A 253,606-nucleotide genomic window follows, 5' to 3' on the forward strand; every position below is an offset into this window, starting at 1 on the left:
CTTAAAATATGAGCAAAGAAAAAGGATCACGATTGAATCTCATTCAAAGTGTTTTTCTTGTTTGTTTCATTTTGTTTTGTTTTGTTTTTTAAATAGGAGAACCAGAGAAGAATAATATCTGTTTGGACAATGAAACCATATCAGAAAAACATACCCGCAAAAGGAAAGAAAACTATAGCTATCATAATACTTCAGAATTAGCTAAAAGAAAATGATAAAAACTGTAAGGGGAAATGTAAATTACAATGTGAAAAGCTCTGAAATAAAGTGATTTGAAAAAAGATTTTAAAAGAGGAGTAAAACACCCAGGAAAGATCAGAAAGAAAAAGTCATCTCAAAAATGAAGACTAGAGTGAATGAATACAACAAATAATGTCTTAAAATGAGGAAAATGTGAGAAATAAAAAAGAATTGGAGGGACTTCCCTGGTGACGCAGTGGTTAAGAATCCACCTGCCGATGCAGGGGACACGGGTTAGAGCCCTGGTCCCAGAAGATCCCACATGCCGCAAAGCAACTAAGCCCATGCACCACAACTACTGAGCCTGCGCTCTAGAGCCCACGAGCCACAACTACGGAGCCCGCACGTCACATCTACTGAAGCCTGCGCGCCTAGAGCCCGTGCTCCGCAACAAGAGAAGCCACCACAATGAGAAGCCTGCGCACCACAACGAAGAGTGACCCCCGCTTGCTGCAACTAGAGAAAGCCCGCGCGCAGCAATGAAGACCCAACGCAGCCAAAAATAAATAAATAAATAAATTTAGAAAATAAATAAATAAATAAGCAACAAGGATATACTGTATAGCACAGGGAAATATAGCCATTATTTTGTAATAACTTTAAATGGAGTATAATCTATAAAAATATTGAATCATTACATTGTATACCTGAAATGAATATAATATTGTAAATCGACTATAATTTTAAAAGTAATAAATTAGTAGTAATATAAGTAGTAAATAAGTAGTTCAAATATTATTTCTAACAAAATAATATTTAAATCATTTCATATCTCACTTAAATAAAAGAATGTTTAAAGTTAAAAGTTTCTTGAGTAATATCCTGTCCTCTGACACTATCACTTGAATACCCTAGTTTACAAAGAGCCTTTCCATATACGATTACACCAGTCCTTCCTACAGCCACCCAAGATGGGTACTATTCCCATTTTTAAAGAAAACTGAAGATTGGTCCTGAAAGCAAGTCCCACACACTGCCCATGAAACTGAGAAGAAACAGAATGGGGAGTAAATCCTTAGGAAGCAAGTTACGTTTTGAACATTACAATTTGTGGATTGTGTTTCACAGGTTCTCAATAAATTGGAAGGGAAATGTTTTTAATCCATGTGTACACATTTTGAAGTAATTATAAGTAAAATTAAAAACCATATTCACCTACTAACTCATCCAAGTCTTTATTAAATACCTACTGTATGTACAATCCTGTGCATAATATTAAGGAATAGAAAGATGAATTTTTAAGTGGTGCCAACTCTCAAGGAGTTTACAATCTAAAGACAGTGACAAACAGTTTAACACAAACTTAGGAAAGGAGTTTATGAGTGAACATTTGCTGTTAATTGAGAAAAATCACCTCATTTTTTAATTTAAGGCATAAATTGCCAGTTGGAAAACACTGCTATCATATACACCTTTATTAGTTCATCATTTTTAAAGGAGGTTTATTGTTTTTAGGAAAAAAGAAGTCTTACCCAATCACATCTTTATGACTGGTTTGAATTTTTAAAACAAAAATTTGCTCAAAGAGCAAAATGATGGATTCATATAATCAAATTAACATCATGCACAGAAAGACAAGTGTGTCTGCAATAATGTGTAAAAAGTTGGGGCTTCCCTGGTGGCGCAGTGGTTGAGAATCTGCCTGCTAATGCAGGGGACACGGGTTCGAGCCCTGGTCTGGGAAGATCCCACATGCCGCGGAGCAACTAGGCCCGTGAGCCACAACTACTGAGCCTGTGCGTCTGGAGCCTGTGCTCCGCAACAAGAGAGGCCGGCGCACCGCGATGAAGAGAGGCCCCCGCTTGCCGCAACTAGAGAAAGCCCTCGCACAGAAACGAAGACCCAACACAGTTATAAATAAATAAATAAATAAACAAATAAATAATTGTTTAAAAAAATGTGCAAAAAGTTGAGCACAACTGGGTCCCATATTAAGGGTCAAATCTGAATTACTCTGGAGACTTGCCTTGAACAAGTTATTATACATAATTTCATCATATATAAAACAGGGGTGATATTTAATTCCAATTAAGGTTAAAACTCAGATGCTATAATTATTTCCACCTGTCTTAATACACAGGTTTAAAAAACTAGTATAAAAACTTTTCTAATAATTTATGTATCAAAAATAAATTGGAATAAAATTAGGGATAAAAGAGAAAAAGTGATGACGGTGTGGATAATATAACAGTAACTCTCTCTTTGGTCTTGGAATTGCCACTTGGAGATTAATTTTTCTCCATTTTAAAATGGGCTTTGGGACTTCCCTGGTGGTCCAATGGTTAGGACTCTACCCTCCCAATGCAGGGGGCATGAGTTCAATCCCTGGTCGGGGAACTAAGATCCTGCATGCTGCACAGCGTGGCCTAAATAAATAAATAATAAAACAGACTTTAAAGCATGTGCCCTTCCTGGGTTCTGCATACCTTTCACAACTGGCTTCTGACTGGTGCAGCAGGTCTGGTGTTGCTTTAAGGGTTCCAGACCAGGCTTGGAGCCTCTTTAGCAGTCCAGTCCCATCAAACCTTTAGAAGCCTTCAGGTGTATATTTATCCACACTCAATTTGACGTTAAACTTACCCAAATCACAACTTTTCTTCTTTTTCTTTTTTCTTTTTACATTTGAAAACGCTTGACTTTTATTCGTTGGCCTCTATATTCTGACATCCTCCATTATTTAGCTTAATGGCAGCTCCCTAAGGGCATATGAAACAATAGACTTGGATTTTTCAAAAAAAAAAAAAAACCAGTAACTCTCAGTGCATAAATGAATGTAAATGTGCAAGTTATCTATTTTCTCCTGTTTTATTACTTTTTAAAAATGGCTCAGATAAGAAATTTAAAATACCTAGTAAAATAAGTTTGAGGATTCATTTCGTGAGATGTACTGCAGAGAAAAAGAAGGAGCAAGTAGTATAATTTAAAAATATTTATTGATTCATGCTTTCCAGAACTTTTTTTTCAAACCAAAGGCCAATACTCCCCTCTGCTCTCAATGCTAAGCAATTTTTTCCACCCAAAATGATAAAATTATGTATATTTTTATACCTAATCAGTTTGTGACAGCTGTGATTCTCAAACACTTTTTAAAAATAGAAGTAAGATCAAAGTTGCAAACAGACCATATGTAGTAATTTTAAAAACTGAATAGGCAAAGCCTGACTCTAACTGACCAAATGACCCATCAGCTGGATTTGGCCTTTTCAGGCTACACGAGGACTTTGCTCAAGAGACCTGCACGTATCAGACGGGTTCCCATGGATGTCCTTAACACCACAAGCGCGGCTTCTGACACCCAATGCTGCCAACAACAGCAGGGGAACAGAGAGGAGACCCTGCCGACTGATTCAGTCTTATTCTTCAACACAATTCTCTTCTCCACTCTCTTCATCAGCTTTACCTGTTTCCTTGCAAGAATCTTGGCTGTTGGTATCAGTAAGATAATTTTCTTCCCCATTCTCTCTTTCTTCTCTTTTTTCTTCTTCATTAAAGCTAGAGGAAGAAATTTATCAATCTTTCAAAGGGAAAATGATTTGGTTTAAAGGTAAACAAACCCTCTGTAATGTACGCCATCCTGCAGTTAGTCTTCCTCAAGTGTATAAGCTCCGATTTATCAAGAGAAGTCTATAAAAGTACCAATTGGGAAAGTAGATATTCTTCTGAGAAGTAATTCATTTCAAAACTTGATTGACTCAAACTTCATTTGAAAGCATGTTATTATTTTCATTATTTATGTCAGAAATTTAAATTATTTTACTTTAAAAACAAAATACTTCATCACCGTGTAATATTTTGAAGCGTCAAACATGTTAAAATGTCACTATGTTTTACAATAGTTCACATGTATTCCATTAGGTAAAAGACCTTTTAAAATATTATAGAACAGAATTTTATGCTTTCCTGCAAGTAAGAATTTTTTCAAAGGTAAACTATTCAGACATCTTATATATGTTACCTTTCTTTATCTTCAGTGAAACTTTTCATCTCTTGATTGCTGAAGTACTCAAGTATTTTTCCACTTTGGCCTTTCTTTGAAACAAACTCATCAGATATTCCTAGTGCTTTTAAGGTGTTAGTATAATGCTTTTCTGCTGCCATTCTTGCATTTTTCTATAGGAAAGACAAACCTTTTTAGATAAGAACAAAAGGCTTTAAGTTTCCATTACAAATGTACGGGTTAAAAGCTCCAGTGAAAATTAAATTCAATAATCACAGTTGGTTGAAAAATATGCATACCCTCTGACCAGCAATTCCACTCCTAGGTATATGCCCAGAGAAACTCCTACATATCTGCCCAAGGAGACATAACAAAATGTTCAGAATAGTACTGTTTGTTAACAACCCAAAACTGGAAACAACCTAAATATCTATCAGCAGTAGGATGGATAAATAAATTGTGGTGTATTCATATAACAGACTAAAATAAAGCAATGAAAATGAACTCTAGCTATATGCCACAACATGGACGGATCTCACAAGCAGCATACCACAGAAGAGTACACATAGTATGATTCATTTACATAAAGTCCCAAAACAGGCAAAACTAAACTATGTTGTTTAGGGATAGGTACATCAGTGGTAAAACTGTAAAGGAAAACAAGGAAATGCTTATCTCAAAAGTTAGAAGGGTGGTTACCTCTAGGTGAGAGGGTTTTGATCTGGGAGGGGCACACAGGGTTTCTGGAGTACTGGCAATACTCTAATGCTTTTAACCTTGGTAGTGGCCACATGAGTTTTGATCTATAATTATTCTTTACTCTATACTGTTTCATGACTGTTCAAGGATATCTGAAAAAAATTAGTAAGAAAATAAGTTCCTGTGATAGTTGTCAGAGAGTTCTTTATGTGCCTACTGTAAATTTTACTCTTTACAAGCCATATCTCTAATCCACCGAAGATGATAAAATCATCAATGTTGTTACCTTTATTCTGTAGAGGAAGCAAGGGCTACAGCAAGAAAAACATGAATTTAGAACTGGGTTCAACTCTCCAGAATGTTACTTCCTGGCTTTGGGACCCATGGGAGTTGTGATGACACTCTCATACCTAAAGCAAGTCAGTTGTCACAGTTCCTGAGACCACAGGATTTACGGAGACATAAGATGACTGGGGTTCTCATTAGTGCCTTGGCTTTAGTCCAATTTTATCTCCTATGAGTGGACATGAACTAGTATAGGGCCAAAAATCGTCATCTGGACCTCAAACTAAAGGAAAGTCCCGAGGAATGGCCCAGCCCCAATGCACCAATGGCATCCCATCCTGGAAAGGGTGTGGAAGAGCACCCAGTCTCACCCCAAATTTAACAAATAAGTAAGATACTCCCTCCACTCTTGCTGAGGTTAAGCGGTTTGCTTAAGGTCACAGGATATAGTGAGAGGGAAAACCAAGTCTCTTAATCCTTTCCTGAGTCTTCTCCACTCCACCAGGCTGCTTTCTAAGTGGTAGTGGTTATCCTGGAGTTTGAAGGTAGCCTAAAGCCTGACTTCAGCAATGCAGTGTCAGATATTTTCCTAACCCAGGGATTCCGGCATAAGGAAGGACCATGGGTCTAGTGTTCCATGGGAGAAACCAAAATGGCAAAGACTGATTACAATGGATAAAACTATCACCAGTGCATTTCCTGACATGCTAGAAAACTGAAAAAAGAAGCACTCAAACTGCTGCTAAAATGCACCCACTATTAATAATAATAATTTTTAGAAAAGTAAGTAAAAATGCAACCAGAGGCTATGAACACCAACAGACAAGACTTGGGGAACTGAAAGGCACAGCAAAGTGAGATGAGGACTATGCCCCAAAGACTGTAAAGCAGAATAAAGAAACCCCAAACGTAACCCAATGTGTTAAGAAAAATATATTCTAATTTTAAGCAAATGAAATATAAAAGATTTAAATGATACTAATCAATGTTAGCGCTTGTAAGCCTTCATCTGAATTTGGCTTAAAATCCAATTTAACATCTATTCAGTTAATAAATCCTGTGATTTTCAAGAAACAGGAAAACATGGTTTGTTCTGTCCTGGATCACAGGCTTACTCTGCTAGGGGATAACTCAACAGCAGCAAGACCACAATTAACACTTATAAATGGGTAATGCATAAAGTTGTGAGTGAATTTATTAAATAACAGCTGTTAATTAGCAGCAATAGTCACTGCAAGAAAAAAAGATGTTCTAATTTATGTTAACAAAACCAAAACAATGGTGAGTCACTGTCAGTCACCCTGTATATAGAATTTATTACCTTTTAATATTTTATATCAAGGTGAATAGTGTGTAATTGTTCCTAAATGAAACAAACATTTCCCCCTTGAATTTCACAATGCAAAAGAATTGTAAAGACTATGAAATAAAAGTAGTTAAAATAACCATGGTTATTTTGTTTTTCTATCTAAGACTCTGCAAAAAAACCAAATTAACTTTGTTTCTTGAGGAAACCAAAATAATAAGTAATGATGAAAGTTAGTCTACAATCACTGCCCTAGTTTGAAGGGGAAAAAATACTTAATTTTTATGAGCCTAAGTTTAGTTTATAGTAATTCTTTCCTTTATTTAATAATAACTGAATACTTATTTTGTGACAAGCCTTCACGGGAGGTAGAGGGTATATAGAGGGAGAGAGAACAGCATATGTGTGGGCCAAAGGTGGTGGAAGAAATATCAGCTATGAAACTAACCTATGTTTTCAATATTTAACATTTCTTTATGGGTTTAATTTCACACATACCACTTATTTTACCACATTTTCTCTGGTGCTTAGAAAGAGTGGGAATTCACAGCATAGTAAAACTGCTTGTTAATACTGAGACTCATCACTAGTATTGTCAGGGTAGTGCTCTCAGCCAGGACTAATCCCAGGAAGAGAGAGTTCAGTTTGGGTTCAACAAATGTTTATTAACATCCCCTTTGTGCCATACATTGTCTTAGGTGCTAAGTGCTAGGAATACAAAGATTTGACCAACACCTTTAAAAGTAACTAGCTGAAAGAGAAGAGAGCATTGAACAGATAATTTCCACACAACATGTAGGAGCAAAGACAGAGATGCACTAAAGGGTAATAAAAGAACACAGAGGAGGACTTCCCTGGTGGTGCAGTGGTTAAGAATCTGCCTGCCAATGCAGGGGACACGGGTTCAATCCCTGGTCCAGGAAGATCCCACATGCTGCGGATCCACTAAGTCCGTGTGCCACAACTACTGAGCCTGCGCTCTAGAGCCCGCAAGCCACAACTACTGAGCCCGTGTGCCACAACTACTGAAGCCCGCACGCCTAGAGCCCGTACTCCCCAACAAGAGAAGCCACCGCAATGAGAAGCCCCCGCACCGCAACGAAGAGTAGCACCCCCACCGCAACTAGAGAAAGCCTGTGCGCAGCAACGAAGACCTAACGCAGCCAAAAATAAATAAATAAAAAGACTAAAATACTTACTTTAAAAAAAAAAAAGAACATAGAGGAAATGGCACGCAACCCAACCTGGGGAAACAATGCAAGAAGCGATTTTACACTAAGCCTTGAAAGAGTAAGAGGAAAGATAGGAAGAAGCTCTAAGGGTGTTGACAAACAGCATAAATAAAGATTTCAAGTTTGAAACTAGTAGTCTGGTACGGTCTGAAAGTAAAGGGTGTACAGAGTGGGGGTTGGGGGCATGCAGTGGTCGATGAACTAAAGAGGTCAACAGGGGTCAGATAATAGAGGATTCTGTACACCAGGCTAAGACTCGTGGACTTTCTTCCAGGAGAGAGTAGGACAGCTTAATGTTAAGTGTTTGGAAGCAGACTGACTTGGGTTCCAATCCTAGTTCCATTATTTACTAACTATAAACCTTATGAGTTACTTACTTTCTTTCAACTTCAGTTTCTTCCTCTGCAATACAGGAATACCCACCTTGCAGCATTGTTTGGAGAAGTCAATGTCAAGATCCCTTGATACCATTCAATGAAAATGAGAACGAATGGCATCAGTGAAATGGATGATTGCCACTATTATCGGGGTTATTAACTACCTACTCAGGGTGAACGTGGTGGCAAGGGAATGGGAATGGCAAAGCGAAGACAGAATGCAAGGCAGGAAAACCAGTCAAACCATTATAACTCAGATAGGAAATAATAGAGGTTTCACCTAGCATTTCACATTAGAAATGGAGAAAGGTAGATGCACAAGTTATTTAGAAAGGAACTTGTCACGTCTCTCAGTGACAACTGAATGGAGAGAAAAAGAGGTTCCCAGTCATCTAAATTGCGGCCCAACAAAAACATGAACTCAAAGAGGAAGATCTAGTTTGGGGCAAGATGAATGTAAAACGCCTATGGGAAACCTGGGTAGATACATCCAGACAAGTGGGCATAAAACCTGCAGTTGGGAGCTGGAGATAACTACTTTGAGGCAAAAGTCAATCACTTTATGCTGAGTAACACAGAACAGCTTAAGATAATTTTTTTCCCCTAAAGTTGAAACTGAGATATGAAAAAAAAAAAACCAAACCATCCCTTAAAATGAAAAGCATTACATAAAATTATATCCAAATCAGTCAGTAAAGGGTTCCCATAACTTTGAGAGGCTGTAATATGTAGATTTACCCATAACACATGTCCTTTGTCCTCAGTGAGTCACTGACACGGGCAGTCCTATAAGGACACTCATCTGTCCCAGACACTTGCTGGCAGGAAGCTCCAAATGTAGCAGCTTGAAATTCACAACACAGCACCTGTAACCTCCAGTGATTTTGTCCATTGTTAAACCATGTAGCCCATAGGAGCCCCTCCCTTACGGATACAAAGGGGAAGATCATTTGAAATTGACAAATCTCTCTTAAGGGAAAGACTGTAAAACTGAGTATAAATCTAGTAAAATCAGAATTCATTGTCCATAAGATCAAATTATTTTTTCTGATAAAGAGGAAGTCCTTCTCACAGACATAGGAAACAAACTTACGGTTACCAAATTGGGGGGAGAGGGATAAACTGGGAGGTGGGATTAACAGATATACACTACTTTATATAAAACAGATAAACAACAAGATCCTACTGTATAGCACAGGGAACTATATTCAATATCTTGTAATAACCTATAATAGAAAAGAATCTGAAAAAGAATATACATATACACACACATATACATATATAACTGAATCACTTTGTTATATACCAGAAACTAATACCACATTATAAATCAATTATACTTCAATTTTTTAAAAAAGGAAGTCCTTTCAGTGATTGTAGATAAGACTACAAATTATAGACTCACTTAAAAAAACTGATCAACAAAATGAAAAGGCAAGAAAAAAAAAATGAAAAGGCAACCTACTGAATGGGAGAAAATATTTGCAAATCATCTACCTGATAAGGGGTTACTATACAAAATATATACAGAACTCATACAAGTCATTAGCAAAAAACAAATAATCAAATTTAAAAATGGGCAAGAGATCTGAATAGACATTTTTCCAAAGAGGATATTCAAATGACCAACAGGCACATGAAAAGGTGCTCAACATCACTAATCATTAGGGAAATGAAATCAAAACCGCAATGAGATATCACCTCATACCTGTTACAATGGCTAGTCTCAAAAAGACAAGACATAACAAATGCTGGTCAGGATGCAGTGAAAAGGGAACCCTTGTGTGCTGTTTGTGGGAAAGTAAATTGGTGCAGCCATTATGGAAAACAGTATAGAGGTTCCTCAAAAACTTAAAAATAGAACTACTACACAATCCAGCAATTCCACTCCCAGGTATTTATCTAAAGAAAATGAAATCACTATGTCGATTCACTGCAGCATTATAGACAATAGTTAAGACATGGCAACAACCCAAATGGCCATCAAAAGATGAATTGATAAAGAAAATGTGGTATATATATATATATACAATGGAATATTATTCGGCCATAAAAAAAAGGAAATCCTGCCATTTGTGACAATACAGATGGATCTTGAGGGCATTATGCTAAGGGAAGTAAGTCAGACAGAGAAGGACAAATACTATATGATCTGATTTATGCGTGGAATCTAAATACACACACACACAACTCATAGAAAAGGAGATCAGATTTGTGGTTACTGGAGGAATTGGATGAAGGTGTCAAAAGGTACAAACTTCCAGTTATAAGATAAATAAGTGGGGCTTCCCTGGTGGCGCAGTGGTTGAGAATCTGCCTGCTAATGCAGGGGACACGGGTTCGAGCCCTAGTCTGGGAAGATCCCACATGCCGCGGAGCAACTAGGCCCGTGAGCCACAACTACTGAGCCTGCACGTCTGGAGCCTGTGCTCCGCAACAAGAGAGGCCGCGATAGTGAGAGGCCCGCGCACCGCGATGAAGAGCGGCCCCCGCTTGCCGCAACTAGAGAAAGCCCTCGCACAGAAACGAAGACCCAACACAGCCAAAAATAAATAAATAAATAAATAAATAAATAAATAAATAAATAATAAAAAATAAAGGAATTCCTTAAAAAAAAAAGGAAAATGTTTAAAAAAAAAAAAAAGATAAATAAGTACTGGGGGTGTGACGTACAGCATGGTGACTACAGCTAACACTGCTGTGTGGCATATTTGAAAGTTGCTAAGAGAGTAGGTCCTAAAAGTTCTCATCACAAGGAAAACAAATTTTTTTGGTAACAATACGAGGTGATAGATGCTAACTAAACGTATTGTAGTAATCATTTCCTAATATACATATGTCATTATGCTGTATACCTTAAACTTATACCTGCTATATGTCAATTTTATCCCAAGAAAACTGAAAAAAAAAACTGGCAGAAATAAATCTGATTCAATTAGCCATTTTGTTTCATTTTTTAATTTTTCAAAGACTTCCAAAACTCACCTTAATATTTGGCCAAGTTGGTACTGAAAAAACACTAGCCATTAAAAACAGGTTGTGAAACTATTATTTTGAAAATGATTGGATTAGCAGCATGTTCTTTATCAAGCTTACGAGCCTCGTCAAGATTCAATGCTCAGATTTAAGCAAAACTACTTACTTGACTGATGTGATGAAGCTGTCACAGAAATAATACTGTCTCAGTAAATTATATAACACATAAGAAAAATGGACTATAAAAATTAGAAGATAGAGATGTTAAAAAAAAAAGAAAAAAAGCTGACAATAGCTCTCAAATTCCAATAAACACAACCTGAGCAACTCTTTCAAATAGCAGCGGCCTGTTTTTTAATTTTTCTTCTCTTTCTTCTAGTTCTCGTCGGTATTCTCTCATCCTTTCTTTTTCACTCTTTCTAAAATCAAATAAAAGGAATGGAATTTTTTAAAAGAAATAAGAACTTGCACATATAACATTTAGCGTAGATGACAAATCAGAAATTAAGTCATGAGCACAGTTTACCACAATTTCTTTTCTAGACTGGTAAATTTTTATGGAATGCAGGATAAAAATTCTAGGTTCTGAGAGCACACATTTTACATCCCAGGAACAGTCTGGGTACTTTGAGGTTCCTGAAATCTTCAAAACATAATGGATTCAGGGGCTTCAAACTGGCCTGAGGAGATAAATGAATGCCCTCTTATCTCATTTATAAGTATTTATAAACCAAAAAAGTTTGGTCCAAATTTGGTATCTTCTCTTTAAGGAATTTCTTCTGAAAACAAGACCTTGCTCTTCTTTTTTCCCCTAAATGATATCTCCTATAGGTTGATGGCACAGTTAATTAAATGGGAGCAGGGGAGGGGAGAAATGGGGAGTATGGGAATACCACATAGAGAGGAACAGGAACCAAAATACATAAATTCACAGTAAGTATACTTACTATTTGAACCAGATCCTATAATAAATTAAATTATGCTACTTTCTCTATGTAAAATACACTAATTCTACCAAGATCATAAGACTTCATGGATTAGAAAAAAATAATTATACCATAAAATGATAATTATGCTTAACTATACACAACTTAGCATTATGGAAAATCCCATTTACTTTCTAAGGATGACCAGTATATTTCTAAAGAATATTTTGCTCAAGTTCATCAAATCAAGCTCCTTCTATCAATGAATTACATTGATACACATTATAAGGAATGTATACATAACATCCATTGCAAAGGAATATAATAATTATTATACATAATATACATTTAAAAAGGAACACTCATAATTAAAAGCAAATATAGATTTGGGGGTACTTATAAATCAGATTAAAAATTAATAAATCATATTACTTACCCAGCTTTGAGGGAGATATTTTACTACTTAAACATGAACATTTTTATGTTGTAACATAAAAATGTTCCTCTGGAACACTGATTTTCAAACTTTGTACTGCAGAATTGAAGCGTGTAATACATACTACTAAACCTTAACACACGTGTTAACTGACACACCACATAACTGATGTTAATTAACATCGATGTGTTAATTTGTGCTATCAGATTTCATGCAGACCTTAGAACAAAGCTCTCTGACATATCTGTTTATTGAAGAATATTCTGAGATTACACGGCAAGCTGTTAAAAAAGAGCTTTATCTGTGTGAATCAAGATTTTTCTCAATATTGCACTGTGCAATAAAAAATAATATAAAGAAAAAGTTTAGATGCTGATGTAAGATTACAACTGTGAACCATAGCCACAATATGTTTCTGTTCATCAACATGGCATCATGGTCCTGGAGTCAGTATACATGTTGGTTCTCACCACGAAGTGAGTGAGTGAGTATGAGTGTGTGTGTGTGTGTGTGTGTGCGTGCATGTAAGTTAGCTATAAGTAACTGATAGTAACTTGAATCCAGAAACTGAAATACTAATACTATTCTTAATTTGTTCATATATTGGGGGTCCACTGACTAAAAAAAAAGTTTGAAAACCAATGATCTGGAGGGTCAGGATTCTCTCATGATACCTGAGAGATTTTACTCTGGATTTAGACATTTGAGCTAAACTCTGATGTGAGTCATAAGCCTTAGCCCGGGTTGTCAAGAGTTTCTGCAATTCTTTCATTCTTTGCTTCTGCTTAGTTAGGATCCGATTTCTCTCTTCTTCCAACATTTTCTTTTCCTCAAGTGATCTCCTGAGGGCAACAAACTAAGGCTTAATTCACTTTAAGCCAATGAGAATGCTGTTTAGCAAAGACTTAACACGGGATAATTCAACGGTTGAAAAAAAGGGGCAACCTTCTGAGAAGGATCTGAGTTGTAATTAGAAAATCAATAGGGTGACTGTAACCTTTTCTATCCCCAAAAATTCATAAAATGGAAAATACATTCATTTCTTAGAAGAACACCCTCTGGCAAAATGTTCTATATTATGTAGTAAAATATGTTACCAGATAAAATAACGTCATATTTTCAAATTCCCCAATACAAAATCAATGGAGCAACCATGAGTCAATCAGTGCTGTATCAGTTATTTACCTTGTGGCTTGTTCTCTTCCCCTGGAGGACACCGTGGGCATGGGAGGGTTGCAGCTACAAGGCACAGGTTTTGCATTTATACTTCTTACTGGTGACCTGCGCCTTGGAGACAGATAAGGCCAACGTGTTTCTTTTAAATTTTCTTCATCTGCTTCAATATCTGCCAAGATTTTCTCTCTTTTAGTGGATGCATGTGAGGCTGCATGAAGGTCAGATGGTTCACAGACTGTCAGGGGTTTTGGACACCTCTGTTCTGAGTGATGTTTCTGATATCTCTCAGGAAGGTCTTCAGAATCAGCAGTCTGGCACCTAACCTTGTGTTTACACTTGGACTTTTCAGCCTGTTCAGGACACTTGGGCTTCCTTGTAGCATAACTTCTGCGAGCTGGACTACAAGGCAGAGGGAATGAATTCTGTAAAAAGTCTTGGGTTCTCTGCTGCGTCCTAATGTTTCTATAGAGCTCTTCTTCTGTTAACTTGTCATTGATAGTTGAACCATAAGTAGATCGAGGTATCGGTCTGGCTTTAAATTGGTTTGTTTTCTTTTTAGACTTAAAAAAGTCTTTCAGCTGCTTTTCCCGAATTTGCTTCTGTTCCTCCCTTGCAATAAACTTAAACGGCTTTTGCGAGGCCAAAAGAGCTTCTTTGTTTTTCTCCTTCATAGACCTCCTCCGTTCTTCATTTTGCTTGACTATATCATGATAAAGGGGGAGAAAGACGAACGCAGGAACTGGGTTGGCTCGGAATTTTTTCTTACACTCTGATTCTTCTTCTTGTTTCTTGAGCAGTTTATGTGCCATTTCAATATCTGATTTAGATTTCATGTTCTCTTCTTTTTTCTTCTGCTCTCTAATCATCATTTGAAAAGGCTCAGGTACTGTAATCTTTGGCACCCATTCTTTTGGCTTCTTTTTTTTTTTTTCGAGTGCTGGCAAGTCAGCATCTTCAAACTGAATATAATCTTCAACAGAGAAGTTTGTCCACATGTTGTTGATGAGCTCCTTAGCAAAGGTCATCATTCTGCTTCTCTCAGAATACTCTTTTTCTACGTTGGGCAACTCATCTTCAGAGGAAGACACAATCAAGGAGGAAGACTGACCTAAATCAGGCTCTGAAATTGATGTCATAAATGAAACAGGATGATGGGAGCTCTTTTCTGATACAGACCTAAGTAAATGAGAAGAATAATTAGGTTACTCTTTCAGTTGCATGTGACCAAATATAAAAATTAAGAACTACATAATTTCTAAGATCAAGGCAAAATCAGTTAGAAAATAGGAGCTGGGTAGGGCTTGTGAAAATTATCAATTTTTTTTTAGAACAGAGCCTGGGAGATGCCTATAAATGATCTAGTTTTACTCCCTCATTTTACAGGGCAGGAACCTAAGACAGCAGAGGCTCCTTGTGTCTAATCACTATTGAATTCTCCACACATTTTCCAGAGTCACCATCTTAAAACATACATCTGATCACATCACTCTCCTTCCTGAAACTTTCCCATGATTTGTCCTTGTTACAAAGTCTAGATTGTAGGGACTTCCCTGGTGGCACAGGGGTTAAGATTCCGCCTGCCAATGCAGGGGACACGGGTTCGAGCCCTGCTCCGGGAAGATCCCATATGCCGTGGAGCAACTAAGCCCGTGCACCACAACTACTGAAGCCCGTGTGCCACAATTACTGAAGCCCGTGTGCCACAACTACTTAGCCTGCGCTCTAGAGCCCACAAGTCACAACTACTGAGCCCACGTGCCACAACTACTGAAGCCCACACGCCCTAGAGCCCGTGCTCCACAAGAGAAGCCACTACAATGAGAAGCCCGTGCACCACAACGAAGACTAGTCCCCGCTCGCTGCAACTAGAGAAAGCCTGTGAGCAACAACGAAGACCCAACGCAGCCCCCACCCCAAATATTTTTTTAATTGAAAAAAGAAAAGTCTAGATTTTAAAGCCCTTCAAGACTAGCCCCTGCCTTCCTTTCCAGTTTCACCTCTTGCCTCTCCCTACCCCGTCACCATTCTTAAGTGAGATCCAATCACAGGGGGCTTCCCTGGTGGCGCAGTGGTTAAGATTCTGCCTGCCAATGCAGGAGACACGGGTTTGAGCCCTGGTCCGGGAAGATCCCACATGCCACGAAGCAACTAAGCCTGTGCGCCACAACTACTGAGCGTGCATTCTAGAGCCCGCGAGCCACAACTACTGAAGCCTGCATGCCTAGAGACTGTGCTCTGAAACAAGAGAAGCCACCACAATGAGAAGCCTGTGCACCACAACGAAGAGTAGCCCCCGCTCGCCGCAACTAGAGAAATCCCACGTGCAGCAACGAAGACCCAACGCAGCCAATTAAAAAAAAAAAAAAAATCCAATCACAGGGGACTTCCCTGGTGGTCCAGTGGTTAAGAATCTGCCTTCCAATACAGGGGGACGTGAGTTCAATCCCTGGTGGGGGAACTAAGATCTCACATGCCTCAGGGCAACTAAGCCTACGCACTGCAACTAAGGAACCCGTGCACTGCAACTACTGAGCTCGTGAGCTCTGGAGCCCTCGCGCCATACCTAGAGAAGCCCGCACACCTGACACAAAGAAGAACCTGTGTGCCACAATGGAGACACAGCACAAGGGGAAAACAAAAAAGATCCAATCACGGGAAGTTCCTCACACACACGGTGATTTCTTACGGCACCATGCCTTGGCACACATGGTTCCTGCTGCCTAGAAGGCCACTCCTTGTTTCCTACATCTGCTTCAGCTATTTCTCCTTCAAGACTGAACTCAGATACGACACTCGATGTGCCTGTATCCCTCCACTGACACCCTGACATGATCAACTGCTCTTCCTCTGTCTCCATGACACTCTGTTACACCATGTTGTGTGTTTGGATCTCAGCTAGTCTTTGACCTCCTTGAGGGCATCTTGATTTTGACTCCTCGGTGCCCAGACAAGGTCTGGCACACAGGAGATGCACAATCAGAGCTGACCAACTCAAGTTTCAAAAGAAGCAAGTTTATGGCAAAAATGACTATTTTGAAAACTTAAATCAGATCTATGTCTTACTTCTGAACATTTTGTACTATATCTTTACTGAGCTCATATTAATCCACATATTATAAAGAAAGGGCTTTTAAAGTTAAATTTTAATATTCATCATTTGAAAATGGCCCAGACTAAATATTCTGATACATGTCTAAGAGTGGTGGGTCAGAGAGAAAAGAACAAAGGGCCACCAAACGACCCTCAAGGCAAGAAGCCACCTAATAGGTTGATAAGCCATCAAGCAATTTGAATAAAATCTCACCTCTGTATATCATTAAAAGCACAAAGGGATATTTGAGAGAAAATATTCTGAAATAATTTTGTTCTGCACTTTTAAGTATACATTTTACTTTACAGTCTACAAATAACATTATGTACAAACTTACGTGGAAGAGACACTAGCAGCTTCTTCCATGGTGATCGCTGGCTGAACTTCCTTTAAATTTAATTTATTCTGGTACATTTTCTCTAACTTTGCCATAGTTTCCATGTGGGCTGCCTTCAGCTCTTCTAGTTTCCTGAAGTACTCTTCATTAGAGTGGTAAATATCAGAAAAGTCCACAAAATCCTCACAGCTTATACGTTTTTGTTCATTTACCCCAGAAATGTTGGTGTTAAAATCAGCCTGGTAGAAGGAAAAAACCTGTTATATGATGTCTGGAATTGAAAGACAAATTAAGTTGACACTGGTTCCCAATGCTGCTTTTTAAAAAGTCCACTTAAATAGGTTATATGTTACTTGTGGACTATGTACATATAACAGATTATAAGTTACTTGTGGGCTATGCACATTTTCTCCTAATGACATTTTATTAAGAACAAGAGAGAGAGACCAAGTTGCCAGAAAATAAATGTTATTTAATCCATTTTATAAAGGATGGTTAGAGTCCCAGATCATGTACGAACCCATACACTATAGTAGGATCAAGCCAAACCACCCTTTATAAAGAGCTTCCTTCTGGAGGAGCTTCAAGATGGCAGAAGAGTAAGACGCGGAGATCACCTTCCTCCCCACAAATACAACAGAAATACATCTATATGTGGAACAGCTCCTACAGAACACCTACTGAACGCTGGCAGAAGACCTCAGACCTCCCAAAAGGCAAGAAACTCCCCACGTACCCGGGTAGGGCAAAAGAAAAAAAGAAAAAACAGAGACAAAAGAATAGGGACGGGACCTGCACCAGTGGGAGTGAGCCGTGAAGGAGGAAAGGTTTCCATAAACTAGGAAGCCCCTTCTCAGGCGGAGACTGAGGGTGGTGGAGGGGGGGAAGCTTCGGAGCCACAGAGGAGAGCACAGCAACAGGGATGCAGAGGGCAAAGCGGAGAGGTTCCTGCACAGAGGATCGGTGCCGACCAGCACTCACCAGCCCAAGAGGCTTGTCTGCTTCCCTGCTGGGGCGGGCGGGGGCTGGGAGCTGAGGCTCGGGCTTCGGTCGGATCCCAGGGAGAGGACTGGGGGTGGCGGCGTGAACACAGCCTGAAGGGGGCTAGTGCGCCACAGCTAGTTGGGAGGGAGTCCGGGAAAAAGTCTGCAGCTGCCGAAGAGGCAAGAGACTTTTTGTTGCCTCTTTGTTTCCTGGTGCGTGAGGAGAGGGGACTAGGAGCGCTGCTTAAAGGAGCTCCAGAGACGGGCGCGAGCCGCGGCTATCAGCGCGGACCCCAGAGACAGGCATGGGACGCTAAGGCTGCTGCTGCCGCCACCAAGAAGCCTGTGTGCAAGCACAGGTCACTCTCCACACCACCCCTCCCGAGAGACTGTGCAGCCCGCCACTGCCAGGGTCTCGTGATCCAGGGACAACTTCCCCAGGAGCACGCACGGCGCGCCTCAGGCTGCTGCAACGTCACGCCGGCCTCTGCTGCCACAGGCTCGCCCCGCATCCGTACCCCTCCCTCCCCACGCCTGAGTGAGCCAGAGCCCACGAATCAGCTGCTCTTTTAACCCCGACCTGTCTGAGCGAAGAACAGATGCCCTCAGGCGACCTACATGCAGAGGTGGGTCCAAATCCAAAGCTGAACCCCGGGAGCTGTACCAACAAAGAAGAGAAAGGGAAATTTCTCCCAGCAGCCTCAGAAGCAGCGGATTAAAGCTCCACAAACAACTTGATGTACCTGCATCTGTTGAATACCTGAATAGACAACGAATCATCCCAAATTCAGGAGGTGGACTTTGGGAGCAGGATATATTAATTTTTCCCCTTTTCCTTTTTTTGTGAGTGTATATGTGTATGCTTCTGGGTGAGATTTTTGTCTGTATAGCTTTGCTTTCACCATTTGTCCTAGGGTTCGGTCCGTCCTTTTTTTTTTTTTACTTAAAAAAATTTTTTTTCTTAATAAATTTTTTCTTAATAATTTTTTCCTTATTTTTTATTTTAAAAAATTTTAAAAAAAGTTGCTTAATAATTTTTTCTTAATTTTTATTTTAAAAAATTTAAAAAATTTTTTCTTATTTTTTATTATAAAAAATTAATAAATTTATTTTTTAAAAGTTAAAAAAACTTTTTTTCTAAATAAATTTTTTCTTAATAATATTTTTCATATTGTTTTATTATAATAGCTTTATTTTATTTTATTTTATTTTATCCTCTTTCTCTCTTTCTATTTTTTCTCCCTTTTATTCTGAGCCGTGTGGATGAAAGGCTCTTGGTGCTCCAGCCAGGCATCAGGGCTGTGCCTCTGAGGTGGGAGAGCCAAGTTCAGGACACTGGTCCACAAGAGACCTCCCAGCTCCACGTAATACCAAATGGCGAAAATCTCTCAGAGATCTCCATCTCAACATCAAGACCCAGTTTCACTCAACGACCAGCAAGCTACAGTGCTGGACACCCTATGTCAAACAACTAGCAAGACAGGAACACAGCCCCATCCATTAGCAGAGAGGCTGCCTAAAATCATAATAAGGCCACAGACACCCCAAAACACACCACCAGACGTGGACGTGCCCACCAGAAAGACAAGATCCAGCCTCATCCACCAGAACACAGGCACTAGTCCCCTCCACCAGGAAGCCTACACAACCCACTGAACCAACCTTAGCCACTGGGGACAGATACCAAAAACTACAGGAACTACGAACCTGCAGCCTGTGAAAAGGAGACCCCAAACACAGTAAGATAAGCAAAATGAGAAGACAGAAAAACACACAACAGATGAAGGAGCAGGGTCAAAACACACCAGACTTAACAAATGAAGAGGAAATAGGTAGTCTACCTGAAAAAGAATTCGGAATAATGATAGTAAAGATGATCCAAAATCTTGGAAATAGAATAGACAAAATGCAAGAAACATTTAACAAGGACATAGAAGAACTAAAGAGGAACCAAGCAATGATGAAAAACACAATAAATGAAATTAAAAATACTCTAGAAGGGATCAATAGCAGAATAACTGAGGCAGAAGAACAGGTAAGTGACCTGGAAGATAAAATAGTGGAAATAACTACTGCAGAGCAGAATAAAGAAAAAGGAATGAAAAGAACTGAGGACAGTCTCAGAGACCTCTGGGACAACATTAAATGCACCAACATTCGAATTATAGGGGTCCCAGAAGAAGAAGAGAAAAAGAAAGGGACTGAGAAAATATTTGAAGAGATTATAGTTCAAAACTTCCCTAATACGGGAAAGGAAATAGTTAATCAAATCCTGGAAGCACGGAGAGTCCCATACAGGATAAATCCAAGGAGAAACACGCCAAGACACATATTAATCAAACTGTCAAAAATTAAATATAAGGAAAACATACTAAAAGCAGCAAGGGAAAAACAACAAATAACACACAAGGGAATCCCCATAAGGTTAACAGCTGATCTTTCAGCAGAAACTCTGCAAGCCAGAAGGGAGTGGCAGGATATACTTAAAGTGATGAAGGAGAAAAACCTATAACCAAGATTACTCTACCCAGCAAGGATCTCATTCAGATTTGATGGAGAAATTAAAACCTTTACAGACAAGCAAAAGCTGAGACAGTTCAGCACCACCAAACCAGCTTTACAACAAATGCTAAAGGAACTTCTCTAGGCAAGAAACACAAGAGAAGGAAAACACCTACAATAACAAACCCAAAACATTTAAGAAAATGGGAATAGGAACATACATATCGATAATTACCTTAAATGTAAATGGATTAAATGCTCCCACCAAAAGACACAGACTGGCTGAATGGATACAACAACGAGACCCGTATATATGCTGTCTACAAGAGACCCACTTCAGACCTAGGGACACATTCAGACTGAAAGTGAGGGGATGGAAAAAGATATTCCATGCAAATGGAAATCAAAAGAAAGCTGGAGTAGCAATTCTCATATCAGACAAAATAGACTTTAAAATAAAGACTATTACAAGAGACAAAGAAAGACACTACATAATTATCAAGGGATTGATCCAAGAAGAAGGTGTAACAATTGTAAATATTTATGCACCCAACATAGGAGCATCTCAATACATAAGGCAAATACGAACAGCCATAAAAGGGGAAATCGATAGTAACACAATCATAGTAGGGGACTTTAACACCCCCCTTTCACCAATGGACAGATCATCCAAAATGAAAATAAATAAGGAAACACAAGCTTTAAATGATACATTAAACAAGATGGACTTAATTGATATTTATAGGACATTCCACCCAAAAACAACAGAATACACATTTTTCTCAAGTGCTCATGGAACATTCTCCAGGATAGATCATATCTTGGGTCACAAATCAAGCCTTGGTAAATTTAAGAAAACTGAAATCGTATCAAGTATCTTTTCTGACCACAACGCTATGAGACTAGATATCAATTACAGGAAAAGATCTGTAAAAAATACAAACACATGGAGGCTACACAATACACTACTTAATAGCGAAGTGATCACTGAAGAAATCAAAGGGGAAATCAAAAAATACCTAGAAACAAATGACAATGGAGACACGACGACCCAAAACCTATGGGATGCAGCAGAAGCAGTTCTAAGAGGGAAGTTTATAGCAATACAAGCCTACCTCAAGAAACAGGAAACATCTCGAATAAACAACATAGCCTTGCACCTAAAGCAATTAGAGAAAGAAGAACAAAAACACCCCAAAGCTAGCAGAAGGAAAGAAATCATAAAGATCAGATCAGAAATAAATAAAAAAGAAATGAAGGAGACAATAGCAAAGATCAATAAAACTAAAAGCTGGTTCTTTGAGAAGATAAACAAAATTGATAAACCATTAGCCAGACAAATCAAGAGAAAAAGGGAAAAGACTCAAATCAATAGAATTAGAAATGAAAAAGGAGAAGTAACCACTGACACTGCAGAAATACAAACGATCATGAGAGATTACTACAGGCAACTCTATGCCAATAAAATGGACAACCTGGAAGAAATGGACAAATTCTTAGAAATGCACAACCTTCCGAGACTGAACCAGGAAGAAATAGAGTATACGAACAGTCCAATCACAAGCACTGAAATTGAAACTGTGATTAAAAATCTTCCAACAAACAAAAGCTCAGGACCAGATGCCTTCACAGGCGAATTCTATCAAACATTTAGAGAAGAGCTAACACCTATCTGTCTCAAACTCTTCCAAAATATAGCAGAGGGAGGAACACTCCCAAACTCATTCTATGAGGCCACCATCACCCTGATACCAAAACCAGACAAAGATGCCACAAAGAAAGAAAACTACAGGCCAATATCGCTGATGAACATAGATGCAAAAATCCTCAACAAAATACTAGCAAACAGAATCCAACAGCACATTAAAAGGATCATACACCATGATCAAGTGGGGTTTATCCCAGGAATGCAAGGATTCTTCAGTATATGCAAATCAATCAATGTGATACACCGTATTAACAAATTGAAGGAGAAAAACCATATGATCATCTCAGTAGATGCAGAGAAAGCTTTCAACAAAATTCAACACCCATTTATGATAAAAACTGTCCAGAAAGTAGGCATAGAGGGAAATTTCCTCAACATAATAAAGGCCATATATGACAAACCCACAGCCAACATCGTCCTCAATGGTGAAAAACTGAAATCATTTCCACTAAGATCAGGAACAAGACATGGTTGCCCACTCTCACCACTATTATTCAACATAGTTTTGGAAGTTTTAGCCACAGCAATCAGAGAAGAAAAAGAAATAAAAGGAATCCAAAACAGAAAAGAAGAAGTAAAGCTGTCACTGTTTGCAGATGACATGATACTATACATAGAGAATCCTAGAGATGCTACCAGAAAACTACTAGAGCTAATCAATGAATTTGGTAAAGTATCAGGATACAGAATTAATGCACAGAAATCTCTAGCATTCCTATACACTAATGATGAAATATCTGAAAGTGAAATTAAGGAAACACTCCCATTTACCATTGCAACAAAAAGAATAAAATATCTAGGAATAAACCTACCTAAGGAAACAAAAGGCCTGTATGCAGAAAATTATAAGACACTGATGAAAGAAATTAAAGATGATACAAACACATGGAGAGATACACCATGTTCTTGGATTGGAAGAATCAACATTGTGAAAATGACTCTACTACCCAAAGCAATCTACAGATTCAATGCCATCCCTATCAAACTACCAATGGCATTTTTCACAGAACTAGAACAAAAATTTCACAATTTGTGTGGAAACACAAAAGACCCTGAATAGCCAAAGCAATCTTGAGAAAGAAAAATGGAGCTGGAGGAATCAGGCTCCCTGACTTCAGACTATATTACAAAGCTACAGTAATCATGACAGTATGGTATTGGCACAAAAACAGAAATATAGATCAATGGAACAGGATAGAAAGCCCAGAGATAAACCCATGTACATATGTTCACCTTATCTTTGATAAAGGAGGCAAGAATATACAGTGGAGAAAAGACAGCCTCTTCAATAAGTGGTGCTGGGAAAACTGGACAGGTACATGTAAAAGTATGAAATTAGAACACTCCCTAACACCAAACACAAAAATAAACTCAAAATGGATTAAAGACCTAAATGTAAGGCCAGACACTATCAAACTCTTAGAGGAAAACATAGGCAGAACACTCTATGACATAAATCACAGCAAGATCCTTTTTGACCCAACTCCTAGAGAAATGGAAATAAAAACACAAATAAACAAATGGGACCTAATGAAATTTAAAAGCCTTTGCACAGCAAAGGAAACCATAAACAAGACCAAAAGACAACCCTCAGAATGGGAGAAATATTTGCAAATGAAGCAACTGACAAAGGATTAATATCCAAAATTTACAAGCAGCTCATGCAGCTCAACATGGAAAAAAACAAACAACCCAATCCAAAAATGGGCAGAAGACCTAAATAGACATTTCTCCAAAGAAGATATACAGATTGCCAACAAACACATGAAAGGATGCTCAACATCATTAATCATTAGAGAAATGCAAATCAAAACTACAATGAGATATCATCTCACACCAGTCAGAATGGCCATCATCAAAAAATCTACAAACAATAAATGCTGGAGAGGGTGTGGAGAAAAGGGAACACTCTTGCACTGTTGGTGGGAATGTAAATTGATACAGCCACTATGGAGAACAGTATGGAGGTTCCTTAAAAAAGTAAAAATAGAGCTACCATACGACCCAGCAATCCCACTACTGGGCATATACCCTGATAAAACCATAATTCAAAAAGAGTCATGTACCAAAATATTCATTGCAGCTCTATTTACAATAGCCAGGACATGGAAGCAACCTAAGTGTCCATCGACATATGAATGGATAAAGAAGATGTGGCACATATATACAATGGAATATTACTCAGCCATAAAAAGAAACGAAATGGAGGTATTTGTAGTGAGGTGGATGGAGTTAGAGTCTGTCATACATAGTGAAGTAAGTCAGAAATTGAAAAGCAAATACCGTATGCTAACACATATACATGGAATCTAAGAAAAAAAAAAAAAAGGTCATGAGGAACCTAGGGGCAAGACCAGAATAAAGACACAGACCTACTAGAGAATGGACTTGAGGATATGGGGAGGGGGAAGGGTAACCATATATACACTACCAAACGTAAAATAGATAGCTAGTGGGAAGCAGCCGCATAGCACAGGGAGATCAGCTCAGTGCTTTGTGATCACCTAGAGGGGTGGTATAGGTAGGGTGGGAGGGAGGGAGACGCAAGAGGGAAGAGATATGGGAACATATGTATATGTATAACTGATTCACTTGGTTATAAAGCAGAAACTAACACACCATTGTAAAGCAATTATACTCCAATAAAGGTGTTAAAAAAAAAAAAGTCTGGCACCCAAAAAAAAAAAAAGCCTCCTTCTGAGTGTAGGTTTACCTGAGATGAAGAACATAGTTCCTCGGGCTGCAAACCAAGCAACCGTAGCCCACAGCTGGGCTCTGCAGTGTGGGCCCCAAGAGTGGGTGTTTCAATGGAGAGAAGAGCGGGGAACAGAAAAGTCAGGTGAATGCGGGAATGGAGGCAACAAGGTTCTCAGGGGCTCATCAAGGAGCCAGGGAAAAGCCCTCCAGGATGTCCGCAGGGGGACGGTGCGGGAGGCGGGGTGGGTACCTCAGGAGGGAGTAGGAGGGCCTGGGAGGAGGTGGGAGGGACTTCCAGAATAGCCGCTCCCGTGGGCACCAAGAGCAGTAGCTCCCATGGTGACGGCGACTGTGGGGTGACAAGAGAACAAGAACACATAGGGTGGGTATTCTATATACATGCCTAGAAGGGCATGACTGATCTTTTCCCCTCACTCCTTTCGCATACTTTTCAAAGCTCTTTTAACTGAGGCAACTAAAGAGGTAAAACCCCATATTCTCCAGAAATATAAAAAGTTTATATTTTCTCAGGTGAGAAACAACTGAAATTATTTATGATACTATGCATAAAAGGCTGCTGACCATGGCTTTAAATTTAGCTTACTGCCTGAAATAGACTCAAAATGGAAAAAGCATATTTGCCATGGAAAATTAGAGATCCAATCTGATAAGACTCTAGAAAATAAATCTGAGTAGCGTCTCCCAACAGGAAAATTCAGAAGAGTCAGTTGTATATAATATTTATAGATATAATATTTTAATGGGCTAAAAACGGTGTACAGGAGGCCAGTGTTTTACCACTTGGGATAACTTAGAGAAAACACATGAAGGAAAACAAGTTTCCTTCAGTAGAACAAGTGTGCAGAAATTTATTACCAAATAAATTGGAGAATTGCTTTATGAGTCATACAACTCAATTAAGAGAATTTTCTGATATCTTCTGCTGTTCCTGTATGTGCTCTTCACCATTACCTTCTTAGCTGTGGGAATAAGTACTTTGTTAATTTCCTCATTCATTCAATATTTAGAGACACCCAGCACTCAGCTAGCTGCTGAAAGATACAAATCAGATGAAAACTCCACCTTCGAGAAGCTTCCAGCTAGTTTAGGACAGGACATGTAGATAAATAATTGATAGCAGACTCTGAATGAGACAGAACTCTTGATTCCTGCCCACGAGTTGCTCCCAGCTGAGCAGGTAGATAGATGAGTGACCATGTATGTTACATTATCAGACACCATGAGAACTCACAGAAGGAATACATAATTCTGACTGGGGAAAGAAGAGACAAAATTTGCAGAGGTGAGCCAGACTGGAGACATAAGGCTGGATAAGGACAAAGTTTGCCAGAGCAGGGAAACAGTGAAAAACAAAGAAACTGAGGCACAGTGCTAGAACATTCATCATGTTACTTCATGATGATGCAACTGGCAGGTACTCTGTCCTCGGTGAGGAAACTGAGGCTCAGAGGAGTTAGGTGACCTGCCTACAGTCACACAGCTAGTAAGCAGTAGAGCTGGGATCCAATCCCAAGTCTGTTAGGCTCCAAAGACACACCACACTCCTCCCAAGGGCAGGAGGGATTTTTAGCCACAAGAGGAAGGAACAGGCATGCTGTGCTTGTGGGAAACGAGGTGAAAAAGGCAAGTCAAGAGTCCCAACCAAGGGACTTCCTTGGTGGTCCAGTGGTTGAGAATCCGCCTTCCAATGTAGGGGACGTGGGTTCGATCCCTGGTCGAACTAAGATTCCACATGCCACGGGGCAACTAAGCCTGGGCACCACAACTAGTGAGCCCACGCGCCACAACGAAGAGCCTGTGCACTGCAACGAAAGATCCCGCGTGCTGCAACAAAGACCTGACACAGCCAAAAATAAATAAATAAATATTAAAAAAAAAAAAAGCCCCAACCAAGAGTACCAAGAGTCCAGGGGGCCAAGCCACAGGCATCAGGAGCCTTAAAGGATGTGAGCAGAGGAGCAACATGGTCAGTAATACTCAGAAGGACTCTCTGGTAGCAAGTGAGGTGGAGTGAAGGGAAGCAAGGTTGGCCTCAGTTGATGGGCTACTGCAAGGGTCCGAGTTAGAGGTATTAAGGGCAGAATTAGGGAACAGCACCAGCAACACAAGAAAGGAGGCTGCCTTGGGAGATTTAAGAAGCTGAATCATCAACTTGATAATAGCCTGGACTGTGGGCAAGAAATTGAAAAGGTTTCTGTTTGGAGTGCTGTGCTGTATGTCTAGGTAGATGACGGGGCTTCCATTCATTAATATAGGGAATACAGGGAGGAAGAGTATTTTAGGGAAAGGAAACTAATCTCTGTTTTAGACACACGAAGTGTGAGAGGATAGTAGGGCAGCGAAATGTACAGGAAACAGGGGGGGAAATAGGTCTGGAGACCTGGTAAGAAAGCTGGGCTGGAGATGGAGATATGGGAGCCAGCAATGCACACAGAAGTGCAGGTGCAGCCTTGGGTGTGGATAAGGCTGCCTGTGGGCAATGAGAGGCAAGAACCTGAGGATGGAAATGTTGGCAAACACCAGCATCTAAATAAGCAGTGACAGGAGGACTAACATGAAATGGACAGTGGTCATGAGATACAAAGATCTAGTTGAAACTGAGCAGAACCCTGTGGGGTCCTCCTCAGCACAGAAGTCTTTCTGTGTCCCCATTTCAAAGGGCAGATTCAAACAGTTACTAATTCGAGGAGTGAGGGAATGCAGAAACAAAGGAAAAGCAGTCAAGAAACAGTAGTGGAGGAAAGTGGAGGGTCCTGGTTCTTCCTCAAGGGATATACATAACAATCTGATACGAATCTCTGAGTTCTTCTACAGGAACTAAGACCCCCACCCAGGTGGAGGATGGTAACTTTAGGCTGAGCCTAAGTACGTGGACCCCAGACTGGCTGGAACCAGAAGGCTGATGACTGAGATTCCTGGAACACCACCCTGTTACTTCCATCAACCAATCAGAGGAAGGTTACACACCCTGCAGCCCTCCCCGCCAATTCTGACTATAAAAACTCTTCCCCATCAGGGGATTTAGGGCTTTTTGAGCACAAGCTGCCTATCCTCCTTGCTTGGGGCTGCAATAAACCTTTCTCTGCTCTAAACTCCACTATTTTGGTTTGTTTGGCTTCACTGTGCATTGGGCACACAAACTTGAGTTCAGCAACAAAGTGATAAGGGTATTTAAAAGAAGGGAGCGGTAACAAGTGGATTAACCAAGATGGCGGAGTAGAAGGACGTGCTCTCACTCCCTCTTGCGAGAGCACCAGAATCACAACTGTCTGCTGGACAATCATTGACAGGAAGACCCTGGACTTCACCAAGGAGGATACCCCACGTCCAAGGACAGAGGAGAAGCCACAGTGAGATGGTAGGAGGGGCGCAATCAGAGTAAAATCTAATCCCATAACTGCTGGGTGGGTGACTCACAGACTGGCGAACACTTATACCACAGAAGTCCACCCACTGTAGTGAAGGTTCTGAGCCCCACGTCAGGCTTCCCAACCTGGGGGTCCGGCAACAGGAGGAGGAATTCCTAGAGAATCAGACTTCGAAGCCTAGTGGGAATTGATTGCAGGACTTCGACAGGACTGGGGGAAACAGAGACCCCACTCTTGGAGGGCACACACAAAGTAGTGTGCGCACCGGGACCCAGGGGAGGGAGCAGTGACCCTGGGGGAGACTGAACCAGACCTACCTGCTGGTGTTGGGGGGTCTCCTGCAGAGGTGGGGGGTGGCTCTGTTTCACTGTGGGGACAAGGACTCTGGCAGCGGAGGTTCTGGGAAGTGCTCCTTGGCGTGAGCCCTCCCAGAGTCTGCCATTAACCCCACCAAAGAGCCCAGGTAGGCTACAGTGTTGGGTTGCCTCAGGCAAAACAACCAACAGGGAGGGAACCCAGCCCCACCCATCAACAGTCAAGTGGATTAAAGTTTTACTGAGCTCTGACCGCCACAGCAACAGTCAGCTCTACCCACCACCAGAGCCTCCCATCAAGCCTCTTAGATAGCCTCAACCACCAGAGGGCAGACAGCAGAAGCAAGAAAAACTACAATCCTGCAGCCTGTGGACCAAAAACCACAGTACAGAAAGATAGACAAGATGAAAAGGCAGAGGGCTATGTACCAGATGAAGGAACAAGAAAAAACCCCAGAAAAACAACTAAATGAAGTGGAGATAGGCAACCTTCCAGAAAAAGAATTCAGAATAATGATAGTGAAGATGATCCAGGACCTCGGAATAAGAATGGAGGCAAAGATTGAGAAGATGCAAGAAATGATTAACAAAGACCTAGAAGAATTAAAGAACAAACAAACAGAGATGACCAATACAATAACTGAAATGAAAACTACACTAGAAGGAATCAATAGCAGAATAACTGAGGCAGAAGAACGGATAAGTGACCTGGAAGACAGAATGGTGGAATTCACTGCTGCGGAACAGACTAAAGAAAAAAGAATGAAAAGAAATGAAGACAGCCTAAGAGACCTCTGGGACAACATTAAACGCAACAACATTCGCATTATAGGGGTCCCAGAAGGTGGAGAGAAAGAGAAAGGACCAGAGAAAATATTTGAAGAGATTATAGTCGAAAACTTCCCTAACATGGGAAAGGAAATAGCCACCCAAGTCCAGGAAGCGCAGAGAGTCCCATACAGGATAAACCCAAGGAGAAACACGCCAAGACACATAGTAATCAAAGTGGCAAAAATTAAAGACAAAGAAAAATTATTGAAAGCAGCAAGGGAAAAACGACAAATAACATACAAGGGAACTCCCATAAGGTTAACAGCTGATTTCTCAGCAGAAACTCTGCAAGCCAGAAGGGAGTGGCATGATATACTTAAAGTGATGAAAGGGAAGAACCTACAACCAAGATTACTCTACCCGGCAAGGATCTCATTTAGATTTGATGGAGAAATCAAAAGCTTTACAGACAAGCAAAAGCTAAGAGAATTCAGCACCACCAAACCAGCTCTACAACAAATGCTAAAGGAACTTCTCTAAGTGGGAAACACAAGAGAAGAAAAGGACCTACAAAAACAAACCCAAAACAATTAAGAAAATGGTCATAGGAACATACATATCGATAATTACCTTAAACATGAATGGATTAAATGCCCCAACCAAAAGACATAGACTGGCTGAATGGATACAAAAACAAGACCCATATATATGCTGTCTACAAGAGACCCACTTTAGACCTAGGGACACATACAGACTGAAAGTGAGGGGATGGAAAAAGATATTCCATGCAAATGGAAATCAAAAGAAAGCTGGAGTAGCTATACTCATATCAGATAAAATAGACTTTAAAATAAAGAATGTTACAAGAGACAAGGAAGGACACTACATAATGATCCAGGGATCAATCCAAGAAGAAGATATAACAATTATAAATATATATGCACCCAACATAGGAGCACCTCAATACATAAGGCAACTGCTAACAGCTATAAAAGAGGAAATTGACAGTAACACAATCATAGTGGGGGACTTTAACACCTCATTTACACCAATGGACAGATCATCCAAAATGAAAATAAATAAGGAAACAGAAGCTTTAAATGACACAATAGACCAGATAGATTTAATTGATATATATAGGACAATCCATCCAAAAACATCAGATTACACGTTCTTCTCAAGTGCGCACAGAACATTCTCCAGGATAGATCACATCTTGGGTCACAAATCAAGCCTCAGTAAATTTAAGAAAATTGAAATCATATCAAGCATCTTTTCTGACCACAACCGCTATGAGATTAGAAATCAATTACAGGGAAAAAAACGTAAAAAAGACAAACACATGGAGACTAAACAATACGTTACTAAATAACCAAGAGATCACTGAAGAAATCAAAGAGGAAATCAAAAAATACCTAGAGACAAATGACAATGAAAACACGACGACCCAAAACCTATGGGATGCAGCGAAAGCAGTTCTAAGAGGGAAGTTTATAGCTATACAAGCCTACCTAAAGAAACAAGAAAAATCTCAAGTAAACAATCTAAACTTACACCTAAAGAAACTAGAGAAAGAAGAACAAACAAAACCCAAAGTTAGCAGAAGGAAAGAAATCATAAAGATCAGAGCAGAAATAAATGAAATAGAAACAAAGAAAACAATAGCAAAGATCAATAAAACTAAAAGTTGGTTCTTTGAGAAGATAAACAAAATTGATAAGCCATTAGCCAGACTCATCAAGAAAAAGAGGGAGAGGACTCAAATCAATAAAATCAGAAATGAAAAAGGAGAAGTTACAACAGACACCGCAGAAATACAAAGCATCCTAAGAGACTACTACAAGCAACTTTATGCCAATAAAATGGACAACCTGGAAGAAATGGACACATTTTTAGAAAGGTATAACCTTCCAAGACTGAACCAGGAAGAAACAGAAAATATGAACAGACCAATCACAAGTAATGAAATTGAAACTGTGATTAAAAATCTTCCAACAAACAAAAGTCCAGGACCAGATGGCTTCACAGGTGAATTCTATCAAACATTTAGAGAAGAGCTAACACCTATCCTTCTCAAACTCTTCCAAAAAATTGCAGAGGAAGGAACACTCCCAAACTCATTCTATGAGGCCACCATCACCCTGATACCAAAACCAGATAAAAACACTACAAAAAAAGAAAATTACAGACCAATATCACTGATGAATATAGATGCAAAAATCCTCAACAAAATACTAGCAAACAGAATCCAACAACACATTAAAAGGATCATACACCACGATCAAGTGGGATTTATCCCAGGGATGCAAGGATTCTTCAATATACGCAAATCAATCAATGTGATACACCATATTAACAAACTGAAGAATAAAAACCATATGATCATCTCAATAGATGCAGAAAAAGCTTTCGACAAAATTCAACACCCATTTATGATAAAAACTCTCCAGAAAGTGGGCATAGAGGGAACCTACCTCAACATAATAAAGGCCATATATGACAAACCCACAGCAAACATCATTCTCAATGGTGAAAAACTGAAAGCATTTCCTCTAAGATCAGGAACGAGACAAGGATGTCCACTCTCACCACTATTATTCAACATAGTTCTGGAAGTCCTAGCCACGGCAATCAGAGAAGAAAAAGAAATAAAAGGAATACAAATTGGAAAAGAAGAAGTAAAACTGTCACTCTTTGCGGATGACATGATACTATACACAGAGAATCCTAAAACTGCCACCAGAAAACTGCTAGAGCTAATTAATGAATATGGTAAAGTTGCAGGATACAAAATTAATGCACAGAAATCTCTTGCATTCCTATACACTAATGATGAAAAATCTGAAAGAGAAATTATGGAAACACTCCCATTTACCATTGCAACAAAAAGAATAAAATACCTAGGAATAAACCTACCTAGGGAGACAAAAGACCTCTATGCAGAAAACTATAAGACACTGATGAAAGAAATTAAAGATGATACCAACAGATGGAGAGATATACCATGTTCTTGGATTGGAAGAATCAACATTGTGAAAATGACTATACTACCCAAAGCAATCTACAGATTCAATGCAATCCCTATCAAATTACCAATGGCATTTTTTACGGAACTAGAATAAAAAATCTTAAAATTTGTATGGAGACACAAAAGACCCCGAATAGCCAAAGCAGTCTTGAGGGAAAAAAACGGAGCTGGAGGAATCAGACTCCCTGACTTCAGACTATACTACAAACCTACAGTAATCAAGACAATATGGCACTGGCACAAAAACAGAAACATAGGTCAATGGAACAAGGTAGAAAGCCCAGAGATAAACCCACACACCTATGGTCAACTAATCTATGACAAAGGAGGCAAAGATATACAATGGAGAAAAGACAGTCTCTTCAATAAGTGGTGCTGGGAAAACTGGACAGCTACATGTAAAAGAATGAAATTAGAATACTCCCTAACACCATACACAAAAATAAACTCAAAATGGATTCAAGACCTAAATGTAAGACTGGACACTATAAAACTCTTAGAGGAAAACATAGGAAGAACACTCTTTGACAGAAATCACAGCAAGATCTTTTTTGATCCACCTCCTAGAGTAATGGCAATAAAAACAAAAATAAACAAATGGGACCTAATGAAACTTAAAAGCTTTTGCACAGCAAAGGAAACCATAAACAAGACAAAAAGACAACCCTCAGAATGGGAGAAAATATTTGCAAACGAATCAACGGACAAAGGATTAATCTCCAAAATATATAAACAGCTCGTTCAGCTCAATATTAAAGAAACAAACACCCCAATCCAAAAATGGGCAGAAGACCTAAATAGACATTTCTCCAAAGAAGACATACAGATGGCCACGAAGCACATGAAAAGATGCTCAACATCACTAATTATTAGAGAAATGCTAATCAAAACTACAATGAGGTATCACTTCACACCAGTTAGAATGGGCATCATCAGAAAATCTACAAACAACAAATGCTGGAGAGGGTGTGGAGAAAAGGGAACCCTCTTGCACTGTTGGTGGGAATGTAAATTGATACAGCCACTATGGAGAACAATATGGAGGTTCCTTAAAAAACTAAAAATAGAATTACCATATGACCCAGCAATCCCACTACTGGGCATATACCCAGAGAAAACCGTAATTCAAAAAGACACATGCACCCGAATGTTCATTGCAGCACTATTTACAATAGCCAGGTCATGGAAGCAACCTAAATGCCCATCGACAGACGAATGGATAAAGAAGATGTGGTACATATATACAATGGAATATTACTCAGCCATAAAAAGGAACGAAATTGAGTCATTTGTTGAGAAGTGGATGGATCTAGAGACTGTCATACAGAGTGAAGTAAGTCAGAAAGAGAAAAACATATATCGTATATTAATGCATGTATGTGGAACCTAGAAAAATGGTACAGATGAGCTGGTTTGCAGGGCAGAAGTTGAGACACAGATGTAGAGAATGGACATATGGACACCAAGGGGGGAAAACTGCGGTGGGATGGGGATGGTGGTGTGCTGAATTGGGCGATTGGGATTGACATGTATACACTGATGTGTATAAAATTGATGCCTAATAAGAACCTGCAGTATAAAACAACAAACAAACAAAACAACTAATACTAAACTTTCATTGGGTTATTTGTATGGAAATATGTTAATATAAATGTTTCAGACATTACATGAAATTTCTAAAAATCTTATATTTGTATTTGTATGGAAATATGTATGGAAATATGTTAATATAAATGTTTCAGACATTACATGAAATTTCTAAAAATCTTATATGTTCTGGTATAATGTTATAAGTAATAATCCTAGTTATTACTTTAAAATGTATATCTCAGAAATAACTAATTTTCTTGTCAACTGCATTATTATGAACTTTCATCAAATCTTTAACAGTGGTCATTTTTAAGTCTTTTGTCATTTACAGACAGTTCTGGGTGTACTCTGATGCTTTTGCAAATATGTTCCTATAAAAGGCTTTCATCTTCAAGAAATTCATGGAAAAGACTCTGACAAGTACAGGTTTCTGGTAACTGACTGTACTGCTGAACTGAATGAATAAGCATTTTCAGAACTCTAATGAAAAACTGATGAACTCATAAAAGTGCTAACAAAAGATCAAGATGAAAAACAAAAAATTAATTACATGGGACTGAGTGAACTGATGAGGATGAGTATAATTTTTGTGACTTTCTGTCTGAATTTAAAAAAAAAATCCCAAAAAAATAAAAAATAAAAAAAATAAAAAAATAAAAGAAGGGAGCTTTGGTTTGGTTTGAGTTGGGAAGATAAGGGAAGGCTTCCTAGAGAAGGTGATATTTGGGCTGAGTCAACGAATGGAAGAATCTGGAGGATCACAGAAAGTATTATATATGGGGAAAGAAGGAACAGGTACTCCAAAGGAAATGACGTTACCAAAAGTGGCGGGGATGGGAGTGGTGGTGCGTGGTGGAAAGCAACGTGCACACAGCTGCAGGCTAAAAGGAAAGTAAAAATGCATGAAGCCATTTTGGGAAGCAAGCCTGGAAAGGGAGGTTAGGGCAAGCAGGTGGTGGTTTCTGTTTCTTGTCTACCACTGGCTCCTGACCACTCACGGGTCACCTGGTTTCAGCCCCTTCACAACCCTTCAAAGCTGAAAGGGTTGGATGAAAGTTAAGTAACTTTTCAGTTTGGAGCGTTCTCCTGGCGTGGGGAAAAGATTACAGACGTGGTGTCAGCATTCTCATTCATGCCTAGGTTCCGCACTTCTTAGCCATGTGATGTGGGCCCTAGCCTTTTGAACTTCAGCTTTACGATACATAAAGTATGTGAGTCAGGTGTTAAACCGTTGTCTCAGCTCCAAAGCTGTGCTATGTGATGCTGGGCTTGGGACTCTGCAAACCACATTTCCGCTTTGCCAGCTGCTTCCCGCTAGACTCTGCTAACAGTGGGGCTACAGGGAAACTGCAAGGCTGGAGGAGGAAGCAGGGACTTATTCCTTCCTGTTAGTTCTCCATCTGCTAATCCGCTTGTACCGCCCCAGCAGGGTTCCTCGTCCGGGCAGCAGGAGCTCATTCCAGCAGCAGCGGCTGATTCCAGTTTGCAGTTTTTCCGAAGCTCACAGAATCAGCAAGAACACCTCAAGGGCTTACTGTTCCCTCTCCCTGCCTCCAGATATCTGAACAGCCCACCTGCTCACTCCTTCAGACCTTCACTCAAAATGTCATCTTCTCAGCAAGGCCTTCATTGACTACCCTGTTTGAAATTACAGCCTCTCCCCTGACTCACTGTCAGCCTCCCTTTGCTGCTTTCTCTCATAAGTACTCACCACCAACTGATCTCTGCTGATTTGTGTATTGGATGCCTGCCCCCACCAAAAAGTGAGCATCACAGAAGCAAGCGTTTGTGTGCTTTGTTCAGTTGTGTCCCCAGTGCCTAGAAAAGTGCCTGGCCAATGGCAGATGCTCAATAAGTATTTGTTGGATGAGCGGATGTCCAGCTAAAACAATATTAAGTTTCTCCCAAGGGAAGAGGACAGGTATTCCCTCATAAAGACTGAATCAAAGAAATATTGGCTGCTCAAGAGTGATATCCTACTGAGTATTAAGGAAAGGGCTTATTTTCCAAAAACTACCATTGAAACAGAGTGGATATTCCAAAGACTCGCTTTTAGGCAAAAGCATCCCCGTGCTCTCCATTCATTCTTTTAGAACATTCCTTAAAAGAAGGCCTTATAACAATCATTTTCACAGAAAGGATGAAGTTTATTTGAACCTGGAAAAACTGTTTGAAAAAGATACAGAAGGATGAGTAGCTTCTGAAGAGATGCGGCAAACGATAATTATACTTATGCACTGACTTTTGCACAGTATCCATTCCATTTCAGCTTAATACTGGTAACACTAGCCTGAACTTTTTGGATAAACTGATCTCACAGTGTTTTACCCAAAACAGATAAATGGTTAATAAGCAACTTCCAACTCTAATTTCATCTTAAATTGTCTCCACACAGAAGGAAACATTTAGTAGTTCAAATAATCTAGGCCAAGGACATTATTTTCCAAGAGCCTAAAATAGCACCCTTTCCCTTTAATTGTTGAGCTTTCTGTGGAATGTTGTTGTACATGCAGCCACTAGATTAGAGGATAATCTTCCCTAGATTGGCTTGACCCATTTAGATGACGTCTCATTCCAACACATATTGCTTCATTAGTAATCAGCACTCATAATTATTTGTGTTATAGTCGATCTACTATCATCTACAATTATGGAATTTTTATTTAAAAATTTTTTTGCATTAAATGGATTTGTAAGGAATGAGGCAGATCGAAATGTACATAAGAGAAAAAAAGCAAGTGGCAGAACAATATGTATCTATAAAATGCTAACATATATTAAAATATTATGTACACAGGAGACAGGAGAAAGCCCAGAATATATATCAGTTTCAAAACAGTGGATACAGATGAGGAGGGAGGGGGGAACCAGATTTTCTTTTTGAGGGGAGAAGTGTTAAAAGGGCCTAAGCCTTATTTATAACATTTTTTTTTAACATCTTTATAAAAATATGGAACACTTCACGAATTCGCATGTCATCCTTGCACAGGAGCCGTGCTAATCTTCTCTGTATCGTTCCAATTTTAGTATACGTGCTGCCAAAGCAAGCACGATATAACATTTGAAATTTTAAAAGGAGAATGTGTACATGTATTACTTCTATAATTAAAATGTAACTTAAAAAAAAAAGAAAAAGAATGTTTTGTGAATATTAATACTAAATTAAAAAATGAACAATTTCTCATGGCTACTTGGTCTGCCTGGCACCTCCCGTGCTCCTTCTGGAAGTGGCTCTCACACTGCCCCAGAGATCCTGCCTACCTGTCCCTTGCTCTTCTACCCGCTCCCACCCCGAATCCCAACTGCCCATGATAATTCCTTTATTTCTTCAGTAAAAAAAAACCATCAGAGGGAAGTTCCCTCATCTTCCCATCTACAGAACTGCCTGCCTTTGTGCCCCTTTGCTCCTTCCCTCCTGCTTCGGGGATGAAATGTCCTTCTCTTAGCAGCATTTGCCCCTTTCCCTTAGCATTGAAACCAATGAATTGGAAACTTCCACATCCCTGTAGTAATTCTTCTACCACTGTAGCTGGTCTTAATCTCTTTTGCCCCCTTTTTCTCTACCTGACTGTTAAATGTCAAGGGTTTTAAGAGTTCTATACTAGGCCCCTTCTCTTCTTTCTCTGAACTTTCCCCTGAAGTGACTTAATCCAGTGTTTCAAAAATGCTGAAAACTCCCAGATGGAGATTCTCCATCCCACACCCAACAGGACTACAGTTTCATAGGCCCAACTGCTTCCTACATCTTTTCACTTGGTAGTTTCACAGGTATCTCAAATTTACCATGTTCAAAACTGAAACCTTGATTCCCACTCAGCCCCTGAATCTATTCCTCCCCAAGTTACCCCCAATTCAGTAAATGACGTTATCTTCTATGCAGCTGGTCAAACCAGAAACGTGGGAATGAGCATTCTTGACTTCTTCTTCCTTGGCTTTCACATCCAATCTAATCTAAGTCCTATGCAATCTGTCCACTTCTTGCCATCTCCCCTGGGCTCTAGGTCCAAGCCACCACTTCTGGCACCTGAATTACTGCAAGAGCCTCCTACCCAGTCTCCTTCCTTTGTCGAACCCTCCAATCATTCTCCACAAAGCCATCAGAGTCATCGTTTTAAAATGTAAATAGGAACATGTCAGATCTCTTAGAAGTCTTCAAGGACCTCTCACTGCACCTGCTTTAAACACTAAACTCCTTACCTTGGTCTACAAGGCCCTCCTTACCTCTCCAAACTCATCCCCTCCCCTCTCCCCCTCTCTCTTCTCCAGTCCCATTGGCTTTCTTTCAGATCCTTAATCACACAAAACTCTCTCTCTTCCTATCTTTGGGCCTCTGCATGTGCCGCTCCCTCTGCCTGGAATGCTTTTCCCACCCCCACTCTTCAAATGGCTGTTCTTTCTCATCGATCAGGCATTGGCTTAAATGTTAACTCACTGAAATAGGTTCCTTCCTATTTCTTTTTTAAATTATAGTAACCTGTTCATTTCTTTCCCAACATTTCCTGTCTTATAATCATTTGACTGTTCATTTTTTATTGTCTAACTTCCCCATCAGAATTGGAAGCACTGTGACGACATAAGCTATGTCTGCTTCATTCACTACTGAATAGTCTGTGACTGGCACTTAATAAATGCTCAATATTTGTTGAAAAAGAGAAGGCCATCCCATTAGGAAAGTCAGTGAAATTTTAACTGTGAATTATAGAATAGTGCTTTACCCATGTCATCATCAACCCCATAGCAAGGTCTATGAACTGATATCTCCAACTGAGGCTAGATTCAAGAAATATGACTTAGTGCCCTATATGGGCATGGAGTCCTGCAAGGGGTGTGCATGGAGCCGGCGGTGGGGGGGGTTGCTTTGGCAAACCAAAGGACTTAAAGGGGCCTACTGTGACAGTTGGTTCTCTAATAAATTTTGTGTGGTGATTCTGGTAAGCTGAGTTTACTCCATCTTATAGATGACGAAGTTGAGACAAACTAACCTTTAAAAAACCAAGGTGGAGGGACTTCCCTGGTGGTGCAGTGGTTAAGACTCTGCGCTCCCAATGCAGGGACACGGGTTCGAGCCCTGGTCCGGGAAGATCCCACATGCTGCGGAGCAACTAAGCCCGTGTGCCACAACTACTGAGCCCGCGTGCTGCAACTACTGAAGCCCGCGCACCTAGAGCCTGTGCTCTGCAACAAGAGAAGCCACCACAATGAGAAGCCCGTGCACCACAGCAAAGACCCAATGCAGCCTAAATAAATAAATAAATAAAACAAATAAATAGAAAAATAAAAAACCCAAGGTGGAGACCAAGCCAAACTGTGAAGAAGGCAAAGCTTGGCTCCTGCACTCTCTTTCTTGGCTTTTCAGTGCTTTGTCTGCCAACCCCATGTCCTCTGACCATCAGGCCTACCACAGTGGCAGCTTATCCAGATTTGCTTTTGGATCCTTCAAGTACAGTGGTCTCAAAACAGTGTCAAACTCCAAACTTAGCTTCCTTTTTTTTTTTTTTCAGTAGGACCATGCCCCTTGGAAATTAGCTCATTAAACTAACCTCTCCTAAGGTGATGTTTCTCATACAAATCTGCAGTTTACCAGGGCACTCTGGAAGTATACCTGTGACTATAGAACTGACTGCTTCCTCCACCACAGCAAGCCAAAGTAGAACTTAATCTTTGCGAGAGTTGTTCAAATAACAGTCCCACTGGCAGTTGTTATTATTATTACTAATTTATACAAACTGTCCTTTAGCTATGACATACTCTCTCATTTGGTTCTCATAAGAGCCCAGTGAGACAAGAAAGACAGTTATTATAGTTCTTTTACAGATAAGGAAACTGAGATTGAAGGAAGTTACTTCCGAATATCAACTAGCAAATGAACAGATCCTAACCCGGGACTCCAAATCCTTTTTCTCCATTCAAATCTTTTTCCAACATCAGTTTGCCTCCTTCGTTGGCTCCTGAAATTTGTGTTGAGGGGAAGCTTTATCATGAATGAATCTGGTCCTAGGTCACTGACCCTGGTTCATGTTCAGGGTCTCCATCTGCCTTACTCTGGATAACCTCAAGTAGTTTATCTGTTGGTAAAATACTGCCCATAAAAGGTGTTGCTACAGATTTTCTCATTAACAGTTTTAGTGTAGATTAAAGAGATTAGAATTCCAAAATATCCAGTAATTTCTATTAGCCCTAGACCACAATGTTTTGAATCTGAGAAGCTTTGGACAAATGGTATTAAAAATCTTGGGCTTCCCTGGTGGCGCAGTGGCTGAGAATCTGCCTGCCAATGCAGGGGACACGGGTTCGAGCCCTGGTCTGGGAAGATCCCATGTGCCACGGAGCAACTGGGCCCGTGAGCCACAATTACTGAGCCTGCGTGTCTGGAGCCTGAGCTCCGCAACAAGAGAGGCCGCGATAGTGAGAGGCCCGCCGCGCACCGCAATGAAGAGTGGCCCCCGCTTGCCACAACTAGAGAAAGTCCTCGCACAGAAACAAAGACCCAACACAGCCATAAATAAAATTAATTAATTAATTAATTAATTAATTTTTAAAAAATACATTAAAAAAAAGAATCTTTAACTGGGGTTAAGGAGGTGTATGTCTGAAGATTGCTAGTTAAAATTCAAGGTTCCCATCTTTTAAGTGAATAGAGCAGATGGCAGACTTGACTCTCTACCTGGTAGACAGGTGGTCACAACACATTTGACACTGATCAGTGAAAAAGCTGTCTCACCCCACCCTTAAGAGCCGTGTGGAAACACTGGAACCTCAGTAATTTGTTTCTCTGGAGGCTTAACTATATCTGTCTGATTTACCCAGCGAACTCTTGCTGGTTTTAAACATCATCTCTCATGTACACTGTGCTCTGCAACAAAAGTTGAGAGTTTAATACACTCTCATTTAGTGTATTAAAATGCACTAATAACCAAGACATCAAGATGACAACAAAACACACCTGACAGCACAGCTGATTCACTTGCGTTTTATGGGTTATCCTCTATGGATAGAACAGTTTTTCTCAAGTTGAAAAGAAAAAGAAAAAAAAGAAAAGCAAATATCTACTCCCAACAGATGCTGGGGCATAAGGAGTAAAGTTCTGTACTTTTCACTCTCTGGTAACAGACTAACGTAAATGCTCTCCAAGAAATTTTTACAACAATCTCTTTAGTTAAAATTAAAAGACTTTTCAACGCCTTGGTTTTGGGTATTTTCCGTGGGAGCGCAGAGAACGTGGTGGGCCAGGCTCACCGGTGGGGAGGATCTGGACAGGGCGCGCGTTTCCGAGCCCGCGCCTCACCAGCAGGGTCGCCGAGCAGCCTCCAGCTGCACCCCCCCCGGGGCCTAGCCCCAGCCCACTTCCCGCCCCTGCATTACCGGCGCCCGCGCCGGCCCCGCTGCCTCTTCCTCCTCCTCCTCCTCCTTCTCTTCCTCCTTCTCCTCCTTCTCCTCTTCCTCCTCCTCCAAGGCCGCCGCCGCCGCCGCCGACAGGGACTCTACGGGGTCTTTGCGTTCGTAATGGGTGACCCGCGCTCCGGTGCTGGGATTGACCGGGGTTTGGAGACTGCTGGCCGCCACCTTCGCTGCTCGGTGTGAGGCGGCCATCACCACGCCACCGAGGCCTGAGCGCCCGCGCTGGCCCGGGGCGTGGAAGCCGGCGCGGCCGTAGGCGCCCGATGGCTCCTTGCTTGGGGAGGTGGTTACTAGGGGTCCGGTAACTAGGGACGCTACAGGTGCCGCAAGGGGCCAAACGTCACTCAAAACCGGCGCACGCTGCGGGAGACCCAAAGTGGGGGCCTCCTGGATAGCGGGAATCAGTATTGAATCTTTGCTGGTTTAGAGGGCTGGTGGGCAGAATAGGACACCTCTTCCCTTCCTTCGCGCTTCACCGCCTAAACGCAGACTTCTCACATTATACTAATGAAACGACACGTTTTGTGAGTGAAAAAGCGCATTTTTATTCATTGAAATAACCTGTTAGGAGGAGACGGCGGCGGCAGAGGAAAGCTGGGGATGTTATTATGTTGCAGTCTCAGGACTGGAAGGTTTGCATGCCGCTACCCAACATGGCTCCCCCGGAAGCCAGAGAATGGGAGTCCAGTACATTCTGCTCTGATTGACTTGAGAGCTAGCAGAAATCGACCAATCCGGAGGAGGCTGCTAGCTATCCCTCTCGGCTGACCAATAAAAGCCCAGAGTTGGGTGGAGCCTGGTCCACCCACCGGTGAGTGACAGTGCAAGTGTATGAACCGCGTGTTTGCTGCTTGGGTTCCTCAGCTTTATAGTGGTGTGGGTCGGAGGGCGAGAGCACCCAGCAGTAGCCACAGACAAGTCTCATCTCCATCTCACCCCCATCAACATCTCCCACCTGAGATGTGGGTGCTTCAAATGACGCCTTCCTTCTACACCACGCGCCTGGAAGAGAGGCCTAGCCTTAAAATAGCCGGCGTGGTGCAGTCCAGCCACCTGCTACCTAAGCCCCTACCTCCTGAGGCTGAGGCTGCAGCAACCTTCCCCTCCCACTCCCTGCGCTACAACCTGCCACCGCCACCACAAAGGTAGAGTATGCAGCGCGCGATGTCTAGAACCCTTCTCTGTGATCTGAGCCCTTTATACCAAGTCTTCCTTGTTCGCTGGTCTGGAGTGTGAACACTTGCAAAATCCCCTATTCCCTCACCTTCTTCAGGCTGCTCTTTGTTTTGACTGAGCATTTGCTTCGACCACTGGAACAGATGCTGGCTGGATTCTGAACAGAAGCCAGAGTTGGAAGCCCATGAGGTATGGATGCCCCAAGTGACCAGAGAAGGGACTTCCAGTCATTCGCATGCAGCTAGTTCTGTGGCTGCACGTGCCGCTTTGGGGATTCGTTTTAAGTCCGACCCAAAACCAGCAAGATAGGTCTACGTGCTGAAGCACTGAAAATGGAAGATTAGGCTAGAATAGGATAGAAGGAATGAGTGTAGAGGACACATTGTATGTGTTTATAGAAGAGCAGAAAAGCTTCCACTCATCAGCAATATTCTAAATTTGCAGATCTTTTAAAAATTGTTTTAATTGAAATATAGTTGATTTGCAATGTTGTGTTAGTTTCAGATGTACAGCAAAGTCATTCAGTTATATATACATAAATTTGCAGATATCTAATAATATAGCCTCAAAATATATACAGCAGAAATGGACAGATCTACAAGAAGAAAATGACAAATCTTACATCATCATAGGAAGAATTATTTTTGCACTTTTGTATTGAGATATAACATATACAGTGCAATGAATAGATCTTAAATGTATAGTTGGGGGACCTCCCTGGACGTTCAGTGGTTAAGACTCTGCACTTCCAATGCAGGGGGCCCAGTTTGATCCCTGGTCAAGGAACTAGATCCCACATGCTGCAACTAAGAGTTCACATGCCGCAACTGAAGATCCCACATGCCGCAAGGAAGATCCCATGTGCCGCAACTAAGACCCAGCACAGCCAAATAAATAAACAGATATATATTTTTTAAGTGTATAAATAATGTATAGCTGGACGCGTTTTGACAAATGTATACACTCATGAAATCATATTAAGATATAGAACATTTCAGTCATCCCGGAAAGACCCCTTGTGCCCCTACCCAGTCTGTTCCCCGTTCCACATTCCCTTGACTGTTCTAGAACTTCATATAAATGGAATCATACTGTATGTACTCCTTTTGCTCTAAACTTCTTTTGATCAGCATACTGTTTTCTGGGGATTCATCCATGTTGTATATATGAGTAGTCTGTTCCTTTTTAATTGCTGAATAGTATTCTTTGCTGAGATAATAGTTTTCCAATACTGGAAGAATTTTCCTCTTTATTTTGTGCTATTCATAATGTAACAGTTACAGTCAAGGCATACTCTTAAATTTAATCCGTGCCATTAACATTGTCTTTATCACTTTCTTAAGTTTATTCACTCACCTGTTGTTTCCATTTTTTCAACTGTCAGTTTGGGTCCTTCAGGAAGATGATACCAGGAAGGAGTTAGAAGTGGAAGAGAGTTATTGGGGTAAGTTCCTGTGAAAGATAAAGGGAGAGGAGTAGGAATGTTTTCAGGACAAGATATATTCTGACACCTTAGAAAAGAGAGGGAAAGGAGAATAATTGTGTAGGAGAAGGTTGAAACTACAGTGAGGGTCTGAGAAAGTCTCAGCCAGGTAAAAAGAGAACTCCAGCACAAAGATTGCTCATAGAGCAGACATGGACAGACCCTACCAGCCCTGCCATCTGAATCAGCCCTGCCTCTGAATCAGGGAGGGGCTAGCACTCCCTCTGAAGAGCAAGTTCTCAGATGGAACACTTTGGGAAAACCCTGAAGTTCTGTGGTTGCCGGCTGTTAGCCAGTGTTATGCTGGTAAATGGTTGATGACTGGCTCTCTGGGAGAAAGTGTGTGTGTGTGTGATTGTGCTTATAACTTTTAGTAATATAAAGAATTGTAGCACACAACTTATAAATAAAACATACTCTTTACTGTAAATCCCTCACAATTGATTCTCCCAGAGTACTTTCATTGGTTTTTGCTGAACTCTTGTATCTATAGCCAACCTATGGTTGCAACTGGTGAATGTAGTTCCAACATGAATGCTGGTTGATATTTTTGTTTATATTAATGACTAAGATGAAAGTGAAACAACCAACATGTATGTCAGAATTTCACTTGTCTGCCAATGTTGTGAGTAACTTTTTTGCTAGAATAGATAAATACTTTTCTAATACTAAAAGAATTTTCCTTAAATTTTTGTGCTGTTCACAATGTGACAGCTACAGACACCACACACTAAGTTTTTTCTGCATTATTAGCATTTTCCTCATTGTTTTAAGTTTAAAAGCCAACCTGTAGCACTCGCTGATTTCCATGATGTCAGTACCCTCACCAAGGCCAATTTCAAGTAACCAGTGTGACATCACCAAACATGAACTTGGGGAATGATGCCCAATAGGACACCATTATATAGTTTTTCCACCATACAGATAGAGCAGATGCAAATAATCTTGAGAGCCTAAGTATAAGTAAAATGTAGTAACAGAAGAGGAAGTAAAGAGTTTTGAGAAATTATCTTTGTTTTGAATATAATTTATTTAATTACAATTTAGCAAAACTTAATTTTTAATAGTGGCTGTGTTTAACAAACAGTTTGCAAATATCCTGAAATTTTTACAGTCAGGTCTCTCAAGCCAGTACTAACAGGCCCCTGCACACTGCCGTGTCAATTGACTGCACTCCTCACAGCAGAGCCTGTCTTTAAAGGAGATCTAAGCAGCTAAGCTAGATGACTGCCACATTTGCTATTGTGAATAAAGCAGCTATGAACAGTCCTGTAAGTGTCTTTGATACATGTGTGTATATATGGAGGGATATAGAAGATTTGAACAGCACAATTATAATTAGGTAACATATGTCTATTAGAAAATATATTTTTTCTAATATGTATATAAATATATTTTATATATTATAATATTATAGAAATAAATTTATATAAATATATATGTAACAATTGAAGAATATATATTATCTTAGGAACATATGGAACATTATAAAAAGAAACCATAGCATTCAGCCATAAAGCTAGCCTCAACAGACTTCAAAGGATTAATATTATACAGTTAACATTCTCTGATCACTTAATGCAATTAAGTTAGACATTAATTTTTTTAAAAAACTAGAAAAGGCTTTCAGTTTGGAAACTCTAAAATACTTCTAAAAAACAATTCATGGGTTACAGGAGAATTCATGACAGAAATTATAAAATATATAGTAAGTATATATACTTAAATTATATATGAAATAAATATATTTATTAATATATTAATATTATGTTCCTTAGAAACCACTTAAAGGTATATTAAATAAATAGAAACCATATATTAATTATATTTAAATTTACATATTACTATACAAAATGTAATATTATATAATTATATTCATTTGTGATAGTATATTAATGTATTTAATAAAATATTTTAAGTGGTTTTTAAGCCATGTGTTAGAGTAATTTTTTGGGGGGAGGGCTGCTCCGCATGGGCTGTGGGATCTTCGTTTCCCAGCCAGGGATCAAACTGGAGCCCTCCGCAGTGAAAGCACAGAGTCCTAACCACTGGACCGCCAGGGAATTCCCTGGAGTAATTTTTTAAATGCAGAAATAAATAATTTGAACATTGGATTATCAGGTAGCTTCCAAAATGCTTCAGATGATTCTAATCTTTTACCGGTTGGAGAACCAAGGCTCTAATTCTTCTCTAGGATACCTAATTATTTGCTCAGTTCCATTTGCTCTCTGGTCCTCTGGCTGGCTGCTGTAGTAGCAAAGTAGCATCTCTTGTGCTAAAGCAACACTGCCTACACCCACAGAGGCTCTCGCTACTTACACCACTTCCAGACTCAGATGAAGCACTGAGCTTTTGGGCTTCCCCAGCAGCTGACTGGAGGCACTGGGCAAGGATCAACGTGCTAGGATAAGCTTTGACCAATGAGAGATGTGAAACTGGCAAATACATTTCTTTCCCTTCCTTTACCTGATAGACTCTTCTAAGGCAGGATGATTCTATGGAGACTGTCTGGGCAAGTCACTGATGACAAGAAACTGATCTTTTTTTTTTTAAAGAAATGGCCAGCTTAGTAATTCATACCTTTGTATTTGTTTTCCATCTTTTGCTGTCTCATTTCCCTTTCTTCTACATTCTTGATGTCCTGGGATTGAACGACCCAATAAAATATTAGTAGATTTTTAAAAATAATAAAATAAAAAATAATATTACATAAAATATATATTATATGTAACATTATATATTTATATAATAATGTATAAGTTAACATATAATTTTATAATATATGTTATAATAATATAAGTGGCTTCAAACCACTTAAAATGTATTAAATAAATATGTATATGTATATGTGTGTGTGTATATATATATATATATATATATATATATATATATATATATATATAATCTCCCATGCACCTTGGGATAGGGAGTGTTCTCAGAGCAATATGACTCCTGGATTCTTCCACAGAACAAGTGCAGGATAAGATCATTGGTTCAGCAACAAACAGAAACTACTGAAGTAGCTGAAATGTGCAGAATGCTTAGGAAAAAAAGGCAGACATGAGAAAAATAAATTTTGAGGTTAAAAAGCCTTGGATAACAAAACGAGTAACAGAAATCCTTGGGTTTAAAGAGAATGTTATGGGACTTCCGTGGTGGTGCAGTGGTTAAGAATCTGAGGGGACACGGGTTCGAGCCCTGGTCTGGGAAGATCCCACATGCCGCGGAGCAGCTAAGCCCACGCACCACAACTACTGAGCCTGCGCTCTAGAGCCCGCGCACCACTACTGAGTCCATGCGCTGCAACTACTGAAGCCCACACGTCTAGAACCCATGCTCCGCAACAAGAGAAGCCACCGCAGTGAGAAGCCCACGCACCGCAACAAAGAGTAGCCCCCACTTGCCACAACAATGAAAACCCAACGCAGCCAAAAATAAATAAATAAATTTATTTTTTAAAAAATAAAGAGAATGTTATGACTGAGTTTAGTCAACCAACTGGAAGTGAAGGGCTGAACCAAGATGGAAATTATTCTTTGCATCTGAAGTGTAGTACCATCACTTTATTAGGTCACAACAGAGTGACCCAGTGTGGCTCTGGCCCAATTCTCTTGGCTGTTTTTGGAGAATCCAGGCTCTAAAATGATGTGAATCAACCACACTGGCGTTTTGAATGAAAAAAAAAAAAATTCTACAGAGTTTATGGGAGAACTGTGGCCCCTCCACAGGAAAATATCGCTGGAATCCCTTTCACTTTCCTAGACCTGAAGAAAGAAGAAAGGAAACAGACAGATTGAAGAAGAAAAATTGCCACCTATGAAAAAAGCAAGACAAAGAAAAGAGAGATAAAGAAGAAAAAGAAAGCAGTAGGGAGAAAATGTAGAGATCTTGAAGTCCAAGAAGACTCCAGTCCAGATTTCCTACCCTAAAAGACAATCCTGCCCAGTCAGGACAGAGAGAAAGCACAATCATGTTCAGCCTTCTCATCAAAGAACCAAGAGCCAGAGTCCTTCCTCTGCTCCAGAAAAGAACACTCCAGCACTCTGGGAACCTTCAGTACAAGTGGCCACTTCTGACACTCAGTGATATCCTGAAATTTCCCCAGCCTGAAACTGTACCAAAGCTAAAAGACATTCTCTGGGGAAAAAAAAAAACAAAATTTCCATAAAAGAAAAGGAAAAGGGCTTCCCTGGTGGCGCAGTGGTTGAGAATCTGCCTGCCAATGCAGGGGACACGGGTTCGAGCCCTGGTCTGGGAAGATCCCATGTGCCACGGAGCAACTGGGCCCGTGAGCCACAATTACTGAGCCTGCGCGTCTGGAGCCTGTGCTCCGCAACAAGAGAGGTCGCGATAGTGAGAGGCCCGCGCACCGCGATGAAGAGTGGTCCCCACTTGCCACGGCTAGAGAAAGCCCTCGCACAGAGACGAAGACCCAACACAGTCATAAATAAATAAATAAATAAAATAAAAGAACGTGAATTTCTAAAAAAAAAAAGGCCATCTCCTGGTCAATTTATTAAAAAAAAAAAAAAAAGAAAGAAAAGGAAAAGGAGAAGAATCAACCAAAATCTCACGCTTCTTCTCATACTTGATCTTGCTGGCGCTACAGATCCCAAGATCACATTCACCTAGAAGACAGCTAAGCCCAAGGAGGCAGCCATCACCTGGAGGAAGAACTCCACCAAAGCATAGATGGAGCAGATCTCCAGTGAGATGAAAGAGGCGCTCATCAGCATTCTTGTCTAGGAGTAGTTCATTGTCCACTTTGTCTTGTGTCGGGTCACTGACAAAGAAGTCTCCCAAGAGGACCTTCAGCCCCCTTGAAAAACTGGTAGTGAAACAGGAGGGAAGGAGGCAGGGCACAACCTTTAAAAGAACGGCATAGCCCGAGGATGTGACATAAACTGATTAGAACCAAATAGGTCCAAGATGGTGGATGAGTCGACTTCCACTAGACCTTGAGCCTCAGTATACGCTCATTGTAACACATCAGCAAGCTAAATGACACACCCACAGGTGCCATGACAGTTCCAAGGCCAACCATAATGGTCAAAGAATGGGAGGTGGCCCAATTCCTGGAAATCCCCACCCCTTCCCCAAAATAGCTTGACCACTCCTCCCACTCATTAGCCTATGAAATTACCCACCCCTATAAAAACTGACAACCCCATACCCTGATGCCACTCTTGCCTTCTGAGATGGCCCACGCTCCATCTGTGGAATGTGTTTCTCTCTAAATAAATCCACTTTTTACCTATCACTTTGTCTCTCACAGAATTCTTTCTACAACAAGACATCAAGAACCTGAGCTTCATTAAGTCCTGAGACCAGGTGTGTGATCTCAGTTAAAAGACCGTGGGTTCAAGTCCCAATCTGAGTTGCATGGTTTCAGCAGGTTATCTCCTTCAGCAAGTCCTCCAAGGCAAAAGCACCATACATCACCTACAGCAACTCTACCACCAGAAATTCATCATTCCCCAGCACCCAGCAGCAACGCCCTACAAGAAAAAGTTGTATTTCTGTTTCTCCAGGGAGAACTTCAGGTAAAGTGACAAAAAGTGATAGAAGTGACAAAAAGTGATAAAACTACTGAGAATAAAATAGAATACTACTCAGCCATAAAAAGAATCTAAAAAAAACAACAACAACAAAGGAATGAATATAACAAAAAAAAAGTAGACACAGATAAAGAGAACAAACTAGTGGTTACCAGTGGGGAGAGGAGGGGCAATGTAGGGGTAGGGGAGTAGAAGATACAAGCTATTGGGTGTAAGATAGGCTCAAGGATGTGTTGCACAACATGGCGAATATAACCAATATTTTGTAATAACTGTAAATGGAAAGTAACCTTTAAAAATTGTATAAAATAGGGACTTCCCGGGTGGGCCAGTGGCTAAGACTCCATGCTCCTAATGCAGGGGGCCCAGGTTCGATACCTGATCAGGGAACTAGATCCCACAAGCCGCAAATAAGAGTTCACAATAAGAATTCACATGCCACAACTAAAAGATCCCGCATGCCACAACTAAGACCCGGTGCAGCCAAATAAATAAATAATAAATATATATTTTTTAATTGTAGAAAATAAAACAGAAAAAGAAAGTACTGAGAAAAGAGGCTCCCTCATCTAGAAAAGTAGAGTTCTCTGAATCAGAGGACAAAGGTGGCAAAATGGCTGCTGCATTTTCTGTGCAGCAGAGACACCAAATCAGACGACAAAACCAGCTCCTCCTCAGATGATGATGGTGATGATAAGACCCAGAAGTCCTACATGAGAAATGGTGAGGTAGGCAGGTGGCAATTCAGAATGCCTCTCCATCACCACAGAAGTGCCAGAAAGAGATTTTCCCTTTTAGAGAAGTCCCTCCCCACCACCCACCAGAAGGCACGGTTTTCCTTCTCTCACACCTCACTTCTCCTCAGCTCATGTAGCCCATGACACCACCATCATTAACCCCTTAATGACCATATCATTTGCAGATATTTTCTCCCATTCAGTAGGTTGTCTTTTCATTTTGGTGGTGATTTCCTTTGCTGTGCAAAAGCTTTTAAGTTTAATTAGCCACCATTCTACTTTCTGTCTCTATGATTTTGACTACTCTTAGTGCCTCATATAAGTAGAATCATATAGGATTTGTCTTGTGACTGACTTAATTTCACTTAGCCTAATGTCCTCAAGGTTTGTTTATGTTGTGGCATATGCCAGAAATTCCTTTCTTTTTAAGGCTGAATAATAGTCCATTGTGTGTGTGTGTGTGTGTGTGTGTGTGTGTGTGTGTGTATATATATATCACATTTTGCTGATCCATTCATCCATCAGTGGACACTTGGGTTGCCTCCACGTTTTAGCTATTGTGAATAATGTTGCTACGAACATGGGTGTACAAATACCTATTTGAGACCCTGCTTTCAATTCTTTTGGGTATATACCCAGAAGTGGAATTGCTGGATCATGAGGTAATTCTATATTTAATTTTTGAGGAATTGTCATCCTGTTTTCAACAGCAGCTGTAGCATTTTACATTCCTACCAACAATACCCATGGGTTCCAGTATCTTGTTTTGTTTTTCTTTTCTTTTTTTTTTTGTTGGCTGCGTTGGGTCTTCGTTGCTGCACTTAGGCTTTTTCTAATTGCGGCTAGTGGGGGCTACTCTTCATTGTGGTGCACGGGCTTCTTATTTGCAGTGACTTCTCTTGTTGCAGAGCATGGGCTCTAGGCACACGGGTTTCAGTAGTTGCAGCATGTGGGCTCAGTAGTTGCGGCATGCGGGTCCTAGAGCACAGGCTCAGTAGTTGTGGCACATGGGCTTAGTTGCACCGCGGCATGTGGGATCTTCCCAGACCAGGGATCGAATCCGTGTCCCCTGCATTGGCAGGCAGATTCTTAACCACTGCGCCACCAGGGAAGTCCCTCTTTTTTTTTTTTTTTGGCTGTGCCATGTGGCTTGCGAGATCTAAGTTCCCCAATCAGGGATCAAACCCATGCCCCCTGCAGTGGAAGTGCAGAGTCCTAACTGCTGGACCACCAGGGTATTCCTGTTGTTTTGTTTTTCTGATAGTAGCCATCCTAAAGGGTATGAGGTGATATCCTGTAGTTTTGATTTGCATTTCCCTAATGGTTAGTGATGTTGAGCATCTTTTCATGTGCTTATTGGCCATTTGTATATCTTCTTTGGAGAAATGTCTATTCACGTTCTTTGCCCTTTTTTTTTTCTTTGCCCATTTTTAAATTGGGTTGTTTGTTATTTTGTTGTTGAGTTTTAGTAGTTCTCTCTATATATTCTAGGTACTAATCCCTATTAGATATGGGATTTGCAGATATTTTTTCCCTTTCTGTGGGTTGCTTTTTCCTCTGTTGATAGTGTCTTTTGATGTACAAAACTTTAAAATATTCATGAAGTACAATTTGTCTATTTTTTCTTTTGTTATCTGTGTCTTTTATGTCATATCTAAGAAGTGACATTGCCAAATCCAATATCGTGAAGATTTTGTTCTATGTTTACTTCTAAGAGTGTTATTGTCTTAGGTCTTTGATCCACTTTCAGTTAAATTTTGTATATGGTGTTAGGTAAGGGTCTAACCTCATTCTTCTGCATGTGGACATCCACTTTTCCCAGCACTATTTGTTGAAAAGATCGACCTTTCCACATTGAGTGGTCTTGGCTTGCTTGTCAAAACTCATTTGAACATATATGTGTTTATTTCTGTGTTTATTTATTCTATTCCACTGGTCTAAATGTGGGTCTTTATGCCAGTGCCACACTGTTTTGATTACTGTACCTTGCTGTATAGCTTGAAATCAGGGTGCATAATACCTCCAGCTTTGTTCTTTTATTTATTTATTTATTTATTTATTTATTTATTTATTTATTTATTTATGGCTGTGTTGGGTCTTCGTTTCTGTGTGAGGGCTTTCTCTAGTTGTGGCAATCGGGGGCCACTCTTCATCGCGGTGCGCGGGCCTCTCGCTATCGTGGCCTCTCTTGTTGCGGAGCACAGGCTCCAGACGCGCAGGCTCAGTAATTGTGGCTCATGGGCCCAGTTGCTCCGCGGCATGTGGGATCTTCCCAGACACGGCTCGAACCCGTGTCCCCTGCATTGGCAGGCAGATTCTCAACCACTGCGCCACCAGGGAAGCCCCAGCTTTGTTCTTCTTAACATTGCTTTGGACATTCAAGGTCTTTTGTAGTTCCATACAAATTTTAGGATTATTCATTCCAGTTCTGTGAAAAATGCCATTGGTATTTTGATAGGGATTACATGGAATCTGTAGATCACTTTGGATATATTGACATTTTAACAATATTCAGTCTTTGAATCCATGAACATGGGATCTTTTTCCATTTATTTGTCTTCTTTAATTTCTTTCAACAATGTTTTGTAATTTTCACTGAGCAAATCTTTCATTTCCTTGGTTAAGTTAATTTCTAAATATTTTATTTATTTTTGATGCTATTATGAATTGAACTGTTTTTGTAATTTCCTTTTCAGATTGTTTGTTGTTAGTGTATAAAAATGCAAATGACTTTTGTGTGTTGACTTTGTATCCTGTTACTTTGCTGAAATCATTTATTAGTTCTAACAGCTTTTGTGTGTGTGTGTGTGTGTGTGTGTAATCTTTGGGGCTTTTTACATGTAAGATCATATCATCTGCAGATGTAATTTTACGTCTTCCTTTCCAATTTGTATGCCTCTAATTTCTTTACCTTGCCTAATTGCTCTGGCTGGAACGTCCATACTATGTTGAATAGAAGTGGTAAAAGTGGACATCCTTGGCTTTTTTAAAGAAAAAGCTTTCAGTCTTTCACCATTGAGTCTGATGTTTGTTTTGGGTTTTTCATATATGGCTTTTCATTATGTTGAGGTAGTTTCCTTCTATTCTTTTTTTTTTTTTTTTAATCACGAAGTTGTTGCAATTTGTCAAATGCTTTTTCTGCATAAATTGACATGATCATGTAGGTGTTCTTTTGTTTTTTTGGTTTTTTAAAAGTAAATTTATTTATTTATTTTTGGCTGCATTGTGCCTTCGTTGCTGTGCGTGGGCTTCTCATTGTGGTGGCTTCTCTTGTTGCAGGGCACGGGCTCTAGGCGCACGGGCTTCAGTAGTTGTGGCACGAGGGCTCAGTAGTTGTGGCTCACAGGCTCTAGAGCACAGGCTCAGTAGTTGTGGCACATGGACTTAGTTGCTCCGTAGCATGTGGGATCTTCCCAGACCAGGGCTCGAACCCATGTCCCCTGCATTGGCAGGCAGATTCTTAACCACTGCGCCACCAGGGAAGTCCCATGTAGGTGTTTTTCACTTAATTTTTTTTGCATTGATTAATTTAATGATATATTGCATTGATTAATTTTCACATGTTGAAACATCCTTGCATTCTAGGAATAAAATTTCACTTGGTCATGGTGTATAATACTTTTACTATGCTGCTAAATTTGGTTTGCTACTAGTGAGAATTTTTGTATCATTGTAAGGAATATTGGTCTGTAGTTTTCTTGTAGTGTCTTTGTCTGGCTTTGGTATCAGGGTAATGCTGGCCTTATAGAGTGAATTAGAAAGTGTTCCTTCCTCTTCAATTTTTGGAAAAGTTTGAGGAGGCCTGGTATTAGTTCTTTAAATGTTTGGTGGAATTCACCAGTAAAGCCACTGGGTTGGGTCCAGGGCTTTTCTTTGTTGGGAGATTTTGATTATTGATGCAATGTCCTTACTGGCTATAGGTATATTCAGATTTTCTGTTTCTTCATGATTTAGACTTGGTAGGTTTTGTGTTTCTAGGATTTGCCATTCGATCCAGGTTATCTAACTTGTGGGCATACAAATTGTTCATTACATTTTCTTATAATCCTTTCCACATCTGTAAAATCGGTAGTAATGTCCTCACTTTTTTAGCGCTGCTTTTGCTGTGTCCCATAGTTTTGGTATGTTGTGTTTTCATTTGCATTCATCTCTAAGTATTTTCTAATTTCTTGTAGATTTTAGTAATTTTTCTTTTTCTCTTAATCCATCTAGCTAAAGAGTTGTTAATTTTATTGATCTTTTCCAACAAACATCAATTTTCTTTATTGTTTTCTATCCTCTATTTCATTTCTCTCTGCTCTAATCTTTATTTCCTTCCTTCTGCTAGCTTTGGATTTAATTTGTTCTTCTTTTTCTAGTTCTAGTTAAAGTTGTATAGTTAGGTTGTTTTGAGTTCTTATTTTTTAAAGTAAGCGTTTTATAGTTATAAATTTCCTTCTTAGCACCGCTTTTGCTGTGTCCCATAAGTTTTGGTATGTTGTGTTTTCATTTGCATTCATCTCTAGGTATTTTCTAATTTCTTTTATGATTTCTTCTTTGACCCATTGGTTGTTGAAAAGTGTGTTTAGTTTCCACAATTTTTTGAATTTTCCACTCTTCCCTCCCTTATTGATTTCTAACTTCATCCTGTTGTGGTCAAAGAAGATACTTTGTATGCTATCTACCTTTTAAAATCTATTGAAACGATTTGTGGCTTAACATATGGCATATCCTGAAAAATGTCCCATGTGTACTTGAGAAGAATATGTATGCTCTTATTGTGGAGCAGTGTTCTGTATGTGTTATATCTAGTTGGTTTACTGTGCTGTCTTCTATTTCCTTACTTTCTTGATTGTTTTGTCCATTATTGTGAGTGAGGTACTTAAGTCTCCAACTATTATTTTATAATTATATCTCCCTTCAATTGCCAGTAATGCTGCTTATGTATTTACCTTTATTGAGATCTTTATTTCTCCACACAGCCTCAAGTTACTGTCTACTGTCCTTTCACTTGCATGACTGATGATTTTTGCTTCACAGTACTTTGATGTCCTGTCATTGGGTGAATGAACATTTCTAATTGTTATATTTCCACAATGTCCTTTGTTTCTTGTGACTTTTTTTAGGTTCTATTTTGTCTGTTATCAGTAGAGCCACTCCTTTCTTTTGGTTACTATGTGCATGGAATATATTTTTTCCATCATTTCACTTTCAATATATTTGTCTTTGGATCTAAAGTGAGTCTTTATAGACAGCATATAGTTGGATCATGTGTTTATATCCATTCTGCCAATCTCTGTTTTGATGAGTTTAATCTATTTACATTTAATTACTGGTTAGGAGGAACTTTCATCTGTTTTTTTCCTATTTCTTTTCTATATGGCTTATAGGTTTTTTCATCCCTCATTTTATGATTTACTGTCTTTTGTGTTTAATTTTTTATAGTGAATTGTTTAAATTCTTTACTCATTCCCTTTTGTATATATTCTATACTTTGTGTGTACGTGTGGTTACCACTGGGATAACATTTAATATCCTAAAGTTATAACCCTCTGATTTGAATTTATAGCAGCTTAACTAACTTCAACAGCATACAAAAACTGCTCCTTCATAGCTTTGTTCATACACCTTTCATTTGAGGTCACAAAATTTCATCTTTATATACTATGTGCCCCAAAACATAAACTAATAATTCTCTTAAGTGCATTACTCTCTTAAATGTAGAAAACAAGATTCGAAGTTACAAACCAAAGTTTGTAAAACTTAGACTAATTTTTTTCTTTAAATATATCACTCTCTTAAATCATATAGAAGACAAAAAGTAGTTAGAAACTGTTGTTACAAAAACACTAGCTTTTATATTGCCCATGTAATTACCTTTGTTGAGATCTTTATTTCTCCATATGGCTTTGAGTTACTCTCTACTGTGCTTTCACTTGCATGACTGATTTTTTTTTTCATATTTTGATGCCCTTTTTAAAATTGAGATGTAGCTGCTATACCATATTATGTTACATGTGTACAATATAGTGATTCACAAATCTTTAAAGGTTATACTCCATTTATAGTTATTGGCTGTATTCCCCGTGTTGTACAATATACCTTTGTAGCTTATTTTATACCTAATAGTTTGTACCTCTTACTCCCCTACCCCTATATTGCCCCCGCTTCTTCTCTCTCCCCACCGGTAACTAGTTTGTTCTGTGACTGTTTCTTTTTTGTTATACTCACTAGTTTGTTGTATTTTGTCGATTCCACATATAAGTGACATCAGACAGTATTTGTCTTTCTCTGACTTATTTCACTTAGTATAATGCCCTCCAAGTCTATCATGTTGCTGCAAATGGCAAAATTTCATCCTTTTTAAATGGCTTAGTATTCCATTGTATATATATATATACATCTTCTTTATCCATTCACATTACTGATGATTTTTGATTGAATACCAGACATTGTGAATTTTATATTATTGTATCCTTTAAGAGTTTTAAGCTTTGTTCAGATACATAGGTATGTTGCTTGGGATTGGTTTGATCCTTTAAAGAAATCCTTTGCTATGAAGAGTCCACAGCAATCTTTACTCTATGGCAAATTTAGCCTCGCTACTAAGGCAGAACCCTTCTGAAGGCTCTATTCAGTCCCTGTATATTGCAAGGTTTCTCCAATTTGGCTAATGAGAATTTAAACTATTCCTAGCCTGTTGTAAACTTCAGTCTACTGCTTTTCATTGGTTGTTCCTTGAACTCTAGTTTTACCCAAGACACAGAAATAATACTCAGCCAAATACTCAAGGCTACACCTCTACACATGTCTGGGAACTATTTCTGTAAAGCTTCCTGTTTTCTAGTACTTCATCCCACAACTTCTAGCCAACTCAGTCTTTTGGAACTTTGATCCCTATCTCAATTCAACAAAACCAATGGAAAAAATATTAATCTGTACCTCTAAAAAGCTCAAGAAAACTTAAGGGGACCCACACTTAAGACACGATAGTCAAACTGTCAAAATACAAAGAATCTTTAAGTAGCAAGTGAATAATTTGAGCAAAATCCCAGTTTCACATTTGTGTCATTTCCTCAAAAGAAAAAAGCGAACACAGGGACTTACTTCCCTGGTGGTCCAGTGGGCAAGGCTCTGTGCTCCCAATGCACTGGACCCGGGTTTGATTCCTGGTTGGGGAACTAGATCCCACATGCATGCCGCAACTAAGAAGCCTGCATGCCGCAATCCTGCAACTAAAGATCCCACGTGCCGCAACTAAGACCCGGCACAGCCTAAATAAATAAACATTTTTAAAAAAAATTAAATGACAATTGAAAAAAAAAGCAAAGACAGAAAAATGCATCTATCTGAATCAAACTGCCCAGTAACACACAAAACCACACACTTATACCTCAAAATGGAGACATCAATTAACTTTTATGAGCCACACTCATCACATCAGGTATTACAACTTTGTCAGGTTTCAGATAACCCTCCTTCTATTACTTTGCAATGACGTTAGCTCCTACTTCCGACAGCCACTTCCACAACTTGAGGTGTTTCCAAGTGGCATATTTAATATACTATGCAGTTGTTAACCATTTAGCATCTGTAAAACTGTTTTATCAGGTTCCTTTTGCGTTGCTGATTAAGTTTTGTGGTTGTGCCTCAACCACACTTCTTCTGTAAGCCCTGTGATTTCTATTGCACAATTTTGCACACCATGATTTTTAGTTATACATGTTACAGAACTGACTTAATGGCAAAATGCCGAAGTAGTTAAATTTAGGTGGAGGGTATATGGTGTTCATACTATTCTTTGAACTTCACTATAATAAAATTTTTTCATTTTAATGAAAAGCTGAGGGTGGGAATTCCCTAGTGGTCCAGTGGTTAGAACTTGGTGCTTTCACTGCCTGGGCCCGGGGTTCAATCCCTGGTCAGGGAACTAACATCCTGCAAGCCTTGCTGCGTGTGGCCAAAAAAAAGAAAAGAAAAACTGAGGGTGAGGAATAAATAGTACTCAAGAGGAAAAAAGTATGCAAAACCTTTGCCTCATTAGGATAGTCATCCTTCCTCATTGTTAAAAGCATACCTTTTAAATATTGAACAGGATACATTTCCCTTTCATTACTATAGAATTATTTAACTGTATCAAACCACTATTTTGAGTTTTGTCATTTGGGCTTCCATTTCCTAAAACATAACTTATTTTATAAACTGTTGTAAAACCCAAGTCAAACCCTAAATAGTTAGTGGCTTAATTTACATCAAACTTAACAGAATAAATGACTAGGAAACGTTTGTCTTGTTAGAGTTCCCTTTACAAGATTTTAAATATAAACTACTCATATATTTAGATATATAGGTATAGCCTAAGACACAGACACACATAAGGATGCTGAATAACTCTTAATTAAAAGTTCCAATATAAATAATTTTGGTTAAAGTATTCTCACTTAAGAGTATTTAGGGGCTTCCCTGGTGGCGCAGTGGTTGAGAATCTGCCTGCCAATGCAGGGGACACAGGTTCGAGCCCTGGTCTGGGAAGATCCCACATGCCGCAGAGCAACTAGGCCCGTGAGCCACAATTACTGAGCCTGCGCGTCTGGAGCCTGTGCTCCGCAACAAGAGAGGCCGCGATAATGAGAGGCCCGTGCACCGCGATGAAGAGTGGCCTCCACTTGCCGCAACTAGAGAAAGCCCTCGCACAGAAACGAAGACCCAACACAGCAAGCAAGCAAGCAAGCAAGCAAGCAAGCAATAAATAAATAAATAAACCCAAAGTTAAAAAAAAAAAAGAGTATTTAGGATAGGGCTTCCCTGGTGGCACAGTGGTTAAGAATCCGCCTGCCAATGCAGGGGACACGGGTTCGAGCCCTGGTCTGGGAAGATCCCACATGCTGTGGAGCAACTAAGCCCATGCACCACAACTACTGAGCCTGCGCTCTACAGCCTGTGAGCCACAACTACTGAAGCCCGCATGCTCAGAGCCCGTGCTCTGCAACAAGAAGCCACCACAATGAGAAGCCCACACACCGCGATGAAGAGTAGCCCCCACTTGCCGCAACTAGAGAAAGCCTGCACGCAGCAACGAAGACCCAACGCAGCCAAAAAAAAAAAAATTTAGGATATACATAATTCAGTTGTTTTATGGCAGCTATGATTTTTTTTAACAGCAAGCTCCTAATACCCACTAAAATGATAATCACTGAATTATTAAATTCCAGACTATCCAAAGACTTATCTGAATTTACCATTTACCAAATTAGTCATTTTAATTAACTACTGGAGTTGTCAGACACAACCAAGCTTCAGGCTCGTTTGAAATTCTTTCTCCAGATGTGAAGGAGCTCCCCCCAGCTGCTTTCATAACACTTTTGTGAAATACACAAAAGAAAGATGGTTGAGTGTGATACCAGATTACAGAGGCCCAATTTGTGGTCCACCTTAAGGGTCTGGCCTTTCTCCAAAGGCAATCAGAAGTCATGAAAGCTTTTATAAAGGAGTGCCTGACAAGTTTAAAAAGATCACTAGCTATATATATAGTGTGCAGAATTGACTGGAAGGTGGCTAAAGCAAGGACGGACACTAGTTAGATTTTACACCATTCATGGTGCAAGACAATGCTTGTTGATCAGGGTAGAGGCAATAAAGATGTTTTAAACCACTGGAAAAAGACTTACTAGTTATGAATCCTTTTTGTACAAGTAAGATTTGCTACGTTTTTATTTTCAGAAGGAATCCCAATTAACACAACAGTGGTTATTCTTGGAGAAAGGGAGTAGCATGAGAAAGACTCATTTTTCACTTTTCTTCTGTATTGTTAACTTTTCAAACAGCATATATATTATTGTAAGCAGGGATTTATCAGGGTGATGAGCATATTGGGCCATTTTTCCTTCTCAATACTTCTGTTAAAAAACTAACAGAAAACTTAAAAGTACCCAGGATTAAGCCCATAAGGAAGTTAACAGGTAAGTGCGAACTCTTCTTTCCCTTCCTATACAGATTTCTCAAGAGGATCAGAGGTAACAGAGGTTGTGAGGGCAGGGCAGTGGGGGTAATGCAGGAGCACAATCAATTAATCTGCCCTTTGAAACCATATTTTTAATGTTTTCATCGAACTGTGTCAATACAATTTCAAGCAAATGCCAGCTGGAAGACCAGGTCCAGAAATTTGTAAAGGAAACAACCTTCCAAACAACAAGGAATGCCAAGGTGCTCTTCCACTCCAGCTGCGCTATTAGTGGCCATGATGGTGCCAGTCAGCCAGTGTTATCCATGTTACCGACTGTTTACCTGAAAAGAGAAAAACTTAGATTTCAAAACCTGTAAGGACAGAATTTTAAGCATGGAAGATGTTTAAGGTGGTTATCCAAATCTCCCTATTTTTATAGGTGAAAAAAGACTAGAAGTATGAACTGTTTTCACCCTGATGACTAGCAAACTAACAACATTTACTGCCCTCCACCCCAGCTCTTCAAAAATATGCCTTTTTGACCTTGTAGGGAAATTCACGACCTATATATACTTACCACATCATCAATTTTCAGAATGCTCCGGACAGTTTCAGTTGCTAGAGTCAGTGCACTGACTGAAACCAACAGAGGCTGGACAACCAGTTCCTCCAGTATGTTGGAAATACCACCCTGCAAACCAGTACAAGTTGCTTTTAGTGTTTGTAACTGATACATATCACCAACTACAGTTACCAGTAAACCTCAAGGCCTCTCAAACTTAGTTTTCCCTTAGTCAAGAGTAAGATACTCTCTACTAAGCTCTTCTCTACGCTGTAGGTTGTACTTCAACTAAAATTTGGAAAAATTGAATTCCAAGCCTAACTCCAAAACAACTCCTTGTAAGCATCTTTTACTTAAAAATACCCTGGCAAAGGGCCTTCCCTGGTGGCACAGTGGTTAAGAATCCGCCTGCCATTGCAGGGGAAATGGGTTCGATCCCTGGTCCAGAAAGATCCCACATGCCGGCCCGTGCGCTACAACTACTGAGCCTGTGCTCTAGAGCCCACGAGCCACAACTACTGAGCCCACGTGCTGCAACTGCTGAGGCCTGCGCGCCTAGAGCCCGTGCTCCGCAACGAGAAGCCACCACAATGAGAAGCCTGCGCACTGCAACAAAGAGTAGCCTTCACTCGCCACAACTAAAGAAAGCCCACGTGCAGCAATGAAGACCCAACGCAGCCAAAAATAAATAAATAAAAAATAAATTTATTAAAAAATAAAAAAATAAAGAGTATCCTGGCAAAAATTACGTAGATGATCAGAGTTATTAAAAATTATGAGATTTGTTTGCTGTACACCTGAAACTAACACAATATTATAAATCAACTATACTGCAATTAAAGAAAAAAGTTATAAGATTTTAAATCATCTGATTCCCAATTCTGAATTTGGCCATGTCTGCTCTACCCTGCCTTTACATCATTCTCACTTCCCACTCTTAGATTCCTACTGCCACTATCCTAGTCACCTTTATCCTAGGATTACTGGTGATGGTCCTAACAGGTGATCCTGTCTCCATTCTTCCCTCCTTAAAATACTCTTTTCAGCACCTTAGCCTCTTGGTTAAAAAAACTTTAGTGGGGGCTTCCCTGGTGGTGCAGTGGTTGAGAATCTGCCTGCCAACGCAGGGGACACGGGTTCGAGCCCTGGTCTGGGAAGATCCCGCATGCTGCGGAGCAACTGGGCCCGTGAGCCACAATTACTGAGCCTGCGCATCTGGAGCCTGTGCTCCGCAACAAGAGAGGCCGTGATAGTGAGAGGCCCGCGCACCGTGATGAAGAGTGGCCCCCGCTTGCCACAACTAGAGAAAGCCCTTGCACAGAAACGAAGACCCAACACAGCCATAAAATAAAAAATAAATAAATAAATTTTAAAAAAATTAAAACAAACAAACAAACAAAAAAAAACTTTAGTGGCTCCCAACTACTGGAATTAAAACACAAAAGAACACAAACACCCATGCGTCTCAACAACTCAAAGGACTCCTCATTCTAGCTTTTATCTGATCTTTCCAATCTTAAAGTCCACTGTATGACCACCATATAACCTCTGCTCTAGACAAAATGAGTAACTTCTTGGTCCCTCTTACCTGTAAACCACTGCTTCTCCATCTGAAACTTTTTCATTCCCTACCAACCAAGGCTGCAGCTTCATGAAACTTTCCCTAACCAGGTAGTGCCCTCCTTTGAGTTCTGTAACCATTCAAAAAATATCATCTTGGATTGTCAATTTTTTCCCATTACATATTATTTGTCTTCTCAATAAAAGGAGACATAAAACATTAATACAAAAGGGGAAATTATTATTGTTCTATGTGTTTACCCTATACAACTACACTAGGCTGGTGCTCACAACAGCAGCAATGGTTGACTACACACCAGGCATCTTTGTAAGAACTTTCTAATTAGTAATCCATTTAATCCTCACAGGCCTATGAGGGAACTATTAATAGTCCCTGTTTTCACAACCAAGAAAACTGAAGCACAGACTAAGTAACTTGCTAAAAAGTTGTACAACCATTAGATGGCAGACTTAATGAACAATACTTCTCACTTAAGGCAACATCTTCATTCTCACTAGATGGCATACATTAATTAACCTGCAGGTCTTATACTTAAATCCAAGGTTAACTCTATTTTTAATTACAAAGCCTTTCATTCGACAATTATGAAGCTTTTAGTATTTTATAATAATCAACATTTTCTGCAGTACCTAAAGATTAAATTATTACCTTTCGGACATTAATGCCTGTAGTTTTTTCTCCTTGGGCATGCCTGTTTCTTAGTTCTGTTACTGTAGAAATGGGATTCAGGCCAGCATTTTCAGCTAGTGTAGATGGAATGACCTCCATAGCATCTGCAAAAGCACGAACGCAGTAGGATTCCATACCACTCAATGTTCTTGAGTATTCAGTTAATCGCAGGGCCAACTCTATTTCTGGAGCACCACCTCCTGCAATAAGGGCCCTGAAATTCACAAATATATTTTTAGCTTATTTTATCCAACAGAAAGCTATTTTTAAACAATAACTTAGTATTTATACCTTAATAATAAAAATACACAAGTTTTTATGTTCAAAATGTTCCTTGGTAATTTAATGTTACCTCTTCTTCACTAAACAGCGAATAACACATAGGGCATCATGAATGGAACGTTCAGCTTCTTCAATCACCAATTTGTTAGAACCACGAACAACGATTGTAACTGTTTTTCCAGGGCTTGCACAGCCTGTAATCTTTAGTAAACAAACTCTTAATTAGGTATTTGAAGGATTAAAACAAAAAAAAAAACCCAGGCAAATAGAAGCTTAATTTTAATACTGTTACCTTGATCAGTTTGCCAGAACCATTTAAGCTGACCTCCTCAGCTAACTCAGCCGATCCCAGCATGTCAGCAGTGAACTGGTCAACATGAGCAACTGGTTTGGTTCCAATAGTCTGGGAAAAATAGTGAAATCCACAAATTGAGAAGTCTGAATAGTGAACATTTTCACACATACAGATACTAAGAATATTTTACCTTACAAATGAATTCAATGTCTTCTCTTTCAATATCCTTAACCACCATAATCTTCATTTTGTTCAGGAAATGTAATGCAAGATCACTAAGAGCATCTCTAAAATACAAAATCAGTGCTTATGTCAATACTAGGTTAGAAAAAAAACTTTGCTGTTCAACTCCTTTTTTACGGTTTTAGTAATTTTACTGTTGTTTAAATGGCTAATGATTTAACAAATTATTTGTGAAGGAAGATGCTTTAAACAGCTTACCAAGTTTATGACCTCAAAATTCTTAAATAAGATTTCTAATGGATAATATTTAAAACGTACCCCGACGACACGACTTGTAAAACACACAATAAAAAGATAATTATGTCGTTTTTCTTAATACTAAATAAGTATAACTCTGCTAATAACAATCGATGCTTTATGAATTTAGAAATTAAGTATGATGTAATTCAAGACTCCACAAATTTATACACTTTTACACAAATTACCTGGAATGATCCTCCTGACAACCCTTGATACTGAAGGGCAGATATTACTATCCTTGTTTTACAAATAAGCACAGAGTTTTGAGAGCAGTTTATTCAAGGTTACTAGCTATTACATAACTTGTCTTTAGAACCAGGTATTCCACCTCTTCATTAAGGTTTCTATATCAAGAGCATCCATAATACTTTCTGGTATAACATATTAATATAGTACATGAGAATGTGTCTACCTATTAGAAGAAAACACTGAAAACAAACAAAAAAGGGATCAGTTCAAACTCTGGAGAATTCTTCCAATCCATGGACTATCCAGCATTTCCCCAAAAGAACTTCTAAAATTTCAAGGCAAGCTATTGCATGGACCTTTAAATAAATGCCTCTAAAATTTTAGCTAGCTAATTAATTTTAGACTAAAGTTAGCTTTTCACTTGATAGTGAGGATCTTGGTTTAGAAGGATAATATATCCCACATTAAATGATCATAACACGAAGAGAACTCACTTTAGATCATTTACCAGAATACAATACCCTAAAATACAGATTCATTCCAGATTTCTAGTGGTTTACCCACCTCAAATGTTTCTTTAAAAATTGCTAGAAGGGATCCAAAATCAATTATCATTAAGAGGTGAACAAAATAAATAGCCCCACACCTTAGAATAGACTTCTGTATGAGAAGAACATTACATCCTGTTTTCTTAATTTGCTTCACTAAATTTAGAATATAGGCTCTCTCCTCTCGTAGCACTCGGTCCATCTGGACGTAGTCAGAAACTACTATTTGATTGTCCATCTGTTCAGAAAAAGGACATATTAATAATTTGCATTTTAAGAGTCCTTAAGCAAAAAAGTGAGACTTTTAATGAAAATATTATGTATAGTATAAATTCAACCAAAATCATACCAAACAAGAAATTATATAGACACGCACAGAAAAAATTTAGAGAAAGGAATATACACAAAACTTAACTCAGGTTTTTTACTTTCATCTATACAAATTGCTGTCTTATTTTTTACAAGTACATTTTTGGTGATCATAAAACATAAGAATGATTATCCTATTTCGTGAATGTCAATTCTTTTCATATGAATTTACATATTACTGAAATATCAATAATTTCAGTTGCATCCTTTTTACTCTATGGATTGTTAAAAAAAACTGGTATGCTGAAAGGAACTATGAAGGACAAATATTGTTATATCAAAGACCTACAAAACAACGTTTTCATGTGGGTTAAAATTTGGGAAACAAACAACTCAACAGGAAACTTGTATGCCAACACAATGTAAAATGAGAGCAAACCTGAATGAGATGACAAAGATCAACCACTCCTTCAGGGGATGGTACTTACGACTGATAGATATGGGAATAATAAAAAATTGTTTTTCGGAGTATGGGTAATAAACTGGTTTTAAAGTTCCATTGTGCAAACATAAAGACAAAAGATCTGCTTGCTAGGGAAGGATGGGTGAAGGTTTCTGTTCTCAGAAAGCTAGAAAGAATCTGGAAAGTCCACTTATACTATCACTTTCACATAACCTATTTTTATTGTTTCATAGATATCCCTATCATTATTTGTCTTCATTTGTGAAGTGAACGCTCAATTTCAATAAATAGCCAACTGAGATTATAGATTTATCATGTGTGGCATCCAACATTTTCTACTTTTGTCTAAATTTTACTATTTTTAGATCCTTGCTTTTTATCACTAGTACCAGCATTTTCTATTTTTATAAAAAGAAAAATTTCGTTATTAGAAAGTCAAACACCTAAGGAATCATTTCATTTGGTTTTACTTACATCTGTTTTGGGAGCAGATAAGCAGAACTGAATAAGCCCAATCTTAGCCTTTTCAACCCTGGTTATGCCAGAATTTGCCACCTTTTGAGTAAGAACCAGACCTTCCACCAACTCACAGTCATCAATTGTCCCACTAAGAAAAAAGAAAACGAGGAGATAGTTATGAGGGGGCGGAAATCTGCAAGTTTAATAGATTGCTAACAGATTAAAAATCATCAGTCTGATAAAATGTGCTTCAGCCTCACTCACATTTATTAGTGCCCCATTCCTGAACCTCTCCGATCACACCACTGCCCTGCCACCATTAGGGAATATAAACAAATTCTTGAAATTCCCACATTAACACAAGTTGTCATGAAAACAAAACAACCAAATGTATGTGACTTTCACCTATGTATTTTTCATTTAACTTATTTATTTTTGGCAAGAGCTTATGTTTACTTTCAAAATTAATTTTTATTAAAGTTATAATTAGAGATGCTTACCCAAGTTTCTTAACTATTTTAACATCTCTAAGGTCTACACTAGTAGCTGTGGCTGGGTCAATCACTTTCATCACTGCATTTACAGTCATTGGAGAAAGGAGACTTGAATATTGAGAGACAACCTAGAATTATTAAAAAAGAAAATAAAGTCAGTGTTGTAACACAAAAAGTCCTAGTTCTTTAATGATAAAGATATTCAAGAAGTAATCTCAATCATTTTTTTGGCTGGGGTGGAGAGCATATGAAAAAACATTCCATATAAACTGTCTTTTCCACTCAGGTTTGCCAGTCACCATTTAAAAACATATGCTTGTGTTCCTCTTTTATTAATATAGTAGTCAGGATTGACTAGATTACTAGTAATTCTACAGGAAATCCAAAAGAACAAATTAATTTTATGCTTAGGTTTCCTATCTAAAATGAATTTATGATCAGATGTTATATATGTGCACCCCTATTACTGAGGGGCTGACAAAAATAGCTAATGGTTAACATTTACTGAGCATGTATTATATGTCAGGCAGTGGTTTTAGCACTGTACATTCATATATTCATTCAACCTTCAGACGAAAAATCTGAAACAGCTTAATTAAGTGGAGCCAGCATTAAACCCAAGCAGTCTAGGTTCTATGACCAATGCTTGTAACCACTATGATATTATGTCTATATTAGTTCTGGGGACATTTATCAATAATATTACTTAATATCACTAATACTATCTAGCTTTCCACTTAATATACAAATAATGCTGATGAAAAGGAAAAAGAATGGGGTGGGGGTGTGACACACAACATAACAGAAATCAGGTGACATGAGTTCCCAAGAAATTTAAACTAACATCACTTCTTTAAGTTTGATAAGAAAAGCAGCACAGATATTATTAAGAGATGGACCATGATGGGCAGCCCTATCTTGGGTTCAAATCTCAGTTCTACCTCTTATTAGTGGGTCTTGGATAAGTTACACAACTTCACTAGACCTCTTTTCCCATCTGTAAAATGATGATACTACAACTTACCTGAAAGCCTTGAAGGAATAAATTTTACTTGAAGTAATTCAGTTACACAAATTAGCTACCTAGTCACTCTTGAGAGTTAACATTTATGAACTGTATAGCATCAAAAATCACAGTGTAGGGACTTTCCTAGTGGTGCAGTGGTTAACTGAGCCCACGTGCTGCAACTATTGAAGCCTTCGCACCTAGAGCCCGCGCTCCTCAACAAGAGAAACCACCGTAATGAGAAGCCTGCGCACCGCAACGAAAAGCAGCCCCTGCTCGCCACAACTAGAGAAAGCCCACACGCATCAATGACAACCCAATGCAAAATAAATAAATAAATAAATAAACAAAGATAAAAATCACAGCTGTGCTTCTTAATGAACCTTAAACTGTAATTTTACAATGATCCCATAGTGCTTGTCTCACCTTTGAGTTCAATGAAGTGGCTGCACTATTTAACAAAGTTTCTCTGTCACTCAGTTCCACAGGTCGAGACATGTCAGTCAAGATTTCAGTACCCTTTTCCAAAGCCTTCTGGAATGACTCAGAAATGATGGTGGGATGAATCCCTGCCATTTGTGAAAGGTTAGTTATTTAATTGTAACAGATAAACTTCATTATTTGACATGACTTAAAATTTCTGTTCATTAAAATTTCAAAGTAGTCATAAATTTTAAATTAATCTTAAATAATATCGATTTGAATAACCTTAACCACTAATGTCTAATAATTTATTTCCATTTAATTTGGAATAGATCAATTACATACTCCTGTGATATTTAAGACTAAAACCAATTTTTCACTTTTCAAAACTCTACAAATCTACATAATAATTAGAATAAGTGACTGGGGAGTCACTATGACATTTAGGCACTATTTACCAAAGCAGGAACCCATACTTTCTCTCCTAAATCACAGTTCTCATCTATATCTTAAGTTTAGTACACCACCAACCAGTCATTTTTGAAAAGCAAAATTTTACCAAGTTCCATTCAAAAGGAAACCTAGCCAAAACAAAAACAAATAAAACAAGAACAACCAACCCCCCCAAAACCAAACCCAGAAGCAAAAAGAAAAAAATTTCTAATTCATATGGTAAATATAGCAAAATTTATCTAAGAATTCCTGCTTAAAAAATTCTGCTCCAAATTAAATTGTAAATCTCGTATTACTTAATATTTTTTTGCCTTTATTCAGTAATAAAGCATGTCCTATGTCCTACCCACCTTTCTGAAGAAGCTTGGTACAGGAATCTAAGAGAGAGCCAGCAATAATGACCACTGATGTCGTGCCATCTCCCGCTTCTATATCCTGAGCCTTAGATAGCTCCACCAGCTAAGTGAACAGAACATGTCAAGTTGCTCAATGAGAACTATGAGAACCCAGTAACATCTAATTCAAATATAACATCAATGACCTTCACCATGAGGTTCACATATAGAATTTGATTATTATCAACACTGTAAGATTCAATATACTTGACTTCTGATTCGCTGTCCACCTTGGTCTCATTTAAAAATGACGACCTATATAGTTGTGGCATGCAAAATTCTACTTACATACTTTATAACAAGCTATATTATGATTTCCAGTTCAGACTAAGGGTTGTAAATTTTTTCTTCCCAGTACTTAAAAGAACTATGGTTACCCTGTAGACTCAGAAGCTATGAAATGCAGCATTCAGATGAGAGAATACTGTCAGTTTGAAATCCTTGGCCAAGTTTATCTAAACTGACCCTGCATGAAGCATAATCTGATTCATTTTCAGTCATCTTTAACTAATTAAAAGAGACTTTTTAACAGATAGGAACTTCTAAGGAATTTGTTTTTGCTGATATGGTGACTTCTCACTTGACACTGCAATCACCATTATGATCTGTAGCTGAATTAGAAACTGCTTTTAAAGATAAATGTCAGCGCAAGTTTAAACACAAGATTTATTTTGCAAACAATTAAAATATTTTGCTCTCTTTCAGTTAACACCCATTGAACTAATTTGTACAATTTCATGTTTTTCTCTCTTCTTTCCTCATATGTGTGGCACATTGCTGTGAACAAAGACAAGGAGATTCATGTTTTATTACAACTTGCAATGGAGAACATAATGCTAGGCATACAACGTATCCTAAAAATATGCCTGTTTAGCATAAAAAAGGAAAAATTTTCACCATGTTTTAAGCAATATCATGTGATTAAATTTAAAAAATTTAACTGTTTACCAAATATCAAACAATACACTTAAAAAAACCCACAAAACCCCACCTAAAAATTATACTTACCATTCTGGCTGCTGGATGTAACACCTGCATTTGTTTCAGAATGGTGGCACCATCATTTGTAATGGTCACATCACCTTTTCCATCTTGAATCTACAAAGTTTGTTTTTTTTAAAAGAAAGTTATATTTCAAAAATTTTGTTTTCTTCATCCAGTATTGATGTGAAATCCTAAAAGCTCTACTAATTTTAACACTTCTTGTACAGAAGTTAACTTATGTTTGCTTAATTTCAAACTGTTTTCCCTTACATTGGTATAATGATTTAAGAATACGCAGTAATAGTCCAGCTTTGCAAATGAAATAGCTGGGTTTTTTCCTACTTAAAAGTGAAGGAACTGAGACACCAAAAAAGGGATAGAAAAGATATTATAAAGAATCATTATCATAAACAAAACATGAATTATAGTTAGGTCCCATTCATCCCAAAGTAATCTATCCCTTTCTGAACTCTCAAAGCCTTTCTAACACTTTACTTTTTAAACAGCACATCTTAACCCTCTATAGAGCGCTTGCAGTATGAACAGCAGCACTCAGTAAGTAATGAATGATTGAGCCTTTTACCATTTTATCCATTCCTTTCGGTCCAAGGCTTGTTCTAATAGCATCAGCAACGGCTGTAAACAGAAGAAAAAAAGAAATCAAGACTCTTTAAAGAGCATTTCTACCCTCAAATAATCATTTTGTTCTTATTAGAATATGGTGGACAATTCACCATGTTCACTAAAGAAAATTCAATGTCTAATAATAATCTACTGGAAACAGAGTGATTATTTTACTCCTTTAATTGTACGACGCTTCACTTTTTGTTGTTAAAATCACTATACATAGCACTTGTACTCTGCATGTTGTAGAATAAATTTTGAGGGTTCACCTAATCTTCCTTTAAGTATCAAAATGGTATAACCTAGTTATGCGCTCTGAATGAGGACTATATTATTTTCTCCATTCCTTAAAACAAGCCGCAATAATAGGACAACTATATAATTTGCTTGTTTACCCTGTCTCTCCCAACTATAGTGTAATTTCTGAGGGCAAAGACTTTTGTTTACTAATATGAAGCTGGTATATGGATGGACCACAGTTTAAAAAACAGTAACAAAAACCCTCTTTGAACCCAAAACCAAATCAAACAAAAACCCCACAAAAAAACAAAACCTCAAAACCTTAACTAAAAAACCAAATCTAAAATCACAGTATTTTTAAAAATTTTTATTTATTTAAAAAATTTTGGCCACACCGTGTGGCATGCAGGATCTTAGTTCTCTGAGCAGGGATCGAACCTGCGCTCCCTGCAGTGGGAGCATGGAATCTTAACCACTGGACCATCAGGGAAGTCCCTAAAATCATAGTCTTTAGTCATCATTACTATGTTATTAACCATCTCTGGACATATAGTCTACCACTCCATTCTTCTTATTAGTTGTCCATGAGCATGTTTCTATTTTATTGATCCACTTATTATTTTCTAAGAGAAATTGTAATTGATGTACTTGATCCCCTTTACTGCGACAGGTCCAGGACAAACGATTAAATCTCCCCACCCTTTTTTTAAAAAAAGATTTAATTTTATTTATTTTTGGCTTATTTATTTTTGGCTACTTTGGGTTTTCATCGCTGCGTGTGAGCTTTCTCTAGTTGTGGTGAGCGGGGGCCACACTCTGTTGTGGTGCGCGGGCTTCTTGTTGTGGTGGCTTCTCTTTGTTGTGGAGCATGGGCTCTAGGCGCAAGGGCTCAGTAGCTGTGGCGCACGGGCTTAGTTGCTCCACAGCATGTGGGATCTTTCCGGACCAGGGCTCGAACCTGTGTCCCCTGCACTTCTTAACCACTGCGCTACCAGGAAAGTCCGCCTTCCCCTTTCTCATATACCATTTCACCCCATATACAAAGGGCTAAGATAGTGCCCTATTTTGGTATACTCCACAACTAGTATAATGCTTCCCCTTCATTGTGTAAACAACACATAATCTGGACTTCCCTGGTGGTGCAGTGGTAAAGAATCCACCTGCCAATGCAGGGGAAACGGGTTCTATCCCTGGTCCAGGAAGATCCCACATGTCGCCGAGCAACTAAGCCCGTACGCCACAACTACTGAAGCCCGCACACCCTAGAGCCTGCTCACCGCAACTACTGAAGCCCGCGCGCCTAGAGCCCGTGCTCTGCAACAAAGACAAGCCACCGCGATGAGAAGCCTGCACAACGCAATGAAGAGTACCCCTGGCTCGCTGCAACTAGAGATAAGCCGGAAAAGCCTGCGCGCAGCAACGAAGACCCAACGCATCCAAAACAAAAAATAATAGTAATGATTAAAAAAAAATACATAATCTTAAAGAGGGTAAGAGAAAATATTTGGTATAGTTTAAGAATTATATTCTACTTAATTATTTCATAATTTGGGGCTGCATTTCCTAATTATTCAGCCATCTCCTTACCCTTTCAGGTGATTTTAGCGGACCCACATGGCCACAATTCTACAAGCAGACCAATTCATTTTAAGAATGCGCCCTTATAGTCATCTATGTGAAGACTCTAGAAAGACACATTGTGCAAAAAATAAAAAATTCTAGACTGATTACCTCTCTGAAAGTGTTTGAAGTTTAACATACTGTGTAGTACACAATTATATGTTAAATGACTCGTGCTGAATAGTACTAAACGACCACTACTACTTTTGTGTGTGTGGTTTTGCTATCACCAACCAATGGTACTTAATATGCTTTTTGGTTATTAGCAAAATAAAAAACTGGCTCCATGAATTACGCTAAAGATGCATCCGGCAAAAGCTTTTCTCAACCAGTTTGTAGGGTTTTGCCTGACTTGGACAGACTACGAGTGCCCCTTTGTTCCACGAGCTCTCCTCACTTAAGATGTTAAGGGTCATGTTTATAGGTAAATAGGTGGCCTCTTCTTCCTATATGCATACCTCCCTCGTCCAGTTTTAATTCTCTGTGCACTGATGTTTCAAAAGCTACCAAAGTAAACGTCCCATCTTGTATCCTCCTTGTTTGTTGAAAATCTACCATATTATATAGCATTCTTGCCCACCCCCCCTCCAACAGCCCCAGAATTGATCTAACATCTTGTTTCTAATGTAATAAATCTAAGCTTCAACTATGCTCCCTAGATAACTATCCACCAACTTTTATTTCCAGGTAAATATTCTCTCTTGAACTTCCAAATGACTCCTAAATTTACCCATCTGGTCATTCTGACCTCCTCAACTCATTTAGGCTCAAATGAGAACCTATTCTTTCTTCTTCCACCATCCTCCCTTCAGTGCACCTGTTTCTTCCAGCAGCAACATCACACCCTCAGTCACCTAGACAAATAACCTCAAATATTTGTAAGGCTGTACTTTATATACATCTGGCTCTTCATATGCTCTCTCATTTAATCCTCACAACAACCCTCCAAGTTAGGTACTATCTCATTACACTGAAGAACAATCTGTAGCTACGCGAGTTGTTTTAAACCCTTTCCAAGACACCAGGCCCTTCCAGATTCAGCCCTCTACCTTTCCGATCTCACCTCTCATTTCTTCATGCACCTTATGCTCTAACCAGAATGAAATACTCACTGTAGCCAATACACATAACGGCAAGATCTCTAAGCATTTGTTCTCACTTTTCCTTCCAGACTCTTCCATCTCAACCCGACTTCTCTTAACCCTCACAACTCCCTTTTTTAAAAAAAGGGCAATTTTCCCTCCCCGATTTTATAAGAAACCTTGGTTAAAGGTCACAAAGCCACGAAGTAACGTAACTGAATGAAACCCAGGACTTCTTAAATTCCACCAAAGGCCAAACTGTTCTCCATTTGCTCGTTGCACATGCAGAGAGGACATCAAAGCACAAGGCAGCCTCATAATTATTCTCAAACAAGATGGGTCGGTTGGTTCCCCACATCCCAGTACAATGGGCCCCGCCCCAATTTAAGGCGCGGAGAGTTTACCCGAATTCGTTTCAATCGCTGTACCGAAAGAAGTTTTTTAATAAGAACAAGAAAACTGAAAAGTATTGTTCAAACATTCTACCAGTGGACCGCTGCATGCGGGCCTCGGCCCCTTTCTTAAATAGGATGAATGAATGCAGCACGGCCCGGCATGAAAAATTATGGACGTCTAAGACGCAGAATGAGGCAAGTCCAAAGGCTTCCATACTCGGGGTCGGAAATCATGGGCAGAGGACAGGAGGATCCCTGCACTGAGCTTATTCTATGGGAGGCCCACAGGGGATCATCTGAAGGAACAGAAAACGAATCATGCCCATCCAAGACTGGGAGTGAGAATGCACAGCTAAGCCCGGAGGGCCACGGCTTAGGCCGGGCAGCGATACCTTTGGCCGCGGAGATGTTGCTGAAGCGGATCTGGGCCGGCTTATCGCGGTCCTGATAGGCACTCTTCCCGCGGCCGCCGGCAACCCCGGCGGGCGGCCCGCTCCGGGGGGCTACGTTCTCCGGCATGGCAAGCTTGGACGGGTCTGCGTGAGCTCTGGAAGGACGGATGGACACGGATTCCGGCTGGCCCGGGACTAACAGTAAGCGCCCACCGCCTTCTCGAAGCTTCCAGAAAGCGGCACCGGCGCCGGGAGGAGGAGGCGGGGAAAGGGGCCTGCCTGGAGGCCCGGCGCCGCCGTGACGTAGAAGGCTGCCCGCTGCATGCCGGTTGCGGCGGGTGCGGCGGATGCGGCGGGTACGGCGGCCGCGCCGGCCGCGCCGTGGATTTTGGGGCTGTTGGGAGCTGTTGGCCTGCGGCCCAGTGGGCGGGGGGCACGGGGGGGACGGGGGCCGCGGTGGGCGGGCTCCTGGGAGGCAGAAAGGACCGCCTGTGATTGTAAAGGCTGGTGCTGGGACAGCTCATCTCCGCACTACCCCCTCCTTGGCCCTGAGGTCCCTTCTGTTAACTCAAGCTGGACCTGTCCGCTAGGTGTTGTAGGCGCCGGGAGTCACTCCCGGGTGGGTGGGGCAGGGCTGAGTCGGTTTTTACTGGCGGTAGACGTGTATTTTATTCAGTTTTATATATTTTGAAAGCGAGTTGGAAGAGAGGTTGGCAGGGGTGACTTCTTTTTCCCCCTTTCTTGTTTTAATTGAGGTATAGTTGATTTACAACATTGTATTAATCTCCGGTGTACAACTCAGTGATTAAAATTTTTCATGGATTATACTCCGTTTAAAGTTATTATAGGGAATTCTCTGGTGTTGCAGTGGTTAGGACTCAGTGCTTCCACTTGAGGGGGCACGGGTTACATCCCTAGTCTGGGAACTGAGATCCTGCAAGCCGTGTGGCGCAAAAAAAAAAGTTATAAAATACTGACTATATTTCCTGTGCTGTACAATACATATATCCTTGTAGCTTATTTATCTTATGTGTCCTAGCTTCTGCCTCTTAATCCCCTATCCCTGTTTTGCCTCTCCCCCCCTTCCCTGTCTCCTCAGGTAAGCACTAGTTTTTTTCAATTCTGTATCTGAGTCTGTTTTTCTTGTTATATTCATTCATTTGTTTTATTTTTTAGATTACACATATAAGTGATAACATATAGTATTTGTCTTTCTCTGACTCATTTCGTTTAGCATAATATCCTCTAGGTCCATGCATGTTGTTGCAGATGGCAGAATTTCATTCTTCCTATGGCTGGGTAGTATTCCATTGTGTGTATATACCACATCTTCTTAATCCATTCATCTGTTGATGGACACTTAGGTTGCTTCCATATATATATATATATTTTTTTTTTTTTTTAAAGAACATTTATTTATTTATTTTTGGCTACGTTGGGTCTTCGTTGCTGCACGCGGGCTTTCTCTAGTTGCGGGAGCTGGGGCTACTCTTCGTTGCGTGCGCCGGCTGCCATTGCGGTGGCTTCTTTTGTTGCGGAGCACGGGCTCTAGGTGCGCGGGCTTCGGGGCTTCCGTAGCTGTGGCTCGTGGGCTCTAGAGCGCAAACTCAGTAATTGTAGCGCACCGGCTTCTCTGCTCCGCGGCATGTGGGATCTCCCCGGACCAGGGCTCGAGCCCGTGTCCCCTGCATTGGCAGGCGGATTCTTAAGCACTGTGCCACCAGGGAAGCCCAATATCTTGACTAATGCAAATAATGCTGCTATGAACATTGGGGTGCATGTATCTTTTGGAATTAGTGTTTTCACCTTCTTCAGATACATGCGGAGAAATGGAATTGCTGAGTCATGTGGTAGTTCTATATTTAGCCTTTTGAGAAACCTCAATGTAGTCTTCCACAGTGGCTGCACCAATTTACATTCCCACCAACATCCTTGCCAATATTTGTGTTCTTTTTGATGCTAGCCATTCTGACAGGTGTGAGGTGATACCTCATTGTGGTTTTGATTTGCATTTCTCTGATGATTTGCGATGTTGAGCATCTTTTCACAAGAAGAATGTCGTCTGTTCAGGTCTTCCGCCCATTTTTTAATTGGGTTCCTTTTTTTTTTGGTACCGAATTGTATGAGCCGTTTATATTATAATTTTGGATATTAACCCCATATTGGTCATATCATATCATTTGCAAATATTTTCTTCCACTCAATAGATCGTCTCTTCATTTTGTCAGTGGTTTCCTTTGCTGTGCAAAAAAACTTTTAAGTTTAATTAGGTCCCATTTGTTTATTTTTGCTTTTGTTTCCTTGTGACTGCTTTTCTTTGATTTAGATGTTGGAGTTGGTTGTTGAATATTGATTGATACTAGGTGGTAGTTAGAAATTTAAATATACACTGGTTAAATACCAGAGAATCTTAAAAGTTTTGGACCTGTGATTGCCTACCAAATCAGGACTGCCTGTCCAGTTAGTACAGTGCCTTAGTTTTACAGTATTTTCTCCTGCATAACATAGCCACTGACTCTTAGGGAGCCTGAACATTTTCATAACAATCATTTAGTTCAGTTATGTGCTAGTTGCAGTGCTAAACCCTTTACACGTTTCATCTCATTTAATACTCTCAATCCTATGAAGTAGGTGTCTTTATCTTTTTTGGTGGGAGATAAGGGATCGAAGCACAGAGAGAACTGAAGCCCAAGGTAAACCTGTAAGTAAATGGAAGAAGTATTCCAATAGAGCAACGACTTCAGAGGTCATGAGCTAAACTGCTGGGCTTTTTTTACTTCTATATTTTAATATGAAAATAATGCAGGTGAGGTTCTTTCGCTATTCGTTCACAAATAGTTACTTAACATCCATAAAATGATGGATGCCTGGGATAAGTTCAAGGACAATTGTTCATAGTACTTAATCCTGTGATCCTTAGGAGCTTTTACACTCACTCAGGATACTGGCTGTAGAAGATGAAGCTTCTTAGGTGCTCTGAGATCCATAAGTCTAGGGCTGATTTCTCTTCAAAGGAGCAGATTACTTCTATGCAGCCCACAAACATGCTATGATTATTTGTTAAAACAACTAGTGTAGTATGATGGAAACAAGTGTGATGATGATGGACATAGCATTAATTTGGGGGCTCAACGTTCTGGCTTGAGTTCCACTTCTGCTACGTATTAGCTATGTAATCTTGGGCGAGTCATTTAAGTTCTCTGGGTCTCATTTTCCTCATCTATAAAATAAGAAGGTTGAATTAGATGGCTTCTAAAGGCTTATTAAACTACTAGTTTTATCAGTGTGAGGAGAAGACCTGTCAGCCAGAAAGGACAAAGCAGAATTTGGAAGATGCCATTATTGGCTTTTGGGGACGGTCTCCATAGGTATGACAATTGCTTTAATTATCTGAGAGGTTTCAAGTTATAAATACATATTTTTCTTTTTCTGTGACAACTGATATTGGAATTATTTTTCTTCCTAGGATTAAGCAATAATAAATGCTGAACATTTGATTGCTTAAAAGTATTGATGTACACTAATTCTCCATTAGAATGGGATTTCAATAAGTATTAAAACATACAACTTTTGTAGGATACTTTATAGATACAAAGCACTGTTGCTAGTGAAGGATAGACATGTTGGAAAAATTCCTATTGCATCAGATCCAAGCAGAGTTAAGACATATGTGGGAATGCTGGCAATAACAGTAGCCTTATAGAATTTCTCTAATGATCTGTAAAATAGTTTTTATAAAACAATAATATTTGGCCAACCATCCAATTGAGGGTTCTCCTCTCTAGGATGGATGCTGAACCATGTTCTAAGCCCTCAATAATAAGACCGAGCCAGGCACCGTTTTGGATTGGAAAAGGAGGCAGGAATGTGTTTAACTTTTCTCTCTTAGGTTTTCACTCCATCTCAAAGACAGTTTTTTTTAAAAATTATTTATTTATTTATGGCTGTGTTGGGTCTTCGTTTCTGTGCGAGGGCTTTCTCTAATTGCGGCAAGTGGGGGGCCACTCTTCATCGCGGTGCGCGGGCCTCTCACTATCGCGGCCTCTCTTGTTGCGGAGCACAGGCTCCAAACGCGCAGGCTCAGTAGTTGTGGCTCACGGGCCTAGTTGCTCCGCGGCATGTGGAATCTTCCCAGACCAGGGCTCGAACCCGTGTCCCCTGCATTGGCAGGCAGATTCTCAACCACTGCGCCACCAGGGAAGCCCGCACAGACAATTTTTTAATTGTTATTTTTATTATCCATATTTCTTCTCTTCTGAATCAGTTTATGTTGTTGAGACCACCATTAAGCTCTGTTTTCCTAAACCATATTGTTTGCACCATTCTTTTTTAAAGTTTGGCTTGCAATATGTTAACATGAAGCAGGGGCCTGTTTTCCTTAAATACATTTTGATTTTTCTAATTTTCTTTGAAAGGTTTCTAGTTCACATTTTTATCACTTTCTAACCCTCCCAGTTATAAGATTTCTGTCTGAAAATGGGAGAAGGAAAAACCAAAGGGGGGTGCTGGAAAACTTAGAAGTTTTGTGATCTATTATAAGTAAACAAGTAACCAGATGTCCTATCTAAAAACAGAAATGAACTAATATTTAATTATTGTAGTACTGTCCAGAGCCATAGAAGTTGCAAATTTGTGGACAAAATAGATGACTGTTATTTTGGAGGTCTAGGGTGTGGAGGGACACAGCACAAAAAGAGAGGCAGCAAACACTGGATACATCCTGATGGAACACGAAACAAGCTGAACCTGAGTCTAATCAAGTTCCTAGATCTAACTACAAATTTACAGATTTGTAGGACATACAAGGATAGAAGAATATATTTTTAAAAAATGATACCATGAGGATATAATCAATAAAATCTACATCATGGGAAACTCATTAGGACAAATGACCTACAAATGAATTGCAAGAAAATGAAAACAAAAAACAATGAAGTCGGAAGGGGAACCTGTAGGTAATTGCATTTGGCTGGCTAATCAACTACTTAAATATTCAGACAAACAGTTAAAAAATATGAAGTTTGGGCTTCCCTGGTGGCGCAGTGGTTGAGAATCTGCCTGCCAATGCAGAGGACACGGGTTCGAGCCCTGGTCTGGGAGGATCCCACATGCCGCGGAGCAACTAGGCCCGTGAGCCACAACTACTGAGCCTGCGCGTCTGGAGCCTGTGCTCCGCAACAAGAGAGGCCGCGATAGTGAGAGGCCCGCGCACCGCGATGAAGAGTGGCCCCCACTTGCCGCAACTAGAGAAAGCCCTCGCACAGAAACGAAGACCCAACACAGCCAAAAATAAATAAATAAAAATTAAAAAAAAAAAAAATGAAGTTTGTAAGACAATCGGAAATTTGAATACTGATTGATACTCAATGGTTGATTATAAAGAAAGTATTTTTTTAATGTAGAATATGGAAAAATGTATTATGGTTTTTTAAAGAGCCTTTATCTTTTAGAGAAGCATATTGAAATATTTACAGATAAACTGCTATGGTATCTGGGATTTTCCAAATAAAAGAGAAGGGTGAAGTGGATGGGAGTAGAAAGGATACAAGATAGGCGGTGTGTTGGTATTCATTGAAGTTGGTGATGGGGACATGGGAGCTCATTATACTATTGTTTTTACTTTTTATGTGTTTGAAATTTTCCATGAGAAAATGTTTTTTAAAAACGTTTGGCTCTTCAAGAAGAAAACAAGACTAGATTTCTCCATGTATTCTCCATCTTTCCAAATTCAATCCCATTGAAATCTTTGAGTCTGAATTTGAATTAAAATACTTTAAAATGCAGAATGAGAGTTTTGTTCTGTGGCAGTTTCATTCCAAATGCTTGCTGTGATAGTTATCTTGATTAACACAGCTCATTAAAGGATAAAATAACACACAAGATACATAGAGAGGTAGCCCACAAATAAATGAGCCCCCGTATGCTCTGAACCATCATCTACTCTGTCACCTAAACCAGAAACCTGAGAGTCATTCCTTTCCCTCTTCCCTCATCCAAACTCTGCTAATTTTACCTCCTTTATGTCAAAAATCCATCTTATATTCTCCATCCTAAGTGCAGCTCCCTTAGATCAGACCCACATCATCATCAGTTTGATAACTGTGATAGTCTAGCTTTTGACCTCCCTTGCTCCTTCAGTTCATTGCCACACCACTACCACAAAGGAATCTTAAAAGCTCAAATCTGATCTTGTTATTACTCTTCTGCTTAAAACCTTTCAGTGACTCTTCAAGGACCAGATATAAAAATCAGCATTACATGTAAACTTTCCATCTCTATGACCGAGGCCCTGTCTATCTTTCCAGGTTTATTATCCTAGGATCTTGGTTCCACTTTGCTACTGTAGGGGGGGAAGCTATGTATTTTTCTTTCTACCCGTCTAGGTGCTTGGCTGGGGCTCTGTAACAAAAGATAGATAACAAGAGAAAAGCATACAGATTTATTTAATGTAAGTTTTGTGTGGCAGGAGAGCCTTGATAAGGAAATTAAGACTTGAAGAAGTGGTTAAAACTGCGTGTTGCTGTGATTTGATGAAGAGTGGAAAGTTGTGGGAGAATGTGATGGGACAAAAGGATATGAGCTAAGGGTAGTCAACTGGGAAAACTTAGTAAAGCCTGGTCCTCCCTCTATCTTTGGAGGTAAGAATGCTCTGGGTATAGGGAGGGTACCTCTCACATGAGGGTCTTATGACCTGCTTCAGGGGAGACGGGGGAGGTCAGAGAATCCTTCTTGCACCTGTCGTTTCTCAAGTTCCTTCAAATATTCAATATGCCAAGGTGCCATATTTTGGGGTAGTGTGTCTTGAATCCTATCATTACACTATGGGGTTCCTAGTGTACCTCAATACACCACTGTGTTTTGTGCTTGCATATATAGGGATGTGCTATTTCACCCGCAACATACCTGGCTATTCACATTAAGCCTTTCTTTGACTGACTCAAACTGAGTTAATAATTATTTTCTTTCTTTCACCACCAATTCTGATAGCTACTTCTAGGTACTAAGTAGTAACAACCCTTAGTTCATTGCATTTTAATAATTTATTGATATAGAGGAGGAAAAAATAATTTTCCCTCCCACTTTTCTGTTCTGGCTGGGACCCCTGTATCAAAAGACAGATTAATGAGAAAAACAGAGGTTTATTAACGTGTATATCTCATGTATACATGTGACATACCCAGGGAAAAATGAGTAACTCAAAGCAGTGGCTTAGAACTCCTGTTTATATACCATCTTCAGCCAAAGACAAAAGAAAGGACCATGTCCAGGAGCTCATTTATGGAGAGATGACAGGGAAAAGCATGGTAAACAAGAGTAAGTTATCGCAGATTTAAGTCGGTGCATTCTCCATTGATAAGGGTCTAAAGTTGTCTTCTGGGATTGGTTTTTGTACTTTCTGGTAGACAGGGAAGGAGGGACACCTTTGAAAACGTATGTCCTGCTTTTAGGTGAATAGGAGAAGGGCTGTGAGCTTTCCTTGTATCTGCTTATTCTCAGTTGCCTTCAGCTCAGAAGAATCCTTATGCCAAAGTGGTATATTTTGGGGTGGCATATTCTGCTACCCTTCATTTACATATTATTTTCCTTTACCAGAATGTAAGATTTTAGAGCAGAGTGTCTTATTCATTCTGTATCCCCTGGAGCCTAGCAGAATGATTGGCACAAAGCTCTCAACCAATATCTGTTGAGTGGAGAGTGAATGGAGATTAAAGTAGAACTGGAAAAGGCAGAGGAGAGACAGGGAGCAAGGAGAGTTTATTGCAAAACTTAGGGGCCCCTGTATTTCCACATTATTTCAGTTCACATTTTAAATTTTAACATTTTGCAGAGCTGGAAAATCTTATAAAAACATGTATTGCTGGCCTGAGACCAAACAGCCTGTAAGCCATAATAGGAGCAGTTTAATAGGGGAAGCGACTAGTTGCTTGATGAGACTTATAATGGGAACCTATTTGACCACAATGGAAAGGAAACCTGTTTAGCAGAAGGGCCGCTAGTTAGATGCTTATAATTTCCTTTGAGCCAAGGCTCAGGGTATTTTCCTTGCTGTTGTCTCACAGCAATTAGGCAATTCTTTTAATAGGCTTGTGTCCAGGTTTATCATCTGCGAAACAGGTTGTGTTTTGAAATTTAATAAAATAAAGCTTGTGCTTTGATCCTTTTGTTTGAAACGCATTCTAAAAATGCAGCTGTTACCAGCCTTGAACAGTTACATTGGCAATAGCAGCCCCTGGTGGCACAGGGATGATTTTCTTTTATTGGTCACCTTGGTGTTTTGGAACTTGTAGGCGCAGGCAGGCCCTGTGTTAAAAAACCAAGTTCAACTGAGTAAATTTTAAAGATTTTACTGGCTCTATTCAGTGATTCATGAATCAGGCAACATCCAATCTAGCAAGTAGAAAGTAGCTCCAAGGAGCTGTACAAAATGAAAGACTTTTATAGACAGAAGGGAGCGGGAACATGGAAGTTACACTAGACAAAAAAGAAGGTTGGTTATTACAAGGTCACCTTTGTTTAGGGGATGGCAGGGATCTATCAGTTTACCTAACTGGTGTTGATTAGGAGATTCCCAATTGGTAATTAAGTCTCAGTTTGGTGATGTGGAGCTTAGCATAAGTGACTCCATTTTGGGCCTCCTTTCTTATTTTTAACAAGTGATATGTCCAGGTATAACATACATTGGAATAAAAGTTGAATAATGATAGTGATATGCAGAATTTCCCCCTGCTTCTAATAAAAGAGCAATCTATTTATTGTAAGGATTAATTAGAACTGGGAATACTAAGAGAGAGTTCTTAGAACCAGTGGAAAACTAGCAGGCTTACAGAAACTTCAGAGGGGTAAATTAACCCCTAAATATTGTAGACTACATTTGGTGTGTATTTGCATTTTGGGGAGAAAATATCTGAGGCTTCTATAAGATTCTGAAAGCATCTAATTTTATCAAAATGTTTATGAAACACTATGTAAGGTGTGTGGCTTTTCTCAGTAATGTAGAACACATGTTCTTTAAAGCTTTTCATTAAAAGAATTCTGATTTTAGGACGCACATCTTTTTTTAAAACTGAAATATAGTTGATTTACAGTATTGTGTTAGTTTCAGGTATGTAACAAAGTGATTCAGCTATATATATATTTTTTTCCAGATTATTTTCCATTATAGGTTATTATGAGATATTGAATATGGTTCCCTGTGCTATACAGTAAATTCTTGTTGCTTATCTATTTTATGTATAGTAGTTTGTACCTGTTAATCCCATATTCCTAATTTATCTCTCCCTTCCTTTCCTCTTTGGTAATCATAAGTTTGTTTTCTATGTCTGTGGGTCTGTTTTTGTTTTGTATATAAGTTCATTTGTATCATTTTTTTTTTTTAGATTCACATATAAGCAATACCATATGATATTTGTCTTTCTTTGTCTGGCTTACTTTACTTAGTATGATATTCTCTAGGTCCATCCGTGTTGCTGTAAATGGCAATATTTCATTTTTTATGGCTGAGTAATATTCCATTATTCCAATATTCCAGTAATATTCCAATATTATGTGTGTCTGTATACATATATATGTGTGTCTGTATACATATATATGTACATATATATACCACATCTTCTTAAACCAATTGTCTGTTGATGGGCACTTTATTTATTTATTTTTATTGGCTGCGCAGTGCGGCTTATGGGATCTCACTCAGTTCCCCCACCAGGGATTGAACCCGGGCCACGTCAGTGAAAGCCCAGAATCCTAACCACTAGGCCACCAGGCAACTCCTGATGGGCACTTTATCTTTTCATTAAATAACTTTTTATTACAACAATATTACATGTACACTGTAGACATTTAGAAAAATCAGGTAAGCAGAAAGAAGCAAATAAAAGCCATCTGCTCAGAGATATACTTCATAACCATGTTGGTAAATAACTTTCCAGACTTTTTCTAGGCGGGTTGATAGATTCAACTATGTAAACCTAAGGAACATATTGCAATGTAAGTGACAAACATTAGTATTACTAATGTATAAAGAGCTGTTAGAAATCACTGAAGTGACAAACCTCTATAGAAGGTGGACAAGGAAATGGGAAGAAATACAAGCAGTCAATAACTATATATAAAAAAGTCCTCACGTAAAGGTGGTTGTTTAAAACAAGACAGCAGGCCCCAAATGGAGTCACTTATGCTAAACCAGCCCCACATCACCAAACCAAGAATTACAGTTTCACCTTTCCCAGAAATGGAATCTTAAACCAGCCAATCAGGAACCGCCTAATCAGCACTAGTTAGGTAATCTGCCTGATAGATCCCTGACGTCCCCTAAAGGAAGGTGACCTTGTAATAACCAACCTGCTTTTTTGTTTTGAGGTACAACTTCCTTATTCTCACTCCCTTCTGCCTATAAAAGCCTTTCATTTTGTACAGCTCCTTGGAGCACCTTTCTAGCTGAGATTGGATGCTTCCCTATTCATGAATTGTTGAATAAAGCCAATAAGACCTTTAAAATTTACAGAGTTGAATTTTGTGTTTTTAACAGTTCAAAAGGTACCAACTTCCATTTTTAAAATACATAAGTCCTGGGGATGTAATGTACAGCATGTTAATTATAGTTAATAATAGTGCATTGTCTTTTTTTTTTTGGCCGAGCTGTGTGGCTTGTGGGATCTTAGTTCCCCAAACAGGGATTGAACCCAGGCCCTCGCAGTGAAAGCGAGGAGTCCTAACCACTGGACGGCCAGGGAATTCCTGAAAGTTGCTAAGAAAGTTAATCTTAAAAGCTCTCATCACGGGCTTCCCAGGTGGACGCAGTGGTTGAGAATCTGCCTGCCAATGCAGGGCACACGGGTTCGAGCCCTGGTCTGGGAAGATCCCACATGCCGCGGTGCGACTAGGCCCGTGAGCCACAATTGCTGAGCCTGCGCGTCTGGAGCCTGTGCTCCGCAACAAGAGAGGCCGCGACAGTGAGAGGCCTGCGCACCGCGATGAAGAGTGGCCCCCACTTGCCGCAAATGGAGAAAGCCCTGGCACAGAAACGAAGACCCAACACAGCCATAAATATAAAAATAAATAAATAAATTAAAAAAAAAAAAAAAAAAAGCTCTCATCACAAGGAAAAAAAAATGTAGCTGTGTGATGATGGATGTTAACTTGACTTATTGCAGCGATCATTTTGCAATATATACAAATATGGAATCATTATGCTGTACACTTGAAACTAACAATGTTATATTGTCAATTATATAAATTAAAAAAATTCACTCTCAAAATTTAAGAAATACATATTAAAACAATAAGATAGTACTTCTCATGTATCAGATAGCAAAGATTCTAAAGAATAATACCAGTCAGTGTTAGCAAGATTTCATGGAAATAAATGGGTACAGCCTTTCTGGTGGGTAATTTGGAAGTCATGTGCTTCATAGTGCTTTCTATCCACTCACCACCCTTATATTACTTTTTCCCTTACATGGACCATTCTCTGCAACTCCTGCAGGCACACTTAACAGGATGTATAGTTTATCTCTAGGTTTGTTTTTCTTGGAGTTCTGAAAGCATCTCTGAATTTGCTTTTTAGAAAATTAATTCCTTTAGGGAAAGAAATATCTTATATCTTTTCTAGGATAAAGAATACCTCCTGACTTCAGGCAAATGCTGGATAAATATTAGTTAAAGTAGTCTAGATCATTGATTCTCAGTAGGGTGGCACTACTTCGAAAGGGGTATTTCAGTTGTCACAATAATGGAGGGGGAGGAATGGCCCAGGCTGGACAGGCACCAAGGATACAAGACATCTTGCCATGCAGGGGACATTCGTGTAGGTGAAAAACCTACCTGTTTATTATTGTCTGAGCCTGAAATGTAACATTTATACATTGAAATGCATATATTGTAACTTTCTTTCCTTTTATTTTTATCCTAAATTACAGTTAGGTCATTATATTGATTTTTAAATTGAGATATAATTCACATAGTATGTGAAGTTCATTTTCTTTTCAAGTGTACAATTCAGTGGGTTTAGTATATTCACAAAGTTGTACAATCATAGCCACTGTCTAATTCTAGAACACTTTCATCATCCCCAAAAGAAACCCATTAACAGTCATTCTCCATTCCCCACTCCTCCAGTTGCTGGCAACCATTAATCTACTTTCTGTGTCTATAGCTTTGCCTGTTCTGCACATTTCATATCAATGGGATCATACAATATCTGGCCCTTTATGTTTGTCTTCTTAAACTTATCATGTTTTTTAAAAGGCTCATCCATGTTGCAGCATGTATCAGTAACTCATTCCTTTTTATTGGTGAATAATATATTGATTTTTGGAAATTATATGGGTAAGAAGTTATATTATCTATGCACTTTATTTCAGGATGGTAAAGAAAGTGTTAACAAAATATTTGTTATAGAAAGGAACATTGGATCAGAGCCACTAATCTAGCTGGAAAGACAAGACACATGTAGGTAAAAAGGCAATTAACAACCCAAGAAAACAGACTACCGGGGTATAGTTAAATTTTTCGTGGACAAAGGTGCACAGGTAAGGATTAGGCAGAGATCAGGTTTGAGTGATAGGTCCTTTTCAGTTAATGGATTGGCAAAGCTTGCAGTGAGATACAGCCATCCGAAAGTTAAACTGCCACCCGCATAGGATGCTACTTCATCTAAAGTAATCTCCATTGAGCAATTTTTTCTTCGACAAGCCCCTGGAGTGATGAAGGAAATCAGCGGACGCAAAGTGAGCGGTCTGGAACTTCATGGATTGATAGCTCCGCGGTGGCAAACCCTAAGGGTTGGGTTTTGCTGAGCTGGGAGGGGCCGACACCGACCCCTGCTGGAACTCCGCCGCCGCTTTCCTCTCGCGCCTTTGTCCAGCTGTTTAGGCCCATATCGGCTGCCGTGGCAGGGCCACGCTCAACTGTTGGGGGGCGGGGCCTCCGCCAAGTATGGCGGGCGAGCTTGAGGGATCTAAGCCGCTGAGCGGGTTGCTGAGCGGCCTGGCTCAGGACGCTTTCCATGGGCACCCGGGCATCACGGAGGAGCTGCTGCGGAGCCAGCTCTATCCGGAGGTGCCCCCTGAGGAGTTCCGCCCCTTTATGGCGAAAATGAAGGGGATTCTTAAGGTACCGGTACTCCCTGCAGCCTCCGCCGCGGAGCCGAATCTCTTCCCCGCCGCCCTCCGACTCGTCCCCCCAGAAGCTGAAAGGCTTCCCTCCTCAGACCTCCACTCCAGGGGCTCCACATTACGCTCCTTCAGATCCCCTGCACTCGCTCTGTCCCTTTTCTCACTTTCTTAGGGCTCCCCGCAGCAGCGCTGACCGACACCCACCGGAGAAAACTCTTGGGTTTTGCCTCCAGACACTTCTCTCTTGTGTAGGTCACGATTTCTAGTTGCCTCGGCGGATCTGTGCGCTCCATACTTTTTAAAATTAAGAGCGATCAAGCTATCAGCTTTCCCTGGCCGTGGAAGTGTTCAAGAATGTTAAAGTGATCATGTGTATGTCGGGATGAGGGGTGGGTTAGCCGGAGTGAACCCCTGTCAAGCAGTCCACTGTATGGTTAAGAGAGCACGTTCATCAGCTGGAAGTCAAAGCGTAGCTCAGCCTGTCCAATAGAAATGTAATGAGAGCCAAACATGTAATTTTACAATTTCTAGTAGCCACATTAAAAAAGTAAAAAGAAAAAAGTGAAATTAATTTTAACATTTTGTTTAACCTAGTATATCCAAAATATTATCTCTTCACATGTAATCAACATACAAAATATTAATGAGATGTTTTATATTATTTTTTTCACTAAGTCTTTGAAACCTGGTGAGTATTTTACACTTAAAGCACATGTCAGTTTGGACTAGTTACATTCCAAGTGCTCAACAGTCACTTGTGGCTAATGGCTACCATATTGGACAACACTGGTTTAGACTAAGAACTAGTGATAGGACTGAATCTAGTAATTAGTGTACTCTGGAGATAATCTGTAAAAATTATTTTTGTGGGCCTCCTATGTGTTAGGAACTCTGTTAGACATGTTATATTTTATTTAATTTGTTTCTTGCAAAAACCTTAGGTGGTGTACACCCATTTTAAAGATTAGGAAACAGGCTCAAGGAGTCTAAGCATTTAGCCTAAACGTTCCACTTTGATTAAAGTCAGTGTTGAAATTTCATCTGTTATCCTTTTGCAGTTACTGTGTTTCAAAACTGCTTATTATACCTTAAAAAGGCAGCTATGTTTTTTTTTTTTAAGATTTTTTTGTTGTTATGGACCATTTTTAAAGTCTTTATTGAATTTGTTACTACATATATATATTTACATCTTTATTGGAGTATAATTGCTTTACAATGCTGTGTTAGTTTCTGCTGTATAACAAAGTGAATCAGCTATATGTATACATATACCCCCATATCCCCTCCCTCTTGAACCTCCCTCCCACCCTCCCTATTCCACCCCTCTAGGTGGTCACAAAGCACCAAGCTGATCTCCCTGTGCTATGCGGCTGCTTCCCACTAGCTATTTTACATTTGGTAGTGTATATATGTCTATGCCACTCTCTCACTTCGTCCCAGCTTCCCCTTCCCCCCAGCCCCGCCACCCCCTAGTCCTCAAGTCCGTTCTCTACATCTGCGTCTTTATTCCTCTCCTGCCCCTAGGTTCATCAGAACCATTTTTTTTAAGATTCCTTATGTATGTGTTAGCATACAGTATTTGTTTTTCTCTTTCTGACTTGCTTCACTCTGTATGACAGACTCTAGGTCCATCCACCTCACTACAAATAACTCATTTCTTTTTTATGGCTGAGTAATATTCCATTGTATATATGTGCCACATCTACTTTATCCATTCATCCATCAGTGGACACTTAGGTTGCTTCCATGTCCTGGCTATTGTAAATAGTGCTAGCAATGAACATTGTAGTACATGTCTCTTTTTGAATTATGGTTATGAATTTGTTACAATATTGCTTCTGTTTTATGTTTCGGTTTTTTGGCCACGAGGCATGTGGGATCTTAGCTCCCCAACCAGGGATTGAACCCTCACCCCCTGCATTAGAAGGTGAAGTCTTAACCACTGGACCACCAGGGAATTCCCCTATGTTTCTTTTTTTAAAACTGCTTTTGCGGGCTTCCCTGGTGGCGCAGTGGTTGAGAATCTGCCTGCTAATGCAGGGGACACGGGTTCGAGCCCTGGTCTGGGAAGATCCCACATGCCACGGAGCAGCTGGGCCCGTGAGCCACAACTACTGAGCCTGCGCGTCTGGAGCCTGTGCCCCGCAACGGGAGGGGCCGCGATAGTGAAAGGCCCGCGCACCGCGATGAAGAGCGGCCCCCGCTTGCCGCAACTAGAGAAAGCCCTCGCACGAACCGAAGACCCAACACAGTCAAAAATAAAATAAAATAAATAAATATATTAAAAAAAAAAACAAAACAAAAAAGGAACTGCTTTTGCTTAGAGGATTTGAATCTGGAAAAAAAAAGCAAAGCAATTATTTCACAGAAAGTAAATGGATTGTCTCATAGAAATGTAAGGAGTAATATCTCATATGTGATTCTAGACATTCTAAGTAATTTTAGTTGATATCATAAATCACTAGTGAATACCTTGTATTTCTATCAAATATTACTCTTTGAGTGGTCAGAAAAGGTTTCCTAGAGAATTTGACATCTTACCTGAGTTTCTGAAGTGTTTGCTAGGCCTACAGGGGATGAGGATAAGGGACTGCAGGCCAAAAAGTAAGAACAGCACTTGTGTAGGCAATGTCTTAGGATTTCTAAATATTGGGGGCTACTTCTCTCTAGGTGGCCCATATTTTGATTCTTTTGTTTTGTTATGAGATAAAAATTGCAGTATACTGCGAGAAAAGATTGTCTAGAAACTCTCTCTCTTATTTTCTTTAAAATACATTGCTAAATAATATCTAGGTCTTGCTCTCACTATTTTTAGTCCTCTGCCTGAAGCTAGAATACTTAAGTTTTCTGAGTGGTTTTTGAGTAGCATGGTTCTTTTGATATTGGGAGTAGAATAGAAGATTTGCCTGTGCCTGGCAGCACAGCCTCTGCACAGCTGATTGGTCTGAGGTACCAAGGGAAATAGCCTTCGATTGTTTGACTTAGTGCTGAAACTATAGGCTCAAGATAACATCTAGTTCCAATCTTCATTTACCTTACAAGCAACACTGAGGGATAAAACATCTCTCTAATTCTTATGGAAACATAAAAAGCAAACATGATTTTTAAACAAAAAGGCTTTGAGCAGAGATGGAATGTCTAGCTGCAATAAAAGAGAACATACACAAATAAACATGATGCAAGGATGCTGTAGTATTTGGAAGTAGAGGTCTGAGTAGACTACTGTGGACAGAAAAGCGATATTAGTTCCTTCTGGCAGATTTCTTGGAGATGCCGTTTTTGTTGTTTTTTTCCCCCCCAAATAATTATTTATTTATTTAAGGCTGCGTTGGGTCTTCGTTGCTGCGCGCAGGCTTTCTCTAGTTGCGGCGAGCGGGGGCTACACTTCGTTGCGGTGCGCGGGCTTCTCGCTGCGGTGGCTTCTCTTGTTGCGGAGCACGGGCTCTAGGCGCGTGGGCTTCAGTATTCGTGGTGCGCAGGCTCAGTAGTTGTGGCGCACGGGCTTAGTTCCTCCGCGATATGCGGGATCTTCCCGGACCAGGGCTCGAAGCCGTGTTCCCTGCATTGGCAGGCGGATTCTTAACCACTGCGCCACCAGGGATGCTCTTGAAGAACGTGTAGAGTATTTTAGACTGAAATGAAGGGCAACCACATAGGGCATTTAGGCTAAGAAAGTAGCTGAGGTGGGGCACGAAAATGTGCAGCAGCTTCAAGAAATGGTGAATAGCCCAATCTGACCAATGCATGGCCATACCCAATGTGGAGTATTGGTGTAGGAGGCAAGAAAAAGTGAAACAACTTTTTTATTCCTACTAACCTTTACTCCTGCATTTTTAGCAGGGTATTTTTTTTTCCCTTCAATTAAAAAAATTTTGGTAAAATACATAAAACGTAAAATTTATTGCCTTACCCATTTTAAAGTATACAGTTCATTGGTATTAAATACATTCATAATGTTGTGCATCCATCACAACCATCTGTATCTGTAACTCTTTTCATCTTGTAAAACTGAAACTCTGTACCATTAAACAATGACTCCCTATAAACCACTCCCCCACTCCCCACCAGCCCCCACCATTCTACTTTCTGTCTCTATGATTTTGACTACTCTAAGTATCTCATATAAGTGGAATCATACAGTATTTGTCTTTATTGTGACTGTCTTATTTCATTCAGCATAATGTCTTTAAGGTTCATCCATGTTGTGGTATATGTCAGAAATTCCTTACTTTTTAAGGCTGAATAATAGTCCATTGTATGTATATACCACATTTTGCTTATCCATTCACCTGTCAGTGGACACTTAGGTTGCTTCCTTGTTTTAGCTATCGTGAATAATGTTGCTATGAACATGGGTGTACAAATACTGCTTTGAAACCCTGCTTTCAATTCTTTGGGGTATATACCCAGAAGTGGGATTGCTGGATCATATGGTAATTCTGTTTTTAATTTTTTGAGGAACTGCCATTCTGTTTTCAACAGCAGCTGTGTCATTTTACATTCCCACCAACAGTGTACAAGAATTCCAATTTCTTCACATCCTTCCCAGTTATTTTCTGTGTGTGTGTGTGTGTGTGTGTGTGTGTGTGTTTTGCTAGTAGTCATACTAATGAGTATGAAGGGAGCAGGTTATATGTTTTTACATACTGATGAGAGCACAGGTCAAAACAGTTTTTTCTTTTGTCTGTGGAATCTCAACAATCTTGAATTCAACATGCAGGCTAGAATAAAAGCAGTGAGGAAAACTACTAAAGAAAAAAATGTAGGAGTCTAAGCAGAGGGAAAAAACTGAGGATAAAAATGGAGTAGTATCTCAATTGTCATTTGGTGGCCATACCTTTCAATCATCTATAGAACATCAAGTTCCGTAAAGAGAGTGAAAGTGATAAAGGGACAACAGGGATAGGAGGAAAGGAAAGGAGGGATGCGTAACTCCCGGCAGGGTATGGGCAGTGGGTACACATTAATAATCTCCTTATTGTCAGCTGCCTGCATTCATTTATTCATAGCCTGTGTTTCAAGTTCAGGTGCTTCCTGAGCTGTAGCCTTTCCCTCTAATCTTCACGTTCTTTGCCCGGGTGTAGTGTACTGATTGCTCACATTTGTACTGGTCCCTGTTTTCCACTTGAACTGGAGCTTTTCTACCCTACTTGGCTGGGACATTGACCCTCTGTAGCTTTGCCTGTTGATCACAAAAGGACAAACCCTTCATCTGCTTGTAGATACGTGAAGCTGACTGTTCACTTGATTTAGTTGTATTTTTTGGTATCTCCTGTGAAGCAGTGAAATCAGTGAATTGAGAGTGGTGTGTTTAGTTAGGGAAATGACATCCTATATAAATACTCTGCCTTTTTTTAAAAAATATTTATTTATTTATTTATTTAGGCTGTGCCAGGTTTTAGTTGGGGCACACGTGATCTTTAGTTGCGGGATCACGGCGTGTGGGATCTTTAGCTGCGGCATGAAAGATCTTTAGTTGTGGCATGTGGGATCTTTTTAGTTGCGGCATGCATGTGGGATCTAATTCCCCAACCAGGGATCGAACCCAGGCCCCCTGCATTGGGAGCTGGGAGTCTTACCCACTGGTCCACCAGGGAAGTCCTACTCTGCCGTTTTTATCTAATTTTGTTTTTGCTCACATTTGGAATTTCAACTTCTCATAGATACGTGTTTGCATACTCTCTCTTTCTTGCTCCTGCTGTTAACCTCGCGGGTATGCTCCTTAATTCTAGTTTACTAGAATTCTAGAGAAAGATCTTTAACTATGAACCTGGATCACAGTTTGTACACTTATGTTCTGTATTCACTACTGCCCTCTGTTGGTGATGATGTTATATTTCATCACTGAAATCTCATGTTAAACAAAAAAAATTTTTTTAATATTTATTTAGGCTCTGCCGGGTCTTAGTTGTGGCATGCAGGCTCTTTAGTTGCGACATGCATGCGGGATCTAGTTCCCCGACCAGGGATCGAACCCAGGCCCCTGTATTGGGAGCGCAGAGTCTTACCCACTGGACCACCAGGGAAGTCCCTAGATCCTGTTTTAGAAGTCTACAAATAACAGGCGACAGCTTATGGCTTGGCCTTCCTATTCCACTTCTGCCTCCTAGTCTATTCTCAGCACAGCTACCAGTGAACCTCTTTTTCCCCCTAACTTTATTGAGATATAATTGACAAATAAACCAGTGATCTTTTTAAAACATACATCATACCTACTAACTCTCCTGCTTTCAACCATTCCATATTCGTGGCTTCACCTCAAACTTCAAATAAGATCCAGTCCTTTTACCATAGCCTTCAAGTCCTTATGATCTCCCCCTTACCTATTTCTCTGATCTCATTGTCTTATTCCAGCCACACTAATCTTGTCTTTATTTAAACCTGGTAGGTGCTTTCTGAATTTCTTTAGGACCTTTGCAGGTAGTTGTCCATAGGCCTGCAGTGCTCTTCCCCCAGATATTCATATGGATTGTTCATTTACTTCATTCATTCTCTACTTAAAAGTGATTTCCTATGAGGTCTTCCCTGATCTATACAAAGAGCCTCATCCTTCCTCTCCACTCTTTTTGCCCTGCTTTGCTTATCTTCATACTTAGCACTAACTGAAATTATGTACTTATTAGCTTGTTTTTTTGTTGACTCCCCTATTAGAATGTAAGCATTAAGAAGGCAGGACTTTATTATTATTTTTTCCTTTTTTATCACTAACACCTAAAACTGTTTCTGGCATGTGATATGCACTTAGTAAAAATCTGTAGAAAATGTGAATGAATGAATAGTGCTTAAATGTGGAGATTGCCATTGAAAAGGTAAGCACAGAGAGAAAACCTACACTACTTCTGTATGGGGAGAGCTGGGAGGTATAATACTCTGGAAGGTATAATCAGGGGTCAGCGAACTATGGCCCCTGGGAGAGTCTGGCCTGCAGCCCGTTTTTATAAATACATTTTTATTGGAACATGGCCACATGCTCATTCATTTACATCTTGCCTATGACAGCTTTCACCACTATAATAACAGAGTTGAGTGGTTGTGACAAAGATCTTGTGGCCTTCAAAGCCTAAGATATTTACTATCTGAACCTTTACACAAAAAGTTTGCCGACCCCTGTTTCAGAATGTTCTTAAATTCATAATGTTTGGTATTTGCAAACAATATTGTATATAAATTATAAGTTGGTTACTTGACTCAAATCTAAAATAGGAATATTTAGGAAATAGGGATTATTTGCTCTTATGTCCTCTTGAGGAATTTCACTAGTTTGTTCTTTATGCTCATGAGGTTTGTGGTAAATAAAAAATAAGCTTTAATAATTCTGTAGTACTCAGTGTGTGTTCTTGGTAAAACATGGTTATAATTTTTTTTTAATTTATTTATTTTATTTATTTATTTTTGGCTGTGTTGGGTTTTCATTGCTGCGCGCGGGCATTCTCTAGTTGTGGCGAGCGGGGTCTACTCTTCATTGTGGTGCACGGGCTTCTCATTGCGGTGACTTCTCTTGTTGTGGAGCACGGGCTCTAGGCGGGCAGGCTTCAGTAGTTGTGGTGCATGGGCTTCAATAGTTGTGGCTCGCGGGCTCTAGAGCGCAGGCTCAGTAGTTGTGGCCCATGGGCTTAGTTGCTCCACGGCATGTGGGATCTTCCCGGACCAGGGCTTGAACCCGTGTCCCCTGCATTGGCAGGCAGATTCTTAACCACTACGCCACCAGGGAAGTCCCATGGTTATAATTTGAACTGGGAATTTTTCTTCATATTCAGAGGATGTAAAAAATTTTTTTTTTTAATTTATTTATTTATTTATTTCTGGCTGTGTTGGGCCTTCGTTTCTGTGCGAGGGCTTTCTCTAGTTGTGGTGAGCGGGGGCCACTCTTCATCGCGGTACGCGGGCCTCTCACTGTCGCGGCCTCTCTTGTTGCGGAGCACAGGCTCCAGACACGCAGGCTCAGTAGTTGTGGCTCATGAGCCCAGTTGCTCCGCGGCATGTGGGATCTTCCCGGACCAGGGCTCGAACCTGTGTCTTCTGCATTGGCAGGCAGATTCTCAACCACTGCGCCACCAGGGAAGCTCTAAAATTTTTGTTTATTAATATAATTTAAAATTATATAAAATTTAATGTAAACTTGAGAATCAAGTTTTTACTGTCAACATAATGAAAACTGGTTTAAGTTTATTTGAGAAAATAATATCAGTAACATATATTAAGATTTAAAGTAGTAAAAGACTACGAAATATTTGTATTTTATTTATTTTATTTTATTTATTTATTTTTAAAATTTATTTATTTTATTTATTTATATTTGGCTGAGTTGGGTCTTCGTTGCTGCGCGCGGGCTTTCTCTAGTTGTGGCGAGCGGGAGCTACTCTTCATTGTGGTTCATGGGCTACTCTTCATTGTGATGCGTGGACTTCTCATTGCGGTGGCTTTTCTTGTTGTGGAGCACAGGCTCTAGGCGCATGGGCTTCAGTGGTTTTGGCATGCGGGCTCAGTAGTTGTGGCTCGTGGGCTCTAGAGCGCAGGCTCAGTAGTTGTGGTGCACGGGCTTAGTTGCTTCGTGGCATGCGGGATCTTCCCGGACCAGGGATCAAACCCATGTCCCCTGCATTGGCAGGTGGATTCTTAACCACTGCGCCACCAGGGAAGTCCTGAAATATTTGTATTTTAAATACCTGGTTTTGTCTCTTCTCTTGAAGTTATGAAAATTTATAATTTTTTTGAGAATTAGATTGACTGGAAAGGAAAGACCTGTGGTAATACAGTTTTTGTATCTCTTATAATGGGGATAGGTCATGTGACGTATGCTGGATTTAATTTAATTTTTAATTTTGCAAACATTCAGCTACCTATATGCTTTCTCTTAATAACTTTTATTGTAAATATTATTTAAATTTATTAAAGAAAGTATAGAAATTTGAAACGTGTAAAAACACACAATATCTGCTGACATGACCATTATTAATATTTTTGTACATTTTATTTATCCAACAAATATTTATTAAGCATACATATTTTTTTAATGGAGAGTAGACTTTTTTAATTGGTGTTTTCACCATTGTGTTTAATGTGTTCATTTAAAATTAGAGCTGGTAAGCAACTCCATGAAAGGAACATCACTAACTAAATGGTTTATTTTACTCCTCCAGTGTAGTAAAATTTTCAATACATCTTGGTTGTCCTTTTTACAAATCCTCCAGAACCTCACGAAGTGCTTGACCCGTGGTGGACAGTAGTAAATCCATCTTCATTAAGCAGCAAATATTAAAAAATAATTGAAATTCTGTTAGAGGTACTAATTGAAGATATTCTATATTTACTTCACCTGACTCCTAAAACGTAAAATAAAAGACAGTGTACAGATACTTAGGCCTGTGTAACAGTGAAGAAAACTCAGCTTGGAAAGAGTTGGTCATTGGCCAACAAGAAATTTCAACAAGTTTAGACTTGATGGGATTCAGTGGCCTCTGGGAGATGGGGGTGGGTGGGTGCCCAACCCGGGCACCACCTGGCTTCCCTAAGCATCTTAATTATATGCCATGCACTGTGCTTGGGATACAGCAATAAACATCACAGCTATAGTCCCTGCCCCAGTGGATCAGATAGCTCCTGGAGAATATAGGCATTAAGCTAATGGTTAGGGGTATTTGGAAAAGGCAGTCACAGAGTACTCTGTGTCAACTTAAGTAAATTATAGGCAGTTTAGAGTAGCTCCTAGCCCACTTGACAGCGTGAACAAAGAAAGAGAAAAGGGGGGAAAAGTCCTACTTTTTAAAATTTTTTGGCTGCATCGGGTGTTAGTTGCGGCATGTGGGCTCTTCGTTGTGGTGTGTGGGCTCCTCTCTAGTTGTGGCACATGGGGTCCAGAGTGCATGGGCTCTGTAGTTGCGGCACTCGGGCTTTCTAGTTGTGGCACGTGGGCTTAATTGCCCCGCTGCATGTGAGATCTTAGTTGCCCGACCAGGGATCGAACTGGGATCCCCCTCTTTGCAAGATGGATTCTTAACCATTGGAAAACCAGGGAAGTCCCAGTCTTACTTTTTAGATATAGTGGACTAAAAAGAAAAGATAGAAACAGCACAGAACTAACTTCCCCTAGTTGTCTAGCCCTGGTCCCAAGGTTGAGGTTTCTCATGAATATGGCTGATGAAAGTCATGATAATGTCTTTCCTGGATGAGTACATGGCTGCTCTGGGACCTCATTTTCAGTTTCTTGCCTCGATCTTTTGGACCGTATTGGCTATCAGAGTGTCTCTTGACCAGACCAAAATGTGTGCTGTAGTAGCTCCATCTTCTCACTGGGGCTCAGTTTACTTAACTGTGCCTCTTCTCAGATCCTGAAGCATGCTCTCAAGTAGCTCCTTAAGAAAGGATATATGAGAGGTAATTTTTTTCTTTTTAAGTCATAAAAGATATATTTATTCTAGTCTCACACTTAATTGCTAGTTTGGCTGGGAAGATATTTCTAGGTTGTGAATAATTGAGTCACAGTTTTGAAGGCATTGTTTCATTGAATGTGACCTGTCTTTTTCTCTCTCTGGAAGCTTTTAGGATTTTCTCTTTATCCTTTATTTCCTTGAATGCCATTGATGTATGACTTTCTTTCACTTCATTCTTTGGGCTACTGTGTGCCCTTTCAATCTGGAGACTCATGACCTTTTAGTTCTGGGAAAAGTTGTATTTCTACTTTATTTTCTTTTTTCTTTCTTTTTTTAAAATTGAAGTATAATTGTTTTACAATGTTGTGTTAATTTCTGCTGTACAGCAAAGTGACTCAGTTATACATACATATATATATGTGTGTGTGTGTGTGTATATATATATATATATATATATATATATATATATATATATACATTCTTTTTTTTAATATATTTATTTTATTTTTGGCTGCTTTGGGTTTTCGTTGCTGCGTGCGGGCTTTCTCTAGTTGTGGTGAGCTAGGGCTACACTTCATTGCAGTGTGCGTGCTTCTCATTGTGGTGGCTTCTCTTGTTGCAGAGCACAGGCTCTAGGCGTGCAGGCTTCAGTAGTTGTGGCATGTGGGCCCAGTAGTTGTGGCTCATGGGCTCTAGAGCGCAGGCTCGTAGTTGTGGCGCACGGGCTTAGTTGCTCCACAGCATGTGGGAGCTTCCTGGACGAGGGCTCGAACCCGTGTCCCCTGCATTGGCAGGCGGATTCTTAACCACCGCGCCACCAGGGAAGCCCTACATTCTCTTTTATATTCTTTTCCATTATGGTTTATCCCAGGACATTGAATATAGTTCCCTGTGCTATACAGTAGGACCTTGTTATCCACCCATTCTATATGTAATGGTTTGCCATCTACTAACCGCAAACTCCCAGTCCATCCCTCCCCCACCTCCCCTCCCCCTTGCCAACCACAAGTCTGTTGTCTATGAGTGTGTTTCTGCTTCATAGATAGGTTCATTTGTGTCATATTAGATGCTACATATAAGTGATATCATATGGTATTTGTTTTTCTCTTTCTGACTTACTTCACTTAGTATGACAATCTCTAGTTGCATCCATGTTGATGCAAATGGCATTATTTCGTTCTTTTTTTATGGCTGAGTAGTATTCCGTTGTATCATATCTTCTTCATGTACCATATCTTCTTTATCTATTCATCTGTCAGTGGACATTTAGGTTGGTTATTTTCTTATCTCTTTTTTTCTCTATTCTCCTTCTAGCACTCTGATTTTTCAAATGTTAGACCTTCTAGACTGAATCCTCAAATTTTCTTTTATTTTCTCATTTTCCATTTATTTGTTTTTTCTTCTACTGTTTGATAGATTTCTCAACTTTGCCTTCTAGCCTTTTCTTTTTTGGCTGCACCACACGTTATACAGGATCTTAGTTCCCCAGCCAGGGATTGAACCCACGCTCCCTGCAGTGGAAGCGTGGAGTCTTAACCACTGGACCGCCAGGGAAGTCCCCTTTCTAGCCTTTTAGTTGAATTTTTCATTAGATCATGTTTTTAATTTCCAAGAGTTTTGTTTTGGCATGGACGATATCCTATATTTAGCCAATGTAGGAGAAGAAGAAGTTTTTCCTTGACTCTCTTGGGATTCCTGGCCAGGTCTGAAATTTAAACTGACAAAGACAGATTGACAGGAGAGAAGTGTACAAATTTTTTTTTTAGTACATTAATTTAATTAATTTATTTATTATTTTTGGCTGCCTTCGTTGCTGCGTGTGGGCTTTCTCTAGTTGCGGCGAGTGGGGGCTACTCTTCATTGCGGTGCATGGGCTTCTCATTGCAGTGGCTTCTCTTGTTGCAGAGCACGGGCTCTAGGTGCGTGGGCTTCAGTAGTTGTGGCTTGTGGGCTCTAGAGCACAGGCTCAGTAGTTGTGGCGCACGGGCTTTGTTGCTCTGTGGCATGTGAGATCTTCCCGGACCAGGGCTCGAACCCGTGTCCCCTGCATTGGCAGGCAGATTCTTAACCACTGCGCCACCAGGGAAGCCCTGAGAAGTGTCCACATTTGTTTAATGTAAGTTTTGTGTGACAAGGGAGCCTTCATAAGGAAATGAAAACCCAAAGAAACAGACCTGAGTATTTTATGATATGTTTGATGACGAGTGGACAGTTCATGGAGAAATAGGATAGGTTAAGGAGTATGAGGTAATTGTAGTAAACTGAGGGAATTTAGCAAGGCCTGTTTGTAGGCTTCTTCTTGGCATTCCTTTGTTTTGCGAGATAAGAATGGACGTTCCATTCCTCTGGGTATAGTGAGGGCACCTCTCACATGAGGGTTTTATGACCTGTTTTGAGGAGAAGGGTTGGTGAGGAGGTCAGGGTGACTTTCCTCCTCTTTCTTTTCTTAAATTACTTCACCTTAAGATATTCAATATGCCAGGGTGCCATAATTTGGGGTAAAATGTCCAGAACCCCATCACCACCAGCCTCTCCTCTCTTTTTTAAAATACAAGGGAGAGCATACAGTACATAATTTTCTGCATTTGGCTTTTAAAAAATTTGACTCTGTTTTTTTGAATATGTATTTTTTTCTTTTGGCTGCATTGGGTCTTCACTGCTGCGCACAGGCTTTCTCTAGTGGCGGTGAGCGTGGGCTACTCTTCGTTGTGGTGAGCGGGCATCTCAATGCGGTGGCTTCTCTTATTGTGGAGCACAGGCTCTAGGCATGCAGGTTTCAGTAGTTGCAGCACACTGGCTCAGTAGTTGCGGCACACGGGCCCTAGAGCGCTTGGGCTTCAGTAGTTGTGGCGTGTGGGCTCAGTAGTTGCAGCGCGAGGGCTCTAGGCCGTGTGGGCTTCAGTAGTTGTGGCGCAGGCTTCAGTAGTTGTGGCTCGTAGGCTCTAGAGTGCAGGCTCAGTAGTTGTGGTGCACGGGCTTAGTTGCACCATGGCATCTGGGATCTTCCCGGACCAGGGCTCGAACCCATGTCCCCTGCATTGGCAGGCGGGTTCTTAACCAGTGCGCCACCAGGGAAACCCCAATAACCTGGAAACTTTTGTGGAAAGTATTTATGGTAAAAGCAGAGGCTTAAAAGTGAATTTGGGGCTTCCCTGGTGGCGCAGTGGTTGAGAATCTGCCTGCCAATGCAGGGGACACGGGTTCGAGCCCTGGTCTGGGAAGATCCCACATGCCGCGGAGCAACTAGGCCCGTGAGCCACAATTACTGAGCCTGCACATCTGGAGCCTGTGCTCTGCAACAAGAGAGGCCGCGACAGTGAGAGGCCCACGCACTGCGATGAAGAGTGGCCCCCGCTTGCCGCAACTAGAGAAAGCCCTCGCACAGAAACGAAGACCCAACACAGCCATAAATAAATAAATAAATAAATAATTTAAAAAAAAAATGAATTTGGTATCAAGTTTACAAAATGACTCAAGGTCACTGCCCATTAGTGATTTCGTTATTGTTGTCAAAGAATGGTTTTACTAGCTTCTCTTTTGAAATTTATCTTGTGGCATATATGCAGTGAAAAAGCCAGTTGTGAAAAAGCCATAATGCTTTTAAATATTGAGCTTTCTTGTCTCTGCAGTAGGGTTTTTGGATTTATTATATAATGTTAAAAGATTTTACTGTGTAAGATATTTTAAAATCTGGTATTGGCCTTTCTTTACAAATGAAAAGTATGTAAAGCAGTATCTTTTTGATACTTAAGTCAGTTTAAGAACGAACTTCACCCGTATACGTTTTGGACAGTAAATATTAAGTGATAAGAAATTAACTTGAGTATAAAAAATGGATGCAAAATATCTGGTCTTAACATGTTTAGATCAGGAGACATGAATAGCAGAGACAGAAAACATTTGACTTATTCTGTCATATTTTCAGGATTCATTTGTCTTCTCTTAACTATAAGCAGTAATTCTCTTTTTCTACTTTAGATGGCAGTAGAATATTGGCTTGCTAGTAACACTGATAAGATACGTTGGAAGCAACGTAATGTTTAAAATGTTCTTTCTCTTGAATTGTTCTAGTTCAGAAAACAAAGTTGGCTACTCAACAATAAGAATTTCTTATCCAAAAGAAGTCTAAATATTTGGTTTGATATTTTGAATTTAGTAATATCATTTTCTGGAAAACTTAAAGCTCTGTAAACAGATTCCTTTTGCTATATAGTTCTTTAGGTTTTGTGTAAGTAAATTTTGCTAATTTCATTGATGATTTTTAAAAATTTAATTTTATTTTTATAATATATTTTTAACTGAGATATAGTTGATGTACAGTATTATATAAGTTACAGGTGTACAACATGGTGATTCACAATTTTTAAAGGTTATACTCTATAGTTATTATAAAATATTGGCTATGTTCCCTGTGTTGTACAATATATCCTGTAACTTATTTATTTTGTACATAATAGTTTGTACCTATTAATTCCCAACCCCTATCTTGCCCCTCCCTCACTTTTGGGAATTAAGATAATAACTCATGAGATGTATTCCTACTTCTCTGAAGGACTGGCAAACAACTGTTTGATGTTAGGTTTTTTGTGTCACTGAACATCACATGATAAAGCAGCAACTGCAGATTACCAGCTAGAATTTGCAGACTATGTGAATAGGATCAAATGACCTGTAATGACGTGTTCTGTAAGTTTTTTTCCTTTCTTTCTTCGTTTAGAGTAAAATGCATATTAATTGAAGACCTTTTTTTGGTTCTCCTATCTCAAAGCAGCTATTCTAGGTCTGAAAACTTGACTTGGGTTGAAGGAGTTCCTGGGTAGGAATATTTTTAAAGAAAATTTCTATCTTTGATTTACCTATCAAATACAGTCAGTCCTGCTTATTCATGGCTTCTGCATCATAGGATACAGAAGGACAACTGTACTATGCCATTTCATATAAGAGACTTGAGCATCTGTGATCTGTGGACACCAAGGGACAACTGTATTTATTGAGTCCCTAATGTGCTATACCCTGCTCTGTACACAAAGGTGAATGTGATAGTCCATGTCTTAAAGAATCCTGTATTATATGGTAAATTCCTTAAGAAAGGCATAAATAATGTGTTCTGCTAGAATGGATCCTAATTTATAATCCTTATAAACTACAGAAATATAAAAAGTCAGGGGGTTTTGGTCATAATAAAACACCTACTTTTTTTGGCTTTGTTTTAACTTAGAATGTAATTTTTATAAATTTTAACTTCCATTATGGTTCATCTTTAATAAAAATTTATGTTTCAACTAGTTCCTTTTAAAAAAAAAAAGCCATATGATACTAAATTGTAGAAATTTTGGTATGGGTTGTGTTATGTGTGCTGTATATATGATTAAATGTAATGTTTGTATATGCCAGTATGGGATTATCTCTGAAAGATACTGTTCTCTGTCATGTCATCTGATTTCTTCCACAGTTTTCTATAGAGTTCTTCCTTCCTTCCTCCCTCCCTCCCTCCCTCCCTTCCTTCCTTCCTTTCTGCTGTGACGGGTCTTAGTTGTGGCACGTGGGATCTTTGTTGCCACGTGCGGGCTCTTCATTGCAGCATGCGGGATTCTCTCTAATTGTGGCGTGCGGGGTCCAGAGCGCGTGGGCTCTGTAGTTGAGGCACACGAGCTCAGTAGTTGTGGTGCACGGGCTTAGTTTCCCCGTGGCGTGTGGGATCTTAGTTCCCTGACCAGGGATCGAACCCACGTCCCCTGCATTGGAAGGTGGATTCTTTACCACTGGACCACCAGGGAAGTCCCTATAGACCTCTTTCTGTAAAAAGAAGCTACCATTTATGAAATCCTTAAATTTCTGTTTTGTTTTTCCTGAGCATATATTACGTAAGAAATCATCAAACATTTACAAATCATTTATCATTTATTTAAAATATGTTTGTTTATTCAAACAAACATTTATTGAGTACCTGCTATGTGCCAGGTCCTGTGCCTGGCACTGGAAATATGAATGAACCAAACTGACAATTTTCCTGCCTCCTGAACCTTACACTGAAGGGGGGCTGTGATTTCCTGACAGTAAACAAGAATATATGCATAAAGGAATGGTGGCAGAAAATGTATTCATTTTTTACGTACTTCCTCCCCTTCACCTCTAATAACCTTTTTTGATCCATTAAAGTCAATGACAGACACTTCCCTGGGATAATGAATCTTAAATCATTAGTATCTTTGATTTTCTTTTAAGAAAACCACTAGATTTTACTTAAAATCAAGGTGATAGATGTTAACATATTAATTTTATATAAATTTCATGTTTAGAACGAAATCTCCTAGTATGTTATTTTTTTACCATCCAGATTTGCTTGGTATATAATAAATTTCTTAGTATAGAGATATAAAGTGACTTAATTTTTCTATTGAGGATTCCACTCCTATACATATATCATACATGAGATGTACTCTTCTTTAGATCTCTTTAATTATCTGTCCCTGAAGTCAGTGGATCTTTGTATCTTTTCTGGCTTTTCAGCTAGTTCCCTAGAAAGAACACTTAAATTTTATTTTCAGATACTTCTTAATTGAATATAGCATACATAAAGAAAGGTACACAAATCACATGTGTGCAGCTTAATGAATTTTCACAAACTGAACATACCCATATAACCAGCACCCTGATCAAGAAACCAAATACTACTAGCACTCTGGAGCCCTCCTTATGCCCTCTTCCTGTCACTAGGCACCCACCTCCAAGGGAAGCACTTTCCTAACTTGTAATACCATAGTTTAGTTTTGCCTGTTTGTGAACTTTATATAAATGGAATCTTATAGTACATACTCTTGTGTCTGGTTTCTTTCACTCACCATGTTTATGAGATTCAGTATTATTGCATATAGTTGTAGAGTCATTCATTCTTATTGCTGTAGAGGAGGGGTCAGTAAACTATGCCCCATAGGCCAGATCTGGTCCCCTGCCTCTTTTTGTACAGCCAGTGAGCTAAGAATAGTTTCTACTTTTTTTAATGGTTTAAGAAAAAGAATTTTTTGTGGCACATGAAAATTATATGAAATTCAAGTTTCAGTGTCCATAATAAAGTGTATGGTTGCTTTTGCTCTACAAGGGCAGCGTTAAGTAGTTGCAATAGAGACGGGATGGTTGGCAAAGCCTAAAATACTTACTGTCTGCCCTTTATAGGAAAAATTTGCCAACTCCTGCTGAATACACCAGTGTTTGAATATATCACAATATGCTTATCCATTCTACTGTTGTTGGGGATTTGAGAAGTTTCCAGTTTTTGCCTTATTATGGATAGAAGATACTACTTTTTTAAAATAAATTTAATTATTTATTTTATTTTTATTTTTGGCTGCGTTGGGTCTTTGTTGCTGCACACAGGCTTTCTCTAGCTGTGGCGAGCGGGGACCACTCTCCTTTGCGGTGGGCAGGCTTCTCGTTGCGGAGCACGGGCTCTAGGCGCACGGGCCTCAGCAGTTGTGGCTGCTGGCTCTAGAGCCCAGGCTCAAGAGTTGTGGCGCACGGGCTTAGTTGCTCCGCGGCATGTGGGATCTTCCCAGACCAGAGTTCGAACCCGTGTTCGATGCATTGGCAAACGGATTCTTAACCCCTGCGCCACCAGGGAAGTCCCTGAGTTGTATTTCTTTTGAACTCCTATATAACTGAGATGTGTTCTGCTTTGAAGCTGCAAATAATTAAATATGTTTGTATATTCTTTTCCTCAACTTTTATAACTCTGTTATCTCTCATCGTACATTCTACAGCCTTTCCAATAGTTCTTTAATGGTCTTATGACCTAGTACAGCTAGTGCAGTATTTATCTTTACTCTCGTTCTTTTTTTTTTTTGAATTTTTGAATTGTATTTAATTAATTTTTTTATATAGCAGGTTCTTATTAGTTATCTATTTTATACATATTAGTGTATATATGTCAATCCCAATCTCCCAGTTCATCCCACCACCACCACCACCACTTCCGCCATTCTCCCCCCTTGGTGTCCATATGTTTGTTCTCTACATCTGTATCTCTATTTCTGCCCTGCAAACCGGTTCATCTGTACCATTTTTCTAGGTTCCACATATATGCATTAATATATGATATTTGTTTTTCTCTTTCTGACTTACTTCACTCTGTGTGACAGTCTCTAGATCCATCCACGTCTCTACAAATGACCCAGTTTCGTTCCATTTTATGGCTGAGTAATATTCCATTGTATATATGTAGTACATCTTCTTTATCCATTCATCTGTCGATGGGCATTTAGGTTGCTTCCATGACCTGGCTATTGTAAACAGTGCTGCAATGAACATTGGGGTGCATGTATCTTTTTGGAATATGGTTTTCTCTGGGTAAATGCCCAGTAGTGGGATTGCTGGGTTATATGGTAATTCTACTTTTACTTTCTTAAGGAACCTCCATACTGTTCTCCATAGTGGCTGTATCAATTTACATTCCCACCAACAGGGCAAGAGGGTTCCCTTTTCTCCACACCCTCTCCAGCATTTGTTGTTTGTAGATTTTCTGATGATGCCCATTCTAACTGGTGTGAGGTGATACCTCATTGTAGTTTTGATTTGCATTTCTCTGATAATTAGTGATGTTGAGCAGCTTTTCATGTGCCTCTTGGCCATCTGTATGTCTTCTTTGCAGAAATGTCTATTTCGGTCTTCTGCCCATTTTTGGATTGGGTTGTTTGTTTTTTTAATATTGAGCTGCATGAGCTGTTTATATATTTTGCAGATTAATCCTTTGTCCGTTGATTCGTTTGCAAATATTTTCTCCCATTCTGAGGGCTGTCTTTTCGTCTTGTTTGTCGTTTCCTTTGCTGTGCAAAAGCTTTTAAGTTTCATTAGGTCCCATTTGTTTATTTTTGTTTTTATTTCCATTACTCTAGGAGGTGGATCAAAAAAGATCTTGCTGTGATTTATGCCAAAGAGTGTTCTTCCTATGCTTTCCTCTGAGAGTTTTATAGTGTCCAGTCTTACATTTAGGTCTCTAAGCCATTTTGAGTTTATTTTTGTGTATGGTGTTAGGGTGTGTTCTAATTTCATTCTTTTACATGTAGCTGTCCAGTTTTCCCAGCACCACTTATTGAAGAGACTGTCTTTTCTCCATTGTATATCCTTGCCTCCTTTGTCATAGATTAGTTGACCGTAGGTGTGTGGGTTTATCTCTGGGCTTTGTATCCTGTTGCATTGATCTATATTTCTGTTTTTGTGCCAGTACCATATTGTCTTGATTACTGTAGCTTTGTAGTATAGTATGAAGTCAGGGAGTCTGATTCCTCCAGCTCCACTTTTTTCCCTCAAGAATGCTTTGGCTATTCAGGGTTTTTTGTGTCTCCATACAAATTTTAAGATTTTTTGTTCTAATTCTGTAAAAAATGCCACTGGTAATTTGATAGGGATAGCATTGAATCTGTAGATTGCTGTGGGTAGTATAATCATTTTCACAATATTGATTCTTCCAATCCAAGAACATGGTATATCTCTCCATCTGTTGTGTCACCTTTGATTTCTTTCATCAGTGTCTTATAGTTTTCGGAGTACAGGTCTTTTACCTCCTTAGGTAGGTTTATTCCTACGTATTGTATTCTTTTCGTTGCAGTGGTGAATGGGATTGTTTCCTTAATTTCTCTTTCTGATCTTTCGTCGTTAGTGTATAGGAATGCAAGAGATTTCTGTGCATTAATTTTGTATCCTGCAACTTTACCAAATTCATTGATTAGCTCTAGTAGTTTTCTGGTGGCATCTTTAGGATTCTTTATGTGTAGTATCATGTCATCTGCAGTGACAGTTTTACTTCCTCTTTTCCAATTTGTACTCCTTTTATTTCTTTTTCTTCTCTGATTGCTGTGGCTATGACTTCCAAAACTATGTTGAATAATAGTGGCGAGAGTGGACATCCTTGTCTTGTTCCTAATCTTAGAGGAAATGCTTTCAGTTTTTCACCATTGAGAATGATGTTTGCTGTGGGTTTGTCATATATGGCCTTTATTATGTTGAGGTAGGTTCCCTCTATGCCCACTTTCTGGAGACTTTTTAACATAAATGGGTGTTGAATTTTGTCAAAAGTTGTTTCTGCATCTATTGAGATGATCATATGGTTTTTATTCTTCAATTTGTTAATATGGTGTATCACATTGATTGATTTGCATATATTGAAGAATCCTTGCAGCCCTGGGATAAATCCCACTTGATCGTGGTGTATGATCCTTTTAATGTGTTGTTGGATTCTGTTTGCTAGTATTTTGTTGAGGATTTTGCATCCATATTCATCAGTGATATTGGTCTGTAATTTTCTTTTTTTGCAGTATCTCTGTCTGGTTTTGATATCAGGGTGATGGTGGCCTCATAGAATGAGTTTGGGAGTGTTCCTTCCTCTGCAGTGTTTTGGAAGAGTTTGAGAAGGATGGGTGTTAGGTCTTCTCTAAATGTTTGAATAGAATTCACCTGTGAAGTCATCTGGTCCTGGACTTTTATTTGTTGGAAGATTTTTTAATCACAGTTTCAATTTCATTACTTGTGATTGGTCTGTTCATATTTTCTATTTCTTCCTGGTTCAGTCTTGGAAGGTTATACCTTTCTAAGAATTTGTCCATTTCTTCCAGGTTGTCCATTTTATTAGCATAGAGTTGCTTATAGTAGTCTCTTATGAACCTTTGTATTTCTGCAGTGTCAGTTGTAATTTCTCCTTTTTCCTTTCTAACTTCATTGATTTGAGTCCTCTCCCTTTTTTTTCTTGATGAGTCTGGTTAAAGGTTTATCAATTTTATCTTCTCAAAGAACCAGCTTTTATTTCATTGATTTATGCTATTGTTTTCTTCATTTCTATTTCCTTTATTTCTGCTCTGATCTTTATGATTTCTTTCCTTCTACTAACTTTGGGTTTTGTTTGTTTTTCTTTCTCTAGTTGCTTAGGTGGAAGGTTAGATTGTTTATTTGAGATTTTTCTTGTTTTGTGAGGTAGGCTTATATTGCTATAAACTTCCCTCTTAGAACTGCTTTTGCTGCATCTCATAGCTTTTGGATCATCGTGTTTTCGTTGTAATTTTTGTCTAGGTATTTTTTGATTTCCTCTTTGATTTCTTCAGTGATCCCGTGGTTTTTTAGTAATGAATTGTTTAGCCTCCTTGTGTTTGTGCTTTTTACATTTTTTCCCCTGTAATTGATTTCTAATCTCATAGTGTTTTGGTCAGAAAAGATGCTTGATATGATTTCAATTTTCTTAAATTTACTGAGGCTTGATTTGTGACCCAAGATGTGATCTGTCCTGGAGAATGTTCTGTGTGCACTTGAGAAGGAAGTGTAATCTGCTGTTTTTGGATGGAATGTTCTATAAATATCAATTAAATCTATCTGGTCTATTGTGTCATTTAAAGCTTGTGTTTCCTTATTAATTTTCTGTTTGGATGATCTGTCCATTGGTGTAAGTGAGGTGTTAAAGTCCCCCACTATTACTGTGTTACTGTTGATTTCCTCTTTTATAGCTGTTAGCAGTTGCCTTTTGTATAGAGGTGCTCCTGTGTTGGGTGCCTATATATTTATAATTGTTATGTCTTCTTCTTGGGTTGATCCCTTCATCATTATGTAGTATCTTTCCTTGTCTCTTGTAACATTCTTTATTTTAAAGTCTATTTTATCTGATATGAGTGTTGCTACTTCAGCTATCTTTTGATTTCCATTTGCATGGAATATCTTTTTCTCTCCCCTCACTTTTCAGTCTGTATGTGTCCCTAGGTCTGAACTGGGTCTCTTGTAGACAGCATATATGTGGGTCTTGTTTTTGTATCCATTCAGCAAGCCTGTGTCTTTTGGTTGGAGCAATTAATCCATTCATGTGTAAGGTAATTATCGATATGTATGTTTCTGTTACCATTTTCTCAATTGTTATGGATTTGTTTTTGTAGGTCCTTTTCTTCTCTTGTGTTTCCTACTTAGAGAAATTCCTTTAGCATTTGTTGTAGAGCTGGTTTGGTGGTGAATTCTCTTAGCTTTTGCTTGTCTGTAAAGCTTTTCATTTCTCCATTGAATCTGAATGAGATCCTTGCCGGGTAGAGTAATCTTGGTTGTAGGTTCTTCCCTTTCATCACTTTAAATATGTCCTGGGGCTTCCCTGGAGGCGCAGTGGTTGAGAATCTGCCTGCTAATGCAGGGGACACAGGTTCGAGCCCTGGTCTGGGAAGATCCCACACGTCGCGGAGTAACTAGGCCCGTGAGCCACAACTACTGAGCCTGCGCGTCTGGAGCCTGTGCTCTGCAACGAGAGGCCCGTGCACCACGATGAAGAGTGGCCCCCGCTTGCCACAACTAGAGAGAGCCCTCGCACAGAAATGAGGACCCAACACAGCCAAAAATAAATAAAGAAATAAAATTTTTTTTTAAAAAAAGGTATTTAAATATGTCCTGCCACTCCCTTCTGGCTTGTAGAGTTTCTGCTGAGAAATCAGCTGTTAACCTTATGGGAGTTCTCTTGTATGTTATTTGTCGTTTTTCCCTTGCTGCTTTCAATAATTTTTCTTTGTCTTTAATTTTTTCCAAATTGATTATTGTGTGTCTCAGCATGTTTCTCCTTGGGTTTATCCTGTATGGGACTCTGTGCTTCCTGGACTTGGGTGGCTATTTCCTTTCCCATGTTAGGGAAGTTTTCGACTATAATCTCTTCAGATATTTTCTCGGGTCCTTTCTCTCTCTCTTCTCCTTCTGGGACCCCTATAAGGCAAATGTTGTGTTTAATGTTGTCCCAGAGGTCTCTTAGGCTGTCTTCATTTCTTTTCATTCTTTTTTCTTTATTCTGTTCCACAGCAGTGAATTCCACCATTCTGTCTTCCAGGTCACTTATCTGTTCTTCTGCCTCAGTCATTCTGCTATTGATTCCTTCTAGTGTATTTTTCATTTCAGTTATTGTATTGTTCATCTCTGTTTGTTTGTTCTTTAATTCTTCTAGGTCTTTGTTAAACATGTCTTGCATCTTGATCTTTGCCTCCATTCTTTCTCCGAGGTCCTGGATCATCTTCACTATCATTATTTCTGAATTCTTTTTCTGGAAAGTTGCTTATTTCCACTTCATCTAGCTGCTTTTCTGGGGTTTTATCTTGTTCCTTCATCTGGTACAAAGTCCTCTGCCTTTTCATTTTGTCTGCCTTTCTGTGAATGTGGTTTTCCTTCCACAGGCTGCAGAATTGTAGTTTTTCTTGCTTCTACTGTCTGTCCGCTAGTGGATGAGGCTATCTAAGAGGCTTGTGCAAGCTTCCTGATGGAAGGGACTCGTGGTGGGTAGAGCTGGGTGTTGCTCTGGTGGGCAGAGCTCAGTAAAACTGTTATCCACTTGTCTGCTGATGGGTGGGGCTGGGTTCGCTCCTTGTTGGTTGTTTGGCCTGAGGCAACCCAGCCCTGGAGCTTACGCTTCTCTTTGGTGGGGCTAATAGTGGACTTTGGGAGGGCTCATGCCAAGGAGTACTTACCAGAACTTCTGCTGCCAGTGTCCTTGTCCCCACAGTGAGCCACAGCCACCCCCTGCCTCTGTAGGTGACCCTCCAACACTAGCAGGTAGGTCTGGTTCAGTCTCCTATGGGGTCACTGCTCCTTCCCCTAGGTCCCAATGCACACACTACTTTGTGTGTGTCCTCCAAGAGTGGAGTCTCTGTTTCCCCCAGTCCTGTCGAAGTCCTGCAATCAAATCCCTGTAGCCTTCAAAGTCTGGCTCTCTAGGAATTCCTTCTCCTGTTGCCGGACCCCCAGGTTGGGAAGCCTGACGTGGGGCTCAAGACCTTCACTCCAGTGGGTGGACTTCTGTGATATAAGTGTTCTCCAGTTTGTGAGTCACCCACCCATCAGTTGTGGGATTTGATCTTATTGTGATTGCGCCCCTCCTACCATCTCATTGCGGCTTCTCCTTTGTCTTTGGATGTGGGGTATCTTTTTTGGTGAGTTCCAGTGTATTCCTGTCGATGATTGTTCAGCAGTTAGTTGTGATTCCAGTGCTCTCGCAAGAGGGAGTGAGTGCACGTCCTTCTACTCCACCGTCTTGTACCAATCTCTTTCCTCTTGTTCTTATTTTTCCCTTATTATTAAGTCATTTGTATTTCCACAGGGTCAGAACTTTGTCTCCTATTGCAGACCTATGAACTTCATCTGGTAGTGGGGTTCTGGTTATAATAAAAGATGACCTCTAAGCAATTCTGTTTCTTTCTTTTTTTTTTTTTTTTGGCTGCATTTGATCTTTATTGCTGCCTGCGGGCTTTCTCTAGTTGCAGTGAGCAAGGGCTACTCTTTGTTGTGGTGCACAGGCTTCTCATTGTGGTGGCTTCTCTTGTTGCAAGCACAGGCTTAGGCACGCAGGCTTCAGTAGTTGCAGCACGTGGGCTCAGTAGTTGCGGCACGCGGGCCCTAGAGCGTGCGGGTTTCAGTAGATGTGGCACGCAGGCTCAGTAGTTGTGGCTCACAGGCTCTAGAGCAGAGCTTCAGTAATTGTTGCGCACAGGCTTAGTTACTCTGTGGCACGTGGGATCTTCCCGGACCAGGGATTGAACCTGTGTTTGATGCATTGGCAGGTGGATTCTTAATCACTGCACCACCAGGAAGTCCCACAATTCTGTTTCTTGTACAGTACTTTTTTTAAAAAAAATATTAACTTAGGCACTTGGGTTGGATACTATACTAATCATGTGCTCTTTCCCAAGAGAAGGCTTTATGGTCTGTCAAGAGAAAGGGAAGAAGGGGTATTTTTTAAATTTTGTAATTGCTTCTGGAGATTTTCCCACACTTACATCCCTGAGCTGGCCACAAAATGTTCTTTTTGAAAGGGCAAAATTCTTTCTCCATGAAGTTAGAGGCTAATGTCTTGCTTGGAGTGTTTAATAGGAGGAAACTTTCATTGTACCTCATCATGGATTTTTTTTTTTCCGCTTGCTGACAGAGACAGAAGTCCTACCCCAAACGGGAAAAACATAGAAGATGAGTAAGTTATCGGGTAAAAGTAACTTGGCAGAATGAAAGCCAGTTAGTAACCATGAACTTCTAGTAGTAAAGAGTGTAATTTGGAAGCACCCTGAACATTAGGTGCTCTCCTTGTGGCATAAATAGCCACTTAACAACAGATCCAAATCACTCTTTGCTTCTCCAGTGAATAGAGGGAATCCTAAGCCTAAAAGATTTTTAGTAGAGAAAATCCTGGGTTTACTCAGAAATATATTTTCTATCTTTAATTATAATACTCGAGATAAACATTTGTAATCGTTTAAAATGTGTTAAATTCTTGAGTTTAGTCATTTATAGAAGCATTAAAGTGTTATGTAAATATATCCAATTGGTCATTGTTTCTTAGAATTAAACCAACCTAGCCTTATTTTGAGGGGAGGGGTGATTGATGAGTTTGCTTAACCTTTCTTTACCTACCTGGTTTTTGTGTGTGTGTGTGTGTGTGTGTGTGTGTGTGCGCGCGCGCAGGCACGTTGTTTTTTGTTTTTCTTTTATTGAATGAAAGGTTCTTTAAATTCTATAGTTCTTTACAGTTTTCAAAAGTTTCACATACGATTTCATATAATCCCATAATACCCCCTTTTTTCCCCCACTACCCTAATTTTGCCCCTTTTCCCCCACACCACTGGTAACAACTAGTTTATTCTCTGTATCTGTGAATCTGCTTCTTTTTTGTTTTATTCACTAGTTTGTTCTATTTTTTAGATTGCACTTTCTCTGTCTGACTTATTTCACTTAGCATAATGCCCTCCAAGTCCATCTGTGTTGCTGTAAATGGCAAAATTTCATTCTTTTTTATGGCTGAGTGGTATTGCAGTGTGTGTGTGTGTGTGTGTGTGTGTGTGTAGACACACACACATATGTATATACCACATCTTCTTTATCCATTCATCTGTTGGTGGGCACTTAGGTTACTTCCATACCTTGCCAATTATAAATAATGCTGCTGTGAACATTGGTTTACCTACCTGTTTTGCATGAATTTTTTTCATCTTGGTATCTAAGAAGCAGTCCAAAATTGGCAGTGCTACTGCTTCCTTTGTTTCTTTTATTAACTTACTATGTTTTCTTCATTATATAGGTACAAACTGGAAAATTAGTGTTTTTTGAACCCTTATTTAACTTTACAATTTTTTTCTTATAATGTGTTCTGTAGAGTGTTTTGGACTTGAAAATTATATTTGTTACCACTTTAATAACAGACTGCACAAGAAGAAATGTAGGAGATAATAATTAGGTTTATAGCCTTTTTAAAAAATATTTATTTATTTATTTATTTATTTGGTTTTGCCAGGTCTTTGTTGTGGCAGGTGGGCTCCTTAGTTGCAGCTCACGGGCTCCTTAGCTGTGGCATGTGAACTCTTAGTTTCGGCATGCATGTGGTAACTAGTTCCCTGACCAGGGATCGAGCCTGGGCCCCCTGCATTGGGAGTGCGGAATCTTATCCTCCGCGCCACCAGAGAAATCCCTATAGCCTTATTTAATACAGAAAATGACCAGGTCTTGGCTTATAATGTTTCATATTATGACATTAGAAAACTTGGTAATTTTTGGTGTTTAACAATGACATGGGATTATTTTTTTGGAGGAATCTGGGCCAATGCAGGAAGTATTCTAAAGATTTGCCCTGAAGACAGAATCTTAAATTCTTAGTCTGTTTTTTTGGTTCTGTTTCCCTCCTATTTTTTATAGCTTTGTGGCTATTTTATTATCTTTCAAAAGTTTGTGAAATTTAATTTTTTCCCCTTTTGCAGTTTTATGCAACTTGAATTTGATTAAAATAAACAAATGTGGAGCAATTCCAGAGATACTATTAAGTATAATTACTTTTAAAGATCCCTTATAGACATCTGGCCAAAGATTGTATATTACCTATGTAGGAGAAGGTTAAGATGGGGGTAAACATCTGTTTGGAGGAAAATGATTAGAATCAAATACATAGAATCACTATTGACTTTGCATGATTTCTGAAGTAACCATCTTAATTTGTTCCAGAATCACTAAAATTGTAGATCTTTTTGTTGAGTAACAGTGTAATTTAATATAATCCTAATATAATGTTCTGAAATTAGACTAGGGTAATATAGAAAGCAGCAAACTGCTTCCAAGATATCTAGCCTCAAGAGATCTTTGCAGAAGCAGATACTAGGCTGTTCTTTCAGGCATTTAGAATATTAAGATTTGAAAGCTGGCTTGATTAGTGGATTTGAAAACAGAAAACACCACTTTTCATAGAATATCTGTCAAGATTTTTTCATTATTAAATTGTAAACCCTTTTAACACTCCATCAGGTTAGTCATAGTCATTAATTTTCTCTGACTAGGTAGGTAGACTGGATGATAGGTAATGCAGAATTGAAGTGTTTATTTTAATCAGGTCATGAAACAAGTATGGTGGTAGACATTTTTCTTTCGTTCATTCCTATATTCATTTAACTATGTGCAAAGTATCCTGCTAAGTACTGGGGGGAATATGAATCGTGTAAGACACTGTGAATTTCACACGGAGCCTGAAGTTTACGAGTTTAAAACACCCGACCCACCAAATGATAAGACTTCATTTTCATCATTAAAGTTGTTTAGAAGGATCAAATTTAATCTGTTTGAATTTCACAACATTCTGTTGCTACTTACTCAGCTCAGACTTTCACTAAACAACAAAATGGTCACATGAGTGCAGCAGAAGGAAGCAAAGTAAGCTGTATGATCCACAAGATGGGAGATGGATCCTGAATTTTAAAGATTTTTCCACAGTATGAAATACTGAATTTTGATTCCCATAGTATACTACCTATTGCTTTTATTTTCTCTCCTATTGTGAATTTGTATTCATTGATAGTAAACTTACTTAAAAAATTAATGGGGGGACTTCCCTGGTGGCGCAGTGGTTAAGAATCTGCCTGCCAATGCAGGAGACACGGGTTTGAGCCCTGGTCCGGGAAGAACCCACATGCCGTGGAGCAACTAAGCCTGTGCGCCACAACTACTGAGCCTGTGCCCTAGAGCCCGAGAGCCACAACTACTGAGTTCGTGTACCACAACTACTGAAGCCCACATGCCTAGAGCCAGTGCTCCACAACAAGAGAAGCCACCACAATGAGAAGCCCGCGCACCACAACGAAGAGTAACCCCCACTTGCTGCAGCTAGAGAAAAAAGTCCACGCGCAGCAATGAAGACCCAACACAGCCAAAAATAAATTAAAGAATTAAAAAAAAAAATTAATGGGTATAAATCTAGAAGTATTGGGCCTGAGTCATTGGTTTGGATCAGGCTCTAATTGGGGCAAGCCATTAGAATTGCTTTTAGTTTCCACTATGTCTTAGCCTGCTTTGGCTGCCATAACAAAATACCATAAACTGGTAGACTTAAACAATAGAAATTTATTTCTCACAGTTCTGGAGCCTGGGAAGTCTAAGATCAAGGTGCCAGCAAGGTAGGTTTCATTCTGAGTCCTCTTTTGGCTTATAGGCACTGCCATTTAACTGTGTGCTCACATAACCTGTTCTTTGTGCATGCATGCAGGGAGAGAGAGGATAAACTCTGGTGTCTTGTCTTATAAAGGCACTAATTTCATTATGAGGGCCCTACCCTCATCACCTCATCTAACCTTAATTACCTCCCAAAGGCCCCATCTGCAGATCATTGCATTGGAGGTTAGGGCTTCAACATATGAATTTAAGGGAGACATAAATTGTTATTCATGTTTGAAGAGGAAATTAATCTTCATGCTTACTGTTTAGTTTATGTATAAACTGCTTCTTGAGAAATTAATAGCCATCAGAATCTTTTAGCTAATGAATTTGACATTTTCAGATTCACATAATCAAAACCTGTGGAATGTCCTCATTCTGAAGTCTACAAATCCAAGTTGTTTTTTGCACAGGGAGAGCAAGCAGTAAACAGAACGGGAGTTGGACATGTGTTTGAGTGGCGATACTGGCTTGTTCTTATCTTTTGACTAAAGAAGTAGGTAACAGTGTCTGCTCTGGTGAAACAACTCTGTCTTCCGTTCCCCTTAAAAAACAAGACTAAGGGACTTCCCTGGTGGCTCAGTGGTTAAGAATCCGCCTGCCAATGCAGGGGTCACGGGTTCGAGCACTGGTCTGGGAAGTTCCCACATCCCGCGGCGCAACTAAGCCCATGCGCCACAACTACTGAGCCTGCGCTCTAGAACCCGAGAGCCACAACTACTGAAGTCCACGCACCTAGGGCCTGTGCTCCGCGACAAGAGAAGCCACTGCAATGAGAAGCCCGCGCACCACAACGAAGAGTAGCCCCCGCTCGCTGCAACTAGAGGAAAAAAAAGCCCATGTGCAGCAACAAAGACCCAATGCAGCCAAAAAAAAAGAGACTAAAATTTTTCTTTTGACCACGTATGTCTCCTGATATGAAAACGTGCATTTAATTTTCTTTATAGTAGCTAAGATCACTGAAACACAGTACTGTTACTTTTTTTTTTTAATTTTTTATTTATTATTTATTTATTATGTTTATTTTTGGCTGTGTTGGGTCTTCGTTTCTGTGTGAGGGCTTTCTCCAGTTGCGGCGAGTGGGGGCCACTCTTCATCGCGGTGCGCGGGCCTCTCACTATCGCGGCCTCTCTTGTTGCGGAGCAGAGGCTCCAGACGCTCAGGCTCAGTAGTTGTGGCTCACGGGCCCAGTTGCTCCGCGGCATGTGGGATCTTCCCAGACCAGGGCTCGAACCCGTGTCCCCTGCATTGGCAGGCAGATTCTCAACCACTGCGCCACCAGGGAAGCCCCAGTACTGTTACTTTTTAAAAAATGTAAATAGACTTAATTTTTTAGAGCAGTTTTAAGTTTACAGCAGAAAGTACAGAGATTTCTCATATACTTCCTGCTCCCACATAGGCACAGCCTCCTCTATTCTCCATATCCCCTCCAGAACGGTACATTTGTTACAATAGATGAACCTACACTGGCACATCATTATCACCCAGAGACCATAGTTTACATTAGGGCTCACTTGTTCATCTCTCCCTGCCTCTTCTCCTTGGCAACCACGGTTTTTAAATTTTATTTATTTATTTTTGTCTCCATGGTTTTGCCTTTTCTAGAATGTCTTATAATTGGAATCATAGAGTGCATAGCCTTTTCAGATTGGCTTCTTTCACTTAGTAATATTCATTTAAGTTTCCTCCATGTCTTTTCATGGCTTGAAAGCTCATTTCTTTTTTGTATTGAATAATATTGCATTGTGTGGATGTGCCACAGTTTATCCATTCAGCTGCTGAAGGACATATTCGTTGCTTCCAAGTTTTGGCAATTATGAAAAAGCTACTATAAATATCCTTGTGCAGTTTTCTGTGTGGACATAAGTTTTCAGCTCATTTGGGTAAATACCAAGGAGTGCAGTTGCTGGATCGTATGGTTAAAAGTATGTTTTCTTTTGTTTGTTTGTTTGTTTTGGAGTATGTTTGGTATTGTAAGAAACCGTCAAACTGTCTTTCAGAGAGGCTGTAGTATTTTGCATTTCTAACAGCAGTGACTGAAATTTTACATCACTTCACGTCTTTGCCAGCATTTGGTGTGTCAGTGTTCTGGATTTTGTCCATTGTAATGGGTGTATTGCTGTTACTTTTTGATTTGGTGGTTTATTTCTGAAAATTCTAGGGACTGCTTGATTGTGTGAAAGTGTTATTAAATATCTTTCATGACAGACAATATATCAGAATAGAATCTAATTGCAGTTGCCAAAGAGTCTTAAGTGTCTAAATGTTTACTTTGCTTTAATATATATTTATACTCTGACTATAACTAGAATCACAAATCATATATGCATATAAAGAAGAGCTAGAAGGAAACTTTATAAATTTATTTATTTTATTTATTTTTATTTTTGGCTGCGTTGGGTCTCTGTTGTTGCACGTGGGCTTTCTCTAGTTGCGGCTAGCGGGGGCTCCTCTTTGTTGCCGGCCTTTTCTTGTTGTGGAGCATGGGCTCTAGGCACGTGGGCTTCAGTAGTTGTGGCACTCAGGCTCAGTAGTTGTGGCTCGCAGGCTCTAGAGTGCAGGCTCAGTAGCTGGGGCGCACGGGCTTAGTTGCTCCAAGGCGTGTGGGATCTTCACGGACCAGGGCTCAAACCCATGTCCCCTGCATTGGCAGATGGATTCCTAACCACTGCGCCACCAGGGAAGCCCAGGAGGGCTTTTCTTAAACTGAAGGTCAATGTAGCCATCGTCTGTATTGGAGAGCCTTGAGTATTTCACTTTACTACTGGGGATTCCAGTATCCAGGTTGGTACGAGACGGCATCATAACAGGCTGACACAGCTACAGTCGGAGCCCCGGCCAGGCCACCCGCATGCCGACAGCTCCAGGATGTGTGTTAAATATTTAATATTTGAGTTGATTTTAGTTATAATCCAGGCCTTTTGTTACGTCTTTGTGACATTTGTTTTTGTTAGGTACACACTTATAAAATCTTTTCTTAAACTTGGTCATTTTTTTCTGTATGTTTGATTATATTCCATAAATATGGCAATTTGATAAGAAGTAGAATGTGGGCTACCATGGATTTTAATGACTTTGTATATTTAAAACATTAATGATTCTTAAAATACCTAAAATACCATACCCATGGGTCGGTAATTCAGATTGCTAAATGACTTCTCACCTTAAAATTCTTAAATTCCACTCTTACATGTATTCTGTTAGGTTCCTTTGAAATTTGACAAATGTTCTCCTTGATTATGTTTTTCTTCAAACAAAGCAAAAATAAGACTTGGAAACAAATTATATCAACAGCAAACAAAATATATAACAAATTATATATCACTTATGTGCTAAGTCATGTTGTAAGAGAAAAAGATTCAAAATTTAAAATAAAGATTTTGCTTTTATAAGAACTGCATTGCAGGAAGTAAGGAGGGGAGTGCTCACCAGTTAGATGGTGAGGATTGCCATCTCATTTTCTTAGTACATCAAAATTATATTTTTCTTTTTTATAAGAGACCTGTTTTGTGTGGGGAGAGGAGAGGGGAGTGGACTGACTTATCAGCAGGGAGGAGAGTTCTCATGGTGCACAGGTAGAAAAGAGAAGACTTGAATCTCAGGTAGACGACATGAGATCTCATGATACTCAACCTTGGAGAGGGACATAGATGGAGCCAGTAGTCATACATGTTAGCAAACTTCAGAAAGACTATTTGTTAGGCATACTGATAACAAACATTTGAAAGTGAACATTGTGTTTGTCCAGGAAAATGTTATGGATTTATCATTTGATTCTTTTTCTCTAACCATTGAAACAAAATGTTGCCTTATTGTGGAGAACCTGATTTCTTCATGTAAATCAGGGAATCCTAAAGCTTGTCCCACAGAATATCAGTCCCTCAGGTTATTTTTTTGGTAGAAAAAAAAAGCATTTAGTGATCAATTAGAATTGGAAAATGCCACATACTAGATTTCTTTCTTGGAAATGGGTGTTAACATATTAAAGACACAAAGACATTCTGCACAGAGAAACATGTTTGACTTTCTTTGACTTAGGGTTTCTCAAACTTATTCAGTCCATGGAAGCTCTTCTCCCCGACCCCCCACACCATAGCAACCGTAATAGTTTTCTGTGGAACAGGTGGTCTATAATAGTTAACACTTACATAGTTCTTACTATATGCCAGACACTGTTTTAAGTGCTTTACATATATTAATTTGTTAATCTCTGCTGTGCCTCTATCTTCTTTTTTCCTCCACCCCAAGTACTAGTGGCTCATAAACTGTGATCCATGGAACAAGAGGCAGTGTAGCACAAGAAGCTGAGGGCCCGGACTTGGAGCCTTGACTGGGTTAGAATCCTAGTTGATTAAATCCCATTTACGGCTTGTGATCTTGAGCCAGTCACTTAATCTGTGCTTCAGTTTTTTTTAAAGATAGAAACAAAACTTTGAGTTATTATGAAAATGTTCAAACGTAAGAAAAGTAGAGAATAGTAACCCTTCACCTAATTTACCAATTGTTAATATTCTTTTATATTTTCTTTCCTTTTTTTTTTCTTTTCTGGAGTACTTTAAAGTATATGCCATGATATTTCACTTTAACTTTAGTGTGTGTCTCTAAACTACATAACACAATATGATTATATGACCAACACAAGTAACAATAATTCCTTAATATTCAGTGGTCCCCTAATTGCCCCCAGAAATGTCTTTTATTGCTGGTTTATTCAAACCAGGATCTGATCATAGACCACAACATTGCATTTGGTTGTTATATCTGTAAGGAAAATCAGAAGTAGAGATGAGGTTGAGGGAGTCATTTTTGGATTTTAGTAATGAAGTAGGACGTAGATTCCCTGCAGAGACTGAGGAGTAGGAAGGAGGATTTGGAGTCTGGAGAGGCTAGAAAAGATTTGGGATAAATATAGTCAGAGGTGGAGAAATAGATGCTAGGTAGCTTTGGTGGATGAGAATGCCCAGCAACAGAAGCATTGAGAGTCAATAATGGATACCACCTTAATCAAATGATCAAACTCAGCATCGTCAATAGACAAATTGACATCTCTGCCTCATATATGATATTTCTGCCCAAAAAACATAAACCTACTCTAATGAATAATCTTGCAAAACAGCCACCCTAGACTCTTCAAAAAAGTCTGGAGAGACAGGATCATTGCGGGTCATCTTGGAGACTGGCTACTTACTATAAGGAGGAACAAGTTTTCTAAGTAAAGAAAACCATTTATTGGGACATTCAAGTGAATATTCTAGTGGGCTTGAATATAAGGAATATGGAGTTTAGAAAAGATCAAGATTGGGAGTTGTTGTGATAATGATGATGATAGTACTGTTAAAATGTAATTTTCCAAAAAAGTCAAATTGTTACCCTCCTACAGAAACAAAAATGAACACACATTAAAGAATTAATTTTACTCATATTATGTGAGACAGCCAGGCAGATACAACCCATTCAAAGGAAAAATCAAAGCAGCACAAATTAATGTGATGTAAAGACATGGTATGAATTGTAAATTGAGACTAGGCAAAACTAGATTTTTCCCCACAGGAGGGGGGATGTCAATTAAATTACTATTTGACAGGACATGATTTACATATCTATCAGTAGTATACCACTTATGAAGAGTTGCTAAGTAGCTCCAAGTCATTTAACTGGACTAGAATCTGATAGCCTGGAAAAGTGTGCTATAGAGGATACATAGGATATTTTGTTCCGAGTTCCTCATTTAATCCTCACTACAATCCAGCAGGGGAGATAATCTTATCTCTATACCAGAAATGACAAAATTGAGGCTTAGAGTGGATGACTAACTTGCCCAAGATCTTACTTAGGGAAGTGGAAAGAGTTAGTACTGCACACAGGTTATTTTGACTCCTTAATCTATAGTTTTAATCACCCATAACAGATATAAAAATGGTACTATGTAGATAAACAGGAGGAAACCACTAGTTTCCTGCACTGTGTTCTAAAGGAGTTGGAGAAAAGATAGGGGTTGTAGAGTATATCACAACCAGAAGCACCTTGAGCCAGAACATTGAGATGTAAAAGATCCTGGGATATTTGGGGAACAATAAGTACAAAGAAATGTCAGCAATTCCCATCTTCCTGCTTAAAAGAAGAAATCATTCTGTTGGTTACTGAAAATGAGGTTTGGACCATTTTAGTGAGTTTATGCATTTTAGGAGACAGTTTATTACTCTGGAAATAATAGGATTTAGGAGGCAGAAAGACTTTAGTTAAAATTCCCAGTACAGTTTACTAGTTAAGTTGGGTGAGTTGCTTAATCTTTCTGAGCCTCAGTTTCTTCATATACAGAATAAGAAAAATATTTATAATTCAGCTAGAATTAGTAATATAATATATGTGATACTATTTGTAAAACTCCTAAATAGTGCTTGGCATATGGTTTGTATTTAATAATTATAGCTATTATTATATTAAAATCCTGCTATGTGGTAAAGTGTTAATTCTCTTTACTCCTTTAGGAAAGTCATTTACTTCAGGGATTTGTATTTAGATCCAGTGGATACAGAATATATTACAAGGGTCCTCCACAGCTGAAAGAAGAGACCAGTTACAGAGTTAGTGTTTTTTAAATTAAACATAAGCATTTGCATAAGTAATGTACAAGTAAGACTTTCCTCTTTATAAAGTTAGGTTTTAGTTATTTGTCTTTGAGAGCCATGTCCATCTGCAGTGGAATAAGCTTTTAGACACAATGATGACAGTCTTGTAAGAAGCTAAGTCATATGCAGCTTTTTAATATCTTTTTTCAATATCCTAAAGCGCTAACTAAAATTTTCAGTTTTGGAAAAGGAATTTGTCATGTATTGGCTTTTTCACGGATACCACCTTATCTATATAAGCGTGACTACATGTTATTAAAATTCCAGGTGACTGCTATTGGAGTTCAAGAAAAATAGGAGTTATAGAGGAAACCAGCCAACTCCCAGGACAGTCCTCTTTACATGGCAGAATTTGGAGAGTGACTAGGATTCAGCATTGATGCTATACAGACGTTTCTCTTTTGTCCTGGCATTCGGAACTGGTCAGTCTCTCAGAGAACAATCTAAGTGGACTTCTAAGAGAAAGCTTTTTTTTTTTTTGTCACCTTATGGTTGAGCTCACCTCTTCATTGACCAAAATATTCGTATCCATCATTCAAGACACTTCTTTCTAAGAGGTGTTACCTGGAGACTTAAGTTATCTACAAAGTTAATAATTGGTTTGTTGCTTTAATTGGGGCAGAGAGAGTTGAGGGGGTGTGTGTCTTTGGGGTTCTTTGGAGAAGAAAGAAGTTTCAGGTATGCTAAGGGTGTAGGAGACTTTATCAACAACTGGATAAATTCCAGAAGGCTTGGTGAAAAGCATTGTTAGCTTAAGTTAGGAAAGGCAACCTGGGAAATTAAAATTTTGGGAAGATATGTGCCAAAGGAACTTGGCATATGGGGATGTAGCTGAACACTGCAGGATTTCTATCCCAGTTGTGTCTAAGACCCTTGAAAGACCCCATGGTCTTTATCATCAAGCTCTCTGGCTTGAACAGCAGGGGTACTCAAGCACTTGATAAATGAATAACTAAACATTTTAATTTGTAATGTAGATAAATGAAATACTCATAGCTTTGGGGTCTTTGTTTTGTCAGATACCCCTCTTTTTGTCTTCTTTCTGTTCTATGTCAATATCTTGGGGTCTACTGGTAGAGTTCCAGAGGCAGACTACATGTCTGGATCCCCAAAATTAGCCTCTTCATTTTCCTGGAATAAAGCCCTAGATTTCAGTGTGAATAATCACATTTGGTTATGTTGTTATTTTCAAGTTCAAGTTTAGTAGATTATAAATAAAACAAATCATCCCTTTAACAGAAAGCACTTTCTCCATTTGTTGATGATTTAAAATTTTCTTTTATCCATTATATATAGAAACTCCAGGCAACCTATGTGCTTCTCTTACTATTTAACTTTGGGAATTTGACATTGATGGGAATTAAAACCACCCTTTCAGCAAACCCTGCCAACTTTGGAGGCCTTGTCCTCTTTTTCAAATTGGCTACAAATTTCTCTTTCTTTCTCTGCCGACATCTTTAATTCTTCTCTGACAGTAATGTCTACATCTGGAAAGGTCTTTGGATAAAATGTATATGAAGGCCACAAGTGGATTTCTATAAAAACAGTACTCTTATTCCTGGCATTTCCTTGCTGTTATTTCAGTTGTCTGAATGGCCAGGAGATTCAGATACCACCCATGTTTTACAGACCCTTAATAGTAAAACAGGCAGCTATATTCCATGCATGGAGCACAAGTGAGACAGACAAATAAAAGACCTATTGGCTTTATGTTCTCTGCTCCCTCTTTTCAGTCCTTAGTTCACCATAAACTTTGCAGAGATTGGCACTACGTCTAAGGAGCAAAGAAAAACAAGGGAACAAATGTTCATTTTTCTTTTTCGGTATAATGCTAAAATACCTAAGTCCTGTTTAAACATCAGCAACTACATGTAAAAACAAAATGGATTTGAGGTGTGTGTGTGTGTGTGTGTGTGCGCGTGTGGCACGTGGAAGGAAGCAGAGAATGAAAAATAAGTTTTATTTATTAGTAGGCTTATCCCCTAGGTGGGACAGTTGGGAAAGCTGCCCTGGAGGGACCATGGGAGTGATGCTTTATGAAGAGAGTATTGGGGGATGCCCATACCACACACCCTAAATGAGTTTTGCCTCAGGCTCTGCCCTTCTGGGCTATCAGCATGAAAGAATAAGATCGTAAATAAAATCTGTTTTTCTCTTTTAAAAGGCTTTACAAGTTCATGTTGTGGATTGAAATTTTCAGTTAAAGGAGAAGGCTAAAGATATGAAATTGAGAAGTAAACAAAATGGATGACAAATGGCTAGGGTAGTGAAGCATTCACTGGTTTGTCAGTTAGGCTTTATAAATTAGTGAAGAGCCCACTAGAGCCGAATATTACTCTCCAGGGTGTTCGTTGTCTTCAGAGTGTTGAGGTTATTTTTATTAACTAGACTGTATTAAGAATATCTTTTCTGTTTCATTGCTTTTATTTTTAAATTTTGTTCCTGTTTCATTGCTTGATGTTGTTGAAAGAAAACTTTTCCAACTTGGGTCCAGTGGTTGGTGCCTACAGATTGTGACAGTAGACAGATTAAGAGGAGAAAAGACAAAGTTTATTTAGGCTTGCATGGTATACATGAGGAAGTGCTCAATAGTCAGTGATAAAAGGTTTATATATCAAATTTAACAAGGGTGGTGGTGGTCAGTTTAGGGCTTCAGTGGTAAGGTATGGAATGTTCTATTGGGCTTTTAAAATACATTTTATGTGTTTATTTATTTTTGGCTGTGTTGGGTCTTCGTTGCTGCACGCGGGCTTTCTCTAGTTGTGGCGAGCGGGGGCTACTCTTTCGTTGTGGTGCACGGGCTTCTCATTGTAGTGGCTTCTCTTGTGGTGGAGCACGGGCTCTAGTCGTGCGGGCTTCAGTAGTTGTGGCTCTTGAGCTCAGTAGTTGTGGCTTGTGGGCTGTAGAGCACAGGCTCAGTAGTTGTGGCACACGGGCTTAGTTGCTCCGTGGCATGTGGGATCTTCCCAGACCAGGGATCGAACCTGTGTCCTCTGCATTGGCAGGCAGATTCTTAACCGCTGTGCCACCAGGGAAGTCCTGGGTTGTAGTTTTCTATTGAAAAAAATTTCTCTATGCAATCTTAAAATTTCTCTGTACAGTCACCCCCATTTTGATCAATGGTAGCAAAGTAAGATTATCCTTATTCATAAAATAAGTCTAATATAATTAAATTTGGCCTAATTACTTACATAAAGGCAGCAAGAATGATAACTGACCACATAGACCTTTTCCATTTTTCTTTGCTGGACTTAAAACTCTCTTGAGGCCAGAAAGCCAAGCCAAGAACTCACCACCAGACTTCACCTGCAGTAATCTATCAGTTTGGGTGAATTCCTCTCTTCTTGAGGTCCCCTAACTGTCTTAAAGTTCCTGAGCTTGCCACCAGTGACCTTCCTTAGTCACCTGTAAGGCTGGTAACCTGTAAGTTAAGTTCCAGGCTAACTTCCAAGAGGGCTTTGTAAACACTGGCTCTTTATATCAACCACATAGTTCCTTGAAACTGTCTGGTCGTATCTAATTCTATGCACATCATTCTCAAATGCGGCATTTCAGTCCAAGCCTTGATAATATAACCAATGTTTCCAATTGTGTCCTGATACAAAGAGAACTTATGAGAATAACTGTATTGCCATGAAAATAAGAATATGAAATAAGAGTTTCCAAAATCTAGAGGGTTCAGGCAGGGAGAAAAAGATATATGTTTTATTTTTGTTTACAAAGGTATAATCTACAAAGTTGTTTGAGTTATAGATAGCTTAAGAGAAGAGAGAAAGCGGGTACGTTATCTCCAGAAAATAGAACATTAAAGAACCAGCAATGTTCCAAACAAAGAAAAAAACTATTAAAATAATTATTCTTCATCAGTTGATTTGGTCACATGTAGTTAATTCTCTTTCTGCTTGATCTTGGGTTATCAATTTTATGAATCCATCAGCCTCTTCCCTAGAGTTCTGGACTCCTTGCTCAGTCCAGTGGTATGACCTTGAAGTTATTTAAGCAATGCCATCAGAAGCTTGTATCTCAGATTACTTGTCATAGTCCTCTCTATGGGTCTCTAAAACAGTGCCTTTGTTGAAGATGAAGCATTCTGGTTTGTAGCTGATTGTAAGAGCCTTCAAGAAAGCATGAGAATAAGACAATAACTATTTGTGAATGACAAAATACTTAAAATGGCCGTGGTTAAAGATCTGATGAGAGTTCATTATAAAAATAATACAGTTGATGAGAAATTTGGTTTCTGTGACATAACACATTTTAAGATAATAACTGGAATTATGATTCATAACATTGTATCAGGATATATCAAAGACTTCAGGGGCATTGACAAATTTCTAGGAACTGTGTATATTGGGTTGCCAAAAAGTTCATTCGGGTTTTTCCATAACATATTATGGAAGAACCCAAACGAACCTTCTGGCCAACCCAATAATTTCTGAAGTACTTATATTAATAACATTTACTCATACAAATATAATCTAGGGAAGGTTAAGCATCACTTCTTATTTGACAGTGTTTCCCATGCAGTTTAACGTGTCAAATAAACTTAATTATCTCAAACATCTCTCTTTTTAAAAGATGAAAGAACAGATCCTTTGAGATTTTCAAGATCAAGATTTTATTTAGGATTTCATTTGGGGAAGGCAAAATATCAAAAGTTGTCAAAATGTCAAAAGGTTTGAACACTTGATTAAATAGATCACAGGTCACTTTTTAAAAAAGGAAGACTCAGTTCTCTTAAATAAAGACATGGTAAAGCACCAGAAATTATTCCAATGGACACAGAATTTTGTTTTCTTAGGTGGATTACTTAAAAGGTAAACAAAAATCTGTTACAGCCTCTTAAGAGCAGACCAGTAGTCCAATAATCTTTGTTCTTTTAAGAGAGAAAAGAACCTAGTTCTAGTTGCATGTGTACACTATTGATATTAAAGCTCATTTTAGGACTTCCTTGGTAGCACAGTGGTTAAGAATCTGCCTGCCTATGCAGGGGACACGGGTTCAACCCCTGGTCCAGGAAGATCCCACATGCCGCGGAGCAACTAAGCCCGTGTGCCACAACTACTGAGCCTGCGCTCTAGAGCCCGCGAGCCACAACTACTGAGCCCGCGAGCTGCAGCTACTGAAGCCCATGCACCTAGAGCCTGCATGCCGCAACAAGGGAAGCCACTGCAATGAGAAGCCTGCGCACTGCAACGAAGACCCAACACAGCCAAAAATAAATAAATTAATTTAAATAAATAAATAGAGCTCATTTTAAAACCTTATAATAAATCCATTCAATCTTAACTACCTTCACCACATGAGATAAATTTCTCTCACTCTTTGTTTTCCCCACAGACCCTTTACAACTTTCTATATCAATTCACCTTTTTGTCCTTTCACTTTCCTCTTTCTCTACAATCTTTAAACGACCTCCAAACAACTACTTTAGGACAAAATTACTCTTTTTTTTCTTTTCCCCCTCAATAAAAACATATCCTACCTTCCTTGAATACTTTTCACACAGAGATGTTTCCCTTAACCCTTATATGTTTCTAGTAGTTTTGGTTACATATAAAATGATAATTAAAAAAACTTTTATTTATTTATTCATTTGGCTGCGTTGGGTCTTAGTTGCAGCACACAGGATCTTCTTTGCGGCATGCAGGATTTTTAGTTGTGGCATGTGGGCTTCTCTCTAGATGTGGCGCGTGGACTCTAGAGTGCGTGGGCTCAGTAGTTGCAGTGTGTGTGCTCTCTAGTTGTGGTGCACAGGCTCTTCATCGCGGCATGTGGGCTTCTTTCTAGTTGTGGCACGCAGGCTCTAGTGTGTGCGGGCTCATAGTTGCAGCACGTGGGCTCTCTAGTTGTGTCACACAGGCTCTAGAGCATGCAGGCTTAGTTGATCCGTGGCATTTGGGATCTTAGTTCCCCGACCAGGGATTGAACCCATGTCCCCTGTGTTGAAAGGCAGATCCTTGACCCTGAACCACCAGGGAAGTCCGAAAATGATAGTTTTTTTTTTGAATTTTATTTTATTTATTTTCTTACACAGCACGTTCTTATTAGTTATCCATTTTATGAATATTAGTGTATATATATCAATCCCAATCTCCCAGTTCATCACAGCACCACCCCCACCTCCCCGCTGCTTTCCCCCCTTGGTGTCCATACGTTTGTTTTCTACATCTGTGTCTCAATTTCTGCCCTGCCAACTGGTTCATCTGTACCATTTTTCTAGGGTCCATGTATATGCGTTAATATACAATATCTGTTTTTCTCTTTCTGACTTACTTCACTCTGTATGACAGTCTCTAGATCCATCCACGTCTCTACAAATGACTCAATTTCGTTCCTTTTTATGGCTGAGTAATATTCCATTGTATATAGATACCACATCTTCTCTATACATTCATCTGTCTGTGGGCATTTAGGTTGCTTCCATGACCTGGCTATTGTAAATAGTGCTGCAATGAACATTGGGGTGCATGTGTCTTTTTGAATTATGGTTTTCTCTGGGTATATGCCCAGTAGTGGGATTGCTGGGTCATATGGTAATTCTATTTTTCGTTTTTTAAGGAACCTCCATACTGTTCTCTATAGTGGCTGTATCAATTTACATTCCCACCAAGAGTGCAAGAGGGGTCCCTTTTCTCCACACCCTCTCCAGCATTTGTTGTTTGTAGATTTTCTGATGATGCCCATTCTAACTGGTGTGAGGTGATACCTCATTGTAGTCTTGATTTGCATTTCTCTAATAATTAGTGATGTTGAGCATCTTTTCATGTGCTTCGTGGCCATCTGTATGTCTTCTTTGGAGAAATGTCTATTTCGGTCTTCTGCCCATTTTTGGATTGGGTTGTTTGTTTTTTTAATATTGAGCTGCATGAGCTGTTTATGTATTTTGGAGATTAATCCTTTGTCCATTGATTCATCTGCAAATATTTTCTCCCATTCTGAGGGTTGTCTTTTCATCTTGTTTATGGTTTCCTTTGCTGTGCAAAAGCTTTTAAGTTTCATTAGGTCCCATTTGTTTATTTTTGTTTTTATTTCCATTACTCTAGGAGGTGGATCAAAAAAGATCTTGCTGTGATTTATGTCAGAGAGTGTTCTTCCTATGTTTTCCTCTAAGAGTTTTATAGTGTCCGATCTTACATGTAGGTCTCTAAGCCATTTTGAGTTTATTTTTGTGTATGGTGTTAGGATGTGTTCTAATTTCATTCTTTTACATGTAGCTGTCCAGTTTTCCCAGCACCACTTATTGAAGAGACTGTCTTTTCTCCATTGTATATTCTTGCCTCCTTTGTCATAGATTAGTTGACCATAGGTACGTGGGTTTATCTCTGGGCTTTGTATCCTGTTGCATTGATCTATATTTCTGCTTTTGTGCCAGTACCATATTGTCTTGATTACTGTAGCTTTGTATTATAGTATGAAGTCAGGGAGTCTGATTCCTCCTGGTCCATTTTTTTCCCTCAAGACTGCTTTGGCTATTTGGGGTCTTTTGTGTCTCCATACAAATTTTAAGATTTTTTGTTCTAGTTCTGTAAAAAATGCCGTTGGTAATTGGATAGGGATTGTATTGAATCTGTAGATTGCTTTGGGTAGTATAGTCATTTTCACAATATTGATTCTTCCAATCCAAGAACATGGTATATCTCTCCATCTGTTTGTATCATCTTTAATATCTTTCATCAGTGTCTTATAGTTTTCTGCATGCAGGTCTTTTGTCTCCCTAGGTAGGTTTATTCCTAGGTATTTTATTCTTTTTGTTGCAATGGTAAATGGGAGTGTTTCCCTAATTTCTCTTTCAGATTTTTCGTCATTAGTGTATAAGAATGCAAGAGATTTCTGTGCACTAATTTTGTATCCTGCAAGTTTACCAAATTCATTAATTAGCTCTAGTAGTTTTCTGGTGGCATCTTTAGGATTCTCTATGTATAGTATCATGTCATCTGCAAACAGTGATACTTTTACTTCTTATTTTCCAATTTGTATTCCTTTTCTTTCTTTTTCTTCTCTGATTGCCATGGCTAGGACTTCCAAAGCTATGTTGAATAAGAGTGGTGAGAGTGGACATCCTTGTCTTGTTCCTGATCTTAGAGGAAATGCTTTCAGTTTCGTCACCAATGAGAATGATGTTTGCTGTGAGTTTGTCATGTATTGCCTTTATTATGTTGAAGTAGGTTCCCTCTATGCCCACTTTCTGGAGAGTTTTTATCATAAATGGGTATTGAATTTTGTCAAAAGCGTTTTCTGCATCTATTGAGATGACCGTATGGTTTTCATTCTCCAAAATGATGATAATTTTTAACCATTAGTAACCTTTATAGAGAAAACTAGTTAGTAGACAACAGAATTGCCTGTCATGTACTAGCATTTTGTAGCAGATTAGCACATTTGATGAATATATTATCTCATAACTTCTAGACATATATGCTTCTTCATAGTATACCTTCTCAGTGTGACAAAAACATGTTTATTAACAGACCTAAATATCTTTAGTCTCTTTATAAGAATAAGAAAACAAAACTATATGCACTTAAACTTATATTCAGTAATAATGTTTCAGTGTTTTATTTAGGAATGACCCACATATTCAATAAATATCTATTATTTAACATAGTATAACTTGAAGGTTCAAGTTACCAAAAAGATTTTGGAAAGTACTTCAAAACAGTCACATTTTAAAACACAATTATTGTTGAAATTAAGTTTGTCAGAATAATGATTCGATTTGATTAAAATCAAACCTGTAAGTTTTATAATCTTAAGCATCTAGTAAATATAATATTAGCTTATTTGACTAGTAAGTCCAAGTAGACTAAAATGTATGTCTGCATTAAACTTAATGCTGACAAGTTTGAGGACCTTCCTGTTTCATTAAACCAACAATACTAAAGTTTTGTTATTTACCAAATCACATTATTTTCAAATCACGTGAACTTGAAAAATATTTTGGTTAGTTCCTATATTTCTGAGAGTTTTAGGAATATTTACAGTAAGTCCCCTACATATGAACAAGTTCCGGTCCAAGAGCACGTTCGTAAGTCCAATTTGTTCGTTAAGTCCAACAAAGTTAGCCTAGGTACCCGACTGACACAATCGGCTATATAGTACTGTAATGTAAAAGGTGTATAATACTTTTTGCACAAATAATACGTAAAGAACAAACAAAAAATAAACATTTTTTATCTTATAGTACAGTACCTTGAAAAGTACAGTAGTACAGTACAACAGCTGGCATACAAGGGCTGGCATTGAATGAACAGGGAAGAAGAGTTACTGACTGGAGGAGGGAGAGGAGTTGGGAGATGGTAGAGCTGAAGGATCGTCAACAATAGGAGACGGAGGGCAAGCTGCAGTTTCACTCATGCCTGACGTTGATGGCACAGGTTCTGGTTCCTTGCTGGATTCAATTCTATCTACCCTCTTGAAAAAATGATCCAGTGATGTCTGGGTAGTAGCTCTTTTTTTCTCATCATAGATGACATGATAGCAGTGGATTGCATTCTGAACTGCTGGTGCAACCTTCGTGTACCATTCTACGTTCGGGTCCTGTGCCTCAAAAACTAACAGTGCCTCCTCAGATAAAGCAAATCCCCATGCTATATCCTGCGTCGTGAATCTCTTCAGTTCTTTAGTTACTTCTTCTTCTTCTTGTCGCTCCACTCTCTCAATTATTTTCACTTTTGTTTCCCTCATTATTGCTTGGCGCTACTTAGCAGTACCAGCTACATCACTGCTGCTTTTACACTTGCTTCCGGACACCCTGGGCTTGAAATAAAGGTACTACTGTCTTTACTGTACTACTGTACTCTATACAGTACTGTACAGTAAAGTACACAAAAGCACAACCACTTGTAGAGGATGCACGCACGTGACAGTGTACTCCAGACATGCGAACTAACTTATGTGATTGGACCTTTTTATCTAAGTGGTTGCTTTTGTGTGTTCCTTGAGTCCTTAGAGGGAGTCGGCAGGGGTCTGGAATTCCAATGACTGTAAGAAGTTGAGAGGCTGGAGTGCAGTGGGGAAGCCTTAGAGGAGCCAGCTTGGGAAATCGTTAAGTTTTTCCAAAGGAGCCTTGAAAGTTCTAAATTATTCTTAGTAAAATCATGTCAACAAGGGAGAAAGTAGAGTTAGTGCCATAGTGGCAGAGCGTATAGTCAGCAGGAGTTTGAGAAGGAGGATTTCAGTTGACTAAGTTCCCATGACAGGAGCAGGATCAAGTAGGGAGAACAGAGAGGCCTTGAAACAAAAATCCAAGAAGAACTTGCAGCCTGAGAAAACAGAGGCTTCGAAGCAAAGAAAAGAGAGGCCTTGAAACCAAAGCCAGGAATAACTTCCAGCCCAAGGTGTACCTTAAAAAAATAAGCCTGGGACCCTAACCCAGCTTCAGAGAATATGCTAATTCAAAATGTGACTCAAACCATACGCCTTTTTATGGCTTAGGCATGGATCCAAGAGATATCCACCCCAAAAGCTACAGAAGTGACGTGTCTATTTAAATCTTTTGCCCATTTTAAAATTCAGTCATTTTGTGTTATTAGTGAGTTATAAGAACTTTAAAAAAATATATTCTGGATACAAGTTTGTTATAAGAAATATGATTGGCAAGTATTTTCTCTCAGTCTGTGGCTTGTTATTTAATTGTCTTTTGAACTACAAAAGTATTTGATTTGGATAAAGACCAGCTTATGAATTTGTTTCTTTATGGGTTATACTTTTGCTGTTGTATTAAAGAGCTGTTTGCATAATCAAAAGTTCTCAAAGATGTTCTCTTCTGTTTTTTTCTGAGAAGTTTTATAATTTTAGGTTTTACATTTTTGTATATGATCCGTTGTGAGTTAATTTTTGTGTATTTGTGAGTTAATGTTCTCATACATTCTCAATGGAGGAGAGAATTGGTTCTTTAAGACTGAACCAATTTTTTATGTATAAAGCAGAGATCTATAGTACATAAACAGATAAACAGGATATTTGTGGCATTAAAATTTTTTGAGGGTAGGGCACAATTGAGTTTAAAATGTCTAGAGGCACTTCTTAGGAATGTGATAATGAAAGCTTAAGGAGCACAGTCTAAATTAAACTTTATGCATGTGGGTGCACAGTTATCCCAGCCCCATTTGTTGAAAAGACTATCCTTTTTGCATTGAATTGCCTTTTCACCTTTGTTGAAAATCAATTGACCATGAATATAACGGTTTATTTTTGAACTCTCAATTTTGTTCCACTGATCTGTGTCAGATAACTTGGTTTTAAGGTCACATATAATAGGTAGAATAATTTTTCAGGTGCCTTAAAACTTAGCACCTCAGGGCTTCCCTGGTGGCGCAGTGGTTGAGAATCTGCCTGCCAATGCAGGGGACACGGGTTCGAGCCCTGGTCTGGGAAAATCCCAGATGCCGCGGAACAGCTAAGCCCGTGTGCCACAACTACTGAGCCTGCGCGTCTGGAGCCTGTGCTCTGCAACAAGAGAGGCCGCGATAGTGAGAGGCCCGCACACCGCGATGAAGAGTGGCTCCCGCTTGCCGCAACTAGAGAAAGCCCTCGCACAGAAACGAAGACCCAACACAGCTAAAAATAAATAAATAAATTAATTAATTAAAAAAAAAATTAGCACGTCAAGACTATTTCCTTATAATTTTTATGTGAAAGAAATGCATAGTTTTTCGTTGAGGGAAGATGCATGTTTATATCTTTCCCCAAGTAAAAATTTGCATCTGAAATTTTTATTTCATAGTGAAATGGATGGGAAAAGATGGCTTTCAAAAATTTTAGTTCAAATATATTTTGCAAGGTCAGGGAACTATTTGATTTTTCTTTAAGAATGAAATTATTTAGATTTCTTCCAAACACCTGTTTATTTAACTCAAAACATTAAAGAACCAGCAGTGTTTCAAACAAAAAGTCATAAAATATAATCATTCTCATCAGTTCACTAAATCCCATGTTACTAATTCTTATTCTGCATGAGTCCTGTTTTTCCATTAGAGTCCTGGAAATTCTTATCCATTTCAGTGGTATGATTTTAAAGTTATCAAAACCTGTATTCTAGAGTACTTGTCAGTCCTTTCCATGAATCTTTCTGAAGATGAAGTACTTTTGCAAATGTATCAGAGTTGAATAGTAAGTGTCTAAAAACGACAAAAGACTTTTAAAAATGGCCATGGTTAAAGATCTGATGCACTTTTAATAAGAAAACTTAGTTATTTCTGTGACACAACAATTTAAGATAGGGACTTCCCTGGTGGTCCAGTGGGAAGAATTGCCTTCCAATGCAGGGGATGCAGGTTCGATCCCTGATCAGGGAACTAAGATCCCACATGCCACGGGGCAGTTAAGCCCGTGTGCCACAATTACTGAGCTCTCGCGGCTCAACGAGATAGCCTGCGTGCCGCAAACTCCAGGGCCCCTGCGCTCTGGACCTTGCCCACCACAACTACAGAGCCCACGTGCCCTGGTGCCCACATGCCACAACTAGAGAGAGAAAACCCACATGCCACAACTAGAGAGAAGCCCGTGTGCCACAACAAAGAGCTCATGCTGCAGCAAAAGATCCTGCATGCCTCAACAAAGACCCCGCATGCCACAACTAAGACCCGATGCAGCCAAAAAAAGAAAAATTTATTTTTTAAGATAATAATTAGACAGCAAGGATATTGACAAATTCTATGATCTTCAAACAATTTCTGGAATACCTGTATTAGTAATATATGTCCCCACACATATAATCTAAAAGGCTTATCATCCATCTGACAGAGATGAAAGACCTGTGTATTGAAAAACTACAAGACATTAATGAAAGCAATAGAAGAAGACAATTAAGTGGAAAGATAACCTATACTATTGATTGGAAGAATTAATATTGTTAAAATGTCCATACTACCTACATCTACATATTCAATGCAATCCCTATCAAAATTCCAATGGTATTTTTCACAGAAATAGAGTCAACAATCCTAAAATTTGTATGGAACCACAAAAGACCCTGAGTAGCCAAAGCAGTCTTGAGAAAGAACAACAAAGCTGGAGGCATCACACTCCCTGATTAATTTAAACTATATTACAAAGCTATAGTAATTAAAACAGTATGGTTTTGGCATAAAAACAGACACATAGATTAATGGAACAGAATAGAGAGTCCAGAAATAAACCCAAACATATATGATCAATTAATTTACCACAAAGGAGGCTAGAATATACAATGGGGAAAGTACAGTTTCTTCCATAAATGGTATTGGGAAACTTGGACAGCCAGATGCAAAAGAAGGAAACTGGATCACTATCTTACACCATACACAAAAATTAACTCAAAATGGATTAAAGACTTGAACATAAGACCTGAAACCATAAAAGTCCTAGAAGAAAACATAAGCGGTAAGCCCCTTGACATAGGTCTTGGCCATAATATTTTGAATCTGACACCAAAAGCAAAAGCAACAAAAGCAAAAATAAGTAAGTGGGACTACATTAAAGTAAAATACTTCTGCACAGCAAAGGAAACCATCAACAAAATGAAAATGCAACCTACTGAATGGGAGGAGATAATTGCACATCATATTTCTGATAAGGGGCTAATATCCAAAATATACAAAGCATTTATACAACTCAGTAGCAAAACAAACAAACAAACAAAGTCATGCCTGTGTAATGAAACCCCAATAAAAACTGGAATTTTTACCCTGGGTGTGTTTTTCTGGCAAACAATACTCTGTGTATTGTTATGCATTGATGTGCCAGGAGGGTGATGCATCCTGACTCTCTGGGGAGGGGACATGGAAACTTTGCATTCAGGACCCTCTCAGACTTTGCCCTATGCATATCTTATTTTGGCTGATCCTGATTTATGTACTTTTTTGCTATAATAATACTGTAATTGTAAGTATAGTGTTTTTCTGAGTTTTGCAGCTTGTTCTGCTAAATTATTGAGCTTAAGGGGGTAGTTGGAACCCCAAATTTATAGCCACTTGGTCATAAGTATGGGTGGCTTGGAATCCCTCAGCTCCATGGCTGGTTTCTGAGGTGGTATCCTCTTTGTGAAGGATTTTGCCCTAACTTATGAAGACTGGCTCAACTCTGGGTCATTCATGTCCCAATTGCATTGCAGGGTCGATGGTGGAAGGGGACTAGGTAGCCCATCATTCAGTAAGTAGACCTACACTTTATCTCCCAGTTTTCAGAATGAGTTATCTTCCAGTTTTCAGAATGAATCCCATACCTTGAGCTGTGCCTCGAGTCCTTGAGTCCAGAGCCCTCTAGTTTACTCTGTAGAATGGAAACCCACAGTCTTTCACCAGGGGAAGTGATGGGGTGGTAGTTGGGTTAAGTAAGCAGATTTTCAACCAGTTCTTTGGTTTCCAACTTCTCTTTGACGCAGAAGTACCTAGTGCTTTCCATATCTTTGTCTTTCTGGAGTTCTACAGTGGGAATTGCTTCTTAGCTCTACCAGAGAAATCTATATACCCAGAAGTCCAAACACTCGTTTCTTACTATTTTCTATTATTTCTGCCATTTTCTTTGTTATATTTTTCAGTTTTGTGTTTGTGATAAACAATTGAGAGATTGAGTGGTTTTTCTGTACCATTATTACCTGAATTTTATTTTTTTTAGCTAGTTGACTTTAGAGTGTTTGAAATATAAATAAATGTTTTGTGAATATTTAGAATAGCAGGTGTATTTATTTTGCTGTAGATGAATATAATTAAAAATTCTAAAATTACTGTGGTCAGGTTTTTATTAATATGGAAGCATAAACATGGAAATAAAATTTCATGTAAAATGTGCTGAACTATTTTTAATTTCTATAATATCAAGCTGACAATTTCTGATAAATTACATATCTTATTTAATGGAGAAGACTGTCTGGATTAGCAGTGTGATTTATCTTCTAGGCCTAGCTACCAAGTGGACTATTTCAAAAACCAGAGCCGAAACTACTTCAATAGAGAAAATTATAGATGTGATCAGTAGTCTCCCTACTAAACTGTAAACATAGTGTGAGCAGGTATTTCAACATGGTGTTGAGCTTTGTGAACACTTAATAAATATTTGGTGATCAACTGACCAATGCTGACTAAAGTATGTGAAATCTTATAAATGACTAAGAAAGATCTTGAAAAAACAAGTGTAATCTGAGTTAGGGATAGATGTTTAAAAATCCACCGGAGTAGTTACTAAATGTGAAAAAAATGGCTGCTGCAAGGGGTTGAGTTATCTTTAAGGGCACGATAAATCTCAAGGACAGGAGTTGGAGCTTCAAAGTTCAGCTACCCTTCTCACATGAGACTCCTTTGCCTTTTTTTCCCTCAGTATTTTATTTTTTTTGCCTTAAAAAAAACTTTTCTAAGAATTTTCAAACATACAAAAGGGTAAATAAGTATTTACCTTTATTGAAGTATCAAGGTTTGATATCCTTAAGGAAACAAGTTCCATGAAGCTGCCCTGAAAATTCTGGGAAGTTGGGTAGGTATGCTTACTAGCTAAGCATACCTCCTAGAACACATGATTAAAATTTGTTAGAGCACATGCCAAGTAAACTATGAAAAACCTAACAAACTTTTTATCTTAGGTATTGGCATATCCCAATGATCTGTGCTGTTCTAGGGTGTGATGGCTTAGGAGTGAATATGATTTGAACCTAATACATTTTTAGAGGGTGTCAAATTCAGAACCAGGCAGATCCATCTCCTGACCCTAAACATGGTCCTAAAGTAAATCGCTTGAGGAAATTGGATCCCAAAGATTACAGGTGGGGAATTTTGAAGTGTGTCCATATTTCATTGGAGATCAAAGAAGCCTAACTAAAAGAATTGTGGGCTGACTTATATGATAACTTCTTTTTGAAAGGGCTATTTTATCTTGAAGATTATGAGTTTGGAGGAACTAAGGTGATTGGCAGTGGAAAGAATCAGAACATGTGAAATTCCTTAAAAATTTATTGACTTAAATAACTTTGTGTTAACACATAATTAAAAAAAAAAAACCTTTACACTTAAAAAAAAAAATTTGTTAGAGCACAATGACTAATTGCTGTATACCAAAGACTTCCCAATTGCTTGAGGCTGTTTTTATTTATTTATTTATTTATTTATTATTTTTTTTAGAGGCTGTTTTTAAATTGTTGATGTTCAAGCTTCAGTTTTCACTGGTGTGCTGCTACCTGATATGAATATATTTAACCAGATTCATCACTGTTAGAGTGTATACTTTTATTTTTTCTCACTCCCACCTAGCTTTCTATCACCAGATTTTGGGCTTGGTTAACTTTTCACCTGTCTGCCCTTAATTGGATGTTAAAGCAGCCAGGAAACTGGAAAGTTCCTGACATAGTGACTGTTACATAGCAGTTATGTAAGTCACTGAACTTTGGAATGTGTCCAGAGGTACTCTAGGCGAGTCCGTCATTGGCCAAATTTTTGTCTTATAAAACCAAATTAGTTTCTTTTTTAATGTGTAAATTTGTTAAATTAGCATGCAGAATATGGCAGTAGTACTCAAAAGACACGCTAGTCAGTTGTGTATTAAATCCAGTAATGGGAAATGTGAATTTGCCTTTGAAATATGATTTGATTGCACTTCTGTGTTTACCTGTGCCAAATGAAACATGGTTGTATTTTGTTTACAAAGGCTCCAGTAACTTCCCAGGCATGGAGACATCAGATAAACAGAGACTTTATTACAGGTGGCAAGAAACAGGACTAATTACACAGATATGAGAGGAATGAATTCTCCTATCCACTCCGTAGCTCTTCTTTTTGCTGAAGTTTCCTTCTATTGGTAATTTTCAATTCTGAATTGTGTAAGTTGAGAAGTTCAAATGATTATAGCTTTTTTTTTTTTCCTGTAAGAAGGACCAGGCATAGACAACAGTGATTTATAAAATTTGCTGTCAACTTGAAATATTTTCCTTTCTCCCCAGTGAAAAGTAATAGCATTTTTCTCTTTTCTTATTTTTAGCTTCGACTTTAATCTTTCCAAGTTGTCCATAGCCAGCACCTTATTTTCTTCTTGGTAACCTTTTTTTTCCCCTGTTTAAATGTAGCCAGGATTTTTATTATAGTGGAAATGGGACCAATTAGCTATTAGTTGTTGCAGTCTGATATGAGATGAGTGAGTGTTTTTACTTTAAAATACAGCTGACCTAAATTGCAAAAACAATAGACTCCTCAACACCAGTGCTTCTTAAATGATGTCTGTTGAGGACCAGATTTGTAGTGTATGTGTGTGTGTGTTGTGTTTTTAGAATTTTCAGTCTCTCACCAAAAATACAAAAAAATATAAGGTTCAATTATTTTGTTAGAATAATCAACACAAAAATACTGTCACATTGCCACAAAAGTTTCTGAAGGTTTACTCTCAGTCTCTACAGCCACCTCATAGTGGACTTGTAGACTGGCATTGGTCTGCAGACTGTACTTTGGGTAGTACTGCTCTAGATTTCCTGGCAAATGAGGAAAGCCAAGGATGCTGCATTGTGCTTTTGGTTACACACCAGATTGTATGCCCTTCAAAGTCATGTTCATGTTATTCATCTTTTTTGAGAGCTTAGGACAGGGCCTGATAGGAAGGTGGTTGAAACTCGGTGATGAAGATTATATGGTGATAACAAGTGGAGTCAAAACTGAGTGGGCCAGAACAAATTGTGCAAATATTCAAAACTGAATTGTGAAGTAGTAACATAGGAGGGTTTCCATATCAGATTATCTACTTTTTCTTCAGGGATAAAATAGGCCTTACAAAAATTTTCTAATAAAGTACATTCAATCCTGAAAGGCAATTGAGAGCCAGCTTTCATCATTTTGGTCTACTCTAAGAATACAAAAGCTCACACTACCTATTATATAAAATAGATAAACAACAAGGATTTACTGTATAGCGCAGGGAACTATATTCAATATCTTGTAATAACCTATAATGAGAAGTGAAAAAAATGCAGATATATACATATATATGTATAACCAAATCGCTTTGCTGTAACCTGAAACTAACGCAATATTGTAAATCAACTATACTTCAAAAAAAAAAAAAAAGAATACAAAAGCTGAGTTATGCCAAAGATAGTTTATAGGAGGGAATAAAGCTTTGGAAATTTAGCAAGGTTGAACCACTTGAAATTACCATTTGTGTAAGTCAAAAACAGTTGCATACTGGCAATTTTGTGTAGCTCAATGTATAGATACGGCAACATGGAATGTTAATACTGGGGGCAGAGTACATAGACATCATTTAGCAAATTCCCTTCATTTAATTTCAGGGAAACTAAAGCCCAGAGAAATGTTTCAAACAGCAAAACCATTTTCTAACTGTAAGTACAGTAAACCAGATTTTACGAATTTACTGAAGGTAAATAAAAGACAAAACTGAGTTGCGGGACTTCCCAGGTGGTCCAGTGGTTAGGACTCTGTGCTTCCAATGCAGGGGGACTGGGTTCCATCCCTGGTTAGGGAACTAGATCCCACATGCATGCCGCAACAAAGATCCTGCACACACGCTGCAACGAAGATCCCGTGTGCGGCAACTAAGACCCAGCGCAGCCAAATAAATTAAAACAACAACAACAACAACAACAACAACAAAAAACACAAAAACTGAGTTGCTTTTATTTTGGACTATTTCTGCTTATGTTTTGGACTATGTTCTACTTAAAATAATATCATAAGCAATTTCAAGGGAAATATTTAGTTTTTTTAAAACAAGAAAACTGAGGACTTCCTTGGTGGGGCAGTGGATAAGACTCCACGCTCCCAGTGCAGGGGGCCCGGGTTTTATCCCTGGCCAGGGAACTAGATCCCACATGTGTGCTGCAACTGAGAGTTCACATGCCACAACTAAGGAGCCCGCCTGCCACAACTAAGACCTGGTGCAACCAAATAAATAAAATAAATAAATAAATACAAATTTAAAAAAAAAGAAAAAGAAAACTTTTAAGAGCATTAGAAAACACTAGTTTACCTAAACCATTTTTTGGACAGTTTCACTTGCTTTAGCTCATCATATGATTTTTTTTATTCCAAGAGGCTATAGAAATGCAACTAAGATCTTTTGACCTGGTATTTGACCTTTAATTGTGTAAATACATATTTTTGTCAGAAAATATTCTGGTGAAATAAGAAGAAAAAACATTCTCTTTATTACCCTTTACTAACAAGCTAATATTAATAGTCACTAGAGGCAAATTGCTTTTGCTTTCTCAAGGTCTTAATTTCTATGTGTTGACAGCTGGTAGCATTCTGTAGTTTATAGGCTTAACTAAGGGAATGTGTGCACATTATGGCATAACATATTCTTGGAACCTTCACAGAACTGTTGACAAGTAAAGATTTGTTTTTGGTTACCATGAGTAGTTTCTATGGGGGTTGAACTATTGTTAGTTCTTGGTTAGCATCCTATGCTTGTCAGTCTGTTTTTTTCAGAAATGACGAATTTAAATCTGCATGATGTGTTCCAGTTCACTTACTTAATGGAAATTAGGGGAGTGAATAACTTTCTGAAATTCTTAGTTACTGTTCCCATTAAGGAGTTGGAGAAGCAAATATTTATATCTCATGCATTATCTTGCTTAATTCCTAATCATTCTTTCTTCTTGGATATAACTTACTCACTAAAGAAATAGCTATCCATTCAAACAACTGCCTTGGAATATTCCAGCAATATTTTTTTCTTACAATATTAAAAACCCCACATATAATATAACTAGAAAAAGACAGTTATTTCCAAGCAGGATGAGATTGATGGTAAGTATATTATTTGTGGATGAGAATTTTCTGCTTTTTTTTTTTTAATTATATATATGAGTTACTAGCAATACTGACCATGATAAAGAATATTTCTTACAATTAAACTTTGTTTCTTTCTTGGAAAAATAGAATTACCTAAATTCAAGGTCATCTTATATTTGAGTCAATAAGATACTTATCCTAGAAGTTTATTATTTATCTTTGACAATATTTTATCGAGTTGATTAAAAAGAGCTACAAGTTATTAGATTGCATTGAGTTATCACTTATATTTGATACACTTTTAAGAAATAGTACTTTTGGGTTGTTGAAATTATGTCCCCAGTATTTATTCTTCTTGGTCATAAGAACCAAGATTTTTCACATTAATTTATATTTATTATATTAGACTAGCAAGTTTGCTTTCCTCTTTTGATATGGAATAAAATTAGAGAGATTATTGATTCTTGTATGGTAGTTCTATTTTTAATTTTTTGAGGAATCTCCATACTGTTTTCCATAGCGGCTGCACCCATTTATATTCCCACCAACAGTGCATGAGGGTTCCCTTTTCTCCATGTCCTTGCCAACGTTTATTATTCGTTGACTTTTGATAATAGCCATTCTGACAGCTGTGAGGTGATATCTTATTGTGGCTTTGATTTGCATTTCCCTGATGATTAGTGATGTTGAGCATCTTTTCATGTGTCTGTTGGCCATCTGTATATCTTTGGAAAAATGTCTGTTTAGGTCTTCTGCCCATTTAAAAAAAATTTTTTTTTGATATTGAGTTGTATGAATTCTTTGTATATTTTGGATATTAACTGCTTACCAGATATATTGTTTGAAAACACCTTTTCCCACTCAGTAGGTGGCCTTTTAGGACAAATTTTAGAATTATTTGTTCTAGTTCTGTGAAAAATACTGTTGGTATTTTTTTTTTTTTTTTTTGGGCTGTGTTGGGTCTTTGTTGCTGCTCACAGGCTTTCTCTAGTTGCGGCGAGCGGGGGCTACTCTTCATTGTGGTGCGCGGGCTTATTGTGGTGGCTTCTCTTGCTGCGGAGCACGGGCTCTAGAGCGTGCGGACTTCAGTAGTTGTGGTGCGTGGGCTCAGTAGTTGTGGCACACGGGCTCTAGAGCGCAGGCTCAGTAGTTGTGGCGCATGGGCTTAGCTGCGCCACGGCATGTGGGATCTTCCCAGACCAGGGCTCGAACCCGTGTCCCTTGCATTGTCACGCAGATTCTTAACCACTGCGCCACCAGGGAAGTCCCTGCTGTTGGTATTTTGGTAGGTATTGCATTGCATCTTAAATTGCCTTGGGTAATATGGTCATTTTAGCAATGTTAATTCTTCCAACTTGTGAGCACAGTATATCTTTCCACTTGTCTGTGTCGTCTTTGGTTTCTTTCATTAGTGTCATAGTTTTTCGAGTACAGGTCTTTTACTTCCTTAGTTAGATTTGTTCCTAGGTGTCTTATTCTTCTGTAAATGATATTATTTTTAAAAGTTTCTCTTCTGATAGTTCTCTGTTAGTGTATAGAAATGCAACAGATTTCTGTATGCTAATTTTGTATCCTGCAACTTACTGAATTAAGTTATTAGTTCTAATAGTTTTTTGGTGGTATCTTTAGGATTTTCTATATATGGTATATCATCTGCAAACAGTGACAGTTTTACTTCTTCCCTTCTAATTTGGATTCCTTTTACTTTTTTTTCTTGTTTGACTTCTGTGGCTGGGACTTCCAATACTATGTTGAATAACAGTGACGAGAGTGGACATCCTTGTCTTGTTGCTGATCTTAGAGGAAATGCTTTCAGCTTTTCACCGTTGAGTATGATGTTGGCTGCAGGTTTGTCACATGTGACTTTTATTATGTTGAGGTATGTTCCCTCTGTACCCACTTTGTTGAGAGTTTTTATCATAAATGGATGTTGAATTTTGTCAAAAGCTTTTTATGCATCTATTGAGATGATCATAGATTTTTTATTCTCCAGTTTGTTAATGTGGTGTATCACATGAATTGATTTTCGGATTTGAACCGTACTTGCATTCCTGGGATAAATCCCACTTGATCATGACGTATGATCCTTTAAATGTATTGTTGAATTTGATTTGTTGAGAATTTTTGCATCTATGTTTATCAGTGTTACTGGCCTGTAATTTTCTTTTTTTTGCAGTGTCTTTGTCTGGTTTTGTATCAGGATAATGCTGGCCTCAGAGAATGAGTTCAGAAGCATTCCTTCCTCTTCAATCTATTTTGGAATAGTTTGAGGATAGGCATTAACTCTTCTTTAAATGTTTAGTAGATTTCACCTATGAAGGCTTCTGGTCCTAGACTTTTGTTTATTGGGAGTTTTTTTGCTTGTTTTGTTTTTGTTTTTTAATTACTGATTCAATTTCATTACTGGTAATTGGTCTGTACATATTTTATATTTTTTCCTAATTCAGTCTTGGGAGATTATACATTTCTAGGACTTTATCCATTTCTTCTAAGTTGTTCATTTTATTGGTATATACTTGTTTGTTGTAATCTCTTACCATCCTTTGTAACTTCTCCTTGTTCATTTCTGATTTTATTTATTTAGGCCCTCTTTTTTTCCTGATGAGTCTGGCTAAAGGTTTATCAATTTTGTATATCTTTTCAAAGAACCAGCTCCTAGTTTCACTGATCTTTTTGTTTTTGTTTTGTTTTGTTTTAGTCTCTATTTCATTTATTTCTGCTCTGATCTTTATTATTTCTTTCTTTTTTGGGTATTTTAAAACATTATTGACCTACACAGAAGAATTCCAAATAATTTATATAGATACTTTGCCTCCAAGGAGGTGGAGCATAACTTCCTATTCTTTAAGTGTGGGCTGCTCATGGTGACTTCCCACCAAAGAGTAGATTATAGAAAAAGGGGAGAAAAGAGTTATTTTACAGTGGAGAAACCTGAAAAACACTACCTCAGCTAGGTTCCATTAACAGTGGTAAGCCATGTTGATAGCATGTACCCTTGATGTGGTATGATGAGAATGGCAATTCACCTCTGGTCTTTCTCCCAAAACCTATAACCCCAGTCTAACCATGAGAAAAACATGAGGCATATTCAAACTGAGGGACATTCTACAAAGTACCTGACCAGTACTCCTCAAAACTGTCAAGGTTATCAAAAACAAGGAACATTTGAGAAACTGTCATAGCCGAGGGAAGCTTAAGGAGACATGTTGACTAAATGTAGTGTAACTTGGATGGGATCCTGGAACATAAAAAGCACATTAGGTAAAAACTAAGGAAATATGAATATCATATAGACTATGGTTAATAATAATGTTATCAGTATTGATTCACTAATTGTCACAAGTGTGACTTTACTTATGTAAGATGTTAATAGCCTAGGAAATTGAGTGTGTGGTATATTGAATCTGTACTATCTTCACAAGTTTTCTGTACATCTGTTCTAAAGTTAGTTTTATTAAAAACATTAAAAAAAATTGTAGATACTACTAGAGCCCCCTATATGCCTCTCAGATTTCATTCTCCTTGTCCTTTGAAGTAAGCTCTGGCCTGCATTAGGTGTTTATCAATCTCATGCATAATTTTACATTTTTACTACATACATATTTTAAATTTGTAGTATTTTTTTATCTTATAAAATTTCATATAAATAGTATCATACTTTATGTATTTGTGTGCAGTTGCCTTTTTTGTTATTGTTGTTCGGCATTATGTGTTTGTGCTTTATCCATGTTGATAGATATAATTCTAATTCATTTACTATGTATTAGTCCATGGTTTGAATGTCACTAACCATTTTTGTTGTTGTTGTTCCGGACATTGGGGTTGATTCTAATTTGTTACTATTACCAACATTGTTGCAATAACCATTCCTGCATAGGACTCCCAGTGCATAGGTTTAAGAGTTCCTCTAAGTTTTTTCCATTGCAGAAGAGTTGCTGAGTTCTAGAATACGTACATCTTAAATTTTGACAGATAATGCAAAATTGCTCTTCAAAAATGTTCTGTTCCCACAACAGTATATGAGAATTGTTGGTGAGGAAGTGAAGAAACAGTTTTTAATATTGTGCGGCATTTTACTTTTTGCCAGTTTAATGGAAGGGAAATGGTATTAGTTTACATTTTCTTTATTATTAATGTTGAGCATATTTTTATTGATTGATTTATTATTAAGTTTCGCTTTCTATGAATAGTCTGCTCATATTTTTGGTCAAGTTTTTAGCTGGTAGGTCTTTTTGATTTCAAGGAGTTCTTTATTTATTCTGCATACTACTCTTCTGTCAGTTATATACTTTACAAAATCTCAGTATTTCATTTGAATTTGTAACTTTAAAAAATGGTACCTTTTTTGTAAGAAGTTATTTTTTGCTTTTTAAAAAATTGAGTATAATTTATATGATAGTACTTAAGTATTCAGTTTGAGTTTTTGAGAAATATATATACCTGTGTAATCCACACTTCTATCGTCATCTTATCATCCTATCATCACCACAGAAAGTTCCCTCATTCCTCTTCCCAGTCAGCCCCACCTCTGCCTCAGGTAACCACTTTTCTGGTTTCTGTTATCAAAGATTAGTTTTGCTTGTTCTAGAACCTAACATAAATGGAATCATACAGTATATACTCGATGTATCTAACTTTTAAAATTCAGCATAATATCTGAAATTTATGCATGTTTTTGTATCTATCACTAGTTTTTTTTTTTATATATAGACTTTATTTTAAGAACGGTTTTTGGTTTACAGAAGAATTGAATGGAAAGTGCAGAGAGTTAACATATACTCCCTTGCTCTCTGCTCCCAAGCAATTTCCCCTATTATGAACATCTTGCATTAGTGTGGTACATTTGTTACGGTTGAGGAGCCTGTGTTGATTACATTATTAACTAAAATCCACGGTTTACATTAGAATTCACTCTTTGTCTTGTACATTCTGTTTGTATATTCTTTCTACACAAATGTTTAGTTATGTGTGTCCACCGTTTAGTATCAGATTTTGTACACTATACAGAATTGTTTCACTGCCTGAAAAATCCCTTGTGTTCCACCTATTCATCTCTCCCTTCCTCCCTCTGAACTCCAGACAACCACTGATCTTTTTACTGTCTCCATAGTTTTGACTTTTCCAGAATGTCATATAGTTGGAATTGCCATGATCAAACACTCACACAGCCCATATTCTAGGGAATGGGACATAGACCCTTAACTCTTCGTGGGAGAAGGGTCAAAGAATTTTGGAGCCAAGTTTTAAAATAACCATATTCTATATTATATCTACATATTACAAATGGGGAAGTTGAGGTACAACAAGACTAAAAGACTTTCCCAAAATCAAGTGAGTACAGGACTAGTTTTTTTTGGGGGGGATTCCAGATTTCATGCTCATCCAACTATTCACTCATTCAGTATATATTTGCTGATCACCTACTATATGCCAGTCACTGTGCGAGGCTCCAGGGGTTAAATATTAGACAAGAGAGGCAAGGTCTCTGCCCTCTTAAAGAACTTACATTTAGAGCAAGAAATAGGCCTGATGTAGGTTTCTTTTTTTAATTAAGATTTTTATTTAGAGATAATTGTAGATTCACATGCAGCTATAAGAAATAATACAAAGAGATACCATTGTAGTTTTTATTGATTCCCCCTAACGATAACGTACTGCAAAACTGTAGTATAATATCACAACCACTATATTAACATTGGTACAGTCAAGATACAGAACTTTCCATCACCACTAAGATCCCTCATGTTGCAGTTTTATAGCCACATCTACTTTCCTCCCACCCACCCTTGCTCCTTCCTTTTTTTTTCCCCCTTTAAACAACTGATAATCAGTTAATTAAAATAGTTGATTTAAGCATCTGCAGTAGTGATTCAGCCTCGACTCCAGGCTAAATACTGATGGAAGTAATCTGCTTAACAATCTCAGAAGGACTGTTCAAGTCAATGAGTTTCTTGTATATCCTCATCTGAAAAAGAGACCAAATCTTTCAGCAGAAGGAGTTTTTCTTGTAGTGATTCTCAGAGTCCTGGTAGGCCTCCAAACTGGTCTTTTCATTTTAAGATTCTTTTCCTTTGCACCTCTCATCAAGTCTGCACAAACCTTCTCCAGAGGTTTTACGTTGTGACTGGATAGGGTGATTCTAATTTGGTGAAATTGCCACCTCTGGTTCCACGGGTATCTTTCTGGTATCTTTCAAAGCCATGGTTGTGATGTACCTCCCTGACTGACTCGTTCCTGGGTGAGAGCAAACAGTGGCGAGTCAAGAGCAGGAGCGGGTGGACCCGAGGTCAGCTGCAGCTGCAGCCACATATTCCTCAAAGAGCCCCCACCCCTTCCTTAGTCGCTAGCAACTACTGATCTGTCTTCCATTTCTGTAATTTTGCCATTTCAAGTATATGATATAAATGGAATAGTACAATGTGTAACTTTTCCTGATTGGGTTTTTTCACTCAGCATAATTCTCTGAGAATTTATGCAAGTTGTAGTATCAATGGCCCATTTCCTTTTTATTGTAGAGAAATAGTCCATGGTATGGATATACCACAGTTCATTTAACCATTCACCAGTTGAAGGATGTCTGGTTTGTTTCTAATTTTTGGCTATTACAAATAAAGCTGCCATAAACATTTGTGTATAGCTTTTTGTATGGGTGTAAGTTCTCCTTTCTCTGGGATAAATGCCCAGGAATGCTATTGCTGGGTCATATGGAAGTTGCATGTTTAGTTTTATAATAAATTGCCAAAATGTTTTGCAGTGTGGGTGTGCCATTTTACATTCCCACCAACAATGTATGAGTGATCCAGAGTCTCTGTATCCTGTCTTGTCACTATTTTTACATTTTAGCCATTCTGATAAGTGTATAGTGACATCTCATTGTGGTTTTAATTTGCATTTCTCTGGTGGCTAATGATGTTTAGCATTTTTCATTGTACTTATTTACCATCTGAATATCTGCTCTGGTGAAATGTCTCTCATATGTTTTATCCAGTTTCTAATGGGATTGTTTATTTTTTAATATCACACTTTGAAAGTTCTTTTTTGTTTTTTCTTTTGGCCGCACCGTGTGACATGCGGGATCTTAAAGAGTTCCCCGACCAGGGATGGAACTCGCGCCCGCTGCAGTGGAAGTGTGCAGTCTTAACCGCTGGACCTCCAGGGAAGTCCCTGAAAGTTCTTTATATATTCTAGATACTAGTCCTTGGTTAGATATGCGGCTTGAAATATTTTCTCCCAATTTGAAGTATGTCTTTATCCCCTTCACAGGGTTTTTTGCACATGGTGAAGGTTAATTTTGATGAGGTCGAATTTAACAGTTTTTGCTTTTATGGATCATGCTTTTGGTGTCAAGTCTAAGAATGCTTTGATTAGTCCTAGATCCCAAAGATTGTCTTTCTTTTTCTGTCTAAGATTTACAGTTTTTCATTATATCTAAGCCCGTGATCCACTTAAAATTTACTTTTATATGTTATGAGACTAAGGTTGAGGTTCTCTTTTTTAACCTATGGATATCTACTTGCTTGAGCACCTTTTGCTGAAAATGCTATCTTTCTTTCCTTCATTGAATTGCTTTTGCACCTTTGTCAAAGATGAGTTGCCCATTTTGTGGGGGTCTGTTTCTGTGTTTTTTATTGGTCTGTGTATTCCATTGGTCTATGTATCTGTCTGTCTGCAGATATCACAGAATCTTGATTACTGTAGCGGTGAATTAAATCTTGAAATGCAGAAGACCAATTCCTCCCACTTTATTGTTCTTATTCAAAATTGTTTTATCTACTCCACTTCCTTTGCCTTTCCATTTAAATTTTACAATAATTTTGTCTATACCTACAAAAAATCTTGCTAGGATTTTTAATTTTAAATTTTTTTATTAATAGCTACTTTTATTTATTTATTTATTTATTTTTGGCTGTGTTGGGTCTTTGTTTCGTGCGAGGGCTTCCTCTAGTTGCGGCAAGCGGGGGCCACTCTTCATCGCGGTGCGCGGGCCTTTCACTATCGCGGCCCCTCCCATTGCCGGGCACAGGCTCCAGACGCGCAGGGTCAGTAGTTGTGGCTCACGGGCTCAGTTGCCCCGCGGCATGTGGGATTTTCCGAGACCAGGGCTCGAACCCCTGTCCCTTGCCTTAGCAGGCAGATTCTCAACCACTGCGCCACCAGGGAAGCCCTCTTGCTAGGATTTTGATCGGAACTGCATACATATCAGTCTGTTTCTTTTCTCTGAAATAGAACAACTTGGCATGTTTTTACGTCTCTTCTGTTTTCCTGTCTCCTACTACCTCACTTTTTTTGTTCATTTGAAATTTAAGTTTCAAACTGATAATTATTAATTTTTAACATTTAAAAGTTGTAATTGGATCATCATATTTCAGTCAAATACATTTTTAGCATATTGCTGATCTGTGTAGACTAGGTGACCAGTGGTTTCTCCAAGCTGCCCACCAGCAGCCACATCATGTGGGGTTGTTCTATGATTATATTCTAGCAGCACAACATTGTCAATAACATTAATATGATGGTTTGCATTTTTATCTTTCAATCAGATTCTTCCTTTCTCCTGATTTCCTAGCCTAAATATCCTTTAGCTCTGAGCCCCTTGCTAATTTGCAAGGCTAGATTAGGCAAACAGATATCAGCACCATGGGATTATTTTCTACTTTATCTAGGAGTTTATAGTTTGTGATATATACGGTAAGATTTTGTAGAGCAAGGAGTTGGTAACTGTAGATACTTCTAGACTTAATCTGCAACGTTTATTACTTTTGGTTTAAAAAGTTGTTGATACAGTTGTGCTTCTTAGAACATAAATTCAAAAAGTTGTGTTAGATCCTATATTTGCAGAGATACATAAATTAGACTCTGTCAAAGATTAAAGTCTGTTGGGTGAAATAGACTTGTAAACAGAAAGCTTCATTACATTGAGGTGAGTGCTATGATAGAGATATTAGGGCATTTTTGGAATAGAGAGGCACCCTTACCTTACTAGGGGAGGAGGAATATTGGGGGAGTCATGCTTGAACTGAGTCTTGAATGGTGAATAGAAGTTAATCCGGTGAAGGTGGTGATGAAAGGACATTTCAGGCAGTTAGAATAGCGTGAACAGAGGCACACAGAAAGAAGCAGCTAGCATACTGGGATTGGTAGCAGGGGCATTATGAACAAGTTAGTGCTGTTTGAGTGGCAAGTGTGGGAGGCAGGGAGTAAAATAAGATAGGAGGATAATGTTACCAGAAAACTGGGTTTGCCCAAGAGTGGTGAGAATTGAGCCAATAGCCACAACCAAGCCAGAGATTGAGAGAAGGAAGGATTTATTACTTGCAGCAAGTAAGGAGAACACTGGAGATCTTTCTCAAAGCAGTGTCTTCCTGAACAGCAAAATTGGGGAAGTTTTAAACTAAGGGTACATGTATATTCATGAAGGGGCTTGAGCAGAGGAGAATTCAGCATAGAATTGGGGCAAAGGTTGGCAGAGTCCAGGCTTTAGTTGATTAAAGTCTAGACTATCAACATCTTCATTCCATCCTCCACCTGGTGGGGGCCTTAGTTCCTGCAGAACTCAAAGATATATTATGTATATCCCTTGAGGAACGAGGACCCTGCCCCAAGGCTGCACTGTTGTTTCTTGACTGCTCCTCCCTAGTTTCTGCATTCCCTCCCTTAAGATCATTAATTACTGAGATCTGTTCAAGGGCAAGCATGGCAGCCAGGCTTAGATCACAAAATGGCTTAGGCCTAAATGGGTTCTCTTATGTCAAGAGAGCCATTCTTGGTTCTCTTTCTCCAAGGACCCTCTAGCCTATCTGCTTATAATAAGTCAGCTCACATTTTGAAGGGCCTGTTGTGTTGGGTTTGGACTTGATCCTCAGTAGCTCTCAAACCTATCAGACCCAGGGTTTCCTTTTTATAGTGAATATTTTCCAGTGTCCCTGTTGGGCTGCACCCTGCAGGCCTAGAAGGCCTGCACTTGCCCAGCTTCAAGACCGAAGAAAGAGCTCAGAGTCAGCGACAGAGACATCAGTGGTTTAATGGATGGGGGAGCTTACACATCTGCAGCAAGGTCCTGGGGCAACACCCCACCACGTGTGACAGACAGCAAGCAGGACATGGTGGCAGGCTTCGCTCCTGGGTGGAAGGGGAGATTGCCAATTATAGGGGGAATTACATCAGGTTGGCTCATTAGTTACCAGGGAAACCAGCAGAGGGGCACACCCCTCACCACCCTTTTGATAAGAACAGTCACTAGCTGGGGTCTGGGGCAAGTTTGTAGGAAGGTCAGTCATAGTGTAGGGTATAGGTGAAGCAGGCACTGGTCAGGCAGGGGATGTACAGAGAGCAAGAGAACAGCCATCTTGAGTGGTCTGACCATACAGTTCCTTTATTAACCTTAAATGAAATGCATATATAATTATAGTTCACATATAGTAAAATTAACATGTATAATTTCTAATAATATGATGGCATACATGTAATATAAAGGAAAGTTATAAGGAAAATAAAATAATACAGTAATTTAAAATATATATTTAACAATGTAAATGTTGAAGCATTACTGCATTAGAACATGTAATGAATTAATCAAATACTTGCACCTATATGTAGAATCACTGTGAATGTGCAGCAGTAAATGCAGACATATATAGATGTGTTGTTTTGGTAGTTCAGATATCAAAATATGAATGGTATTGCCACTGGTAATGAGATTTTCCAAAATGCTCAGCAACCTATTTGTAAAGTTCTGACCAAACCAAAGTATTGATACAACCTGTGTTAGTTGCATTCCTGGAAAATTTAGAGCTTATTAATAAAACTGTGCCAAAAAATATTTTTTTATGTAAAAAGAAAAAGATTAATTTCTAAGCCCAGGTAGTTACAAACAGGTTCCGCATAATATTAGATGGGACATTGCCAAGTCATGTAGGACATGTGTCAGTTTGTTTTGCAGGATGTTCTTGAGCAGGGGTTGGCAAATTACATCCTGCAGGACACACTATTTTTGTATAGCCCATTAGCTAAGAATGGTTTTTACATTTTTAAAGAGTTGGGCAAGTAAAAACAAGAATATGTTACAGAGACGGTAATACCGTTTTTGGATGAATTGACCCCAGTTCAGGATATTATTGACTGGAACCCAACCAAAATAACTTCTGTCACAAGTGAAGTTAAATCAGAATAGATTTCTTAATATGCTTTGAGGAAAAGAATGATACACATCACCTGTGTTGTGATGTGATAGTGTGAAGCAAAGTGCTGGTGGAAATAATTTTATTTAATTATAGTATATTATACAAATTAATGTTTCTATTGAGTGGCATAGCCAGAGATTTTGGGTCCTCCTACCTGGTAAATAGGCAGATATTCAGTAAACATTTGTTGAATTGTAATGTGAAATATCTTTAATCTATGTTGTAATATTTATCGTACAACTTTTTCATATTAATGGAGGAATGAAAGACAGCATGTTTGTCTTTCAGCCTCCGTTCCACCTATTCTACCTATACTCCACCTGTACACTGTCTACCTTTACATTCCTCTGTTCTCACTGCTACTGCTCAAGTGTAGGCAGGACTCTTGGTTCCAAATGATAGGAATACAGCTTAAACTATCTTGAATAGTAAATGGGAGTTTTTGGTGCCTACAGGTGGAAAAGATGCCGAGATAACATACAGAGTTGAAGAAAGGTCTGCAGGAACCAAGGCCTTGGGGGTTACAGAACAGGATATCACTCCATTAGAACCCACTCTCATCTCTGCTTGGCTTCATTCTATTATATTGCAATCAGGCTTTTGCCAAAAGATCAAAGATGTCTGTCTGCAACCCTCCAGTCTCATGTTCTTCTGGTACCATGACCCCAGGAGGCAAGACCACTTCTCCTCCTAAATTGGGAGATTAATTTGGATCAATCATTGTGCCCAGAGAAAGGAGGTACTATGATATTTTGGTTTGGAGCTCATACCAATCCTCATGGCCAGGCAGGGGGAAGCTTGTTCTGAGACCAAATCATTAACCATCACTGACCTATTCAGGCCTCCATTGCCCCAGCCCTTTGATGATTTCCCGCTTCAGTTTAGCTGCTTACTGTTCTCAGAACAGCAATGGCAATTAAGATTTGAAAATTTATGGAAAAGAATAAAGTAGTATACAGTTTCAGAGTAGTATTATTGGATATGAGCTATTTGGTTGAAGATGGGCTATAAAACTAAACTAATTCATTCACTTAACAAAATTTACTTAGTACTTTGTATGGACAAGGCATTACCCAGTTATAGTATATCAAACTAAGCCTGGCTACAAGGCACTGTGAAATTATGTAAGATTTCATCAGAGCACTAATTCATTTTATTCTCTTGTTTTATTATTTTTACATTTTAATTTTATTTATATTTTATTATTTCCTCATCATGGAACTGGATATTTATAGATTCTAGTTATTGATAGAGAATTTGAGTGACACAGATTTTTTTTTTTTTTTTGGCCACGCCGTGTGGCTTGTGGGATCTTAGTTCCCCTACTGTGGATTGAACCTGGGCCCTCGGCAGTGAGAGCGTGGAGTCCTGTCCACTGGACCGCCAGGGAATTCCCAACATGGAATTTTTCAAAATAGCTTTTCTGATATTCAGTATTTTCAAAGGGAATATTTTTGTATTTATGAAGCACTTATTCTCATTACTGTCTTTTGATGACCCTTTTTGAAAGCTTATTCAGTGATTAAGAATCACTCAAAATGTGATCTGTAGTTAAGATGCATCTTTTTCTAATTATCTACCAAATTCATATTGGCTTTTTTTTTCTGTCATTATAGTCTATTGCATCTGCAGACATGGATTTCAACCAGCTGGAGGCATTCTTGACTGCTCAAACCAAAAAGCAAGGCGGGATCACATCTGACCAAGCTGCTGTCATTGCCAAATTCTGGAAGAGCCATAAGACAAAAATCCGAGAGAGCCTCATGAACCAGAGCCGCTGGGACAGTGGGCTTCGGGGCTTGAGCTGGAGAGTTGATGGCAAATCGCAGTCAAGACACTCAGCTCAAATGCACACTCCTGTTGCCATAATGGAGCTGGAAATAGGGAAAAGTGGACAGGTGAGTTCAATTTCAATTTCCCTTTGTAAACTGTATTTTCCATTACATATTAGCCATACATTCAGAATGATGTTATGTAACAGTCTTTGTTTGCAGAGATAATGATAACAGGAAAAGATTCTTGTTTTCAGAATCCCTTTTCAAAGATAGAATCATCTGAAAGTTTGGATATTCCCAACTGTGGATAGAGTCTGAAAACCAGCCTCCGGCAGCTATCTCAAAAGAACAAAATGGGTCAATAAGGTGATTGCACAGAAGTTGGCCACTGTTCCCTTTTGGTTAGATCTGAGTTCATGGCGTTTGGTCAGAATCTCCAAGGCAATGATAAAGATGCTAAGTAAAGACCAGGAATTGAGATTAAACAACATAGAACAAACCTATCTCACAAAACTCATCTTTATAGGCATTCAGGTATAGGAGGCAATGTGTTTTTTTTTTTAATAAATTTATTTTTATTTATTTATTTATTTTTGGCTGCATTGGCTCTTCATTGCTGCGTGCGGGCTTTTTCTAGTTGCGGTGAGCAGGCTTCTCATTGTGGTGGCTTCTCTTGTTGTGGAGCACGGGCTCTAGGCATGTGGGCTTCAGTAGCTGTGGCTCGCAGGCTCAGTTGCTCTGCGGCATGTGGGATCTTCCTGGACCAGGGCTCGAACCCGTGTCCCCTGCACTGGCAGGTGGATTCTTAACCACTGCACCACCAGGGAAGTCCCAGCAATGTATTTTAATTACAACATTGTGTTGTTCCTAAAGACCCTAAAGTGTACTATTTCTGTCCTTGAGCCTACAAATTGTTTTTAATTGATCTTGATTATTTACAAAACAGTACTGCTTTCCTTGCAGTTTCCAATGTCCTTATAGCAGACATCTACATGGTTTTTCTTTGAAGTCTTCAGTTTGTACTCCAGATGACTGCCAGATCAGACTTTTAATGACCTGGTATATGTCTTTTGGGAAAAAAAAAAGCAGCAACTTGTAATTAGGAAGAGAAAACCCAGATCACTGAATTAGTTAACCAGATTTATTTTCAGATAAATAATCAAATAAGTGGTTCTATTACATCCTATAATAGAAATTTATATCTTTTCTTCTAATGATGAGAGCATTTGTTTAGCTGGCAGGTTTCCTCACATAATCCCTTCTTGAGTTTCTTAGTGTTTTTCCAGTATTTGTAGTTCCCTAATGACTTTAATTTTAATTTAAAAGATAATGGCTTTTAAAAAATTGTTCTTTTTCAAAATATAATTTGAGGACCTTTTATTCAGTTATTTTGCAGTAGTGCTAATTGCCTTTACTGACTTTGGTTTCTCTGATCCTAAAGTCCATTTTCTTAACCACTGTGTTATACAGCCTTCCTCCTATTATTCCTAGACCAGAAATCTGACAGAAAGGTGCAGAAAGTATTCTTGGATATCTAAGTTTCACCAGCCATTTTTATAGGCTGTTCATTTTTCATTCTGGCAGTAGTGATTATTTCATTTTGTCAAGTATTTATCATTTGGGCAGGAATATGAAAACATACATATCTACTTTGACTTTCCTAGAAAACTATTATAGTATTTCTTTAACTCGATATTTTCCTAATATTTCTTGAACTGGGGTTTATAATGTGCCTTTTGATTTTAGTAACTTATATACCATCTGAATTTATTGGGTACTGACCCAGGGATTTTAAAAATCTATTTTTAAATTCCTATGGTTTTTCTTTCATTTTGTTAGCTAAAGTAACAAGAAAAAGCATTTTTTTTTAGAACAGTAGAATGTGTTTTTGTCAATCAGTAAATCTAAACATCACTACACATGATTCTTTAGCTAGCTTGAGGAACATTTCATGATTACTTAGAACAAGTTGGTAAACTTTTTTTTGAGAGGACAGATATTTTATGCTTGACAACTATACAGTTTCTGTCACAAGTACTCATCATTCTTGGTGCAGCTCAAAAGCAGCCACAGACAATATATAAACAAATGGGCACTCCTATCTTTCTAGAAGGTTTACCTATTTCAATAGAATCAGTAGGTCTTAGAAATCAGAGAGTCCTTAAGTACTCATCTAAGGTGAATTACATAGGTGAGGTGGTATATCCTCATTTTCCAGAGAAGGTGTATGAGACAGATAAGTGACTTGCTTCAAACACAGCTGATAAGTGGTAAAGTGAGAACTAAAATGGGGATCAGGGCTTCCCTGGTGGCTCAGTGGTTGGGAATCTGCCTGCCAATGCAGGGGACACAGGTTCGAGCCCTGGTCCGGGAAGATCCCACATGCCGCAGAGTAACTAAGCCCATGCGCCACAGCTACTGAGTCTGTGCTCTAGAGCCTGCGAGCCACAACTACTGAAGCCCACATGCCTAGAGTCTGTGCTCTGCAACAAGAGAAGCCACCACAGTGAGAGGCCCATCCACCGCAACGAAGAGTAGCCCCCGCTCTCTGCAACTAGAGAAAGCCCAAGCGCAGCAACAAAGACGCAGTGCAGCCATAAATAAATAAATAAATAAATAAAATTAAATAAAAATAAAAAAAATAAAATGGGGATAACCAGACTTAGTTTTTCCAAAAACCATTGACACCAACATCTAGGAGCTTTTGTTAGCTTCTCACAATAGTCTGTGCCAAGAAAACATGTTGGTTATAAAACATGTTGGTTATACAATGTGGTAATCATGAGCGTTGATAGGAATATCACTCAGTAATAAGAAGGAAAGAACTTTTTATATATGCAACAAAATGGTTGAATCTCAAAATCATTTGCTGAGTGAAATAAGCCAGATAAAAACTTTTTTTAACATAATGTATGATTCTACTCATATAAAATCCTAGAAAATGCAACGTAATCTATAGTGACAGAAAGCAGATGCCTGGGCATAAGAGTAGAGGGAGGGATAGATTAGATTACAGAGGGGTGCATGAAAATTTTTAAGTGTGAAAAAAATGTTTATGTTCATTGTGGCAGCTGTTTTATGGATGTAAATATATGTATGTCAAAACTTATGAAATTGCATGCTTTAGATATGCAGTTTATTGTACATTACTTATACTTCAAAGTTGTAAAGAAAATGGTCACTGTGAAAAGGATTGAAAATGCACTTTAACCCACAAAATCCTTTGAACGCAAATATATTCTTAAATCAAGAAAAGTTGTAAAGAAAGAAGTAAACTGTAATAGAACCTAGGCTGGCAGTAAAATATACAACCCAGATCCTACTGGAAATGTTTTTGTGAGGCCTGGATCCTTGGTTAGTACTTCTGTCAGCTTCTAGGTGAATGTTATTTATGAAATACTCTACTAAATCAACTTACCAGTTTTTAGAACACATATAGGCAACAAAGGCAAAGTTATTTTTACACTGCTGTCATTGGATGAGCTTGTGAGAGAATTAATGATTCTAGGATATTAAGAGGTTGCTTCTAAGAAGGATGACCAAGTTTTTTGAACTCTGGGGTGTGTGTGTCCATGTACCCCAACAACTAAATTACTGTCTTCAATTTATGTCATTTTAAATCAGTGGTTCTCAATCATGGCTGCACATAAGAATCACTTTCGGAGCTTTAAAAATTTTCATGCTCTGGACATACTTCAGACCAATTAAGTAAGAATCTGTGGGGATGGGACCTGGGCATCAGTATTCTTTAAAACTGGTGATTTTAGAAAAAAAACAAGGGTGGGGGCACTTACCTGGTGGTCCAGTGGTTAATAAGACTCCACACTTCTACTGCAGGGGGCACGGGTTCGATCCCTGGTCGGGGAACTAAGATCCCACATGCCACGCGGCGTGGCCAAAAAAAAAAGAACACTACAACAACTAAAAACTGGTGATTTCAGTATTCATCCAAGGTTGAGAACCACTGTGTTGAAGGTGCCAACTACTCTGATTTGAAATGTTAATATAGCTTGGTATTAAATTTTTACAGTGAGAATTCAGTATATGTTGGCATATTACTTCTACTTACCATAATTTGTGAAGTGCTTGGGGACTATTTATTCAGACACTAGATGTGGTAGGTTTTTTCTGTCTTTCCCTCTCTTTTTAAATTTCTCTCTCCTGCTCAGTTTGTCTGCATTACTTCTTTCTTTGGCCCAAAAAGTGCATTTGACAATTGGCAGCCAAGTGCACGCATTAACTTTTTTTTCTTATTAACCACAATATATAATGCCTTTGGGATATGAGGAAGCCAAAGTAATAGAGAAGTAACTAAGGCAGTATATATTTATGGAAATATGTAAAGCTAGAGAAAATGACTATGCACTAGTGAGCTAAATACCTTTCTTGTAGTGAATGTTTTTCTTCAACAGAAATAAAATTTTTGCAAGAATAAAACATGAATTCAGTTATAAAAGTACACAGAAAACTCTGCGGTGAACATTTCATGTCCAAAGGGAAGAACATCGGTGTTTTACTCATATAATTGTGATCCTTTCATATTTGATCATAAATCACTGAGGGACCTAAGCCTTGAGGACTGTTGGAATCTGGCATGTGTCTTTAGGAAAGTTTTATTGTTCTGCTTACTTCATTAATACCACTGTTGTGTTTTCCATTCCTGGAACTTAAATAGAAATTCTCATAGAGTGTTTTCTTTTTTTAAACGGTAACTTTTGGGGAAATAATTTATATGCTTAGTAGAGTCTCATACATGGTTATTTCTCTTTTTTTGAGACTGAATTTTGGCATTTTATAAAGACATGTTGGTTTTTCTTTTGTGACTTCTTGTTTTTCAAAACCAATAGGATGTTTTGTGAGGAAACATTTAGCCACAGCTTCTGTGCTAAACCATTTAGTAGTAAATTATTTCTTCTTTCTTCTGCTGAATTGTTCTTAAATGAGCATTTAGAGATTCCCTGCCTGTAGAGATCCTGAAATATAAATCTCCGTTTCTTTATTGTCTTTTTATTTTTATTTTTTAAAAATATTTATTTATTTTGGCTGCACTGGTCGTAGTTGCGGCACGCAGGATCTTTAATTGTGGCATGTGAACTCTTAGTTGCGGCATGCATATGGGATCTAGTTCCCCAACCAGGGATCGAACCCAGGCCCCCTGCATTGGGAGTGCAGAGTCTTACCCACTGGACCACCAGGGAAGTCCATATTGTCTTTTTAAAACAATGAATAATGTTATTGCCCTTTCTAGACTTAAGTTTTAGTGTACCAAAACTCCTCTAGTTTTGGGTTGTGTTTTCAGCAGACACAGGGAAGAAGATAGAATTTACCTTTACTGATATAATTTTTTTCTGGCCAACTCATCATATGCTCAATTCTGTCATTTTCAAGCAGTTAGATAAGAGAATATCACATATCAAGAGACTATATACAATGGTTAAAAAAAAAAAAAAGAGTATATGCAATGGTAAACACACTCTGATTTCTAGGATCAAGACAGGTTAGGCTCTGGATTAAAAAAAGGCCAGCATTTTGTCCAAAACATAGGTAAACATCTAATCTCAAAAGAAAGTAATCACTTATTTTTAATTTCCACAATTCCTTCTACAACAAGGTACGCTGATCTCCTTGTATAATTCTGGTGGTAAGGAATAAGAACCTGCTAAAACCTGTGATTAATAATCAGTTTATGCTGAGCTCTCTTACGTAGCATTGTAGCTTCATAAGCCGGAGCAGAGCCACCACAACTCCCTGCTTTGTGTCATAGAAGAAGCAAAGTTTAAAGCACATTCTCTTTCTCATGCCCTTTCTCTCTTACATACATACATACATCTATATGTGTACCAATATATGGGAAAATTTGTAAAGATGGGATATAGAGAGTAAATAAAATGCCATTTTATTTTATTAACACTTATTCACCATTTTGCTTTATTCTCAGTAGTTATGGAGGAAAGTTTAGATAATCTTATTTGGTTATACACGCTGTAATGCTTGGTCTATTTCTGATAATTCTTGTTTTTAAGGTTGGATTTTCACTTTTAACAATGTAATAAAGGAAAGCCTCCAGAGAAATTAGTCAAGCTAATCTAATAAACAAACCACCCTTTGTCAGTACGATTGATGAAATTTAACAGCTTGAGGATGCTTAAATCAGTTTAGAATACTTTTTTTTTTTTTTAATTTATTTATTTCTTCGGTTGCACCGGTTCTTAGTTGCTGCAGGCGGACTCCTAAGCTGCGGCATGCAAACTCTTAGTTGCGGCATGCATGTGGGATCTAGTTCCCTGACCAGGGATCGAACTCAGGCCCCCTGCATTGGGAGCGCGGAGTCCTAGCCTCTGCACCACCAGGGAAGTCCCACTTTTTTTTTAAATAAAGGAATTTTCCATTTTATATTTTATATCAGGTTTTGAACATTGAGTTTATTTAAACTTTAATTCTGAATGGGTCAACCCTTTTTTGTAGCTCGAAGATGTGTTTCATAATAGTTTGTTTTCTAAAGTTGTGGTCCTAAACTTACAGTTCCAAGATATAATTTGTAGGACAGTGCCTAAAGTCTATAACAACCCAGAAAATAAATAGAATAAAAAATTTGGTCCTCCTCGAAAGCCATTGTGATTTTCATTGTGTTCATTTTTGCTAAAAAACAAACATGGGGATCCACAACTTAATATTTAAATTCTGACTAACTCTGAATTAGCTATTTACAAAAAACACCTTGTACAGAAGGAAATGTTTTACAAAAGAGAAAAAGATGCTAAAAAACTTTTAACGTTACTAATTAGAATGATTATTTACATAACAGAGAATAGGTAATAGCTAGTGGGGAAAATATGTAAGTGGTCATCTAGTTTTGAAACCATTAAAATCAGAACTTTTCAGTAGTTGATAATTTACCCATTAAAAAGACATTTGGGGGTATGTTTTATGTAAGAATTGTGTAATAATAAGTGGTACTTAATATTTTTGATGTATTAAGATTAGAATGCTCTACTATTAATATGCTTGGTTTTCTTAACCAAGCCTCTGTTCAAAAATTTATGTAATGATTTTGCATTTATTTTGGTCTTAAATGACAGCCTTTTGAGACTTGATCCATGAGCAACATTTGACATACTTGACTTCTCTTTTCTTTGAAACACTTGTCTTCCAGGACACCACATTTGCCTAATTTTCCCCCTAATTTTCTAGTCCGTTCCTTTTTTTTCCCTTTTCATATCTTTTTTTTTGCTGGTTCTTTCTCATTTACCCCACTTCTCAATGTTGGAGTGTCCCTGGGCTTAAGTCTTTGGTCCTGTTTTCTTCCCTATCTACAACACACTTCCTAGGTGATCTCATTTAGTTTTTTGTTTGTTTGTTTGTTTTAATTTATTTTATTTATTTATTTTTGGCTACATTGGGTCTTCATTGCTGCACGCGAGCTTTCTCTAGTTGCGGCAAGTGGGGGCTACTCTTTGTTGCGGTGCGTGGGCTTCTCATTGTGGTGGCTTCTCTTGTAGTGGAGCACGGGCTCTAGGTGCGTGGGCTTCAGTAGTTGTGGCTCCCAGGTTCTAGAGCGCAGGCTCACTAGTTGTGGCACACGGGCTTAAGTGCTCTGCGGCATGTGGGATCTTCCCAGACCAGGGCTCGAACCTGTATCCCCTGCATCGGAAGGCGGATTCTTAACCGCTGCGCCACCAGGGAAGTCCCAGTTCTATGGATTTAAATACTATCTATAGCCTAACAACTCCCAAATTTATATCTCCAAACTGGATTTCTCCCTTAAATTCCAGGTATATACTTATGACATACTCGAGAACTCTATTTAAATGTGAAAAAGGTATCAAAAAATTGAATATGCCCCAGACTAAGTTCCTTCTTTGCCTCCCATATTTGTTCCTTCTATATTTTTTTATCATCTCAGTCAGTGGTACCTCCATTCTTCCGGTTCATATCCTCTTTTTCTCATGCCCACATCTAGTCCATCATCAAATCTTGTTGGGTTTAATTTGATTACTTTTCACTACTCCCCTCTACTCTGTTCAGATCACCATTACTTCTCTCCTAGATTATAATAACATCCTCCTAACTGACCTCTCTGCATCTGCTCTTTAGCCTATTCTCAACACACAGCAGTGTGTCAACAGAGTGACTCTGTTAAAGCCTAAGTCAGTTAATGTATTCATGGCTCTCATCTCACTCTAGGGGCTTCCTTTCACAATCAGATTAATAGCTTTCTCCCTTGCTCAGTCTGCTCTAGCTAGACCCATGCTGATTGCTGATTCATGGATCGTGCTAAGCATGCTACCTCTTTAGGGTCTGTGCATTTGCTGTTCCCTCTCTCTGGATTGGTCTTCACTCAGATATTTATAGAGTTAGCCTTTTCACTTTCCTGAGGTCTTTTTTAAAAAAATTCATCTTCTCAATAACGCTTTCACTGACCACCTCTCTAAAAGTTTAGTCCTCTACTTTCTGCTTTAATTTTTGAAAACTTTATTGAGCTATAATTTCCATACAATAAACTGTATCCATTTGAAGTGTCCAATTTGATTAATTTTGGCTGGTATATACACTTGTGGAACCACCATGGCAGTCAAGTGACAGAATGTGTTCATCATCCCTTAAAAGTCTCCTTCTTCCCCTGTACAATCCATCTCTCTCTCTCCAGCACAGTTCCTAGACAACCACTGATCTACCTTTTATCATCATAGATTAGTTTTTTCTGCATTGTTTTTTCTTCTTGGCACTTATTACTATCTGCCATGCTGTATATTTTATTGTAATTATTAATCTTGTGTGTGCTCCACATTAGCATGTAATGGGGTGAGGATTATTGCTGTTTTGTTCACAGCTGTATTCTCAAAGTCTAGGATGCTGCTTGGCACATGATATTCAGGAAATAGTTGTTGAATGAATAAATGAATCATATAATTCACTATTTTACTAAGCATCTACCATGTATCATGCACTGTGTAGGTGTTGAGGATGTATCAGTGAACAATGCGGCCAAGTCTCTTATCCTAAGGAGCTGACAGTAAACAAAAAATAGTAGTAATTAGTGTAAGAAAGTGTATCAGAGACTGAAGAGCCTTATCAAAGCTCAGAAGAGGAAATGGCTCTCTTTACCCAGGAAGCTGAGGAAGGCAGCTCTAAGGAGGTACATTTGCATTTGGTTTCTCTGATTTCAACTCTGATTCAGAGTTAAATGTCATGAACTAAGAAAAACAATAAGTTGGTACAGGTGGTATGACTTCTCTAGAGTTTATGAACATAACCCTTGTGTTTAGCACATGGGTGTGACCTTTGGCACTGGATTAGTACAGGTTGTCCTTCCCTTCCTCCCTTCCTTCCTTCCTTTCTTCTTCCCTTCTTTCCTCCCTTCCTCCTCCCTCTCTCCCTCTCTCTTTCTTTCTTTCTTTCTCTCCTTCTCTCTCTTTCTTCCTCCCTCCCTCCCTCCTTCCCTCCCTCTCCCGCTCTCCTTCCCTCCCTCTCCTTCCCCTTCCTCTCTTCCTCTCTCTCTCTTTCTCCTCCCTCCCTCCCTCCCTTCTTTCCTTCCTCCACTTCCTACATGTTAGTTTTCCAGTTTCTTAAACCGCAGGTGGTAACAGGTACCAAGAAGTAAATTGGCAGAAAAATCATTGTAAGCAAAAGCAAGACTCATTTACTACAGTGGTTCTCAGCATCACTGGGTATCAGACTCACTGGAGGAGATTTTAAAAATTATTTAAAAGCCTTTAGAAAAGGGCTTTTGCTTTCGTTTGAGAGAGGGAAGTCTTCTCTAAGGAGGCAAGCTGATCTGAGAGCACAAAATACATGCAGAGGGAACAGCAAAGGCAAGAAGTTGGCCTTGGTAGGAAATCTGAATTTTATTCTACGTATAATAGGAGACCATTGGAGGGCTTCAAATAAGGGACTGATGCAATGTGATTTATGTCCTCATAGGATCCCTGATTCATGTGTGAAGGATGAATAATATAATCAAGAGTGAAGCCATGATACCGAGAACTCATTAAAAAAAATCACTATGGTTGGAACTGTTTTTTTGCACGTTAAAAGCTATTCTCTTTTGCTTACAAATCTCTGTGTGGTAGTAGTTAGGTAAAATGTGATCTCAAGGTAAAAACAGAAAAACCCCAAAACTTCATCCTTCATTCTGTTAGCAAGGTTAGGTATACAGAATGAACAGAGCCAAAATTAATACTCCACTTCAAAATGGGGTTACGTGGACTTCTGACAATCTTCATTCCACATTTTTACCTCTTTTCCACAATTATGACAATCTCCTTCCTTTTTAAATTTTATTGTAGCATGTTTCAAAATTTGGCAAGCCCAGGGGCTTCCCTGGTGGCGCAGTGGTTAAGAATCTGCCTGCCAATGCAGGGGACACGGGGTTCAATCCCTGGTCTGGGAAGATCCCACATGCCACGGCCCAGCTAAGCCCGTGCGCCACAACTACTGAGCCTGCTCTCTGGAGCTCGTGTGCCACAACTACTGAAGCCCACGCGCCTAGAGCCCGTTCTCCGCAACAAGAGAAACCACTGCAATGAGAGAAGCCCACGCACCGCAAGGAAGAGTAGCCCCCGCTCGCAGCAACTAGAGAAAGCCCACGCACAGCAATGCAGCCAAAAATAAATAAATACAATAAATTAAAAAAAAATTTGGCAAGCCCAGAGATAATACAAACCATTATTGTGCCAAAAAGGAAAAAAGTGAAGCCAAGAGAACACTTAGAGGGCGCTATGGTACTGGTCCAGGTAATATAATATTAGCCAAGAAGATGGAGATAATTTTAACAGTCAATGTGGTGAGAAGTGAGCAGATAGAAGAAACATTTTAATGTATTGTAGATGAGTTGCTTTGGGATGGGTTGGAAGGGATGTAGAAAATGAAAGAAAGTGAGGAATTGGGGATAACTCTTTTTTTGCATGAATATTTTAGTGTAAATTGGTAACTCTAGTCTTCGTTTAACAGTCTTATTGATAAATTAGCCATCTAATACACAACTTGAGTTTTTCCCCAGCCCTTCCACTGGGGAAAAAAGTAAATCAAAAGAAATTAACATTTGGCAATTAAGAAAATGCTTTTGTGCTGAAGTAATTTTATTTAAAAACCCCCAGTTTATGAAGAGATGCATTTGAGATTATTAAGCTTAAATTTTACCTAACAGGCTTTAAAAAAAAGTCATTGTTTCTTATGATGTACCCTTTTCTGTATGTATATTATGCTTCAATATAAAGATTTAAAGAGGTAGAGATATGTTTGTCTTTGCAAACTCGTTGCACCTGTGAGAACAGGGCTTTAGCACAGCTGAAGTCCTTGGCTTCTGACTAATATCCTGCCAACAGGCAGCCCCTGGTGTTGGAGTTCTTTCAGATTGTTACCATTCAGGCTCTTTGGTTCTATTCTTGTGGACAGTTGGGGTGCTTGAGAGGAAGCCAGGAAACCAAGCCTTAAAAGGATTTGGAAACAATTTTTGTGCTAAACTCAGGGTGACAGTGTATCCTGCCCAGAAATGTTGAAACTGCTTGTGTTTGTCTAGTATTTGTGTACTGGCTGGTGGGCTGTGGGCTTCATTCCATGTATGCTACTGCTCTACTGCCAAGATGAAGGCCTCTGACCCAAGCCCATTCTTAGCACTTTTTTTTATTATGTAAACTATACATACATAAAATTTACCATTTAACCATTTTTAAGTGTATAGTTCAGTGGTATTAAGTATATTCACAATGTTGTGTAACCATCACCACTCTCTATGTCTAGAACTTTTTTATTATCCCAAACAGGAACTCTGCACCCATTAAACAATAACTCCCCATTCTCACCTCTCTCTGGCCTCTCTCATTCTCATCTACCTTCGGTGTCTTTGAATTTACCTGTTCTACTAGGTACCTCATGTAAGTGGAATCACACAATAATTGCCCTTTTGTGTCTGGCTTATTTCGCTTTGCATAGTGTCTTAAGATTCATCCGTTTTGTAGCATTGTCTCAGAATTTCAATGCTTTTTAAGGCTGAATAATATTTCACTGTATGTATATACCACATTTTATTTATCCATTAATCTGTTGATGGACATTTGAGTTGTTTCCATCTTTTGGTTTTTGTGAATAATGTTACTGTGGACATGGTGTACAAATATCAGTTTGAGTCCCTGCATAGGGTGTATACCTAGGAGTAGAATTGTGAGAGCATATGGTAATTTTATGTTTATGTTTTTGAGGAACTGCAAAACTGTTTTCCACAGTGGCTGCAACCACTTTATATCCTTTCGAGCAATGTGTGAGGGTTCTAATTTCTGCACATCCTCATCAACATCTGTTATTTCCTTCCTTCCTTCCTTCCTTTTTTTTTTTTTTAATTGCCATCCTAATGGATGTGAACATTCCCTAATGATTAGTGATGTTGAGCATCTTTTCATGTGCTTATTGGTAATTTATGTATCTTCTTTGGAGAAATGTCTACTCAAGTCGTTTGGCCACTTTTTAACCTGGTTGTTTGTTGTTGTTGTTGAGTTATAGGAGTTCTTTATGTATTCTGGATATCAATCACTTATCAGATATATGATTTACAAATATTCTCTTGCATTCTGTGGGTTGTCTTTTCACTCTCTAGATAATATCCTTGGATGCACAAAAAATTTTAATTTTGATGTAGTCCAATATATCTATTTTTTCTTTAGTTTCCTGTGCTTTTAGTGTCATGACCAAGAAATAATTGCCAAATCCAGTGTCATGAAACTTTTCCCCTGTTTTCTTCTAAGAGTTTTATAGTTTTAGCTCTTATGTTTAGGTCTTTGACCCATTTTGATTTAATTTTTATATATGGTGTAAGGCCTTTCTTAACACTTCTGAATGGATTTTTAAAAAATGATTTCTCAATTGAGGGAACAGAAAGTGGGACATTTGAATTTAGAAGCTAAGTTTCAGTTTTATCATGTTTCTGAACTTTCTAGATAGCTCTGTCTGTAATTAATCAAAGAGAGCTCAGTAGTATCACCCAAGTTACAGGTGGCACTTAATAATGAGTGGTAGTCACTAGGAATGAGCTCAGATTAACTGCCAAATAAGTTCAACATCCTTTTCATTGTCAGGGTTATTAACTTAAGTAGATTAGAGGAAGTCAATAATAGTGGAAGTATATCTGAATTTTAATAAGTCATTTAATAGTCTGTGGTTACAGTAGAGAAACAAGAACTGAATTATGATGATAAAGCTCATGAGTGCATAGCTAATTGAGTGGTGACATCCAAACAATATTGATCACAAAGTGAGTTTGGGACTTCCCTGGTGGTGCAGTGGTTAAGAATCCACCTGCCAATGCAGGGGACACGGGTTCGAGCCCTGGTCCAGGAAGACCCCATGGGTTGCAGAGCAACTAAGCCCGTGCGCCAGAACTACTGAGCCTGCACTCTAGAGCCCGCAAGCCACAAGTACTGAGCCCGCATGCCACAACTGCTGAAGCCCGCGTGCCTAGAGCCCATGCTCCGCGACAAGAGAAGCCACTGCAACAAGAAGCCTGCACACTGCAACGAAGAGTAGCCCCTGCTCCCTGCAACTAGAGAAAGCCTGTGCACAGCAACAAAGACACAACGTAGCCAAAAATAAAAATAAATAAAAATAAATAAATTAAACAAAAAAACAAAGTGAGTTTGACCAGTTATCCTATGATAGGTAACTCCCCCTCACACATTCCCTTAGTCTAGAAAAAACAGCTTAGCCCTCTAGGAATAGAATTTAAGGTTTCCATGCTCTATCACCTATTTATGTTGTACAGTCCTACCAAGAGGGACTGTATTTTCCATACGTGCATATCCTTTTCTGTTGCTACTTGGAATGTTCTTTATCCATCCCCATTTTCACTTGGTTAAATCCTCTCTCTTCTTTAGAGTTCATATTACTGATTATCTCTGCCATGAATTCCTCCCTTGTTATCTCAGCTGGATCAGATAATCTGAATTCTCAGGATACTTGAACCTTTTTTTGGCATTTCGTACAACTTAGATTTAAAATGAAAAACAAAGCACCTATATTAGTGTCTAACTTAAGCACAAAAAAAAGGAGGTTAGCAGGTTATGTACTTAGGAAACCCAAAAGTGGTTCTTGGCTTCAGATACCTCTTGGCTCTCTCTGGCTCTGTTCATGTCATTCTGTAAACAAACTTACTCCCTGTGGAGGTAAAATGATGGCTGTCAAGCCCAGACTTATCTTTTCAGCTTTGCAATACCAGTGGAAAGAGGTACTTCTCTCTTCCCAATGTATATATATTGACTAAAGGCTGAAATTCTTATTTACCCTGCTTAGGTCACATAGCTACCCATGGAGAAGTCACTGTTTACAGGAATTAGGGTAATTGAAACTTGCAGTATTTGCCCAGCTCTTTAACCAGGGGTAAGGTAAGGTACAGATTGACAGCTGATACCACAGGGAATAGGTGAGGAGTAATTTCCCAAAGGAATTAGGCATATTGGACAAACAAAACCAGTGTATGTCCACTACAGTGCCTTGTTAGTTTATGCCTTCAAGAAGCCGATATATTTATATATGTGTGTGTGTGTGTGTGTGTATATATATATATGTATTTTTTTGGCTGCACTGCGCAGCATGTTAGTTCCCCGACCAGGGATCAAACGCATGCCCCCTGAAGTGGAAGCGTGGGAGTCCTAACCACTGGACCACCAGGGGATTCCCAAGAAGCCTACAATTTATCATTAATATATGTATCCCTTATAGCCTCAAAATATTAACGTAGGTGTTTGATACATTTTTGGATGAATTGATAAGGGAGAGAATCCATGTGTTAGTTATCTGCTACTGCATAACAAATTACCCCCGACATTAGGGGCTTAAAAAACAACAAACATTTATTATCTCACATAGTAATTGGGATAGGAATTTGGGAGCAGCTTAGGTAAGTGATTCTAGCTTAGGGTCCCCCGTGAGTTACACTAGGTGTCGGCCAAGGTGTAGCCATCCCATGGCTTGACTGGGACTGGAGGGTCTGCCTCCAGGCTTACTCATGGCTGTTGGAAGAGGCCTGAATTCCTTTCTTATTGTTGGCCACTAAGTAACATAGCAACTGGTTTTTTCCACAGTGGGTGATCCAAGAGAGAAAAAGTAAGAAGGAAGCCACAGTGCCTTGTATGACCTAGTCTCTGACTTAAACACCATTACTTCTGCTTTAAAAAAAAAAAAAAAAAAAGTAAATACATGTCACAGTTTATTTTTGCTGGGAAATAATGAGGGATAGAGCAGTATATCAAGTATGAAATTAATGAAGTTAGCTCTTGTTGGCTTGTTATTGTATGTTTTAGTTTTCATGTGTTTAGCAAATACCTGCTGAATGTTTAATATCAGAGTAACTATAGCTATTATTTATTATATCCTCACCATGTTCCAGGTACTGTTCTAAACATATTTTATGCATTGACTCATTCAGTTCTCTTACCAACTCTCTGAAATAGGTATGATTTTTTTTTTCTGGCTTTAGGTTAACTTTATTTTTGAATAATTTTAGACTTACACAGAAGTTGCAAAGATAGTACAATGCGTTCCCTTATACTCATCCAGTTTTCCCTGTTAGCATTTTACGTTATCATGGTACATGTGTAAAGATAAGAAACTAACACTGATATACTGTTACTAACTAAACTACAGATCTTATTTGTATTTCACTAGTTTTTCCATTTATTTTTCCTCTCTGTTCTAGGATCCAATCCAGAGTACCACTGAATTGCTAAATAAACTAAATTGCATTTAGTTGTCATATCTCCTCAGTTTCCTCTGATCTGTGACAGTCTCTCATCTTTCCTTCTTTTTCATGACCATAACAGTCTTGAAGAGTACTGACCAGATATCCTGTATAATTTCCCTCAATCTGGGCTTGTTTGTTGTTTTTCTCATGGTTAGACTGGGGTTGTGGGTTTTGGGAAAGAATTCAACAGAAGTGAAGTGCCTTTCGTGTCACACCATATTAGGGGATAAATGCAGTACACATGGCATCACTGTTGATGTTAACCTTTATCACACGTTAAGGTAGTAGCATTTACCAGGTTTCTCCATTGTAAAGTTAATATTTTTCCCTTTCCCTACTCTGTTCTTTGGAAGTTACTTTTTTTTGTTGTTGTTGTTAGAAGTGAGTCACACTCCAGGGGAGGGGAATTAGGCTCTACCTTTTGAGGGAGGTGTCAAAGAATTTGTGAACATATTTCAAACCACCACAGTTCACTCTCTAGCCAAAATTATTGACACTCCTCTCACCTGTAAAATACACTCACCCTCTCCCAGTATCCTGCAAAAGTCTCTCCTTTATAGCATCAGCTTATAGTCCAGGATGTTGTCATCTAAATCAAGTCTAGGTTTGGATGAGGCTTCTTAGATGTAGTTCCTTAATATTAGCCCTTTGGGTCCATTGCCTCTGTCTGAAAACCTGTGAAACTAAGGAGGCAAATTATCTGCTCTGCAAACACCCAAAATGCAATGGTTGAGTAAGAAGAAGGTAACCACTATAGGTACTCTTGTTCAAGGAGAGGGAAAATGTTGGCACAAAGGTGTCATTACTTCATACCACTTCTGAAATTCATAGGGCATAGGCTGGTAATTCCTTGATCAGAATTTAAAGTCTGGGAGTAACTCTCCATGGCTCTTAGCTCCATCTCTTAGGCTTTTACTTCTACACTCTGCATCCTCTTTCCTTTTCTATGAAAGGTAGCCTGCATTTGCAGCTGTGTAGTTTCTTCTACCTATTTCCTGCTTGTAGATGTTTGGACACCTAAAGGACTCTTCATTTTGTACTGTTTCTGCTCCTTTCAGTCCAAATGGGTGATTTTTCTGCCTGTATAATTCTCTTAACAACTTTATGGCACTCCTGTAAACCTTATTTGAGCTCACTCCATTAGGTAAAAGCCACACCTAAAACTCTCTATGTGAGATAAGCCATTTTCTGTTTTAGGATTCTGCTAAGGGACAATGGCTTTTAACATGTTAGAAACTCTAGTGTTTGATTAAAAGACTCTGTGAGTCATACTTTTTAAATCTTTAGATCTTTTGTCTGACTGAATAGTACTCAGAGTCACCATCTTAGAGCTTTCTGAGGCTGTAACAAAGAATTGTATAGCTATGCTCTCAACCTTGTCTTTTAGACCATGTATTCTTGGCAATGCCTTGGATTTGAACTTTTCTTGGAAGCCATTTCTTACTTTAATATTGTTTGCATCTGGAAAGACTGAGAATCTTCAAAACCAACAAGTTCTGGCTCCTTTTGTTAAACCATTCTTGAGATGTTTATTAGGAATTTGGAAATTTGGGTCTGGGTTTCAGTGGTGTAGGCTTGGCAAAAAGAAAAGTCTAGGAGTCATGAGCATTTATTCAGCAGCCATTGAATTTAAGAAGTTATTGAGGAGCAGAATGAAGGCCAAGAGTAGAACTTTGAGAATTGTGGACCTTTAGTGGGCAAGTGAATATAGAGTGTGAGGGAGGCAGGCTGGGAGGGAGTCAGCGATAGATTGGAGAAATGAAGAGTACAAGATTGGAGAAGTATTGACGATAGCACTGCCTCACTTACCTTACTTACATGCTGAATTCAGTGGAAAGTTTCCAGTTTCCTCTTCATATAAACTCTTTGAGTCAAGGAGATCAGTACCTTTATATCATAAAGTTTATGACATTAGCCTTTCTATTAAGCTGAAGGATGAAAACACCACCATGGAAGCAAAGTTGAAGAACATATCTATATAGCTTGCCTTCTGTGGCCATAAAGTGTGAGTGTAGAAATAACTCCTGTAGAAAAGAATGCTAGGGACTTCCCTGGTGGTCCAGTTGTTAAGAATCTGCCTTCCAATGCAGGGGATGCAGGTTCAATACCTGGTCGGGGAACTAAGATTCCACATGCTGTGGGGCAACTAAGCCCGCACACTGCAACTACAGAGCCTGTGTACTCTGGAGCACACATGCCACAACTAGAGAAGCCCATGCTCTGCAACTAGAGAGAAGCCTGCAATGAAGAGCTTGCGTGCCGCACCGAAGACCCAGCGCAGCAAAATAAGAAAAAAAGAAAAGAAAAGAATGCTATATGCTTCAAGTCATTCATACTTTAAAAAACTATAGGTTGTCTTTTTTGTTGTTGAGTTTTAAGAGTTCTTTATATATTCTTTTTTTTTAAATTTTGTTTAATTTATTTATTTTTGGCTGCATTGGGTCTTCGTTGCTGCACGCGGGCTTTCTCTAGTTGCAGTGAGCAGGGGCTACTCTTTGTTGCGGTGCACAGGCTTCTTATTGCGGTGGCTTCTCTTGTCACAGAGCATGGGTTCTAGGTGCGTGGGCTTCAGTAGTTGCAGCACGCAGGCTCAGTAGTTGTGGCTTGCAGGCTCTAGAGCGCAGGCTCAGTAGTTGTAGCACACGGGCTTAGTTGCTCTGCGGCATGTGGGATCTTCCCAGACCAGGGCTGAAACCCATGTCCCCTGCATTGGCAGGCGGATTCTTAACCACTGTGCCACCAGGGAAGTCCCTATATATTCTTGATATTAAACTCTTATCAGATATAGGATTCAAATATTTTCTCTTATTCTATATGATGTCTTTTCATGTACTTGGTAATGTCCTTTGATGCACAGAAGTTTTAAATTTTTATGAAGTCCAATTTATCTGTTTTTTCTTTTGTTGTTCATGCTTTTAATGTGAAGTCTAAGAATCCATTGCCAAATCTGAGTCATAAAGATTTACCCCTATTTAGCTTAAGAGAAATAGGTCAGTGTAAGTATTTAGGTCATTGATCCATCTTGAGTTAATTTTTATATATGGAGTGAGGTAGGGGTTGAATGAATTTTTCTTTTTGACGTTATATTTTCTTTAGACATTATATTTTAGAGTGAAAGAACCCCATCCTATAATGTAGTTTTTAATTCTTCTATGAGACTCTAAGCAAGTTGCTAACTCATAGTTTTTGAAATTTTTTTTGCTTTTTTTTTTTAACCTTTTGAATATTGGTAATGAAGGAGGATAGCTGTAGAAACTGTAAGTTAGATATTCTAAGATCAGTCTTCTAATGTTATTTATACCAAGTGCTTCCTTTTCCTTTACATGAAGTGGGGACCAGTGTAAGTTGAGTTACTTGGTGAACAAATTATGAGGGTAAAGTATTTTTAGCAGTCTGTTTAAATATTTTTTTAGAATGTGTTTTAATTCTAGTTTCACATTTTTATTTGCTTTTAACAATTGAGTATGTGGGTACTTCTGAATAACATGATTCTTGTAAATTCATACTTCGCACCCTCTCTGCTCTAGTGGAAATGATAATAGTAATAAAAAATAGAAACTCAAAAGGCTTAGCCACATTAATAAATGATAAACTTGTCTGTGAACCTGAAATGGAATCAAAGAGCAAAGTGATGAATGAGTTTAAAACCGTGGGTCTTCGGTCTCCACAGTAAGTGTTAGTAGCTGAGTTTGATTCCTGTGCAGTCAAAGGAAGGAAATGCATTTCACATATACCATTTATAAAAAGTTTAAAAAAATATCCAGATCACTTAAAAGATATGCATGGGGTGGTAAATAGTAGGCACCTCTGAGGAGTGAAGAGAGGAAAATGAGATAAGGGAAGAAAACAGTGGCACAGCGTAAACTTAATTACTTAAAAAATATCCAAAAACAAAAAGAAAATTTGAGTGTGTGTGTGCTGTGGGGAAGAAGGGGTACTCATAAGAATTTAGCCTAAGGAAACAACCTGAGATTCTACAAATATTTATTTATGTAAATATTTATTATGGTATTTATGTGATGGAAAATTAGAAACAACTGAATGTCCAATAATAGGTGAATGAATGGGGGCCAATGAGGGAGAATAAGTGAATAACCATACAAATGTTTAGATCCACTCTATGAAATACTCTACAATCACTATTTTTTAAAAAAATCAATGTTTTTACAGATTATTTAATGATATTAGAAAATGAGATAATGTTCAGTGTGGGGGGAAAAAAGCAAAATACAGAACTGTATATATAGTATATGTAGTATAATCCAAATTTAAAAAATTTTTTTATTCTTGTAAAATATATATAACATAAAATCCACTTTTAAAAAAATTTATTTATTTTATTTTATTAAAAAAAATTTTTTTTCGCTATGTTGGGTCTTCATTGCTGCGAGTGGGCTTTCTCTAGTTGTGGCGAGTGGGGGCTACTCTTTGTTGCGGTGCGTGGGCTTCTCATTGCAGTGGCTTCTCTTGTTGCGGAGCATGGGCTCTAGGTGTGCGGGCTTCAGTAGTTGCAACATGTGGGCTCAGTAATTGTGCCGCACAGGCTTAGTTGCTCCGTGGCATGTGGGATCTTCCCAGACCAGGGCTTAAACCCGTGTCCCCTGCATTGGCAGGTGGATTCTTAACCACGGTGCCACCAGGGAAGTCCATAAAATCCACTTTTAATGACATTTAATACATTCACAGTGTGCAACCATCATAATCCAAATTTTAGAAATATATATTTACTTGCATAGGAAAAAATACCCCCCCCCAAAATATGCAAGAAGTGTTCTCAGAGATTATTTTTATGTGTTGGAGATATCTGTATTTCTTATTCTTCATCGGTTTTAGTATTTTCCACATTTTCACATGCTTTGTTTGTTTGTTTTCCTATTCCTAAAGAGTCATTCTAAGCTTGAAAGTAGTAATGTTTATTTCTTTTATTTTTACTCACTTAAATAAAATGTTTATTTTCTCTTTGTTTTCTTTGAAATGTCATACAAAAGGCTGAAGGGCTTGAATGATTCATTTTTGGCATATGTCCAAGAAAATGCTCTACTGCATCAGGTTAATAATAAGGAAAAAGGTTAATTAAGAAATTGAATGAGGTTTAAAATTAAACTCTTTGATAACGTTTTAGGTTCTTTCTTATTATTGGACACCATTCTAGAAAGTTAAGATCATCATTTCATTGAAGATTTAAAATTTATTAATAAATATTTGTGTTAATATTTTCTGGTCAAAAATGCTCTCCATATATATTTTAAACCATAATTAGCAGTATTTGGGTAATGAAGTTGTAGAAGAAATCTTCGCACTGTGTTTGGATTTAAATCTGCTAGAGACAATATTTTATTTTACTTGCAATCTGCACAAGAAGAAGCTAGACCTAGGTAGGATCTTTTTCAACTAAAGGAAATATGTACAAGATTTTTGGTGTTAATTATAAGCCTAGTGAATTTCTTTATAGTATATGTGATTGTGCTCTATAGATAAGTAAATTATACCTGTATCTTTTCTGTTGATGGTTACATTCCAGGGAGGTTAAATAGGAATTTTGTATTGAACCTGTCGGGAAGAACTTTAAAGTTATCTATGAATATCTCAGAGAATCTTGCTTTTTCAGGACTTGTATAAATTCAAATTTAAACAAGACCTTTCCCTACCTGTCTAGTCTCTTAAGAGTGTTCTTTGTTTATAGGCTCCTGTAAGTATGTAATGTGATGTTACCTTATCTAACTAATGTGAGTTACCTTATCAGCATGGTATTTTGAAAATTCAGAATATTTACCATAATATTATTTTCTACCCAAACTTATCTAATACCATTCTGACCTGTAATTTCTTTTCCTCTCAACCAAGTGTAGACTGAAAAAAAACATACAACATGAGAGCTGTTGAGTTCAGTTTTATTTGGGAACTTACTGAGGACTGTAGCCTGGGAGACAGCCTCTCATATAGCTCTGAGGAACTGCTCTGAAGAGGTAGCAGGGGAGGTCAGTAGATATATGATTTTGGTGAAGAGGGTGCAAGCAATCAAGCACACATCTTGATAGAAGTTTGCTGCTAGTTACGAGGAGCAGATGTCTCTGTTAATGATTTTAGTGCTTTTCTAGGTATACGATGCAAAAAATTGGATTCATAAAATTTTCTCCTGAAAATATCTATCTGAAGACCTGTTCTGCCAGTTTTTCCCACAGCACAGAGTGCCTCATTCCTCATCTCCACCTTGAGCTCCTTTCATGGTGTGTAAAAGGTAGGCGTCCGCAGTGGCTAGTGACTTAATTCTTGAAGAACCAGATGGCAAGCGACATTTTTTAGTTGGCAGTAGAAAAGGGTGCTAGGCCAATAATAATAAAAAAGATATCATTTGCTTTCTGACAGGTAAGCAAAAGCCCAGTGGCGATGTACTGTTCTTATCCCTACTTTGCACATAGGAAAACTTGGGCATGGAGAGGTGATGTAACTTGCCCAGGATCACAGAACTAACTAGTAGAAGATAGAACTAGAATTCAGACACAGGCCTGTTTGAGTTCAATCAGACCTTATGTCATAACTCAGCAACCCATCTAGTTACCTGTTGCTGTGTGATCGGTGCTCTCCCTCACTGTTAGCCACTTAGGGCTAGTCTCTCTTGGGGGTATACCTCACCCTTTGATGCCAAGGCCCCTGTGTTTCCTAAGGAGGTGATGTTGTCATGAAAGATATAGGGGAAGGATGGTAGATTCTGGGTCCTACCATTCCTGGACTTAAATTCCACCTCTGATACTTATTGGCCAAGTCACTTAACCATTATGGTCCTCAGCTTTCTCATTCATAAAATGGGCACAGTAACATATTCTTTTAAATGTTATTTTGAAGGTTAAAGATAATGTATATTATGTGTATGAATATATAAGGTATATAATATGTATATGTTTCGTGGTGCCTGTCACACTTAAAAAATAACTAAATGGGGCTTCCCTGGTGGCACAGTGGTTGAGAATCCGCCTTCCAATGCAGGAGACACAGGTTCGAGCCCTGGTCCGGGAAGATCCCACATGCCGCGGAGCAACTAAGCCCGTGCGCCACAACTACTGAGCCTGTGTTCTAGAACCCGCGAGCCACAACTACTGAGCCCGCGTACCACAACTAGTGAAGCCTGTGCGCCTAGAGCCCATGCTCCGCAACAAGGGAAGCCACCGCAGTGAGAGCCTGCATACCGCAATGAAGAGTAGCCCCCACTTGCCGCAGCTAGAGAAAGCCCGCGCGCAGCAACTAAGACCCAACACAGCCAAAAATAAATAAGTAAAATAAATTAAAAAAAAAACCTAAATGGTTAAAGAAAAATATTAATTCTTTCCACAACTTATATACTATCATTGTCACCTATAATTCCTTTAATTTTAGTCAAAATTCTTTTTTGGGGATTCTAATGATCTCTTTTGCTACTTATTTTGGTACCACCTGGTTTTGTGTATACTCTAATCCTTTTTTATTTCTTTAATGATAAACCACTATCTTAGTACTATTATGATATCATGTGCCATTAATTTGTAGTTTTCTCAAAAGTCACTAGCCTAAAACCTTAAATCCCCATCATTGATAGAGTGTAGTCTGGTGGTTTCTTCCTTAATATGTCTAATTATATCATGGATAAATTCTGAATTATGTGGACTATAGGTGCAGCATCCTACATTTCCAGCTCATGTTTCTCTTCTGGCTGGTACAAAATGAAGAGCTATAAGATTTTATAAAGCCATGGTTCTAGTATTTGCCATCTCTATAGTAGTTTGGTCTAGTGAATTGACTATGTTATTGCTAATTCTTTAGAAGAGCATAGGTACTAATTCTACTAAGAATGGTTGTTTTATTCTTAGTAACATACCCTGTATAGGATTGTTTTTACTCTTTTTTTTTTTTTTTTGTCATGTGTGTCATGTCAGGTAAAAGTTACTGGCAACATGGAGACACCTCCTATAGAATCATGTTGGAATATGGGCATTGCTGTGCATATTTTGGAGACATTTAAATTTTTAGCATAATTTTGTGACAGAAAAGAACAGTAATGTCTTCAAGTCCTGTGCAATTTAAAAATGAGTAGTAGTAGCAACTAATTTGGGTTCCTAATTTTGATAGTTCATGTTAGCCTGTTTTGGGCATGAAAGCAGACAGCAGTTTGGAAAATCTTCACTTTAGAATACTTTAGAGACCTAGTGACAATGCCAGCGTATTCAGAAGGAATGGAGTAGGAACTAATAGTCACCAGGGAGAGTTCTGCTGCCCAGATGACTCCACTTATGGTTTCATATAAGAATCTTTGCAGAGACGAGGTTTCCAGTATGATCACTCCTACCTCGGTCTGCTCTAAGGCCTTATTTTTCCAGTGGAAAGCGAAGGGAAGTCGTTTTCAGAAAGAAGAGAGACGATAGCTTTCTCTGAAATTTACAGGGGCTTAATCTCCAATTTTGACACACTTTAATGTTTGGTAATAATTTAGCAGATATTTAAAAAATTAGCTTTCAACGCTTTACGTAAACTGTAAATGTGTATCTTTTATAATTCAAGAATCCAGTAGTTTTATTAGCACCATTATTTTGATTGCTTTTTTTTCAGTTGACTGATAAAGCTATTTAGTTTTCATCAAAATCTTCAATTGGATTATTGTTGAAGCAAATTCCAAAAATCATCTGTAAAAACCATATGTCTCTTTACATGTATAACCACAATACTATTATCACATCTGAAAAAAATTAACAGTTGTATCTTAACATCATGAACAGTCTGCTGTTAAAACTTCCCCAACTGTATAACTTTTTAAAAGTTTTTTGTTCTAGTCCACACATTGTCTATGATTCATATGATTCTTTTTTTTTTTTAATTTTTTTTTGTTTTGTTTTTTAAATTTTATTTATTTATTTATTTATTTATGGCTGTGTTGGGTCTTCGTTTCTGTGCGAGGGCTTTCTCTAGTTGCGGCAAGCGGGAGCCACTCTTCATCGCGGTGCGCGGGCCTCTCACTATCGCGGCCTCTCCTGTTGCGGAGCACAGGCTCCAGACGCGCAGGCTCGGTAATTGTGGCTCACGGGCCTAGTTGCTCCGCGGCATGTGGGATCTTCCCAGACCAGGGCTCGAACCCGTGTCCCCTGCATTGGCAGGCAGACTCTCAACCACTGCGCCACCAGGGAAGCCCCCATATGATTCTTAAGCCTCATTTACTCTGTATATCCCCGTCATGGTTTTCTCCCTTGCAGTTTTACTAGTTTATGAAATTAGGTCATTTGTCCTGTAGAGTTTCCCAAGTTCTGGATTTTGCTGATTGTATTACGATGAAGTTCTTAATTTAGCCTGTTTCTCTGACCCCTATATTTCCTATTAGACCTAGAGTAGGGTTTCTCAGTTTCCCACTACTGCTGTTTTGTGCTGGATAATTTTTTGTTGTGGGAAGTTGTCCTGTGCATTGCATGTTGTTTAGCCTCCTTGTTGGCCTCTAGCCACTAGATGCCAATTACACCTCCCTTGCTTCCCCAGTGTGACAACCAAAATGGCTCTGGACATTGACAAATGCCCCAGGGGCAAAAATCGCCCCTTGTGGAGAACCACTATCTATGATATTCTTGGCAAAAATCCTTTATATGTGGTGGTGGTGTTTTCTCCCTTTTCTGAGCACCACTTTTAATCTCCTTTGTCACATACATATTCTCTTAACATACTATATACTTAAAATATTTCCTGATGCTTTAGTAGCCTTAGTTTTGACTTTTAACATTTATTTGAGCATATTATATGCTGACATCCAAAATATATTATTTTGCCATTTATTTTGAGCTTTAGAAAGAACCAATATATTCTACAAGTTGATAAAAATACACAGTTACAATATACAAGGTGACTATGTATCCTCTTAAAATTTTTTCTTTTATGGTCCCCAGGTTTTGAATATAGGTTTACAGTTATATATGCAGATGATTCTCCTTATTTTAATATTATCTTAACAAAGTACCAGTTATTTAAAAAGGGATAATACTTAACTATCATTAGTTAGATTTCCAAATGATTAATAAAAACATGTACACAGGCTAAGTATACGTTTGAGGTTTTGTGAAACATTTTCTCAATTCTTCAGCTCCTGGCCACATTGGTCAGTGCCTCACTACTCTTTTCACTTTCTTGGCAATTGACCTTGGTCTCTTGACCTCTTAACTGACTTCTCCTTTTCATCTTTTGTAGTGTGAGAACTTGCTTGCTCCAGTATAAAAGCATCACATCCCCTCACTAATTTATCTGCCTTCTTTTTGCCTTTATTTTCCTCTCAGGAGCTCCACTTAGTCTGACCTTATACCTGCCAGCCCCAGCTCAGATTGGGTTGCCTTCACTTTTAGGCTTCTTTCTTTACCCGCCTCTGTAAATCTTCACAGTCATTAGACATAATATCCCTGATTCTAGTGAACCAGGCCTGTATATGATATAAAACAAAATATAATTAAGTCCTAAATAAATGCTACTGTGTTTAATGAATACTTTTTCTTTTTCAATCAAGTTTACCTGGAAACTCAAATGCATTCAGTAGATACTGTTTCATATTTGATCCTTTAAGCACTCAACTCTATTACTGAAGATCATAGATATTTTTTCCATCCCAATATTGGCTTGACTTATAGCATGTTAAGAAGCATAATCCTTGGGACTTCCCTGGTGGTGCAGTGGTTTAGAATCCGCCTGCCAGTGCAGGGGACACGGGTTCGAGCCCTTGTCTGGGAAGATCCCACATGCCACGGAGCAGCTACGCCTGTGCGCCACAACTACTGAGCCTGCGCTCTAGAGCCTGTGAGCCACAACTACTGAGCCCACGTGCCACAACTACTGAGCCCACGTGCCACAACTACTGAAGCCCGCACGCCTAGAGCCCGTGCTCCGCAACAAGAGAAGCCACCACAATGAGAAGCCCTCGCACTGCCGCAACTAGAGAAAGCCGGCGCACAGCAGCAAAGACTGAACGCAGCCAAAAATAAAATTAATTAATTAATTAATTGAAAAAAAAATCTTGGTAATAAAGAAGCATAGTTCTCATTGGTAGGATACAAACCAAAGCACACTACTTATCCCTAAATGTGCTTCACCAGTGAAAGTTGTTGGTAATTAAAATTTATTAACATATCTGTTTTTCCATTTTACTTCAAACTGAAGAGCCAGGGTATCATCTTTCACTGGGTTCATCTTTTCTCTGGGAACCTATTGCCATTTATGTTAAACTAAATTTTGTTTGGTTACTTACTTTAGTGATGCCACACTTGAATTTTATTTTCGAAGACCTTCACTCTGTGATTCTTGGTGAATTAAAAATGGTTTTGCAGTCTGAGAAAGAGTTAGAATTTGATCTCTAATTGAATCATGAAGAAAAGGCTTGTATGGTGGGATTCTGGTGATCTTTACTTAGATCCTCTGTGTTTGAAATAGATAGAAACTGAGTTGTTTTAGCTTCCTTTACATTTGCTTTTGAGGGACTTCTCTGGTGGTCCAGCGGTTAAGACTCCACGCTCCCAATGCACAGGGCCCAGGTTTGATCCCTGGTCAGGGAACTAGATCCCGCATGCCGCAACTAAGACCCAGCGCAGCCAAATAAATAAATATATATATATATATATATATTTTTTTTTTTTTTTAATTTGCTTTTGAGAACATCTGCTATCACATTGACAGCAACACTTAGTTGATTATAGTTTCTGTGAAACGGCCTTTTCTACTACATGGTCAACCTTTCCTTTATAGTCTTCTGGCACTTTAGTTTGTGTAACACAGTCTAACAATTATCAATACATGTCCCTTTATACTTTGCAAGTTCTTCTACCATATGGTTTCTTATTTTTCTAGTTGAATTTAATTTTTTTTGAGTACAGGAACTGTCTGATATATATTTTACACTGAACATATAGAAAATACTCAGAATATGCCTGTGATTGATTGTCAAATGATTATAAACTGCCCAGAATGTGCAGATTTTGTGAATTGTTCTTAGGAAGAATTACTTCAAATTTGATTGTGCTAGAAACCACTGACTCATAGGAGTTAAAAGCCATATATCTGTTTTTCGAAGCCCAAACTATGTTCTTTGAAATTGAGAATTGTTTACTTTAGTGGAACCTAATCCACTCATATAGACTTCCCCTTGCTGCTCTTTTTCTACTGGTTTAACCTCTTTAAAACAGGGCGGAAATAGAAGTATATTACCTTAAATTTCATTTTTGGATTCCTGGGCCATTTATGACTACTCTGTATTTAGTTACTATTTTTTACTAACTTTAAGTTAGTAAATTACATGAATATTACAGGACCTGATTTACTTCCCTGATTCTTTGAAAGCAAGAATATCTGGTATAAGGAGTAATTTACCAGAGTTGAGTGAAGAAACTATAGTTCTTAGATGATTTCTGCTGATAGGATTTGCTTTAATTACACTTCTACTCACCTTTCTCCTCAGTTACTGAACAAAGGCAAGTGTGGCATATTTTTTGGAGTGAAAATGTTGAATTGAGAGCTTTGGGAGGGAAAATCAGAAAAATATCTTCTTTAAAAGTTACTTCTTAAAAAGAAATGCCTTTATGGGATTAACAGATACAAACTACTAGTCATAAAATAGGTAAGCAACAAGGATTTATTGTATAGCACAGGGAACTATATTCAGTATCTTGAAATAACCTATAATGGAAAATAATCTGAAAAAAAAAATGTATATAACTGAATGACTTTGCTCTATACCTGAAACTAACACAATGTTGTAAACCAACTATACTTCAAGAAAAAAGAAAAGAAAAAAAAGGAAAAAGAAATGCCTTGCATAGTAAGAATTCAAATATTTGATTGTTTGAATTGCCCTGCTCTCAAGTGACTACATTTAGTTGTTAAATTTGAATCATAGATGGTCAGCTAGTAGATACCACCTTATAGGAGGGATACCCATAAAAGGGTGTGATGGCCTACCTCTACAATTTATGATGAAAGCTGAAGTTAGAAAATGTATCAAAAGAGATCATGAATTTAGAAATTCAGCCTGTTGGAGTGGAAATGCCAGGTAGGAGACTGTGATTTAGTTGGGTCCTTTTGGTTTCCATTAACTATCACACTCAAATTATGTCAAAGAAAGGAGGATGTATTATAAGGGTGCATGTTCCAGGACTCAGTCTCTCTCTGACCCTCTGTTTTTTTCTCTCTCTGTCTCTTTCCCCTCCTTAACTCCCCTTTCTGCATGGTCACTTTCAGCCTTTCTCTGTATACTTAATCCATTCTCTTCTCCCTTTGGACTGGCTGCTTTTGGTTGCTTCATCATAGCTGCTGTATGTGTAATTCTCATGTCTTTTCTAGCCCTTCTCTCCTTCACAACCTTTTAGTTTAACCTTTCATTCGTAGCTAACAAACTCTTCTTTAATATTTCCTAAATGTTTCCAGATGTTCAGGGCTCAGCTCATCATTTTATAATTGGGTTATATCTACCCTGACCAGGAAGTTGTTATAGTATAAAATACACAGCAGTTGCAGTATAATGGCCAGTCACCAGATATATGTTTAATGGGTTACTGGTGAGTTTCTCAATGTACATAATATCAGAAGTATCTTTGACCTTTGAGAAATAGTTTAGAAAAGAAAAAAGAAGAAGAAGCCTCAGCCTGTGTGTTTGAATGCTAGACTGTTAGAGCTTCAGTTTAGTTATATACGAAATAGGAAAACCAAGTGATACCTGACACAGTTAGCATATGAGGCCCAAATCACATGCTTTATCATCAGCATCCTTGATGATGAAACAGCCAGAAACTGTCACTGAGTTATTTCACATGTTTAATTCTTTCAGTTCTTCCAGCAAGCAGCAAGCTTAGAACAAGATTTCAGTATTTGATTTAGATAAAAATTTTGTTAAAGTGCCTATAGGTCCAGGCCTCTACAGCACAAACTTATGCAGCAAAGGGCCTTGGATAGAGTAGAGTAGGGGTTCACTACATGTTTAAGTGAATCGTATCATTTTTGTATATTGATATATTTTCTTTCAAAAAATTGGCACCTCTCACTTAATGCTTTCTCTAAACATTTACACAAAATATCTCTCCACTCTTATTTTAATACATAACTTTTATGACGAAATTCAAAGCTCAAGTGAAAAATTGCTCAGGCCATTGAAATAAGTTTTTATTGACTGTGACCTCTCATTGGTGAAGATTCTCAGTTCTGTATCTGTAAAGTTGAGAGAGAACCAGAGCTTGTGTATAATCTGTGGCTGTCAAGATAGGATGGTTTTCCAGCATATAGGTATAGGGATTTTTCTTCTTCAGTCAACAGTGGTAAATTAATATAGATTCTTTTCAAGTTTAGTTAACAAAGGTAAATTAACCTTCTATTTACTATAGCTGATTGGTAAATAGATATATCTCATAGTGTACTAGTTACATGGTATTTAGTATACTTTAAATCATGCTTTGATGTATATTATTTTGTCAGATAATTACAACACTATTGTGAGGTAAGTAGTGTAGCTGTTAGAATCCCTTTTTAACAAATGAAAAGGCTGAGAGAAAAATTATTTGCTTTAGCTCACATGGGTAATCTGTAGCACAGGCAAGAAGAAAACAAAGTCACCTCCCAGTATGCTGTCCTTTTCAGAAGACCACAGAGTCTTTAAATTATCATGTGTTACAATTTCAGGATATATTTTTAGGTACAACAGCTAGTTTATTTGATATAATGTGTTCGGTGGTGAGAAAGTAGTGGAGCTGATATTGGCTTCTCTGGAGCTGATACAAGGATTATTGGTTTTTTGTTTTTTTTTCTGACCTTGTATGATTTAAACTTTGAGATCAGCTCTGACTTTCCTGATGCTTTTTGTAGTTGCAGTCTCATTGTTTGATGGTTTTGTATTTACTCTATCAATCATCTTCATCCTGGTTCTCTTCCGAATTTAAGGTTTATTTTCAAAGGTAAGTTAAGTTTGAGGTTTGCTCTCTCTTTGGCACTTGGGATTAATAAACTTGGCCTGCTAGTTGATAACTGCTCTAACCCTGGAAAGTTTGTGCTGGTATTTTAAGAAATAATACTTCTTTGATTTATGAGCCTTGTGTGTGCCTCTGGCAATAGTCCTTTTGCAGAGCATACAGAGTTATTATATAATGGTTACTCACGTGAGTGTGGACTAGAAGTTTATGCCGTACTTTGCACTCAAGTCCATTTATTTATGCCGAAAAATCAAGCCCTGTTGCCTCTGCTTCTACTTCAGGTGTCAGTCCATCAACAGTGTACGCTGTTCACCATTTATATTTCAGAAACTGCTCGGAAATCTTGAAATAATCCTTTACTTTGGCCAGCTGTTCTTCCATTTTAGTGTTCCTAGAGCCTGCAGCAGTTTTGGAGAGGCTTGGCTGACTTTTTGGCACTGCCCCACCCCGTTCCACCCCATTTAACTAGAATAGCTTATAATTTCCATTTAAGATTTCAGTTAAATTTTATTTGAAGAAAGGTGGCTATATTTAACGTTGGAAACAAATGACTTAACTAGTGTCTTTATGTCAGCGTTGTAAATGAGGTGACAGTATTGCCAAAGAATGAAATGCTCCTCCTTCCTTCCTGTTATATCACACAATATCATGGGAGTAGTGCAGTAATTAGTAAACTCTATGTATTCATTATCTTTGGAATGGTACATATCAGATGTAACTTTTACTTTTACTCCCATCAATATATGTTTGTGGTAACTGTGAAAAGTGTTATTTTATTAGTCTTGTTCATATTCAGATTAGATTTACTTTATAGATTTCCCATAGGGAATGAGTCAGAAATATGAACTTTGATGGTGGTGTTTTATGCTGTGTTTTGTTGTTGTTGTTTTTTTTGAGTCATGATGATCCCCAGAAGTGCCTCAAAGTCCATCATGGGGGAGGAAAGGTGGAGCATAGGTGTACCGGGCTCTGGCCCCAGTATCCACTTCAGTCAGAGCAGGTGCAATTTTACCTATTGAATTAATGGGGTTCCACAAAATATTTAGTTTGAAAGAGGATTCTGGGGCTAAACTTTGAAACTACCAGATTAGTAGAAACACCTAGGAGTTAGGAAACCTAGGTACCAGTTCTGGCTATCCATTAACTAGTTTTGTAGTGTTAGGAAAGTCACAACATATCTTTCTCAGTTTTTCATATGTAAAATAGAACTAATTCTGTCTAACTGATAGAGTTGTTTTCAGATAGTGGTTTTTAAAACTGATGAATCAAAAAGTATAATAAAGATATTGTTATTAATAGGAGTAATTCCCAATAGCTGAGAAATCCAAAAAGGTTTTGAATTTTGCTGTAGAATTTATCATAATAATAGCTATGGTTTTTTCCCCCTAATTTTCTGTGATCTAGGGCATTGTTATTTCTTCTTCTTTTTTTAAAAATAAGTTTTGTTGATAGCCTTCCTTAAAACTTGATTTCTCACGGAAGCCAATGACTATAAACACAAACAAAGGTATGTATATTTATTTTAAAATTTTTATATTAATTTTATTCCACTGTTTCTAACAACATAAGTAGATAAATGAAGCTTAGCTTGGAGAAAATTTTAACTGTCTCTGCATTCCCAAGAGAAATCAAGTCTGGGATGCTTGCATTAATTTCCAGTCTTTGAAGGGCCAGAAAACTGTGCCTGAAATTGGGTTAGCACATTTCTGAAACTACTGTTACGTTACTCTGCTTAGTTGGGTTGGGTGCCATTTCCTTTCTTCTTTCCTTGAAGCAGCAAATACAAGCTTCATGTTTTCTTTAGGAAACCATCCCAAGCCTGTAAATTTATTTAAATGCCACAGCTTGTGAAATCACAGGGACATGCATAAAGAACAGATCTTATTCAGAAAAGGCTCAGTAGTTGTGTTGCAGCCTTAAAGAGAACAAGTCTATGCTCTTCTCTTTTACCTGATGGAGTATTAGAATGGCCTCTTGTTAAAGGAGTTGATTAGCTAATTTGATTCAGAAAGAAGTGAGAATAACATTGTAGGGTTAGGTGGTGCTGACTGATTTTCTAGCTCTTGCACAGCATATGCATTTTAAATATCGGAGGGATTAACCTGTTCGTTGCATCATACCACCAGAATGGGATAGCCCAGGTTACAATTTTGAGCAAGCTGGCCAGTTTCTGCTGGTTGTTATGGATGTATGGGAAAGCACAGTCCTATCTGACAAAGGAATGTATCTGCCTATGGGGTATTAAATGTGAGATATGCCAGAAGGGTAGTATGTCCTATCTTCTGGAAGTTAACAAAATAAAATATCTGAAAAGATATGTTCTTTTTCCTTATTTAAAACTCTTTCTACTGAACAAAAAAGAAGTCCTTAGAACCAGGAATTCCAAAGGAATTAAGGAATTTTTAACTGGTCGGGTACTTTCTGGCATAGTAACATGCAGTTTTATTGATCAAAAGTCTTCCTGGGAAAAATATAACAATTCCATAATAATTCTAATAATAGTCACTTGTTGAGTGCCTCTTATGTGCCAGTTCTTAAAATATTATTTTAAGGTACATAAATGAGGAAAAAGGTTTAGTGATGTTGAACAATGTACTCAAGGTCATACAACTCAAGTAGGAGGGTTAGAGGGTTGAGCACAATTTTCCCTGGCTGTAAAACTCATTCTCTTTCCCTAACCATGCTCTTTCTCAGTGAAGAATCATTCATGAAATCTCTCTCTCTTAGTTTTCAGAGTATGCTTTCCCTTTACGACAATTTATGTCAAGTGAATCCTACTTTACTTTTATTTTTCATGGTGAAATTAGATATAATATACCTAAAAATTAAAATCCAAAAGACTAAATGAAAGTTAAGTTTGGACTCCTTGGGATTATATATTACCAACATTGATTTGCCTTGCTGGGGCTTTTAGTACACCTCTATCAGCTTGCTTTTTGTTTGTGTTATGTTCTTTAGTACAGAATTTTTCCTTGACCATTGATCACCATTTTCCTCTTCACACTGCTGTACTCCCTACTCCTAAGAGATTGTGGGGATCTTTTAGGTCCACACTACCAGAAACTTTGTTCTTCCTTCAGATATTCATGACTAATATAGGGATGCAATATTACATTTAGTCAGTAGGTGCCATCATCTAACATCATGTGCTTCAGCCTGAAACTTCTTTCATTCATGGCTTTAGTTTATTTTAAATGAATCCATTTCTACTTTCTGGATCAACAATTTTGGATCTCTGTTTTGTTTATAATGAAAAATACTTCTAGTTTTCTTTGCTTGATAAATTACATTTGTAAAGTTGATTTGTATTTTCTGCTGTCTGTTTTATTAATAAAAGAAATTGAGTAATAACTGCACTGTTTTTACGTATTTTATATGCTGACACTGAGGTGATGGTGCCACTGGTAAAAACAACCCTTTGATGAAGATGAGATATCAGGCTAGTTCATGCTTTTACCTTCCAAAGGTGTTTACGAGAAGTTGAAATACCTCGTTTTATTTTTAAGGCCAAACAATACTTCAAACCTATTTTTCTGTGCAGATTTAGACACTTGAGAAGATTGTCAAGTATCTTCTAACTTTGGAGTAAGGAACACTGAGTGTACAATCTTTCACCCACTAAACACACATTGTTTTATTCAAAGAGGTTAAGCCCTATCATCATCTTGAGATTTGTCAATGAGTTAGAGCCTTTGGAAATACCCAGCTAAGCCGGTGATTCTGGGTATGGCTTTAGGCAAAGGGAATAGCTTATACCTTGGCCCTTGGCTGGTTGGAGATTAAATAAGAATAGCAGTCATGTTCACTAAGGATGTCTCTACTTAATAATGGCTAGGTGGTCTAAGGTATCTCTTTAAATTCTCAGACTTGAGTTCACTGCCTTATTTCTTATTTCTTTATTAGATGCCTTCTCTTCAGTTCCCTCTCTCTCTCTCTCTCCATATATATATCTATACATATATATGTATATATCTATACATAGAAAAAAAAATATATATATTTTTTAAGAACCAAATCTCTTTAGAATCGGTTTTCAATCCCACAAGGAAAGGTTTAAAAATTTTTTTTTGTCGTCATTTAGTGGTATCTCATATGCAGAAAGTATGTCCCTATTTGCTCTGTCCTTACGTGTAAATTTGAGTTAACTTGAACTTTACTTCTGGAAGTTAGGTCCAACTAAGTCTGCCCACCAAATGATTGGGAACAGTGGCAGAATAGACTTTTCTGTAGTGTTCTACTTCCTGCTTGTATACAAAGCTATTCAGGATGAACCTGAAACAAAGATGGCAAACTGATATAAGAGAAGGTGAAGGAGTACTATTCTTCTTCATGTGAATAGCAAGGAGGAAACTTAGGTGCTTACCCTGGGAAATTTAACCTAACCAATTCCTTTTCATCCTTCATGTCTCAAATGTTCCTTGATTGTGGAGATTTCCTTGACTTCCCTGTCTTAGTCCCCCCTATTACATACCTTCCATAGCTTTTCCTTTTCCCTTGTTACAATACCTTATCCCAGTTGTAGTTGCTTGTTTAACTATCCATCTCACGAGACTGTAAGGGCCATGAAAGTAGGAATTAGCTATTCTTATTGCTTGTTGAGTCACAGGTGCTTATGATAATACCAGGCATAGTGATGCCAAATATAAACTTGTTGCATTAATGAGCAAATGAATGTTCAAATGTTATGAGAGACTAATAGTTCTGGGTGAGGACTTGCCTAACTCATTCTCCCCAGAGTCTTAGTTCTCTAAAGTAAGAACTCCCCTCTAAAATCTTTGAACTACCTTGTCTAAGTAGAGATAGAGAGAAGAACATTAAGGATGAATATGGAGTAAGTTAGTTGTTTTAAGGGAGGTCCTATATAATTTTACCAGGTGGGTAGTAACTTATTTTTTAATAACCGCAGGTGCACTTAGCCATTTGTTTCTAAATTTATTGTTCTGGGCTTTTGGGGTATGTGTATTTTATTTTTCTACTTCTTCCTGGTTAGGCTCTATATAAATTTTTACTTGGATATTCATGTCAGCTTATGACTTTTGTCCAAGCGTTCATTGGTTTGATTTATAAAAGGGATTACAGATACATAGGTTTTTACCATAGTAACTACCGGAGGGTACATTTGTGTGGGGGTAGAGCCTGAAAGATGGGGAATAAAATAATTATTTGAATGACCCTTTAAACTGTGTCTTAAATAATAAGCCTTATTGTTCTGTATCACTCACTGTGTCATTTAGGAATAATAGCTCTGTATCACTCACTGTGTCATTTAGAAATATTTGTTGTATCATTTGTAGAATGTTTTTGTGTCTCTAGGGGGAAGGGGGCATCAAAACATCTTCCACAGAAAAACCATGATCCTTAAGGAGTAAAGTTTTGTTGTTTGCTGTTTTATGGCCTTCCTGCTGCTAACCTGCAGGTGTTCTTTTTGCTCTTTGGCTTCCCCCCTGTTTGTATTAAATATACCAATAATTAAATTCCAAAATTTTTGCAAATTTTGGCAGCAAATTTGTAATCCATTTGTTTATTCTTTTCCTGCATTGTGATTAACCAAGACTAGATTTTAATTTGTAGATTTACTTGAATTTGTGGCTTATGTAACAAACTTTCACTCTCTCCAATTAATCTTTGTAACATTAGGTTGAAGAGAGATGTCATTTTGAAGGGAGAGGTATTTATCTTATTTCTGATAGCCTTCTAATCCACCTCCTGGTTCATCTCTTACTTTTGTTGATTTCATCCTACTTTGATCCTTTTAACTGATTTCTATGTTGGCCTCTTTTTAAAACTACCAATTTAAATTGGAAATTAGGCACAGAATTTAGAAATGTGAAAGTAGCTCTTTAATATAGTTTGTTTGCATAGTGCCTTCCCTGGTTCTATAAGTGTCTTATTTGTCTTCTTGGCATCTTTACAAAATAGATTTAAAAGGACTGGAATTATTCTGTTGTTTTTTTTTTTTATATTCTTTTTCTCAAAGGGTGAACCAAGTACTGTGGGCTAACAGCCAGTGTCAAGGAAAAGCGAAAAGAAGTAACAGAACAGGACTTTAGGGACCAGGGTTCTATTCCTTCTCCTATCAACTATCAAAGAAACAGTCTGGTGAGAATTGGCTTCTGCTCATTTATATGTAGAATCTCCAAGGAACAGGCTTCTGACCATGAGAAGAATGGCCTATTTTCTCCCTGTATAAACTATTAGGGGCCTTCTGTCACCACATTCACGTTAATTTGATCAGTGATACAGACATTTGGGGAACTGGGATTATTAGTATTGCTTTTATAGAAGAAGAAAATGAGTCCTGGATAAGTCATATAACTTCATTCTATTTCAGCTATCCTTTAGCAAGTGCTAAATATATAGCTAAATCTGTGCTGCACAAATATGTTACACAGAATTTGATCTGGATAAGGCGATAAGACAGGCACTTATGTATGCAATTCTGACCAATAAAGTTTATGATAATGTGATCTGAAGGACTGTGGACAAAAATGCTAGGCAACTCAAAGTCAAGGGAAAAGAGTTCATGAAAAGGTGATATGAGTTGGATTCCAAAAAAAGGTAGGATTTATCCAGAGTCGCTTGGCTTTTAACAGAGCTGGGGTTTGTTATCCATTATGGTATTCATTACATGCCATAACTTTTTGCCTGAAAATTAAAATTAGTGTAGAACTCACCATGAAACATTCCTTGAAGAAGTTAAGCAAAGAGAAGAGCTTAGACGTACTACCTCTTGGCTTGATCCTCAAAACAGTTCATTTTCTTTGCAATGAATCTTGACAACATGATTCAAAGAATTTAGCAGATGACAGTTTTAAGGAAAGAAACTTGATTGATTTCTTTTTTCTCTTTCTCTCCAATTCATGATTTACAAAGCCTTCATTTTTTCAAATGTTTACCTCTCTACCATAGCTATAGCACTGGAGTAGGTGAGTAGGTGAACTAATACATGACTTACAAAGATAGGACTAGGCAAGTGACATTCTTGTGAAGCAAATAAAGTGTTTGGTCTCTCTGTATTATCTTTGGATGCAGGTTAGAGGTAGTTACTGCCACCACCACCCTCAACTCTGGAAATAAGCCAGAGTTTCTTGCTTGAGATAGACATTAAGAAACATTCATTCAGTTTTACTGGACACCAAAAAGTATTCAGGAGGGTTAAAATATACAGTCCCTACTCTCAAGTTCTTTATAATCTGGTTGGAGAGACAGAAATGAAGAACATAACCTAAGCCTATGTATTGTTAGTACTTTACAGTTCATAAGCACTTTTCTCAAATATTCTGTTTTAAGAGATGCTCAGAATCACCATACCAGCTGCCCAGTTGACAGACTAGAAGCTATATGATTTAAGTTACTTGGATGAGAAACTAAATTTCACCACTTACTTGAACTGCTAAGATGTATGGTATGGACAATAAATACTAAAGGTCATGGAGGAATGAGAGAAACCATTGTCCATCAGTAGATTTTAGGCAGTTCACAAATTCCCTCACATTTTGTGGTAAAGTTTGTATGCAAGTGCATTTTTCTAGGAAGAGGGTTCATAGTTTTCATCAGATTTTTTCCCCCTTTTTTTCAATTGATGTATAATTGCCATTTATTTCATCAGGTTTTGAAAGCGAGTCTGTGGCTTCAAAAAAAAGTTTAAAAACTACTTGTCTAGAGTATTTGGCAAACACTTAGAGAGTGAGGCCTTAGATGAGTTTTGAACAATAAGCCAAGTGAAGAGAGAGCAATCTGAACAGAAAAGTGACAGCACCTAAAATTTCTTCTATTTTCTCCAAATAGTGCCCTGAGCTGCTAGATCTTCAGCATAGATTCCTGATGAGGTTTACTTTCTTTCTTGTGCTAATTTTCCTACTTCCCTTTGCTATCCCCCATGTTCCAAGAGTGTACAGGTAATTGGTTTGGATATAGTGGTTACATCATAGGTCTTAATAATTAATTTCAGATATGATTTAACTAGTAGAAGTTTTTTTTTTTTAGGTAAAATGGGTGAGAGAAATACATCTAAGCAATGACAATACACGTAGTAGAAATCATGATAGTTTATTCTGAAAATTGAATAATAATTGACTGCCCAATACGAAGGGTAGAATATCCATATATTTTAGCTCATTTAACAGACATTGTTACACACGATATGGGCCAGAAACTGCTGTGAATACAATAGCCAGAAAAAAACAGACCATGCCCTTGTTCTTATAGAGCTTTCAAAACAAATTTCGCAAATGTGTCTATAACTTATGAACTCAGTTATACTCTTAGATTTGTCTTTTTGGGAAAATCCCAAATAAGATCATTGATATTGAGAGGACCCCTTTCTCATGGCTGTTCTCTTCCTAGATCAGTGGTTCTCATCAGGGCTTGCAGGGAAAGGGTTGCCCCCAGAGTACGTTTGGCAATGTCAGGAAACATTTTTGGTTGTTCCAGCTGGGGAGATACTACTGATATTTAGTACATAGAAGCCAGGGTTGCTGTTAAATCTCCTACAATGCACAGGACAGTCTCCACAACAAAGAATTATTCAGCCCAAACTGTCAACAGTGCCAAGATTGAGAAACCCTGCCCTAGATGGACGTTTCAAAGTAACTGAATGAAATTACCTTCATAAGGTAGAGTCAGGACTTACTCAGGCATTTCAATACTGCAATGTCATGCCGCCCTAAGGTTCTAGTGTTTCCTCATTAATGAGTTTCAGGCTTTATTTAAAGACTCCTTGATGTACTCATATTCTGCTTTTGGTTCATTTCAGTGGGTATGGTTAAAGTAGTAGGGGATGGTGGCTTGGGTTTGAAGTTTGGAACTATGCTTTCTTTTAAAAAATTACCCAAACTGTAGTGGTATGATTAATATATTCCTATTATTATCTCTTGTTGTCGTATTTACTGAATTACATGTCTATATCTAATAGGTAAATCCCAGAACATGATCATTATAGATTAACAGATAGGAAGGACTTAGAAAGGAATCAACATAGGTGTTTATTTCTAGGTGAATACTCTAGAACAGTGCTTCACTAGCTTAATGTGTCCCTAGAAATCTTACTAAGATGTAGCCTCAGTACATCTGAGGTGAGGCCTGAGATTCTGCATTTCTGTCAAGCTTCTGGGTGGGAAGGCTAGGTGAAGCATTAGATCATAGCACAAAATAAGTATGCTTGAAGTATCACTATTCTCCAACCAAAGAGAAGAAGATTAAAAGGCTTTTTCTGCTTTTAACTTATTTTTAATTTTCACTTTCTGGTTTTAATAGTGATAAAATTAATGTCGGAGAACATTTGAAAAACAACAAAAAAAGGGAAATCTCTAGTACTAATCTCTACCACCCCAATAAAGTTACTGTATTTTGTATATTTTCTTTCTGTTATTTTATCTTAAGGGCTTTAAAATATATATCCTTAAATACAATATATGCATTATACAATTCTGTATCTGCTTTTGTTGAAAAAAAGAAGAAAAAAATTCCCCTTTATTTTTTTCTCATTTTCTTTGTCCTCTCTACTACTGCATTTTATTGTTCAGCTTTGAATAATTTAGTTTAGGAAAGAATTTATCACTTAGGAAGAGGCCTGCTGAGAGGGATAAAGGATCACATGCCTTGCTGTAAAGACTTCATTTTGTAAGCTGACTTATGTCATGTGGCAGTTGAAAATATATTTCTCATCATTGGGAAAAACAAAGCTGAGAAAATTCTGTTCCTTTAAATTTGATTTTCTTTCTCCTTGGAGAATGAATAACTGATATTCTGGAACTTGACCTAGGCAAGGAACATGTCATTGCTATTTGAAATTGAACAGTTTTTTTTCTTACGGAACTAACATTTATTCCTCATAATTGGAAGCTCAGTGATAAATGTGAGATTAAAGTACAGGCATACGTTGATATATGCAGGTACTGAAAGTCTGTGAGTGAGTTGAATATTTGTGATTGTGAATCTTATTTTCCACTTACAGATCTTCCTCGACTTACGATGGGGTTATGTCCCAGTAACTTACAACGCATCCATCGTTAAGTTGAAAATATCATAAATCAAAAATCATTTAATGCACCTAACCTACCTGACATCATAGCTTAGCCTAGCCTACCTTAGAAGTGCTTCAGAACACTTACATTAGCCTACAGTTGGGCAAAATCATCTAATACAAAACCTGTTTTATAGTAAGTGTTGAATATCTCAGTAATTTATTGAATACTATACTGAAAGTGAAAAACAATGGTTGTCTGGGTACAGAATGGTTGTGAATGTATTGATTGTTTACCCTTGTGATTGTGTGGCTGACTGGAAGCTGTGGCTCTCTGCCTGGTCCAAGAAAAGATCAAAATTCAAAATTCGAAGTACAGTTGCTATTGAATGCGGATCTCTTTGCACCACTTTAAGGCTGAAAAATCATGAGTCGAACCATTGTTAAGTCTGGGACCGTCTTTACTTATATTAGTGCCCTCTAATGAGAAATTGTAAAGAAATTTACAGGTTGTTAGAGAAAATTACCCTTTGCTCTATGCTTTTGATGCAGCTTATTTGTCTTATCACCTACTCACCTTAGTTAGGCTCAGTATGTCTCATGAAAGGCTTCTAGATTGAAAAGCAAGTAACATATACTCTGGACTTTTTGGTTATCTTAAAAGTCCATTTAACTTTTAAGCCACCTGAGGTCTCTGAAGTTTTAGTGAACCATGTGCACTTCTCTAACTCAACCCATAATTTGTAGAAAGCGTCAATTTAAAAAAAATTGTAGTCATTTTATAGTTGATTGAGAACTTTTATTGCTGTGCTAAAAAGTTTACCATTTTTTCATATTGCATCATAATTGTCAATCTAAGTGATTTATAACAAACTTTCTTCTGCTCTCTTTGATCTTTCAACCCTCTTGATACTTTTTTGTTTTGTTTTGTTTTTTGTGGCCATTTGGCATGTGGGATCTTAGTTCCCCAACCAGGGCTTGAACCTGGGCTCCCGGCAGTGAAAGCAATGAGTCCCAACCATTGGACTGCCTGGGAATTCCCGATACTTTAAGTTAACAGATTTCTGAGAGTGATTATATAACGTATCCCATTGGTTATTTGGCCCTGTTATGCTGTTGAGAGTGAGTCTTTTACAGATCTTCTCAGGTGTGACTCTTTTAGGAAAGGATTTTTAAGTCTTCTATAGTTATATCATAATTGGTTCCACTTGGGCCTCCCAGAATTGGTTGAAAGCAACGCTGTAAATAGTCCAAAGGTTTTTAAAGCCATATGTTCAGTAAAGCATGTTAATGGTTCAGTAAGCTCATGTACTCTGTCAAGTCATCAACATGATTAGGCTTCATAGCAACTATCAGCATCCTGTGAATATGCCAAAGATTTAGCTGATCCACTCAGCTGAGTTCACTCTTTAAAAGACTCTTATTTATGCCATACAAACAACCCTTCAGACCTGCCTCACTATATTGGAGGAATAGTAATTAAAAGTTCCTCATCTCCTTTCTCAAAGAATGTATCATCCTCTTCCAGTTTGCTTTAGAGGGATGACTCTCCGACTGAATCAAAAGGAATCTCTTCACCATCCTATTTTGCTTTACTTATTGAATTAGTTAGGATTAAGTTCAGCTGTCAGTCACAAAGATCCAAATTAACAAAGACTTTAAAAAGATAGGAATTTATTTCTCTTTTACGTGAAAGCCCAGAGTTGTTTCTGTTCCACACAGCCTTCAGAGTTCCAGACTTTTCCATCAAATCGCTCTATTGTTCCTTGGGTGTAATCCTTGTCCTTGTGTCTGAAGAGGCCATTTTTTTTCAATTTAATTTTATTTATTTTTTTATACAGCAGGTTCTTATTAGTTATCCATTTTATACATATTAGTATATATATGTCAATCCCAATCTTCCAATTCATCCCACCACCACCACCCCCCACCACCACTTTTCCCCCTTGGTGTCCATACGTTTGTTCTCTATATCTGTGTCTCTATTTCTGCCCTGCAAACCGGTTCATCTGTACCATTTTTCTAGATTCCACATATATGCGTTAATATATGATATTTGTTTTTCTCTTTCTGACTTATTTCACTCTGTATGACAGTTTCTAAATCCATCCCCGTCTCTACAAATGATCCAATTTCGTTCCTTTTTATGGCTGAGTAATATTCCATTGTATATATGTAGCACATCTTCTATATCCATTCATCTGTTGATGGGCATTTAGGTTGCTTCCATGACCTGGCTATTGTAAATAGTGCTGCAGTGAACATTGGGGTGCATGTATCTTTTTGAATTATGGTTTTCTCTGGGTATATGCCCAGTAGTGGGATTGCTGGATCATATGGTAATTCTGTTTTTAGTTTTTTAAGGAACCTCCATACTGTTCTCCATAGTGGCTGTATCAATTTACATTCCCACCAACAGTACAAGAGGGGTCCCTTTTCTCCACACCCTCTCCAGCATTTGTTGTTTGTAGATTTTCTGATGATGCCCATTCTAACTGGTGTGAGGTGATACCTCATTGTAGTTTTGATTTGCATTTCTCTAATAATCAGTAATGTTGAACAGCTTTTCATGTGCTTCTTGGCCATCTGTATGTCTCCTTTGGAGAAATGTCTATTTAGGTCTTCTGCCCATTTTTGGATTGGGTTGTTTGTTTTTTTAATATTGAGCTGCATGAGCTGTTTATATATTTTGGAGATTAATCCTTTGTCCATTGATTCGTCTGCAAATATTTTCTCCCATTCTGAGGGTTGTCTTTTCGTCTTGTTTATGGTTTCCTTTGCTGTGCAAAAGCTTTTAAGTTTCATTAGGTCCCATTTGTTTATTTTTGTTTTTATTTCCATTACTCTAGGAGGTGGATCAAAAAAGATCTTGCTGTGATTTATGTCAAAGAGTGTTCTTCCTATGTTTTCCTCTAAGATTTTTATAGTGTCCAGTCTTACATTTAGGTCTCTAATCTATTTTGAGTTTATTTTTTTGTATGGTGTTAGGGTGTGTTCTAATTTCATTCTTTTACATGTAGCTGTCCAGTTTTCCCAGCACCACTTATTGAAGAGACTGTCTTTTCTCCATTGTATATCCTTGCCTCCTTTGTCATAGATTAGTTGACCATAGGTGTGTGGGTTTATCTCTGGGCTTTCTATTCTGTTCCATTGATTCTATATTTCTGTTTTTGTGCCAGTACCATATTGTCTTGATTACTGTAGCTTTGTAGTATAGTCTGAAGTCAGGGAGTCTGATTCCTCCAGCTCCGTTTTTTTCCCTCAAGACTGCTTTGGCTATTTGGGGTCTTTTGTGTCTCCATACAAATTTTAAGATTGTTTGTTCTAGTTCTGTAAAAAATGCCACTGGTAATTTGATAGGGATGGCACTGAATCTGTAGATTGCTTTGGGTAATATAGTCATTTTCACAATATTGATTCTTCCAATCCAAGAACATGGTATATCTCTCCATCTGTTTGTATCATCTTTAATATCTTTCATCAGTGTCTTATAGTTTTCTGTATGCAGGTCTTTTGTCTCCCTAGGTAGGTTTATTCCTGGGTATTTTATTCTTTTTGTTGCAATGGTAAATGGGAGTGTTTCCTTAATTTCTCTTTCTGATTTTTCATCATTAGTGTATAGCAATGCAAGAGATTTCTGTGCATTAATTTTGTATCCTGCAACCTTACCAAATTCATTGATTAGCTCTAGTAGTTTTCTGGTGGCATCTTTAGTATTCTCTATGTATAGTATCATGTCATCTGCAAACAGTGACAGTTTTACTTCTTCTTTTCCAATTTGTATTCCTTTTATTTCTTTTTCTTTCTGATTGCCATGGCTAGGACTTCCAAAACTATGTTGAATCATAGTGGTGAGAGTGGACATCCTTGTCTTGTTCCTGATCTTAGAGGAAATGCTTTCAGTTTTTCACCATTGAGTATGATGTTTGCTGTGGGTTTGTCGTATGTGGCCTTTATTATGTTGCGGTAGGTTCCCTCTATGCCCACTTTCTGGAGAGTTTTTATCATAAATGGGTGTTGAATTTTGTCAAAAGCTTTTTCTGCATCTATTGAGATGATCATATGGTTTTTATTCTTCAATTTGTTAATATGGTGTATCACATTGATTGATTTGCGTATATTGAAGAATCCTTGCAGCCCTGGGATAAATCCCACTTGATCGTGGTGTATGATCCTTTTAATGTGTTGTTGGATTCTGTTTGCTAGTATTTTGTTGAGGACTTTTGCATCTATGTTCATCAGTGATATTGGTCTATAATTTTCTTTTTTTGTGATATCGTTTTCTGGTTTTGGTAGCAGGTCTCTTGTAGACAGCATATATATGGGTCTTGTTTTTGTATCCATTCAGTGAGCCTGTGTCTTTAGGTTGGAGCATTTAATCCTTTCACGTTTAAGGTAATTATCAATATGTATGTTACTATTACTATTTTCTTAATTGTTATGGGTTTGTTTTTGCAGGTCCTTTTCTTCTCTTGTATGTCCCACTAAGAGAAGTTCCTTTAGCATTTGTTGTAGAGCTGGTTTGGTGGTGCTGAATTCTCTTAGCTTTTGCTTGTCTGTAAAGCTTTTGATTTCTCCATCAAATCTGAATGAGATCCTTGCCGGGTAGAGTAATCTTGGTTGTAGTTTCTTCCCTTTCATCATTTTAAGTATGTCATGCCACTCCCTTCTGTCTTGTAGAGTTTCTGCTGAGAAATCAGCTGTTAACCTTATGGGAGTTCCCTTGTATGTTATTTGTCGTTTTTCCCTTGTTGCTTTCAATATTTTTTCTTTGTCTTTAATTTTTGTCAGTTTGATTACTATGTGTCTTGGCGTGTTTCTCCTTGGGTTTATCCTGCCTGGGACTCTCTGCGCTTCCTGGACTTGGGTGGCTATTTCCTTTCCCATGTTAGGGAAGTTTTCGACTATAATCTTTTCAAATATTTTTTCGGGTCCTTTCTCTCTTTCTTCTCCTTCTGGGACCCCTATAATGAGAATGTTGTTGCATTTACTGTTGTCCCAGAGGTCTCTTAGGCTGACTTCATTTCTTTTCATTCTTTTTTCTTTATTCTGTTCCACATAAGTGAATTCCACCATTCTGTTTTCCAGGTCACTTATCCATTCTTCTGCCTCAGTTATTCTGCTATTGATTCCTTCTAGTGTATTTTTTCATTTCAGTTATTGTATTGTTCATCTCTGTTTGTTTGTTCTTTAATTCTTCTAGGTGTTTGTTCTTTAATTCTTCTAGGTCTTTGTTAAACATTTCTTGCGTCTTCTTGATCTTTGGCTCCATTCTTTTTCCGAGGTCCTGTATCATCTTCACTGTTATTATTCCGAATTCTTTTTCTGGAAGGTTGCCTATCTCCACTTCATTTAGTTGTTTTTCTGGGGTTTTATCTTGTTCCTTCATGTGGTACATAGCCCTCTGCCTTTTCATCTTGTCTATATTTCTGTGAATCCCAAGAGGCCACTGTATCTACATCTCAGGCAACAGGATGCAGGAAAGAGTGAAAGAAGAGAGGAGCAAAAGTTACGTATCGCCTGTCTTTTAAGGAAGATTCCTTGAAGCTGCCACAACTGTTCTTACATTTATATCCCGTTGATTAGAGCTAAGTCACATGGTTGTACTTAGCTGCAAGGAAGGGAAAGACATGTTTTTATTCTAGGTAGCTACGTGTCCAATTTAGTACCGTGGAAGAAGGGACGATAGATATTGAGGAACAGATGGCAGTCTGTCACACTCACCATTATTTCTGTTTCCTCCACTGTCATTGAATAGAATAAATTTCAACATGGTTTCATCCCAATTTTAGCATAGTGTCTTTGGGATATTATTGATAAGAACTTAATAGACTAAGATGAGAAGGAAAGGGAATTCCCTGGCAGTCCAGTGGTTAAGACTTAGCCTTCCAATGCAGGGGGTGCGGGTTCAATCCCTGGTTGGGGAGCTAAGATCCCACATACCTTGGGGCCAAAAAACCAAAACATAAAAAAAAAAGAAGCAATCTTGTAACAAATTCAATAAGGACTTTAAAAAAAAAATAAGATGAGGAGGAGAAATAGAACTGTCATGAGCATGCATCAGTGTAGTCACACAGCTCTTCTCTTTTTGAATTTCCATATATTGTTACAATTTATTTTCTCACTAATTACTGCAGTTTCTTTATCATTTGGTCCAAAGGGACAGCATGTAGTCTTCAAAGAGTCCTGAGCATGAAACCTAGATTGATTAAAAAGTATCATTCTCAATATCTTTTATAATTCTGATGCCTACATCACCTTCTTATAAAGGTGAGCTCCTGACTGCATCGGAGGATTAAAATATGAGTCACAAAATAATGAGAGGAAGATGAGTGTGGGAGCCGTTACAGGGGAAAAAATGACACAAACAGTGTTAATAGAAAAGTTTTCCTAGTAATGCAGGGCATTTAGGGCAGGATACTGTCCACAGCAACAGAACATGGAACCCTGAGAAGTTGGGATCTCTAGAAAAGAAATGAGGGCCAAGATCAGCTAATGGGAAATAATTTGTCCCTATATTGGGGGAGGTACTTGTCTTGCTTTTTAAGTGTCAAATTTTTATTAATAGGGTTTTATATAATGGAAAGAAATGGGAGATGCTTCCACCTTGCTTTTCCAGTGGATGAGAGAAACAGTATTCTCAATTCTTAATGATTCAAATGCATTTTTGAACAGAGTGAAGTAAGTCAGAAAGAGGAAAACAAATATCGTATATTAACGCATATATGTGGAATCTAGAAAAATAGTACAGATGAACCTATTTCCAGGGCAGGAATAGAGACACAGATGTAAAAAATAGACATGTGGACACAGGGAGGGAAGGGGAGAGTGGGATGAATTGGGAGATTAGGTTTGACATAAATATACTACCATGTTTAAAATAGATAGCTAGTGGGAACCTGAGGTATAGCACAGGGAGCTCAGCTCAGTGCTCTGTGATGACCTAGATGGGTGGGATGGGGGGTGAAGGGAGGGAGATCCAAGAGGGAGGGGATATAGGTATACATATACCTGAGTCACTTCATTGTACAGCAGCAACTAACACAACATTGTAAAGCAATTATACTCCAATTTAAAAAAAGTATTATAAAAAAAAACAAAAAGAAATGCACTTTTGAGACTAATGAACTGAGTCTAATGTTGGGACTCTAAGAGAAAAGAATAAACAGGTCCTGTTCCTTCTTTTCAATTGTCTGAATGAACCCAGTGAATTCCTGGGTTCGACTGATCTCAGCAATTGGATTTCAGGGATGACTGAAATGGTTGGCTTGGCCATAATGTAGTCCAGCAGGACACCTGGAAACACATTTGACCAAATTCCGAGGAACAGTGAGAATGTCCATGGCTATCACATTGGTGTCACACCCTTTACCCCAGAGAAAAGAGCTTTTTGTGAATGAGGTATTGTAGTTGTCATATTTTTTGTTATATTTAAATTTGTCCATTTAAAATGAGGCCTGGGCTTCCCTGGTGGCACAGTGGTTGGGAGTCCGCCTGCCGGTGCAGGGGACACGGGTTGGAGCCCTGGTCCGGGAGGATCCCACATGCTGCAGAGCAGTTGGGCCCGTGCGCCACAACTACTGAGCCTGCGCTCTAGAGCCCATGAGCCACAACTACTGAGCCCACGGGCCGCGGCTGGTGAGGCCCACGCGCCTAGAGCCCGTGCTCTGCGGCGGGAAAGGCCACCGCAGTGAGAGGCCTGCGCACCACAGGGAAGAGTGGCCCCCACTCACTGCAGCTAGAGAAGGCCCGCGTGCAGCAACGAAGACCCAACACAACCAAAAATAAATAAATTAAGTAATTTTAAAAAATAAAAAATAAAATAAAATAAAATGAGGCCTGGAAAACCAAGAATTTTTGTGTCCTTTATTAAATTGCAGATGTTTTAGAAATAATTCTAACACAAGCGAAAAGGTACATTCCCTACTCATGGAGCACTTTTCAGATGTTTCAAAGTACTTTAAAAATCATTTTTGGGGCTTCCCTGGTGGTGCAGTGGTTGAGAATCCACCTGCCAATGCAGGGGACATGGGTTCAAGCCCTGGTCCAGGAAGATCCCACATGCCGCGGAGCAACTAAACCCGTGTGCCACAACTACTGAGCCTGTGCTCTAGAGCCCTCGAGCCACAACTACTGAAGCCCGTGGGCCTAGAGCCCGTGCTCCGCAACAAGAGAAACCACCGTGATTAGAAGCCCGCACACTGCAACGAAGAGTAACCCCTACTCACGGCAACTAGAGAAAGCCCCCGCGCAGCAGCAAAGACCCAATGCAGCCAAAAATAAAATAAATAAATTTTTTTTAAATTAAAAAAAAAAAAATATATATATATATATATATATATATATATATATATATGAGGCAAAACTGATTATGTAACTCCAGGCTACCATGACCCAGAAATTTACAATAGTGACATTTTGTATGCACTTACTTTAAGGGGAACCTGGAATTTAATTGTTATTTTTATTTCAAATACTCTTTCAAGAATAGTATTTTTCGGGCTTCCCTGGTGGCGCAGTGGTTAAGAATCCGCCTGCCAATGCAGGGGACACGGGTTCGAGCCCTGGTCTGGGAAGGTCCCACATGCCGCGGAGCAGCTGGGCCCGTGAGCCACAATTACTGAGCTTGCGCGTCTGGAGCCTGTGCTCCGCAACGAGAGAGGCTGCGATAGTGAGAGGCCCTCGCACCGCGATGAAGAGTGGCCCCCGCTTGCCGCAACTAGAGAAAGCCCTCGCACAGAAACGAAGACCCAACACAGCCATAAATAAATAAATAATAAAAATTAAAAAAAAAAAATTCAGCACATAATGAAAAAGAATGAGTCCTAAATCTCATTCTCACATCCCAGAAAAAAAAAAAAAAAAAAGAATAGTATTTTTCAGGGGCTTCCCTGGTGGCGCAGCGGTTGAGAATCTGCCTGCTAATGCAGGGAACTCGGGTTCGAGCCCTGGTCTGGGAAGATCCCACATGCCGCGGAGCAACTAGGCCCGTGAGCCACAACTACTGAGCCTGCGCGTCTGGAGTCTGTGCTCCGCAGCAAGAGAGGCCGCGATAGTGAAGAGGCCCGTGCACCGCGATGAAGAGTGGCCCCCGGTTGCCGCAACTAGAGGAAGCCCTCGCACAGAAACGAAGACCCAACAGAGTGGGATGAATTGGGAGATTAGGTTTGGGGGGGGTGCACATGTGTCTGTGTGTGAGTTTGCATGTAAGCCAAAAATAAATATAAAATAAATAAATAGTGCAACCAACCATTAAAAAAAAAAAGAATAGTATTTTTCAGGTAATGAGGATATGTTTATTATAACTGTTAATTTGTTTTTAATAAAAATCCTCTGAGTAAAACTTTTGATAGATTATAGCTCAAGGGAAGAATTAACCTGGATGTTTCTGTATAATTGAGAAGGAGAAACTATTTAACTGGAAAATTCTTTGTGATGATTTAAATTCTGTAATGCAGTTTGATTATTAAATTAGAATTAGAAAAGCTGTGAAAGAAACTAAGAGAAGTAAGAATGGGAAGTAGCTAATCACCATGGAGGGAGTATGTGACAAACCCTGTGGTGGTGTGGTGGTTGGGTCTTCCCAGTTACCACTCTAGAAGTACAGCAGAATTAACAGGGATAGGGCTTCCCTGGTGGCACAGTGGTTGAGAATCTGCCTGCCAATGCAGGGGACACGGGTTCAAGCCTCGGCCTGGGAAGATCCCACATGCCGCGGAGCAACTAGACCCGTGAGCCACAACTACTGAGCCTGCGCGTCTGGAGCCTGTGCTCCGCAACAAGAGAGGCCGTGATAGTGAGAGGCCCGCGCACCGCGATGAAGAGTGGCCCCCGCTTGCCGCAACTAGAGAAAGCCCTCGCACAGAAACGAAGACCCAACACAGCCCAAAAAAAAAAAAAAAAAAATTAATTAATTAATTTTAAAAAAAAAAGAATTAACAGGGATATTTCCCACTCAATTTTATCTGGTTATAGGCAGTGAAACTGATATTATTCAGACTTAATTTGAATTTACTAAGGCTTGTCCCTATTTTTTTTTGAAAGATAAAGTTGGAGGGAGGACAACTGGATTCATTGAATTATCATTTCTAATCTCACAATTACTTCCTGAAACTACGAGTAGAAAAAAACTCACCACCCCACCCTCTCTTTTTTCTTTACTGTTGTGCTCTAACTCTTAAGATGATCTTTGTTTAGCGTTTCAATACTTATACTATAGTTTGAGGGAGGAGAAGAGGGCAAAATATCTATATGAAAGTGATTATGAAAATGCCTAAATTCCCAGAGGACAATGAGGGGAAATTCTGACTACAGCTGCTTCACTCCTATAGTGACTGATCAGGGATGCAAATCACAACTAAATTTATACAGTTTTGATAGGCTGTTTGTTATTGCTAAAGTCCTAGGTTCAAGTTTTAATATTCAGTTGTGGAGAAAAGGATGGAAATTCATGAGTACTTAAAATTATACTCCTAAATGAAAAATCAGAAAAAAATATTTTAGTTGTGTGGCCCACTTAAGGCATTTTTCTGTATGTTTTCTCACTTGACCTTCACTGATCCCATGTAATAGGCATCATTATCCCCAAGCCACATGGAGTCTTCAGTTCATTGTTGATAGGACTTGTACTAGAATTAATTTCTATTGATTCTTAGTCCCGTATTCTATTTATAGTTTGCTGCTTACTGTCTCAAGTCCCAGTTAATGAAGAAACACACTGATCATAATGTAGACATCAAATTGAAGTCATTTGGTTTGCGGTCCTCAATTAGAAAGACCAGAAGTAGACTCCCATATACATGGTCAATTGATTTCAGCAGAAATGCAAAGGTATTTAATGGGGAAAGGGTAGTCTTTTTAAGAAATAGGAGCAAAGAAACATTTGGAATTAAAAGTGACTCCCAGAAGTTAGTGCAAGTATAGTGGTTAGCTCCAAGGGGAAGATTAGAGAATGCAATAGGGAAGGGGGGGATACAGCGGTTTCAAAGATGTTGACATTGTGTTAATTTTTCAGCTGCATCATTGGGTACCATGTGTTTTTATTATTCTTAGAGCCCTACATACATGTTATATAAATTCTTTAGTACATGACTAAATCATTAAGAAATGAAATTTAATTAACTTTGAAAGGATACTAAAGACCTTTTTGGAAAATAGGACAACCACTGTCAAAATCAGTCAGTCCCACTTCATGAAACAGTTTTTGTTTAGAGCTGTAATACTTGGGATTTAGGGAAAAAATGGCTTTGCATAACACAGGACAGATATTTTATATTCTGGCTTTATTTTTACTTTTTCTGGTATTAACATGATATTAACTCTGTGTATTTTTGGACTCTGCAGAACAAGAACAGAGGCAGATATGGGAGATTGGAAGGTTTTCAGCAAGACAGGCAAAATAATTTAACAATCTGATAGTAAATGATATACGATAGAAGGTGAGCCGTCATCAATTAAGGCCAAGGAGCTTATTTGGCTTTAGAAAATAATTAGAGCTCAGGTTGTGTTTGTTAGGAGTAGAAACTCAGGTGGGAGGCCTGCCTGTGAAAGGGAAGGAGGCTGGTCGGAGAGGTGGGAAAGGCAAAGATTTAAAGTTGAATGAAAATAAATAATCATACATATTGCTGGGGCCTGAAAGACAAACTCTCACTGGTTGTATTTCTTTCTGGCAGACTTGTGACAAGTTTTCAAGGGGGAATAAATGTCAGTTTTCTATTTTGTTTTAAAAAAGGGATAATTTCCAATTTGACTTTGTCTTCTTAACGTAACATTTGGTACTTGCTTTGCTAACATTATCACTTGTGGCTGAAACATAAACTCTTGAGTTTAGGCTATAATTGAGTTTAGGCTCCTGATTATTCCTGAGACTAGAATTCTCTCTGGCACCAACAATTTAGATCTATCAAAATGTGTTAATAGTGTTAAATCTTACAATTAAAGGATATATTCTTACAATACTGAAGTATTCAATTCTGATGTTAACCACCCAAAGTTAGTGCAGATCTCCGAGTTAAAGGCACAGTCCTCCAACAGACTGCCCTCACTTCAGACTCTGGTTGCAAGTTTGGGTGTCCCAGAACACCCACACTTTTGACCAACTGGATGCAAATATAGAAGCTTCCTGCAACCCCCCCCCCCTCAGGTTTGATAATTAGCTAGAACAACTCACAGAACTCAGGAAAGTTATGATCTCAGTTTAATTATAAAGGATACAAATCAGGACCAGCCAAATGAAGAGATACATAGGATAAAGTCTAAGAGGGTTCCAAACACAAAACTTTCATGCCCTCTCCCCTTGGAATCTGAATTCATCTCCCTCCTAGCACACTGATACGTTCATCAACCAGGAATCTCAACTGAGCTTCTGTGTCCAGAGTTTTTGTTGGGGTGACATTACTGAGCCATGATTGATTGTATCACTGGTCACATAATTGAACTCAATCTCCAGCCCTCCTGCCCTCACCAGATGTTGGGTTGATATTAAGTGGCTCAGAGTCAACCCTCTGATCACATGGTTGGTCTTTCCTGCTTGGTCTGACCCCATCCTGAGTCATCTTTTTAGTATAAGCTATCTAGGGGCCCACAATGAGTCACCTCTTCAGTGTAAACTATCAGAGCCCACCCTGAATAACAAGACATTCCTATCAGTGGGGAAATCCCAAGGGTCTAGATGCTCTCTCAGGAACCAGGCACAAAGACCAGGCAAATCTGTATTATACAACACTCTTGATCCAGAGAGTTAAATGGTATTCAAGGCCTTTGCTGTCTATTTCTGGTATTTTCTATCAACAATAGTATCTAATTTGTCTTCTCTATTTTGTCTCATTATTTTCTCAGCATAGGGAAAACTAAGAACCAAGTAATGAAACCAAAAGCATTACATTCCACTCTCACCAAGTCTTTGAATCTTCTAGCAAGGGAACTAATATGCAGCTTCTCCCTTCCCTCTGAGCCATGAAGGCACAGATTGCAAATTGGTGACTTACAGTTTTTAGCAGATATTATATTGGTGCACCCTTTAAAATTTTTTTTTAATTACATGCCAATGTTTTTTTTTTAAAAAACTGGAGAGTTCACATTAATGTGAACTTTCTGACTCACCTTAAAATTAAAAAATACAGGAGTATCCCGGCCGGGATGCGCCGGCCGCGATGTGCGTGGCCTTTCCGCCAGCCCCACGGCGCTTGGCCTTGCTGTCCTCTGTACCACCCTCCCCACCCCGGCCACCATCTCCCCGTGGCCCCAACCAGGGTCCCCCCTTCTTCCCCCCCTCCCCCTCCCGCTCCTTCAAGCACGAGTTAACCAGGACCATGGCTGTGACTCAAGATTCCGCCTCGCTCACACGCTCGCCGGTCTGCTCACCTGTGCAGCATCCCAAGCGGTGGACTTTAGGGGAAGGCTGCTTGAGAAAACGCTAAAGAAAATTAAGCAACAAACTCCAGTTATCTCCAGAAAAAAGAAGAAAGGAAAAATTTAAAGATGCACAGAGTTTGATCATTTGACTACTTGTTAATTTTCACCAAAAGGACTTAATGGAGAAGAGATGAAAAGTCAACTAGTCTTGATTTGCCAGGCTGTTTATTTATCCGAGACTAAGGATGAGAGAGAGAGGATGAAGAGAAAAAGTAGATGCCTCAAGGTGGTAGAGCTGATGGGAGAAATGAACAGAAAGGCTCCTCCTCTTGTGTTCTGCAAGCATTGCTGTGGAAAAACTTACCATGTCTGAGCTACGTAGACACCAACCAATGACCAGAAAATGTGACCTTCAAAATAGCAACTGGGATTCATTCTTCCCTTTACAAGGGTCAGCTATTTCTTTCATAAGATGATAGACTCACTGAGAAATTAGACTCAGAAAGGACTAACTGCTGGTAGCTGAGAACATTCCTTCTCTTCCTTCTTATATGGAATGAATATGCCCCCAGAATGACGTGAAGCAATAAAGTTCATTGCAGTCAGAAGGTTCGTAAAGGTCAAAAGCCAGTGTGGGATGTAGACTTTACCCTAGTTTTTCCTTTTCCTTTATTTTCTATTGGCACATACCCAATATGTCTTTCTTACCCTTGAAAGCAGGTGCTCTGTGCTGAGAGGGAAAGAAGAGTGAAGTCAGCATAGCACTGAGGTCCTACTTTTGTTCTGCCCACTAACACACAGGAGAGATGAAGAGGTGCCCCCTGCTCCCCAAAGGATGGTCAGCTCTAACACTCTGTGTCTCAGGATTCTGAAATCAGAGGTATCCTTGGTACACAGTATATTTATTGATAGATCCAATGACTTTAAGAGTTTCTGTATGTATATTTCAAGTTTTGAAAGCACAAGTTATTCTCTAAATTTAGGTAGGTGCTAAAAACACGAAAGGAAATCATTTTCACTAACCGCCTTGAACACTTGGTAGAATTTCAAAGTTTCTAACAATTTCAAAGGGAAGCAATTGGGTTTTCCCAGAGCCTGTGCTTTCAAACAGAGAACCTTTCAGCAGAAAGCTGTCTGCAAGGTGAAGTCCAAGGGGAAAAGAAACATGCCCCCCACCACCGTAAAAAGGTCTGTCCAGTTAGTTATGTTCTGTTCAAAATTCTGAACCCTACTAAAGAGACTGGTTCTACATCAAAATGCTGAGTGTCCTTGATAAATACTATATGGGAGGGGAAATCTTAATTGTCAGTCATTGAAAATATTACTCGGTTATCTTGCAAGGCCTGAGACTCTGAAGGAATGAAATAGAGAAGTCATTTGTATTTATAATGAGTGCAAAGAAAAAGACCAGTTGTTTTCTGGAAAACACAAGCAGAGATAAGGCATATGGCATGTGTGGAAATCAAAAGTGGCTTCAACACGCAAAGGTTTACTTTCCTAAATAAGAGAGTGCTGGTGAAGAGGCCTCGAGAAATCATCTGAAATTAAAGCACCTTTTGTGCCTGTCCTGCCACTACAGGCTTCAACTATCGACTCTGTACCCCAAACCTCCCAAAGGAAGAGAGGAGGAAGGGTAAAAAGGCCCAGCTCTAAGCTGAGCTGACTCTCTTTAAAGAGACTTCTCAGCTGGTCCACACGATAATTCTGCTTTCATCTCCCTGGCCAGAACTCAGTAGCATAGTCACCTCTAACAGCAAAGGAGGCTGTGAAATGTAGTGCTTGAACTGGGCGTATTATGTTCTGGAATAAAATTAGGGTTCTGTTATTAAAGAAGAGGGAAAACTTGATACTGGGTAGACAACTAACAGTCTACTTTAGCAACCAGAAGGAGAAATAAGCAAATGGAACATTAGGAAGGAAGAAGTAGTGCATGAAATTGGACAGTAGCTTTTCAGACATCACGAGTTTACGTGTATAGATACTATCGCTGGTGGGTCATTGAGGCTTCTAGACTTATCTGTAGTACTATGTTGACTAGCAAAATGATAATGAAAAGTCATTTTTGCCTCTCTTGGTCTCAATTTATTTACCTAAAAAAATGAGGGAATTTATTGTATCAACAGTTTTCAGTTTTCTTAGGGGCAAAATTCTTTCTTCTGTCATAATTTTTTAGATTCCCAGATAACACTGATAAAACGGAAAACTTGCGTAGTTGAAATGGGAGTAGTGAGCTGGCAGCTGCATGCCAGCCTTTCCTTTGTTCTATAATATGGCCTTGGAGATACCCTAGGGCTCTAAGTAAAAAAAAAATAAATATGTGAAATCCACTGATCTTGACTTTTTCAGACTTGAACATTTTAGGGTTTGATGACTTAGACCAAAAAAGGGGTTCTGTAGGCCTTTTGTCTATAAGTTTTTGTCTTTCTCTTCTTAGTTAGAATTTAGGGAGAAAATGTTGACTTTATTTCTTATTCAGGGAGAAAATAAGAGTCTTATTTTTTATTTTTATTTGGGAAGAAAATAAAATACATACAGTTCTGATTAAAAAAAAAAAAATTAAAAAATGCATATCACTGGCCTGTGTTCCTACATAGCAATATTTGGCTGCAGTCCCCTTTAAAAAGCAGTTTAGAAATCTCAACAATTTAACACAATCCTTACCCCCTTCCCCAATCCCCTTACCTCCATTGTGCAACTTGATCTTTAAGGGATCTCTGAGTTAAAAAGAAAAAAAAGTCCAGAGCCCTTTGTTTATGCCATCTCAGTTAATTCTGGATATAATCAGGTGAGGTAAGCATTGTAACTCCCATTCTGTAGTTGAACAAAATGAAACTGGCTAAATGAATTTTCCACATAAATTTCCCAAGGCTTCATAATACATGGAAGAGCTAGAATTCATATCCCATTCTTTATTGGTTATAGTTCTGCTCACCTGGCCTCATTCTTGTGACTCCTAGCCCATGCTTAAAGGCAGGTTCTATGTCTTCTTTTTAAATTTATTTATTTATTTATGGCTGCATTGGGTTTTCGTTGCTGCATGCAGACTTTTCTCTAGTTGCGGCGAGCGGGGGCTACTCTTCCTTGTAGTGCACAGGCTTTTCATTGTGGTGGCTTCTCTTGTTGTGGAGCATGGGCTCTAGGTGCACGGGCTTCAGTAGTTGTGGCACGTGGGCTCAGTAGTTGTGGCTCACGGGCTCTAGAGAGCAGGCTCAGTAGCTGTGGCACACGGGCTTAGTTGTTCTGCGGCATGTGGGATCTTCCCGGACCAGGACTCGAACCCATGTCTCCTGCATTGGCAGGCGGATTCTTAACCACTGCACCACCAGGGAAGCCCAGGTTCTATGTTTTACTCTTACCTCATACACATTTGCCTGTAAACATAGTGGGCATTCCATAAATGTTTGTTGATTTCAATTGGATTTTTTTGGGCAGAATTGAAATATTTGACAACTAATTGGATGTTAGCCACAAGAAAAAGGAAGTTGTCAAAGGAGACCATGGGAATTTGAGGTTGGGACTGGAAGGGTAATGATGCTATTTGGAGAAATAAAAGAAAACAAGGTGAAGAGCAAATTTGAGAGAGAAAATGACTAGTGTATTTTGAGTAATTTCTGTGTGTCAGGCATTGTGCTTATGTCTTTACATGCATTATCTTATTTAGATATAGTAACAAGCCTTTGCTGAAGGAACTACTCATATCTGCATATTACAGGGGAGAAAACAGGCTTGGAGAATTTAAGTAATTTACCCATGGTCTCATAGCTAGTAAGTGGTAGAATTAGGATTTCAAACCAGGATTCTGTGACATCAGAATTCATTTTGGGGCACATACTAGATTTAAGGCACTAGCACGAAGGCTTTGTGGCAATGCCTAGCATGTAGTTGGAAATATAGGAACTGTGCTCAGGAGATGTTTCAGGGCAAAATTATTAATCTAAAAGTAATCTGCAGAGAGTTGATTGTCATGGCGATGAGTTGGTTCACATTTACCCAGAGAGGGAGTAAGGAGATAAGAAATCAAAAGCCAGAAAATAGAGGAACATCTGTTTACTGGGTGAGAAGAAGAGTTAAGATCTTTTTTACCTTTGGAGAATAAAAATAATTTTGCGTGTACTGTTTGCTAAGAATAATTCTTATGAGGCAGGTTCAGTTTCATGTTGTTTAAACACTAGCTAGCCATACATATTTAATTTGGTTTAAGATGGGGAAAATATCCATTGTTCCAATTTTGTAATAAAATTACAAAATTTTTTAACTTTGTTAGGTATACTTGTTAGAGTTAATATTACAAAAGAAATAGTGAATTTTAAAAATTGACATATAATTGACATATAACATGTAAATTTACAGGTATAACATGTTGATTTGTTACGTTTATATATTGTAATATGATTACCATTGTAGTGCTAATTAACACCTCTATCACATCACATAATTATCATTTCTTTTCAGTAGTTGGAATAATTGAGATTTAGTCTCTTAGCAAGCTTGATGATTATAATACAGTATTGTTTTCTGTATTTCCTCTCCTCTCCCCTTCCCTTCCCTTCCTTTCCCTTCCCTTCCCTTCCCTTCCCTTCGCTTTCCTTTTCCTTCCTAAGCCAGTGCTCTTGTAGAATGTCTCACTTTCTAGATATCTTACTGTTGATACTTCCTCATGTGTCATTTACCTTGTTCTTTTTGTTCCTGTGTTGCTGGAAAATGATAATTAAGTCTAGAGATTTGATTAGATTTAGACTGGACATTTTTGTCAAGTTCATAGGTGAGTTTTTAAACAGAAATTTTTCTTAAAGGGAGGAATGAGAGATGATTTTTAGGGTGTAGAGTGTTGTGGAGGGAAAGGTACGGCCAGAAAGGAGGGAGTGACAGAATAGTCCCAGGTACCGGAGGCAAAGAGGTTTTTAGTTTTCATGAAGCCATTCCTATCTGTTGATCATTCATTAGTGGACACATTGCCCTCAAAGTATTCAGTTTGATTGGCTACTGAAATTCTGACTTTTAAAATTTAATTAAATATCTCTTTATTCTTTCCTAAATAAAGCAAAATTTAAAACTTTGAATGGTTTCTGGATTGGTTTTGTTTTGTTTTTCTTTATAGGATCAGATCTAAACATAGCTTCCATTGTCATAAGTCAGGAGAGCAGGTAGCTTATGCAGTGACTTCCTAATTCATTATTAAAATATTCAGTTTTATGACATCTCAAAAAGGCTCATTTTATCTTTTTTGTAACTAGTTGAAAATATACCACTATCAGTTGTTTTCTAAATGGTTTTCTTTTCTTTAGATGGCAGCCATTATTTTTATATGCATGTCTTGTTTGACTAGTATTCTTTTAAGTGTTCTACATAGGCTCTATAATTGTTGTAACTGGCCTAAATCTGTAATAGATCAGATAAGCCAAGACTTATATCTAAAGTATTTTTTAAAATTTTATAGCCTTATCCAAGCACAGACTTTAGGCAAACCTGAAGTAGGAAAAATGACATCAGAATAATCCCACTCTGATCATTGATAATTAAGGCCTTTGATCTGTGCAGTTCAGAGAACTACAAGAACATTATCTCATAATTCTCAAATGTTCTCTGAAGTAGGAAGGCAATTACTATTACCCTAATTTACAGATGTAGTTTGTGGTCTTTAAAAGGTTAGAGAGCTGTTCCACGTGGAGCTAAAGGCAAAAGTAAGGATGAATTGTAAAAACTGTTTCTTAATCTTTCTAGACCACTCTGAGTCCACAATTGTTCTTTTCAGAGGTATAAAGATTATTATAATGTAGTTTGAAATTTTTTCTAGTCAAAAAATAAAAGGCTGAAATGAAAATTTTAGTCTGGTCTGGTTAGTGCACTTCATACTCAACCAAACATTTCTGGGATGCTTAATAAATAGTTAAGGATGGTCCCTCTTATCAAAAATATTTAAGACATTACAAAGAACAATGGACACACTATCATTTATTATTTATCACCTAAATGTTTTCAGTGTGAATAACATTTTGTTCTTAAATGTTCTCCAGGGCTAGATAGTATATCTAGCATCCAAAACCTATTTGGGGTGATTATTAATATTATTAACTTTTGAATAAAGAAATTTCTACATATGAATGTGTGTTATTCTTAAACATATTTCTGTCACTCATTTCCTGTTTCAGTTAATGGCATCACCATCCTCCTTACAAACCAGGCTGGAAGTATTAGTGATTTTCATTACTTTTCTCTCCCTTACCTCCAATCCATTTGGTTACCTAGTCCTGTATGTCTACAGTTTTTTGTGTACCCATCTATCCATTTATTCCCATGGGCACTGCCTGAGATCAGGCCCTCTTCACCTGATCTCTAATCTTTTGCATCTCTAGTCTTTCACACTGCTTCCTGAAATATACACCTGACCATTTAACTCCTCTTGAATGGCTTTCATTCCTAATGGAATTAGGCATTAACTCCTAATGCCTTACGATGAAATCTCATCATGGTTGTATCCCATCCTGACTCTTCTTCCATCAGACTAGACTTTAAAACTTTGTACAGAAACTCTGCACTATTTTTGTACTTTTGCTGTTCCCTCTACTTCAAAATATCCCTGTTTCTTCCTGTAGAAATCCTAATACACGTGCCATTTTCTTCATGAATCTCTTTAATTCTTCCAGTCAGACTTAATATCCCTCTTGTATATACATTCATAATACCTGGGCTAAACCTTTTTCTTTTACATCCTTGACATTTTATTTTGAATTGTAGTTCATTGTGTATATAGATTTCTTTCGTACGATCATGACTTGTTGTCAGTGGAGACTGTATATAGAACACAGTCACACCTTAATTAACTTTGCATGTAGTAGTCTTAGCTTTCAACTTTTACTGGAATTTTATAATTCATTGAGCAAGTCCGTTTCATAAATTGATTCATCTTCCTACTATAACTAAAAAAATGACTAGAAAGAATAATTTTGTTTCATAGGTGGTAAAAACTCAGGAAAAAGTTGCTATCTTTGGACGTGTTTCCTGAAATCAGCAATGTAGTTAGAAATGGATTCTTCTATTGTCCATAGTAAACTATTCTAAACATTTAAAATTTTAAAGTATGTGTTCTACCTGTATTATTTCCTATGAAACTGTTGTAGGACATTAATAAAGGCTGACAGAATTCAAAACTTCCCTTAGTTTGTTCCATTCTTCTAGCCTTCCCACCAGCTGCTCTTCGTAATTTAAAAGTGCCTGCTCTGTGTCAGGCACAATTCTAGGGGCTAGAGATACAACTGTAAACAAACGTAGTTTGTTTTCTAGTTTCAGGAAACAGTCATGTAAAGAAAGCAAATATATACAGTATAGCAGATTAAGAATTGTACAAAATACTAAGAAATACAGAAAATCTATTCTATATGATTGTTGGAGTCTGGGCTAAATTGCTTGCTTTGAGTTTAAATATCTATTTAAATCCTTGCTTGTCTATCACATTCCTTGCCTATGCTAATTTTGTTTAGGGTTTGTATTGAACATATTAGGTTCCAAATTACATAGTAATATATAAATATTAAACCTAAATAGAACTTATTAAACTTAGATATAATTTTTGAAGTAAATGTTACTCATGCTAAATAATATATAAGTTCTTAGGAAATCATAAACATCAAATTTTTTAAATTTTAATAATTTTTCAGCATTAGGGGATTATATTTAAATGCTAATTTAAAAAACTTTAGAAAATGAACCATCATTTTTCACTTGTGTGAAACTAAGGTTTTTTTTTACATATATGGTAGTTTGCTTAAATCAGGGTTCACACATACACAGGCATCATATTTAGTCAAATGAACGATTTGTTTCCATCGGGTACCAGTTAATCTTACATGTTTGCTAATCTTAAATGACTATCACATCCACTTGGCTTTAAAAGTTCTCTGTGCTCTCCCTAGAGTAGCTTATTTTCTGCTCTTCCCAAGCTATAGCAAAAAATGTCTATCATTGCCTGTGCTACCCTGCCAACTGACCTAAGAGAAACTCCTTTCCCTATAGTCCTTGCTACGTGAGTAGTAAACCATGCCAGCTTTTTATCCCTACCCACTGATCCCCAGTTAATTAGATCAGAGGGAACCCTGAACAATGATTGCCCATCCATAGGCTAAACAGGTATTTGTGACATGGTTTGGTGTAACAGGCTCTGCTCAGGCAGAGCCTATGGTTTAGGGTTGAGATAGATTCTTTTCAGGATTTTCAACTTATTGATGTAGGGAAGCTGCCAGATGGTGATGAGCATTGTAGCTGAGAGGTCACATAGAGCTTGCATTAGAGTAGTAATTATGTGTTATCATGTGTATATTGCAGAATTGGTTTTCTGGGAAGAAGAGACTAGAACTAAGGTGTTGGTGGGGGGGATTTGGGGGGGTGCACATGTGTCTGTGTGTGAGTTTGCATGTATGTGAGCGAGAATAATAACAGTTCCTGATGGTTTCATAAGCCCTGAAAGGCCCAACCTGGCCTCCTCACTGTCTGACAGACCTACCATGCTCATTCCCAACTCTGTGCATTTGCCTAAGTTAGTCTCCCTATTTTTGGTCTTTCTCCCTACTTAAGGCCACCTTGAATAGTACTACCAGGTTAGTGTTCCTTAAAATCTCCTGATAATGATATTTATCGGGCCAAAAATCATTAATGGTTTCTGCATTACCTTTGTGAGAAAGTTTAAGTTCCTTAGTAATGTATATATGATCTTTTTAACTCTGCTTTCTAAGATGTTTTGTCTAAAAGAACAAAGCCCATTTAGTTTGGTATTTTAGTATAACAGGTCATGGTGAAAGTCCATAGCTCTATTCTTTTGGTCATTTGTCTCTAGGAACTTTACTGAGAATATCAGTTGGACTGGGAGCCCCATCGTCATTTGTTGCAGAAGAAAAGAGAAATGGCTCTCGGGTTGAAACATGAGCTGCCAGAGGCGTGTCTCTACGTTTTGAATGTAGGTGAATAGTGGTGCATTCAGGGGCTAGTGCCCCTGGTGGAAGAATTTTATGAGTCCAGCCTTCCCTATCCAGCTTCTTGCCAGCTGACAGGCAGTCTGTCTGATGCTTAACCTGACAATGTTGCCAAACTGTCCAGTAACCCTTTCTTTGAGTTTTAAATTCTAAATGTTTTTATTGATCAGAAAGAAATAGCCCTTTAGAGATCATTTAATTTTTGCTTTGAAAGCCTTGACCACCACAGTGCCAACAGAATTGACTTATAGTGTGGTTGGTTAAACTGGCATTCATTTGGGAATTTTTCAGAACTCCAGGTTTTATGGGTCAACATTCAGCCTTATCCTGTTATTTTGAAAAAGATGTGAAGAATAGCAACATATAACTGTTGGCAAGATACGAAATGCAATGATTTCCCCTCCTTATCATGGCCTTTATCTTTTAAAGGTTATCTATTAAAATCTTAACTCTTTACTCTAGAATTCAAGGTCTTTCACAATTTTTTCCCATCTGCATCCCATTCCTTCTCTAAAGGAATTCTCTTTTTTAGCTAAGCAAGTCTATCCATTCTCCTTCCTCCCTGCAACATGCCAGGCATATTTCTCCCTCAATGTCTTTGCGCATAACGTTTGCCTAGCCTTAAATATCCTCTCTCCTGTCTCTAGCTTGCAAGGCCCAGCATAATAGTTACTTCCTCAAATCAAAATAATGTAAATTATATATCAGCATCAATAAATGCTTTAAAAATAAATGACTCCTCTTTTCACTGACAGAAGGCATATGCACTGTGAATTTATAGTTATCCTAGGTGACTGAGCATTTTGCAAATAAAAATTTCAGGGGTGTCACACAAAAATGAAGTTTCTAGAATTTTTTGAAATAACAAATATTGGTTAACACCGGGCCCACTTTTCTACAAATAAGAGGTTGGAGCTGAGAAATTATTATCCCTTTAAATGATACTTGTGTTCACCACTTTAATCCCACCACTCCTCACTCTCTCGCCTTATTGCCCCAGCCTGCTTTGGGTCTCTACTTGGCCCTCTGCCCCATAGGCAATTGCATTTAAGATGATGGCTATGGAGATACCCAAGGAAAATGAAAGAATAGTCTTCCAAGAAGAAAGGAGAGATTATCAAGGTCTTTGATAGTCTCTGTCTTAACAGCTAGGAAGGTCACTTCATATTTACTTCCTACCTCCTAATTGACAATAATCAGCGAAAATAACTCAGAAAGTAAGGATATTTAATCATGGGAAAGTTACCAAGAAATGAAATACCTTTCAGAAAGTAATGTTCTGACCTTAGCTCAGAATAGGGAGTAATCACTAAGAAGGCTGTCTGAGACTTGACATCACTTTTAGGATCCATTTGCTCCAAAGGGTGAGCCCTTTGGGACAATAGAATGGAAGCAAAGCTTTCAAAACAGCTGATATACAGGAGTAGGGATTCATTTTGGCCTTAAATGTAGTTACTGCCCCTTTTCTCATCTGCCTTCCTATAAACATTTTGATTAGGCAATAATAGTTGGTATTTGTCCAATGTTTTAAATAAGTTCTTTTATTATGTTGCCTCATTTAAATTTCCTAAAACCCCTACAAAGTGGGATACAATGGATGAAGAACGTCAGGCTCCGGGAGTTTAACTGAATTACCTAAGTTCACACGAGTATTAAGTGATAGAATTGGAAGTAGATCCTAGATCTTGAGATTTCTGGTCTTGTGCTCTGTAATTTTATACTGTCTGGGTCTTCATTATCTTCCTATGAATGATCTCATCCTGCTTTTGTATGTGTTACCAAAGGACGGGGCAATGACGCTAAGTCCATAGCAAGGAGACAATGATGTGAGAAATGAATTTTAGAACTGAGACAGCCTCTTATAATTTATTCAGTCTTCTTTACCTCCTTGAGTAAACTACCTGGAAAGTGGCTAACGGTTTTCTCAGAACGTCAAAAGTCTTTTTTTTTTTTTTTTTTTTTACCATACCACGCGGCTCATAGGATCTTAGTTCCCTGACCAGGGATTGAACCCGGGCCCTCGTTAGTGAAAGCACTAACCAGGGAATTCCTGAATGTCAGAAGTCTTGATCTACATGTCTACTGTAGATCAAAAATATTGATCTACATGATCTAGTGAAATTGCCTTTTAAATTGTTTTAATTTATTGCCTTTTTTTCCTGTTAGAATGTTAGCTCCTCAAGGGCAGAGACTCCATCTTGCTTACCACTGAATCCTCAGTGTTTAGAACTATACCTAGCAGATATAAGACAGTCAATAGGTATCTCATGCCTAATTCACTGACTTAGTGTTTTAATGTCTTTACATTGAGAACCTGCTGCCTCCAGTCAAATGTTGATTGTTTCATTGTTGCTTTTGTTGTGGTCATCCATGTACAATGCTTGGTGTCAGTCTATTTATCTCTTGTAAAAATAAAATACAGTGTGTGTGTGTGAAAAAAAAAAATGTTGATTGTTTTTCTGAAATCCACTTTTTCCTTTAGGTCTGACATGGGTGGTCAGCCCTGTGAAGGAGTGTGGACATTGGCCTAGAGCAGCTTGGAGCTGAAACAATTATGTTTATGTGATAAAAGTCTCTGAGTCACATGGCAAATAGGTTTATCTTTGTATACCTTTTCTCTCAATGCTGCTTGTATTTGATCCTTTGTAGCCATCAATACTTTCAAGCCCCTTCAGTTCAGAAGTGTCCTGTGTTGTCTGTCTATACCATGAAGTGGGAGAGGTTGGGAAGCATTGCTTTATTGGATTACAGGCAGAGTCTAAGGTTCTGGACTTCAGCAAGAGGTCTTCTACATGGTAGGAGTTTTGTGATAATGCAGGCGAGGGAAATAAACAGACATGTTTGTACCAGTGTATCAGCAAGTCTGCTATTTCCAAGAACAGAAAGCACAAAAATCCAGATTCTGAAAGGTTAAGAAGGGCTTACTGTTTAGTCCTGAGACTTTGCCAGTTTCTTCATGGTTGAGCGTAGCCTTTTCTAATTCCTAATATTTGAATCCATTGGGTGGTCTTGTTGAATAAAGACTTCTATTAAGAAGGGAAGAGAGGGCAAATAGTGTGCCTGATCCTTGCAGGGAGAAAAAAAGTGTGTTGAAAGAGCACAGAGCTCTCAGGATGTTAAGTAACACTGTAAAAACATGCAGGAGTTGATTTACTGTTTGGGGCTTGTCATAGCCTGAAGCAGTTGGTGCTGTTTCCCCATGTGAGCTCTTTTTTGTTTCACCAGGACAATGTTAGGTCCCAGGAGTCTTTCACGTGACTGTTTGTCACTAATAAGAGCCAAGTGCCTGTTCTGAAGGAAACAGAGCTGTAGTTAAAGTGTTCAGGAGAACTCCTTTTGAAGTGTCAGGGGACAGGATGTGTGTAACAGGGTAGGAAGAGAGACTAACATTTATTGAGAGTCTGTTTCACACAAGACAGTGCTGGGTACTTGCATATGTGCTATCTTTTTTAATCTTTGTAACAGTCCGATAAGATAAATACAGTTTTTCCATTTTCTAGATTTGGAAACCAAAACTTAAGAAAATTAGATGACTTTCCCAACGTTACACAGCTTTTAATAGTGGAGCCATATCTAAATCTAAATTGTCTTAACTCTCAAACCAATGATTTTTTTCCCTTCATGATATTGCTTTGGATTCCATGTGTAATGATGGAGGAGTCTCATTTCTTGATCCTCCTATAGAGGGAGAGGGAAACAGTATAAAATGGCGGAGTTTACATGCATTTACATACTCCTTTCTAACCTTAACTTTCAAAATGTTTTAAATATACTGAACTTTTAAACATAATACTCAGTAAGATCTTAATGGGTGACGCAGTGGAGTGGCTGAGAAGTACTTTTCTCCCTAAATTTAAAAATGTTTGCAAAAGTATATATTACTTTCTGGAAATTTCCAATTATGAGCCATTATGTCCTAAAGAACAGAGGTTAATAGTGACCTTCAGGGTATAACATCATCATTGTCATATGTTTAGACTTAACCTCCGGTTGAGAATTCCCATTTCTAAAACAGTTCATTTTAATCTAAGTGTTTCTTGAAGGCAGACTCAGACTTAGGGCCTCTGTCCTATAAATGACAGAATTACTGGAAGTTCTGTCTTAATGTTCATACTATATATTTTTACTCTTCACTGATGAAAATAAAGACTTCGCATTAAAATTTTCTTTTGAGACTTCCCTGGCGGTCCAGCGGTTAGACTTCACACTTCCACTGCAGGGGCCGTGGATTTGATCCCTGGTAGGGGAGCTAAGATCCCGCATGCCATGCGGTACCGTCAAAAGAAAATAAATAAATAAAATAAAATTTTCTTTTATCTTTTCAGACTACAGATGTAAACCCTCATTTTGGCACAGTGATGAGAACCTAATTTTCCGTTTGCTTTGCTAGAGGCCCCTCCTCACAGGTTGAAATGTGGGACACAGAAATTTACTTGTTTGTTTCATTTTATTTTTCTTCCCCCTAGGGATCATTTGACTTTCATTTGAAGTTCTAATTGACAGAGGGGGAAAAAACAGAAAAATGATGAAATATTTGAGATAGTAACATAGAAAAATACCAATTAAATTCGATTCCAAATCTCAAAAGTGGATTTGTATTTCTGTACTTTGAAGAATTGGTTCAGCTACTATAATCCTTTTTTTGTTGTTTTGTTTTAATCTCTGACATAGGGTGATTTAACATAAATAGAATAGTTTTATTGGTGTCTTCTAAGAGAAGGTGGGGAGAATGAGATTATCGTACTAAAACAATAGATTGGAAATGCTCTGCACACAAGCTCCCTTGCCCTCTTGCTATGGGCAAGGGAATTATGGAAATGAAGTAAGGATGGCATCTTAACTGTGGGCTTCCTGATTTTTCAGTGTTATTGTTGAAGATTAAAATTTGACTGTAAGAAAATTGCTTGATTTGGCTGTTCTCTTTTTTCTTAGAACTGACAGTGATGAGTTGACAGGAAGAGATAGGCTTTGCACCTGAGCTCCTGACCCTGCTTTTAGTCATGGTATTCATCAGCACTCCCCTAAACAAGTTCACGTTCTTGGCAGCTCTAACCTGGAGTCAGTAGAGATGCTGCTTAATCAACCAATATTATTTTAATGTTGCTGGGGTATGAGATACTGTGGTAAAATCAGAGAATGTAAGATACAGTTTACCCCACCCCATCTGTGTTAAGTTGCCTTGGATGCATTATCTCATTAATTCTTCACAGCAACCCTATCCAATCATCATTTTACAGATTAGGAGTTTAAAACTTAGCCAGCCACACAGCTAGAAAGTAGTGAAGTTTTAATTTAGGTTTGGATTTAGGCTTGTATGACTTCAGAACCCATGTTCACTAATCACTGGGGGTAGGAACGAGGGAATAGATAGGCATTTGCACGTACATAGAATCTCATTATGAGGAAACAGCAGACAAACCCAAACTAACATTCTATAAAATAACTAACATATTCTTCAAAAATGTCAAGATCAAGAAACACAAGACAGGTTGACTGAGAAACTATTCTAGATTAAAGGAGACTAAAGATGCATGACATCTAAATGCAATCAATGTGTGATTGATTGTGGGTTTGATTTGGAAGCAGGAAAAAAAAAACTTCATAAAGGACATCACTGAGGTATTTGATAAAATTTGAATGTAGACTGGGTTAGATAGTAGTGTTTATCAATATTATATAACCGTGACTATATACGAAAATTTCTTGTCTTTAGGAAATATACACTAAAATTTTTAGGATAAAGGGCATGACATTCCCTATTTACTCTCACGTGGTTGTGAGAGAGAGAGAATGACAAAGCAAATGTGGCAAAGTATAAATAATTGAATAAATGGTGAATCTGGGGAAAGAGTATAGGAGAGTCATACTTTTGTCATTTTTTTGTATACTTGAAATGATGTAATGAAAATTTTTAAATGCCTTATATTCTATAAATATGGCTAAAATTCTTCAGAAACCTTCAAAACACAACTGGGGCCAGGAGATGAGGACCATATTCTATTCATGCTTCCTCCATTGGCAAAGAACTTGCCAGACCAAGTTGAGGAGGTAAACATAGACTGTTATTCTGAAGAGGAAACATAAGTCATACTGTCAAGATGTTTTTCTTATATCTCCTTTGGGGACATACCTCTCTTTTCTTCAAAATAGTTCATTGTTTTCGCTGATATTTTTGTCCCATTTCTTTGGCCCCTCTTAGATAGTTCGTATTTCTGACTTACTGACATAATCTTGGATAGAGTGCTAAATATGTTCTTTTTAACAAAAGAATAAACTATAAAGTAGAGTAAACACTATTTTTACTAATTATTTATGTTTGTTTATTTTTATTTTTAACAGTGTATATGCCGCCTACATTCTCTCAGTTTTAGGTGGTTTTCAGTCAGCCTTGATTACATATGAATGAACTGTGCTTTTTCGGGCATTATCAAGGGCACTCTTTTCCTTCAGTCCACCGAGCCCTGTTTACCTGTGCCTTGGCCAGAGAACAGATGTGGGCCAAATATGAAGGATGTTAAAGGTTTAAGCTCATAATTCAATATATTTTTCTCTTTTTCCCAATACCTTTTCATTCTCTTTCCTTTTTAAAAAAATTGAGATATGACATATAACATTATATCAGTTTCAGATGTACAACATAATGATTTGTTATTTGTATATGTTGCAAAATGATCGTATTTATCTTTTTGTATTCCGAAAGTGCTTTTAAATGCTGATGTGATTTTTTTCAAGATGAATAATTTGGTGTTCCTGGATTAGATAACAAGGCAGAACTGGGAATTCCTTCTGATTATAGATGGAAAGAACCCCAGGGTTAAGCAGGTATTTTGGTTCTACTGACTGTGATCTGGGAGAAGGAGTCTCAGTCAAGGAGGTCCACACGTTAGTCAATAGAACAACAAAAGCAAATGTCACCTCCCACTGCTGGTGATGGGGACAAGTAGCTATATATACTGTTGAATCCTCCCTCCCTCCCCCTGCCGCCACACGCACGCAGAAAGAGAGAGGGACTAAAAGGCCATCTTGCTTCAGAATAAGAACTCAGTCTCTTTATAATATGTCTCTGCATAGTAACTTTGGGTTATCGTACTATCAACACTCAGCTTTCCTTTGAGTCTGTTAAAGTTAACTTAATCATAGACTAACTTTCACATGTGGGTACTTAGTGACTATAAATAATGGTGTTTATGTTATTATATATGAATGTGAGTCAGGATTGTGAAATGGGTAAGTGCTTGGACTCTGAAGCCAGACAGACCTGGGTTTAAAACTGGCTCTGCCACTTATTACCTGTGTGGCCTTAAACAAGTTGCTCATCTTTCCTTATCTGTAAAATGGGATAAAATTCTCCTCACCAATGTGAAATAATACATGTAAAGCACTTAGTGTTATGCCTGGCATTTTTATATCTTTGATAAATGTTAGCCATTGTTAGTTATCATTGCTATTAATATTATTATCATTAGTGTAATATCAGTATCCGCTTACATTTGCTGATGTCTTCAGATTTATCACACTTTTCCCATAATCTCTCCTACTCCTGCCTTCCAGGCTGACTTCTTGTTAATTGAGGCGTTTCATTTTTTAGGCGTTTCATTTTCCCCCAGGGTTCAGAGATGATCCTTGTATCCCCCTCAATCTCTTCTATTCCCTCCACTGCTTCCAAAGCCTGCTGAATGAATGGTGACAAAGTAAGAAATTCTCTTTCTTCGCCAGTTAGGACCTGACTACCTGTTCTGTCTTTTGCAAAGGGCTGAACTTTTAATCCTAGTTTCTAGAACTGTGGGCAATATTAAGCAAATGAGGCCTTACTTTCTTTTCCTCCATAAATTGGATCAGAAGTATATCAAAACCCATAAAATCCATTGCATTATCTGACGAAGTCTTCCTGCTGAATATAGCTAAAAAGATGTGATTTGGGGTCAGATGGACAATGTCTATCACTTCTACAGTTGTTCAAAGTACCTTACCTCTGGCTTGGTCTCTACTTAGTTACAGGGTTGTTCTAAGGATCAGATGAGGTAGGTCATGCATGTGAAAGGGCTTTCTAAACTGTAAAACACCATGTTAATATAAGGGATGATTATTGTGTATAAACAAAGGCCCCAGCAACCTAAGTGATGCCAGAATTCAACCCTGGACAATAAAGATGCAATCTCCTCTCTTTCTGCCACCTTCAGAAGTTTGCAGTAAACTATTTGAGCTAGAGAGACTAGTGACTAACTTCATGCAGTGACTACAAATCCTTTCTTCTTCCCTCATCCCCATATTCTCTTACAGAATGTTATGCCAGATTCTGAGTCAGTCTTCAGAGCTGGACTTTGGGATACAGCGTGGCAAGCAAGGTACTTAATAGGATCTGGGAGTGAGGATTAGGAAAGATTTCTTTTGTGCCGTTTTCCAGCCCCCTTCCTGGCAGCCCCTATTGATTAAATGACATTTCAAAGTCGAGTTCAGTAAGGATGAGGCCAGATATGGCTTCTGCCAAACTGGGCTGGCAGATCTGAGCAGTCAGCAGATAGCTTTTGTGTGTGTGTGTGTGTGTTTCTTGTTTCTGGACTATTAGAAATTCTTTTCTGTACAATATGAACAGCAAGCCTAGACTCGTGTGAGATCATCATCATCATCATAACCGCACTTAGGGGATGCCTGATAACACAGTACACTCCAAGCACTGGGGATTATTATGGACTGAATTGTGTCCCCCACAAATTCAAATGTTAAAATGAAGGTTCCAACCTCCAGTGCCTCAGAGTGTTACTGTATTTGGAGTTAGTTGGAAATCCGACAAAATTAATCCCCATTCTCCACAACATTGCCAAATATATATATATATATATATATTTTTTCATCCAAAACTTCTTCTCCCCAAATCAGCGTTTTCTGAATTCAAAAGTCTTCTTATCCTTAGTCATTTCAGCCTTTGCCCTCCTTACATAAAGAAGGGCCAAGGGAAATGCTGCTTTATAACTACGCCTATTGCTGCTTAATTGTGCTATCATGAATGACTTAAAAGAAACCACATTGAGAAAGCTGGGAATAGATAGATGGTGCTATTGGCAGAGCAATGGCATTGGCCTCTAATTAGACGTCCTCTAGTTGTCCTCTAGTTGTCTTCTTCCCCTGCCAAGGAGTTTGTCATTCATTGCCACACTCTTGTCTTTTTATTGGACGTATTAAGGTGTTTCCCCCATCTTAATCTCTAGGTTATCAAGAACCCCTTAGAAAGCAAGTGCCATTGCATACTTTGTTCCTGCCTAACTAATGGTATTGCCTAAATGAACTACTCTGGATGAGGTGGGGTTTTTTGTTTGTTTTTGTTTTTTAATCTTCTCTATTCCTTTCATGTAAATATATTTTAGTTTGTTTGTCAGAGTTGTTTGCAAATGAGTTTGCTCTGGAATGTACCTCATCAGGAATGATGAAGGGCCCCAATGTGAACTTCAAACTAAAATTAGCAACACTCTCTTTCTCATGTGCTAAAGAGTTTTGTCATTTGGTTTCTCTAAAATTTAAGTGAAAATTTCTCCTTCCTTCAGCTTGATTTGCCTTTTCAGCTGTTTAGCAGTTGTTGCTCTGGTTCTTTGTCCGTTGTCACATGGAAACTAGTTCTACTTAGCCAAAATTCTGTATTATTTCCTAAAGATCAAACCAGATCACCTAAAACTAGTTTTTTACCCAAATATTTTTCAGCCACAGTTTTTCAAAATACAGAAAATCTTAACAGCTAAATATTAAATCCTGCTGAAAATGAAAAGTTGTAAAATGAAGTAGAGCACAATATTTTGTAGGAATCAGCCAATGATCTAATTGTATTGAGCTTTTAGTGTTTACATAACTTGGCTCCATTTTATTTTCCTTTTTGGGTATTTCTAAAATACTAAATGCGTCTAAGTCTTGATGCTTATGTAAATCAGTACAAAATCGGGTATTTCTAATTAGTTCCCATTCTACTCTGTTAAATCTACACTAATCAGGTTTGAAAGTGTCCATACTGAGGGTCGGATGTAGGTGTTAGTGGGCAATGGATTGAGTCAAAGAGCTGGGAATTCTGGGCTTCATGTAAGTGGGGCTAGTCTCTGGGTTTCTTTTGGTTTGAGTGGTAAAATGAAGATTGATGGTACCTTTACCTTTCACTCTACACTGAGGAGGAGCAGATATGTGTCAGGCTGCTTTGAAATCTTTGGGGGAAGAAGAATAGTGATAGTCTTGGTTTAGCAGTACAGAATTTGGCCAATGAAAGAACCACTCATTCTTGCAAGGTCAAAACTATTTTCTGCCTTTCAGAAACAAGTCAGGTTGCCTGGGCCAAAATACGTTTTCCTTTTGATCACACATTGGCAGGACAGGCATGTCCAGTTTTCTTCTAGGTCATAGCTCTAGATTTTTTCCAGCTAAGAAATATTCAACCAAAAGAATCTCAGGGTCCTGTTCTTGGCCTATTCCCACTTTCTCTCTTCTTAGAAATTCAAACAGCTTTGAGTGGACAGTGTTCTTGGGATCTCATTGCCTTGTTGGGTCACAGGCCCTGAGCCTGCAGATGAAAATGAAAGCACCCCAGCAGAAGGATGTGTGTGTGTTTGTGTGTGTGTAAATTCAGCCTTTGGATTTCATTGAGATTATCTTGCCAATGCCCCTTTATAAGGTTCACTAGGTTTTCCTGGTGCCTAGTGACCTTGGTGATCAGGTGATTAGAAAGGTACGGGAGAGTATGGATCTGGGATCTGACTAGCTTCAGATACTTCATCTGTGGATCTGTGCATCTGATATGGTTTATGTGATAAGGAGAAGGATTGCCTTTGGTACTTTCCTGCTTTTATGTTTTGTGCCCTACCTATTCATCCCACTTCCCCCAGTCCCTCTTAATAGTAGGTACCCTATGTTTTAGGGCAGGCTACTTGGGTTCATCCTTTCTGGAGGAAAATAAATCTCTTGATTTAAGTTGTAGAAAGCTGTTAATGACTTTTTTGTATTACCTCTCCTGGGAGTATTTCTGTTTTAAAGACATTATCTAGGCTGAGAACAGTAGTCCTGGTTACTAAAGGAAGGGAAATATTTGGAATAAGAAGACCTTTCTGGCTTAAATTGCCACCATATGGGTATGATTTTCGAAAGTAGTTATGTGAAGTCACAGTTAAAGTTCCTCTAAGTTCCTTTTCTATAAAACTTTTTGCAGAGCTGCTGTGATTTAGTCATACTAACCAGTTTAAATTTCACTTCCTTTTCCCATCTTGTAGAAATACTTAAAAGATGGACCAAAAGGGAGGAGGAAGTCAAGCAGCAGAGACCCAGATAATAGGTTTCTGAATAATGAAGATCTGATGTTATTTTATTTAAAAATTTTGCCACTTTATATAAACCCTGTGTGTGCCACTTGGAAAGTTGAAGTTAGGTGCCTTAGATTTGTTTAGCAGTAACTTATATCTGTGGTAGATCTGAAACTCCCTGGATACCTAATGTCTGTTTTCTCCCTTGAGTTTCTAGTTAACTGATTAAAAATTCATGTTTTCTCATAAAGTTTATCTTTTAATGTAATAAGAATTTGTGAGAGTGGGGACTTTTTAATTTTTTTAAGCACTTTAAACTCCTATTGTCAGGTTGTCCTCACAAAAGTGTTTTGAAATGCCTGAATGACATCACCAGAAAACTCAGTATTTGTTATCCAGTTATGGTTAATGCTTTTATACTACACTGGTAATACTCTCTCTTCTTCTAGGAGATTGCAGGAATATGGATAAATACTTCCTCTAGAAGCTGCTGCAGCTCTGGAAGTACCATGTCTTAGTCCCACATATGGTCTTAGTACATTATGGACATCTGTTGAGTTTTGGGGTGAATCATTTTAATTTAGTTGCTTGGTCATTAAGTTTCAGTCGTAGCTTCCAAAAGAGTCTGATTTTAGTATTTTCTGATCTTCAGTAGCATAATTTGCTTTGTGATTTACAGTATAATTTTTTTTTCCTTTTGGAAAATTGCTTTATCATGCTTTTTACACAGTAGATGTAGGACTTGTCAGCTATTATATTTGAAATGAGGATTTCCTCAGGATCAAAAATGGCCTGAGTAAGGACCATTGGTTGTAATTATGTATTGCTAAAAATGTTTGTCGAAAGATTAAAAAAACATTATAAATCACAAGTTTTCTTTTGGAAAGTATTGTTTTAAGCTACAGCATAAGCTATCCATTGCTTTAGATATAGGGTATAAGAACAGGTTGTAGAGATGAGGCCATGTGTCTGGTATCAAGACCCTTGATGCAAATTCTTCATGAAATGTCATCTCGCACGGTTGTTGTTACTATTGTTCTTTTTCTTCTTTTTTAATATCAAAATGCTGTTATAATTTTAATGTCAAATGATAATAGAAAAAATTAAATACTGGTTCTGGTTCATACTATCATATTTATCACTTAGAGGGCAGCCTTTCTGCCAACTTAGGCATGATCAAAATTCTTGCTGTGCTCATCTTTGGAGTTTGTATTTGGTGATTATGTACTTCCACAGTCTGAAGAAACTCATGTTTATACTGAAGTAGTGATTGAGGCCAGAAGTAAAGTAGGAAATAAAGAAATGATACCCTCACATAGAAAATACTGGAAATGGCAGAGGAGAAGGAGTTGGGGGTAAGAGAATAAATATCCTGACCTCTCTCTTCTCTTGTCAGAACCCAACTGTAAGCCAGAGAACAAAGGAATGACACAATCTTATAGGACCTGGAACAAGGCAGAGAAAGGTGGAGAATGGCTATGAAAAGACAAGTGGAGAATAATCAGCACAGTTTTCAGGGAACTATAAAATTTTAATTTTGGATAAGTGGTCCCTTATGAAGTAACTTGGAGGATTCTTTGCCACAGAGAAGCTATTTTGAGGTCTCCTGAAAGAGTTAGGGAGCAGTATTGGTATAATTCTGAGAAAGCTGCAGAAAGTATGGGATTGAGTGGCGAACATAGATTTACTTATGAAGCTGTTTTAAACTTTTCTGGTGGGCAATATTCAAAGCCTTTGGGTATCTTATTTATTATGTAATTGATCTTCAGGACACTATTGCCAATTTTGACCTTTGCCATATGTTCTCTCTCTCCAGAAGACACAAAGTGGCAGAGCTGCAGCTCAGAGGGTTAATTTAAGTTTAGGAAAGGACAGCCCAAACAGAGGGATAGGCTTCCTGGCTAAAAGTTTGTGCTCAGCCAAGAGTCCCTTTGTGTCAATAAATGAAGCCAAAAGAAAAATTGGAATAGCCTTATGAAAGCTGGTCACCTGTATGTGGCCTTCTGAATCAGTAGTGGTTAGCAGGATCCTAAGGCATCCTTTCCCACTCTCATCCTCCATCCCACAACTTTAGAATTTTTTTTTTTTTAATATATTTATTTCATTTATTTATTTTTGGCTGCGTTGGGTCTTCGTTGCTGTGCGCGGGCTTTCTCTAGTTGCGGTGAGCGGGGGATACTCTTCACTGCGGTGGCTACTCTTGCTGCGGAGCACGGGCTCTAGAGCGCAGGCTCAGCAGTTGTGGCGCACGGGCTTAGTTGCTCCGCGGCATGTGGGATCTTCCAGGACCAGGGATCGAACCCGTGTCCCCTGCATTGGCAGGCGGATTCCTAACCACTGCGCCACCAGGGAAGCCCGACAACTTTAGAATTTTTAAGAGACCACAACATGTTAGAATTTGCCAAAGTTGTATTCTAATGCTAAATATGACCAATAATTTGGGGATAAAGCTTTGTGGAAACTTTGCATGGGAAATAATACAGAAGATAGGCTATAAGATTTCTATTTTTTCTTATGTTCAATTTATTCTAAATGGTTCTATTTAGGTATTTATTAAGTCATAGTCCTTTTTATTTTCTATTTTTAGCATTTTGTCACTGTAGTATTGTTTTGCCAAAGAATTGGTCAGGGTATGCTTCTGGACCTAGATAAGGAAGTCATTTAAATGGACAGTACACACAGAGAGGTTATTTAATAGTATGTAGATGGAGAAACCAAACACTTGCTTAATAACTGCCTTCAATTTTTATATAAAATAATCAGTTATACTCTCTGACCCTGTTGGTAAACGAGTTTAAGCTAAAACATTAAAGATTTAGGTTTGACAAGTAAGAGTTTCCTGAAGAATGTCAGAGTGGTTACCTGGGAAAGGAGTTCCTTAGAAACATGTAAGATGTCCTTCTCTAGAAGTCATTAAAAGCTAGCTTGGTTTTTTTGTTGTTAGTTTGGAGAGGGTGGCCTCTCAAAGATCTCTTCTTAGTATTTTATGAATTTTTAGCTTTTGTACTTGGAAAGAATATTTGAATATTTTACCTTTGCTTTCTTTTCTAATTTGGAATAGTTACTTAAACTCTTGAATTTAGTACACTGCCATACTCACTGTGATCACAAAGTACATATTCTTAATAATGATGCACCTGCTTATTCACCTGCTAACCATTTTCTGGCTCTATCCCATGATGTATCTACACTCTGCTAAGAAGCAGGTTCTAACTCTTGACTCAGATATTTAAATACAGAAATTTAGTCTTATCATCGCTCATTATGACCAGATCAAGATGGATGGCTTTGAGAAAAAAATCAAGTGTTTCAGATTGCTCTTGTACCTTCTGCATCTGGCTTGAAAAGCATCACCTGCATTTCTAAAGATATTTTCAAGTGTTTTAGATGTATTTTCTGTAGGGTGCCCCAACCAAATGCAAAATTTGAACAAAGCTCCATGTGTTAAACCCCAGTTTAAAGGCCCCTGAATTCCTGATAAAATATTTTGATGACATAACTAGATGAAGCTAGGCCTTGATAATACAGTTTCAGGTAAACTGTTTCTTCAAGAGTCATGTATGGTTACATGTGTCTTTCTAAGGCTGTTAGTGTGCATTGTTTCCAGGGGAGGGAGTTGAAGGTTGGGAGTGTGTGGAAAATATTTGTTTAACTTTGGACTCTGTTTAGCCTGCTTTTTCTCTCTAGTATTCGATTACCCTTAAAAGTAAACCAAGCTTCATTAATACTTAGAGGTCCAATCAAAGATAATTTGAATACTGAAACTTATAACAAATTAATGACTTTCAGTCAAAAAAGATCCTGGCTATTTATTAATAAACTTTGCTCAGATTTTCCTATCTCTATGAACATTGTCCTTAATAGGCTCTTCCCATATAAATGGAAAACGAGGTGATTTATTATTGTAACTGACTTTATCTCACTGAGGTGAAACATGGATTACATCATCTTTTCTGCCAGTTTCCTAAATATATATGTTAGACTCTGGTAATTCTTAGTTTCTAGACCATTGTTCCAAAGGCCAAATATTTTTAAATGTTTTAAAGTCAGGCTAAAGAGCTCAATTAAACTGAATGAAGAATAAGAGGCTTTCAAATCTGAGACCTGTTCTTAATTTAGCCAAGTGAAGTACCTAATTTGCCATACATTTGCTCTTATTTCCAAAAGGAGATAACCCTGCCTGTAGCTCAAACACAGGAGCAGCTTTCTTTTTTTTTAAATTGGTTCTTGCTTTCGACTAAATGAAAACCTGGCAGTTTCTAAGCTCACATATGAGACTATACCCCTTTCCTATTTAAATACATGTTTGAGGAAAAAGTTCCTTGTAGCCAGGGAAAGCTGCCTTTCCTCCCTTTGAAAGACTCTCATCTGAGAGGCCCCTTCTTCCCCTCTGTACTTGTTTCTCCTGGGTGATGTTCAGACACAGCACAGCAGCTCACCAACAGCAAAGGTACTTTTACAAAATCAGATCCTGAAGGTTCTTCTAGCTGATGACAGAGTGACTCCCTCCCTCTGAAGAGGCTTATTGGTCTTCCTTTGCCTGCCACTTTGAATGGGGGTGGGAAATGCCATGTATTTAGAAAGGAAAATATAGAGAAAAGAACATTGATCTGGTGGCTGTGCCATCGACAAACAGGGATAATAGGCATGTCGTTTAACATGCCTGGGACCTCAATTTCATAACCCGAAAAACAAGGTAGTTGGGTTATATGGTCTCTAAGAATTCATACTGCTCTAAAATTACATGGTTATTGTTCTTTGGGATCTTGAATATGGTCACTCTTAAAATCGTATACTTTTCCCTTGTCTCAAGACAGTGTGGACCTAGGATTTGTCCAGTGTACATGAAATTTCTGTCACCACACTTCAAAGGCCTTTTTCTTTGATTTCTACCTAATTTGGGGTTGATTGATCCTAACAGTTATTGAGAGGAATGTATTTGAGGGAAATCTTGGGAGAGTTGGCTTGTAGCAAGTGGAAGGGCCTCAGAAATGTTTAAGGCTGTTTCAAGATCTGGTTATCTTTCAATTATCTGGTTGATGTTTCCCAAGCAACTTGTTCACAGCTTGTCACAGTTTCTAGTATAACCAGTAAATCCAAGGTAGCCCAATTCCCAGGCAAACACAGAGCCAATCTAAATCCTCCTTCCATTGTTTTTATTACAGGGTGCTATGGAGACAGCATGGACTTTGGAGTCAGCCAGAGCTGGCAGTTCACAATCTGACTCTGCCTTTTTCTGATTTTGTGATACAGGTTAACCTCCCTGTGTCTCAGAGTCATCATCTATAAAACAGCAATACTTAAGTACTTACCTTAAAAATTATTATGGGATTAAATGTGATGACAGACAAGAAAAGCTTCTCATGTGCCTCTTAAAGAGAACAGCAGACATTTGTATACCTCTTTAGCATTTATGAAACACCTCATAGAAGTAGTTTCATTTAGGGCGTTGTGTGGGTAAAAATATCATTTAGGTATTGAGGCCTGAGTCAGGCTTGCTGGGTAGGGGCCCTGGGCTTTGGAGCTAGATCACACCAGATCCAGTGCCTTGGCTATCTTGAGGGTCTTGTCTAAAATATCCTTTTATATTTTCCAGGAATCTGAATTTCTGTGTTTGGAGTTTGATGAGGTCAAGGTCACCCAAGTCCTGAAGAAGCTCTCGGAGGTAGAAGAAAGTATCAGCACACTGATGCAGCCAGCCTAGCTGAAGATGGAGCTGTTGAGGCAAAGGTGTTCATGATCGCTCCCCAGGGATCTGCTTTTTTTTAAAAAAATCTTATTCCCCCAATAGTATTAAATCCTCAAGTTCAAATCTTGCCTGCCTCAGCTTGCGGCGATTTCTTTCTCTCTTCCTTTCATTTACTCTTATAGTTGATCTACTGCAGACGTTCTTATACTTCAGCATACAAAGGCACTCATAAAAGCATTTTTTTTAAAAAAAGACCTTAAGGACCCTATCCGCAGAGACTTGGATTCAGTAGGACTGGGGTGGGATCAGCTTTAGAAACCCTTGCTATGGTGGCTTATTCCTGGGTAGGATTATAGGAATTTATACATGATAAATCATGCAAGAATTAGAAAAGGGGGAGAAAACACTTTACTCATGCAAATACAAGGCTGACCAAATATGGCCTGGGCTGAGGCCTAGAGGAGCCTGCCTAACCTAGAAGAGGTCTACTGACCTTAGTAAGATATGAGATGCTTCTAGAACTGATTGAGGTATTTGTATTAGTTCTGCCTAAATCTGGGGGGGGGGCTAGTTTGATCTGAGCTACTGAGAAACTTGGGCTTTTCTGGAACCTAGAACTAAATTGGCCTCATCATAAAGGGTCTCCCTTCACTTATCTCAAGTCAGGATTGTGGGAAGGGAAAATGTCTCTTGAAGTGATGGGAGTTCTTTACCTCAGAAAATTTTACCGAAGTCATCAAATAAAACTTCTTCAAGACAATTTCTTCAAGAAAACTAACATAAAAACTAGGTCCTGGGACTTCCCTGGTGGCGCGGTGGTTAAGGATCCGCCTGCCAACGCAGGGAACACGGGTACAAGCCCTGGTCCAGGAAGATCCCACATGCCGCAGAGCAACTAAGCCCGTGCGCCACAACTACTGAGCCTGTGCTCTAGAGCCCTCGAGCCACAACTACTGAAGCCCGCGCCCCTAGAGCCCTTGTTCTGCAACAAAGAGAAGCCACCGCAATGAGAAGCCTGCGCACCGGAACAAAGAGTAGCCCCCGCTTGCCGTAACTAGAGAAAGCCCGCGTGCAGCAACGAAGACCCAACATAGCCAATAAATAAATAAACAGACAAACAAACAAACAAACTAGGTCCTGGTAGAGAAGTTATACCAAACACCAAGAATATTCTAAGAGGAGGAACTGTCAACTAAGTACATTGAGGCTGTGGTCCTTGTTGAACAGGTTTTGTCATCTGACACTGATAACATTTAGAAACTTCAGTTGCCTTTGGGATGTAATGTGTCCCAAAAATGTAGTGCTCTTGGTCTGTGGTTACAGCATATGTCAGTTCTAATGAGTTTATTCAGGGCAGTAATAATTCCTCTTCTGTTAAGCATTTTCTCCTAAATCAGTTTAAAGACATTTTAGGAGTTTTTCCAAAACCCAAGCAGAAAATTTGGCTTCCTCCCTGATTAAAACCATCCCAGCAGTTAGCAGACAATGACCAGAAAGTTTTAAATGTAGCCCCTGTGGACCCTTCAGAAAACATCTTGAAACAGTATGGTAAATAGATTCAGAAAAGGCGCGTGGTTTGGCGAAAGAACTATTAAAACTTGCTTTCTGTTCTCAGGGCTACTGTCACGTGATCCAGGAGAATTTAGATAATGTCTCCTGCTGTAAAATGGAGGAAAAGAATATCTCATCAGATAATGGGATTCCAGATGTCACTGAAAGTAAGAACTGTAGCTACCATGTTAGTATTGAGTCACATTTCCAATGAAAGTCTATGGAAGCCTTAAGGAACAGTCCATGGGCCCACAGGGCGAGGCCATCATTGTTGTGGTTTGAAGCTCTATTTAGATCATTCTGTGAAAGTAATAGCCACAAAAGTGGACATGGGCTTTTTTATTATATCCCCAAACCCTAGGTCATTAGTAAAACTGTTAATGTATACTGAATTTTTCAGAATAATAATAATAATAATGAAATGGTTGCTGAAGGTGGGCCCCACATTTAACACTAAACACTTTTGAATGCAAGTGGTTTCAGACAGGGTATGTTTGCGTGTGTTTTATGTTTACTGGTGATTTTTTACTTTCTGATTGCCAAAGGAGTATTATGTTTATTATAGTCTATTGTGAAAATATAGCACTCACTAAGAAGAGTTAAATGACCCATCAACCTAATATACAGAGATAACAAAAAGAAGGCTAGGACTAGAAGAAGAGTTGACTTTCCCTGCATAAATTCCTGGAAGTAGAGCACATGGGTTTTTTGGGGTTTTATTATTTTTTTTTATTGAGGTATAGTTGATGTACAGAGCACACAGTTTTTAAGACTTTGATAAACATTACAAATTGCTCTCCAAAACGGTTAATATCAGTTTGTATTACCTCTAAGAAAGTATGTGACTAAATCATTCCCTTTCGTGCCTATTGGATATTATCTGGTTTTTGTATTTTCTCGTACTGACCTGTTTTTGTAAATTTTTGCAAGGGGGACTTACTTATACTAGGACATCTTCCTGGGGATAGTGCAAGCATGGAGAAAGGACCAGGAAAGGAGAAAACTGGCATAAGGGTCCCAGCAGACCCCACTAGGTTTCCTACCTCTATAATCCTAGGTTGAAACCACATTATTTTGAGTTCAGGAAATGTGGAGCAAAACAAAAATAATCCTCAGCCTGAATTGGGCCTTGTAGAAATTATCCCTGCTTCAACCATAAGCACTGTAACTTCAGTCTGTTTAGAAACAGTACAGACAAGCCAAACGTTGCTTTCAAAATAAAGTCAGAAAGAATCTCCAGACTTTAGCAGTTTCATGCTGATAGGGAGCAAAGGATTTGGCCTTATTCTCAGGACTGCCTTTTCTTGGAAGCTCTGGTTCCTATCAGCTTCATCAGTGGAGGCTTAAATTCGACTATTATAGCCTCCTCTTTCCTTTGTATAACCTCTCTTCCCCCAGTCTTACTTTAACCATGATTCAAAAGGAATTACAGCATTTTAAAGTTTAGTTTAACTTAGTCTTTCCCAAATGCAAGCAGGTGGTGAAAAGCAAACGATCACATTGAGTATCTGAAATCTTAAATAGCTGACATTGTGTCAAGCTAGTAGTTACTGAAGTTCTTTTTTTAGACCTGAGTGAAAATGTGGAAAACAGAATATAATAGAAATTAAAGGAAAATAAATGTTAAACAGATGTTAGAAAATATTGTTTTCTGAAGTACACAATAAATATCCAGACCAGTGAAGGGACAAGGATATAGAAGGAGGCCTTCTGGAGTCAGCTCAGAAATGATTTGATATTTTTCTAAAAAGAACAGGATGCTGGAAAAGATGGGCCTTTGTGAGACAGTTGCCACCTTATAATTCTTAACTGTCCAACTTCCCAGCCAAGGTTTTCAAATATTTTAGATGGTGATTTAGCCAGCAGAAGGGAAAACGTAAATAGAACATAATTAGTTTGCGTTTAACTCTAGTTGCAAAGTGTACAGTTTTTTACCTCAAAATTGAGAAATAGCAATTTTTATCTAAGTGCAGTCAGTTCTCCCTTATCTGGGGACAGCCATAAACGTCTCTTAACCACATCACAACTACATGCCGTGCTCACTAGCTTTTGTTGCAGAGGAACCTGCCTCGGCCTGCTTCCTGTCAGATAAATGGTGCCAACTGACATAACTTACAAGTTTAGTACATGTATTTTCAGAATAAAATACTAAGCCTGTACATGAGAAGATAGTAAAATATGGGTATTTACATCTTTTACTCACCAAGCACTGTAAGTAGGCCTTTTGTTTCTCTCTTACCTGCTCTTGGCTAGTTTTCTGTTTCCTGCTAGTGTTAGGGTTTCAAGTTCTGTTGATTTACAGGATGGAGGTGGGGGAGAAATGGGAAGGGGGGAAATATGGGTTTGATTGCACAAGTGGAATAAGAGATTAAACTACTAGTTTAAAAGGAATTTAGGCTGAATAATGAAAATAGTTAAAATCCTTAATGCTGCTATTATACTGTTTTTACATTAAAGAAATAAAAATAAATTTGGGAATTTTATATGATTCATATTCTGGCTATTTTTAGAACCATGGCTAAAATTTGGCACTGATCTCAGAATGACTGATTTGGAGGCTTTTGTAGAAGCTATTTTATCATCTTGTCAAAATGGGGAAACATCTGGACAGACAGGGCAGAGGACTTGTACAAGGCCGTCATCAGGAAGAGACCTTAGGGTACTGTCTTCCATCTCTATGTTCTACCTGCCAGACTCACCAAAAGAATAAAATGTGCTTGTAAAAAATACCTATGTCCTAGCTCATTGTGTTTAGATGATGATAATTTTTCCAGTGACGATTTTTGTATGGAGATACGACCTTGAGGGCTGTGAGGTCCTGTATCACTTGCAACCTGCATCCACATTAGACCTGTCTCTGTGCTGAGGCTGCTAATGTCCTTTGTAGAGCCTGATGCTGTTTCTTATTACCTTGGCCTCACTCAGTGCCACCCATCTCTAGGACAATGTGCAGGATGAGTCTGCTGTCACATGGGGCTTCCTGGCTGTCCACAGTACCCAGACAGGCAGCAGATTATCCTTATCCTTGCTGGACAACCATGACCCAAGCTTACTAAATACAGCATAACTCTTGTTCATTAATTCATTATAACAATGTCTATAGTGAATTATGTAGCAGTCACTTCCTCACTGTTACGGTTTTCTCAACATGGTCTACCCACAGTGCAGTAGAACAGAAGTCAGATTTTTTTTTTTTTTACATTTTAATTATAAAAGTAACACATGTTGGGAATTCCCTGGCTGTCCTGTGGTTAGGACTCCACGCTTCCATTGCAAGGGGCACAGGTTCGATCCCTGGTCAGGAAACTAAGATCCCATAAGCCTCATGGTGCAGCCAAAAAAAAAGTAAAACACGTGCTCATTAAAAATTATTAAAGATTATTTAATTTTTAAATCAGTATAGAATTGTATAGAATCAGTCTTCCTTGCCTTTTGCTTTTAAAAAAAAGTCTCTCTCCCCTGAAGTAGTTGCTGTTAACAGTCTGGAAGGTGTGTTTCCTTCCAGACACTTTCTAGGCACATCAAAGTAAGGGGGTATATACATACATACATACACACGCATACACTATATCTGTATCCATATATATGTTGATATAGTTATATGTTCAAGTATACCTTCAAAGCATCATTTTAGTGGTTCTTAACTTTTAGATGATACTTTATGTCTTAAAGAATCCAATGAAAGCTATGGTTTCTCTTTCCCAGAAAAAAGACATGCACATATTCACTGAATTTTTCATTCAGTGTCAGGAGTTTCATGAATTCCCAGAAAGCAATCTGCCACCACCTCTACCAATCCCCTAAGGTTTATGGAGCCAGGGGCAACCAAGAAAATAACAACAATTTGTAGTGGATTTGGAGAGGATTATTATTTACAGCAGAAACCTAATGAATCCGTATACTCAGGGTGCTCTTAGTTGAATTTTCTGGTCAACAGAGTTTATCACAAAATTTTTTTTAATTACAAAACTTTGAATTAAAAACGTTATAAAAAGTCTCAGTTCACTCCCCTCTGTGACAGACAAGGATCCCTCAATACTCCATTCTCATCCCTTTGTGCCTGCTGAACTTTCACAACTGCCATCACAGCGCCTAAGCATTTTAGTACACCTCTTTGTCTGCATATCTGTCTCCCCCCACCCCTACCCACCCCATGGCTGTGAGCTCCTTAAGGAGAGGGACCTTATCTCATCATCTTTGTATGCTTTCCCTTCCCCCTGCCTACAAAAGCCTCCACAATTGTGCATGAGATGAATGAGCATCAGAGGTGTGGTAATTGAGTTGAGTATTAATCAAATCCAGTGGTTCCATTTAGTAGGGAAAAAGAAAGCATTAGAGTCAGAGAGATGTAGGTTTCAATCACAGCTCTGCATAGGCCTGACTGTGGGACCTCAGGTGAGTTTAGTTTTCTCATCTGAAAAATGGGGTTGATTTTTTTTTTTTTTAAGGGATGATAAATCGAATTCACAGGATTAGATGCTATAGGATAAATAGGATTTAGGAGATAGTCTAAAAGACATCTTTTAGACACCTAAGGGCTCTTTGCCCGGGTCAAATCCTGGCTCTTTTATTTACAAGTTGTGCAAACTAGGGCAACTTATTTAACATCTCTTTGCCTCAGTTTCTTCATTTGTAAAAATAGGATGATAATACAATAATACCTACCTCAGCTGGCATACTGGGAGAATAAAATGAGTTAATATGTAGAAAGCACCTGGGATAATATCTGCACAGAGTTGGCACATATAAATGTTTGCTGTTGCTATTTTTATTATCATTATTACTACTGTTAGGAACTGTCTTCTTAGGAAGCTAAAACCAGTAACCATGAAGCAGTTTACAAGCATTTCAGGTCAGTGGCCAATTAAGTGCTAAATTGAATGGTACAAACACAATCGCTATGAGAGTTTCAGCAAAGAAAAAGGTCAGAGGGGGCTGGAGTCATCCGGAAAGGTTTATAAGCCAAAGCTTTTTAAAATCATGTGAACTTGTGAAGATAGAGGGGTATGTGTTTGGATCTGGAGGTGGAAAGGGAACATGTTTCCAGAAATGGGTAGGGTCACTCCTCTTCATGGAAGGGGCCTGCCTTTTCTCTTGGTGGACGTTTACAATTCCGAATCTTATCCGGCTCACAATCTGGGGCTCAGGTTCTAGGTGATGAGTTGTCGTAAATGGAGAGCTGAGAAAAGGGAGACTAATGCAGTTGTGTTCCCATGGAAGACGAACAAAGCTAAACGTAGCTGGAGTCAGAGAATCTGTGACTGCTAACAGATGTAGGACTGTGCAACTAAACAAACCCCAAGGCTTCCTCCCTGAGGAGGTGAGGCCACAAGCAGTTTCTGTAGCATCCCTGGTGGAACTCTGGGCCCATTCTGGCTCGACTGAGAAGGAAGGTGAAGTCTGTTGTTCTTTCAAGGGTCGCTTACCTGCCTCCTGCAGAGAATCCCCAGGGCCTAGATTCTGGAAAGGGAAGGGAAAGCAAGGAGAACATAAAAAACAACCTTTGTCTTAGCCCATGAGATTCACGTTCATGCCCCACAAGCACTTTGCAGGAAGGAATGAGTGTTTGTTTTTTTGGCTGCGTTGGGTCTTCGTTGCTGCACGCGGGCTTTCTCTAGTTGCGGTGAGCAGGAGCTACTCTTCGTTGCGGTGCGCAGGCTTCTCATTGCGGTGGCTTCTCTTGTTGTGGAGCATGGGCTCTAGGCACGTGGGCTTCGGTAGTTGTGGTACATGGGCTCAGAAGTTGTGGCTCACGGGCTCTAGAGCGCAGGCTTAGTAGTTGTGGCGCATGGGCTTAGTCGCTCTGCGGCATGTGGGATCTTCCCGGACCAGGGCTCGAACCCATGTCCCTTGCATTGGCAAGCGGATTCCTAACCACTGAGCCAGCAAGGAAGCCCGGAATGAGTGTTCTTTAAAAAAAATAAATTCCTGCCTGCTCTTTCCCACAGAGCAGAGTTCAGTTGTGGCGACTTAACAGGGGTGAAGGTTGTTACTCTGCAAAACTGAACTTTGCCCAGAGAGTTTGTATTTGCTGTCAACCAACAGCCAAAGAATGGCCTAGGAAGGCAGACGGGCCAGGTAACATTCACTGTTCCCGGGAGCCCCAGCCTAACCTGGAGTGGCCGGCCCAGGTAGGGGCTAGAGGTGAGGTGCCAAATCCTCTGGGCACTGAAGGTCCACCTGGCTTTGGACCTCATAGACCAAGGAGGTGCCTTTCCCCAGATCCCCTCTGAGGTGGAAGAAAGCAAATCACTTCATAAATTACTTACTGTATGATCCATTAAACCATAGATGTAACCATTTGCTGATTAGTGTACCACCACTTTAAATATGGTCTATAGGGAATTTAGAGAAAAATCTTTTCCCCCAGTATCAGGAAGTAAGTAAAATAAATAATAAATAAGTAAATAATAACTAACCAGATAATTGGAGTAGAGGAGTATCCAGTGGGCAAGTTATCAGACCCACCCAATTCCCTTGCTGAGACAGGTGGAAAAAAGCTGATCCTTCTTTGCATCTATGCTTATGTATGTAATTTTAGTAAATGGGGAAGAGTAAGGCAAAAGTTTAACAAGCAGTCCCCTTTCCTCTCCCTGTACACATAGGGAGCTGTTGAATAAAAAGAAGGGAATTTGATTCTAAAGTTCCCTGAAGAGCTGGAGAAATCTCCTCACAGGGGACCTGACCCTGGGAGAATCAACTTGCATCCCCTGGGGGCAAGCAGCCGGAGAATCACTGCTGGAGGGGCGAGACCCAGCTAGTCCCTGTTGCCCTGCATGAGCCTCCGGGGAGAAGTGGTTGCTGCATAACAGCAGGGCCATTCTTTGTAGATGGAACACCACACCTAGTTTTGTACCTGGAAGCTTAGCCAATTAATAAACCTGTTAACTGTGGTTTGTTAAGGAGCTGGTTTGGAGAGACAACGAGGGATTAAACTCTTACCTTTTCCTTCCATTTTGTCTTATCCTTGTCCTGGAAAAGGGCTGAAGATTGCTGGTGACTTGTTCCATTTCTCACCCTTATTTTGCCAGGTGCTAAATCACCCAGTCAGTCAGAATTAAGCACATGCTTCCAGCTAAGATTTTGAGAGATTTAAAATGTTTCAACTGTCAAAAGTATCACCATAGTCTTAGGAAAAATCAGGACTTTTGTAGGATTTCTGTGCTTTCATAGATTTTTTGTTTTTTTCAGTTTTTTTAAATTATAAGTACAAAGAAGGGAGGAGACTCATAATCTTTTTCCAGGGACTGTTAAGGGTCTTAATCAGGCCTGATATTCCACAGAGTTTCCAGGGTGCCCTGTGGGAGTATAGGGCTGCCCAAGAGGCCCAGGCCACTGGAAGAGGGATTGATTATATTTCAGGGTTAAGAGGGTACCTCCCATTCCAGGAGCTCAGAACATGGACCTTGGCCTTTTGGGTGGAAGCGTATGGACATTCCTGTCTTCAAGGAGCTGTTTTGGTTTGGTTTTAACTTTATGCAAATAATACACGGATACATTGTCCTTGAGAAGCATTTAAACCTTATAATTAAGGCTAAAGTCCCCTGTGACCAATACCGTCCATTTACCATCTGGTTTCTTCCTCCTCTTCCCCAGCAGTAATCTCTGTGGTAACTTTGAGTATATCTCCTTCCATGGTTTTTTTTTTACCTACCTGCATATATGGCCATATTTACAGTACTGTTTTATGTATTCCTGTAACACAAGTGCAATCACACTGTATGTACTATCCTGCAAATTGCTTTTTTCCCTCAGCAGCATGTTTTGGAACTTTTCTAAATTAGTACTACAGAGACCAACAACCCACCGAACTGATATAGAGAATATTTCAAAGTGGAAGCATCTGAACTACAGAAGATGCTGAAAGCAATCTCATTAGAACTTCCCTTATCTGATCAGAACAGAGCTCTACTAGAGCCAGCTGCCAGCACTCTCCCCCCATCACCCTTACGGCTCAAATTGGGGAGGCTGACCTTGGGCACCGGCACATCCCCCCAAAATTGTGTAAACACATCTCACCAGAACCGTCCATCCTTTGAAGCCCAAAGCCCCTCCCCTCCTATTAACCTGGTATATAAACCTTTACTCCTAGCTATTCTGGGAGCTACTCTAGAGTAGTACAGGGAGTACTATGGGGTGGTCCTGCATTCATAATATTAATACATTTTTCTCCTGTTAATTTGTGTATTGTCACTTCATGTGCGTCGCACTCCCCTCAGTCAGACCTAAGTTGGTAGAGAAGTTTTTCCTCCCAAAAGTTTATATAAATTTAACCTCATTAATTTCAACTGCTGCATAGTATTACAGAGACACAATAGGTTTGGGTTTTGTTTTTTTTTAATTCCCTATCAGTGGATTTTTAGGTTGTTTCCAGTTTTTCCCCATGGCAAACAATGCTGCAGTGAATATACTTGCACATGCCTCCCTATATACATGTGCAAATATATCTTAGAAAACAGGAATTGCTATATCATGGGTTATACGCTTTTTAGATTCTAGACACTGGCAAATAGACTGGAGTATGATAAATGTTTAACAACCAGTCTTCCATAAAAGGGGGTAGGGGCTAATTTGTAGCATTTGTCCTATTTCCATTGTGTGAGTTCTCCCACCATGGCCAATTTCAAACTACTAATATTCATTACTGAACTTGGATTTGGGACGAGTTATACACCATCAGCTCTTGCAAGCTGGTATGAACTGGCTCCAGCACAGTTCAAGAATTCCTCAAACTCAGGATGCAGATAGATAATGGCAAATAGCCCTCCGAAGTAGCCCAACCAACTTGTACTTTCGCAAGCAGTGTATGAACGTGTCTTGATAATATTATACTTTTTTGCAAATATGAGTCAAAAAACGATACCTCATTTTGCCTTGCATTTTCCGAGTCATCAATGAGGTTGTGCATCTTTTCACATTTTATCAGTATTTCCTGTTCTGTGAAATGGTCCATATCCTTTGCCTGTTTGTTTTTTCTTGTTGTTTTACTTATTCGTCTTTTTCTTACTGATTTGTTGGAGCCCTTGATGTAGTCTGAAAATATATTGTCCTTCAAGTAGTTTTCAATCTATTTTAGATAATAAAATTGGAGGAATATTCCCAAATTCTATTGAATACCTGCTATATGAACATACCCATCAAGGACTGGGACTGAGAGAGAAAAGTACACATGGTGTACATCAAATTCTATGTGTACTTGTGTACCATTGTGATAGGGTCAGTTGAACACACGTGCATACCACTAGTACTAAAAACAAGTAATTACTGTGAAAAATAGATAAATTGTATTTTGGCTCAGTCAGGCTATTTGTCATATTTTTCAAAAGCATATTATCGATCACTTCTCTTGGGGTCACTTAGGTCACTGGACTTTTTTCCTGAAGGAATATATATACCAGCACTTCTTATTCACACTGAAGTCTCTTGTGAGTCTTCCTGTGAGGTCTCATCCTCATCTTTCCACTGCTGGCCCTGATCTGAAAAGGTGGAGTGCTTTTCTCTCCAGGCTATTCTTCCCTGAAAATGACTGGCTGCCCCAGCAGCTTGCTATCTTCTGGGATGAATTAAGAACTACAGTTTTGCCCGGGAGGAACCAAGATGGCGGAGTAGAAGGACGTGCTCTCACTCCCTCTTGTGAGAACACCAGAATCACAGCCAGCTGCTGGACAGTCATCGACAGGAAGACACTGGAACTCACCAAAAAAGATACCCCACATCCAAAGACAAAGGAGAAGCCACAATGAGACGGTAGGAGGGGCGCAAACACAGTGAAATCAAATCCCATAACTGCTGGGTGGGTGACTCACAGACTGGAGAACACTTATACCACAGAAGTCCACCCACTGGAGTGAAGGTTCTGAGCCCCACGTCAGGCTTCCCAACCTGGGGGTCCGGCAACGGGAGGAGGAATTCCTAGAGAATCTGACTTTGAAGCCTAGTGGGATTTGATTGCAGGACTTCGACAGGAATGGGGGAAACAGAGACTCCACTCTTGGAGGGCACACACAAAAGTGTGCGCATCGGGACCCAGGGGAAGGAGCAGTGACCCCAGGGGAGACTGAACCAGACCTACCTGCTAGTGTTGGAGGGTCTCCTGCAGAGGCAGGGAGGGGGTGGCTGTGGCTCACCGTGGGGACAAGGACACTGACAGCAGAAGTTCTGGGAAGTACTCCTTGGCTTGAGCCCTCCCAGAGTCTGTCATTAGCCCCACCAAAGAGCCCAGGTAGGCTCCAGTGTTGGGTTGCCTCAGGCCAAACGACCAACAGGGAGGGAACCCAGCCCCACCCATCAGCAGTCAAGCGGATTAAAGTTTTACTGAGCTCTGCCCACCAGAGCAACAGTCAGCTCTACCCACCACCAGTCCTTCCCATCAGGAAACTTACACAAGCCTCTTAGATAGCCTCATCCACCAGAGGGCAGACAGCAGAAGCAAGAAGAACTACAATCCTGCAGCCTGTGGAACAAAAACCACATTCACAGAATGATAGACAAGATGAAAAGGCAGAGACCAGATGAAGGAACAAGATAAAACCCCAGAAAAACAAATAGATGAAGTGGAGATAGGCAACTTTCCAGAAAAAGAATTCAGAAATAATGACAGTGAAGATGATCCAGGACCTCGGGAAAAAAATGGAGGCAAAGATCGAGAAGATGCAAGAAATGTTTAACAAAGACCTAGAAGAATTAAAGAACAAACAAACAGAGATGAACAATACAATAACTGAAATGAAAACTACACTAGAAGGAATCAGTAGCAGAATAACTGAGGCAGAAGAACGGATAAGTGACCTGGAAGGCAGAATGGTGGAATTCACTGCTGCGGAACAGACTAAAGAAAAAAGAATGAAAAGAAATGAAGACAGCCTAAGAGACCTCTGGGACAACATTAAACGCAACAACATTCACATTATAGGGGTCCCAGAAGGAGAAGAGAGAGAGAAAGGACCCGAGAAAATATTTGAAGAGATTATAGTCGAAAACTTCCCTAACATGGGAAAGGAAATAGCCACCCAAGTCCAGGAAGCACAGCGAGTCCCATACAGGATAAACCCAAGGAGAAACATGCCGAGACACATAGTAATCAAATTGGAAAAAATTAAAGACAAAGAAAAATTATTGAAAGCAGCAAGGGAAAAACGACAAATAACATACAAGGGAACTCCCATAAGGTTAACAGCTGATTTCTCAGCAGAAACTCTGCAGGCCAGAAGGGAATGGCATGATATACTTAAAGTGATGAAACGGAAGAACCTACAACCAAGATTACTCTACCCGGCAAGGATCTCATTCAGATTCGATGGAGAAATCGAAAGCTTTACAGACAAGCAAAAGCTAAGAGAATTCAGCACCACCAAACCAGCTCTACAACAAATGCTAAAGGAACTTCTCTAAGTGGGAAACACAAGAGAAGAAAAGGACCTACAAAAACAAACCCAAAACAATTAAGAAAATGGTCATAAGAACATACATATCAATAATTACCTTAAACGTGAATGGATTAAATGCTCCAACCAAAAGACACAGGTTTCCTGAATGGATACAAAAACAAGACCCATATATATGCTGTCTACAAGAGACCCACTTCAGACCTAGGGACACATACAGACTGAAAGTGAGGGGATGGAAAAAGATATTCCGTGCAAATGGAAATCAAAAGAAAGCTGGAGTAGCAATACTCATATCCGATAAAATAGACTTTAAAATAAAGAATGTTACAAGAGACAAGGAAGGACACTACATAATGATCAAGGGATCAATCCAAGAAGGAGATATAACAATTATAAATATATATGCGCCCAACATACGAGCACCTCAATACATAAGGCAACTGCTAAGAGCTATAAAACAGGAAATCGACAGTAACACAATAATAGTGGGGGACTTTAACACCTCACTTACACCAATGGACAGATCATCCAAAATGAAAATAAATAAGGAAACAGAAGCTTTAAATGACACAATAGACCAGATAGATTTAATTGATATTTATAGGACATTCCATCCAAAAACAGCAGATTACACTTTCTTCTCAAGTGCGCACGGAACATTCTCCAGGATAGATCACATCTTGGGTCACAAATCAAGCCTCAGTAAATTTAAGAAAATTGAAATCATATCCAGCATCTTTTCTGACCACAATGCTTTGAGATTAGAAATGAATTACAGGGAAAAGTAAAAAACACAAACACATGGAGGCTAAGCAATACATTACTAAATAACCAAGAGATCACTGAAGAAATCAAAGAGGAAATCAAAAACTACCTAGAGACAAATGACAATGAAAACACGACGATCCAAAACCTATGGGATGCAGCAAAAGCAGTTCTAAGAGGGAAGTTTATAGCTATACAAGCCTACCTCAAGAAATAAGAAAAATCTCAAATAAACAATCTAACCTTACACCTAAAGGGACTAGAGAAAGAAGAACAAACAAAACCCAAAGTCAGCAGAAGGAAAGAAATCATAAAGATCAGAGCAGAAATAAATGAAATAGAAACAAAGAAAACAATAGCAAAGATCAATAAAACTAAAAGCTGATTCTTTGAGAAGATAAACAAAATTGATAAGCCATTAGCCAGACTCATCAAGAAAAAGAGGGAGAGGACTCAAATCAATAAAATTAGAAATGAAAAAGGAGAAGTTACAACAGACACCGCAGAAATACAAAGCATCCTAAGAGACTACTACAAGTAACTCTATGCCAATAAAATGGACAACCTGGAAGAAATGGACAAATTCTTAAGTATAACCTTCCAAGACTGAACCAGGAAGAAATAGAAAATATGAACACACCAATCACAAGTAATGAAATTGAAACTGTGATTAAAAATCTTCCAACAAAAGTCCAGGACCAGATGGCTTCACAGGTGAATTCTATTCAAACATTTAGAGAAGAGCTAACACCCATCCTTCTCAAACTCTTCCAAAAAATTGCAGAGGAAGGAACACTCCCAAACTCATTCTATGAGGCCACCATCACCCTGATACCAAAACCAGACAAAGATACTACAAAAAAAGAAAATTACAGACCAATATCACTGATGAATATAGATGCAAAAATCCTCAACAAAATACTAGCAAACAGAATCCAACAACACATTAAAAGGATCATACACCATGATCAAGTGGGATTTATCCCAGGGATGCAAGAATTCTTTAATATATGCAAATCAATCAATGTGATACACCATATTAACAAATTGAAGAATGAAAACCGTATGATCATCTCAATAGATGCAGAAAAAGCTTTTGACAAAATTCAACACCCTTTTATGATAAAAGCTCTCCAGAAAGTGGGCATAGAGGGAACCTACCGCAACATAATAAAGGCCACATACAACAAACCCACAGCAAACATTCTCAATGGTGAAAAACTGAAAGCATTTCCTCTAAGATCAGGAACAAGACAAGGATGTCCACTCTCACCACTATTATTCAACATAGTTTTGGAAGTCCTAGCCACGGCAATCAGAGACGAAAAAGAAATAAAAGGAATACAAATTGGAAAAGAAGAAGTAAAACTGTCACTGTTTGCAGATGACATGATACTATACATAGATAATTCTAAAAATGCCACCAGAAAACTACTAGAGCTAATCAATGAATTTGGTAAACTTGCAGGATACAAAATTAATGCACAGAAATCTCTTGCATTCCTACACACTAATGATGAAAAGTCTGGAAGAGAAATTAAGGAAACACTCCCATTTACCATTGCAACAAAAAGAATAAAATACCTAGGAATAAACCTACCTAGGGAGACAAAAGACATGTATGCAGAAAACTATAAGACACTGATGAAAGAAATTAAAGATGATACAAACAGATGGAGAGATATACCATGTTCTTGGATTGGAAGAATCAATATTGTGAAAATGACTATACTACCCAAAGCAATCTACAGATTCAATGCAATCCCTATCAAATTACCAATGGCATTTTTTACAGAACTAGAACAAAAAATCTTAAAATTTGTATGGAGACACAAAAGACCCCAAATAGCCAAAGTAGTCTTGAGGGAAAAAAACGGAGCTGGAGGAATCAGACTCCCTGACTTCAGACTATACCTCAAAGCTACAGTAATCAAGACAATATGGTACTGGCACAAAAACAGAAACATAGATCAATGGAACAAGACAGAAAGCCCAGATATAAACCCACGCACCTATGGTCAACTAATCTATGACAAAGGAGGCAAGGATATACAATGGAGAAAAGACAGTCTCTTCAATAAGTGGTGCTGGGAAAACTGGACAGCCACATGTAAAAGAATGAAATTAAAACACTCCCTAACACCATACACAAAAATAAACTCAAAATGGATTTGAGATCTAAATGTAAGACTGGACACTATAAAACTCTTAGAGGAAAACATAGGAAGAACACTCTCTGACATAAATCACAGCAAGATCTTTTTTGATCCACCTCCTAGAGTAATGGAAATAAAAACAAAAATAAACAAATGGGACCTAATGAAACTTAAAAGCTTTTGCACAGCAAAGGAAACTACAAACAAGATGAAAAGACAACCCTCAGAATGGGAGAAAATATTTGCAAACGAATCAACAGACAAAGGATTAATCTCCAAAATATATTAACAGCTCATGCAGCTCAATGTTAAAGAAACAAACAACCCAATCCAAAAATGGTCAGAAGACCTAAATAGACATCTCTCCAAATAAGACATATCGATGGCCAAGAAGCACATGAAAAGCTGCTCAATATCACTAATTATTAGAGAAATACAAATCAAAACTACAATGAGGTATCACCTCACACCAGTTAGAATGGGCATCATCAGAAAATCTACAAACAACAAATGCTGGAGAGGGTGTGGAGAAAATGGAACCCTCCTGCAGTGTTGGTAGGAATGTAAATTGATACAGCCACAATGGAGAACAGTATGGAGGTTCCTTAAAAAACTAAAAATAGAATTACCATATGATCCAGCAATCCCACTACTGGGCATATACCCAGAGAAAACCGTAATTCAAAAAGACACATGCACCCCAATGTTCACTGCAGCACTATTTACAATAGCCAGGTCATGGAAGCAACCTAAATGCCCATCGACAGACGAATGGATAAAGAAGTTGTGGTACATATATACAATGGAATGTTACTCAGCCATAAAAAGGAACGAAATTGGGTCATTTGTAGAGAAGTGGATGGATCTAGAGACTGTCATACAGAGTGAAGTAAGTCAGAGAAAAACAAATATCGTATATTAACGCATGTATGTGGAACCTAGAAAAATGGTACAGATGAACCGGTTTGCAGGGCAGAAGTTGAGACACAGATGTAGAGAACAAACTTATGGACACCAAGGGGGGAAAGCCGCAGTGGGGTGGGGATGGTGGTGTGAGGAATTGGGCGATTGGAATTGACATGTATACACTGATGTGTATAAAATTGATGACTAATAAGAACCTGCTGTATAAAAAAATAAATAAAATTCAAAGATTAAAGAAAATAAATTATTTACCTTGAAGGGTAGCATAAGCTGATCAAATTAACTGTGTGCACAAATAGTAAAGCTTTCTGAACAATATACAATATGTCTTATATAAACTTATAAGGGTGAATTTTGTGTACTATTTTATGCTTTATTATATGCATTGAAACATTTTTTCAGTTTTATCTCAAAAAAAATAAAAAATAAAAAATTCAATCACCCCAACCAAAAAAAAGAAAAAAAAAAAGAACTACAGTTTTTCTCTGGGGTGGACTGTTCCCATAATCCCTCAAATGCAGGATGCAGGAGATGGCCTGTTTTTACAAAGGCAGGGCTGTGGAGAAGAAAACAATAGAGGTATCATCCGAGATGGGAGTGGTTATCTGCCAAATGCAATTAATGACTGCTTGTAATTTGCTGCTCAGAGAGATTTCATACTTGAACCATATATCAAAAGTTTTAAGTTGAAAAGATATTGAAATGGTACCAGGTGGTAATGCAGATGTTAGGGAGGGAAACTCTTGAATCCCCAGGTTTCCTGACATTCTTGCCCTTCCTCCTTCCCCCACTACCATGCCCAGTACTGGTTTTAGTGAATTCTGAACGAGGATCTTGATTCTCTGAATTCGCACTTAACTGGAAATGGTAGCTTTGGTAATATGTTAGAGCAGCAAGTAGTTCTTAACCAGGGATGGACATCAGAATCCCCTGGGGAATATCTATTAAACATGCCAAGTCTGCTGAATCAGAGTCTGGGTGGAGGGCAAGCATATGTATTTGGTGAAAGTTCTGGAATAATTTTTTTTAATTGAAGTGTAGTTGATTTACAATATCGTACACAGATATTGTAAATATCAGGTGCACAGCACAGTGATCCAGCTTTATGTATGTATGTGTGTGTGTGTATGTATATATACACACACACACACACACACACACATACAGACATACATATATATATGACTTTTCAGATTCTTTTCCCTTATAGGTTATTACAAAATATTGAGTATAGTTCACCATGCTATACAGTAGATCCTTGTTAGTTATGTATTTTATATATAGTAATGTGTATATGTTAATCCCATCCTCCTAATTTATCCACCCCCTCTTCTCCTTTGGTAACCATAAGTTTGTTTTCTATGTCTGTGAGTCTATTTCTGTTTTGTAAATGAGTTCGTTTGTATCTTTTTTTTTTTTTTTCAGATTCCACAGGTAAGTGATATCACATGATATTTGTCTTTCTCTGTCTGGCTTACTTCA

At 38.6% G+C, this 253,606-nt stretch overlaps 3 protein-coding genes, 1 long non-coding RNA gene and 1 other non-coding gene across 6 annotated transcripts; 2 read left to right on the top strand and 3 right to left on the bottom strand.

Moving 5' to 3' along the window:
• Positions 1-3,154: 3,154 nt before the first annotated feature.
• Positions 3,155-41,678, bottom strand: FAM161A (FAM161 centrosomal protein A). 2 transcript variants are annotated; one of them, XM_068564839.1, is made up of 7 exons: positions 41,363-41,678; positions 17,019-17,257; positions 13,600-14,766; positions 13,089-13,256; positions 11,372-11,471; positions 4,196-4,350; positions 3,155-3,732 (listed from the first exon to the last, which is right to left on the bottom strand). In XM_068564839.1, the coding sequence occupies exons 1-7, from the start codon at positions 41,588-41,590 to the stop codon at positions 3,594-3,596; spliced, it is 2,196 nt and encodes a 731-aa protein (XP_068420940.1). In that variant the 5' UTR covers positions 41,591-41,678; the 3' UTR covers positions 3,155-3,593. The 2 variants fall into 2 exon arrangements, with proteins under 2 accessions (XP_068420940.1, XP_068420939.1); XM_068564838.1 differs by lacking the exon at positions 13,089-13,256.
• LOC137778203 (U6 spliceosomal RNA) lies at positions 36,945-37,051 on the bottom strand. Its single transcript, XR_011076783.1, has one exon. It is a non-coding gene; the product is annotated as a U6 spliceosomal RNA (small nuclear RNA).
• LOC137777870 (uncharacterized) lies at positions 41,377-45,047 on the top strand. The gene is made up of 3 exons (XR_011076658.1): positions 41,377-42,543; positions 42,672-42,763; positions 43,332-45,047. It is a non-coding gene; the product is annotated as an uncharacterized lncRNA (long non-coding RNA).
• A 15,356-nt stretch (positions 45,048-60,403) lies between these two features.
• Positions 60,404-74,492, bottom strand: CCT4 (chaperonin containing TCP1 subunit 4). Its single transcript, XM_068564512.1, has 14 exons — positions 74,224-74,492; positions 70,454-70,506; positions 69,895-69,984; positions 68,842-68,950; positions 68,042-68,184; positions 66,616-66,737; positions 66,131-66,263; positions 64,983-65,122; positions 63,855-63,951; positions 63,662-63,772; positions 63,440-63,570; positions 63,067-63,301; positions 60,852-60,965; positions 60,404-60,615 (listed from the first exon to the last, which is right to left on the bottom strand). Exons 1-14 carry the CDS (start codon positions 74,348-74,350, stop codon positions 60,601-60,603), a joined length of 1,620 nt encoding a protein of 539 aa, XP_068420613.1. The 5' UTR covers positions 74,351-74,492; the 3' UTR covers positions 60,404-60,600.
• Positions 74,493-87,144: 12,652 nt separating this feature from the next.
• COMMD1 (copper metabolism domain containing 1) lies at positions 87,145-235,464 on the top strand. Its single transcript, XM_068564963.1, has 3 exons — positions 87,145-87,336; positions 155,284-155,565; positions 235,249-235,464. The coding sequence occupies exons 1-3, from the start codon at positions 87,160-87,162 to the stop codon at positions 235,354-235,356; spliced, it is 567 nt and encodes a 188-aa protein (XP_068421064.1). The 5' UTR covers positions 87,145-87,159; the 3' UTR covers positions 235,357-235,464.
• Positions 235,465-253,606: the final 18,142 nt, after the last annotated feature.

The sequence above is a fragment of the Eschrichtius robustus genome, chromosome 15, assembly GCF_028021215.1.
Source record: "Eschrichtius robustus isolate mEscRob2 chromosome 15, mEscRob2.pri, whole genome shotgun sequence".
NCBI classification, from domain to species: Eukaryota; Metazoa; Chordata; class Mammalia; order Artiodactyla; family Eschrichtiidae; genus Eschrichtius; species Eschrichtius robustus.

Bases quoted from the DNA above. Each gene is read 5' to 3' on its own strand.
- CCT4 (XM_068564512.1), bottom strand. From the start codon at position 74,350: ATGCCGGAGAACGTAGCCCCCCGGAGCGGGCCGCCCGCCGGGGTTGCC. The intron at 63,952-64,982 runs GTGTGGGGCTAT...TTTGTATTTTAG, and splicing joins ATACAGAAGTCTATTCTAAG to AGATGCTCTTAGTGATCTTG. The intron at 60,966-63,066 runs GTAATAATTTAA...ACTGGTTTGCAG, and splicing joins CAGGCATTAATGTCCGAAAG to GGTGGTATTTCCAACATACT.
- COMMD1 (XM_068564963.1), top strand. From the start codon at position 87,160: ATGGCGGGCGAGCTTGAGGGATCTAAGCCGCTGAGCGGGTTGCTGAGC. The intron at 87,337-155,283 runs GTACCGGTACTC...CTGTCATTATAG, and splicing joins AAATGAAGGGGATTCTTAAG to TCTATTGCATCTGCAGACAT. The intron at 155,566-235,248 runs GTGAGTTCAATT...TATATTTTCCAG, and splicing joins AAATAGGGAAAAGTGGACAG to GAATCTGAATTTCTGTGTTT.
- FAM161A (XM_068564839.1), bottom strand. From the start codon at position 41,590: ATGGCCGCCTCACACCGAGCAGCGAAGGTGGCGGCCAGCAGTCTCCAA. The intron at 17,258-41,362 runs GTAATGCAGGGG...TCCTTCTACCAG, and splicing joins CGGGGCCGGCGCGGGCGCCG to GCTGATTTTAACACCAACAT. The intron at 3,733-4,195 runs GTAACATATATA...TTCTTCCTCTAG, and splicing joins TTCACTGAAGATAAAGAAAG to CTTTAATGAAGAAGAAAAAA.